The following is a 237,223-nucleotide window of genomic DNA, read 5'->3' as shown; positions in this document are numbered from 1 at the left end:
AAAAAGGTATTTGTAAACAAGATGTGTTTTAAAAACAGGTAAGACTTGACAAGAAGTAACGCAAACAACATAATTAATCCTGCCATAATCCATATTACATTTATTTATTTAGCAGACGCTTCCCTTCAAAGCAACTTCCATTGAACTCTATGTAGTGTTACAAGCCCACACACCTTATTCACCACAGTGACTTACACTGCTAGATACACTACTTACACTGGGTCACTCATCCATACATTAGTAGAACACACTCTCTCTGTGTGAACCTGAACAGCATGTCTGTGGAGTGTGGGAGGAAACCAGAGCATCCAGAGGAAACCCACACAGACATGGGGAGAACATGCAAACTCCACACAGACTGAGTGGGGATCGAACCCATGTCCTCTTGCATCACCCACACGCTGTGAGACAGCAGCGCTATTCACTGTGCCACCCTTTCATTTTACAAATTCGTACATAACTACCCCTCATCTAGCCCTCAACAAGTCCTAATAGAAGAACGTAATCTCAACTGACAAACAGCACAACAGATTTGACTTTACTGTTACAGTTTTTATTAATATATTATTATATAACACACAGTATGCAGTACATGAAATTCTTAGTGTAACCCATGATTCAGGTGCGTGTAGAGCAGCTTCAGCAGCAATAACCGGAAGTAATAATTTTCCGTAAGTTTATCACTGTCTTACATTGCGTCAGCAATTCTGCTTCACTCGTCCTTTTAAAATTGCTTGAACGCTGCGCTTTCTTTCACATGCTCGTGTGTGTGTGTGTGTGTGTGTGTGTGTGTGTGTGTGAGAGTTATATACACAGAATGATTTGCAACATGGAGTTTAGGAAATGTGGAGAGTATGGTGACCGAAAAAAAAAAATGTCTGTCAAGTGTTTGCTCATATTCTATTAGGTAATGTGAACTGAATCACAGGAAAAACAGTTTCAAAATACCAAGTAATATCACTTATGTAACCCTTTACGCAATTAGCAGAATACATGAGATTTAGTGCAGAAGTTAGTTTGCTGTTTGCGCTGCTCTGCACTACTGATGAGCAAATTCAGGAATCTGATGGAACTTTTTTTATCAATTAATAAAATATTAATTTACAGTGCTTCCGATATAGCACTGCTGTCTCACGGCGCCTGGGTGGTGTGAGAGGACGTGGGTTCGATTCCCTCTCAGTTTGTGTGGAGTTTGCCTCTTCTCCGGGTGCTCTGGTTTCCTCCCGCAGTCCGCATTTCAGGTGAATTGGTGACTCTAAATTGTCCATAATGTGTCAATAGGTGAGTGAATACATGCATGTGTGGCGACCTTGCAGTTGACTGGTGTCCATCCAAGTTGTACCCTGCTCAACCTTGCACACCCGTGCTTCCAGGATAGGCTCTGGGTCACCATGACCCTCCTTTGGACAAGAAGCTAATGTAAGTGAGAGTTTTCAGATGTTTTTCATTATATGCATCTGCTGTATAGAAGACTGGCGTATGCTGGTATGTTACTGAAATAGAAACATTGCTGACTGGTATGGGCTGATGATTAATATGATTATTAATGCACCACATGTTATTGTAATTTAGTGGTCACTTTGTCTTTTTGCTGTTTTACTATTCAGGCTTTCAGGAATAACTGGGGGATGGATTATTCTGAAGCCGTTAATTACCTTTTAGATTACACTGCTGGACCAGTTATTTTTAATTCCCTCCTTTTCATTAATTGCTTTCATTTCAAAAGATAAATCTGAACAATTGACTCACTGCATGGAAGGTTAGGTGATTTTGCTTTGCCCGCTATGTTGCAATCTTCTTTTGCGATATCTATCCGTGTGGAAAACTTTCGATCTTGAGCATGAGGGATTTGATTCCATCAAGAGGTAGATTTGATTTTGTTTTAGGCAAATTGCCATGTTACCCTGCTGATCCTATGAATCACATGGGTTATGCAGGTGCTTATATAACCTCTGTCTTATCGTCAGATCTCCACGTTCTCAAAATAGAAAAGGCGCCAGGTATAATAGGTTCTCGATTTGATGGTCCTGAATCTGCACTGTCAGGGTACTCTGTGTTTCTTGTAGATGTTGTTTTATTGCTTAGCTCTCACTCTTATTGAAATCATCATATTTTTAATACCTCCCCACTGTGCTGATTGATTATGTTGATCTGTTTTTATTATGACTTACATTTATTCATTTAGCTGACACTTTTCTCCAAAGCAACCTACACTGTTAAGCTACTTACAATTATTCCCCCATTTATACAGCTGGGTAATTTTACTGCAGCAATTATGGGTAAGTACCTTGCTCAAGGGTACTACAGCTGAAGGTGGCTTATGATTCTTTGACCTTTGGGTCCAAAGGCAGCGCCTCATCTAACCTATTGCAACCAACAGTGTGAAAGTTAAGGAAAGGAATAAAACACACACACACTTTCTGAACCACTTGTCCCATACGGGGTCGCAGTGAAGCAGAGCCTAACTTGGCAACTCACGGCATAAGGCTGGAGGGGGAGGGGACACACCCAGGACAGGACGCCAGTCCATCACAAGGCACCCCAGGTGGGACTCGAACCCCAGACCCACTGGAGAGCAGGACCCAGTCCAACCCACTATGCCATCACACCCCCCTTGAAAGGAATAAAAGAGAAACAGATTTTGAGTTAATATATGTTTGTTTGAGAGTGCTTTGGCTTCCCCATGCAGCCATGATTATGAAGTTTTCGTTGTTGTGGCTAGCAGGACCAAAGCGAAAGGTGAGAAGGAAGTCTAAGTTACATCAGATGTCTGCATTCCTTGCTATCTATGTGGCTATCTCTTCGCACATCTTATGATTTCGTTATTATTTTTTCCTACGGTATCCGTTAAGAAAGTGGCTTAACTGTGTTCTAAGAAACATGCATGCATGAGTTTTACAAGCTTTTTGCTCAACCCTGCACTTTGCCCGAGGACAAAAAGAATTGGATTCAGCAGGTAACACAATACACTTGTATGTTAAGTGCTTAGTTTAACTCGGTGCCGTAGTATATACAGCACCTCACAGTGCCTGGGTGCTGCGAGAGGACGTGGGTTCGATTGCCGTTCAGTCTGGGTGGGTTTCCTCCGGGTGCTCTGGTTTCCTCCCACACTCCAAAGACATGCTGTTCAGGTTCACCCATAATGTGAGTGACAGTGTGTGCGTCCCACTGATGTATGGATGAGTGACCCATTGTAAGTAGTGTATCTAGCAGTGTAAATCCCCCTGGTGAATAAGGTGTGTGGACTGATAACACTACATAGAATTCATTGGGAGTCGCTTTGGAGAAAAGTGTCCGCTAGATAAATAAATGTAAGTGAGATTACCAAGACCGACAATATTTTGCCCATCCATATTTGATTTATTTGTCTTTGCCGAACACAGTCGTGCAGAGCTGTGTTCAGCACAAAAGTCAGACTCTTCTCTTAGCAGTTGTAGGTCTGTGGTGGTGCATCAGGACAAAAATTGGTGAGTATCCAGTGGCATTCTGTCTTTATGACGGAAATCTAACGCCCAAGTGACCTAGAATGACCGAGGAGCGGACTATTCACAGTTTTCAAATTCTACAGAACACAAGCCCTCAGTTTAGTCCATGTTCATGTCGTGGTGGGTCATAAACCGAAAGAACCGATGCAGGATGCGTTGAGATGTGTTATTTATCCCCGTTTGCCAAGTTGTAATGATAAATGATTGATGTCTGCTCAATGTACAATTAGCAATGCCTGTAGTACTGGAGGGAGTGCAGGGTAAGTGCGAGACAGATGTTGATTGCGGTATGATTCACAATGCGCACACACACACACACAAACTCTGACTGAAATCGCTTTTTCTGAACAGGGTCGCAGTAAGACAGAGCCTAATCCAGCAACACAAGGCACAAGGCTGGAAGGGGAGGGGACACACCCAGGACGGGACGCCAGTCCATCACAAGGCACCCCAAGCGGGACTCGAACCCCAGGCCCACCAGAGAGCAGGAAAAGGACAAACCCGCTGCACCACAGCACCCCCCTGTAATGATTCACAATGTTCTTTGTTTATTGAAAGAAATACTCCTCTACAGTCCTCGTGATGTTGACCCATGAGCAGAATAAAAATGCGACATGGTGTCAGAAGTGGGATGGATTGGAACAGGAATGCGAGGAAAAGAATCGGATTTTCAGCGAAGAGACTGTGAATACAACACGGAACGCCAGCATATACGCAAATAAGCAGTACCTCATACCAGCAAGAGACGTTAGATGAAAGAAAACATAAAGAGAAGGAATTCATCCTCCACTAAAATTGCAGCTGATGGGCAACGGAGCTGAAAACTGGAAAAGGTTTCAACAGAGATCTGAACTGTGTCTCCCAGAAATTGAAGCAGAGAGAAGGTCCATGTCCCTCCACCTGGTGGACGAAGAAGCGCTGGGTGTGTGTAACAATTTCCAGTTTGAAGAAGATAGAAATAATATGAATTCAACAAAATCTAGGACAAATTTGAAGTGTGCTGCAACTCAAAGTGTAACATGACATATGAAAGGCACAGATTCTCTACATGGTCCCAGGAAAGTGGTGAAACGATCAACCAGTATGTGACAGATTTGCGCAACGGATGCAAAACTTGTGAATTCGGAGGCCTGATGGACTCGCTCTTAAAACACCGAATCGCGTGATGAAATCCAGACAACGAGGGAGAGACTCTCACATGAGCAGGATCTTGACTTGGAAAAAGCCGGAACGTAATGTAGAGGTGCAGAGACGGTAAAAGCAAAGCTAAAGAACTGGTCAGTGATGGATCGTGCACCATGGACGCCTTACATTTACATTTCAGCAACAAACATCTCATAGAAAATACAATGTGTTCATTACATTAGCAGGAAGAGACACTTAGATGTAGATGTATGATTCTTAAATAGAGTAAATTTCTTTCCACCATATGAACCGATGTCCATCGCATGAGTAGCAGCATAAACCTTTTATCATAATATCAACGATTCCTCATCACCTTCCTAGTATTTTTTTTTTGAGATACATATTAACATTTAGTGGGGGTGTGGTCGAACCCCAGACCCACCAGATAATCGGACCCGGCCAAACCCGCTGCACCACACCACCCCTCCTGTTGGCGGATGCTTAGGATAAAAGGCTCTGCTAAGCAATTCGGTTTCTTTGTGACTAAGCACATTTAATGGGAATTTCTCAATTATTCTTGACAGCTAATTATATTCATGCAGTTACACAGAACACTGGAAGGTTTGACAAATCAGACTCGTATTCATATTAAAAGAAGTGAAGTTACTCATTCTTTGAATGCAGTTGTGGAGAGTTGGCTTTCACCCACTTGTCGAGAAACCAAAATATTATGTACCGGTTGCAGAGAAATTAAGGTAAAACTGATTAAAAATGCGCCCTGTTTGTATCGTGTCTTGCAAAGGTCTCAAAACTTGTTCATAACAGCGTTTTTCTTTTCACCTTCCCTGTGAACATTATCGCAGATCCTTTTTAACTTCGCCTCTTTGTTTCACATTATGAATTACAGAAATAATTTCGGAAGTATGCAGTAATTCCACACATTCGAAATACTCTAGGATATTAAAACGCATTTCGTATTGTATTTTCGGAGCAGAACGTGAAAAATGCTGAAGGGTATAAAGCACTGTTTATATAAGTACATTTTAGAGATCTATTCCCACAGATGAATATTTTGCGTAAAATATTTTCTATATTTCCGATGGCCTCAGTTTAGGGTTTCAATGTTGCTTCATAGTCACTTGAAGACAGTTCAACAAAATTAAGGTTAAAAATGTACGGTGGCACGGTGAGTAGTGCTGCTGTCTCACAGTGCCTGGGTGGTGTGTGTCTGTGTGGGTTTCTCCCTGTGTGTGTCTGTGTGGGTTTCCTCTGGGTGCTCTGGTTTCCTACCACACTCCAAAGACATGCTGTTCAGGTTCACCCACAGCGCGTGAGTGACAGAGAGAGTGTGTTCCACTGATGTATGGATGAGTGACCCAGTATAAGTAGTGTAAGTCTTTGGGTGCTCTGGTTTCCTCCCACACTTCAAAGATATGCTGTTCAGGTTCACACAGAGAGAGTGTGTTTCACTGATGTATGGATGTGTGACCCAGTGTAAGTCACCTTGGTGAATAAGGTGTGTGGGCTGACAACACTACGTGGAAGTCGCCCACATTTGTGTGCGGTTAATGAGCACCCTGGTGGGGGGTGGAGATGCAAACACGAAAGCACACGGGTGTTCTGAGAATTCCCAGGCATTCCAAGGATTTCTTCATAAACCTATGTGACTAAATTCAAACAAACCTTTGTGTGATGACCTGTGCCATTCCTTCACGACAAAAACTCCCACTGACCTATATAACGCTAGCTTGTGTGGACAGGCGATTGGTTCAGCATGTCATTGGAGTGTGGGAGGAAACCAGAGCACCCAAAGACTTACACTGCTAGATACACGACTTACACCGGGTCACTCATCCATACACCAGTGGAACACACACTCTCTCTCTCTCTGTCACTTACACATCATGGGTGAACCTGAACAGCATGTCGTTGGAGTGTGGGAAGAAACCAGAGCACCCAGAGGAAGCCCACAAAGACTGAGTGGGGATTGAACCCACATTCACTTGCACCACCCAGGCTGCATGAGACAGCAGCACTACTTGCTGTGCCTCCATTCCACCTGTCCCGCAACCTACCTTTACGCCGGTTATCTATAGGTGTTACCCATGGTCCTGGAGAAGCTGTGTCCCAGTGAAGAGTGTACAGCACCATAGTACGTGCGCCAACGTCTGCTTTGTCTACCGCGTGTTTTCACACCTGAGGGGGATGGGAAGCCTTCCACTGTCAGCCATGTGCAGTCTGGGACAAAGGACAGGGTAGACAGAGGCCATACAGGTTACACAGGTGTGACATAGGGCTGGCAGGTGACAGCACTGAACAACACACACACACACACTGTCCGCTTATCTGTCTGCATCAATGGAATCGACTCTGCAAACACACGTTACGTGTGGGTAGATGCGGTCCTTTCAAACAACTGATGTGTGTCTGATCTTTTGTCTGCGGCGCGAGGGGTGATGAGAGTAAAATTGCAGGACTATATTTAGTTCATTCTGAATACCCTGCAGGGCTGCCCTGTGTTCACACTCAGTCCGAAGCAAATGGTGGTGAGAGATGCTTGAAGAGGTGAAGGAAAGAAAGGTAGTGGTTCCTCATGATGGATTAGCAGCTGTAGCATGAGGCCTTGTAAACATGGCATTGTTATTTTTGTGAGCCTATAAATAAAACAGGGCGGCATGGTGACGCAATGAGTAGTGCTGCCGTCTCCCAGCGCCTGGGTGGTGTCAGAGGATGTGGGTTCAATCCCCACCGAGCGCGTGTGGAGTTTGCATGTTCTTCCCGTGTCTGTGTGGGTTTCCTCCGGGTGCTCTGGTCTCCTCCCACAGTCCAAAGGTATACTGTTCAGGTTCACCCTTAGTGTGAGTGACAGAGAGAGTGTGTTCATCTGATGTATGGATGAGTGACCCAGTGTAAGTAATGTATCTAGCAGTGTAAGTCTTTGGGTGCTCTGGTTTCCTCCCACACTCCAAAGACATACTGTTCAGGTTCACCCTTAGTGTGAGTGACAAAGAGAGAGTGTGTTGATTTGATGTATGGATGAGTGACCCAGTGTAAGTAATGTATCTAGCAGTGTAAGTCTTTGGGTGCTCTGGTTTCCTCCCACACTCCAAAGACATACTGTTCAGGTTCACCCTTAGTGTGAGTGACAAAGAGAGAGTGTGTTGATTTGATGTATGGATGAGTGACCCAGTGTAAGTAATGTATCTAGCAGGGTAAGTCTTTGGGTGCTCTGGTTTCCTCCCACACTCCAAAGACACGCTGTTCAGGTTCACCCATAATGTGAGTGACAGTGTGTGCGTTCCAGTGATGTGTGGATGAGTGACCCAGTGTAAGTAGTGTATCTAGCAGTGTAAGTCACTGCGGTGAATAAGGTGTGTGGGCTTGTAACACTACATAGAGTTCATAGGAAGTTGCTTTGGACAAAAGTGTCTACGAAATAAATAAACGTAAAATGCGTTTATTAATAGCAGCTCAAAAATTTACCGATTTTTACAGCAGTTCATTTCTGCAGAGCATTTCAAAGGAAAAAAACCCTCCAAAGGCCCCTGCAGGGATTCGACCAGCCTCCAGGAGACAAGTGTGTGTGTTTAGCCGCTACTCTGCTTGGATCTACGAAATAAAATGAATGATCACGATGAAACTTGAAGCGAGCAAAGGATGTTAACCTGCTCTGGAAAAGAGCAGTAACTAATTGACAAATAAATGGTGCGTGAACAAGAACTCTCGGTTGCAACACTGAACCGATGAAGAGGAAGTTGCAGACAAACTCAGGAGGGTTTATTCGAAAATCATTGCGAAACACACGTGCGCTTCCCGTTCCAAGCAGGCCGAGAACGTCCTCGTCCTTCCTCCGCGTGCTGACGTTCTCAGGCCGTTGCGGCAAGGGCAAAGAATTTGCCTGTTTAATTTGTGTGACGTCTGTGTCTCGCTTGTATCGTCATCGCAGTACCTTTGTGCTTCAGAACCCAAAAAAAGCGAAAAACCGTATAATTAATATTAATTTCACTTACATTTACATTTATTTATTTAGCAGGTAGGGGGCGCGGTGGCGCAGTGGGTTGGACCGGGTCCTGCTCTCCAGTGGGTCTGGGGTTCGAGTCCCGCTTGGGGTGCCTTGCGATGGACTGGCGTCCCGTCCTGGGTGTGTCCCCTCCCCCTCCGACCTTGCGCCCTGTGTTGCCGGGTTAGGCTCCGGATCGCCGCGACCCCTCTTGGGACAAGCGGTTTCCAACAAGGTGCGTGTGCATCCATCCGTAGAGACAACCTCCCCTTCCTAGTGCTTCTCCTTGCTCCTTGACCACAACCGTGATTCCGGCTCTTGGACCAAACCCGAAATAATTTTTCTTCAACCCTCCCCATCTGATTCCCCTGAGCCCCATCCTGTATCTTCACACTCCAGTCTCCACACAACTCGCTTCAGCTCCCGGTGCAGTTTGTCCCCCTCACTGAACAAACTGCGTGCTTGGGTTCAAATCATCAGCAATCTCCGTGTGATCTTGACAGGCCCCCATCGCAGAGGCCTGGGTAAACTTAGGTCAGAGTTGTGTTCCCCGCTCTGTCTCTGTCTGCCTCGTGCTCGTGCTCAGACCCTCATGGAATATAAACCACTGTGGCGGCAAGATTGAAAACCACCTTCACCTGTGAAGCACGTTGTTTATAGGGACAAATCAATGGGCTGCATGTACTGTAAGCACTCCTGTGTCACGGTACGTGGGTGGTGCGAGATGACGTGGGTTCGATCCCCGCTCAGCCTGTGTGGAGTTTGCATGTTCTCCCCGTGTCTGCGTTGGTTTCCTCCCACAGTTCAAAGACATGCTGTTCAGGTTCCCCCAGTGTGAGTGACAGAGAGAGAGAGTGTGTTCCACTGATGTATGGATGAGTGACCCAGTGTAAGTAGTGTATCTAGCAGTGTAAATCACCGTGGTGAATAAGGTGTGTGGGCTCATAACACTACATAAAGTTCATAGGGAGTCGCTTTGGACAAAAGTGTCTGCTAAATAATTAAATAAATGTAAAATGTATGTCTTCTGACTGGGGAAGGTTCTTCCTGTTTGACTTTGCTCTGTGTTCATGGTACATACTGTATGCCTTTTTTATTTATGGCATTACATCAGGCAATGACCTTTGACCTTGCTTACCCAGTGATTTCGCCTGGAACATTTTTAGCCGTGTTAACAGCTGGATATTTGACTGAAGAATAAATGCTCTTCTCAAAGGTGCTGAAGACTAGCCCCTCCCGGACCTGAGGCCCTGAGGCTTCAGATTTCAAATCTGTCACAAGGCACCCCAAGCGGGACTTGAACCCCATACCCACCGGAGAGCAGAACCCACCCAAACCCGCTTCACCGCCACACCCCTGCTTTGGAGAAAAGCGTCAGCTAAATGAATAAACGTCAAATCATAAAACTCCTGATTTCCTGGTTAATGAAATATCAGATTTTCAGCTAAATGCATAAATGTGAGTGTAGACCTAAATATTGTAAGGACAGGCCCCTCTTCTCCCCTCCCACTGCACCTATTCTGAAATGAACATGTTATAAGTGTCCATACACCCAGTGCGTTCGTTATTTGCGGTTAGGTTGGACGTAGGGTGTGACTCAAGAGCCAGCAGAGAACATTTTCGAACTCTTTTCTTTTAAAATGGCATCTTTTCTGTTCCTTCTTGGTCGTGTGAGATTTCTCGACTGATGGCCGGCCCGAGGTGCCAGTATAGAAAAGGCATCAGCTGAGACCTGTTCCTGTGGCCGGTCCTCGTGACCGGACTCAATCTGTTGACCTAGTGCCCTGGACCCTAGTGCTCCTTTGGGACCCCAAGGAAGGAAATCGTGCCATGCGATGTGAAAGCAGAAGTCCTCCACATGTCTGTATCGCTGTGAATATGTCTCCTGCTAATCTCGTGTTTCTCTTTCCACCACACCACACCACACCACACCCCCAGTTCAACTTTTGCTGCCATGCTGACGCTGCCATTGTCTGTAGTTCTTATCTGCGCTGCCCGACTCATGCTCAGCCACACGTGTAGGTGTATTTCTGTCTCGTCTCTGCGCGCGCTTGTGTGTGATGGTGAAAATTATTTTCTGCAGTGGTTGGACAAAAAACAATGAAAAAGAAAGACTAAAGCAGATTAAAAATAACAGCCTGGCGCTGAGAAATGATAATAAAACTTCACAGTATAGTTGCTGGGTCTCTCAAGGGTCTGTGAAGTGCGAAGGAAACACCCTGCACTGTTTCGTTTCTCAGTTGGTTTGAGGTTCATCAGAAGGGACAGACCTTAGTCCAAAGGAATTAATTGCAATGTATTGTGGGAGGTCATGCAGTCACAAAAAAGAGAAACTTTCCCCTGGAAATGGGGAAGGAAAGGAAATATCATGATGGTCAACAAGAATCTTAATGCATTCAGAAGGATGATATTTCCTAGGAGAAATAGTGCCATCTGATGGACAGTAAGATTACTTACAGAGCGTGTAAAGCATGAATAGAAGTATGAATAAAATTCACACATAAATCTAAAATACAATAAAAACGTTAATTATAAAATGAAGCATAATTATAAAATTATTTCATTTATAAAAATGTATGGTAAAAGTTATTATTTCTGATGATAAAATGTGGACTTGTTTATGTTTAAAAAAATTGTCAAACTCAATTGTCTGACTGATCTTGAAAACTGCGTAAAATGTAGGCATAGATTTAAAAAAGTATTACAGCCTAGAACTACAAAGCATTCACAGTATAACTCATAGCATACATCTACATTTGTTTCCAGTTCATAGTTTCATTTTGTAATGCAGTCTGGTTTATGGTGGAAACCAGGACAGGTGACCTGAAAGTATGTAGAATTTGCAGGGCATAGGCAGATGGAGATGGATTTAATACACTGGAGAGGTGGTGAAGTTCATCTGGATGCTTGGAGCTGGGGAGAGGAGCTGCTCTGATGTGGAACCCATGACGGACTTGACGGTTGGCAATGGGGATGTGGCGGAAGTGGAGACACAACTGTCGGAGGCTGAAACCAGGCTGCGACCACATGGGCCCCATCTGATGCATCCCACATCATGGAGCAGTCTGAGCACATCGTTGCGAAAGCGCACGCCCACCAGCGCGTACAGCAGGGGGTTCAGGCAGCAGCGCATGTACGCCAGGCTGCACGTGATGTACTCAGCTATCAAGGTGGCTTTCCAGTGCTCGCAGGCATTCCCCGGGTTGTTGTGGGAGTTCTTCGCCATCTTCAGCGAGAGGACTATGGTGTAGGGCAGCTGGAAGACCAAGAAGACCAGCACGAGCACAAGGAGAAGACGTAGCGTTCGTTGGCGGCGCCAGCCCTGGCCCTGCAGCAGAGTACGGCCGATCAGGGAGTAGCACACGAGCATAGCCAGGAAGGGCAGGCAGAACCCTGCGATCTGGGTGGCCCACGTGGCTATCTTGATCTTCCACTCAAGCTGGTGCTCGCACCGCTGCTCCAGCTTCTGGGTGTCCACACCCACGGAGATGATCTCAGGCAGGCTGAGGAGGCCGGCGGTGAACCACACGCAGATGGCGGCCAGCGAGCTGTAGAGCAGGTGATAGTGGCGGAGACGCTGGGCGGCGCGCGTCTGCACGATCACCACATAGCGGTCCACGCTGATGCAAGCTAGCAGCAGCAGGCCGCTGTAGGTATTGACGGCGTAGAGGCCGCGCATGACCTTGCAAAGGATGCTGCCGAACTCCCAGCGGTCCAGGAGCGTGTCGGCGGCCTGCAGGGGCAGTGTGAGCAGCAGCAGCAGGTCGCTCACTGCCAGGTGCAGCAGGAAGACGTCCGTCATGCAGCGAAGGCGCAGGCGGCGGTAGAGCGCGAACGTGGCTATCACCAGCATGTTGCCGAGGATCCCAACTAGGAAGACCACCGAGAAGATGCACAGCTGTACCACCTTGATCAAGAGCGCCTGGCTGTGGCTGCTTTCGCACAACTCCTCCAGTGTGACAGTGTAGTCACTGTACGATTCCATGTAAAAATCTGTGACGTTGTCGGCATATGTGGTGATTTCCCCCATTCTCCTCACCAAACCTAGAACCGTCACAGAGAATATAACAAGATTTTAGGCAGCTTTTTCTAGTCACGTATATTTTTTCCCCCCGACACAGAAGTAGAGCTGCATACTCAATAAAAAAATCAAAACTCAAATTAAATTCTATTATTCGCACAGTTACATTTATTTATTTAGCAGATGATTTTCTCCAAAGCGATTTCCAACGAACTCTGTAGTGTTATCAGTCCACACACCTTATTCACCGCGGTGACTTACACTGCTAGATACACTACTTACACCGGGTCACTCATCCATACATCAGTGGAACACACTCTCTCTGTCACTCACACACTATGGGAACCTGAACAGAATGCCTTTGGACTATGGGAGGAAACCCACACAGACACAGGGAGAACACGCAAACTCCACACACACTGAGTGGGGATCGAATCCATGTCCTCTTGCACCACAGAGGTGCTGTGAGACAGCAGCGCTACTTGCTGTGCCATTGTGCTGCCCCAGTCCTCCCTAAAAACCATGTTGCTCGCGTTTGTCTTCAGCTGCAAAGCGACGTATGTCTTAGTAATTTCAGTCAATGATGACTGCCAACATCAAAATCATTTGCACACATATGGAGACGCCGAAAACTTTGCCATTTGGCCCAGTGGAGCAAACAAAAGGAGAGACGCTGTACTGTACTGCGCCGCTCTCTTGTGAGACACACTAACTCAGTATGTGCACATCTGCATTTCAACACACTGCACTTTCCGGTATAAACATCCTCTGAATTATGAAATAAAATTGCAAATATTATTATTAAAACACACATCACAGTGTGCAGTGCATATACGGTGCAGTCATAGTCAGGCTATATTCAAAATAAATCCCCCAGTTGCTTTTTTGACAGATAAAACACCAAACGAAAATAATGTTTAAAACTAATACAGAATAAAAGAAACTACATGCTGAATACTGAACCATATTTCTCATATTGTACACCCATTCTGCAGTTCTTGTAAAATTTTGTAGGCATGTGCTTGTTCTGTTTAATTCTGATGTGGCATAGGATTTATTTACACACACACCATCTGAAATTGCTAGTCCCATGCAGGGTCGCGGGGAGCCGGAGCCTAATCCGGCATCACAGGGCATAAGACTAGAGGGGAGGGGACACACCCCGGATGGGAAGCCAGTCCGTCATAAGGCACCCCAAGCAGGACTCGAACCCCAGACCCACCAGAGAGCAGGACCCACTCAAACCCACTGTGCCACTGCACCCCCCTGTAAGATTTATTCATTAATCAATATTTGAATTTTGCTGGCAGAATTCAGAATTGAGAATTCAGCGGAAGACTTCAAGACGAACTCATGCCATTGCAAGTGAGGTGAAATATCTGACTTCCAAGTTTATCTACCATTGCTACCACTGTCTGCTATATTCTAGTTCCTGCTATACTATCTCATCTCAGTTGCAAAAAAATATAACACCTTGGCATGTTGCAACAGTAAAGCGTTAACCACAAAGAGGCAAAGCTTTTTTCTTGAAAACCAGGGTGTCCTAAATATATATGTCCTGAATAAATTTCACTTTTTTTCCATTAGACATAATAGGGTAAATTTGATCACAATTTTTTTTTAAGAAGAATTACTAATTTGTTTATAACAAGAGGTCCCTTTCACTCTTTAAGAAAATTACAATATTATTTACATCATTATTTTGTTGAAAAGTGTTAACCTAAGGGGGGTGCAGTGGCGCAGCAGGGTGGACCAGGTCCCGCTCTCCAGTGGGTCTGGGGTTCAAGTCCAGCTTGGGGTGCTTTGCAACGGACTGGTGTTCCATATTGGGTGTGTCCCCTCCCCCTCCGGCCTTACGCCCTGTGTTGCCGGGTTAGGCTTCGGCTCCCTGCAACCGCATATGGGACAAGCAGTTCAGACAATGTGTGTGTTAACCTAAGAGTATTTTTAATTAATTTTTATTACCAGTTTATTTTATTGTCTATAAGAGTTTGTCTGATGCAGGGTCAAGATGGTCTAAAGCCTATCCCAGAAGCACAGGGTGTGAGGAAGGGTACACAATGGACAAGACACATTTATATTTATTTATTTATCTGTTGCTTTCCTCTAAAACGACTTACAATATTAATGTACCTACAGTTATTTACCAGTTTAAACAGTTGGGTCATTTTTACTGGAGCAATTTAAATTTATTTATTTATCAGACACTTTTCTCCAAAGCAACTTCCCATGAACTCTATGTAGTGTTATCAGCCCACACACCTTATTCACCGCGGTGACTTACACTGCTAGATACACTACTTACACTGGATCACTCATCCGTGCATCAGTGGAACACACTCTCTCTCTCTCTGTCATTCACACACTATGGGTGAATCTGAAAAGCATGTCGTTGGATTGTGGGAGGAAGCCTATGCAGACACAGGAGGAACATGCAAACTCCATACACACTGAGTGGGGATAAAACCCACATCCTCTGACACCACCCAGGCGCTGCGAGAGAACAGCTCTACTTGCTGTGCCACCATTCTGCCTGAGTTAGGGAAAGTACCTTCCTCAAGAGTACTACAGCTGGAGCTGGGATTCAAATGTGCGACGTTTGGTTCGATAGGCAGTTGTAACCACTATGCTACCAACTGTCACACACACACACAACAAGGGCAGTTTAGTGTTGTGAAATCACCTTGGACACGTGTCTTTTAACTGTGGGAGGAAACCAGAAGAACTGGAAAGAAAATCACATAAACACTGGGAGAAGACTCCAACTCCGAATCCACCGAGGCAACTGAACCCATGTCCAAACCCACCGCCTAGGTACTGTGAGGCACCAGCACTGCCCGCTGTGCCGCCACAAGGCGCTAATAACGAAGTGCTGCACGAAGCAAAATGAAACGGAAAAATCAGCAACAGCCATTTGCTCGCAGGTAAAGTGCTGAACATCCCCAGCACTGAGAGAGAGGCCTGAAACAAGCCATTGAGCCGAGTGCTCCGTTGTTTGGATCGGTATATATGCTGACTTTCCAGGATCGGAATCTAACTCCCCACTTCTACAAAATGTCCTGATTCTCCAAAAACAGTAAAATGTAACACTTCTCTCAAATAAAACTGACAGGCATTAATTGTGGTCATGAAAAATCTAAGCTTTGAGTAAGCACCTACCACACATGAATCAAAACCAGAGAAGAGTTGCGTGCCAGTGCCTTCAGTTCGTTACACAGGGGGAAATGTGGGCAGACCAGCTTTAGTCAATACATGAGTCTTGGCACGCACTTGGAGTTTTCAGCCCTTCTCTGAAACAAATGTACCTCATTTCACTTGCACCGCAGTGAAGATAAGGCAAAACATGGCTTTCTCACAAAGCCCAAAATTGAGCAAATGCCATGTCAATGTGAAGCTTGAAGCTCAGTGCAGAGGAGTTCAGCGCAGGTAAGAACTTTCTCCTACAGTACAATTCATTCTGGCTCCTTTCTCCTGCGTACACTGTAACCCAAAATGTTTCTTTGTTAATGCACGTGAAAATATATCGAAAAGGTAATATGTACCTCTTACAAGTGCATTATGGGTCCTATGACTGCATTACGTCTCTTACAACTACATTGTGTTTCACTGAATGAATTGTTTACTGTCCGGTGTAATGTACCTTTCTCAAGGGTACAGATGGGTGCAGGCCCTTCCTGGAGCTCAGCTTTGAGCGACTAGACATTTATTCCAGTAAAATACATAAAATGTTCTTTCTTCACGACAACTTTCAATGCTTAAATTAATAATAGAAAAAGACATCGACAGGTTCTTGCACGTACCAAAATATCAGTTAAATTGCTCTTTGCACTATATATAAGAAAAGTTCAGATGATTTTTTAAAAAGTAAAATTTCAAGTGCTAACATCTATTTGTACCTTCTTTTATAATCCAGCTTTCTGTCCTTTTATGACCTATAAGTGTATGGTCTGCAGTACATGATCTACGAGTGTCAGTGGTAAAAATGCATGAAAATGACACACATGAGACACGGATGTAAAACAAATGTAAAAGTGCAAACGTATTGCATGAAATTTAGTGGATTACATGCAATCTCAAAAAGTAATTTAATGCATTCTCAAGACTATCCATAAGCACCCATGCACATTAACAGAAGGCTCCAAACACTGATGCATTACACAAAGCACAGTTAAGAATCAAGTATGAAATCAGTTACGCATTCTGTCTGAAAATTCACTGCATCTTTTTCTAGAATCAACTGCTAAATTATTGCAAAATCATAAATTAAGTATAAAATAACTTAGCAAAAAAGTACGTTTGATGTTAATCTGCCCGAGTTACCACTATCCTTGTTTATCTTTTAAAGGAAATGTTAATTTGATGTACCAAGCTAGCAGCTCGTAGCAACTGAAACATTTAAAACAGCCTTAACTAATAATAAAATGCCAACAGATTTATATTATTCATGTTCACGATGAAACGCTTTTGAACCTTATATGAAATCCAGCATATCTCTATAATGGCATGTGTCTGCAATTTTCCAAAAGTAAAGTGAGACAATGAAGATCATATGTTTTAAAAGAATTTTTTCTTGCTATACTGATCTATGTGACACATACGGGATATTCTAAAAAAATGAGTTTGGTAGGGGTATATTTAGACTAAAGCATGTATCTGCAATGTTTACTATTGTTAAACTTTATTTGTGTGTGCATATGTGTGCGTCTATGAGTCACACATCATAACAAATCTTCCAAATACACTAAAATGTACAAAATGCTATGATAATGATCACAAAATATACAGTATGACAAACTTCTGCAGCAAGAAGGAAAAGAGTATTAAAAATTGTGTTATTTCGTGACAAGGAGGTTTGGATGTTTTACAGGTAATCCACCTACAGGTTTCACAGTATCTATTTCACGAATTTACAGTCTGTCCCAGTAATATGCTCCTCACCTCCCACGATGCTCGTCTCTATATCTGATGCCTAGGAGTGCTTTTATCGAAACCTAAAAAATAATGCATGTCTTGTACTTACTGTATATGAAATATATCCGAGCATGCAACAACATTGTATCTACAGATACTTTCAAATATACAAATATGCTCTAGCTAACATTTCAAAGAGGACAATGGACAGATTGCTACTGGAGCAACTGTAAACTATATCTAAACTACCGACTACATTCATCCTAATCACCAGGTACAGAAATTTATACTCCACAGAAGACTGTTGCCGTAGCAAAGCATCCCTAATAATTGCTAAGGTCCAGTTGCAATGATTAAAAATGTCCAAGCATGAAAGGTCAGATCACCTACCTGTGCTGTAGGAGGACAGAAAGGTTATATGTTGGGGGGGTGATGTCTTTTTGTTTGCACCGAGCCTGGCAGGGTATGTTTGTCAAGTTATGGCTGAGAGAAAAACAGCCAGCCCATTTGACCTCCTGTTGCCCCAATTAAGGAAATTGTTTTGATGTGAATGTGACTGTGCTCTTTTCAGCTGCAACTTTGATCACATCAGTGTAGCACGCTGACTTTTAAAGCACTTAATCTTCGTAAAGTAACAAAGAGACAGGCATCACCCTTATTACAGAGAAATAATTAGAGTATATCAAATGAATGGGGCATCTGGTTGCATAGTGGTCAGAGCCGCTGCCTCTGGACCCAAAGTTTGCAAGTTTGAATGCCACCTCTGACTGTGATACTCTTGAGCAAGATACCTACCCTAAACTGCTTCAGTAAATTTACCCAGTTGTATGAATGGGTAAATAATTACAAGCAGCTTAAAATTGTAAGTTATTTTAAAAAACGCATCAGCTAAATGAATAAATGTATATATTACACTAAGTCAGTAAATCTTATGCAAATGGTTGAAATTTCAGTAAATTTAAGTCGTATTATAGCATAGTATGGCAATAATGCATCATGTTAAGATCTCAGTTTACAAACAGGAATTATGAGCGCTTTATTACCATACGCTTATAATGAAAAGATGAAGTTACCAAATAAACATTGTACATTTGGGTTCTTTACAGCATGAATTCAGTCCAGTTTCTGAAGTAAGCTGCATCCCAATTAAAATTCGGTATACTGATATTTTCACGGCCTCTTTACAGACTGCAGAAAAATGATTGCTTGTTACAACAAAAATGTAACATCTATATTTCATAATGTTGATGTAGTTCTCCAATACACTACATTGTGAGATGCTGACTTTTTGGTTACTAGTTATGCTTGGTACACAGTAGTTCAATAGTTCATTGGGTGTGTACAAATCTGTGCAAAAAGTCAGAAAACGATATTACCGAGGTTGTTTTGGGGTGGGGATGTTTTTTTGGTTTTGAAGGTCAGAAAGTTTCTTCTTCTTTCAGACCTGTTGTGACCTGGGGTCATAACCTATTAGTGATCTTTTGTAAAAGATCAGCAATATGCTGTGTAATAAGCCATTATTTTGCTGTGTCATGGCAAGGAATCAATCAAAATCTTTTACAATTAGTTTGATCCATTTAATGTTTCCTTCATTAGTTTTGGTGCTTATATCACTAAACGTTTATAGCACACAAAGGAAAAGCTTTCTTGGATTACCTGCACCAGCTTTAGGTTCACTGAGAACAAACTGCACACACGTTAATTTCAGTGATATAGGAGATATTCCTCCACACTAGCCCATGCAAGTTAGTGTCATATCAATAAAAATCTGTGTTGTCAGCTGGTAAAAACAGGTTCTTAACCTAAAACACAATTTTCCCTTACAGTGCTGATTTGAAACTTCACAAAAAATGTATGCGCCACAATTAATTTGCATCTCTGTACAGATAAAATCGGGCTTGGTCTTTTAGTCACCAATCCTTAAATCCCTGAAATCAAAGTTCCAGAAAATAAGACTCTCACACATGCACCTAGACTTTTTTAGATAAAAAGGAATGGATTTGTTTTAATTATGATATTATTATTATGCACTATTTTTTCATTACAGCTTCATTTATGCTTGTAAATTATGAAGTTATTAAAATACTCCACCACTGTGTGATGTCTGATTATTTTGATGGTTATTAAATTTCAACTTCTGAATTAGAATCAATTTTAGCACACGGATCATTTTTAAAATTCTCATGACATGGTATAGGACTTGTTGGTACCATTAGTAGTGAGAACAAGACTTTTTTTAAAAAAGGAGTTTGAAACGGGAAATGGGGGGTGCGGTGGCGCAGTGGGTTGGACCGGGTCCTGCTCTCCAGTGGGTCTGGGGTTTGAGTCCCACTTGGGGTGCCTTGCGACGGACTGGCGTCCCGTCCTGGGTGTGTCCCCTCCCCCTCCGGCCTTGCGCCCTGTGTTACCGGGTAGGCTCCGGTTCCCCGTGACCCCATATGGAGGGTGTGGTGGTGCAGTGGGTTGGACTGCGGTCCTGCTTTCTGGTGGGTCTGGGGTTCGAGTCCCGCTTGGGGTGCCTTGCGACGGACTGGCGTCCCGTCCTGGGTGTGTCCCCTCCCCCTCTGGCCTTGCGCCCTGTGTTACCGGGTAGGCTCCGGTTCCCCGCGACCCTGTATGGGACAAGCGGTTCTGAAAATGCGTGTGTGAGTTTGAAATGGACTTTTCAAGCAGGCCTGATGACATACTTAAGAACTAACTCAAAGATTTAATCTGAAACTTGACAGAGCTGAAGTTTTTTCAGTTTTTTTTTTTTTTTTTTTTTTGCTTTTTGGTACTTTGCAGATAATGGCTTGTGACTCAAAGTGAAAGAGTAGCAAAGAAGGACATGTTGCTGACTCTTCAAGCATGAGTGGTTATGAGAATCGGAAGCAGAAGTAAACAAATAAACCGCTTTGCAGAGTGACTGCTATCATTTGTTTACTAAAAATGTCAGCATCAGGGTGACCCCTTTACAACACTATTTTAAAAGTATATATAATCACTCAGGATATAAATCAGGACTGTTTTTTCAACTTTATAATCTACAGCCACAAACGAAAGAGTACTGCCAATTTATAAAACCACATTTAAATATTAATAGTACAATAAAACAAAGTAGTACATTGATGTTCACCAAGTTTATAAAAATACTGTAAAGCTAATAGCACTTTCTCCAAGGTGACTTTGGGTTTTCCACCTTTATTCAACACAACTACCATCATCAATTCGACCACTGCGTAGAGGTAACAGTCTGTGACAGCTTACCAAACACCATCCAGTTAAGACTAATCCTCAGATGCTGAACTGTTACGGTCACTTTAGGTGTTAAACGAAATGTTTGGATGAGGTGGTTGAGATTTCGGCCCAGGATTCTCTTAAGTGGCTCTATGGCATTTGAACACAGAACATAGCCATGTGCGAATGTTGGGATAAGGTGTGTGAGGTTGTCCCGTGGGCGCCCCTGGTGGTCAGACTGGCTACTGCTCCCAGGAGCTGAGGTGGGAAACACTGTATGACAGTGGTTCTCAACCTTTTGAAACTAAAGCCCCCCCCCAAACCTCTCCTATTATGTGGCATGCCCCCCCATAACTAGAAAGATAGATAGATAATTTTTTTTGATTTTTGTACTTTTTTTACTTTTATGTTTTTTTTTTTCTTTTAAAACTATATAAAGGACAATAGTGGAACACGCCCTTAATTTATCAAAAATATTTTTTGAACAATATAGAACTAATTTGTAACATTACGCGTAATGTAATGTGATATGCAAACTGGGACATAGGGTCTGTTTCGCTAGCCATGCCATTATAAATTAGTGGGAAACCTGCGCTTGATTCTTTTTACAAAGAAGCACAATGCGCGGTTCAATGTTGGACAGCGCAACCTGAGGTCATCCTCCACCTGTAGGCAATCTCAGTATTTTGTTTTCAACGCAGTTAATTTTGAAAACCCGGCCTCGCACAAATAAGTTGAGGCGAATGGAAGCAGCAATTTAACGGCGGCGTCAGACAACTGAGGATATTCAGTCATCACAGTCAACCAAAACAAAGGCAGAGAGCAAGAGCTATAGAGATGTCTCAATCTGGTGTCGCTCTTTAATTCAACTAACTGCTCCTCCATGTCAATTGATAGATCTTTTCCTAGGCAACTGAAGGGGTCTCTGACCCAAGCAAACGAACTGAAATCCTCACTGAAATAACGGACAAATTGTTGATTCAGTCCATCAACATGTTGAGCGACCATTTGCACTGCCTGTTTTAAAATGGATTCCAGAGACTCGAGCATTTGCTTTGACGCAAGAGATTCGCGATGAATCATACAGTGGGTCCATTTGGCTAATGGGGCTAAATGCAGGACACGAGTGACTAGGCCGCTAACCCTCCCCGTCATGGAACGCGCCCTGTCCATCCATATACCAACACAGCTACCCCATGACATGCCTGCATCCCGTATATATCCATCCAAAACATCAAATAGTGCCTCACTGGTTGTGTGCGCTGGAAGAGACCGACAGAAAAGAATGCCCTCCTCAATATCACCATTTTTAATTATAATTATTTTAAAATACTCATCATCATCTGAACCGCTTGTCCCATACGGGGTCGCAGGGAGCCAAAGCCTAACCCAGCAACACATGGCGTAAGGCTGGAGGGGGAGGGGACACACCCAGGACAGGACACCAGTCTGTTGCAAGGCACCCAAAGCGGTACTTGAACCTCAGACCCACCAGAGAGCAGGACCCGGTCCAACCCACTGCACCACCACACCCCCTATTTTGAAATACACACACACACACACATTTTCAGAACCGCTTGCCCCATGGGGTCGTGGGAAACCGGAGCCTACCCGGCAACACAGGGCATAAGACTGGAAGGGGAGGGGACACACCAAGGGCAGGATGCCAGTCCGTTGCAAGGCACCCCAAGCAGGACTCGAACCCCAGACCCACCGGAGAGCAGGACCCGGTCCAACCCACTGCGCCACCGTGCCCCCCTATTTTGAAATATTTTTTAAATGATATTTTTTAAATAATGAAGAGATTTTTTACAGCTTTTTCATTTTTATGCACATTATAATTGAAAAACAATAAAATACACTGAGCACCCAATGATGACCTGTCTCTGCGCCCTGTTGAGAACCAATGCTGTATGACAATTAAAACTGTTCAGAGGTGTATTCTATAAAAGAACCCCAAGCCGCATGTTTTTCGAAGGCGACAACGGGGTAGTAGTTCAGCGGTTAAACTTTACTTCTGCCTCCACCAGAACCGAAGCTTCTCGGCCCTGTTTGGGACGAGATGGCGGCGGCGGGAGGCCGCGAGCGCCACGACAAGTTCTTGCTCGAGCGCACCTCACCGCCTCAAGAGGCAGTTTTATATTTGTATTTTGAGACTTCCGTCATATGGCTGCGTCCAAATGTTATTATTTGACGCAGGCCGTTTAGTGTGTTCCACTGTGTTTTTTACACAGCGTTTCACAAATTTATAAATATTAGGCAAATTTGACATACATTATGGAAAAATGCACAAACCATTCCATGACATCATGTCATAAGTTTGTGCCTCGTCTCCCTCCACCTCAGACACGTCACGAGCCTAATAATATTACACTGTTAAAATTGAAAAATAATCGCACCTCCGTTTAAAAACGACTGTCGGTACAAACTTGTATTAGATATCCAATTATCCAAATATTATGTTATTTGCACCTTAGGCTATTAGGTTTTGTGCGCAGAGAGTGTGCGCGTACCTGTCATTGCACGACATCATCATCATCAGCAGCAGCAGGAGCAGCAGTGAGAAGCGCGTTCCCGAGGCTGGGCGCGTGCGCGGGAAGGAGAGCTGGAGCCGCGCGAGTTAAAGTTGGAGTGAGGAGAAGGGGGGGAACGGGGCTGTATCCCATGGAAAGGAGGAATACTAACAACATCGTATTTCTTTAACCAGCAGCTTAAAAGGCACGAAGAAACACAGTTCCTCCCAAAAAAAGGATGAATCTTAAAACCCTGAGCGCGAGCCTCTTATTTTGCCTCGCTTTCCAACGTTGCTCGTCACGTAAGTCGCAGAGACGGCATCTTTTTTACGGCGCACCTCTGTCATAGCAAAAAAAAATGATAATTGTTATTATTATTGCGCGTTTTAATCGTTTGTGATACACAGATGGGCCTGGCTGTGCACGGGGCTGAAGGACAAGGGGGATTTATTTAAAAAAAGCGACACTGTGCAGGACGTCGTGAGGGATCATCCCGCATTTTTGACGCATGAACACCTGAGCTGATGTAATTTCGCACGCGTATCTGTCCGCATAGGTCACAGAAAGACTTGTTTCAGGAGGGAAATGCCGGTCAAGTGTGTTGCGGGGAGGCTTGGTTGGTGGGAGGACGCGTAGTGGGGGGAGACGTGCTGCGCTGGAGGAACTCTTCTGCATTGCGGCGCTTTCCCCCACTTGGCGCGTGAGGTGGTGCCGCATCTCCCTCCTCGCCCGTGTCACCGCGCCCGCCGCGCGCAGCGCCCGTCTGCTGTCTCTCGAGATAGTAGTGGCGGGAAAACGGAGCAGAGGTCTGCAGGCAGGGGGTGCCGGGTTTCTTATATCCCGGGCGTGCGCTTTGCGGGGGAAAAAACAGACACTGAGGGTGCGAGAGCTGTGCGGGACCAGCCCACTCACTGCAGCAGCTCACCGTGCACGCACCCCTGTTGCCTCCTCCTGCAAAAATGCCTCAATTAGGTGAACTCTTAGGATTGCTATCCTAGAGTGGACAGGGCAGTTTTGATCATTTTATATGCTTATGTTGACATGTTCAGGCTTTTTGGACACCACTAAAAGCATCCACTGGATAGACCTGCGAATGTCAGCTTCAGCTTGTGCCAGGGGAATCGGGTGAGGAAAAATGAAAGATATAGCATCTTCTTCTGTTAGGCGTTGAATTGTGATGCTGAGCCTGCTTCACTGGCTGTTCTGTGGTGCGCACTTTTACTGTTAAGCATTGTGGATGCTCTTTTAAATAATTAATCTGGCCTGGAATGTTACAACTGGTATTTGACCTTCAGATTGTCTTACAACCTCCAAAAAGATGGGAGACTTAGCTGTATGTGTTATTAAAGAAAGGATCACGTCTAAAACACCTCCAGACACGGTGCCATACATGTATGGAGTGTATAGATTTACATTATATTTATATTTTTTCATTTAGCTTTTATCAGATGCTTTTCTTCAAAGTGACGTACATCTCATAGAAGAGTCCAGTACATCGGCAGGAAGAAGATACATCATATCTTCTTCAGTGTATACTGTATATACACTAGCATGCAGTGTAGATTGCTCTTTTGTCATAGATGAGATGTTATGAGAACATCCAGGACACGGGATTCTGTAGCTGCATTATGGCAGCATCCTCCGTCAAGGGGCAGTGAAGAGCAGGTGTGAGAAATCGTGACGTCTGGGGATGGGTTCAGTGGGTCTCGGTGATGGCAGCGGGCTGGATCATCCCGGCACTCTTTTTGATGCAGTTCGCAGTCACTGCGCAAGCACTGCATTAATTAAGCATACTTTTCATAACTATGCGTAGTTACTACAGCAAAAACTCATCCTTTATGTATCTGTTTTTCTGTGTGCACAAAAATCTGAGGGCAGCTGTTTATTAAGTATTCCAGTGTAAAACTTGTAATTTGTGGTGCTGATATCAATATATTTTTTGTTCATTTCAATGTTTTCCTACGTATAAAGCTGGGTTTATGGCAATGTTTCATTATATGTTTGAGTGATTAGCAACTGAAAGACTGTGGTAACATGCAGGGGAACACGCTTCAAAAGAAAACACAGTTGTACAAACCCTGGTAAATGTTTATCAGAAAGAAAAAAAAAAAACCGCTGTGAGCCGGAAGTTCGCTAAGTGTGGGAAGATTTCAATTTCTGAGGCAACCTGAAAGTCAGACTTCTTATTGTGGTAGCAGTAGACAGTATTTTTGTTCTGTTTAATGTGTAAGGTATGGTGTAGCAGACACCTCAAAGTCCGTGGTCTATTCTGAGGTACGTGAAAGACTCAAAGAGGTTGCTCTCTGAGTCTTGAAGCGCTTGTATATCGCACAGAAGGTACAGTATACAGCTATTCATTCAAACATGGTTCAAGTCATTTGTATTCATCGTTGTTCCCCTGTTTTTGCTTGGATGAATTATAGATGTTTTCTATCTTTATTTAACACAACTTTCATCATCAGCTTGACCACAATGTAGAGGTAACAGTTTGTGGCTGCTTGCCAGACACAGTACAGGTACTGCCATCCACTTATTTTTTTAAGAAATGCTATTACAGGTACTCTGAAGATTCACATAAACAAAAACTCATGTGATCATGTGAAATTGACTGTGTTTGTATATAAATAATTGTATATGTACTGTACTGTACATATATAATTACATTTGAATATAAATGTAGCACATGGGGGGGGGTGCGATGACGCAGTGGGTTGGACTGGGTCCTGCTCTCTGGTGGGTCTGGGATTCAAGTCCCGCTTGGGGTGCCTTGCGATAGACTAGCGTCCCGTCCTGGGTGTGTCCCCTCCCCCCTCCAGCCTTACGCCCTGTGTTGCCGGGTTAGGCTCCAGCTCCCTGTGACCCCGTGTGGGACAAGCGGTTCAGATGATGTGTATAAATGTAGCCCACCCACTCAGTATTGGTTTTTAGGTCTTCACGTGGGAGGTGAATTGTTGGTGTCTATGAAAAAATAACTTCGAGGTGCATCTCCTGTAGCTTACGGGCTAGGTGTATTACTCTGACTAGGGTGCAGAAAGGCCCAGTTAACGTGTTGTATCGCTATACCGTATATTGTGATTTTATCCCTCCCATGCAACACTAGGCAACCATAGCCCTTATGGCTTTTCTCACATACACATGAATAAGAAAAATGATGGTATCAGAATGCTATAGAAGAAATATTTAATACACACACACACACACACACACATTTTCAGAACCGCTTGTCCCTCACGGGGTCACGGGGAACCGGAGCCTACCCGGCAACACAGGGCGTAAGGCCGGAGGGGGAAGGGGACACACCCAGGACGGGACGCCAGTCCATCGCAAGGCACCCCAAGCGGGACTTGAACCCCAGACCCACCAGAGAGCAGGACTGCGGTCCAACCCACTGCGCCACCGCACCCCCCATATTTAATACAGAATCCAATAACTCACAATGACATATTTTCAGGATAAGAAAGAAAACACACAACTTAGGACCCGGGGTCCCCCCCCCGTTTATGGTACCTCAGACGTTGCCGTGCTTGCTGGAGCTCAGCTGTTCACCTCGAAGGATTAAAAAAAAAGGTCTTTACTCACTGCTCCTTCGAAACTCTCCAACGCTCAACAACCAGTCCTCCAGTTCTGTCTCTCCGATGAAGGCAGTGCGAATCCCAGACTGACGCTCTGTCTGCGTGCAGCTAATCCTGCGGTCCTTTCCCGGTGTTTCAAGTCCTAGACACTTATCTTATGCTACCTCAGCTTTGGCTGCAGCGGGAACAACCCTGTGTGAATGCGTCTTCCTCACACTTGCAACTTCTTCTCTCAATGAGGTAACCAGAGTAAACCAACCAAACCCGATTCGTTTTCTTTTCCGGAGTTACCCTTTAATATAACACCGCAGTCTATTAACTCAATAAATCATGATAACCAATTTTCAGACTTTTCACACACAATCCTTTGTGCCACTTAGTCTTCCTCTCTTCGTCTCCCAACACAAACTATTATACATCAATAACAATTAAACCAACCACCAGCACTACAACAACACATGAACACATGTAGCAGGGGCTACATAAAGTTATATAAACATAAGTGCGCACACACACGCATAAAACCACTTGTCTTAGTCAAGGTCATGGTGATCCTAGAATCTCTGGGTGCAAGACTCAGGCATGGTACACCCTGGATGGGACACTACTCCATTGCAGGGTTGCCATACACACACAAAGACACACATACTCTTGTGAGTCATACACAACAGGCAGTTCAGCATTGCTGGTTCGCCAGAACAGCATGGCTTACAGTTAGGGTTAAAGCTACTGTACTGTGGGAAGAAACTAGAGCACCCAGAGGAAACTGTCAGTGATACAGGGGCAGCACATATGCATATTGTATTGTGTAATATTTATAGTATAAAAGAGGGGGAATGATAAAATTTTAAGCTGTCATCTTTAATAAGAACCAGTAGTTTATCAAGTGCACTTCTGTGCTTTTCTTTAATGTTTATGTTTAGGTGATAGATACATTACGATTGCAGTTTTATGGATTACTTCCATTTCCTCTCACTCAAGTCCAGCCCATTAGATGATCAAATGCGTATTAGTCTGTAACATTATATATTCATATAAAGTTCTAAGGCTTGCCGACATAGACAGTAGTGCTGTGGATTCCAGGAAGCAATTTCGGTAATGCCTCAGTGTACTTCACATCAAAGTCATTCGTGTGGCAGCTGCCTGTTCAGTTCATTGTGCAGAAAACGAAACTGTCTTGTTTCGGTGTGCCGCAGCATTACCAGGTGGTGCCTGGAAACACTACAGAAATCCGTAGAATATGTTTGCATTTACCAGGTGGTTTTCTCCAAAGTACCTTCCAGTGAACACTATGTAGTAACATTAGCTGATACCTTATTCACCCAAGGTGACTTATAATGATAGATACACTACTTACAATGAGTCACTCATCCATATACCAGTGAAACACATTATCTCTCTGTCACTCACACTATGGGTTTTATAGTGACCACTCCACCTGACCAGGATCTCTTTAGGCTGTAGGAGGAAACCAGAGCCCCCTGGTAGAAACATCCAGACATGGGAAAGAAGAAACTCTATACAGACTGAGCATGGATTAAACCCACCTCCTCTCACACCGCCCAGGCACAATGAGACAGCAACACTACTTGTGCCACCGTGCCGCCCATAGTGAGGAGAGGAGGAATTTAAATGCATTTGTTTCCAAGAAGTTTCTGTGAACTGCAAATAAAGAATAAAAACTTATTTTCCATTCATGCAAAGTTTTTTGTTGTCTGACTAAAACATTTCTGCTGTTTGCAGGTAAAACATGTCGCCGAGCACTTACCTTCTTTTAGTAACAAATGGGAGCTCAGCTGGAGATGGTGTTTGGAAACGCAAGCTGTTTTTCATGAGCAAATAATGACAAATATGGGCATTTTATACAATCTTTATTTTTTAAATCAGTCTACTTCCCTGGGAGGCATGTTTATTTTACAAAAATTTTCACACAGTGGTACACCTGCTGGTGATGTTGTAATAAATCTGCTCCCAGGGTCATCATTTCAAGACAGTATAACAGCCTTTGAGTATCCTGTTTTTAGGTATTTTATAGTAAGACATGTGTGCACCCATCGAGCATAGTAAATCTTAAGCTACTGAGTAATGGCACCTTAGTTAGAGTCAAATTTGCCTTCTGCAAGCATTATTGAAACAGGATGCACATGCTGAACCTTTTGTGGTGTTTTTAAACTCCATCCTTAAGGTACGCAGTCTGTGTTGCAAGACAAGTTGCGCCATTCTGTCTACTTTGTCGATGTCCAGAGGTGATGTAGAAACACTCTAGTCTTCATGCTTATCATTTTCTTCAGAGAGCGTTAGCTGCATAACCATACAGCACTGGTGGCAAACATTAATGCTTTGTACTGTGTGCTGAAAAAGCTTAATGACCCAGTTCAAAGTTTGATGTGAGTGCTTAATACTTATTTTCTTTTGGCTAACATTACTCCAGTGGCCATTAATCTGCTCTCGACAGTGTTTGTAATAGAGTATCAGCAGCGCAAACAGTTTAGGTTCTCCCTTGCATTTTTGACAGTGTGATTAATTTTTTTTTTTTTTACAGTTTTTCAGCTACAGATTATATAAAGAATGATGTAAGAAAAATGCAGCGAGAATTACTGGGGTATCCTACTGAAGCAGAACTGCTAAATGCAATACTTACTTTATTAGTTAGCCTTAGTCTTTATGTAAGAATAAAAATAAGTCTATGCTTGTCCCCTTTAAAATTAACTTACGTCTGACACATTTCATCCATGAACCACTGAGATTGAATTTTTGCACGAATTAGCTTTGTGGCATTTTTTAAAATTTCTTCGCAGCACATATTTTTTTTCCAGTTGACTTACAAAAGTATTTTACTACATGTTGAGCTCTTCTAGGAGAAACACATTGTTTAAAAACACAGATTGTACTAATTTTTTGGAGGAAAACTAGGCATGGCTAAGCATTTTTTCTATGTTTTATTTTTTACAAACACCTATATATTTTATTTCTATACCTGTTTTTAGAGTATTTCACGAGGAGATTCACACATTAAACACAGGGTTTTCTGATGTATTACTCCAGTTTTATTCTATCTAAAGTGGCAGTATTCCTTGCTGTGCTGTTTTCCATTAAAACGTGTACCTTTTTTGATTTGGATGAATGGCACGTATCTAAATTCTGAATATGAATATTGACTGAACACTAGGTTTGAAAAAAATAGTAAAAATAAATGAAAGCTAATAAATTATCTTGTAGAAACAGGTCAATCATTTTTTTTAAGCATGGACTGGTAAATATTTTTCTGGATTGAACCTCCAGAAAAGCTACATTTTTGTTATGATGTCACCGTTGCACTCAAGAATACTCTTAAATAATACAGTACCCTGTACTCTGCAAATAAGGGTTTAAGTAATATTCTGTGCAATATTCTTAATAATAAACCACCGGAACATATACAAATTCTCCATTTAAAATGTACATTTTCATATTTACAAACAGAAACGTTTGCCGTAACAGCATCAGTGATCCCAAATATTCAGTCCCCTGTTGACACATTTGTAACATTTTCAATAAGTATTTGGTAAAAATGCTCTACCCTCAATGTCCAAAGAAGAAAAATATTTCAGGAAAGTTGACGGTGATTAGTAATATAAACATATTGAGATGGTGACATTTCCAGGTCTTGGGAGCCATGTTGTGAAAGTTTGAAGAGCAACGCTGGGTTGACAGTGAACGATGCGTTTGATATTTTTATGCATTTGCATTAAAATAGTGACCTAATGTGAGTGCAAGGAATGACTCGTAAATTTCCCTCGAGTAATAATAAGAGGATTTTCAGTTCAGACATGCATTTAGAAGATCGCATTCTGTTTGCAAACTGAGTCATGGCTAAACTCGATGAACTGTGAGCGTGTCTGTGGAATTATAATTATATGTATACAGCAGTATGATACTGTGTGTTTATGGAAGTGAAACTTTTTTCATTTTCTGTTCCTTTGTGTTGATGACTTAGGACAGTTTTTTTCCCCGTCTTTCTCGTTCTAGGACCTTGTCTCGATCCCCTGGCCTCTTCGCTGTATGCATCTTCCTTCTTGGCCTCCTCCAGATATAACTTTTTGTATTCTGCCAATTTTGCCAGATTGTACGGTAAGCTTCATGTCTGTTAGAGGGCATACCCTGGAATGTTTGGATAAATATAAACTTGGGGTGTTAAAATCAGCCATCTGAAGGGTAGTGTGTATGCTGACTTTATGCTGTCTACTTCCCTTATTTGCTTGCCTGAAGTCGCATGCATATTTGCTCCCGGCCAGTTCGGTCTTTCCGTGAAATGAGTTTGATATCCCTGAAAAATTTCATATATTCCTATGCAAAAATGTATCTGAAATGAGATTCTTAATGTCCCTTTTTCACATGTCATATAACACTTTTATTTCGAAGCCATTTAGCCAATTAGCCAGTTATCTTGCATTGTTGCTGCCAGCCTATACGGTAAGTGTGACCGAGATGGTGGCGCATGCCACTGGCTGTGGTAGTCAGTGCTGTGCGTATGTGTCGTGGGTGTGTCTGTGTGTGCGTGTGAGTGTGCACGCGTTTATGTATGCATCTAGAATCTGTGCTTATGAACATTTCTTGTTTTGAAATACAATGCAATCAATGCAATCGATGTGTGCAGTGTGTTTGTACATACAGTATGTCTTGCCCTGGATGTTTGTATGTGCAATGTATTCATGCAGAATATTTGTGCGGCAGTTTGTAAACAGTGGTCATGTGAACTGAATACGCATGTGCTCCGCAGGGAGCAGTGGATGGTCTCCAGCTCCCGGGGACAAGCAGCCCTGGCTCCAGATCAACCTCAACAGAAAGTACCGCATTGTTGCCATATCTACCCAGGGCATCTTTAACTCCTATGACTGGGTCACCAAGTACACTTTGCTCTATGGAGACCGGCCAGACTCCTGGACCCCTTATGTTCAAAGAGGGGGCAACTCGGTATGGAGAGTGTTATCAGTTGAAGTCTGAAACATTATTTAAAAGTGTCCTTTGTTGTGCCTTTACATGGTAACTGTCTTTATACATGGCATTATACGTGGTAACTGTTTATACACCTAGTTCCGTTTAATAAATTTTTGGTCTAGTATCACTCATTAGAAAACGGTATAGTACCTGTAAAATAACGTGCAAAAACGTTCAAAATTGGCTTAAAAGATAGAATGTTTGTAAATAAACAGTTTACTGCATTAACTGAGGATATGGACATAAGTGCACGGAATTTTGATTCGCCAGTACGTTAAAATTAATTGCAGTTCAAAAACGGATGCATTAACCCTTTCTGTCATGATTTTAGAAAATATTTGGACATTTTGGGACTCAGAAGAATAACTTTACAAGAGGTGAAACCTTTTTTTTTTGAAGAGGTTAAACAATGTAGGTTTCTACACCCTCTGCCTGCCCAGCGCTGTTCACTCGTGATAAATAAGAAATACTTTGTGACCCTTCTATCTATTTAGGGTTGCAGTGGCCTGCTGTAACCTGGAAACAGCACAAAACAGGGTACAGCCCCCTGACATGACAGCACTACATTGCAGTGTAACACTTGTCATTTCTTATTACTTGAAACCAATTAATAAAAACTGCTGAAAGTAAAAAGTAATCTTCTCAACCTCCCATTCGATACCATTAACCTCACGTGTGCTTGTGCCGTTACGTCTATGTTCATCAGCTTCAGAGCACTTTTTTAAGTCAGCACAGTCAATATAAGCTTAATAATAGAAATGTCTTGATTTATTTACAGGTAAGGTTACGTGAAAACCTTGGCTATAGCTCTAGTAAATATAAGTACTTTAGAATTTAGATTTTAGTCTTTTAATTTTTCTAAACTTGAAGCTACACTTAGCTGTAACTACTGGAAGGTAAATGAAAATGGTTCTTCAGCTCAATCGCAGTTTTTTCCTACTGAGTGGATTTTGCTGCCAACTGATGGTGGGGTGTGGAAATGTAGGTAATTTTTGCTTCGCGATAGGGAGACGTTCTAGACAAAAGAACAGTGAGCAAAAGTGAATTTAGAAGGAATTGTTAAGTGCTGTTTACAGTACTTTCAGTGTTCCAACAGGCGCACAATGTTTTGCCATCTTCACAAAAATTTTGTCACGTGCTGCAATCAAGACTGAATCCTGGAGCCCAGCTAAACAGTCTAGACCGAGCACTTTGTTCATAATAGCATAAATGAAGCATAAATTAAGTAAAAATAGCATTTGGATGAGAACTCATTATAGTATATTAATGGTTTGAAACAGAATGTTTGTTATTTGCTCAATATGAAATGAGAAAAAATTCTACTTCATATATTTTTTTCTAATCAGTTTTAGGATTTTGTTACGGTAAAAATTCAACAGTTTTCGTAGAATTTGGTTTTTACATAATGGAACAAGACAGCTGTGTGTTCAGTGACACAAATAATTTAATAAACAGTTAAATGACATCAAATGAATAAGGGCTCAGCTGCAACAACATATGAAGCATGGAAGGGGGGGAACTCAAAGAACTGTTTTCTTTGGTAATGATCACCATTTGGGGGGGTGCGGTGGCGCAGTGGGTTGGACCACAGTCCTGCTGTCTGGTGGGTCTGGGGTTCGAGTCCCGCTTGGGGTGCCTTGCGACGGACTGGCGTCCCGTCCTGGGTGTGTCCCCTCCCCCTCCGGCCTTACGCCCTGTGTTGCCGGGTAGGCTCCGGTTCCCCGTGACCCCGTATGGGACAAGCGGTTCTGAAAATGTGTGTGTGTGTGTGTGTGTGTGTGTGATCACCATTTGGGTAGAATCAGCAAACCATTGCCATGGTAGGTACAGTAAATTTATACACCAGTACAGATGTAAATAGATGCCCTTTGTGCTTCCTTACTTCTACTGTATAGTTTATGTTGGTATTTTATTGCCAGTTTCAAAGGTGTGAAAAAGCTCATTAAGCGGTAGATGGGGATAGCGCCTTAGAACCTGGGTGGGGGCGGGGGTCGGGGGGTGGTGAGGCATACATTTTTTGTCCAGCCTTACAGAATGAACGGGAGTTTGGACCTGAAAAAATACAGTAATACAGCTGGTGTTTTTACGAAAACCTGCAAATTATCCACAATCTGTAAAAAAAAGAAAAAAAAAAAAAAACGATGGTATACTGCACTTCAGGAGTATAGATGAATATAGCTTTAATAACTTCCAGTACCTAGAAATAGTGCTTTTCCACTTTATTAGTCATTGTTTCTGTTACACAGATATAATGTACAAAACTGGCCTGCAGCAGGTACGATGATTCATATCCGATCTCTGATATGAAACGAGACTTGCGCCTCTGCCCTATAATATCTGTTTTTAATTTCCATCGTTTAAATGCCAGCACCAATTCAGTCATCAAACTGACACCTCGTCAACGGTACTTCAATGGAAGTTATAAATGTGAGACCCGTGAAACGTCATTTTTATCATGTGATTCATATTCATGTTTTAAATTGTTTTGCTGTATTTTATACTTAGTGACCACTGGCTGTTTTAGTGAAAGCACATCAAATTGAATAAATGTCATTTTATTGCTTTTCTGCAGACACTGTCTGGAAATTGGAACTACTATCAGGTGAAGAGGCACAATTTCCACTATGCCTTCACAGCCAAGCACCTGCGCTTCTTGCCCCTGGGGTGGAACACGCAATGGGGTGGCAAAATTGGTGTCCGGCTTGAGATCTACGGCTGCCCATACGGTGCGAGTCTTTTACTTACACTTGCTGCCACAAAAGTCAAAAACCACAAGTCCTCCTGTGACCACAGCTGCATACACAACAGCAAAGATACTATGACACGCTTATTTTATGAAGTAAAGCAAGAGCAGTGGGATGTTATTAGTGTGACATCCTTATAGAACTACAACCCCAATTCCAAAAAAGCTGGGACATTGTGTAAAATCTAAATAAAAACAATGCAATGATTTGCAAATCTCATAAACCCATATTTTATTCGCAATAGAGCATAGAAAACGTATCAAATGTTTAAACTGAGGAAATGTACCATTTTAAGTAAACAATAAGGTAATTTTGAATTTGATGGCAGCAACACGTCTCAAGAAAGTTGGGACAGGGTGTAGCATCCCCTCTTCTTTTAACCACAGTCCGTATACGTCTGGGAACTGAGGAGACCAGTTGCTGGAGTTTTGGGAGAGGGATTCTGTCCCATTCGTGTCTGATACAGGATCCTAGGCGCTCAACAGTCGGGGGTCTTCTTTGTCGTATTTTTCGTTTCGTGATGCGCCAAATGTTTTCAGTTGATGAAAGGTCTGGACTGCAGGCAGGCCAGATCAGCACCTGGACTCTTCTACTATGAAGCCGTGCTGTTGTAAGAGATGCAGTGTGCGGTTTAGCATTGTCTTGCTGGAATATGCAAGGCCTTCCCTGAAAAAGACGTTGTCTGGATGGAAGCACATGTTGCTCTAAAACCTGTATATACCTTTCAGCATTGATGGTGCCTTTCCAGATGTGCAAGCTGCCCGTTCCATAGACTCTAATGCACCCCCGTACCATCAGAGATGCAGGCTTTTGAACTGAGCGCTGATGACAAGTCGGATGCTCCCTCTCCTCTTTAGTCCGGAGGACACGGCGTCCATGGTTTCCAAAAAGAATTTCAAATTTTGATTCGTCTGACCACAGAGAGCAGTTTTCCACTTTGCCTCGGTCCATTTTAAATGAGCTTCGGCCCAGAGGAGACGGCGGCATTTCTGGATCATGTTCACATATGGCTCCTTCTTCGCACGATAGAGCTTTAACCTGCATTCGCGGATGGCACGGCGAACTGTGTTCACAGACAGTGATTTCTGGAGGTGTTTCTGAGCCCGACGGGGGATGCGGTGGCGCAGTGGGTTGGCCCGCAGTCCTGCTCTTTGGTGGGTCTGGGGTTCGAGTCCCGCTTGGGGTGCCTTGCGACGGACTGGCGTCCCGTCCTGGGTGTGTCCCCTTCCCCCTCCGGCCTTACGCCCTGTGTTGCCGGGTAGGCTCCGGTTTCCCGTGACCCCGTGAGGGACAAGCGGTTCTGAAAATGTGTGTGTGTGTTTCTGAGCCCATGCAGTGATTTCCATTACAGAATCATGCCTGTTTTTAATGCAGTGCCGGCCGAGGGCCCGAATATCACGGACATCCAATTGTCCCTTGCGCACAGACATTTCTCCAAATTCTCAGAATCTTTTGACAATATTATGTACTGTAGATGATGAGACACACACACACACACACACACATTTTCTGAACCGCTTGTCCCATATGGGGTCGCGGGGAACCGGAGCCTACCCAGTAACACAGGGCGTAAGGCCAGAGGGGGAGGGGACACACCCAGGACAGGACGCCAGTCCATCGCAGGGCACCCCAAGCAGGACTTGAACCCCAGACCCACCGGAGAGCAGGACTGTGGTCCAACCCACTGCGCCACTGCACCCCCTATGATGAGATATTCAAAGTCTATTCAAATTTTACATTCTGAGAGACTCTGTCTCTCTAAAATACTCTTTTTATACCAAATCATGTTACTGGCCTGTTGCCAATTACCCTAATTAGTTGAAAAATGTTCCTCCAGCTGTTTCTTTTTAGTAACACTTACTTTTCCAGCCTTTGGTTGCCCCCGTCCCAACTTTCTTGAGACGTGTTGCGGCCATCAGATTCAAAATTACCTTATTTTTTCTTAAAATGGTACATTTTCTCAGTTTAAACATTTGATATGTTTTCTATGTTCTATTGTGAATAACATATGGGTTTATGAGATTTGCAAATCATTGCATTCTGTTTTTATTTACATTTCACACAGCGTCCCAACTTTTTTGGAATTGGGGTTGTAAGTCACACTGATCAGTTTGTTAGTTAAATGGAGCACAATACTAATTAACACGTTTAAAATAGCAGCAAAAATGCACTAAAAAAAGATCCTGATTTTCTGCTGAGTTATTTAGTTGTACAAATGTTTAAAATCACAAGGTATTGCTGGTTGATGGTGACAGCTATTTGTGGGTGTTAGATATGTGCGTTACATGTTCGTAGTCAAAAAAACCTCTTCATAAATAGTCAGGCTGTTGTAGAAGGAAATGAACAGAATGAAATATAACACAAAATAACAATGTGAATATCGGCATTATTCGTGGAAAATAGATAGCTTTAAATGTGATATATCTCAGGACTTAAATAGAGCACATGACTGTGTCAAACACCTGATAGTAGAGTGTGAATGATTTTAGGAAGGAATCCAGTAAATTTTTCCATCTGTGTCCTCTGTATACTTGCAAGACTCTTACGTCATGTCGTACGGTGGAAACGACATGCTGGCTTACAAGTTTCCACGGGCAAGGCACCATACGCCGAAGGACCACATTGCCCTGAACTTCAAGACGCTTGAGCGAGATGGGCTGCTACTGCACAGCGAGGGTCTGCAGGGGGACGTCTTGACACTGGAACTGAAGAATTCCCGCCTCTATCTCCACATTAGCCTGGGTAAGTGCTGTGACGGGCATCTGTCCCAGTGGGTCGTCCAGTGATGGTAGGAAATTTGGTGAAACAAAGCAGCTACGTGTCATATATCAGGAGAAGACTTGCTTCAGTTCTCAGGAAATGTTTCTCATTACCTTCGTGCTTGCCACATTTTGGATAACTTTTTTTAAATTGTTTTGATTCATATAATTCAAACTAAGGTTGTCGACCTGTAATCTCTCTTCCAGGGAGCAGCACTGTGCACAAAGTAGAAGGTCTCACCACGCTCACTGTGGGCAACCTCCTGGATGACCAGCACTGGCACTACGTCACCATCAAGCGCTATGGTCGCCAGGTCAACCTTACGGTGGACAGCCACACTGAAAGTGCCATCTGCAACGGTGACTTCACCCACCTGGATCTCGACACTCAGGTGGGCAGGTACTCAGTGTGTAGGAGCAGTCCCAGACAATGGGAGAAGTCACATAGGAGAAGTTGTGGGTAAGGAAAAGTGGGAGCGAAAAAAGCCTCGATTAATAAAATTTTATGATGACTCGCCTTATCCCACTGATCGCCATGATAAAAACTGATGATTGGAAATCTCATTCATAAAAGGGTAAATAGGATTAATGGGATTAATGTAATTCATACAGTTTGCCTTTTTTTCCAAGGCCCTTTGTGTTAATTTGTGCTTTTTAATGCACTGATTTTATGGTGAAATTACTGTTGTTTTACTCACATGGTTAAACATGATATTCTTTCACAGGTTTATGTCGGTGGAGTCATTGAGCCCTACATGTCACACCTCCCTGGGAAGGTAAACTTCCGTGGCTGCCTAGAGAATGTCTTCTTCAATGGCGTTAATATTATCGGCATGGCTCAGCAGAAGGAGCCTCAGATTCGCTTCCCTCAAGGGCAGGTAAGGTATTTTGAAATTGAACAGCTCGGCAGTGATGTCTCATACCAGACATCGATATCAGTCAGCCTTATGCATACACACAGGGTGTACCACAAACTCACACAAGCTGATTACTATTTGTGCACCGCAGCATGTACTATAAGTTGGTGCATCTCGAAGTCCAGTCCCCAGCTCATCCTTCTTTGTCTGCATGTTTCTGTTTCTGTCATCCTGAATAAGCTCAGCTGCAGCATAAAGCCAACATACACAGAGGGCTGCCACACCCAGGGCTGAAAGCCCTTATTTTACAATAAGGATGATGAACTGACCTGTTACAAAATACGTGTCTGGAAATAGTACTACTTACAATACTTCTAACTTGTTGACGAGGCTAATTTGCTCAACTCACTATTGATTTTAATTAGAATTAATCAGCCTTTCAGTTAAGTAACTGTTCCAGAACTATGTATTATTACTATGTCTATTAGGAAATTAAATTGATAACAATAATATAATAATAGTAAGAATTAGTATTACATTAAGGTATATAAATAAAGTCTACAGTATGGTGTGCACTCAGTGTACCTGTTGCAAATTTTCTGTAAAAACAAGGTGTTTTTAATATTGTATTACTTTATTTTTTATTTATAAAATACAGCTTATTTGAGTTCAAAGGGATTTTTTAAGGCAACATCTTATATGCAACTGTTATTAATAGTAGACTTAATTTGTCTTGATGTTAAATAAAACCTTCTAAATCCAGCATGTTACATGGACTGTTTAAGTAAAAAAATACCTCTGCTAAAGTCAGAATTTAGAGAAAATTTAATCATTTTCAATATTTTCTGTTTTTTTTACTTTATTAACACCTTTAATTATTGTTGCCATTCCGTTTTTTTATAGCATGCTTAACCCTGACAAATTCTTTTCTTCTCTCCCAGAAAACAATACGATACTCTTGCCATGACATCATGCTGAAGCCACTCACCTTTGCTGGGCCAAACAACTTCTTACAGTTGCCTGGAGTCATTAGAAAACCCAGGATGTCTGTAAAATTCAAATTCCGCTCCTGGGATTATACTGGTCTGCTGATGTTCACCAGGTTTGCTGACGACCTAGGAGCCCTGGAGCTGGGCCTAAGCGAGGGGCAGGTCAATGTCTCCCTCATACAGCCTAACAAGAAAAAGATACAGTTTGGTGCAGGTGAGTTCCTTAAACAGGACCAAAAGGTAAATCTAGATGATCTTTGCCTGTATAGTTGTAACTGATACAACTTAGAACCTGTATAACTCAGAACTGCTGAAACTCTGTTCACATTTAAGAAGGGTCTGAAAACTCATCTCTTCCACTCACTTCGCCCGTGATCTCTCAAGCTCAAGTACGGTATAAATGTTCATGCACCATAACTTCATGATCATGCCCAGATAAGCCTTTACACAGCCGCTACTCCTGTATTGTACGTAAATGTTTGTTTGTGTACCTTAAAAAAAATTGTAGGAAGGTGATCAGTAATCGTCTAGTCTGAGTTTTCATGCACCTACTTGTGCGATGAACATCGGTGCGTATAGTGGAAAGAAATAAATTAAGTTTACTAGGTTTACTTGAGAATCACGCATCTGCAACTATGTCCCTTTCTCCTAATGTAATGCACAAATTGTATTTCTCTGAGACGTACGTCGCTTTGGAGAAAAGCGTCTGCTAAATGAATACATCTAAATATAAATGTAACTGATTTATATTTAATTAACTAATCCACAGCAACATAAATGGCTAACTTGAAATGTCTCTCTCTTTCTCAAATACTTTATCATTTGCAGTATTTCATCTAATGATCACCTGCTCTATAATTGTTGGGTCATTCTGTATTCTTAAGTACTTAATGCTTTGAGTAACTGTGTACTTTGTAAGATATTAATGTAATTATGTTTTACCTCTTTTAAAGTGGAAAAAACAGGAGTTACATTTTGACGTTATTGTAATTGAGAAGTGCATGTTATCGGTATTGATTGGAGCAGATGAAATACTGCATAGCCCGCCATATCACTTGCTGTGTTCGTTTTCCTGTTTCCAGTGTTGGAATATGTCATATGTTATTGCTACTGTCAGTCTGTGTAAAACTGATTTTAGTGGGATTGCTTAAAAAAGATTGAAAAAAAAAATAATTAGAAAATGTCATCTTCAATAAAAAGAATTCTACCTAATATAGTTTGTTTTTTACCACAGGTTATAGATTGAATGATGGTTTCTGGCACACTGTGGAAATTGTAGCCAGAGATAACTTTATAACGGTAACTATTGACGACGATGAGGGCTCTCCACTGAAGATTACCAACGTTTTTGTAGTGCGCACTGGTGACCATTATTACTTTGGAGGTTTGTCAAAGCAAAGAATATTATATTGAATGTGTCCTGCATCGTTCCGATCCAAGGCTCTTCTTTCCTGTATTTTAATATAGTTAGTTATCCTCATACATTGCACATATCGTAATATGGCTTCATTGTGGTGTAGTAACCTATTTCATTTGATCCATTTGCTGCTTTCTTATGTGTAGCAAATCTCTGCTGAACAGTAATTAATTTTCTTTATATAAACTTCTTTGAACTCTTAGGGTGTCCCAAGACCAACAACACTGGCCGATGCGAAACCAAGCTGAATAATTTCCATGGCTGCATGCAGCAGATCTTCATTGACAATGAGCCTGTTGACATCGACCTAATTCTGCAGTGGCGCTGGGGGCGCTACTCCGAGCTGCTGTTGGGAACCTGTGGTATAACTGACAGGTTAGGGGACAGGGTTTGTTTTCCCTTTGCTGGTGGACCATTTAACTGTTCACTTTTCTCCAACCTAAACAGATGTACAACCAACCAACCAACCAATTTCAAGAACCGCTTGTCCCGATGTACATACACTTAAAAATAATTTTTCCCTGTCAAATGATTTTTTACATAATTCAAAAATCAAGATCAATGACCTCCATTAGCAATGTCTGTGATTTAGAAATATCTGTCTGGATGACTCAGCTAAGTATACGCCCAAGAGGGGTGGGGAGCCACTGGTACTTTTTTCTCCCTTGCCTTTCGGTTGGGAGTTTTTTGTTCCTTTCCTCTGTGGCCTGTAGGCTTACTTACAGCTTTAATAACTGCATGGTTATTGTAGTAATTTAATATATAGCCATCTACCTTTTTGTCTTATGCCTTTGTTCAGTGTTCTGTGTCACTGTGTGAGAAGAGTGCTCTATAAATACACTGCCTGGGCAAAAAAAGAAGTCACGCACTCTAATATTTTGTTGGACCGCCTTTTGCTTTGATTATGGCACGCATTCGCCATGGCATCGTTTCAATAAGCTTATGCAATGTCACAACATTTATTTCCATCCAGAGTTGCATTAATTTCTCGCCAGGATTTTGTATTGATGATGGGAGAGTCGGACTGCTGCGCGAAGTCTTCTCCAGTACATCCCAAAGATTCTCAATGGGGTTAAGGTCTGGACTCTGTGGTGGCCAATCCATGTTTGAAAATGATGTCTCATGCTCCCTGAACCACTCTTTTACAGTTTGAGCCCGATGAATCCTGGCATTGTCATCTTGAAATATGCCCGTGCCATCAGGGAAATAAAAAATCCATTGATGGAAAAACCTGGTCATTCAGTATATTCAGGTAGTCAGCTGACTTCATTTTTTGGGCACTTAATGTTGCTGAACCTAGACCTGACCAACTGAAGCAACCCCAGATCATAACACTGCCCCCACAGGCTTGTACGTTAGGCAGTAGGCATGATGGGTGCATCACTCTGGAACAAGGTAAATCTGGACTCATCAGACCACATGACCTTTTTCCATTTCTCCAGAGTCCAATCTTTATGCTCCCTAGCAAATTGAAGCATTTTTTTCCGATTAGCCTCACCGATAAGTGGTTTTCTTAAGGCTACACAGCTGTTTAGTCCCAATCCCTTGAGTTCTCTTCGCATTGTGCGTGTGGAAATGCTCTTACTTTCACTATTAAACATAGCCGTGAGTTCTACTGTTGTTTTTTTACGATTTGATTTCACCAAACGTTTAAGTGATCTTCGATCACGATCGTTCCAGATTTTTTTGTCCGACCACATTTCTTCCTCGAAGATGATGGTTCACCACTATCCTTCCAGGTTTTAATAATTTATTGGAAAGTTCTTATCCCAGTTTTAGTAGTTTCAGCAATCTCCTTAGTTGTTTTGTTTGCTTGATGCAGGCCAATAATTTGACCCTTCTGAAACAGAGTAACATCTTTTCCACGACCACAGGATATGTCTTCCGACATGGTTGTTTCAGAAATGAGAAGCTAATCGCTGCATCAGTTAGGGTTAAATAACTTGTTGCCAGCTGAAACATATATAATCACTGCAGTAAATATCCAATGGAAGGCTCTTACCTGTTTGCTTAGTTTAATCCAGGTGGTGACTTTTTTTGGCCAGGTAGTGTATAACTGAATGAATGAATGAATGAATGAATGAATGAATGAATATTTACACCAAGGTGAGTACATATTCCTACTTGGTGATGAATTGAGGTTACCATGTTATTACGTGCTTGTAGCACAGCCTTTCTCTGGCAGACCGAAAAGGCTCATACATCTTCCAGAGAAAGCCTTTTAAATGCCGCCATTAACTGAGGCTCAGGGCAAGTTTATGACTGTCTGTCCATGAATCCTTAAATCTCAGATGGTGAATGGGTGACCTGAGGCCTCGGAAATATTAGTCTGTTCTGCTCAAGAGCCTCCCCTCAGCCTCCATTCTACCTCTTTCCTTTTCAGCTTTTGATCTCCCTTCTTATTACCCTTTGGTGTCATACTTTGTCTCTCACGTGCATGTACTGTAGCTCAGTGGTTTATTAAATCACTCCATGCAGATGCACCCCTAACCCATGTGAGCATGAAGGCCGATGCATCCAGTCTTGGGACGACTTTTTGTGCATGTGTGAAAACACGGGCTACAAGGGAGAGGTGTGCCACAGATGTGAGTATTAAATGATGAAAGTGTGTGCGTTCAGACAGCATCATATTATTCTACCACCATCTGCCTTCCTGTCTCCTTTCATTAGTTTCATTGTAACATTACCTGCCAAAGCCACAAGTCTATCAGTACCTTCTGACATGAATCTCAAAGTTATGTGTATAATGAAATATTATAATAAAAGCCTCCGTAAGTCCACCCAGTGCTGCCCTGTCAGATATGAACCTCCATGTGACAACCTTGTGACAACTTTTATTTCTTAATCTGTTTGGACAGCGGTGTACAAGGAGTCGTGTGAGGCTTACAAACTCAATGGCAAGTTCTATTCGGGCAACTACACCATCGACCCTGACTTGAGTGGCCCCTTGAAACCGTTTTCGGTTTATTGTAGCATGGGAGGTATGCAATTCTCATCTCCTTGTATTTTATAATTATTATATATTACTGGACATATACTACCTTAAGGTACTGGTTGAAAATAATCATACATAGTGATAATATTAAATTTGGTGTGACGTGGAGCGGACCAGGTGCTCATCAGTTCTACATCCAAATATTAGTATAGTGTGTGCTGGGAAAATGGGAGTATTTGACAGCTTGACTGTTCTTTGAGAATTGTGAGTTGGCACAGGATTTGAATTGGTACACTACGTACTTTTTCCTTTTAGTATAACACTTTGTATGCTAATTGGAATAGTACTTTTTCATTTTTTAAGAAAAATAAATACCTCGGAGAAAAGTTTGCACTGGTAAAAATACATCAATGTCTTTTCAGCTTTTCAACTGCCATGTCCTGAGGTACACCGACATCGGCGTGCGTTGCTGTAACGTCCGAACACGTACAAAAGTCGTGATGATCTCAGACACAGAGTGAAAATATAGCACTGCGCAAAAGTCTTAGGCACTTAGATGTTTCACAAAACTATTTCTTTTAGATGGTTATTTAATGTCTTCTGTACTGGTGTCAATGTGAAAGAGCATATTTATTTTTTTTCAAAAAGTTACGGTGTTACAGTGAGGGTTTTGTATGTCGTTAAAGAAAGAAAGTACACACACATGCACGCACGCACGCACGCACGCACACACACGCACACACACACACTGTCCGAGACCATTTGTCCCAAGCGGGGTTGCGGCGAGCCGGAGCCTAACCCAGCAACACAGGGCGCAAGGCTGGAGACGGAGGGGATGCACCCAGGACGGGATGCCAGTCCATCGCAAGGCACCCCAAACCGAACTCGAACCCTAGACCTGCCAGAGAGCGGGACCTGGCCAAGCCTGCCGTGACCCCTCTTGGGACAAGCAGTTGTTGACGATGGATGGTTACTAAGCTTTGTAGGAAGTTTACTAATTAAGAGCATTATTTTTGGAAGCATTCACACTTTACAGCTTTTTTCCCTAAGTGCCTAAAACTTCTGCACAGCGCTGTATACGAGTGCACAGTGTAAATTAGGAAATGACGTGTGAACGTGATACAAGGAAGACGGAAAAAAAGACGTACTGGGTGTTCTTACAAGGACAGTATGTGGCTCAACGGCGCGAGATTTGAACTGGCACACAAACGCATGACGTGGACAGGACAGGACCATGGAGCCAAGACAGGGGGACAGAGGACTGGTACAGGCAGGACAGGAACTTGGAATTAGGATAGAAAGACACTTGGAAAGGAAAGTATTTCTAAATTGTCGCTGTCAAGAGCTGATTAAGAATCCGCAAACCAGAGCTAGTTGTGCAGCGAGATGGATGTGGATTTACGTCAGGGATTTCATCACGGGAGTTGTGAGACCAAGTGAATTAAAATATCGTGTTCTTGAAATTAAGGTGGAAATTAAGTGAATATACAGTCTTCCGGTTATCATAAGTGGTGAAATGTGCATTTTAAGTCTTTTTGCACACTCATTTGCTTTTTTTGTGCGTATAGCGTACAAAGGCTGGACAGTGGTAAACCATAATCGTCTGGACAGAACTAAAGTGACCGGCACCATGGTGGACCAGCCATATCTTGGAGACTTGGAATACTTCAATGCCTCCTGGGCTGAGGTTACAGCCCTGGCCAATACCTCCAGATACTGTGAGCAGTGGATTGAATTCTCCTGCTACAAGTCGCGTTTGCTGAACACGCCCCGTGAGTAGATGAGATTTACATTCATGAAAGCAATTAAAAAAGGAAACCCTTTATTTTAAATTGTTTTCTATTATATTACAAAACTAATAAGCTGAAGAAGTTATCTTTGTGTAAGTTGCCTTTGCAGAAAGTTTGAAATTATGAAATACATTAAAAAGATTTCTGCCCTTTATTTCAATGAGTAAATTAATAGATTTTCCATTTAACAAAATGAAACTGTTCTTGTCTTTAGTATTTGCTGCTTCTTTCATTCATATGTTGTCATACATTCCCGCCCTGCTTGCAGCATGGTTAAAAACGAACTTTTCACAAGAATAACATCCACAGCATTCTGGATTCAGAAGTTACCGTATAAGAGCAGTGGCTGGCTATATTAAATTCTTTTACTTCCCACAGGTTCAACACAATTTTCCTATTTTTACATAATCAGTGTGTACATTTTTTAACACATGGAGCACATTTGCCATTCTTGTCAAGAAAAATTTAAATGTGAAATTGGTTCAAGATTCAGCTGATCTAGGGTATATGTTTTTTAATCTTAATTCTAAGGAAAACATCAAAACAAATCAATTTCATGCCAGTTTTTCCGTCTCGTTCCTGCAGATGGACAGCCGTTTAGCTACTGGATGGGGCGCCATAATGAGAGCCACTTGTACTGGGGTGGGTCCTTCCCAGAGAGTCAGAAGTGTGGCTGTGCGATTAATGGGACCTGTAAAGACACCAGGTTTTCTTGTAATTGTGATGCAGACTATAGACAATGGTAAGAGAAGGGCAGTGCTCCTTGTTTTGGTCTTCAGGAGAAAACTGGACTCTCTTGTTTTTTTTATTATCTTCCTTAAATGTAATTTGAAGCACACTTTGCCCTTGTATATTAGGGTTCTACACAACAACATATGCTATACATACATTTACATGTATTCATTTAGCGGACACTTTTCTCCAAAGCGACGTACATCTCATAGAAAATACAATTTGTGCTTTACATTTGGAGAAAGAGAGACATACCTGCAGATGTGTGACTCTTAAGTGGAGATAGTTTCTGTCCACCATCTGCTCCAATGTTCATCATATGAGTAGCTGGATAAAAGTTTCAGAATATCGACGATTCCTGATCACCTTCCTACTGTTTTTTGTTTGAGATACACAAACATTTACGTTACGTTACAGGAGTAGCTGCGTAAAGGCTTATCCGGGCATGATCTTAAAGTTATGGTGCAAATTATGTTTATTTATGTTAATTATGTTCATATTATTTACATGCAAATTGTATTTGAAGCTATTTTTCTTGGCAATGTTTATTTGCGCTCAAAAAGAGTAGAAAATTAGAAAAAAAAACACAAATAAATGATAATAATGATACAATAGAAAGTAACAATAATTTTTGGGTTTTCAAGAAAAGAAAACATGTTTTCCACACCTCTCCTTGAGGCAACTCAACCAGTCTATTTACTGTATTTGTTCAATTTCACTAGCAGCACACCTGATTTAAATGAATGAAGTACTGAGTAGGTATTCTGGTGGTGCAATTTCACAAACAAATGGGTGTATTGGATGATATCTACAAATGGTGGACAACTATAAATACACTGACAGATGTAAAATTAGAGTTTTGTATCAACGAGGTTATAGTGAGTGAGCAATAGCATGTCAAAATTGGATTTTGAAGATGTGGTGTTCAGATTGTCACAAAGAAATTTGAGGAAACCGGACAGAAAAACCCACTGGAACACCAGAAAAATCTGTCTGTATCTCAACATTAATAGTACTTAAAGGTGATTTACTTGAGGGACGGAAGGAAAGCCAATGAGGTGCTTGCTCAGAAGCAAAGTGGCAGAGTTATCTGGTGCCAACGTACACCAAAGCGTATCAAGAGCATGTCAAGAAGCCTTAAAATAAATGGTCTTGTAGGGCATGCCTCACCTAAGAAGCCGTTCATGTGGAATGGCAACAAGCAGAAAAGACTTTGTTATGCGAAAGACCATAAAGCATGGAGCGACAATCCATGGTCTTAGGGAGTGGTGAGTCCAAATTTGAAATTTTTGATTTGCAAACGTGCCAGTATATCTGAAGAAGAGTTGACGACAGAGCGGGGTGGTTTTATTGGTGCGATGCTGGGTACCCTTGCTCAAGGGTACTACAGCAAGAGTGGGTATTCAAACCTTTGAGTGTAAGGTGGTGGCTCTGACCACTACACTATCCATGACACCTTAATACTAATTTATGGAAATAAACAATAACGATGTTTATTATTAAATTATTTAATTATATAATCAGCCTTTATAACTTGAATACCCTTATACAAGTGTCAATAAAGCCTTAATCTTGCAATTAAATGAAGATCTAAAGTCAAACATTTGTTAATAATGCTACACAGCATCTCAAACAGCATACTCTGAAAGTTTTGCAGAGTGAAAGACAGAGACAGTGATCTTGCTAACTTTATTTCCTTACATCATAAACACTTAACACCGAATGATCAAAATGTCTCTGTTCAGGGTGTATCCTGTCTAGACTCTGGGTTTAGATGACAGGTGGTTATTGATGGTGAACGAATGAAAATACACGAAAAATAACTTAGAAATGATCATTTCTGTGATGAATATTACAAATAATGGGTTACCATTGACATGTCTTGTTTTTATACTTTAATGTATTTTAGGTGGTACATTTTTCTTTAACCAATATATTTTTTTTCCCATGAAATGCTTTATCCCCTCACCCTGGGGATTTGTGTGATGGTGATTTCATGGAATTAATTATATATATGTATTATATTTTATAAAGACATTACTGAACAAGCTGAATATTGATACGGTTAGGCTAATTTAAATATATTGAATGTATTTTGACATTAATGTTCTGAATTTATTATAAAATAAGAATACAGAGTAAAAGACTGGTGTTAATTTGACAACAGGCACTCAGACAGGGGATGGCTGAACTTCAGAGATCACCTACCTGTCCGAAGGGTTGTGGTTGGGGACACAAACCGGACAGAGTCGGAGGCCCAGTTCTATGTTGGGCCTTTGCGTTGCCATGGTGACCGTAAGTAATGCAGTCTTTGCAAGAATGTCTTCAGGCATTAATGTTGTTTCATGTCATTGCAAGTTAAAGTAGAAGTTTTTCTTCTCAACAACTGAATTGGGGAAACATTTAAACATAGTACTTATTCCCAATGAAAGAGTTCGTTTGAAAAACACTGAATTTTTCAGTTTTTTCCTGTGTCTCTGGAGTCTGGGTTACAGGACCTTTGTTTTGTGCCTATACACAGGAAACACCTGGAATACTGTGTCTTTCACAAAACCTACCTACTTGAAGTTTCCCACGTTCAGGCCAGGCACAAGTGCTGACATCTCCTTCTATTTCAAAACCACTTCTGACCATGGAGTCTTCCTAGAGAACTCGGACGACCGCCATCGCAACTTCATCCGGGTGGAACTGAACTGTAAGCTAAGCACTAAGGAATACTACAGTCGTCCAATTCTGCGTTTCCAGAACCTAATGGACTGATAATTGGATTTGTTTGCCTGTGTTTGACAGATAGATAAATTATACCTTGCAGGCAATGATGCCACTGTCACTCGTGTACTTGCTGCATAACCACTCCTTTTCTTACAGGAGTCTAACCGCTGTGTTCATCTGATGTCTTGCCCCCCAGCCACTACCGACTTGCTCTTCGTCTTTAGTGTAGGCGATGGCATCATCAACGTCACCCTGCGCTCACCTTGGGCTCTCAATGACGATGAGTGGCACTACGTGGAGGCGGAGATCAATGTGAAAGAAGCCCGACTCAAGGTGGACTACTTGCCCTGGGCTATACGGCGCTTTCCTGGCCAGACCTATGTCACTATGAAGTTCACCCAGCCCCTCCTTGTGGGTGCGTTACTCTTTACACGGATTCCTTTAGTAATGGCAAAAAAGGATTAGTTTTAATAGAATTTCCTATACGACAATTTTGTATTTGGAGTCTTTTTGCAAAAAGTCCATGGCCACGTGACTTGTTTGCGTTTGCATTTATGGAGGACAGCTGCTGATATTTGAATTTTTGCTTTTTTTGTTTTTCCTGTGAATTTTCACCTCTGTCATTACTTTACTAAGTCCAAAAAACAGAAAAGGGATATATTTGTTAACGCTGGGAAAGTATTGATGTGTCACAGTTTTAAAAGAAACTGAACTCAGTATTAAGTATTTTCCATGGATAGGTTTTCACAGATTTAGCTGTATATCTGTTCTACAGGTAGAAATTTATATACCTGCAATTGCAGTGACCCAAAAGTTCCCAACAAAAACAAAACTTCTTGAGCACCTCCTAGCTGCTAAAACTTTGACACCCCCATTTGTAGCCTTTCTGTAGAGGTTTGTAAAACATGTGGTTAAGATGTTAAAAGACAGTGGCTTTCATAGCTTTTCATTCAAAATGTATAAACAAAATAGGGTAGCATGATGTGCCACAAGGTGTCTTCTCCCACCAGGCGCAGCCAAGCAAAAACAGCGGGCCTATCTGGGTTGTCTCCGCGGCCTACGGATGAACGGAGTGCCGATAGACCTTGAAGGGAAGGTCAACGACAAGGAAGGGATTCGACTGAACTGCACTGGCCGGTGTCTGAATACCACAATGCCCTGTCGAAATGGTGGACGCTGTATGGAGGGTTATGCCTCGTATTACTGCGATTGCAATAACACAGCTTTTGATGGATTCTATTGTCACAAAGGTAATGTATTCTAACCTTAAATTTGTACATTTTATACACATATCATATTTGTAAGTTTTTTCTTTTTTTGCTGGCCAACACAGCTTACAATTTTATCCACCCATATCGCTGTATGCTGCATTAGAGCCGTTCATTTTAAATACCTTGCTGAAGGGTACTAAAGCACAATCTCTGCTATGATTTGAATTGTGGGGGGTGCGGTGGGGCAGTGGGTAGGACTGGGTTCTGCTCTCTGGTGGGTCTGGGGTTTGAGTCCTGCTTGGGGTGCCTTGCAATGGACTGGCATCCTGTCCTGGGTGTGTCTCCTCCCCCTCCAGCCTTACGCACTGTGTTGCCGGGTTAGGCTCCGGCTCCCCGCAACCACGTATGGGAACAGTGGTTTCAGACACTGTGTGTGTGTGTGTGTGATTTGAATTGACAGCTATATAATTATAAGTCCCTAAAAACTACCGTGCCTGCTGCTCTTACAACAGTGAAAAGGCACATGGGATCAGTGCTCTCGAAAGAAAGAATATTTGAGTTAATTTATTTTTAGGTATTGGTTTTAAGCTTAGCAGAAATGAGTTTCGTTGCCTTCCCAAGAATTTGCAGCCAAGACCCTCAGTATGTGTTGGATTTTACATTGTAGTGTTGTTAATCTGTTATTTTGCTCATTTTGTTCTAATTTAGCTTAACGGCAGCAAATGTTGAGGAAAGGTGGTTCTCTATCAACTTTTTAAAAAATTTTTTTGCCCTTCCTAGCAAGGCATACATGTAATAGATTGCTTTGGCTTGGTGTAAACCACAACCACAGACCGGAAATTGGTGGGGTTTATGGTACAAATCACTCTTGGAGGCCAGGTTCATGTTAATATATTTCTCTGAATGGGAGCGGTGGGTTGAAACTGAAACAGTTCAGAAGCAGCAGAAGTATCCTGGACCTTGCATTTCATATGCTGAACAAAGTACGGTAGCTGCTAGCAGAACTGTCCTCAAGCTAATTTTCGTCTCTTTTCTATATTGACAAGATATCGGCGCATACTTTGAAGCAGGAGCATGGCTGCGGTACAACATCAGAAGCGAGGCGATCTCAGATGAGGCCCAGTGGGCGCATTGGTTGGACCCCCACAATTTCAGCCTGGGGTACAACCAGACCAGTGATGAGATTGAGTTCAGCTTCAGCACCACCCAGAAACCAGCTGTGCTGCTATACATCAGCTCCTTTGTCCGGGATTACATTGCTGTGTTCCTGAAAACTGATGGTACATGCAAAGTGGGGGTAGAACACACATGTATAACTAAACACTGCTGATTGCTGTTTCATGGGGTATTTACTTTGGATTTTACTCAGGTGGGGCCACTGGCTGTGTGGGATTTTATTGCTGCAATAGCATGATCTGAAAAACAGCTGAAACAGCTTTTATCATTGAAGTCAGTGTTGTATGGTATCAAGATTTCAGTATTTTCAGTACTACTGAAGGTATATTTTACTCAAGGTGTTGACTTTATTTTGTGGCTTTTCCAGTTATAATGCATATAAAAATATTTTGCATATTATATAGTATGAATAAAAAACCAACACATTGAAACGATTACAAACTGGAAAAATACAAATAAATACTTTTTTTTTTTAACCATACAAAATATGTTTTATTTTGTATGGTAAAAAAGTGAGGAGAGATAAATTGAAATATTTTGTTATGGAATCTTATGTGCAAATGCATAGTGTGTTTGTGGGTATTTTGTATTGATTACGCATGGTGGGGTCAATCAGTCAATGAATGAATTACCTGATGAAATATGTTGTATTTGATATACAAGTGTACAAGTCAAAATACCAGATTTACTTTTCCTTCTTTTACGTTACAAATCCCCACACCTATGTCCACAAAAACTGCATCAAATAGACTCTTTAAAACTCATTTCCTTCTAGGTAGTGTAATGCTGAGGTATCGCCTGGGCCTACTCACTCATAAATTCCAAGTGTCCTCAAGAAACCTGGCAGATGGATACCCACACTTTGTCAACATCACCAGACATAACAGAACCATACGAATTCAGGTAAAACCCATCTCTCCCCTGACCATGCAGTTCAGTTCAGCAGTACTTCTTTAACCACATCAAGAGGCTCTAATAAATTCAGCAGCTTTGGCCCATCAAAGCGCAGATTGAAGTAATAAACCCTAAAACCTGTTATTTTTGGACATTTCACACATTTTTTTGGAAATATGGCTGCGTTTAATTTTACTCTTTGAACTTTTGTTCTCATCAGGCCTGTCGTTCTGTCTGAAATGCAGGTGGATTATACAGAGCCAATAAAAGAGCATATTACAGCAATAGAAGATATCAGATTTGACTCCCCGAAGTCCATGTTTATGGGAAGAGTGATGGGTAAGTCACCTTCTACGTCTTATACCTGTGCTTAAACACCTGACGCAAAACGTGTATGAAAGTTTTTTACCTAATCAGTTTGAAACTTTAATACTGTATATGGTGATTCAAGGCAGAGAGATGAGACCGAGGTGAAGACTGGGTTGACATGGTGACATGTTGCTAAGGCTTGGGACAAGTTGCAGGAAAGTTGACTAACAATAACTGATGCACTCAATTACAGCTACAAGTGTAGGGACACAAATAAAGAAAACAAGCACACAAGGAAAACAGTCTGTAGGTAGTCTACTTGTGTGCTTGACAGGATGCTGGTTGTGGCTGATTGTGGTTGACAGTCAACATTGACTTGATGGCATTTAACATCAGCAACCACAGCACTATATTCTTGTCTTTTGCTGAAATGTTGTAATGCACCAGAGATCAGTATTTAAGAATAAAGAACATTTCAGTCTGAAATTATTAAATTAAATCAAATTAAATTAAATTAAGGGGGGCGCGGGGGTGCAGCGGGTTTGACCAGGTCCTGCTCTGCGGTGGCTCTAGGGTTCGAGTACCGCTTGGGGTGCCTTGTGATGGACTAGCAGTCCGTCCTGGGTGTGTCCCCTCCTCCTCCAGCCTTGCAACCTGTGTTGGTGGGTTAGGCTCCGGCTCCCCGCAACCCCACCTGGGACAAGCGGTTTCGGACAATGTGTGTGTGTGTGTGTGTGTGTGTGTGTGTGTGTGTGTAAATTAAATTATCTTCCTTAGCCTTACAAAAACCTTTGTTAGGTGAATTGAAATAAATCACAGACATAACTGCCATTTGTTTCAATGATAAAAATTTCATGGATTTCTGAGCCCCAACATTGACACCCATTTGCAGTAAAATATTACCAAATCCTGTTAAAAGGGACAGAATTACTTCAATACTTAATTTAAATTATAAATTTTAATTTTTCGATTTACTTTCACATTATTTCAAGTACTGTAGCGCACACATGCTGGATTGACCGGTGAGGCATTTTTGAAGCTGCCATGGTTAACAAATCGCAACCAGTGGTTTTCCATTAAATTTATTTACATGCATAGGGGGCGTGGCGGTGCAGTGGGTTGGACCGGGTCCTGCTCTCCGGTGGGTCTGGGGTTCGAGTCCTCTTGGGGTGCCTTGCAGCGGACTAGCGTCCCATCCTGGGTGTGTCCCCTTCCCCCCCAGCCCTTCGCCCTGTGTTGCCGGGTTACGCTCTGACTCCCCGTGACCCCGTATGGGACAAGCGATTTCAGATGGTGTGTGTGTGTGTGTGTGTGTGTGTGTGTGTGTGTGTGTGTGTGTGTGTGTGTGTATTTATGTGTAGATTCAAGTGCAGTGGTGGACCTATTCAGAGCAAACCCCAGCAGGGACAGAGCACCATTATTCATGAGGACATAAAACAAAGTATATACTGGAAGAGCTATATGAACCTCCCGTAATATACGGTTTTACGAAGCACGCTGTGTTCCCAGTCCCTCTATTACTGTCATTTTGACTTGTTGCTGCCATTTTGATTTTCTTTTGTCACACAGAGGTGGGGGACATTGACTATGACATCCAGAAACACAACTCCCCAGGGTTTGTAGGCTGTATATCAGGAGTCCGGTACAACATCTATGCCCCGCTGAAGACGTACTTCCGGCCCAATATGACCCATCCACCGGTCACTGTGCAAGGGTTTGTAGCGGAGTCCAATTGTGGGGCCTTTCCCCCAGTCCTGGGTATGGTGCCCCTGTCGGACGACCCCTGGTACACTGGACCAAGTAAGACCTCACTTCTCATTTTACTAATAAGTTCATATCTTGTGACTGTCTTAGTGAAATGTGGATAACTTAGTCGACAGTTTCAGTTGTCTAAAATGAGTTCATTTTGACTGAGCTTTTGGTATTGCTCTCTATAGTAATATACTTGCTTTGGGAATTTAGTATATTTGATTTTATTTAAACTTGAAGCACTGCGAAACGCAACCGGGTGAGCCATTCAGAAAGAATGAATTAACGCATAGCCATGAGAAAAAAATAAATTAGCCCAAGATGCAAGTACAGTAAAACATGCGTGTTTCTTTTGTCGTCAGTTCACCATCGAGTGCAAAGCTATGCCTTGTTTTAAAATAAAATAAATGTGTGGCTTCAAATCGCATTGCACAGGTACAAATTTCATGACTGTAAATAAAAAAAAATTCTTTTGACTCAAGGGGGGCATGGTGGTGCAGTGGGTTGGACCGGGTCCTGCTCTCCAGTGGGTCTGGGGTTCGAGTCCCGCTTGGGGTGCCTTGTGATGGACTGGTGTCCCATCCTGGGTGTGTCCCCTCCCCCTCCAGCCTTACGCCCTGAGTTGCCGGGTTAGGCTCCGGTTCCCCGTGACCCCATATGGGACAAGCGGTTCTGAAAATGTGTGTGTGTGTGTGTGTCTGTGTGTGTGTCTCTTTTGACTCAGTTCTGTTTCCATTAAATGCCCCAAATCTAATTCTCAGTTTAGAAACTAAAATAACAATGAGTTCCACAGCACTAGAGATGCACTTAAAGAAATTGCAGATACCTCCAAACACACTGCGGTAGCCACGACCTGAAGAGATGAAAATGTTCCGAAGTAAGTAAAATAATCTCTTACTTACGTTCACTTTCCACTTCTTCTCCTTTCAGTCTTCTACTACATCCATGATGATTTGTCTAGTCCACCAGTGATAACACGTAAGTTCCGGCACACAAATGATGAGTGATGTGCGTGCGTGCGTGCGTGCGTGGGACTAACTAAATGTTTTCTGCTATGGAATAAAAAGCCTCAAGTTTCCAGTGAAGCGGCTGTAAGCAGTAAACAGTGGTTTGCGATGGAAATCAAGATCAACCAAATAAATTATGTTAGTTTGAATACTGTGCAGACTTTACATTTATCACTGTTTGTAACTAAAGTTTGTTTAAAATAACTACAAAATGACAATATGCAGCAGGAGATCTAGTGCTTACACGACTGCGAATGTTGCCGGTCATTGTCCCAGAAAGGGCCTTCCAGTAGTACCCTTGAGCAAGGGAGTTATCCTGACTTGCTCCTGTAAAATACTCAGTTTTATGAATGGGTAAAGTGGTAAACTGCTTTGAATAAGGTTGTCTGCTAATTCTTGAATAATGATGCCAAAAGAAGTGGCACTGGAGACTGTGTTTTAGAGTATGGTAACTACACAACCCCTAGTAAGTGCATAAACTGCTCACTGTAGATTCGTAGGTAGAAGTCAAGGAAGAAGCTTTCAACCCCACTTCTTAGAATACCAGCCTGGGTTGGGCTGTCAGGGCATATTCTTTAGAGCGGCACTTCTCTAACTTCATTCCAGCTGTTGGAAATTGACAGTAGCAGCCAAAAGAAACTTTCCTTCCATAAGATTAAAGACCCATGAAAGAAAGAACCTCAACCTCAACTTACAAGTGCGTTTGGGACTGCAAGTCGGTTTGTAACTCAAAGATGTTTGTAAGTCCGTCCATTACGTCACATTCAATAAAATCTTAGTAATGCAGCTTAATCTTTACATTTTTCTCACCTTGAAACCATCAGATAAATATAAAATGAACATTCACTGTAAGACTTTCCTGTTTTCATTAATATCTCACTCTATACCAGCAACATTGAGAGTTATGCAAAATACCGCGTGGACACCAATTTATTATCTTGTATTAACATGAAACGACATTAAAATTAAGGGCACTTCAAAATAACTGGAAAAAACTAATGTCCATAGGCTTCTATTCAAAGTGCTGTGTTGTGGAAGATGGTGCCATGTTCCTCTATCCCTTAGAACAGGAGAATCAATCAGTGGAGTTAAAGGAGGATGAGCTACAGTGTAGTGATGGACTGGGTGGGGAGAACGAATTAAAAAGTATTTCACCTTAACTGAAATCTGTGTCCTATCGACATTCATTAATTTTGCTCGTGCTTTTCTGCAAAGCGACTTATAATTACCGGTGATCCCCGATTTACGATGGGGTTATGTTCCCCGAAACCCATCACAAGTCAAAAATATTGTAAGTCTAAAATGCATTTAATACACCTAATACACACTTCTGCACGACAGACTGGGAGACGCGGATCACTGTCGCTGGTCAGCATTTCGAGAGAGTATCGCTCCGCGTATAGCTTACCCAGGAAAAAATCAAAATTCGAAGTACGGTTTCTAATGAATGTCTATTGCCAGCTCATCATCGTAAAGTCGACCCATCGTAAATCGGGGACCACCTGTATTTGCCATTTATACATTTACATTTATTCATTTAGCAGACACTTTTATTCGTAGATCTCATAGAAAATACAATGTGTGCATGACATCAGTACAGCTATATACAGCTGGGTAACTTTGCTGGAGCTACTTAAGGTAAGTAGCTTCCTGAAGGGTCCAACAGTCGGAGGTGGGATTCAAACCTGCCACCTTTGGGTCCAAACTTAGCTACTCTAAACACCATGCTCTCAGTTGCTGCCATGATAAACTTCATAAAACTGGCCAAAAGGAAGCAACCAAGGCATTACATTAAGATGTTTATCATTTCCTGGCTAGGTTTGCTGTCTGAACAGAGTAACAAAATCATACCTCTGTTTGTTTGCCGGGTTCTTTCTGTAAAATCTGATATAGCGATAACGTGAAAACAGTGCCGAATGTGTTCTGTGACGCTCCCTCTCCGCCTTCCTCTTCCTGCCACCCTCCACAGCTTGAGTGCATTTTGCTGCCTGTAATAGCAGTCCAGTTTTGCTTCTTGCCAGTTTTAACAAATTTTAGAAAAATAACTGGTGAAGAAAATGCAAAAAAAAAAAAAAAAAAAAAGAGAAAAAGGTACAGCTGGTAGTGTAGTGGTTAGAGCTGCTGCCTTTGGATCCAGAAGGTTGTAGGTTTGATCCCCACCTCTGGCTGTAGTACCCTTGAGCAAGGTACTTACTGTAAGTTGCTCAAATAAAATTACCCAACTGTACAAATGGGTAAGTAACAACTGTGACCTTAAAATCGTAAGTTGCTTTGGAGAAAAGTGTTGGCTAAATGAATAAATGTTCATAATTAGTAACTTGAATCTTTGTAAAACAAGGTACAACTGTGGCTGCGTTCAGGACTGTTGAATTATTCATTTATTGTGAGTAGGTATATTTTATATACTTGTGTCTATTTTGTCTGTTGTATTTTTCAGTTCTCCATCCACATGGATGCAGCTGGTGCCTGGATTGATTTAATGAGCTTTTAGTTCTCGGCTTATACGCTGTCGGTGTTTGTGATAAGAGCTGTTAGTGCAGAATTTATTGACTTCTGACATCCTGGTTGAGTTTGGGACTGGAGCTGTTAGTGCTCAGCTCACTGACTTTGGCTGTTCTGGGGATAAATGACTCTTGGTGTTCAACTCATTTCCTCAAGGGTCACTGGCAGCTTGTTTCCTCTGAATCGCTTTAAAACAGGGTTAATGAGGAAGCACGCGGCACTCGTGATTAATTGTGTCGGCTCCTGGGGCTGGGTTCGTTTCGCAAAAGCTGTGTGTGGTGGCTGCTCTTCCGTCCTTAGGGTTATTTTGTGCATTTACGTTTATTTATAGCAGTGCAACATTTTGAAGTCTGGCTACATGATCAGTCAGTTCCTACTATTGTATGCACTGATCGTGACCCTCTTTTCTTTTCCAAATGTGCAACAAGGATCAGAGGATGCACTGAGGGTTTTACTGATCAAGCCTTTTAGTAAAACATTACATTTATTTAGCAGATGCTTTTCTCCGAAGTAACTTCCAATGAACTCTATGTAGTGTTATGAGCCCACACACCTTATTCACCGCGGTGACTTACACTGCTAGATACACCACTTACACTGGGTTACTCATCCATACATCAGTGGAACACACACACTCTCTCTGTGTCACTCACACACTATGGGGGGAACCTGAACGGCATGTCTTTGGACTGTGGGAGGAAACCAGAGCACCTGGAGAACATCCAAACTCCACACAGACTGAGAGGGAATCAAACCCATGTCCCCTCGCACCACCCAGGCACTGTGAGGCAGCAGCACTTCTTGCTGTGCCGCCCGTTTTGTAGCTTCAAATTATTTGGCATTTTTACGTTGTGTGAGCATGTGGAAAATTAGCTCTTCCAGCTACATTTTGGGTTGATTTGAAAGGTTTGAAACTATAGCTGCTGCTTGGAGTTGGTGTCCTTTTCCTTTTCAAAGCACCTTTCTTCACATTGTCTACACCTGTTCTCCGAAAACTTCTCTAATAGGCACCTGTTGCAGCAAAATGTTGGCATTGTCTTTAAGGCAGCGGCTGTAGATGATCTCATGTAATCAAATAAAAATTTTCAGCCTCATGACCATTTTACCCTAAATTCAACGTGACTCATGGGCGCCATTGGAAAATGGGATTAAACCATTGGGTTTGACAACTGAAGAACTGAGTAGAAACCGGTCTTACTAATGGAGTACAGTCACAAGGCTTTGTAATAATAATAATAATAATAATAATAATAATAATAATAATTAATGTCAAAAATGAATAATCCATTTCAAACATTGACCTTAATAGCACTGTTCACTGTTTACCATGCCTCTTTTGGTTTCTGTCTCCTTCAGTCTTGGTCTTTCTTGCCCTGCTTCTGCTATTTGGAGGCCTCTACGCAATATACACGTACCTGTATCGTTATAAGGGCAGCTACAGCACCAATGAGCCCAAAATTGTGGAGTCTCCAAGCAGCGCCAAGCCCCTAACAGAGACCCTACCTCGCCGCAAGTCAAAGGAGAAGAGCTTGCCCAAGATCCAGGAGGAGCTGGCAAGTGAATAACAGTGGGACACTGAGATTTGGAGTTAGCCATTCAGCAACCACAACACCTGTGTGCGCTCCTTTTTCTTAACCTCTTTAAAGGTTGGATGTTCTTTCTTTTTCTTTCCTTTACTCACCTCTGACACAGTATTAGAGGGTACAGAATGAGCTTTACCTTGGGTTCAGTTCCCTTCCGCAAATAAAGGAAAAATAATTCGGAACTCATGAAAAAAATCAAATTTCATTTTAGCATTAGTCTGGAATGAAAAAGTTTTCGTTGTTCCTTTTTAGTCTGAATCTTGCAGTTTTTAGGAAGTCATTTTAATAGTAATTGTCTGACTTTCCAGTAAGAAAAATCAAACGCGACGGGCACTCTTGCAGTATTTCCAATGTCAGTTTATTCCTGTGTTTAACTTAATAGTAACATATTTATAGCCTTAGAAGAAATGGAAACAAGTGAGATCTGTCAACGTTGAAGTTTTCTGATTTTATTAAGGAGTTGAAAATCAATTGCAGTGGAATGGACGCTGGCAGTATAGAAACACGGAACACATCAGTAATAATAATAATAATAATAATAATTAATAATAAATATTTTTCAAATTAGGTATTTGAAAATGGATGGAGAGTTAGACTTGTAATGGAGATAAAGTTAACCCGCCAAACTGCAAACTCAGACTGCATTTGAATAATTTATTCGAATTTTTCCCTGGCACTGATCAGTTGACTTACGTACTTGTTTACAGCTCTGCATCCGATATCTCGGTGCTACTTCTCAGTACTCCAAGTGGCAGCCGTCGCGCTGTCCAGTCCAGGCCTCTTCAAGTACTTATTTTGGCAATTCAGAACTGCCACGAACAAGAGTGAAGAGAACACAATCTACCACTATAATAAGAGTTTGAAGCGTGTTTTTTGACAGCCACTTCAACGCGGTCGTACACACACAACGGTTTTTGTATCCGAAACACCACAACGATGATATAGCCATCTGCCTTGTACTTTTTGCTTCCTAGACTAATAGCTGCTATAGATATGTGATACTGCTGCTTTCACCGCTTAGCCGCTTCTCAGGAGAGAGCACAAGCAAAACATTGATTTTAGTGCAATGGAAATGTTTAGCTATGCAGAGCGCAGCATGGCAGTCGCACTTTACAACGGACCGAAATCAGTCGGCTGCTTTCGACATTAACTGTCAGCTTTCTCGTGATAGACACAGAAGTGTACGCGAAATTATGTGACCGTTCTTCCGAAACAGAGCGAATTATTGTTGCGAATAGAAATGCCATTTCACTGCCATCGCTGTGACATGACCCGCTTACAAGAAAGTCTGCTTTACTCATGTTTATGAACAGTATTCGTAATAGATGCTGCACGTGACCACGCGCTCCCACTTGTACTGTAATGTATTGCTCCTATGGCCTCTTTTGATAGGCAAAGCGGAAGAATAGCCTTTCTTACTGTAGCAAACGGGCGATTATATTTTCACGTTTACATTTTTAATTGCTGATTATATATTAATTAATTACGTAATAATCAGAGGTCTCAAACCCGAAAAAAAACGTTCAGCCAAACGAATCTGAAACGGGGCTCCCTATTATTAGCGTCCGTATCATGCGTTTTCATCTCGGGACTTCTTGATGTGGTTCTGCTAATGTGGAATCGTTGAAGATTATTTACAGTATAGAATGGTTCGCAAGAAAATTTGATGCCTAAATCTAATTACTTACTTACCGCACAGCAGACAGAGCAACGCCAGAGCGGAGCAATTCTTAAAAACCCCTACTTGAATTCAGAAGAATTATGATGGTATAATTAAATTGGGGCCTTCTTGATCTACTTGACTTCGTATGCTGTAGAAGAATGTATCTGGCGAATGGGGACTTTGCAGTACACAAGTGCTCATGTGTACATTTTCAGTTATACACTGTGCCAGTTTTCGCTATGCCGTCTGCTCTCATTTCCTGTTTGAATGCTTGTGTTGCGATATGCAAGGGAGGTTCCTTCCTGCCACCTCAGTCTGCTGACATCACTGCTCGAGCCGTCTGTGCGTGACCCACACGTGTGTGTTTGTGCGTGCGTGGCAGCCGTGCAAGCGCATCGCCTGCGCTGCGCCTCCGCATTGATGGGCAGTTCAAATGTAGCCAACGTGGTGTCTGCACAGTATATCGGAGTTGCACATCAGTGTAAGTCTTCTGCCTTCAAGTTTTTCCCCTCGTCGTGAAATCGGATGGTGCAGGTTGTATTTTCTTTATCTTATTGTAAAAGTTAACTGAAACACACCTTTCGTTTTATAAAATTGATCTAGAATGAATCATAGCTTCCGAATCTGCTCTTCTGGAAAACGGGCCCCGAAGGAAGGATAAATAAATAGGAACATGTAACATGCTTATTCAGTAAATGTTACACTGATCTTGTCACAATATTGTTGAAATATGACTAATTTTAAGAGGCAGTGTCGGTTGGATCCACAAAGTCAGTAATGTTCCCATGAAGAGGTACAAAAGGGACCATCTTACTGACCTGTGTGTTTGTGTTTTGTCATCTTGTGTTGTATTTATTAACTGCTGCACTCAGACCGCATTGATCACGTTTTGTTCGTCTTGGTTTTGTTCTGTTTTTTTTTTTTTAATCATACTTTCATTGTAAATAACCATACGTAAATTAAAAAAAGATTGTATGACTGACACTTGAATAAAGAGGCTTGAAGGAAAAGACAGCAGTGTTTTTGTCACTCACATCATGTTATTAAAATATTAAAACATAATTCAGATAACTAAATTTACAGTGGGGGGTGCGGTGCACAGTGGGTTTGACTGGGTCCTGCTCTCCGGTGGGTGTGGGGGTTCGAGTCCCGCTTGAGGTGCCTTGTGATGGACTGGCGTCCAGTCCTGGGTGTGTCCCCTCCCCCTCCAGCCTTTCGCCCTGTGTTGCCGGGTTAGACTCCGGCTCCCTGGGACAAGCAGTTTCAGATGATATGTGTGTGTAAATAAAGCATAAGTATATACTTATATGATATAGTTGGGATTAAGAAACTGGATCTGTACCTACAAGTCAAGCTTTAACCCAAAGATGAGAACTCTTTGCCATTCCTCTCAATCTGAAAACTTACAAAACATACACAGAAGTTGTGCATGTGAGTTTTGCTTCATTTAACTAGTTTTTACCTGTAATTAGTGAATGTAAATGTTTTGCAAAGACTCAAATCTTTCAAAACTATGAATGTTATCAGTTTCTATTAAACATAGCTTCAGCACCGTAAACTTTCAATCAGTTGCTGGAAGGTTAGAATATCTTGCTTTCACTAACTGAGTCATTCCTAGAATCACTGGTCTACATTAGTTCACTTGTTATTACATTATATTGCAAACACATTTCTTGTCATGTTGGGTGTGAAGCTTTTAAAATCACGCTATGATGCCGTTGCTGATCGTTAAAAATAGATGGCCGATCCATTTCTATAATTAGATTTTACAAATCTGCGAATACCAGGCTTTTTATATTAGATTGCAAATTTTTTTATTCACCTGTTTAGACATATTTACAGGTTGAACTGAAAGGTTTTGTATTAAAAAGCACCGTTCTGCATTTTGCTGCTTTGATCTACCTGGGAAACAATCAATTCACACGTGGATCATGTGTATAAATACAGAGAGAGACATTTTAAGCTTAGTCATTTCCGAAGCTTTTTCAAAGAATGACACACGGGGTGAAATTATATCATTTTAATGGATACAAGAATTACAAATAAGTTATAGTAAACCACGTCAAGTTACAGATGCTTTGAATTGCAGCGAAGGGGCGTGCGCTGGAGCAAGCTATGCACTCTATTTGGACAAGTTGTCATCGATTAGCACGCCAGAGAAATAATCATCACAAACAGCTGTTACAGCAACCGGCTACTGCTGGAAAAGCATTGGCCTTCTTAACATGGCATGGATTTCAATAAAACTACATCAAAATGAACAGATCTGAAACAAAAAAAGAAAAAAAAAAAAAGGTCCTACGAACCATGAACAAGATTAATTCATTTTCCGAGAGATCATTTTAAAATAAAACATCTCCTGCTTTGGATTACATATTAAATCTAGCTTTCTTAGACCAGCTGTCCTCTCAGTAGAATCAAGGTGAGATTTCACTACAAAAGCCCTTTTTTTTTTTCCATAAAAGTTCATATAGTGACTATAAAGGATTCAATCAGACATTCTTTCACCTGCTTGTGCTTTACCAGGTGCCCACAGCGCACTAACCTAACATTTGAAAAGTCGGTTTATAAACCATTCAGGTGCAATTACGCACACCCAAACACTCTCCTCGGATCTTTCGCACCACGGAACTGAAAGGCAAGGAGTCATAGAGACGCAGTGCCGTTCCATTCGCTTCTGGGAAGATGAGATGTCTCAATTAATATTCCATAAAACTACTTTTGCTTTCAATTGCACTTCATTCCAGTAATTTCACATTGTGTTTAGGAGATTAAACACAACATACAGAAATATATATAGACATAACCACACACTTTCTGAACCGCTTGTCCCATACGGGGTTGCGGGGAGCCAGAGCCTAACCTGGCAACACCGGAGGGGACACACCCAGGACGGGACGCCAGTCCATCACAAGGCACCCCCAGCGGGACTCAAACCCCAGGCCCACCGGAGAGCAGGACCCGGTCCAACCCACTGCGCCACCACACCCCCCTAGACATAACCAGGTATATATAATTATAATTCTGATCATCATTCATTGTGGAGTGACCTTTCTGTGTAACATTTTAAATTGGATTCCTCATACACTTACATACTTTTAAATAAAATATACACACATAGCAGAATAACAGCTTACATCTTAACTCACTGGCTTTGAATAAAAAACAATTAATGGAATTTTGGGCCATCAAACAACTCCATTAATATTCCCTGCTAGCCTTGTTTTGTCAAAAGCCTTTTTCCACTGTTCATCCTCCTAATCTTGTATATGGCCTGATGGTTATGGTTATGGTATTGCACACCTCTGGCAGATAATAATGAATGTCACGAGGATGCGCCACACAACCAGCGGACTGTGGAATGATGGGAAAAAGATCACGAGTTATATGACTTTGGCACAGTACACTGTACCGCTGCGGTGCTTCACACTACATCCCACGGCTACAGACGGCTGGTAAACCACCGCAGTGCGCTTCTTCCCCGCCGATGCTTCATGCAAGTGGTTTCTCAGTATTAATGACTGAAATATTGGCCTGTACTACTTACATTTTTGCTTTTAAGCCTTTTTTCAAGCAAAGCTCAAACATTCATCCGGTCAGTTTCCTACTGCGGCATTTTGCGAGGCCATCACGCAAGTTTCACAAAGCTACGAGGGGCCGAGCGGCGGAGGCGGACGAAGGCAAGCGTTGAAGACGAACGCTGCGAGGGTCCCTTCCGTCCTGCTCTACGCAGATGGACGCGAGCTGCATCGGCGACGATCACATTTTGACACTGCGTACAGCATGAAGTTCTAAGCATATATCGTTAATATATTATTTAATATTTGTTTAGCTTATGAAAAAGTATGACCTGTCTGAGTACCCCCAAGCACACTTCTCGGATTTACACGTTCACCAAGAACTAACATTTCTGACCATGGACAACAGCTTAAAGATAGCAGGTTATAATGCTCCAGACGTTTTACAGTTTGAATTGCTAATGTAATACACCTATTAACTGGACTTAACGAAAAATGCGGATCTCGGGCGGAACTCTGATGCAATGACGCCGTTCGGGTCTTTCGCTGAACTTGGCAGGCAGTGCATTGTGGGAAAAAGCAGCAGCTTTGAAAGCGGGGATGGCAGGGGTGGGCATGACAAACTAGGTGATGTCAATCTCCCTCTCGATTCCCACGTACTTCAGGGCATCTGCCTGGCTGTACCTGTAGGACGGTGGAAAAAGAGCAAAACCGTTGAAATGATTAATGGGTTATGGAGTATTTGCAGGAAAAATGTGACAAGTGTACGTCTTTATGTATTTCTTCCTACATTTACATTTATTCATTTAGCAAACACTTTCCTTCAGAGCGACTTCCAACGAACTCTATGCAGTGTCATGAGCCCACACACCTTATCCACCAAGGTGACTTACACTGCTGGATACACTACTTACACTGGGTCACTCATTCATACACCAGTGGAACACACTCTTATACACACACAGTGGGCTTTTCTGAGTCACCAATTCGCAAAACATGTCTTTGGACTGTGGGAGGAAACTGGAGCACCCCGAGGAAACCCATGCGGACATGGGCTGAACATGAAAAACACACACTCAGTCCATGTTGAGTTATCTATTTCCGATATAATTGCGAAAGTAATACAGACACCCTTCGACTTATGCAAATAGACCGTCCTTCAACCCCATAAGTCAAAAGTTACGAATGTCAGATTCCCCCCTCCTTCCCCACCATTCAACATACAGCAGGCTACCGTACCCTAGCCTAGGCATTTGTTGCAAATACAGGTATAAAAAACATTACACTCGACAATTCACACCTTAAAACATATAGGAACTGGGAAGATGCTGCTCCCTGCCTTGTCTGGCTACGCCAACTTACTCTTATCGTATTTTGCTTTTTTTTTTTTTTTTCGAAAAATAAAAACACTATCTGTAAATAATGTGTATGCTGGGAATTTTTTATGTAAATCTGGATTTACGCAAGTCAAATTTACATAAGTAGAGGGGTGTCTGTATATTTGAAAATGTTCATGTATCTGTGTCATTTACTTTACTTGCTTTCTTGTCAATGAAACATAATGCAAGAGAGGGCACAAAACCCACTGACTCACTCTCATTAATTCATCTGAAGAGCATGTGGAATGTGGGATAAACCTCAGCAAACCCCACACAGACACGTGAGGAAGATGCATACTGATGTCAGACGGAACTCCACAGCCCTGGAGCTGGGAGGTGAGAATACTCCCTGCTGAAACACCATTTTTGAACTGATGTTTCCAAAGTTTTGGAAAGAGCCTCAGAAATGGCATATCATCCCCTTGAAAATACTATCCTTAGCAATACCAATAGATTATGTCATGGTCCGTTCTGGAAGGATCTGTCGGACTCAACTGCAGAGCAAACTGGTGTTTATTTCAAGGATGAACAGGTAGCGTGGTCAGGGACAGGCGAAGGTCTTCGATCGGCAAACGTCGTACACAAGGACAATCCAGAAACGTGGTTGAGGAAACGGGCAGAAGGTCAGAACACAAGAAGACTGATCTGGGTTCAGGAAGGGGAAGGGACACGATACGAGGACAAGGGTGAAGGTGGGGGTAAGGGCAAGGGCGAGCGAAGGCTGACTCAAGGTGAGTGAGCGGTTTGGCGAACAGGGTTCCGCATCCGACTTCGTTCTGCCTCTGCCTTTTATGCCTCCGTCTCCGTCGAGCCCCAGGTGTGCCCTGTCATGCCGGCGACGTGGGCGTGGCAGATTACAGGTGGTCCCCGACTTACGATGGGGTTACATTCCAATAAACCCATCGTAAATCGAAAATATCTTAAGTTGAAAATGCATTTAATACACCTAACCTACCAAACATCATAGACTAGCATACATGCGATGGCCATTAGGGGCTTGTCGCCTTCATGCTGGGCAATTATCTTGAGTTTCTCCTCAACAGTAATTGCCCTCCTCTTCTTCTTCCCACCAGTAGAAGGAGACACGGACGGACGTTACTAGAGATGATGGATGCACAAAACACGACGTAGACACAGCGGGGTATCCAAAAAAACGCCTGCAACACAGAACACTGTAGAGTATCGGTTGAATACAGTAGCGACCGCGTGGCAGACTGGGAGATGCGGATTCCTGCCACAGCCCAGCATCGCGAGAGAGTATCGCACCACATATCGCTTGTCCGGGAAAAAAAATCTAAATTCAAAATTCAAAGTACGGTTTCTATTGGATGTGGATCGCTATCGTAAAGTCGAAAAACCGTAAGTCGGACCATCGGAACTTGGGGACCCTCCGCAGAGACATTTCCTTGAAAGAGATAAAGCCATTCAATTCGCCAAAGGAAGCAGAGCAAATAAAAACCCCTCACCTGTAGTCAAAGAAGAGCTCCTCTCCCTGCTGGATGGCCCTTTTGGCAAAAATCCCAATGCGGTGGTCTCCATTCACCATCACCACTGCAATCAGAGTCCAGATCGTCTCTATTGACATTAAAGCACTATACAAAAGCCATCGCAGCGATGACATAAGACCGTCGCCATTACCTTTAGCATAGCAGTTGGGATTCACCGAGTGGTTCGCGAAGCGGATTTTGTTTCCTTTGCGGGTGGCGTCCACAACAAAATCTGTGGGAGGGAGAAAGGTGCTCGTTTCCACGTTATCGACGCCGAAGACGGCATCGCACGGGCGAAGGCCCAGAACGACAGAATAACGGCATCTTACAGCATAACATATGTTACTTGACAATGCGGTAAATAAAACAGCTCAGCTGGTGAGGTACCCTGTTACATCTAGTCTAACTGTAAACATAGGATCACGTTGTGGTAATCCACTTCCAAAATGTAGCATCAATAACGATAAGTCACTAAAAAGTGCGTCACCCGCAGCGAAACGGATATTCACCGCCATCTTGTGGTGCAAAACATATTAGAGAATTGGTAAGAAGGTATAAAGTCAGAAAAAGACTGGGTATTGCCTGCTTTTCCTGCTTTTTCATTAGGGGTGAAAGGACAGCAGATTGGGCCAGTACCATTGTTGAGATTGAATAGGAAGCTGGACATATATTTATCGTAGATCCGGCCTCGGCGGTCTGCCTCGTCCTGAGAAATGAGCTGGAGGGAGAGACAGACACACACACATATATAGATATTACAGTCTGTGCCAATGTAGTGTGAAGGCACATGGAGAGACGAACTGATTATGACACAGGCCCCTTGGAACTGGTCTGAGAAACAAACCAAAAAAATTTCACCGAGTGTGTTCGGTGATGTTAACTTGTCCAGGATGTATTTCCATGTGATATAAATCAAATCATCATCTTGAAACATTTTACAGTAAGCCGAGCAGTTGCTCATTTTCCTCATTTTGCGGTGCTGTGCAATGATATTAAGGTCACGTTCAGCTGAATTTTAGACTATCTGCGGTTCCCCTTTAAAAATATTACAACTTTTTCTGTAACTGTTTTATAAAATCATGTTATCGCTTTAAAAAAAAATCAAATATTGGAAAAAAAGAAAAACAAAATGGCTGAAACATCAACGGTAGACTGCAATTCAGAAATACATGGAGGAATAATGTTCAACAAAATTACGCACAAATTAAAAACTATTAATTCGGTGCATAAATTATGTAAATAAATAAAATTTTCTATATAATGTGCATTGTTTTCCAATACACGAGAAGAGCATACAAGAGCAGAGTTTAAAAACGCGGGTAGGTGACGGAAAAGTCGAAAGTCCCGAGAGAGAGTCTCTACTTCCACACCCCTAAATCAAGGTGAAATTGCTTGAAATGGGAAAGTTTTGCAGGTTCATCTGTTTAGGAAAGTAAGCCAAAGGGAGGTGAATTACAATGATTAAGAGAAGTAAAATTGCACGGTTGCTGTATTTCGCATGGCCAGAGCGCAATACTTAATACCCCGCTTGCTTAGTGCTGCCTAGCCTAGGTGCACTTGCCTCTCCGCAGTATTCTGAGATGAACTCGTTCTTCTGGACGGCTTCCTTGATGAAGGTTCCCCACCCCGCGACATCGGAGGGAGCCAGAAGGAGGTGCTGGGGAGAGGTCACGGAAGACATTGCAGAGTACCGTACCGTACCGTACGGATGAACAGCAGGTCTGTCAGAAGCTTTAGTTAGAGGCCCACGAAGAAGTGATCTGTATATATATTATATGATGCCGTTGCAGCAAACTGTGTGCAAGACAGATATCTGGATTTTTCAACAATCGAAACGTTTGGGTCCGCGTACGTTGCGAATTACGATGCCTTCGTTCGTTTTTTTTTTTTTTTTTTTGATCTGATATAAGCAGGAAAACGAGAAATGGCTTTTTATTGTTTCTGAGCACACGTACAAAAAGAAAGGGACTCGTTCATTCATTTTCTCTTTCCGTTTAATCGTACGAAGCGTAGAAATCAAAATCTCGCAATACCGAATATGACGAACGCCCAAAGTGCGCAATATTTCCGATCTAACAAGTAGCTAAACCTAGAACTTCACGGTGCTCTTAACGCCTTCTCTTAATTAGTACTAAGACTCTTAAGAAGTAGCATCTGAAAAATCTTGCAGATTTTCTCGGAGGACACGTCTGACGTGACGTCATCCTCCCTTACTGTCACTCTCTTGCTGCTTTTGAAAAGCACCTCATGATCCATGTTAACTTACGATCAATAACTCGGAGCGAAGAGAGCATTTTCGATAAAGCCGCTGATGGATTATGTACGGTTTCAACTAGCTAACATCCGGGTTCTTCAAGAATACCCCAAAACGAAATAACGCAAAGTCAAAAAATAAGACGGCAAGAAACTAGTATAAACGAGGCATATTTAAATATTTAACACTCTGAGTAAAAAAAAAAATGGTTTTCAAACGTAGCTAATTCATAATCTTTCATTTTTAAAACGGAAAAAAAACGAATGAAGGGATCGAATTTTCGCATTTTGCTTTTCAATTTCGAACCAAAAAACAAATGAACGCAACGGTACACGGACGGTGTGGCACATGAATATGTTCTTTTTTTTTTTTTTTTTTTTTTAAATCTTGGAACACTGAAGTGCACATATTTTCATCTGAGCCCATATGTTATTCTGTTGATGTTCGAAAATATTTTGCTTATGTTGATTAACTAAACTTTATCCTGGGCCAACTGGACGCCAGCTCGTTCGGCGACTACGAACTTTAATCCATTGAATCCATTGTTTTAATCGATTCCTTTCGTCTTTATTTTTCTGTTTTACATTTATTCATTTAGCAGATGCTTTTCTCCAAAGTGACGTACATCTCACAGGAAATACAATACGTGCATGACATCAGCACAGCAGTAAACGGCTGAATATACCGTGCATTACATCAACAAATGGTAAACTTCTTAAAAGGTCACTTCCGTTTATTGATTTTTAGCTGATGGTTTTCTCCAAAGTGACAAACACTGTTAAACTACTCACAATTATTTACCCATTTATACAGCTGGGTAATTTTTTTTGTAGCAATTTAGGGAAAGCACCTTGCTGAAGGATACTAAAGCCAAAGGTGGCATTCAAACCTGCAACCTTTGGGTCTAAAGGTAGCAGCTGTAACCAATATGCTACTGGCTGTCCCTGTTTTATTTGTTTTTGCAATACAGGTTGAATTAATACATAAGTACTAAATGTCACATGTACATGCATATGTGTTGTTTGCTAGCATTTGTGAGTAATAGCTAAAATATTTCTCAACAAGTGCAGGGAGACAGTCGTTTGGTATTAAAGAGTAATTAACAAATTGCTTTGTTATGGGGGAGGCATGGTGGCGCAGTGGGTTAGGCCAGGTCCTGCTCTCCGGTAGGTCAGGGGTTCAAGTCCTGCTTGGGGTGCCTTGTGATGGAGTGGCGTCCTGTCCTGGGTGTGTCCCCTCCCCCTCCAGCCTTATGCCCTGTGTTGCTGGGTTAAGCTCTGGTTCACTGCGACCCTGCTTGGGACAAGCAGCTTTAGACTGTGTGTGTGAGTGAGAGTTAATTATAACTGACCTTATCATGGTTTTTGAGGAATGCATTACCGTTTTAAGGCCGGGGAAGACTAGATTTTTTTCAGTAGTTTATTTTATGTAGGTACTTAATCGTAACTGAATTTGAAAACACCTTCACTCACTCACTCTTGTTAATTGCTCGTCCTTGTCGCTTTGGTCCGGAGCCTATCCCGGAATCACTAGGCGCCAGGTAAGCGAGGTACACCTTGTATGGGACACCAGTCTGTTACAGGGCAGCCACACATGGACACAGTCGCACGCACTATGGTCAATTTAGCATCACCGATCCAGCTGAACGGCATGTCTTTCGACTGCGAGAAGAAACCAGAGCACCTGGATGAAACCCAACTAGACAAAGGGAAAGCATACTCCACATAAACAGAGGTAGAATCAAAGCTATACCCAAACAGGCTACGCTACCCTACCCGCTGCGCCACTTTGCCGCCCTGCATTCAATAACTGAAAGATATAACTAAATGTCTTTATTTTGTCAGAATGGTGTGATGTCCATTACCTTCTTGAGTCCCCTCTGGATGCTGCAGTTCTTGCAGGAGAGGTTCTTGCTGTCCCAGTGGTCAGACGCCCCGCACGTCATGCACAGGTCTGGGTCGCACTCGCGCACCGCTAGGTAGCAGGGACACTGCTTGGTGTTGCACTGGGTTTTGCACCGACAACCTGGGAAGCGGTTCTGGCCTAATTTAAAGCACAGAGGGAGCGCAGGGGTCAGCAGAACAGCCGACTGCGTATAAAGTACTACATACTGTATTTTGGTCTCTTCTGGCAGAAAACATTTGGTGTTTTAATGACTTACTGTTGGACTACAGTCCATTTGCTTTTCAGCAGATCCTTGCATTGTAACAAATGCTTGGGTATTAGGAGCTTTCTGGTGAACTGACTGAACTGAACATCCTACTGCCTCAAATGTTGAGCGGATGAACAAACGAAACAGCTGATTTACTCGACTGCGATGACGCGGTCAAGAGGACGTATTGTCTCCTTGTTCAGCCCGGCAAAAATAAATCCTTTTCTTAACTTCAAAAACAGCCCAATGGACACAGAGCACACTGACTTTGTGAATTGTCCTATTTGCTGCACAAAAAAGGGATGGTATAAATATCCCAGTTTAGTTCCAGAGGCAAATTTCTACTTAGCGTGAGGCTGCTGACAGTGTGAACCAGATTTCTTTAAAACACACCAAAGAGATCGACAATCACATACACATCATCTGAAACCGCTTGTCCCATAAGGGGGGTTGCGGAGAGCAGGTGCCTAACCTGGCAACACAGGGCGTAAAGCTGGAGGGGGGAGGGGACACACCCAGGACGGGACGCCAGTCCATCCCAAGGCACCCCAAGCGGGACTCGAACCCCAGACCCACCGGAGAACAGGACCCGGTCCAACCCACTGCACCACCGCGCCCTCCAAAATTACAATGTCACCCTTTATTCATTCTGAAGGACTATGAAAGAAGTAGTATATAATCCGAGGTTCTCATACCATACCACACCAGAAAAGATGGGCATGCTACAGAGGAGAGTGTCGAACGGTGGCTTACACTCATGATCGCACTGGCAAAACTTCTCGCAAAAATTCTGGGTCATCACACAGGGACAGGAGCTGTCACATGGGTGGTCAGGATGGTCACATGGCTGATAGTTGTAGACCTGATTTGATGAACTGTCTAGAGGAAATGTACACAAAACATTACAACAAAGCAAAAAAAGAACTGAAATCAGGCATCTTGTTATAAAAGCCAAGATATGAAGGTCATATATAGTAAAATTTGAAACGGGAACGGAAAGGTATTTTCTAAGAAAGGTCTATGTGATGTGTTACAATGTAATTGAGCAGAGAAATACTGAAAAACTATTTTAGTAGCACATACAAGGAATTTGGCATAGTGGATGCTCCTTCAGACAGACTGAAAATATGGAACAACATCAAAGTGGTACAGTAACCATGTAGTAAATTTCGTAGAAGCTGCAGTAAATAAGATACAAACTGTAAATACACACACACACACACACACACATACACATTGGCTGTAGCCGCTTGTCCCAAGTGGGGCCGCGGAGAGCCGGAGCCTAACCCGGCAACCCAGGGCGCAAGGCTGGAGGGGGAGGAGACACACCCCGGACGGGACGCCAGTCCATCACAAGGCACTCCAAGCAGGACTCAAACCCCAGACCCACCAGAGAGCGGGACCCGGTCAAGCCCACCACACCCCCATACAGTAAATACAGTACAGTACAATTACTCAGGGTTATGAGAATATCTAGGTAATATGGGCACAGAGGTGGAGATTAAACAAATACTTGTAGATGGTATATTAACAATGAATACAAAATGCAACAGTGCTGTGTTTGTGTCCAGGTCACAATATCAACCTGCCAACATGATATTCTGTGTCTTTGTTACATTATACCACACCCCTCTGTCATCTGATCATACCTGGTCATTTCATAATACAACTGTGCAATTTCTTTCCACATCAGTAAAGTGTTTATAAATTCTTTTTTAATCTATCAATACAGTACTTATTATATAAGGAATATACCGCAGTCCTTTACCTACCTTTTTTCAGTTGAATTTTGGCCCACAATCTAAAAAAGCCACAAAATATTGTCACGTTATAATAGTTTCTTCACTTTTTGGTATTGCAAAGACACACACACACACATTTTCAGAACCGCTTGTCCCATATGGCGTCGCGGGGAGCCGGCGCCTAACCCGGCAACACAGGGCGTAAGGCCGGAGGGGGAGGGGACACACCCAGGATGGGACGCCAGTCCATCGCAAGGCACCCCAAGCAGGACTTGAACCCCAGACCCACCGGAGAGCAGGACCTGGTCCAACCCACTGCGCCACCACGCCCCCCAAAAACAAACAGTCCTTAAAAAAGAAAGCAATACAAAAGTAAAATGAAAGTAACGATAGTAAAACTGTACTTGCTTTAATGCAGGTTTCTGTGGACGGATATGACTTGCTTTGTGCAAGACAACAACGCTGATACCTGTGCAAAGAAACAAAGGCCACACTTGCCTGTGCTTCCTTTTCTTCTTGTGAGGGGAGATGGCACGTTCCTCCAAGGGCACCCGGTGAATAAGGACCTCCTTCACCGCAAAATCGTACACCTGGGAAGGAGATTGCGCAAACTACTGTGAACGAGTCTCATGTGTTAAAACCCGCAAGCCACTGTGAACGTAAGCTGTTGCCAACTCAACTGGCCACACACCATTTAAATGCCACACTACTGTGTTCTCTACATTTACATTTATTTATTTATCAGATACTTTTCTCCAAAGCAACTTCCAACAAACTTTATGTAGTATTATGAGCCCACACACCTTATTCACCAAGGTGACTTACACTGCTAGATACACCACTTACACTGGGTCACTCCTCCATACATCAGTAGAACACACACACTCTCTCTGTGTGAACCTGAATAGCATGTCTTTGGAGTGTGGGAGGAAACCAGAGCACTCAAAGACTTACACTGCTAAATACACCACTTACAATGGGTCACTCATCCATACATCAGTGGAACACACTCTCTGTCTCTGTCACTCACACACTATGGGTGAACCTGAACAGCACTTTTTTTTGGAGTGTGGGAGGAAACCAGAGCACCTGGAGAAAACCCACACAGACTGAGTTTACAGAGCTTGTAAAAAAAAAATCGCAGAAAACCATTTGTGCTAATATATTTAATATATTTAACAATTCTGAATTTATTCCCAGAAAACTGAAGCAAAAAATAGTAATAAACCAAAAAAATAAATATTCATTCAAATCCCTTACTACTGCCAGCTAGTGAATGACTTGGAATAGCTTAGCCACTGGACAAGAGCAATGATTTTGCTCAAACAGACCTTTGGGTTGAGGAGTGAACCATGAACAGCTGTTATAATATTTTAACTGATGGAGTTTCTCTGCTCCCTTAAGGATGATTGTTTGCGATTTGCATTTAATTACATTCAATGTGATTCCCTTGCAGTTTTTTTTATTTGCATTGAACCTCGCCTGCATGGAATTATTTGTCACTGCCTTGCATGTACAGTTATGAGTGCTGTCTGCCCAGCAAGATTCATTATGCACCTTACACCAACTAAAAAAGTACTAACATTGATTTGTTTGTGCGATGACCTAAAAAAATTAAAGGCTCCACAATATACCCAGTTGTGCTCAACTGTGACAACTGTGCGCAATTCAGGAGTGACCCGAATGACGCATTACACACAAACCACCAGTTAGTTACCAATGCTGTGTCCTATATAATTATAGCGAGCGAGTAGCGCTGTTGTCTCACGGTGCCTGGGTGGTGCGAGAGGACGTGGGATCGATCCCCGCTCAGTCTGTGTGGAGTTTGCATGTTCTCCCCGTGTCTGTGTGGGTTTCCTCTGGTTTCCTCCCACACTCCAAAGACATGTTGCTCAGGTTCCCCCATAGTGTGTGAGTGACAGAGAGAGTGTGTTCCACTGATGTATGGATGAGTGACCCAGTGTAAGTCATGTATCAAGCAGTGTAAGTCTTTGGGTGCTCTGGTTTCCTCCCACACCCCAAAGATATGCTGTTGAGGTTCCCCCATAGTGTGTGAGTGACAGAGAGAGAGAGTGTGTTCCACTGATGTATGGTTGAGTGACCCAGTGTAAGTAGTGTATCTAGGGTGTAAGTCTTTGGGTGCTCTGGTTTCCTCCCACAGTCCAAAGACATGTAGCTCAGGTTCACTCATAGTGTGTGAGTGACAGAGAGAGTGTGTTCCGCTGATGTATGGATGAGTGACCCAGTGTAAGTCATGTATCAAGCAGTGTAAGTCTTCGGGTACTCTGGTTTCCTCCCACACTCCAAAGGCATGCTGTTCAAGTTCACACAGAGAGAGTGTGTTCTACTGATGTATGGATGAGTGACCCAGTGTAAGTAGTGTATCTAGCAGTGTAAGTCACCGCGGTGAATAAGGTGTGTAGGCTCATCACACTACATAGAGTTCACTGGAAATCGCTTTGGAGAAAAGCATCTGCTAAATAAATGTATATGTAAATGTAAATTTCATAAGGAGGTCCTAGCGGGCAATGGCTGGGAAAATACACCCCTCTCTTTACTCAGTCTCTCTGGTAGCCAATGCATGTGTCCCTCAGTGCTCAAGTGCAATGAGATGTACCAGTGCAACAAGTCTGGCATCACGCTCTGCGGTTCAGCCGCAGTCATAAACCAGCCCAGAGCTGAAGTTGTAGGCCCTGTCACTAAGCGTCACTGTAGAGCAGCAGAACATGGCCAAGCGAAGGATTACTTGGCAAAGCGACCCCTTCACCCCCCCCCTTTTCACTTTGCCTGCCAAAAGAGATTTGGCAGAGTCCTATTAAAAAGAAAGAGGAAAAAAAGATCGTCATTGGTCTCAAGTTTGTTTCGGCATTTCCAGTCACAGAAACCACAGGCTTTCAGAGAGGAAAGCAAAAAAAAAAAAGAAAAAAAAGAAAGGAAAACAAATACCAGATGTACTGAATGTATTAGATGACACTGTACAGGAACACAGAAGGACTCTGTGGAGATTTGGAGAAATACAGCATGTTTTTGAACTGCTGTTGGGTTTTTTTTTTTGTTTTGTTTTTGGGAAGTGGATGTTTTTACAGTGGCTACGTGCTTGGTCAAAAGTACACCAAGATATTTAATTTTTTTTTCGGCGATCTGTAAAAGTAGAATTGCATTTCTAACTGTATTTACAGGGTCTTTGTCATTGACTATAATTTAGAGATAACGTGTTTCGGTCAAATATTCGGCTTTAAATTGCCCACAGCACACATGTATGTTAGACTGATTCGCTGGACAGATGAGTAAATAACGAAGGGAGTTTGGTGCACTGTATCAACCATTCTAACCGAGCTGAATTGAACACCTTATTGTCATTGTCCTGCTGTGAGTCACTTTGGATTAAACTGTCTATAAAATACTTGTTAATAATCTCCATCTCCTCCGTGAACCGCCACCTTATCGTGGTGGAGGGGTTTGAGTGCCTGAATGAGTCCAGGAGCTATGTTGTCTGGGGCTACATGCCCCTGGTAGGGTCTCCCATGGCAGACAGGTCCTGGATGACAGACGAGACAAAGCGCGGTTCAAAAACCCCTTATGACAAAAAAATCAAGGCGTCCGTTTACCCCGCCCGGTATGGGGTCACCGGGGCCCCACCCTGGAGCCAGGCCTGGGGGGGGGGCTCGCATGCGAGCGCCTGGTGGCCAGGTCTATGCCCACGGGGCCTGGCCGGGCTCAGCCCGAAGCCACAACGTGGAGCCGCTCTTCGGTGGGCTCACCACCTGCCGGAGAAACCATAAGGGGCCGGTGCGTTGTGATTTGGGCGGTGGTCGGGGCCGAGTGCCCGGCCGACCCAAACCTCGGGCGCCAACTCTGGTTTTTGGGACTTGGAATGTCACCTCACTGGCGGGGAAGGAGCCTGAGCTGGTGCGGGAAGTTGAGAGATACCGTCTAGATATAGTCGGGCTCACTTCCACTCACAGCTTGGGTTCTGGAACCACTCTACTCGATCGAGGGTGGACTCTCCACTATTCTGGCGTTGCCCAAGGTGAGAGGCGGCGGGCTGGTGTGGGCTTATTAATAGCCCCCCAGTTCAGCCGCCATGTGTTGGAGTCTACCCCGGTGAATGAGAGGGTCATCTCCCTACGCCTTCGGGTCAGGGAACGGTCTCTCACTGTCGTTTGTGCTTATGCGCCTAGCGGCAGTGTAGAGTACCCGGCCTTTTTAGAGTCCCTGGGGGGCGTGCTGGAAAGCGCTCCCACTGGGGACTCTGTCGTTCTACTGGGGGACTTTAACGCCCACGTGGGCAGCGACAGTGATACCTGGAGGGGCGTGATTGGGAGGAACGGCCTCCCTGATCTGAACCCGAGCGGTGAGTTGTTATTGGATTTCTGTGCTAGTCGCGGTTTATCCATAACGAACACCATGTTCATGCATAAGGGTGTCCACCAGTGCACTTGGCACCAGGACACCCTAGGTCGGAGGTCGATGATCGACTTTGTAGTCGTTTCTTCTGACCTTCGGCCATATGTCTTGGACACTCGGGTGAAGAGAGGGGCTGAGCTGTCAACTGATCACCACCTGGTGGTGAGTTGGATTCGATGGCAGGGGAAAAAGCTGGACAGACCTGGCAGGCCCAAACGCATAGTGAGGGTCTGTTGGGAACGTTTGGCGGAGGCCCCTGTCAGAGAGGTCTTCAACTCCCACCTCCGACAGAGCTTCAACCAGGTCCCGAGGGAGGTGGGGGACATTGAGTCTGAATGGACTATGTTCCGCTCCTCCATTGTCGGTGCGGCTGTTCGGAGCTGCGGCCATAAGGTCTCCGGTGCCTGTCGCGGCGGCAATCCCCGAACATGGTGGTGGACACCGGAAGTAAGGGATGCCGTCAAGCTGAAGAAGGAGTTCTATCGGGCCTGGCTGGCTCATGGGACTCCTGAAGCAGCTGACAGGTACCGACGGGCCAAACGGAGCGCGGCTCTGGCAGTCGCCGCGGCAAAAACTCGGGCTTGGGAGGAGTTCGGTGAGGCCATGGAGGAAGACTTTCGGTCGGCCTCAAAGAGATTCTGGCAAACCGTCCGGCGACTCAGAGGGGGGAAGCGGTGTTCCACGAACACTGTTTACAGTGGAAGTGGTGCGCTGCTGACCTCAGCTGAGGATGTTCTCGGGCGGTGGAAGGAGTACTTTGAGGATCTCCTCAATCCCTCCGACACGCCTTCCGTAGAGGAAGCTGAGGCTGGGGACTCGGAGGGGGACTCGTCCATTACCCTGGCTGAAGTTGCTGAGGTAGTCAAAAAACTCCTCGGTGGCAAGGCTCCGGGGGTGGATGAGATCCGCCCCGAGTTTCTCAAGTCTCTGGATGTTGTGGGGCTGTCTTGGCTGACACGCCTCTGCAGCATCGCGTGGAGTTCGGGAACGGTGCCTCTGGACTGGCAGACCGGGGTGGTGGTCCCTCTTTTTAAGAAGGGGGACCGGAGATTGTGTTCCAACTACAGGGGGATCACACTCCTTAGCCTCCCTGGGAAAGTCTATGCCAGGGTACTGGAAAGGAGAATCCGACCGATGGTCGAACCTCGGATTCAGGAGGAGCAATGCGGTTTTCGCCCTGGCCGTGGAACACTGGACCAGCTCTATACCCTCACTAGGGTGTTGGAGGGTTCGTGGGAGTTTGCCCAACCAGTCCATATGTGTTTTGTGGACCTGGAGAAGGCGTTCGACCGTGTCCCTCGTGGCATCCTGTGGGGGGTGCTTCGGGATTATGGGGTTCGGGGCTCGTTGCTACGGGCTGTTCGTTCCCTGTATGACCGGAGCAGGAGCTTGGTTCGCATTGCCGGCAGTAAGTCAGACCTGTTCCCGGTGCATGTTGGACTCCGCCAGGGCTGCCCTTTGTCACCGATTCTGTTCATTATTTTTATGGACAGAATTTCTAGGTGCAGTCAGGGAACGGAGGGTGTCTGTTTTGGTGGCCGCGAGATCTCGTCTCTGCTTTTTGCGGACGATGTGGTCCTGTTGGCTTCATCAAGTCAAGACTTGCAGCGTGCACTGGGGAGGTTTGCAGCCGAGTGCGAAGCGGCGGGGATGAGAATCAGCACCTCCAAATCCGAGGCCATGGTTCTCAGTCGGAAAAAGGTGGATTGCTCCCTCCGGGTTAGGGGGGAGTTGCTCCCTCAAGTGGAGGAGTTTAAGTATCTTGGGGTCTTGTTCACGAGTGAGGGAAAAATGGAGCGGCAGGTCGACAGACGGATCGGTGCGGCGTCTGCAGTAATGCGGTCATTGTACCGGTCTGTTGTGGTGAAGAGGGAGCTGAGTCGTAAGGCGAAGCTCTCAATTTACCGGTCGATCTACGTTCCTACCCTCACCTATGGTCATGAACTCTGGATCATGACCGAAAGAATGAGATCGCGGATACAAGCGGCAGAAATGAGTTTCCTCCGCAGAGTGGCTGGGCGCACCCTTAGGGATAGGGTGAGGAGCTCAGTCACCCGGGAGGAGCTCAGAGTAGAGCCGCTGCTCCTCCGCATCGAGAGGAGCCAGTTGAGGTGGCTCGGGCATCTGTTCCGGATGCCTCCTGGACGCCTCCCTGGGGAGGTGTTCCGGGCTTGTCCCACTGGGAGGAGGCCTCGGGGCAGACCCAGGACACGTTGGAGAGACTATGTCTCCCGGCTGGCCTGGGAACGCCTTGGGGTTCCCCCAGAGGAACTGGAGGAGGTGTGCGGGGAGAGGGAGGTCTGGAGTACTCTGCTCGGACTGCTGCCCCCGCGACCCGGCCCCGGATAAAAGCGGAGGAAGATGGATGGATGGATAATCTCCATATGTTGTTTTGCGGGGGATTTTTTTAAATGAATTGACGTAAATGTGGACGCAATATCTGTTTCACGGCAGAACCCTTTCGGCTGTTCATATGAGCCAAAACCAATTGTCGACAGCCACTTGTCCCGGGCGGGGTCACGGTGAGCCGGAGCCTATCCCGGAAACACAGGGCGAAAGGCTGGAGGGGGAGGGGACACACCCCGGATGGGACGCCAGTCTGTCGCAAGGCACCCCAAGCAGGGCTCAAACCCCACACCCACCACACAGCGGGCACTGGACAAACCCGCCACGCCACCTCCAATGCGAAAAACCTGAAATTTACTTACATTGAAATGAATTCCTTTCTCCCTCAGAACTGCTGAATCTCTTTCGACATTCAAAAAGGGTTTCAAAACACATCTCTTTCAGACCACATCTCCCCCGGTCCACTATGTGCTACGTAAACTTGCAGTACCATTAACTGTGATGATCACCTCTGGTATTCCCTCTCAATTCCACAGCCATCCATTCATGCAACGTGCGCCTCCAAAAATGATGGTATTGGACAGAGTGCACTTTGAGAATTGAGTATCTGAATGTGTGACTCATCACTTGTTGGAAATTCAATAAGCACTTTCATTTACTCTGATTTGTATGTTGCTTTGGCGAAAAGCACCTGCTAGATGAATAAATGTAAATTAATTTGTTCAGATGCATCCAGGTGGTATAGCGAAACTAGTCATAGGTGCGGCAATCGTCACGCAGAGCCGTGTGCTCCCGTTGAGGTGTTACACGCACGCTCCACCTGTTTGCACGTCTTGGTGCCGATGAGGCGGGAGATGGAACAGAAGTTGTTGTAGTAGGTGCCGTGCAGGACTCTGAAGAGGGACTCTTCCGCCCCGCTCCACTGAACCGTTGGCTCCGCTTCCTCCCCCAACTCTCCCCCTGGCCTCATCTTGATGGGCGTCTGACAGCGCGAGTTTCCCTCTGCAAAACAGGAGTGTGTCAGCCATGGCTGGATGAAGGCTTCGCCCATGAGGATTTCCTCTTACGCATTAACCGAGCGTCCTCCAAAGTCTCTAGCTTGGCAAGAGGACTGAATTCAGCATGTGGCTTTGTGTAGGAGGCCTGACACAACAACAGGGAACAGGGAACACGTCAATACTGGGGCTTCCAGGCACCAGAGGCCACCTGCAGTGCCATCCAGGAAAGAAGCTTTCGTGGGAGTGGTGGAGGACTACTGCCAATACTGGAGAGCCCATCAGGAGGTTCAGGAGATTTCAAAGTAGGCTACTGAGGTTTTGACAGAGCAGGTTAGAAGTTACTTGTCACTATAACCAGTTGACCTGAGCAACAGACTGGCTGGTTTTCAGGTTTGGCCTCTGTATCACATACGTGAACACATCAAAACACACAAAAAGTCATTCTCAGCTAAAATTCATCACCCAGCCAGGTCCTCGTAAAGGGATCCAAATTCGAACATTTATATTTAGCTGACGCTTTTCTCCAAAGCGACTTACAATGTTAAGGTTACAATTATTTATCCAGCTGGGTAATTTTACTAGAGCAATTCAGGGTAAGTACCTTGCTCAAGGGTACTACAGCCCGAGGTGAGGCTCGAACTGGCAACCTTTGGGTCTAAAGGCAGTTGTTCTAACCACTATGCTACCAGCTGTGGTACAGCTGAAGTTGAATCCTGATTGGTCAGCGAATGGTCACATGGTAACGTTATGATACAAGATCATCTTTTCTGAGGACTTGTTTCCCAGGAGGTCGATAAATTAAAGATTTAAAAATATCAGCTATGGGAAGGGGGGGGGGGGGGGGGGACGACTTGTTCTGATTATGCTTTAAAATTTAGGATCTGTATCGAACCTTTTCAGCATTTTTACAATTATACAATATTTCGGCGTTATGTAACGACTGCAGAACATGACAGGAAAGCTTTAGGAGAGCACAGCGTTATTAAAAGTGCAAATCGAAATGAGACATGCGGTAAGGCATTAAGCCCTCATCCCATAATTTAAAAAAAAAAAGAATTGCAGTGTTTTTATGCGCTCTAGTACATCTGGATTAGAGTAGTAGCAGTTGCGTTAATTTCCCACACTCGGCTCTGTAAAGAACTGAACGAGGACCTCACGCCCTAAAGCGCTGAGAAACATTCATGCTCATGCCAGCAGAGATCCTTAGGTTCCTGAACAATGATGAGGTGACAAACCAGGTGGCAGAGACCAGTGACCTAGAGAGGGGACTGCTAACATTGTAATGTGGGCCGGTGTTTAAGAGATAATGAGTTCCACTCTAGCCCTGGTTATCTGTGAGGATGGATTCGCTTCGCAGGACTGTGCTCCTGACCCTCGTATCAGAAGGCAGGAGGCCTAGCACGGGCTGGCGGTAGGTCAAGAGCAGGGCTGCGGCAGCATTCCATCGCTCGTGGTCCCATCAGAGAATTTGTTCATTGTGATTGCGCAATGCCAGCGGTCTGATGTATCCTTTTTTTTTTTTAACCTTGCTCTTCCAAGGCACCACCCTCCCTCCCTCCTCATCTTCCTTTCTCACAAGGAAAACCAACTATCAGCAGAATCCGATCTGGCCATTTCAGCTGTTGCATTTTCAAATATCTCTTGTCAACAGCAACCCGAAATTAGCAAGGTACAGTGAGTCCATTTGAAGCAGGGAGCTCGTACTTTTCTTACGTTACCTGTGTATGTTGGAACCCGTGACACGTTTAAGGACTTAAGCCTTTTTTTTTTTCCAGGCTTTCTGTTAGTTTCAATCAGTTTCCTTTTCGTTGAAATTGGATTTAATTATGTTTGCTTATTTTATTTTTAATTTTGTCATTTTTGAGGTTTTTAGAGGGAGAAGCTCTTTGTGGTATCTGCAAAATTTTTGCAATATCAGCAAAAAAAAAAAAAGAAAAAAAAAAGGAAAAAAGTTTGGAACGATTTTAGTTTTAATGGCATTCTGCCTGTGGGACTATTATAAAGAAGCTGAACATATTCTTACGTACCTCAGCAGATTGTCAAGAGTCACAAATCCTTTCCACAGTGAACAGTACACAGAACTAAAATCCTCACTGGAAAACTTTTGCATTTATTCTGTTAAATCTTATCTAAGCACATTTTGCAGTTGCTCACCAGTGTTTCACTAGATTTGTGGCTGGAAGCAAAAGCAATGGCTTGAGGGCTGAATTACCTGAGGAGCTTGTGGTCTCATGGTCACTCTCACCATCCTTGACCTCTGTGGTGGAAACTGATGACCCGGGACAGCTGGCACTGGAGTTTCGGGGTGGTCTTCGCCGCCGCCGAACTCGCTGGGATCTTAACATGTTTCGGTCGGCAAACTCTTTTGCTCCTTTCTGCAGACAGGGAGGAAAAGCCGGAAAAGGAATGGAAAAATTGACACGTCAGACTTAAAGACAAGTGAGAAAATGGCTCCATCACTGCACTGAGATGTCCTGTAAAACTGGTTTAACTCATCTGTCAAACAACTGGCAGAAGAACGATGACAGCACTGAGAAACCTTGTCCTACCATTAAGGGAATCAGCATCATACAAAGCATGCAGTAGTGTGGAGTTCCCGAGCTGACACACTTATGTTATAATGCAATGTCTGGGTGACACTGAGCTGAGGTCTGATTTAAGTCCAATTCACGCTTTGGGCTGGCAAGCACTGGACAGAGGAGAGGTAAGAGCAAATAAAAGCATCAATGTTTTTTCATACTTAGCGATTTCACATTTTGGGAATTTATGCTAAACTTAAAAACCTACAAAATAAACCTCTTGTGCAAACTGACATGAAAGTGTCTCACCATGTGTAACTGTGATTAGGTACCAAGGTTAATGACCAAGAGGAGGGCACGGTGGCGCAGTGGGTTTGACCGGGTCCTGCTCTCCAGTGGGTCTGGGGTTTGAGTCCTGCTTGGGGTGCCTTGAGATGGACTGGCGTCCCATCCTGGGTGTGTCCCCTCCCCCTCCAGCCTTACGCCCTGTGTTGCCGGGTTAGGCTCCGGCTCCCCGCGACCCCATATGGGAGAAGCGGCTTCAGACAATGTGTGTGTGTGTGTGTGTGGGTTAATGACCAAGAGGCTACTGGTTAAAGTTCAAGAGGTGTCCTGATATTACACCTCAGAAAAACCACAATCACACGTAAAACAATTTGTTTAAAAAAGAGGCTAACTGCAGAAAACACTGAGCTCTCTGAATTGTGATGAAAGTGTGCTAAGCATCTTAAGAACACAGAAGAAACAACAGATGAATCATTATAACTGGGAATGGTGCTGAGCGCTTTCACCTGCAGCAAAAAGCAGTCCAGTCCGCAGGGCTCTGTTTCAACACGAATCTCCTTGTTCTTCCTCTTGTACACATTGGGTGTGGCATGAAACGCTGGACACAAACACAAGTGTCACTGCAGATGACTGCAGAGAGTCACACTCTCCTCTGGTGGTTGTTGATGGCAAAGTTTCAAATGGGCCCATAATTAATTTAATATATGGTCAAGTGAGAGCACCAAAATGAGGTGGCAGTGGTGGTGGTGAACACGTGAAAAAAGTATTAAAATACGAAAATGGTAAAGATGGAAAAAGAGAAAGCAAGATTACGGTGGAGGAAGCAGTCGTATTTGAAGCAGCGCCTGCAGAAGAGCGTGTGGAAGGAGTGCAGCGACTGTTCCCGCTGCACGGACTTGGCGAAGGGGCCATCAATGTTGAGGGTGCACTGGGGAGGCAACTTCACCTGGCTTGGGGGCTCCAAAAGGCCCTTGTACCTGGGGAAAGTGTCAGAAAGAGATCACACAGAAACACAAATGCTTTAACACCATGTCAGTGGGATGAGTAAATAATTTCAAAGTTTCCTGAAACATACATTTGATACCTAGATTGCCCTTTTCTCTTAGTCTAACAGAGACAAACACTGAGACAAACAAAACAAGGTCTTTTTTTTTTTTTACATACTTTTCCTTCAGTTGCTCTGTAGTGCCTTTATATGGAAACATTGAGGCAATGGCTTCAAAGATTTCATCATGGGGAATCTTCTTACTGGTGGACAAATCTTTAACTGGAAGGGTATCTGGGAAATGGTACAAGAAGGTAGCCAGTTAATCAGTGTTTCTTGTCATTAATGCAATTCATATGTACTAAAGGTACCACTTGCATTTACCTTGATGAGTCTGGAATGACAGACAAAGATAATCCTCATTTCACCAGAGCCTTTAACATTGTAACATCTACCATAAGCTATTTTCCTTTGCTAATCTACAGAGCCGTTGCATTGCTACTCAAGTATGCATTAATTTGGATGACATCATGACACTGAGGACAGCAGTTAGGACACTTCCCAACTCCGACTCTGCTTACTTCAAGACTCAGTGCTTGCAAGAGAGGAACTCTGTGCAACCTGGGTGCTCTTAGCTTTGTCTTCATCATACACAGCTACCTTTGGATATTACCATGGCCAGAGATCAGGGCTAATGTCCTTGTGGTCCTGAATGTCAGAGTCCAGGTTTTTTTGCTCCAGCTGGGCAGTGAACCACTTCTGGATTTTTAGGGGTGGAGGCAAAGCTTCAAATCATGCTAGATTCCACCCTCCAGGTCAAGTTTTATAGACCTTCTTTTCAAGTGTTTTGTTGATTTTTCAGATTTACTTGAACCCTTTTTAACTGAATGAGATCTGAAAGTGTACAATTTCTTTACAAACATAAATTAATTCAGGAAGTAGTCAAGTCAACTGGTTTCACTGATAAGGGTTTGGATGAGGCAGTAGTTTGCCTGAGCAACAACCTACCTGCTCTTACGCTCCACTTATTTTTCCTGTAGATGGCTAGTGAGCCCACACTGACATCCTTTGGTTCTGTATCCAAGCTTTTCTTAGACCCCTCTTCTTCATCATTTTCCTGATCCCCAACTTCATCTTCCTCTTGGTCAGAGTACTGACTCAGAGCCTCCACCAGTTCTTTGAAGATCTCATCATTAATGAAGCCTCCCTCTAAAAGGTATAAAGGAATATAAGTGAAGACACAGAAGCACAGACCAAATAAAGGCCATGATATCATCAGAACAGCCTGTTTATCTAAGTATACCATAAGTAAATTAAAAGAAGGCAAATAGTATAGTGTAGTGTGTCTAAGCACTCTAAGTTACCTCAGATGAAAATGTGTAAGCTAAATACTAGGTAGTATTCATTGAACGTTATTTCTGGAGAAAAGCATCTGTTGAATGAATAAATGTAAACGTACACACCCAGTGATTCCATAATTACCCATACTAACATCTGTGTCTCCAGCAGAATAAATCTCACACTAAAATTTAGATGCAGGGATTTAATTCCATTCTTTGTCATAGTATTTTTTGAGGCTCTATTCACTTTACTTAATGGAATATATTATGGATTTTGGTCCAAGTACAGAGTTATATGTTGTAAAGGTAATTAAAATTTTTCATTTAATGTCTTGTGTTTCTCAGTTCATGAAAGTATAGTCTTTCAGGTACATCGGTATCCAGCCGTGATGGATTTCTCAAATTATATTTCATTTATTCAGAGGTCTGAATAGATAAAATCTTCTGTAATAGATTATATTTGTATCATTCTCTTTTGATTAACCTCACTTTACCAATATGCATTCTAATCAAGTTTCAAGTTTTTATTTGTCACATACACAACCGTACTTAGTACGACGTGCAGTGAAATGCTTTTCCAACAGTCTGTAATAGACTGATAGAAAAGATAATATAAATAAAGCAATACAAATAAAGTGAAAATTAGAAATATACCACAGAAATATGAAGAATATATAATAATGAAAACAGGATAAAATAAATAATAAAAGAAATAAAGTATGATAAAAATACAGTGGTAAAATACTATGTGTGTATATATATATATTTACACACACACACACACACACACACACACACGCACACACACACATGCACACATATATATTGGTCTAAAAATGTCTGCCTAACTGGCCAATTCAACTCTTTTCAAAAACAAATACTGGCAGTTCCTGCTCAATATCCAACATGGACCCATAGTTACAGCTTTATACATCCTCCACCTGAGAACATCCAAGCTAATGTCAATAACCCCATGGGGACTGAAGCTGCTGTGACTCCTCTCTCCAATTTATCAGGCAAGCAAAGCAACTGCTATAAATGCAGACCAGCAATGGCCCAGAGGCATTTCTTTTCATATTTGTGTGAAAGAGGATTGGAAGCCTAGCCTGCAGCCTGGCAAGAAGGCCTATATGAATAAATAGAGCTTTACCAACTACAGCATCTAGTGGATACAGATCCAGACTTGAGCTGAGATGACTCCAACAACACCTCCTAATTAGTTTCACCATTAGAATATTCAGTAGGATGAAGCAGTAGCTAAATATTCTGGAAGTGACTGCCAAACAGTCACGAGTCATCAACCCCAGCTGCCCTGAAGGGTTGGCTCGCACCTCTTACTCACACTCCCAACTGGCAAAGGTTATTTTCCTATGGAGCACAACATAACCGAGAAATGTGCCCAATCACAGATTACTAGATGCCCACAGACTCCAACATACCCAAACTTAACCACAGCCCTGGTACCAAAATGCTCATGACGGCACCAACAAGTTAGCATGTGGAACCTGAAGGATGTGAGCAAGGGAACAAAATGTGCTCTGGGACCCAGATTGATAAGCAGACATATACTCAAAATGTCTCAGTCTAAATAAAAGCTAATGGAAACAAGAGGATGATGGTAAAGACATAGTGCATGACCAGTGTTGCAACTTCAGAAACACTATGCCACATTTCATCATATTTAACAAGGTAATGATGAACTGGGTCGCAAGTATGACAGGAATTACAGAGAATGATTATCAGTTCTGGCCAAGTTTCAGCAAGTGCCACTGACTGCAAAAGTGTCATTAAGGTGGTGTTAGCATCAAGTTTGTTGCCTTTCAGCACAATTCTTAGTCAAGTCTCATTTTTTGCAATCTGTACATCTTCCACTGGTCATTTCTTTACCACCCTGGTAAACCACACAACACATACACAAATGCAGCAATGTATATGTGCATCTAGGGGATATACTAGGCATCAATAAGTATATACTGTATGTATTTAGTAGTACTGAACCCTTTTATAAATAAATTTTCTATCTCTGAGAGTTGGAGAGGCCAACAAAAAGGATCACCTCGGTCCCCATGCACGCCATCATAGTTGTCAATGAGCTCCTCCAGGAAGGCCTCATCTTGCTCCAGCACCTCATCCCCCATGTAGGGGATATTGTGAAGGAATGTCTCGTCCTCCACCTGTAAGGAAGCAAGTGGCACAAAAGATAAGGAAGAGATAGAAATCGAAAATTTCACTGATGCCGCAATTTTGAACAAGGAAGTTTACCTGGAAGCCCTGACTATATTAAAAAACTAATGTTAGGTAAATCACTTTGGATTAAAGCATCTGCCAAGCTATAATAAGGCACAACTAAGGGCCACTGTATTAAGTGAAAATGTACACATGACTGCCATGGAAACAAAGGATAAAAACTCCAATAAAACTATGCTTATTATTCAACTGTTTTCAGTAGGCTTCTGCCTAATGTTTTTACCCTTATGAATTTTACATTATTTTTACAAGTCGTTATTGTATTATCAAATATTTTTTTAAACAGAGCAGCAGACAGCATAGTAGGTAGGGTTATCACCTCGCACTTGAAACACCCAGGTTCAAACCCCTAATTCTGCTATAGTGTCCCTGAGCAGGGTACCTATACTGAACTGCTGGAAAAAAAAATGTACCCATCTGTATAAATGGGTGAATAATTGCTGCATCTTTGTCTATGTGGCTTTCAAGAAAATGAATTAATATGTTTGCAGTTTACAGTGGTATACAAAAATTGCATGAAATTTAAGAATCCATGTTATACATAACAGGAGTGCGGTGGCGCAGCAGGCTTGGCCTGTGCCTGCTCTTTGGTGGGTCTGGGGTTCAAGTCCTGCTTGGGGTCCCCTGCGACGGACTGGCGTCCCGTCCTGGGTGTGTTCCCTCCCACTCCAGCCTTGCGCCCTGTGTTGCCGGGTTAGGCTCTGGCTCGCCATGACCCCGCTTGAGACAAGCAGTGTGTGTGTGTGTGTGTGTGTGTGTGTGTGTGTGTGTGTGTGTGTGTGTGTGTTATACATAACTTATCCTGTGAGTATTATACAAATATCTGAGTAAATTACCATGAAATTGTGCTGCAGAGGAGACCAGGAGTACATGAAAGGGATTCCAGCCACTGTGTTCAGGGTCCTCATTAAAACAGCTTGTTTCTTAAATTCAGGAAAGCAAAAATCCACAACACATTGCTGCAACATAGGAAGAAGATATGAGCGGGAAACATAAAACTGTCACTTGTCTGGCATCAAAGACACAGAAATACATAAATGGTAGCTCCTGTAGTAATTTTGTTTGACCCATCATAAAATTGAATGCCTTATTTACAGGTAAGAACATTATCCCCTTTATTTTGAAATGACTGGAGAGCACATCTGGAAAACTGATTTAATCATCTCACAGGACAAATTCTGAGGAAGGATAGGTTTCTGAGCCACTGTTAACTCCCATAAGAATTCCTAAGAACCAAAAATATTCAGAAGGTAAAAAGGCCAAGCAATACTGTTCAAGAGGGAGTCGGGATATTGCAAAAGCAAATGAAACACTGAAAATATAAGAACTATAATTTAAATGTATTCATTTAACTGATGTGTTTCTCTAAAGTAACGTACAACTAAAAGTGAACAATGGTGAATTTCATAATGACCTTTAAAAGGAGACATGCAATATTGGAAGTATCACAGTTTTTAGCGCTGAAAATTACTTGAGTTGTTGCCTGTAGAACTGAGTCTGATAGGAAATACAAAAGTGATTATGATAGGTGGTGTAATGAAAATTTTTGGAGCTGTTAGAAAATCAAGACAGAAATGGGACAGAAATAGAAGTGTACTGAAACCCTTCTTGAATGCCAAAAGAAATTCAGGGAGAGTGGTGCCCCATTCCACCAAATCGGGAAGAAACTGAAAACCCACTGACTTTCAGTTCTGGACCCCCTGTGAGGGGACCGTCAAGTGACCAAAGGTGGAAGAGCACAGCATTCTTGAAGAATATTTTGGGAGTGATTGGGTCTTCTAGGAGAATCTGTGAGATGCAATGACAGAACTGAGGGAAGAGGTGTAGGTGAACAAGTGTAAGGGGCCCAGAAATGAGCCTTGTGGAACACCAGTTGAGAGAAACTGAGGAGAAGACAGGGAGCCATACCAAACCACTTGGTTAGATCTATCCAAAAGGCAAGACTCAAAGAATTTCAGTGGCAACCTTTTGATTCCAAATTGTTCTAGAGAGAAAGGCTGAATCTGGAGGTTTACAGAGTATGAGGACAGACAAAAGAGAGGTGATTTCTCTTGACTGGAGAGCTTATGACACTGCAGAGAAGGCTGTCTCTGTAGAGTGGCCAATCTTGAATCCAGACTGATGTCAGTTCAGGAGCTCATTCTGGATAAGTAAAGTAGATTAATGGCTGTAAACTGTACATGGAAAAGTTTTGGAAAGAAAAGAGAGGAGTGAGACTGGCCTGTAATTCTGGACTTAGTTTGAGTCTGGAGAAGGATGCTTTAATGTTGATGAGTTGGGGGCATATTTCAAGATGGGAAGCAACCATAGAAGACTGAGGAATTAAAGATGGAAGAGATGTGAAGTGGAGTAACAGAGAGGACTGGAAAGCCAAAGTTCCTGGAAAAGAGAAGGCTGCGATAACTGCCTGCCTTGTGCATGGCAGAGGACTGGGACACAAAGAGGTCAAAGGACTGTAGAACTGACAAAAGGGTGATTACATGAAGTTTAAGTCTCCCAGAAGAATCAATGGATCATTGTCTATTGGGAGGAAGCTCAACAAAATATCAACATCATCCAAGAAGCAGCCAGTAAATCCAGGGGAGCGGTAGAGGACAATCATAGACAATGAAGTTGGGGAAGAAGGGCATGGGAGAAGGTTGGTGGAGAGGGCTGAAGGTGTGGCTGTACTTTCACAGGTGATCCATGTTTCGATGAGGGCCAGAAAGTTGAATGAGGGATAGGAGGCTAAGGCCTGGATAAAGTCAGCCTATGTCTTAATTATGACTGATAAAATAAACTGCTATTCAGATTAGTTCTATATGTAATCTTTGTTAATGGTGAGCCTGTTCCCAGAAAAAGAAAACAGTTAATAACATTTTCTATTTCTACCTTGCCATTAGGAATGGATCCAACGGAAGAAGCCAGGGGAATGGGCTGAATTCTGAGTTTCAGCCATTCATCATTAAGCAGGTTGGTCCTCTCCTTGATCTTTCTGCGATTTGACATGAAAAGAGACTGGGAAGAGAAAAGTTTGGGCTTTAGAGTAGCAGACATTACAGTGAGATGAACACATATATAAATTACTGTGGTGAAAAAGTACAACTACTTGTGAATATGAAGGATCTGCTTAATATTGCTACCGGGCCTGCACAGATATAATTTGGCATCAACACAAATGTCCAAACCAAAAGAGCGGACCACTCCAGGAATGCGCATGACACTTTAGAGGTCAAAACAAATTGTTTTGTGCAATATGGTATGTGGGTGCAGCAGGTAGCGCAGGTGCCTCACAGCTCCTGGACTTTGCAGTCAAGCATAGGTTTGATCCGTGTTTAGACGGTGTGAAGTTTCCACGTTCTCCTGTGTTTGCGTGGGTTTAATCTCTGTGCTCCGGTTTCCTCCCAAAGCCCAAAGACACATGTTCCAGGTGGACTGGCAACTCTAAATTGTCTGTAGTGTGAAACTGTGTGTAGCAAACCTTTGATAAAGTAGCATCACATCCAGGGTGTACCTTGCCTAGCCTAGGGCCCTGTGCTCTGGACCTCTGCAACCCTGCCTAGGTCAAGTGGTTATAACTAATAAGAGACACGGAGAGTTTCGGATGTGTTGAAACATATCATAACAGAAACCATAATCAGCCCATATCTGAGACTTAGGCCCCATATGCGTCGTAGTGGCTTGTTGAACCGATAGTTTGCAAACATTTTTCAGTTAATATTCCTTTTAAATGAAGCATCAAAAACTTAAGCAAAACAGGTTATTTTGGTTTAACTATTTATCTTGTATACATGGAGGTAAGAACTTTTCAAGTTTGGACAGACCAAAAAAACATGAGCAATGCTACTCAGTTATAAAGAAATACAAAAGAGATGCATTAGCTTTACTTGAACATTATGGGTAACACACACTCACCAGCCCCCATATTGCGCCTATAATTTAAGGGTAACTAGAGCCAAGATCTTAACTATCCTCTGCTAAGCAATGCGATGCTTTATTCTTTGCACATTCTGCCACTAGAAAGGAAAGAGAAGCAGCCAAACAGTACCTCACTGTGAGAGAATAACTGCATCACTGACATCACCTACACCACTCTATAATTATGCTGGAAGCTGATCACCTGAACAACACCCTGGCAAGAATGCCGACAAGTCATATATAAATGCGTTCCTATAGATTCTAGAGGAATTCAGACTTTTAAAACAGTGCATTATTTTCCTCACTAGTGCAGTAAAGGAGATTTTAGCTGAATAGAACCCAATATGTGACTGTTAGTGACTTGCCTGCTGCTTTCATAGGAGAAGCTCTGCCCCCTTGTAGGTTTCTATTTTGTTTCGGCGGCCTCTTGAGCCTAAGGTGGAGGGTTTCGGGTGGCTTGTCCGTCGTCCTCACAGGACGACACTGAGATTTCATTTCTAGTTTGTTTTTCCCAGATAGCTCGGTTTACAATCTCTTTCGAAGACATCAACACTTCTCTAGGGAGACAGGAGGATGGCTACTACGGTGGCATCGGAGATACAGACTTTGAGGAGCACATGTGCTTTCGCTGGAGGAAACAGCAGGACATTGGTAGTTTTCCTTTGTGGGTTCCCTTCTATCGAAAGATAATTGTTGGACTCCGGGGACTTGAGGTCATTGTCCGCATATAGCAGGATGGCTGTAATTTGCCTTTGACATCACTCTGTCGACTAAGGAATATTACCGGGGGAGTCTGGAGGTGAGTAGGGTGAATGCACACCATCTTCTATTCCATCAAGCTGGTGTGGAGGACCAATAGGAGGACTGTGTCTGTACACATCTTCTAGCTCTTTGTGTCGGAAAATGTCACGGGAAACTTTCCGGGGAAGTTTGTTGATTTGTTTCAAGGACATAAGCACCAGACAGACAAGCCGAGAGTCAGGAATGGTGGAGGCGCTTTCAACTGCATCTACATCCTGAGCTAGTAGAACCGGATGGGTTTTGCCATCCCCCCGGGGCTAGATGCTACCTGGGTTATCAGGGTCAGAGCCTCCCTCCTGCCACCTGTGCTTGCGCTGGGAAATGCCAAGAAAAAATGTAAAGAAATAAAGAGCCAGAGTGTTTGGAGACTGGCTAAGAAACTGTGTTGACCCTTACCACCATGCTCAATGTGGGAGGGGGTCATCATCTGTCTCACAGCTGCCCCCAGTGCAAGCCAGCCAATGCTGTCATGGTGCTTGGAAGAGCAGTATCAGTGTCAGATGGTGCAAGAATGGGGCAGCTGGTAACAGAGCGGTTACAGCTGCTGCTGTTGGACTCAGCGGATGCAGGTTTAAGTCTCACCTCCAGCTGTAGTACCCTTGCACAAGGGACTTATGCTAAATTGCTCCAGTAAAATTACCCAGCTTTATAAATGGGTAAATAATTATAAGTTGCTTTGGAGAAAAATGTCAGCTAAATGAAGTAATGTGCAGTAAATGTAATGTAAGAACCTTACCATCATCAGGCTTGCTGGGGAAGTGAGGGGCCTGGCAATGGGGGCTGAGGAAGGGAAGGCCATCTGGGGCCACTGATGGTGGATGTTTGTTACCCGGCACTTTTGCAACATTTGTGAATAAAGACAACTTGGGAAAGAAAAAAAGTGCAGGAGGGAGGCTGGGCCAGTCATCAGAGCTGTGTTGGTAGCTGGACCAGACCCTTCAGGTATCTTATGACTGATTAGGCCTTGGTGGAGATCCTTCCTAGGTTCAGATCATCAGGGCCTAGTATGGTGTCCCACTTTTGGGCAGGGATGTTGCTAGGGAGGAGGGATAAAATTGTCTGGAAACGGTACTTGATTGTGTGTTTTCATTGAATTTTAACGTGATTTTAATATTTATTGATATTTAAGAGTAATGTTAGAATTTTGGATGTTTTTTTTACCTTTAGTTATCCTATTTGTCTGCATGAACGTAACACGATTTGTAACTTAATGACAGCGATGACACATATTGTAAGAAATGTGAATTCCTACAGAGCCTGACAGTCGGAGGTTTGAATTAAAGTTTCGATATAGTTCACTTTGGCTCATTTCAATCACTTGTTTCGGAGGTTTGTAGGTTCTGTGAATTTATATTGTGACAGACACGACTGAACGCATGAGTTGTATCTGTCATTTTAATGAGCGCACGAGAATTTAGTTTCTTTGATGTATTTATAATTTGTTTTCAGAGTTTACGCTTTTGTTTGTCTTATGTTGTGTGATGCTATTTTAAGTTGTGATCCGAATAACATACAAAGTTTTTGGAAAAAAGCTATGCCCTTCAATGGCATTATCCTCAAAGGATATGCAAAATACTTCTGTTTTCTTATCCTTAGGATATAACTGTAAATGACTTGTACCTATTACTCCTTCGTTTTCTGCGATATATCTGATTACAATAATGCAAACCCCCTTTTCCCACCAGTATCCACCACACCCCTAATGTACTCTGATGGGGATATGGAATGCAATTTTAAAACTGAAACTAGTATATACACTTCATACCACCATCAAGCTGAAGAATGTTGAATTCAAAGATTGTGATTTCTTTTATTGTCTTGCTCCAAATAACAGGAGCAACTAAAATTATATGTCTAAAATTAGAAGTATTGCTAATAATAACTATAAACATAAAAGTTTGCCATCTTATCACTTCAAATATCTTTACTGAGGCATGAAACAATTAAAGGCTGCAAAACTTTACTTTTTGTACCATGCATACTGTCTCTCAGTTGTCCTTGGCTGTCAAGAGTGTTTTTGCATTAAATAGTTTGTTAAACGAAAAAAGTAAGGTCATTTTACATAAGTAGCACAGTAAAAATGAGGTCTCGTAAGACAAGTGCATGGCACATATAAACCTATAAATAAACTTATATAATGCATATAAATTTAAGCATTATAAGGAAAATACCTATAATACAATACCAGTGGCCACTGGTTATATAATGATGGAATAATATACAATATGAGACTAAAAGGCATTGCTTAACTTCCTTTTTGTCCTTTTCTTGTGCAATCGTTGAGTTATCCAAACAATGTTAATTTTGGTACTAAAAGCTATTTGCATCAGTACCTAAAAAGATTCGTGAATGTTTTCGAGGAAATGCATTAGGCAATGAGAGTTTGTTAGATATGAGCTAAACACCTACACAATATACTTATCGTGCACAATCAACTGCAGGCTGTTGATCAACAACTATAAACTCTACTATAACACTGTGGAACAAAGCACATAATTAATTCCACGTAAGCAAAGCTTACTGTGTTCAGTTGGAATTCAAGTTGAATTTCAGGTAACCATTTTTTTTAAAGGATATATCCCTGTACTTTATATATAGTAGTATAGACCAAAATGATAGATGAAATGAGAGAGACATCAGATGAATGATGTAAAGACAGACAGATGGAAAGACAAACAATGTTAAAAGTCATTTTCAACATTACAAAAATGCAGGGCTGTGGAGTCGGCACACAAAACCTCCGACTCCAGTAACCCAATAACTGCTCCCGCCTCCGACTCCACAGCACTGTCCAAAAGTTGCACTTTAGTTCGGGGGTCGACTTCTCCGGCGAATATAGGCCTAAACCTATATTACACCTCCAGTTTTTGGGGGTCGATTTATATGCGGGTTCGATTTATATGCTTGCATATACGGTACATTTAGTCGGAGTCGGACTCCAGTAATCTAATTACTGCGTCCGAGTCCGACTCCACAGCACTGCAAAACTGCGTGATGACATCCCTAACCAACAGGAAGAATCACCTTGACTTCCTCAGCTTTTCGGAAGCGTTTCAGCTGCCGGAGTCTCATGTACTCAGATTTAACCCTCTTCTTCCACTCCAGCAAGCTATGAGGAGACTTGATCGAAGGAGTGGCTGTACTTTCATCCATACTTGTACTCTGGGGCAAGGTAAAACACACACCATTTCGCAGAGTTCAAGCACACATAAATCACATATAAAAACAGTGATGCAAAAATAAACCCACAAACTGCTGACTTTCAACAGGGTTATCCTTTGTCCTCCATAAGCTCAGAACAAATACATGCAAGCACCGACCTACGGCCTGAGAAATTATTCAACCCTCACCGCTGTAAAGATCTCACTTACTTTAAGTTTATTCATCTAATGTATCTGAGGCCAGAATATTTCTGAATATGCAACTATTACGGGGGGCGCGATGGCGCAGCAGGTTTGGCGGGGTCCTGCTCTCTGGCGGGTCTGGGGTTCAAGTCCAGCTCGGGGTGCCTTGTGATGGACTGGCGTCCCATCCTGGGTGTTTCCCCTCCCCCTCCAGCCTTGCACCCTGTGTTGCCAGGTTAGGCTCTGGCTCGCCGCGACCCTGCTCCGGACAAGCGGCTTCAGCCAGTGTGTGTGTGTGTGTGTGTGTGTGTGTGTGTGTGTGTGTGTGAGTATGCATGCAACACAGATTACAAAGATATCAGTTTATAGCACTTTGATAATACAGTAAGGCTCATATTATCATATGAAGGAAAAAATACAGAATGAATTCCTAATAAGATGTTATTTTATAAATAAATATAAGATTACAAAACGCACCATCGATATCCATAGCATTAAATATATTAATTAATATAGTATTACAAACCTATTTCAGTCACATATGCTAATTAGCATTACTACTCAGTGGTTCACGTGTGTGTAGACAGCGATATGTATAAGGAAAAAGGAGTAAAACTTTGTCACGCACAGCTTGTTGTGTGTGTTTGCTGGGCATGATGCGCATGGCCGCCGCCTGCTGCTCGCTCCCTGCAAGAGCGCGCGCCCGCGTCTCCGTAGGAGCTTTAAAAAAGCCTCGCGCTACAGCGCATGCCAGCGAAGAAAACGCGATTCGGACCCGGGCTTCGTCCCCAGCGTCCGGCCAGAGTCGCAAATCCACGGCGAAAGGCCGAAACAGGGCACGAACGGGAGGCGTTACGAAATAACGCTGCGCGAACACGCGGCGTCCGCAGCCGGAGACACGCGCACGCGGCAGCGCGCGGCGGAGGTGGGCGTGCCCGCTCCGCGAGCCGCGTGAAAAGGGTGCGGAGAAGTGCGTAGCACACTTCCACACATCTCGCAAGCCCTTCTAGAACATACTGGGACGAGGCCCGCCGGAGAGATGCACTCGGCGCATTCGCGCACGTTCGTTTTCGGTCACAAAAAATAATCATATTTTAATAATACAACCCCAAGACGAACCAGAGCCCTTATGCAACGAAAGATTTCTGGAAGACCAGCCCCCAGCCACTACTTCAGCACACATACATGTTTTTTTCTTTTTTTTTTTTTTTTTTTTTAAATGTGCAGTTGGCGGTAATAAACAATATAATAATATTCCATAAAAGAATGAATGCAGTGGCGGGGCTGGTAAACAGGGCGGAATAGTTCAGCTCAACGTGTCCGGCACTTAGAGAGAAAAAGGAGATAAACAGAGTGGACCGAGTGTCCTCCTACCTGTGTGGGTCACAGGACGGGGGCTGTTTTTTAAAAACCCGCTGCCGGACGATGCACTGCCAGTGTGCAGGGCTCCGGAGCAGGAGGAGGAAATGATGATGATGATGAAGATGATGATGATGAAGAGGATGATGATGGAACCCCCGTGTCGCGTGTCAACATGCTGAGATTGTTGTGGTCCTGCAGGGAGAAAGTGCGCTGCGCACTGACTAGGCTCCGTCCGCGCGCCCGATGACGTCTTTATTATTGTACAGCACGGATCCCTCACTGGGTTCACTTGACTGTTACATTCGCGATTATTATTAGGACTATTATTATTATTATTAGTAGTAGCGGTGGAAGCGATCGTAAAATGCAGGCAACTATTTTTTTATAATTATAATTAAAAATTATATTTTAGTTATATAATTTAAGTAATTGTAATACCAGCAAATGCGTTGTCATTAATGCTTACGGCTGAATGTACAAGAATACAATTTCATCATGTTATAGTTACGTTTCAGTACTGGATGGTTATATGATGTTTGGAAGTCTTAAAAAAGCGACAAAAGTTTATCGTAAAGAATATGTGTAAACGCGGAAGATTTGAAAGATGTGATTCTACGGAAAAAGAATCTGCGTAAATTCGAACGTGACTGCGTGTGTTTTTAAATTTTAGTCACTCTCGGGTTGTTGTTGTTGCGTCGCTGCTGGTGCAACTTCGTCGAGTCTCCATCATGGGAGTCCGTGAGACTCCCACCCGGACGTGGAGTGAGTCACACGCTGCAGCGGGGATTACCGGGAAACACACGCGTACACACCGACTGCCCATTCCTGGAATACACAGCAGCGCAACGCGGCGCTCACGTCCCCCAGCCAGCGGTGTGACTCAGTGGGGAATTAACTCCTTCATCCTTTCAGCTGCATTGAATCACCGAAGCACTGAATCACACCTAAGTAACTTCACTTCGGAAGTAAGGACGCGGACGGCGGCACGAAGGCTGCTCAACAACTCGCACAGCACTGAAACGGACAGCGCCGTTTGCAAATGAGTGCGCTATTTTTAGTAACAAATTATTATATTGATCATGAAATTAACAGTGGTCTACTTTTTCCACTACGCGTGTGCTCTTCGCACCCAGGGCTCGGTAGCGCCGCTAGGAGCCGAGCCCCTCGTTTCCGCGAGCCGATTCGGCTTCACCATTGGTCTTCGTCTAGGTAACGTGACCTTGCGCGGCCACGTGACTGGCTCGCGCGAGTCCTCCGGTGCGGGTCGCGAGCGTGCCGACTCGACGAACTTGCTAAGTAGTGCGCGAGAGCGTGAGGCGATCCGCTAACGTCGTCGAGGGGAGCCATTCTGACCGAAAAGTATTATTTTAGAAACTATTTTAAAGGGATATATCTGGGGATTGCACTTCTCAGTCGCATTTATCAAAAAATTTACCGAAATGCAAATTATTGCAAACTTTTTTGCAAACTGGATTTGAATCAAAAGGGGCTTTTTGAAAAGTTTAAAAGGCTTAAAAAGTTTTTAGTCATTTTAGGCCTGTACTTAAACTTTAAACGTTTTTTAAACTTTATTAAATGCTGGGAAACTATAAAATTAAGAGAAATTTCGTCCTATGTTAATCAGTCTTGAAATGTATTTCACTTACATTTTCGCTTCACTTTATTTCGCAGACACAAAAGCACCTCACAATGATTTACTGCTTGTTCAGCTTGATAGTTCCTCGTTTTACTCGTGTGTTTTAAATAACATTAATAACACTAGTTTTGGTGTTTAAATGTATTTGCATTTTAATTTAATGGTAAGGAGGGACATAATGTGGCCTGGGCACGATGTGTTCATTGCATAGTACATATAAATAAGACCCTTCATCAGTTAACTTGCCCATAGAGAGACATACAGAGGGATACCTGAGCTTCCAGCACACACAGCATATACCAAGTGTACACAGACCCTACCGACACACACAGCGCACATACACACACTTTCTGAACTGCTTGTCCCATACAGGGTCACGGAGAGCCAGAGCCTAACCCGGCAGCACAGGGCGTAAGGCCGGAGGGGGAGGGGACACACCCAGGACGGGACGCCAGTCCATCGCAAGGCACCCCAAGCGAGACTTGAACCCCAGACCCACCGGAGAGCAGGACCCGGTCCAACCCACTGCGCCACTGTGCCCCCATAGCCCACATACAGTACACAACATATCCACAAACGCGTCATCTTCGTTTTCAACACAAGATGGCAGTGTAGAGCCTCCTTAAAATAGGCACAGCTCTGCTGTGCTGTCATCAACGAAATTACTGTCCACACTAAAATAAGTTGGTGAAAAATCAACTGGAAAAAGTTAAGATGTTCATAATCTGTTAAACTGACTCTGTTCACCTCATTCATTATACTGCCCTAACTGGAAAAGCACAAGATGTATGTGGGTAATTTTACCGGAGCAATTTAGGATAAGTACCTTGCTCAAGGGTACTGCAGCTGGAGGTGGGATTCAAACTTATAACTTTTGGATTTAAAAGCATAACGCTAACCACTATGCTACCAGCTATCCCTCAGCTTCCGCAGATGTGCATAAGATGTGCATAAAGTCGGAGGTGTACAGGGTGAACAGAGGGAGAGCCAGGACTGTTCCTTAAGGTGCTATAGTGCTGCACATGGCCGTGTCTGACTCGCAGCCTTCCAGTCAGGGATTTCATAATCCAGGATACAATTAAAGCATCCACCTTCACCGACCATAGCTTCACTCCCAATAGCTCAGCCCGCACGGTGTTGAATGCGTTGGAGCTGTAAAATCATGATCCCGACAGTGCCGCCTTCCGTGTCCAAGTAGGAGTAGACTGTATTCAGCAGGCACATAACAGTATTGTCTACTTCAGCATGGTCCTGGCAAGCAAACTGGAGAGGATGGAGTGCTGTGCTTACCACGAGGTGACGTACCAAAACCAGGCTTTCTTTCTCCCCGGCACGGTGACACAGCGAGTAGCACTCCCTGCTCAGTCTGTGTGGAATTTGTATGATCTCCCTGTGTGGGTTTCCTCCGGGTGCTCTGGTTTCCTCCCACACTCCAAAGATATGCTGTTCAGATTCGCCCATAGTGTGTGAGGTACAGAGAGTGTGTTCCACTGATGTATGGATGAGTGACCCAGTGTAAGTAGTGTATCTAGCAATGTAAGTCACCGCGGTGAAAAAGGTGTGTGGGCTATTAACACTACATAGTATCCGTTGTAAGTCGCTTTGGAGGAGAGCTTCTGCTAAGCAAATAAATGTAATGTCTGAGTTCAGAGCAACTAGCTGACAATCATCCAAAGCTAATGGTTTCTCTGTCTTGGAGACCGGAATGAAGCAAAACATTTTTCTTTTCAAAACCTGTTTCTCTTTTCAGATGTAGCAGAACAGTTAGGAACCAGTGTTTTTTCCTTCCTTTGTCTATTTGCTTTAAAGAGCAGTTTTTGTATTCATCTGAACATTGTTATTGTGTTCCTGAACTATGTAATGTGATCTGCATAGACAAAGGGTACCCTGTTTTTCTTGTCTGCCATCGGTTTGCTTGCGCACTGCCTTGTGACCTGTTCTTTTCAGCTCAGTGTGGATATCAAAACAAAGCTGCCATTAACAGAAGGTCCAGCAGGAAAGCAGACCTTTATCTTTACAACTTCTTTATACATCTTAAAAGCCTTGCTTGCTTTACATTTTACATCACATACGGTAAATTCAAAAACGTGCCGCAAGCACACATATAACCACTCAAAAGATCAGTTAATGAAATATTGTAGTTGCATTGTACAGAAATTATGCCCAGGAAAATACTCAATGAAACACTTGTTTACATTTCAAAGGGTAATTTAGTGATTAAAAATTAGACACGCTGTGGCTCTGGCTCCATGTGTGTTCCTTTTTATATTTCTAAAATTTACTTAGGATGAATCCTACAAACTCTTGCCTACAGATTGTGCAAATGACTTCCAAATTATGGTATTATTTAATTTGATCGTTTCATGGTTACATGGTTCATTAAATATTTCTTATAACACATCTAAACAGTAGGGCCATTGCAGCGCTTCATCTGAAAGAAAGAAACGCAATCCAAAATAAATAGCATTAATCGTAATGCTATTAATCGCAATATTAATCACTTCTTCTCCCTTTCTATATTCAAAATATAAGTGAAATTCAGTTGTATTCAGTTATGAGTGCACGGCATAAAGGACTAAGTAATTGAAATGTGAGTATATTTTTTTTGGCTGGACTACTTTACATGACTGTCATGAATGGAAATGTGGAAGCAATTTCCACAACTGAAACACTCTGAATCAGAGTGCTTCTGCAGAGAAAATAGGGATACGGGGGGGGGGTGGACTGGGGAGGAAATCTGTCTCACCGAGTGTTTATCACATGTTCCCGTTCAGGAAGAATGCCAGCACGTCACGCACCAGGACTGTGTGTGGATGTCAGTGACAGACGAGGCATCCCGTGAAAGCTCTAGAAAGTGCCGGCATTTGTCCCCGCTCCGTGAGCTGTAGCCCAGACCACCGAAGAGTGGAAAGAACCTATTGAACCTGAGCACTAAGCCTTCTCAAACAGCTGTGCTGCGAAAAATTCCCTAACCTCTCATATAACACGCTTGCTGTTTTTTTGCTGAGGAGAATTATGCAGATGTTCGGTGCTTCCGAATACTCGGATCCGTTTCATCCAGCCAGGATGATGTTTGTATTCTGCTATAAAAAGCGGTTGAAAGGTGGGCGGTGGGGTGTCTTTCGGATTAAATATTCCATGTCCCTGTGACAGAACACATCTGTCTCCGTTAGCGATGAGGAGGAAAAATAATTCATTCTACAGTTTAACTTAGTGGGTGCACACACTGAGTTGGCTATATTCTTTATATTTACATTCATATTTATTCATTTAGCAGATGCTTCTCTCCAAAGCGACGTAAATCTCATAGAAAATACAATGTGTTCGTTACATTAGGAGAAAGAAACACTTAGATGCACGTGATTTTTAAGTGCAGTTAGTTTCTTTCATCATATGAATCAACGTCCATTACATGAGCAGCTGCATAAAACTTTATCCAGATATGAACAATTCCTGATGGCCTTTCTTGTAATTTTTTTTTTTTGAGATACGTGTAAACATTTATGTTACATTATGGGTGTAGCTGTGTAAACAAACACACAGCTCTCAGCTCTCCCTGGTATGTCTGTTATACATGTTGTTTTTTTGTTTCACTAATACACCATTTACCCAGCGGGGGAAATATTTTTAACAGCAGGAAAAAGACACGAGTAAAGTTTTAGGTGGCTTTAAATAGGGGTTGGGAGTGTGGTGGCGCAGCAGGTTTGGCCAGACCCTGCTCTCCAGTTGGCCTAGGGTTTGAGTCCTGCTTGGGGTGCCTTGTGATGGACTGGCGTCCCGCCCTGGGTGTGTCCCCTCCCCCTCCAGCCTTTCCCCCTCTGCTGCCAGGCTAGGCTCTGGCTCAATGTGACCCTACTTGGGATGGGTGGTTTGAGTTTGTGTGTGTGTAAACACTGCCTGGTTTTAGGGTTGCCCATGCTCGTGGAAATGGGAAAACAAATTGCTATGGATGTGTGTCATAAACTGTTTTCATTAACCATTGTATTTTGGGAAAATGACAGAAGGTAGCGTAAGGGAAAATTGTATTCATTGTAACTAGGCATTTGTAGATTATTTTCTGCGGAATTCACATCTGTATCGTTAATACCCCTCTTTTGGCGGAGATGGTTCAACCCTTCTTACAAGAGCAAAGGGAGGCTATTTAAAGGTCTCTTTTTGCGCTCTTAAAAAAGAGGTGTAGATATTTACATTTATAAATAAATATTTAGCAGATGCTTTTCTCCAAAGCGACTTCCAATGAGCTCTATGTGGTGTTATCAGCCTCCTGATGCCTCACAGGCATCGCTGGTGCCACACAGTGTGGTGTCCGGGTGTGTGGCCCTGTCTAGCCTAGTGCCCTACGCTTCTGGGATAAGTTCTGGACCACTACAATCATACCTTGGGATAAGCAGCTATCGAAAGAGAGTGAGCGACTGTTACAAATACATCTTGGTGTGGGGTGAGCGTGCTTCCTCTGGTTCTTTTCTCATACAGCGGTAGGCCACAACAAACCTTTTTACTGCCAAAGGTTTCTGTCGAAGTGCCCAGGTAAGTGAGAAACAAGAACTCAAGAATGCAATATTTACAAAAGTCCACAATACTTCTCATTTGCCATCATCAGCAGCACACACCATATATAGCTGCCTCTCTGGGTGGCATGGTGGCACAGTGGGTAGCGCTGCTGTCTCACAGCGCCTGGGTGGTGTGAGAGGATGTGGGTTCATTCCCTGCTCAGTCTGTGTGGAGTTTGTATGATCTCCCTGTATCTGTGTGGGTTTCCTGAGTGCTCTGGTTTCCTCCCACACTCCACAGACATGCTGTTCAGGTTCACCCATAGCGTGTGAGTGACAGAAAGAGTGTGTTCCACTGATGTATGGATGAGTGAGCCAGTATAAGTAGTGTATCAAGCAGTGTAAGTCTTTGGGTGCTCTGGTTTCCTCCCACACTCCAAAGACATGCTGTTCAGGTTCACACAGAGAGAGTGTGTTCCACTGATGTATGGATGAATGACCCAGTATAAGTAGTGTATCTAGCAGTGTAAGTCACCTTGGTGAATAAGGTGAATGGTGAATATGGGCTCATAACACTACATAGAGTTCATTGGAAGTCGTTTTGGAGAAAAGCATCTGCTAAATATGTAAATTTAGCAGTAATTGTTATCACACTGGTTGGCAGTGTGTATGCAATAAAACTTGACTGGTAAAACAACAACCAATAAAAAACCAAAATTGTGCATTTTTTTTCTAGACAGAGCGTATTGAATGAAACTGCTATTTTAGGATGTCCGTGTATTTGACTTTTAACGGCTAGAGTTGGTTATTGTCTCTGTTGCACCACATTCTATGTATTTGGCACATATTTTGCATTTTGCTTTCATACTTTCCCAGGCCTTTACTGTAAGCATTTAAATTTAGTGGACAAGAGAGAAGTGAGTATTCTGTCTTAAATGCACCAACAAAGTTAGACAGAGAATGATTATAGCTCTATACTTGCCATTTCACTTGTGAGTGGAACCGAGCAAAATTTCGATTTCGCCACTCTCGATACCAGATAACTCATGTTTCCTTGTACGCACAAACAGTACTGTGTTCCTTTGCTAGAACATTTCCTAGTAAAAGACATCCTGTAGATTAGGGTCCCTGGGACCCTCGGAAAAAGCTGGTTTTCGCTCTGTTATTTGAAAAAGGAAAGCCGAATTTGTGCAACTTCTCTCATTATCTGCAATAAAGAAAACTTCCTGGAGAGCTTGCATACATCACTTAGTCCCTATAGCGGTATATAAATATTATACAATAGTATATTAAGTAGGTATTTGGCCCGTCTTCTTTTTTCTTTGGCCTTAATCTATCTTGTGCATTTTCAGCTCCTGGTTTAAATTACACTGCCTGTTTTTGCAATTGTGAACTTGTGTTTATTTAGTGATTGTGTCAGTTGTTTATGCTGATCCCGGTTCCTGATTGCGGAATAGATGTTGGAAAGGGATATCCTTTTAAGGGTTAACAAATAAGAAAGGAGAGCCTGTTTCTCCACACCACACTCATTTTAAGGGCACCTTTCTTCAATTTGCCTGTGGAGCATTTACTGAAACACTCAGGAAAAAAAAAATACTCATAGAAATATAATGGTTGGAGATATGTTCTTATTTATGTGGAGGCCAATTTTACCTGTATAAGGATGTATGGATGAGTGACTCGTTGTTAGTAGTGTATCTAGCAGTGTAGGTCTTCGGGTGCTCTGGTTTCCTCCCACACTCCAAAGTGTGTTCCACTGATGTATGGATGAGTGACCCAGTGTAAGTAGTGTATCTAGCAGTGTAAATCACTGTGGTGAATAAGGTGTGTGGGCTCATAACACTACACAGTATCCAGTGTAAGTTGCTTTGGAGAAAAGCGTCTACTAAGTGAATAAATGTAAATAAGTAGCAGCAAAAACGAATAAAGTGACTGATGCAGCTTTGTAAAGTGGTATAAAATATAAGTTAACAAACAATATATGTAAACCCAATAGCTTCACACAGTATGAACTTCTATCAAAAAAGCAGGGAAAAATGCACATTATCTGTAATGTGCTTTTTAATGCCTGTACAAGGCTGCATATTATACTAGCAGGTAGCATTGTGATCTTGTGTTTTAGGGGCGCGATTGTCCACCACTTTTATGTTTGTGAGTGGAATCGTTGCATTAGCTGAGAACCCCAAAATGCCTTGCAGATACCAGTCTGTGACAAGCACCAGGAAGGAAGGGTGGGGGGGGTTTCTTATCTCATTCCATCAATGGTATATTAAGGAGGTGCAAATTTCCTCCTTTACATAACCTCAGTGCCTCTGAAAGTGGGCTAACTTCACCTTGGCAAGAGATCTCTTCTGAAATGAACAGGGTGGTGTGCTTTCTTCTCTATCTCTTGGTTTTTTGGGGTATGCATTTTTTTATTCAGCTGTGTTGATTTCAAAACTTAAATCTCGACACCGTTGTTCAGTGGGTCAGAGAAAAGTGTACTCGAACACCTATACCATGTCATTTCAGTAACTTCATACGACATTGCAGAAGGTGTGTTTTCTAGTCTACAATGCTGTAAATGTTTTGCTGAAAATAAATGTGACTACTCAGCAATGTGCCTTGCTTCTGCATTTCAGATGTTATGCTACAAACCAGTGTAAGCAGAGGAGATGAGGGTGAGTACCTGTTAAAGTGATTTTCTTTGTTTAATTTACCTCTAAAACTGGTTGTTTCCGTACTTCCATACTTTTTTTTCATATTAAAATGTTCATAGCTGATACAAGTATTTTTATGCTCCACTGTGGCAAACAAGATTAACATGACAATAGCTTATTAAAGAACCGAACTGCCATCTGTTATGAGCCTAGAATAAAGGGCGGCCTCCCTGAATATTCATATCAAAGCAAAAATATTGGCAGCGCATTGTCCCTGCAGCAGGGCATTGCAATGAATTATGACTCATTTATTTGCCCTGACACTTGTATATGTAATGAGGTTGTTTGTTTTTCACCATTGGAAATTTGCAGTAATAATTCATGAATTCAAGAAATGACATAAATCAGATTATAAAAAACACTGGACTTCACAAAACTTTCCTTCTTTGTGTATTTCAGCACTGTTACATACAAATTTTAGCATGGATAATGAGGGTAAGTTCATTTTCATCTTTCATTCCTATCGCTCTCTCTTCCTCTGTCTTCCTCCCTAAGTGACACTTTGGCTTGTTGACTTTGTTACCAAAGGAAATACCTTAACAACCAACTTAATTTGCATAATGTTGTGAATCTTACCTCTAGGGCCGTGAAAAATGTCTGCCATGTGAAGACCCTTCACTAATTTGTCGTTGTTATTTGTATTTTAATACTGGCAGTGCTTTGGTTTGATTAAAGACACTGGCAATGTTTACTTTTTGTGAGAAGTGAATGGATGCCATGGAAAAATGATAAGGTCTGAGCCAAAGAGCCAAAAATTTTTCTATTGCGGGAGCAGGCCTGCTTTTGACCCTCATAACTCCTAAGACTGTCTGAAACATCATACTTATTCTAATAGGTAACTTATTCTAATAGGTAAACAACATACATTATTCTAATAGGTATTTAGACAGCTAAAATTATGTAATTAAATGTTGAACCAACAATTTTTCACTTGTAGATTTAAAAAGGTATGACACTTGGAAGCAGCTTGATAAATTAAATTTATTTAACTGTCCAAGACAAAAGCATTATTCTTAAAATGTATAGTTTTATAGTGTTATTATTGTAACGTTGTGATTTCATCGAAATGCCGGTGCACACAAAGAGAGAAATTGTACATTTATTCAGCACAATTCATGTTTAAAATGTACTGAGATTGCATGTATGATTGTCTGATGAGGTGGTTTGCTTTTCACCACTGGAAATTTGCAGTAATAATTCAAGAATTCAAGAAATGACATAAATCAGATTATAAAAATAGTAGATGTCACAAAACTTCCTCTCTCTGTGCATTTCAGCACCGTTACATACAAATTTTAGCATGGATAATGAGGGTAAGTTCGTTTTCAGCTTTGATTCTTTTTATCTTTCTCACTAACAAACTAACTACTTGTCCAGAGCCTTTCCTAGGAACACAGCATCCAAGGTTATTGAAGGAACACCAGGGATGGGATGCCAATTCACCCAAGATTGTTCTCTGGCACCAAGATACCTTTATACTGTCAATAGTACACATGCACAGTGTCTGAAACTGCTTGTCCTGAGCGGGGTCGCGGGGAGCCGGAGCCTAACCCAGCAACACAGGGCGTAATGCCGGAGGGGGAGGGGACACACCTAGGACGGGATGCCAGTCCATCGCAAGGCACCCCAAGCTGGACTCGAACCCCAGACCCGCCAGAGAGCAGGACCCGGCCCCCCTGTCAGTAGTAGTATAGTTTAAACATTAAAATGTCAGCTGCTAGACCAAACTGAAAGGTACTATCTGCATTACTTATTAATGCAGTAAGAACTGATTTCATAGGCTGTCCTTTTACAGAGCATGAGGGCTCGAGAATCAAATTGAATATCTGTCGGTCTGGGGCAATGCAGTGGCTGTGTTTTCAGTTAACACCTTGAGCATTGTCTATTAACAGACAGTAAAAATTCACATTGTTAAGGTTTTTATATACTTTGTACCTGAGTAGCAGGTACCATACTAGTTAATGCTGCTGCCTTTGTTCTAAAGATTGCGCATTTGAATCCCATTTCTTGCTGTAGCACTGTTGAACAAGGTACATACCCGGAGTTGTTCCAGTGAAAATGGACAGTGTGTGTGTATATGCTGTTGAAAAGGGTTAATAATTCTAAATCATCCCTAATACGTGAGAACGTGTATTTCTGAGCACTCTACAAAGAATTGGTGCCAAATTCATGGTAAATCTTGCCTTACATGCTGTTCCGGTTGTGGGATTTCCTGGATCTATGTGGCTCTATTAATTTTGTGTAGTTTTTGACTGCCTACTAATAGACAATTCCTATTAAGTATTTATTGGCAACGTTGCAGTGATCGCCTTGTTGAGTGCTGGTCTTCTACTTAAAATTATTCATGTGTTTACTTTTCTTAAAAGTAATGATTTTCAAAATGTCCAGAGCTTGAGCACCCGTATAATAATCTTCTTCCCTCAGAATCATTTGAGGATCCGGAGCACTATTCCTCCCTTGTTTACTGTAACAGGAGTTACTTAATGGTGCTATACAGTGGCTTGTTGGATTATTTTCATGAAAACATGATGGAACTCAAAGAAGAGTCCTGGTGTGACTGGGACCAGGTTATCAGGTCTGAACCTCTCTTATCTAACTCATCTCCAATGCACAACACAGAACAACTTAGTGCATATTTATCTGAAATAAATTGGTACAACCTCTTTGAATAAAAAACTTTTGTCATAGATGTTAGAGGGCAGCTGGTAGTGTAGTGGCTAGAACTGTTACCTTTGGATCCCACAGCATCAAGTTCAAATCCCAGATCCAATTGTAGTATGGTTGAGCAAGGTACTTACCCTAAGCGGGTCCAGTAAAATTACCCAGCAGTACAAATGGGTAAATAGTTGTAGGTAACACAGCACTGTAAGTCACTTTGGAGAAAAGCATGAAATATATGCAGATAGATTCAGAAGAAAAATAATGATGTTATAAGTGTAGACTGTAAAAGCAATTCATAAAATTGATCAGGCAGCAACAAATCTGATCTGATGCAACCCAGACACTATGAGACTACCAGCATGCAGCGCAATTAGCGGTCTGTAATAACTCTTCTAATGTGCAACAGCCATTTAATCTGTTGATTTATACTTTCAAATTTAGTTGTATAATTTTTATATTCACTTATATGACTAAAACATTTAATAATCCTCTCTCCGAGTTCAAGAAGAGGCAATCATTTTAGATCAGATATCTGCTGGACATGCGATAGGTGTCAAAGCCTTGATTGTGACTACATTGCAGCTTGAAATATTTCTGTACTGGCGCTTTAAGTTATGAAAAGTCAGATATGTTATTTATGCAGAATTTCTGAGTTTGTCACAAACAGTGGACAGAGACTCTTGGAGGGAAACCTTGAATAGCAGATAAACTCTCTCTGCTTTATGAGTTGGGTGGCTTAGGGATTCCAGTGATGGACATATTGTCCTCATCAACTCTAGGACAGACACCAAGTGTGTGAGTAAGAGCAGGGTTTGCTCTAATACTACCGTGGTCTCTGAGTGAAACTGATGGCTGTTGTTCAGCATCCGACCTGGTGTTTTGCGCAGGAAGTTACATTGGCACTCAAGTTGCTAATACTGATTTCAATTTGTCATTGCAGGCCATACGTCTACTTCACAGAAATTATGGTAGAGCTGACCTTTAACAGGGATTGTGTCTACCCAAACCCTACTGCAGAGGAGGTCCTCCTACAGATCCATAGGCACTACTTCCAGCAGTGTCTTACGCAAGAGCAGCATTTCACTGATGCACCCCGTGAAGTGGTGTTGACCCTCATGCTAGTCCCCATCTTCCTTGTCCCCATCTTTGTCTTCTTGGTGGTGTGGAATAATAAAAAGCAGGACTGAAGGACTTCATCATTAGGATAAAACCTCAAAACAACTTCATAATGACTTAATATGAAAGGTCTCCTCTCAGGATTCTACATGTACAATTGAATTTCTTTTGGTTTTCAGTAGAGTGCAGGATGTGTCTGGCAATGTTTGTTTTTTTTTAAAAAAAAACTGTCCAGGTCTTTAGTCTCAAATTTGCATTACTTCCAAGTAAATATTATGTCTTTCTTTGTAAAGAATATCTGTATATAAGTACTCAGCAATAATTAAATGAACGATACAGCTCAATGTAAAACACTGCAATAAAAACACTGTGCATAATAAAATCACAAGTTTCTAATAGTTCCTTTTCTGCAATATATATGTGTGAAGTACTTTACAAAGGATAAGCACAATTTAAATCTTGACATGGGAAGGATAGTGTGAAATGGTCACCAACTGGTTACGATAAGCTGGATGGAAAACCAGAGTTTCTTCTCTGCAGGAGCTCAGAAGTTCAACCTCAAGTCAGCTGCCTTGCCAGGTTGCTCAGTTTCAGCATAAGATACCATTACTGCATACTTCAAGACATGTCTTTTTTGAGAAAAGCATCTGTGGTTCTTTGTTTTTCGTACCGGCTTCATTTTCACACTGCATTTCCATATTGTTGCAGTGATGAAAAAGGAATTCAGATCTACAGGAGCTATTTTGAGCAATTATTTTTAATGCTTCATAGTCAACCAACAAAGCAGGCTTGGCAGTCTTTACAGCCAGTTTGTAACGAACTCATCATGAGCTGTATATAAATTCTGTGTAACTTTTAATATTTACTGTATTCAATATCAGAATTAAGTTGCAAAAAGAACAAAAATCTTCTTATTATATTTTATAAAAATAATATTATATTTATTATTTATTTTTTTCTACTTTAGATTTTGACCCTTGCATATCCTTTCGCTATCGGCAGCTAAAAACTGACTCTAAACACCCAGGAACAATAAAAATGCTCAGAAGCAGCATAAAAACAGTAGCCTATGTATGTAAGGTCAACTCCAGATTTAATGTGTAAAAATGAATAAATTTGAAACCTATGCTCTGTGGAAAAAAGTAGCACTACTTGAATTTTTTTGAAAAATACTGTATAGCGTTAACATAAAAGTATATGGCTTCCTCATGTTTAAGTCTAAAAAAATCCCCCATTGCTGGTGTTGTACATTTTATATATTAATTCTGAATAATTTTCACGAGGGGTGCCAATAGTTTTTAAGTTGATTTTACATAGATAGTCCATTTATTACCTTAGTCCTGTTTTCACAGAAAATCTGCAGGAACAACACTGTTCATCATTCATCCTCGTGTTTAGATTTAAGATTGTGAAACAGCTCTAACACTAAAACACCCCCCAAAGCCACCCCTTTCTTCAACATTTGCCCAACCCCCAAACCCTGCTTCCCCTCCAGAGTGCTCCTTCACCTCCTTCCAAACAAAAAGCCATCAAAAGCTGCTCTACAGCAGAGGTTTCTGTAGAAGATCACTGTGGAAAATATCTTTCTTCATAGCAAAAACTACTTTTATTCTGCTTGTCTACAGAAAATTTGGTTCTGTAGTATGTTGTTTGCATATAGAACTGTGAAAAAACACAGGAAAACTGATAACTGCACCAGTAGGAATGTTTCACAGGAGATAGCCATTATGCTTATTGATATGAGGCTTGGTGCTCTTTTCTGCTGTACCTTTCATATGATCATCCAGCTGAGAGACAGTTCATTCTAGGCAGCAGCTCAGTGACTAAAGCTTTTGGACTTAGAGGTTGTAGCTATGAATCCCACCTCCACTGAGGAAGGTGTTTTCCCTCAGTTGCTCCAGTGAAAATTACCCAGCCTTGTAAGAGTAGATAATTGTTAGTTGCTTTGGAGAAAACTTAAATGTAGAAGGAAAACATCAGCATTTTTTTTTAAATTTCAGATGGCCTAGTGGTAAAGTGGGTGGTTCTGTTTCTCAGGGGCTCTTTGGATTTAGGTTTGAAACCAGCTCCGGTCTGTGTGGGCTTGTGCTCTGCTTTCCTCCTGAAGTCCAGCCAAATTGGTTACCCTATACTGCCTACTTTTTGTGTGTGTGGCTACCCTGCCTTGCATTGCCTTGCACCCAGTCATTCCAAGATAGGTTCTGGACCCATATGGCAGAGACAGGTTCAAGAGACGAGATACTACACTTTGAACTTAGCCAAAAGGCCGAGAAGAGACAAGGTTCCAAGAATTTTTTTTTCACGGATCAGAATGACCACACTGTCCAACTTGACAGGAATAAATTTCTCCATTCATCATTTCCAGTAATTAAAATCTTTATTCAATAAAGAAATCCTAAAAACTGCCATGCAAATAATAAAATTTAAAATACAGCAATAAAAATCAATAAGACCAGCTAATATGAAGACCGCATGGCAGAACCTTTAAAACACTAAAACATACCCTAAGGCTTAAAACCATACATAATAAATAATTAAAAGGAAACTTACCCAGTAACATTCACTGCTCAAGAGGGGCGATCATCTGGCCTGTTCCCAGGGTGTTACCGTACACCTTACCTACCATTTTTGAGTGATTCCCTTTTTGCAACACGTCTCCCCTATTGTTGTTTTAGTGGGATAAGTGAATGATAAAATAATTTACAGAATTAGAACACAATATGCACCCACACAACAAACTAATCTACACTACACTAAAAGTAATAAATAAATAACAATAAATAAATAAATGATTAATACGAACACACCACACGCGTAGTAGGTGACTACTTAAAAGTGCAATAAGTACTATAGATTTTTAAAATAGTGCAAATTAAATAAAATGTCTCATAAAAGATTAGAAGCCCTACACCTAACATAAAACAAATGACACACCACAAAACACAGCACTCACATTCACCAAAAATGGGGGTTACGGTGTCTTATAAGGGCGAAAGGATGTGTGTTACTTACCCCAGGATGGAGGATCTGCCACAAACCTGTGGGGTCACAGCCAGAAAAGGCCTTTCCATCTCTCTTTGGCTTCTGAGTAACCCCACTGAGTGACATCTTTCTCCATCCTAAATGTTAGGTCAGCCCGGATTTTATGATACACACCCTGGATGCCCAAGTCTACCCCGTCTGGACCAGCTGGGTTCTTGTGTTCCAAAGCATTTGCTTGGCCATGCTAATCACCAGCCACTCATAACCATCTGCAGATCGATCTTCCTGCACAGGGAAGTCACCAAACACCAGACCTCCTGCACCTGCCCGCAGTACCAAAAGGCACGTGCGAGAGTTTCACTTTTGCTACACTGGAGTTGTGGGCAGAGTGGGTGGCTGGTCAATTCGTGCCTGTACAGAACTACTTTGACTAGTGCCAGTTCAAATCTTGCAGATGGTGGTCAAGCCCCTTTGGCTGAATCCAGGCCCAGTGCCCTCCTCAAGATTCTACAAAAATTCAGTTTATTAGCTATACTTGTCTTCCTACTTTCAATCTCTGCACACTGGAGGGTCCCTGGGGGTCACTGTAAGCCCCCCTACTCCACATAATGGTTAGGAGGTCGCCCCTTGAACCCCCCCAGAATTCCCCTGTGGCAGACTAAGCATAAGTAACAGAACAGCCAATCAGAAAGGAACACAGGACTACAGGAATCGACACTAACACCAACGATTTACATTAATGCACACCAGCCCCTCTTAGCCCCGTTACAATACTTAACTGGTATTAGTTCAGTACGTGCTCGCTGCTGTCTAAATGAGTAAATCTTCGCAAAGTTAGCTCACGAACACTCAGAAGTGAGCTTTCAGAAGTAGTGGCCACAGATGTGAGCGGTCCTTGCTTGTTTAAGTGTTGGACTAAAGCCTGACCACTCACTCTCCTAACACTTCCACATTCTCGTCAGTTACATCTTCAACATCTGACGGCTGTTCCTCAGCCGAAGAACCGACGCTGACTGCCAGGAAAGATGGAAAAAAAAAGTTTAAAACAATCCAAGTCTTGGAAGATATAAACGTAGACGCTGGGAGTTTGGGACAAGCTGGTCCCCGTGGTTTACGTATTATGAATATAATTTATCGTGAAGGGAAAACGAGTCTTGTCCACAGACTGAAAGCGTCTCTTACTGTTTCCAAGTCTTTCAGCGCTTTTCTGAAGTAAACTTTTTTTTAAATTTTTTTTTTCACCTTTCTGCGCACGTTGTAAACTCAGAGTTTTGCCTCATTTGTGTTTGACACGGTGCTGCTCGTCTTCTCTGACATGAAGAGCTCTTTTGGCTTTTGGGGAATCGCCCTTTCCCTCCTTTTTGGTAAGACGTGGCATGTTTAACACATTTTTCACATTTATTATCTGGGCATTTATTATTTGTAACCGGATTTTAGTATTGGGGTGCGCGATGTGGCAATTTTCTTATAATTAATTATGGATATAATGTTTTTCGAGCGATAATACTTGAGAAATCCTCGCGACGATATTTCAATCTCTCAAGTATTAACGTTCGAAAAACATTATTAATTTTTACTTTAAGTAAAAGTAATTTAAAGTAATTTAAAAATTAAGTAATGTTTACTTCACTAACTAATTTTATTAATTACTTACTCGAAATGATTTCGAGTACAAGTTAAACAGTAGTGCAGTAATGTTAAAACTATTTAAATATACGTTATTGTGGATACCTTTTGACTTACTTTCATGTTTTTCGTCATAATGTGTATTAAAATTAACCTCATACTTTCCGTTTTAGACTTTATCAATGGAAAAACCGTGGCGACCCCAGGAGGTACACTCTCTTCACAAGAATTACCTGAAAAGGAAGATGATTTAACCCCCCCCGACATTTATTACATATGTAATGGCTCTAAATATCACAATTTGAGTGTGTTGTGTGGCAGTGAGGTTGATGAGACACGTGTTTTGTTTAATTTCAACAGGCTGTGGGAGCTCGAGTCCAGGTTGCAAAGATTTATGCGATTTTTGTGACGACACCGGATACAGATACACGCGCTTGTCCTGCTATGGGTCAATACTCAACATTTTCTGTTTAGAAAAGTTGCTTTCCACTATAAGCGCTCTCAACGCCACAGATCTGTGCACGTGGGAATACATAAGAAGGTCAGTGTCCTGCATCTCACCACAATTTTCCAAATCAGGACACATTTTTAGCAGTTTTTCCTCAGACCAACATTATTAACTTTTATTTGTGTCCTCATGCCTTTGTCTGGGGTGACTTTTGGAGTTAAATTGTTAGCTTTACAAGGATTTTTCACATGCAGCGGGATGTTCGTATTGGATCAAGGTAAGTAGATCATGGGAACTATATCAAGAGTTGGAGTAGAACTAGCAACTTTCTGGCTAAAAGGAAATGGCTGTGTACAGTATGAGCTGGCTATATATTAGCTATATACCGTGTAACTATACACACACACACGTCTGAACCGCTTGTCCCATACGGGGTCACGGGGAGCCAGAGCCTACCCGGCAACACAGGGCGTAAGGCTGGAGGGAGAGGGGACACACCCAGGACGGGACGGCAGTCCGTCACAAGGCACCCCAAGCGGGACTCGAACCCCAGACCCACCGGAGAGCAGGACCTGGGCCAACCCACTGCACCACTGCGCCCCCCTATAACTATACTATATATGTAAATATGGGGGCAGTAAGAAAGTATCAGGGGTGGTATGGTGGCACCGCAAGTAGCGCTGTTGTCTCATGGCACCTGGATGGTGCAAGAGAACATGGGTTCAACCCCTGCTTAGTCTGTGCGGAGTTTGCATTTTCTCCCTGTGTCTGGGTTTCCTCTGGGTGCTCTGGTTTCCTCCCACACCCCACAGACGTGCTGTTCAGGTTCACCCGTAGCGTGTGAGTGACAGAGATAGTGTGTGGACCGATAACACTACACTGAGTTTGTTGGAAGTCCCTTTTTTCAGAAAAGTGTCTGCTAGAGAAACAAATGTAAAGGGAAACAGCTTTAGACTTCTAGGAGCGGCTGATAGCATAGTGATAAGAGCCTTCAGTTGCCTGTGAGTGGAGGGTGTGGTGGCACAGCAAGTTTGGCCGGGGTCTGCTTTCCAGTAGGTCTGGGGATCGAGTCCTGCTTGGGGTGCCTTGTGGTGGACTGGCGTCCCATCCTAGATGTGTCCCTTCCCTCTCCACCCTGTGTTGCTGGGTTAGGCTCTGGTTTGCTGCAACCCCGCTTGGGACAAGCAGCTTTAGACGATGTGTGGGTGTGAGTTGCCTTTAAGTCTGAAGGTTGTTGATGCGAATCTTGCCTACTACCCTTGAACAAGGTACTTGCACTGAATTGCCCCATATTCCTGCTTACATAAATGGGTTCACAATTATAGGTAGCTTAACATTGTAACTTGCAGTGGAGGAAAGTGTCAGATAAATGAAAGCTACATGCTGCAGTTGCACTCTCTTTGTACCTGGTTTCCTTCATATTTTCCCTTTTTTACATAAACAAGTTGATATTTTCGTATTTCTTTTAGCAACCCCATCAAACCAGCATCAACACAGATGCACACCTTACATGAAGAAACTGAGCTTCTTAAATGATGTTGCTGGGACAAAATTAGAAGGTTGGAAAGAGTGATTTGGTGATGAATGAGGTCCCATCAAAAGTCACGTTAAAAAGAGGGATGTCTTTTGACTTCTTTAAGAACTTGCTGTGACAAAAATGCGTGTGATTTCCAAAATGTGTAGAATTACTACAAACTTGTCACAAAAAAGACAAACACTTTGCATTTGTAATATGCAAGATTATTAGTCCCAGTTTCAAATTCTGTCTCACAGTAGAAGTGGTCCTCCACTTACAATGGGGTTCTGTCCTAAGCTGACTTCATTGTGAGTTGCAAATTCCCAGATATTATTTGAACCGTAAAGAAGTCTGTCTAAAGCTGCCTGTCCAGGGCGGCATCGTGGTGAGCCGGAGCCTAACCCAGCAACACAGGGTGCAGGGGGAGAGGACACACTCAGGGCGGGACACCAGTCCGTCACAAGGCACCCTAAGCAGGACTTGAACCCCAGATCCGCCAGAGGGCAGGACCCAGCCAAACCCACTGTGCCACCGTGCCCTGCCACCGTGTCCCCCCACCATAAATATGTATAAACAATTAAATTGCACAAAAGTTACATTGTATGATGGGGCTTTGTTATATTTTCCATCTAGTTTTCAGTAGTAATATAAAATGAGAATAATTTTAATGTTGTGAGATATTATAAGAAAATTTTATACACATACACACAAATTGTCTGAAACCGCTTGTCCTGAGCGGGATCATGGTGAGCTGGAGCCTAAACCGGCAGCACAGGGTGCAAGGCTGGAAGGGGAGGGGACACACCCAGAACGGGACACCAGTACGTCACAAAGCACCCCAGGCAGGGCTCAAACCCCAGAACCACCGGAGAGCAGGCCCTGGCCAAACCCACTGCGCCACTGCACTCCCCCTTAAAATGTTATACTTTACTGTTATTTTTACCTTCTAAATCTAATTCTTTACTTTTCCTTTTCAGCACCATCAGAACACTCACTGTTTTGATTGTTAGCCATTTTAAATAAAAAGTAAATTGAAGGGAACCACAAACTAAAGTTTTGTAAAGAAAATCCAATCACTGCTAGACACCCAAAGACTGACTGAGAACCAAATGTTAACAAATATGGGTGTGTTTAGGCAGTGGAATCAAGCAGCGTTATCATCTAGTAGATCCTACGACCAAATGTTGGGTTGCTGTAAACTGCATATCCTGTAAGTGGAGGACAACCTTTATGTCCTTTTTGTTCTGTGCTTGGAAGACCATGTGTCATCTTGATTTTCCTCACTGTGGAATTCTTCCCTCCAGGCCCTACAGCAGCTTCTCAGAATGCACAGAGGAGATGGCAAACTGCCTGCAGATCCCCTGGCCCAACCAACTGGTGGAGGACACGTTTGTGGATATTCATGCTACCTACTTCAAGGCCTGCCATTCAAAGGAGTTTGAAGACCCCCCTCCTGGAGTCATATTTGCCTTGGTGATAACCCCAATTTGCCTCATTCCTGCCATGGTTGTCCTTGTGGTTCTGAAGACAAATGAAAAACGGCTACCTCGTAGCCTTGTGAATTCTCCCCATCATTGCCAACACATCACCAAAAGTGCTAAACACAAAGGTACTTAAGAGATCATTGGGGTGGTAATGAGACAGATAGATTGCCTGTTTCTAAGCCACAATTTCTAAAACTGTACTGAAAGGAATTTCAATAAAATGTTTAGATATAGACGCAATGATTTTTATGCACATTTTTTACACATATCTGTCACATCCCTTGTGTTACTGGCTGTTTAAACACCAAAACATGATAATGCCACTTTGCTTGTGTCATTGTTAACACGGCAGGGATAAACTGCAAAGTTCAGGGTCACCTTGCATACGAAACATGATTCATTCCTTAAGATCTGTTCACATGGTGAATTCTGGGAGATGGGTAATGGGGGAAAAAATAATTAATGCATTCATGAGTTACAAAATGTTCACCTATTTTTCATCAAACATGCTAAATTCTTGCCTTATGCATTTAAAAATGGAGGAAATTTAATTCAAAACCAAGTAATGAATATCAGAACCACACAGCATACTTCTAAATCCAGGTTTGAGAGCCACTTGTTCAAAAATTGTTTCTATATAATGCATTTACATGCTACTTCCTTTCCCCCTTGAATGTTAGGCCTTGCTTCAATATTATTTTCTTTGTCGGTTTGCTTTATTCTTTTGTTCTTGGACAGCACAGTTGCACAGGAGCTGCCTTACAGCTCTGATTTGGATGTGAGCTCAAATCTGGCAGGTTCTGGGCAGTTTGTGTATGTTACTCCATTTGTGTGGGTTCCTTTCAGGTGCTCTGGTTTCCTCCAATAATGTAAAGACATGTGTTTTAGTTGGATATAATGTTTATGTGATTGCGCTGCAATGTAATGGCTTCCTGTCGAGGGCCTTATGCTTCAGGACAACTGAAGTTTTTTCAAACAAAATTTCATGAGAAAAGTATTAACTCAAAGACCTGGTCACGCCTAGTTGTCACTCATGTACAAGACATATATAAATACTCATTGAGCTTCACACTTCACATGCACCATTTTCCAGAAACCCACCCCTCCCTTCTTCCGCCTCCCTCTGTGTAGAACAGGCTCCAAACAGGGGCTCCACCAACCTTTTTCGATGGCGGGTGTGAGCCCTCCAGTGGACTCTAATCCCCACTGGAAAGAATACCAAACATCCGCTCAAACACATAACCATCTAATTCTATTAACCCCTCAAATGTTTAATGGGTAATAGATTTTTTTGTTCTTCTATTGTTGAAATTTTTAAATGCTAATATTTATTTTAAAATTCTTTGTTTTAGAGTTGCAACCCACATCTTTCTTTTTGTTAAAGTAGCTTTAAGAAGCTGCTTTCAAAGATACTATAAAAATTATTATAACACTAATATAACACTAATGTAGGTGTTGTAATTACTGTAATCACTTGTAACGCTCATAACCCCTCTCTGCTGAGTTATTTGTGAAGTTTAATTTACAATAAATGAATAGTAAATCACACAATATTGTCTCCCAAGACAATTTTTCTTTTTTGCGTTTTATCGTTTGAAATTTTAAAGGTAAGGTTTTCCATTTACTTTTTTCCTTTTCAATTTTTCTTAGCACTTTACATTTTTATTTGGTTTAGGGCTTATTATTATGATAGGTTATGATTTTACACAATGATTTAACATTATAAGATTTCTGACAGATGATTGGATTTGGATGCAGGCACGTGATTCTAAAGCACAGTTAATTTGTCACATTCCACCATATGAACCAGTATACATCACACGAGTAACTTCATAAAGGTTTACCATTTATACAGCAATTTCTAATCACAAAATTGTATAAACATGTTTCTAAATGTTAACTGATAGTTCATGATGTGAAGGGTAAAAATTATGTATGCTTGTAGGTGTGAATTCTCATAACAGGACATTCTTTATGTGAGGGAAGGCTGTATTGCTGTGCTTCAAACTGGTGTATAGTTTTAGTTCACAACATTATGTAGGAATATTAGGTTTTCAGTTAAATTCCCTTTAATCAACAAGTTAGGAAGGAAGGAGCTTCTTTCCGCAGAAAAACCGATATGACCAACCAATCTGGTAGCTCTCAAGTATCTAATAGAAGACATAATTTTAGTAGCTTCCATTTTTGTTTTTTTGTTAGCCTGGCACTTCAACGTTTTATGCAGTCTCGCTCCGACACTGTAAACTGACCAGTATTGTGAAACAAAGGTCATGGGCTTGCCCATACATTATTTACTCAAAAACAAAAATCTCACTCTTTTACTCTCACTCACTATTACTAGGTGAAAGGGTACAAATCACTTGTTTTTGGTGAGTATAGGACAGAACACAAATAGGATCACATCCTTACACAGCTTACTGAATTAGAAGTATATCGTGATAAGTAATGCTCTTATCTGTTGGACCATAATAATGACAATAACGAAATGTATATAACCCAGCTGCAACTTTTTATAAAAACCATACAGGGAAATAACTTGACACATAATGGTAAAACACATAGCATAATTGGGTGAAACCATGCAACCTTGGTGAAACAGACAGCCCTGGGCCTCACAATGAGAATTTGATTTTTACCAAGCATTTTTGCAATGTTGCCCTGTGTAGAGGACATTGCACCAGTGTTTTTTTTTGGATCTAGGGCATTTATTAATCTTCCCAACCTTTCCACAGTAGTCCAATTATTTGTCACATTGACAGGCTACACTCTTCATGTTCATGTAGTGTGCTGAGGAGTGCTATAATAAAGGCAGAAACCAACCAATCTCAACAACCACTTGTCCCAAGCAGGGTCGCGGCAAGCCGGAGCCTAACCCGGCAACACATGGCGCAAGGGGGAAGGGAGACATCCAGGACAGGACACCAGTCCATCACAAGGCACCCCATGCAGGGCTCAAACCCCACACTACAAACACAGTGGGCAATGGCCAAACCCACCACGCCACCATGCCACCAACACCCTCCATAAAGGCAGCAGTAAAGAGCAAATAAAATCAAAAGACAGTACGACTGCTATTTGGGTTTTTCAAATACAAGCAAATAACAGTTTATATTATCTGATAATATTTCAAATGTGTGTGTGTGTGTGTATTTCAAATGTTTATGTTTTCGTTAATATTCATTATATAATATTTATTATGTTGTTTTATCTAAAAGTTGCAAACATATAAACGTGACTAATGTGTCCTGTAGATGGAGACAAAACACTGGAAGAGTTATATACGTGCCCACATTATAATGTGGAAAAAGCTATATTACCTGTGGAGCTACAAACTATCCAGTATATAAAAGTTTATGCAGGAAAGTAATTGTGATTTGTTTTTTTTACTATTTCATAAGAGAGAACTCTGCAGTGGACTGCCACCCCCTGCCTTGTGCACAGTTATTCTGGTATAGGCTCCGGACCACCGCAACCCAGATCGGGACAAACAGTTAATGAAAATAGATGGATTTATAAGAGGGGATCCATGCAGGAAACATAACACCCAAGGTTGCTAATTTCAGATTTTTATTTGTCATAACCTGTTAATAGCCCCTTTGCTATAGTGGGCTTTTCTACCCTGTGAAGCTGAAAACTCATTTACAGCCCCATTTTTTTGTCATCTTTGCATGCATTTCAGATTATATAATAGAAATACTGAATCTGAGTTGCTGCTTTGTGTGCTGAACAAAGACATAAGACAAATAGATAATTGGCTATACATTAAATTACTACAATAACCATGCAATTATTAAAGCTGTAAGTAGGCCTACTGGCAATGGAGGAAAGGAATAAAAACCTCAAAACCAAAAGGTGAGGGAGAGAAAAAAACCCTTTTGGCATCCAGGTGCAAGTGGCTGCCAACCCTTCCTGGGCATTTGAGATTAAAAAGACTTTTAAGTCAATTTACAGCTATTTATTATATTGTAGCTCAGTGTTTATAACTTGATGTTAATAACTTGCTGGTATCATGGCTGGCTTTCTTTCTTATCATGAGGAAACAGTGCTCAACAAGAAAGAAAGGGATATTAACACAAAATTATGAAACTAAAGAGTTTTCTAAAAAATGAAAAACAAAACAGCAAACAGGGATTACATCAGTCATGGATACGCAAGAGTGAACAAATAAGTCTTAAGACGGGATTTAAAGGCTGAGACAGAAGGGTCATTCCTGAGAATAATTGGCAGAATATTTCAAAATTTAGGTGTTGTATAGCCAAAGGTATTGCATCCTGCTGAGATCTTATTGATCGTAGGTACTTTAAAGTAACCAGCATGAAAAGAAGGAAATAAATGAACAAATAATTTCACAGTTATTTTACCTTCAAAAACTGAGCTATCAAGAACAGCCATCCAATGGTTAAAATTCCACGAGAGAAAGTGAACTTCATCCACAAAAGGAGTATCCCACAGGACATTATAGTGAACTGTTTTTATTGTAGCAATCCCTCTTTCCTTACATCAGTTATTTGGTGCTATTTAACACCAGAGGAACTTATAACACTGGAATTAACCAAATTATTTATTCCCCTCATAATATCAAATGTAACATTTCATTTTTTTAGCATATATCTAAGGAGGTTGTTTTGTTGATTTAACCACCACCTAAAGCTGCATTTTATTGTTTGTTATTTATATGAGTGGTATGATGGCACAGCTATCTCACACCACCTTGGTGATGTGAAAGGACATGGGTTCAATCCCCTCTCAGTCTGTGTGGAGTTTGCATGTTCTCCCCATGTCTGTGTGGGTTTCTTCCCACAGTCCAAAGACATGTTGTTAAGGTTCACCTGTAGTGTGTGAGTGACAGAGAGAGTGTGTTCCACTGATGTATGGATGAGTGACCCAGTGTAAGTAGTGTATCTAGCAGTGTAAATCACTGCTCTGAATAAGGTGTGTGGACTGATAACACTACATAGAATTCTCTGGACCTCATTTTGGAGAAAAGCATCTGCTAAATAAATGTAAATTTTTGTTTATGTTAATATTTTAGCTTTCAGACTGGACCAATGCAATGTACATGTTCCAGAAGCTTAATTTAAAAACTCATTAACAAAAAGCAGTCAGCATGCAAGAGAAGATCAGTGAAAAGATCAGTGCGAGAACAACCTTTTATTGCACAGTAAAATTCAGTCTTAATTAACTGAGCATTGTGACATTTCGCTGCTATTTTGACATTAAGAATGTTGAGCAGATTTTATCAAAACACTCTCAATAACCTTTATTTTAGTTCTTACATTTTTACATCTAATAGGTGTAAAAAATCTCAACCTATCAAGCAATTTTTTTTTTCTGCATATACTGCAGTTGTAACACCACTGATTTTCTGACTGAGTTTCTCTTTAGAACAATCCTTCTGATTTCCTTCTTACTGTGTTCATGAGTTGTGAGGTCACAGTATCTCAAAATTCTGAGCACCCGCAGAACTGACACTTATCCCAAATCTGAGCACAGTAAAGCTGGAAGATGAGAATATTATTTGACAACCACTAGTTCAGTCTTTGAAGCTATTCAGCTTTTTTTTTTTGAACTACACTTTCAATTAAATAATACTGAAAGATGTCTAAGTAACGGAAAATATTTTACTGGTCCTTTCGAACATTGTCCGAGGTCCTCTTTCTTTCAGCACTTCACAAACTTTTACATATATTGTCGTTGAACTCTCTAACTTTGACATTTCAGAACTTTCAAATCCTGTTTCCAGTTCTGTGTTGTCGTTCAACTTCATAGCTTTTACCTTTTAGTCAAAAAATAAAATACAGTAATGACCTTTTGAAGTATGTACATGAAATGCGTGCATATAATATGTACATCATGCACATTTACAGAACACACATATATATAAAACATAGCATATATATATATATATATATATGAAATCTCTCTCTCACCCTCACATGGGGTGGTAGAGCCAGAGGTGTAGGTCACCCTGTTCAACTTCTGTGTCAATTTATTCCTGCAGCCAATGTATCTGTGGGGTAAAAGACTTTTTTGTGCTGAATGGCGATTAGAGTAAATATGTTAAAGGCCCACAAAGAAGCAACTGTCCTGGGAGAATATTATGTGCCCACAGTTGACTCTCTGATTTCTTATGCAATGGTCATGTTTTAAGCTCAGTAACACTTTGGGATCCCATAGGTCTTGGACAGCCTACATGGTTTAGACTGAGGTAATACTGGATGAATACCATCCTACATATTGAGCATAGAGGGTTTTCTAGCCAGAAGCCCCATACAGTAATGACAAATACAATTCAAAGTCTTGGCTACACCTACTTGTGTCCCCAGTTCTTCAGAAACTGCCACAATAACTGTGGTGAGAAACGATCTTACCATCATCTCTTCTTCAGCTTTTGGGCCACATAATAAGCAAAGTTGTGCTGGATTTCTATCTCAGACTGAAAGCTACTGTAAACATAAATTATTATGCATTCTTTGAGAAAGCAAATCAAAGCCAAAACATTGAGCAATCATGATGAACATGATGCTTTGCCATGAAAGAATGACAGAGTAAACTCTGAATTATACACACCTAATTCATCATTAGAAATAAACATATTGAGTTCTGGAAACACAGGCGTCTACTGTTCAGATGTAATCTGAAAACACAAAAGCCATATAGTTTATCATGCACTGAGACATCACACCACAGAAAACTGCTTAGATCTCTATGTCTACCTGCTACTCAAGTTAACTTATGGCCTCTGGCATATCGAAATTAAATGCATTTTGCGTCACACTACGTTATGCGTACAAAGCATTCATACAGTATATGGTTAAGAACAGACAGTTGGGTTGTCTCATTACCTGTCTGACCAGATGTCTACATGAGCTATAAAACAGAAGAAAATTCATTTCAGTGCACATTGCCATGAGTCCTGCATATGTAACACACGACTGTCCTGCAACATCTTGACTTAGTGGATTGAAAACGCAGGAACAATGAGGGTAAATTTCACCACGAGCTCAACTGCAACCACTCAAAGTCTTCAAGAAAAAAAAGGTGAGTGTGAAGAGCAGTGCATAAGCATAACTGGACTATAGCTCCTGTTATTTTGTATTAACCTGGAATATGTTAACCTGGAACCATACCCTTTATGGATTCTTCTCCATTGCGCCATTTTTTGTAGTGGCCCGGGGAAGGCCAATTTGTCTCTACCGGTGGCTTCTTGCTGTTGCTGTGAGCCTCATCTGCCTGTTACTTGCAACCTGTACAGTGCTGGGGATCCTCTGTAAGTAGAAATCATCAAAAGACGTCTTTCTTACCTTAATCGCTAGAAGCAAAGGTGAAACTAAAGCCAGAAAGATTTTTTTTTCTTACATGTGCATGTTAATACGTGTTTATAGCATAGTGACGAAGACCAAATATCAAATGCAAAATTTCACAAATATAAAATGGAGATTATTAGTATAATCATTTGAAGATAGTTCTCTTACTCAATTTTTGAGTTTAAACAACATTTTGACAATATATTGAAATTGCTTAGCTGATAGAAACTATTCATTTGCTAATAATCTGATGACCGAAACCTATTTCTCTGATGTGGTGATATTTAGATGACAGAGAACTGAAAGCTTGCAATGTGAATCTCGATCGAATTGTCTCTGAGCACCAGTATGTGAGTAATGAGTACCAAAAAGTCTTGACGCACAGCATCAGGCTCCAAGATAGGAACATCAACCTAACCCAACAAAACACCTGGCTGCACCTTCAGACCGAGGAACTTAATCTCAACAAAACTTGGCTGACTAATCTGAACACCAACCTACACCAAGCGATCTGGAACCTAACCAATATATATTATTATCTGCTCAATAAAACTTCCTACCTTATGCAGCTTAGTACACAGATTGAAACAGAGAACATCAACTTCTCCTACACTGTTGCTCAACTGCAGCAATGGAACATGGACCTGACTGACACAAATGCACATTTGGAAGCAAAGAACCAAAACTTGTCTGACATTAATGACCTTCTGAGAACTGAGTTGAAGGGCGTGACCAAGAGAAATGCACAGCTGTTGACTGAGAATAAGGCACTGTTGGTTCAGAACTGCTTGCTGCAGGAACAGAGCCAGAACATGAGCCAGCAGAATGCATGGCTGGAAGAGAAGAACCAGGAAATACTCAATGCCAGCGTGATTCTGAAGGGTCGGTACACAATCCTGGCAGAGGAAAATAAGTGGCTAAGTGAGGAGAACCAGGTGCTTCTGGAACAGAACAGAAGGCTAAACTATGTGAAATACAATCTTACCCAGGAGAACACGAGGCTTAAGGAAGAGAGGCTGAACCTGGCTAATGATAATGACAAACTAAGGGCAGACAAGCAGAACCTGACCAGTCAGAACCAGGTGTTGTCCCAGTCCTACCCTGCAGTGCAACGTTACTGCCCTGTTATTAATGAAAACACCAAGGGTGAGTAACGTTAACGCTGACTTTTAAAGAACACGCTGGAATTTTACTACCGATCTTCGAAACAGGGATTTTCTGAGCTTTTGTTTGATGACCCTTTGTAGCAATAACTGGTTTTTCAGTTTGCTCTGCAAGTAACCTAATTTTCTTGTACAAAAGCCGGAAAAGGAAACAGGGAAATTATGAAGAAAATTCTAATTTACTCATTATTGCAATAATTTCAGTAGAACCTTATCTAACTGTAAAATATTTACATTTTGAAAGATAAAACATGGGTTATTTCTTTCTGTTTCACTTCATTAAGTGACCAGAGGTGCGTATTTAAGGAATATTTTCAGGCCCTAATAGAGGGGGGACCAGCAGGGTGATTTGGCCTGGCCTTACATCATAGGTTGGCCTCACTTCAGCCATCAGTGTATGCAGTAAAATATACAAATTAGTTCACCTAGAGTGTCTAAAGCTAAATGAAATTATACTGTCATGCATTCCAGAAATAAAAAAAAAGCTTTATTTTCTTTACATTAGGAAGAGGAAGAGGTGCAAATGTTTTTTAGACTTCTTCCTCTCTGTATTTCATGGTCCGGGCCTCTGAGCTCTTAGCGAGCCTGGGTATTATTTAATTTTTTGATAGTATCAAAAAGGATTGACTATTTTAATTTGGCAAGGGGTGCGGTGGCGCAGTGGGTTGGACCGCAGTCCTGCTGTCCGGTGGGTCTGGGGTTCAAGTCCCGCTTGGGGTGCCTTGCGATGGACTGGCGTCCCGTCCTGGGTGTGTTCCCTCCCCCTCTGGCCTTACGCCCCTGTGTTCCCGGGTAGGCTCCGGTTCCTCGTGACCCTGTATGGGACAAGCGGTTCTGAAAATGTGTGTGTGTGTGTGTGTATTTTAATTTGATTTTCATTATGTGCTTACGTAAAGAGCAAAATTGTAAAACTCTGAAAACATTACCAAAATTACAGTTGCTTACATTTATCAGACGCTTCTTTCGTCCTTCCTTAGAGCGAGTTTGTAAAAAATGTCAGCAAAGTTGGATATTCTTCCAGTCCAAATGCTACTTCTTCTCAAATGAGAGCAGAAGCTGGCGGGACAGTCAAAGCCACTGTCAGTCTGCAGGGGCCGAATTACTCATTGTCAACAGTGATCATGAGCAGGTGGGAACACCTTTATTTGTACTAATGCATGTAAAATTGCAAGAAACTGTTATTTATACCTTATCATTTTGTTTACTCATCCATAACAATTGCAATTTTGGTTTCAATAACTTTAGCTAGTCATTTAAATTAGTACAGTAGTACTAAGAATAAAACTGTAAACTACAGATGACCATGTAAGCCAAACTATATGTACAATATACTGTACATATGGTGCATTTCATCCTTTTAATTTTTTACTGCTATACACTAAATATAGTTCTGTATCATACTATATAATGTATACTGTAAACAAGCATTTTAAGTGTAGAGAAGGGGTCAGAAATTATGGATGGAAATCCCCTAAATGCACTCAAAATATATTACTTTTATTGCCCACGGGTAGCTCAAATGGTCACAATCACACCCATTGTGTCTGAATAAAAATTATGGAACAAACTCTTTTTCACTTTGTCTCCCATGCCAGATGTTTGTGTCAGTAACAATTCAGAATGTGTACCATGAGGGAAAGAGGTTCTGGATAGGAATGTCTGACTTGAAGAAAGAAGGAGAGTGGCACTGGGTGGATGACACTGCAGTCACTGACACCTTCCAGTAAAGAATGAATCATTTACCTTAAACTAGTTTAGAAATGTATGCTCTCAATACAATAGCTGTATTTTATGAAGTAGCTATTTTGAAACTGTCTCGAAGCATAGAATGCTAGTAAATTCCGGCAGATTTAAGTCGCTAGGCATGTCTTGTAAATCCAGTAAATGCATGGCTGGTGATAGTGTTTATACAAACACATTGCAACATTTTGAATAGTTGCTCATGGAAACTGTCATCATCATATTTCAGGCATTGATCTATAAAGGTTTTGTAATATGTCATAAATAAATATGATCACAGGTATTGGCTTCCAAGGACTGGTGCACCAGGGGAGCCAGATGACTGGAAAGAAGTAAACCCATTGGGCGAAGACTGTGGACATATTAGCACGTTCACTGGAGAACAGAACTTCTGGATGGATGGGTCATGTGATATGCAATACCACTGGATTTGTGAAAGAGTAGTGTAGAAACACTCATCTGCAGGATTTTTTGGCGTAATTTCCTGTTGATTTACTACCCTCATAAGTTTGTCACTTCCAAATGCAGTATCTTTCATCTGTCGACATTGAATAAAAATTGAGACCAGACAATGTACTGCTCATTTAAATGTTTTATGACTAATATACAATAAAGAATTTCAACCACCATTTCTATAACGAAATTGAGGATATTATTTAATGTGGGGGAAAAAAATCATGATTTGGGCAGTAAGCTCTGTGATATGCTGAGGTTCTAAAATCTTTTAAACACTATCCAATTTTATATTAATATATGAAATACTAATATCATATGCTAATTCAATTCAATTCAAATCAATTCAATTTATTTTTATGGAGTGCTCTTCTCACGCAGTGACACAATTATATAAATACTATTTTCTAAATGCATCTGTGATTATTGTTATGACGATGGGCATATACGGAAAAGATTATTCTTCAGTGATTTGATATTTTTCAATGAAAGAATCATATGGATGTTCATAAAGCACAGTTTATGTTGAAATTAGAAATCAGATTTTTCACTAAAATTACCTATAGGAACCTCTGGGCCTTAAGACCTCAAAGGTATGTTGGAATTTAGCTAACCAGTCCAGTATTGTTTATCAAATCAATCATTTAGATCTACGTCCTCTCATCTGCTATCAGACATAAATTGCATATTAAATGAAATGTATTTTTTAAACCTGCGTACAAGTCTTGCAAGTCTTTTGGACCGCTTTGGATCACTTCCGCTATAATAGTTATATCAGCGCTCTGAAAATATTGTTGGGCTCCACATGAAATTAAGCTTTTATCGACTGTGGGAAAAGAAGCTTTTCCGTGTCACGTCCACGCCCACAGCACAAGCAACAACACCTGACTCCGCACTAACTCATGAGTAATCACTCACCTTATAAAGACCCTCTTCAGCTCCCGTACCGCTGCGGAATCCCGTTTGGGACAACCGCCCTTTCTCGTGTTACTGCACACACTCTTGCTCTGTTCACAATCTCCGGTTTTTTTTGACTCCTTGCTTCGTTCTCCGACTACGTCCATGGATCCTCCTTCCTGTCCTGTTCGCCGATCGACCAACCCTTCACCTGTCCCTGGTTTTGAGAACTCGCCTCTTCCCTCAACTTCTGACGAACAACGCTGCACTTGGGTTCAGCCATCCCGGCTCCCTGTGTTCCGCGTGACAATCCGCTGAGCATGTTGTGTGTGGTGTAAATCATTTTGTGAAACACTCACCTTTTGACAATGTCCCAGTGTTGTGTGAGCTGCCCCTTCTTACCCATGCAGCAACGCTGAAATACGTAGAAGATCCAAACCACTGCTACATCCAGCAGCAAAAAAAATAGCCAGTTGGAAATTTATTCCATCCAGGTAGTGATACACATACCAAGGCATCTTATAGGACCAGCACCCCTCTGTCACATGATAGAGTCTGTTTTGAAGAAGGCATTTTGAATGGTTCCAGGGGCTTATCTTGAATCTTGCGAGTCTTGAGATCCAACATTTAAGGCGTTATGGATAACTTCTGGGTGTAAGATCTCCAGGAAGCTCTCAGTGCTGAGCTTTGTCACATCAGCCTTACCTGCATCTCACTCCTCCAACCTCACAAAGTTGTCAAAGTGGTCAAAGAGCTATGATAATCCCACCACAGATACCCTATGATTGATAGTCTCATATATGCCATTTTTTCCCATCATGTATTACAAAGGCCTTTTCCTTTCTGAGGCATTTACTCCACCAAAAACAGTGTTATTGTATGGATTAATAGGACAAATAACACATACACAGATATTTTTAATTAAACAGGAGAACTACTCTTACACGCTTAACAATGCACCGAATTTTCTTGGTTAAATAAGCATCTTAAATGCATTGTATCATTGTGAGAAATATACTGTAAGTTACACTCAATGTGCTTTTAAAGAGCTGAACTAAGATTATTTGTCCCTTTGTGTCCCAGATGAAAGAATTAGGACTTCTGCTTTTCTAAGGGCGAAATTATTTTGTGGGTCGCGTCACTTTATGGAAATTCAGCTCCTTCCCTTCCGGACTGGTGTTCTGAAAGGAGTACATGGGAAAATTCGTGATGACAAAATACCAGTTGTTTCTTGCAAAAGTACAATGCAAAAGCTTAACACATCAAATAATGTTTGACCTTGCATGAATATCAAAAATTCTTACATTAAAGGAATCAATACCCGTTGCAGATAAACATATTTGTGAAGGACCCAACATTATGCTGCATAACTTGCTTGTCTATAAAAATACTTTATAAGCACTGAGACTAGAAACTCAAATGGTATAAATTGGTCTGATCTGCAACACTAGTGAAGTAGTGCTGCACTGTCCAAGAGTGACCTTTGTATAAATGCAAGACTGAATTTCTGAAAGCCTTTATCCAGAAAACAGTAGTTTTCTGTAGTATTTTGTACAAAGCTACACATTGTCTTCCATGAATTAAAATAATACTTTATAGCATTTTATTTCAGATTTATTGTTTCCTGAATAAGATTCATATGAGAATACTTTTTAAACAGTGGAACTTTTATTCTGAAAATCTTTGCTGCTTTAATGTTAAAGAATAACTAAATGAAATGAATAGCTTGTTGTGAGCAATAACACCTAACAACTGCAGCATTTATCAATAACCTCTGACATTTTTATTCTTACTTGTCAGAAGTAAATCTGGGAAGCACATCAGCAACTGCCCCTGTTACAAATCCAAAGACTAGCCATACAGTAAATATTCTTAACATTAATAACATTGATTAAAAAAAGTGGTTAAATGCATCACTTGTTTAAAGTTGAATCAGGAATGAGCTGTAACCTAAGGATTTAGCTTGTTGGAAAGATAAATCTGTGTAGTTTGGTTGGTCGGTTTTATGAATCACTGCCCCGATTGTGTAAAAAATTTTCTTCCCGGATTAACATGCTCCCAAACCCACTTTGCAAGATGAATCCCTGCAGCACCAAAGACACTCGCACCTCCCGCGTGCAACGGCAGGAACAGGAAATGTGTGCGTGAGACGAATGTCATGCAGCTTTTTCCTGCCGAAGGGCAGCCATTTCACCACAATGCGGAACTCGGCTGCCCGCTTGCAACATCAAGTTTGCAGTCTTGATTGCGATATCCTAAAGAGCAGAACGTTATGTGCTGGGAGCCACGGGGAAACGCAAATCAGAAATGTCAGCAGACCGGTAGGACAGGGGCATGAAATGAGTCATTCTTTTATGGGCTGTGCCAGACAGTCGTCTTCTGACTTGGCTCCAGGATGGTGCGTCTCTGCCGGACTCTGGTTCTAGCTCTTGCTGTCTGGTGCTGCTGCGAGGCTGACGTGGGGAACTTCACTGCCTGCACACGCTTCTTCTACAGCGCCTGGCCCCCCAAGGGGCTCCAGGGGGTCCCCATCTGCCAGCGCTACCTGAACCAGCATCGTTTCGCCACCCTGTACAGCCGGACACACCGCAGACCCTGGTTCTCCGCCTATGTGTTCTCCACACCGACTGGCAAGCGGCCCAAGGAGGAGTGGAAATTTGAGCCGCAGGTAGACTCAAGACTCTTTGGCCTGTGTTTACAGCATGAATCTTTGCCCATGTTCTCAAGAAAGTTAGCTTTCTTTGGAGCAGCACACACACACACACACACACCGTGATGCATTGAAAAGCCGATTTTGCAGAAAAGACAAAAGCTGTCGGTCACAGATCGTGTGTGGCAGCAGTGCAATTATGTCTCGGTGAGGATATGGGTCCTGGAAGCAAGAGAAATTCCTAATTAAAGGGAAAAAAAAAAAAAAAAGAAACGAGAAAATATAGAAATCAAATGAAAATTGCTTCTCTGGAACTTGAAAGAAGCGCAGTCCTCAGAGTAAAGCGACGATGTATGTGTTGCACGAAGTAGTAAAAGTGCCAAACTTGAGAACCAACGGACTGAGTCGCTTCTGCCAAAGGATAAAGCAAATCATTCAAGTGGAGTTAGACTCTCATTCCTGAGCGTGTATGTGCATAACAAACTCATCTGTTCTGGGAATCGACTAATTAAATTAGGCACATGCCAACAGTTTACTTAGTGTACGTTAAGAACGGAGCCGTGCTTCCGGGGCCCGAAAAAAAGAAGGGTCTTACTCTAAGTCTCGACCAAATTGCTTTCCTAAAGCGAAGGAAGGGGGGCTGTTTGCTGCCAATCATCAGCATGTTTGCGCTTCCGCAGTATGTTGGGAACTGCACTGTACAAAATTAAATTCCACTCTTACGTTAGTGCTTTCGCGCTCTTATGGTTTCTGTGGTTTTGGTTTTCTCAAAATAGAGAAAAAAAAAAATTCAAGTCTTTTGGTCACATGCCCTTGTTTTGTTGATGTAGGAGGAAGTGAGAATTAGTTTTTTTTAGAGAGCATAGCATTCACCTTCTCAAGGAAGATACCAGTTTAAAATGCCAGAAACATATGACTTTCATTGCTGTCTCTATGCAACATTACACACTGTAGCTGCCATACTGTGCTTTTAAACAAAGCAACTTACAGTTTTGCTAACTCATAGTTTTAAACGAGTTCAAAAATGTGCTCAAAATGAATATTTTGTATTGCTCCATCCGTCTATTACATGACTTCTCCTACACTATCTTTTCAATATTTAATTTATGAAAATGAACATGCTGACAAGCCATAAACATCTTTATTCTAGCTGGCCAACTCCAAAGCAGATGGCAACATGATACCCTTTCCACCAGGAAAAGTGGATCAGAATGTGGCAGATAGCCAGGCCATTCAGCTGGACTACATCAACTCCAGCTACACCCGTGGCCACCTGAATCCCAGCTTGCATCATCAACACCCTCAGGACAGGGAATCCACATTTACACTCACCAACGTGGTCCCACAGAAGGAAAAGTCCAACGATGGGCCTTGGGCGTCGATGGAGAAGCGCGTCAGCCAGCTCCTCAACACTTATTGCAAAGGTGAAGCCTATGTGGTGACAGGGGTCATCCCCTACCGGGAGGAAAAGTGGCTGAGGGAACACCGTGTCGGTATTCCAGAGTACCTGTGGTCAGCTTATTGCTGTCCTAGCTATAGCTTAAACCTTCCATCCAGTCTCACGTCTGCTTTTCCAACGTTTGCTGCCATAGGCCGCAATGATCCAAACAGCACGGAGGAAATAGTCCCTATAGACAGGAACAAGAGCAAAAGGACCCGGGGGTATGATGTGAGGTTCATGCCCCTGGACACACTGGAAATGTACCTTAAGCAGCGTTTTGGGGTGCCCTTCAGCGTGTTCTACAACCAGTGCTCTCAGCCTTGAGCAGTCAAACCTTGTCAGAAATAATGTTTCAGAACTGTATGGCAGCAAGAAGATTTTAGCACATGCATTTCCAATTCTACAATTCATCTGAAAAGAGAAGATTAAGTGTGAAATGCACAATCTATAATATCAGGATATTTCTACAGTAAGCATATGTTATAGAGGAATATGTGAATAAGTAATGGGAAGACGCGATGGCGCTTTGGGTTTGGCCGGGTCCTGCTCTGTGATGGGTCTGGGGTTCGAGTCCTGCTTGGGGTGCCTTGTGATGGACTGGCATCCCGTCCGGGGTGTGTCCCCTCCCCCTCCAGCCTTGTGCCCTGTGTTGCCGGGCTACGTTCCGGTTTGCCGTTACCCCGCTTGGGTCAAGCGATTGCACATATTGTGTGTGTGTGTGCGCATAAGTAATGTGTTTTACACAGTACGGCTCAACTTAAAACTCCCTGTTGAACGTTAGATATATTTTCAACATATATTACATATATGTTAAAATGATGCACAACAATGCATAGCAATTCCTGCATAGTGGAAAAACCACTATACAAGATCATAATTCTGCTGAAATAATTTATGAATCTGGTACAACTTATCAGTTTTTGTAATGTTGCATTTTTTCATAAGTCTGTTAATACTAACTTTTCCAATGTCAATAGAAAAAAGCAAAAAGCTGATTTGCTACTACTTAGTTGTCTTTTTTTTTTTTTTAAATCAGCTTTCATGTATGAAGCTTAATATTAACCAAACAGAATAATTAAAAAAGTGAGAAGCTGTGAAGTTGTGAACATGTCTAAAATAAAAAAATAAAAATGTCTACTGTCAAATGTCAGATTTCTATCAAGTATTTTTATATTTACTGATATTTATATTTTTGTTATAACATACTTATACTGTACAGTATATACTCTCAAAGGTGCTGTACTTGCAGTGCTGCTAGTAACAGTAAGCAGCCTAAATGGTCCTGTCTGCAGTAAAAAATACATTAATAAATTAGCCTTGGGCTATTGCCCTTTCAACCCAGAGAAGATGAGATTATAAATTTTATGGAGAATACAGCTATTTTAGCACAAATCTAAGTCACACACACACACATTTTCAGAACCGCTTGTCCCATACGGGGTCACGGGGGACCGGAGCCTACCCGGTAACACAGGGCGTAAGGCCGAAAGGGGAGGGGGACACACCCAGGACGGGACGCCAGTCCGTCACAAGGCACCCCAAGCGGGACTCGAACCCCAGACCCACCGGAGAGCAGGACTGTGGTCCAACCCACTGCGCCACCGCACTCCCCCCAAATCTAAGTCATTTATTCAAAATTATTAGTCACAAAAACTGAAAGTACCGTTTGGAATATTTAACACTTTAATGTCCGGGCGTGACATAGACGCGGATGTGTATTACTGTAATGTCCGGATATGGATGTAAAGTGTGAGAATGTCTTCTACATTTTACATTACATTTATTTATCTATCAGACATTTTTTTTCAAAAAGACTTCCAACGAACTCTGTGTAGTGTCATCAGCCCACACACCTTAATCACCAAGGTGACTTACACTGCTAGATACACTACTTACACTGTGTCACTCATCCATACATCAGTGGAACACACTCTCTCTGTCACTCACACACTATGGGGGAACCTGAACAGCATATCTTTGGACTGTGGGAGCAAACCAGAGCACCCAGAGGAAACCCACACAGACACGGAGAAAATATGCAAACTCCACACGGACTGAGTAGGAGTCGAACCTACATCCTCTGCTTGCACTACTTGCTGTTCTACCGTGAACTTACAAAGCAGAAGTGTTAGCATATATCTGCGCAAGTCAAATTTGGCATACATTTCTGACAAAGTACTTTAAAGAAACGATACTTGAGGAAACACTGACATTCTTGCACCCAGAGTTCATATACAGTACAAGTACACAAGGTGTTCCTACAAGGACAGCAAGTGGAACAGGGTTATGTGACCAAAGTTAGTACGCAGAGGAATAACATAGACACAGGCTAGAACATGGTACTGAGGGAATGGAGAACTGGTGGAGACAGAAACACACTGGAAATGGAACTTTGGAAGACAAGGATCACTAGGTTACCAGCAGCAAGGCATTGGAGAACTGATTAATAATCTGCCAGACAGCTTGCTTCCTGTTCCTGTTTACAGTTTCACTTGGCAATTGTTATGTTGATTTCACATGTGCCGAGTTCTGTTATAGTCACATTACATTTATTCATTTAGCTGACACTTTTCTCCAAAGCAACTTACAATACCAAGGGTACACTTATTGACCCATTTAGCAGCTTGGGAGTTTTAGTGGAGCAAGGCAGGGTAAGTACTTTGCTAAAGAATACTACTGCCAGAGATCAAACCTGTAACCCTGGGATCCAAAGGTAGTAGCACTAACCGCTAGGCTACCAGCTGTCCCGGCTGTTAGGTGAATTGTTAGGCATGTGTGGTGTGCAATGGAAGTACTGCAGGCATTGATTGTGACAAAAACATTCATTCTAGATTGAATTGAAAATTACAAAAAAAGATGATCTGTGGTGACAGGTATGGTCATTTACATGGCTATCACCGCATATGATGAATGAATAAGTCCGGAACTTCAGAACATCACTGCAGATGAGTTCAGTTTCAAGTTCTGCCTGTGTTTGTGTCGTTTCCTCCAGGTTTTCTCCCACATTCCAAAAACACCTGTTCTGGATGAATTGATGTCCTCTAATGTATGACTGTCACACACAAGGGCAGAGAACAGGTGGTAGAGCCCAAGTGCGGGATCTTTGAGCAGTTGTCCGAAGGGCAAAGTGAAAATCGTGGTCTGGGACAGGTGCGGGTCAAAGAATGAAGGCACAAACATTGTTCCAGGGGGAAGATCCGAAGTCCAAGTCAAAGTCTAAGTGAAGGTCGTAGACAAGTAACTCAGGATATGGGGACGAGGAGTCAGGGCTGGGGAAAGAGGCAGAAGCACAGGGCCAGGGACAAGTGAGGTGAAGTGGCTTGATGCCTGTCAGTGTCACGTCCATGCCCACAACTCAGCTGACAACACCTGACTCTGCTCTAGCACCCGATTAACCGGTCACCCTTTAAAAGACCCTCCTCAGCTCCCATGCCTTCGCGGAATCTCGTCAGGGACAACCGCTCTCCCTTGTGACTCCTTGCTCATACGCATCTCCAGTTCTCAGTTCACGTTCTCTGGTTTTGACCCCCCTAGCTTTGTTTCTCGACCACGTCCATGGATCTTCGTTTCAACTCCGATTGCAGTTCGACCGACTCTTTGCCTCGTCTCCTGACCTCGCCCATGGATTCCCGTTTTGACCCCGTCTGCCGATCGACCAACCCTTCGCCTGTCCGCAATACCGAGAACTTGCCTAATCCTCTGACTCCAGACTAACGACTCTTATGGTCACTAACTGACCCTTGTTCTCCACCTTAGGTGTAGATGAAAAAGCACAACATTAAATAACCCTCTTATGGTATATTGAACTGTAGTCATGCCTATTAGATTTGTGTGTTGTCAACTCCATAACAATTCAATAACTGCGGGGCAAAGACAGTATAATAGAATCTCTGGTGACTGTTACACACTGGTCCATGGTTCAGAACATACGGGATTTATTGGTGTCACACCCTATAGCAGCAAAAATCTATTAAAAGCAAGTACAGTAGTACCTCGCCCTACGTCGTTTTGTGTTGCATCAATTTCGACTTTACGTCGGTTTTTTGATAAATTTAAATGGAAAAATACAACTCGTCTTCATTCGGCTGACGCGACTTTACGTCAGTCAGCCGAAAATAATAAAAATTGTTAAAAACTTAAAAATCACTTAAAAACAATAAAAAAGTGTGAAATCAAATAAAAATAAACGTTAAAATATATAAAATAATATATTGTAATCTGTAAAATCAATTAAAAGCCTAACAATAAAAAAATTGCCTTATTTACCTGCCATTTTTTTGTTGTTTTTTCTTTACTTTAGCATTAATTGAAGTGTATACATTTAAGGGGAATGCTTATTAGGGGTTTATGGGGGTCTAAAATCGGTTTTTTAGGGGTTATTTCGTTTTCCGTCATTTTTCAACTTAAGTTGCGCCCTTTGGAACCAATTAACGACGTAGGGCGAGGTATTACTGTAACTGCCATTAAATATCCATACTGAGAAAAAGGTCTATTTGCTCAAAATAAGAAGCCCTTCCAAGTAACAAAATGCATAACAAATAACAAGCAATCATCTAGTTCTCTCCAAACAATCTTTCCTTTCAGGTCTAAAAGGTCTTCTAAGAATAAGCTTTTGTAATGGCTGCAGTCACCCACAGTGACTCTGTACTCTGAGAGGTTAATATATAGTAGAAATTGTAGGTCAAGTCCTGATGATGCTTACGATGTCAATTATCCAGGGCAAAAAAACAAACCTATTAGGATGCCAGTTGGGATTTGAGATTTGAAAAGGGTCAGGGCATTGACTGTTTTTCTCTGGCCATACACTAGTCAAGTACAACAACCACAAGTTCCAAAGTTTACATGACCCCTATATTATGTGGTCTAAGAGCATGCAAAAGATCAAATGGAAAATCTATTTTATTTAAAAAAAAAAAAAAAAAAAAACAGAGGAGGGAAAGAATAGTAGATCGAGCTGCTCTGTAACAATATACATTGAAAAAGAACCCCATTGAAAATGGCACAACACTCTGGCAGCTCAATTCAATGCAACAATGTAAGCATTACTTGTATTGAAAACCCAAAACATCAGTTGTTGGCTCAAAAGCAGGAAATTTCAATTAACATTAACAATAACATATCAGCATAAACATAAAAGATGGAGCATGAAAGAATTAAAGTGAATGCAAAAGCTGAAAAGTGTCAAGCCTTTCATGGAGCTGCTTTGTATAAAAGCATCAGAAGCACTACACCAGCTCACATTTTGATGCCAATATACTATCAAGTTTCTGCAAAAAAAAGTTCTAGTTTGAATAGATTTTTTTCCCAAGAACTGTTCAATGTTCAGTAAGATTTAATAATTATAAAAATATCTTAAATTTGCCAATTTCAGATTTTTCAGGGTCATTGCTTAATAGATTGCTCTTGTCATGTCAGGTACCATTGCAAGATTCAGGATCACAACATGGAAAAGAAAACTTGCCAAAATTGCAAAACACAGTAAAAGTATGGTAACACTGTAATTCATATATAACGCCAAACACACACAGGCTGAAACTGCTTGTCCTGAGGGGGGGGTCGTGGCAAACCAGAGCCTAACCTGACAACACAGGGCGCAAGGCTGGAGGGGGAGGGGACACACCCAGGATGGGATGCCAGTCCATTGCAAGGCACCCCAAGTGGGACTCAATCCCCAGAGCCATCAGAAGGTGGGACCCGGCCAAGCCCGCTGCACCACCATGCCCCCCAACACCAAACAAGAACCATAAAAGAGTAAAACTGCAACTGTGCAATGCAGTATAACATTTTATTACATTTTGGAGACCTGACCCTTACATTTAATACCCAGGTATCAGTAAAGGTAGATATTAGATTTAATTTCTGCTGTAATGTGGTAGTATTATATATTTATCACTCAGATGAAATCATTAAATCTACTTAGTGTGAATTTTCATGATATAGGAATGGTGACATAGTGCATATTTCGATAAGATACACCAAGTTTTTTTTGTTTCCAAATTATTACGTATGGTATTTTATCAGTTCGTACAATAAGCTCAACAATTACAACTTTCAGCATTACAGCTATGCATTCAGGCCTGCTAGTAAAGTCGTAGAAGGAAAAGGACCACATTTTTGTATTCAGAACTTCAGTTGCTATGCTGTGGCAACACAAAGATCCCAGTTTTAATTATAACTCTATAAAGGAAGGGAAACTGCAGGAAGACGTTGGCCAAACCTCAGATACGAGAGGTTTGTGCAAAACAAATATTCATGTACTGGTCCAATCTCACAGTGCAGCTACTGCTTTTATCTGCAGCACCTTTATTTATAGAGCCTGGTATTTAATTGGAGCAAATTGTTTTAAAAATATTTTGCTCAGGGGTGGTACAGCGACAGCAGAACTTGACGGGACCACTTTCAGTTTGCAAGATGCGCTCTTAACCATCGTTATATTCAGTTCAAAACGGAATCTCGAGCTGAAGCGCATTTTTTTAAATCAGTTTGAACCTAATTCCTACAAAGATGGCTTTCGGAGGGGGTGCAGTGACACAGTGGGTTTGACTGGGTCCTGCTCTCTAGTGGGTCTGGGGTTCGAACCCTGCTTGGGGTGTCCTGTGGTGGACTGGCATCCCATCCTGGGTATGTCCCCTCCTGTGTTGCCGGGTTAGGCTCTGGTTTGCTACAAGTCTGCTTGGGATGAGTGGTTTCAAAGAGTGTGTGTTCGTTCCCGTTTGCCACTGGAGTTATTGTTGTTCTATGTGCCACCAAGTTAATCCTGACTCAGAAACCTCAGGCATGGTTTCATGTCAAAAGAGGAATGGTGCCACTGGAATAATTCAGGGTAAATACCTTACTAAGGAGTATTATAGCATGAGCAAGGACTAAATCAAAAGAATGCAGATCGCAAGTTTATATCCTCAGTTTGGTGGACTGAATACAGCCTGTTGTTTCCAATAAATTGAAGTAAAAAAAAAAAAATCAGTTGTAAGCAGAGGTAAGACAATGTCTGTGTTTAAATAGCAAATTCCTTGTGTGCGTCAGCACACTTGGCCAGTAAAACCCATTCTCATTTTCATTCATTCTCAAATGTTTGGATAGCATACAGACATTAGGTGTATCACTTACAAAGTTGCATTTTTGTAAGCTGTTTTGGGGGTTGTGGTACCTGGGGCTTGCTGTATGGTGGGTCTGGGGTTTGAGTCCTGCTTGGGGTGCCTTGTGATGGACTGGCATCCTGCCCTGGTTGTCCCACCCCCCCCCAACCTGCTTGGGACAAGCGGTTGTAGACAATGTGTGTGTAAGTCATACTCAATGAAGGCTGCGGCATTTAAGTGATAAAAGAGAACCAGCCATTTATGCTGATGCATCGCTGGATGCTTCTTTGCCCTTCAATGGATGTGAAGTGAATTGACACTGGAAGAGGACATTGGCAGAACACACATCACACATCCCAGCTGGACAATCCTCATTCAGTCAGTCTTCACTAGATGGCACCAAACACACTCACACACCCACAGCCACAGAAAATGTACTGGTACACTTACTCTCAAGAGGTTTACTGTACTATCTGTATACTTCATTGCCTATTGTCATTAGCAACAGGTCATGCCTTATAATTTTTGGGGTTTGTGATTTATTGAAGGGAAAGTAGGGGACTAGGCTGTAGCATAGTGATATAGCTACTGCCTTCAAATCCCAAGGTTATAGGTTTGAATCCCAGCTGTAATATCCTTGAGCAAGGTTTTTACCCTAAATTACCCTGCTGTATAAACAGGCAAATAATTGCCACCTTAACCTTGCAAGTTGCTTTGGAGAAATTTCTCTGCTACGTGAACAAATGCGAGTAACTTTTAGAGAGTAGTGCTCTCTTCTAAAGTGAATGGTCCCAAAAGTTCTCGATAATGAAATGAGATTCAAAGCACCAGATTAAGCGGTTCTTACTGGGCTGTGTCATTTTTTTTGCAGCCGAAAAACATTTCCCGAATCTAGCACAACCGTTCCGACCTCCGAGGCATGTCGCTCAAATCAAGCGGATGCAAGAGGGGCTCTAACTAGGTCTGACTTACACACTCATAATGCTTCCCTTTGCCATTTCTCAACCCCTTCTTCTGTACTGACAGCCTAAAAGCCCTCCTGAAGGGCAAATTAGATGCACTCTTTTTAGTCTTTTTTCGCTTTCGAGTTCCACCAGAACAGAAGGCTAAAGTTTATATCAGGAGGAAACAGAACCTCAGAGGGAAGAAGAAGCGATGCAACATCGCACCAGGTGCAGTTCTGTAGGACAGATGTGAATACATGTAAAATAAAAAAAAAGAAGAAAAAACACATTTGAGAAACATCCTCATAACTAATGGGAAGAAAGAAATCAATGGCTAAATATGAATTTAAGGAGTGACTTCTCTGTTATTCAGCTAATGCAAATTTATAAGAATTCATTAATCAGGACAAGGACAAATACGTTACACTCACACTTGTTCATTCAATAACCAATACAGCATAGACTAAAATTTAGCTGGGCAGTCCTCTTTGGAATATTTTTTTTTTTTTTAAATTTTTTTCTGCATGTACGCTGCTGTGCAAAAGTTTTAGAAACCTGGGGAAAAAATTCTTCCAAAAATAATGCTCTTAAATAATAAACTTCCTACAAAGCTCAGTAACCGTCCATTGTCAACAATTGCTTGTCCTGAGCGGGGCTTGGCCAAGTCCTGCTCTCTGGCGGGACTGGGGTTTGAGTCCTCTCTGGGGTGCCGTGTGATGGACTGGCGTCCTGCCCTGAGCGTGTCCCCTCCCCCTCTGGCCTTGCACCCTGTGTTGCCAGGTTAGGCTCTGGTTTGCCGTGACTCCGCTTGGAGTAAGTGGTTTCAGACTCTGTGTGTGTGCGTGCATGTGTGAGAGGGGGCGTGGTGGTGCAGTGGGTTGGACTGGGTCCTGCTTTCCGGTGGATCTGGGGTTCAAATCCTGCTTGGGGTGCCTTGCAATGGACTGGCATCCCATCCTGGGTGTGTCCCCTCCCCCTCCAGCCTTATGCCCCATGTTGCTGGGTTAGACTCCGCGACCCTGTATGGGACAAGCGGTTCAGAAAGTGTGTGTACTTTCTTTCTTTAACAACATACAAAACCCTTACTGTAATACTGCAAGTTTTTGCAAAAGGAATGCTTGGAAATCTAAAATATGCTCTTTTCCATTGACACTAATGCAGAAGACATTAAATGACCATCTAAAACAAATATTTTTGTGAAACATGTAAGTGCCTAAGACTTTTGCAGAGTACTGTACTTATGTAAATGTAAATATAGATTTTGATAATTTAGCTATATATATAAAAACTGGACTTAATGCATTAACACAGATTGTTTTATATTTTCCATCTTGTTTACTCGGTTTGTATTCAGCTGTGTAAATTTTTTTATTAAAAGATCCATTTGCAGCATATGAGAAAAACTAAAGATGTTCCTTTGTTGTTCCGTATTAATCTGTTATGTTTTGTCACAATGACCAAGTTACTTCTTCTACATGAAGGGAAGTATTTAATTGAATAAAAATATTTAGAAATGCATGTAATATTTTAAATCAGTCTATGGCACATACATAAAAATATCCATCCATCCATCCATCCATCCATCCATCATCAATAACCGATTCATTTTAATATTTAATGAGCATAATAACATAAAATACATAAATTAGGATAACATCCAATATACAACTGCTATTTTTATATTTACTATTGTTGTAGTTTCAACAATATGAAATGCTTTTAATGCATAAAGACATGTTGCGCCCAAAGTTTGACAACTAGAATTTGCTATTTGCAGTATTTACTCAGTGAAAAATTTTGATCTTACTTTACTACAGAAGACAAAGTAAAACAGATTAATATGTCTTCATTAGCAAAGTAATTTTTTAAATTTTAATAATGGGATGGATAAAGTGCATTGAAAACTATGGTGATGGCTGTCACAAACTACATTCGACCCATGTTAACGCAACACAACCCAATTGTTTGCATGCACCCTGTTCTTAATTAAATGCTCACTTATTTCATCCTGCTGTTTCATAAAATGAGAAAAGGGTTTTTAGCTTTTTTTCCCCTGGAAGTTATTTACAGAGCTATTCACACCTGCTGATTTGTCACAAACACTCTGTTTATCTGATTGTGTAAAGTAAGGTGCAAAACAGATGTGAATGAAGTTCTGATTAATCCTGTGAGGTGTTTGAACAGGGCTTGAAGATAAAGTCTCTGAACTGACATAAGGACGATGGGAGGGGGAAATTATGCAAACTTTGCATTTTGATTAATACTGCCCTACAATGTCCTACTATGTTGGGGGGATAGATTGATTGTGGACGGGGGTGCAGAGTTTGGCACATTTACGTTGATGAATATGCTGTCAGCATTCCCAAGAACCAACACGTAGCATAAAGAAATGTTTAAATAATTGCTCTGTAAGTGTAAATATTAAATGTCTATTAATGGGGATTATGCATGGGTGTCACGCAAGGGAAGGGACAGGCAATCAAAAGAAGGAAATGAGTAAAAAAGAATAGGAGCCTTTGTATTTGCTTCACGTTTTCATTTTTCATTTCTGAAAATCCTTGACATTAATTTCACCTCAGGTATTTAAAAAAAAAAAAGGGACGATGGATGGAAACTGAAAGTTTATGCTTGCACATCGTCTTTGTGAAAAACACAACAAATAGCCTATAGAGATGCATGGTTATGGTTCCAACCATGGTCATGGTTCCAGCAAATGTGAAGTGTGGCATGGTGGCACAGCAGGTAGTGCTGCTGTCTCACAGCACCTTGGTGGTGTGAGAGAATGTGGGTTTGATCAATGATCTGTGTGGAGTTTGCATGTTCTGCCTGTGTCTGTGTGGGTTTCCTCTGGGTGCTCTGGTTTCCTCCCATGCTCCAAAGACATGCTGTTCAGGTTCCCTCAGAGTGTGTTCTGCTGATGTATAGATGAGTGACCCAGTGTAAGTAGTGTATCTAGCAGTGTAAGTCACCTTGGTGAATAAGGTGTGTGGGCTGATAACACTATATAGAGTTCATTGGAAGTTGCTTTGGGAAAAATATCTTTTAAGTAAATATTTGAAAATACATAAGGTTTTGCACTGATACATTTTGAAAAATGTAAACACTGCGAGTACAGCGAGTTTTATCTTGGATCTCTTCAAGTGACCCAGAGTCAGTTCCTTATTCTTCACCTTTACGGAAATGATATCTTAAAGAAATGGCAACGATGGTCATGAATCCCTGCCCACTGTCCTCTACTGCTTTGTTTAATTACTAGTTTCTTGGAATCGGTTGCATCCGCTGCCTCACAGTGTGTTTTGCTAACTGAGCGCTGTGTGATACTGACTCAGCTGGAAGGAATAACAACCCCAACATTCTGCTTCCATATTAATTATAACTTTGGGAAAAAGAGCCAAATCTGTACAGGCCTACCGTGCCACAAGACAAACCGGATATAAAAAGATTCACAGCTTATTAAAAAAATTTACACTGACCACTGTGTATTTTAAAACTTTGGCCAATAGAGCTTTGCAAAACTGCAGTTAAAAAAAAAAAAGAAAGAAAAGAAACAGTAGATAAATAGTTATTGCCCTTTACAATGAATTTACAATGATAATGGAGAAGAGACTTCTTTCTATAATTGATTTTGTAGCTTTTCCTCCTTGGGAAACATTCATATTTTTGAAATTCAATTTTCTATTTTTTGTTTTCTGACAAGGACCTCGCTCTGGGTCGGGGCTTCCTTGGATGCAATTTGGCAGCATTAGAATAGATTTGTTTGTAAACGTGTGCCGCGTTTGTTGTTTTCCACCGAAACCCTTCAACGTTTTCAATTACAATAAGCCTTAGGAAAGAAATTAACTTTACCATGGAAGTTACAGTCAGTGCCTTGTAGAATGTAGAGGTACGCATTGTAATTATGAGGAAAAAACTCTGAGGGTGAATTTTATGAAGCCTCTGACACAAGATACACATGGATTATGAGTAATTAAAGGATTTGGCAGTGGCCTGAATGAAACCCCGCACCCAAAGGAATCGCAAATTACAGCAATGCGAGGGGTGTTAGTTTTACTGGGAAATTGCTTATTTTGATGTAGAAGCCGCACAGAATTTTTTTCCCCCCACAGTCGCACCTTGTTTGTGTCCACAGCTATCCAGCAATTGTGCAAGAAAAGGTAACTTTTACTCTGATTTCCCAGCTGATAAAAAACAAGATTAATTTACAAACAAAGTTTCAGGCTGTTGCCGGATTCTCAAGTGTATATGCGCAGCCATCGATTGCTGGCAAAAATCCCTGCACGCAAAATGTTTGACGAGACCTCTGTGAATTGAAAAATAAATAAATAAAAATGAAAGCACCTCAAAGTCTATGTCCAATGCATCTGAGAAACAAATACCGTATTTTCATGTCTTGGCATAGAAAGACAACCTATGCCAGAATTCAAAAAAGAAAATAAACAAAAACATTGATTGGAGAGGTTAAAACTAAAAGGAATATTGATTGTGGATAGTATTTATCTATGCCATTTCTTGACCTCATCGACCCATTTCAAGTGAAATAAATAAGTGTAAATATGTCATTTACTTTAAGTCAATGACTGAAAAACATAAACATTAGCAGTGAACTTGCCAAAACCATATTTTCCCAGTGTTTCCATCCACCCATCTATCCATTTTCAATAACAGCTTGCATCCAATTTCTATACCCGCCTGTCCTGAGCAGGGTCACGGTGATCTGGAGCCTATTCCAGAAGCACTGGGTGCAAGAATGTCAGTGCTTCCTCAAGTATCATTTCTTTAAAGTACTGTGTCAGAAACGTATGTCAAATCTGACTTGCGCAGATACATGCCAACACTTCTGCTTTGTAAGTTCACAGTAGAACAGCAAGTAGTGCTACTGTCTCACGGTACCTGGGAGAGGATGTGGGTTCGACCCCTGCTCAGGCTGTGAGGAGTTTGCATGCTCTCCCCGTGTCTGCATGGGTTTCCTCTGGGTGCTCTGGTTTCCTCCCACAATCCAAAGGCATGCTTTTTAGGTTTACCCATAGTGTGTGTGAGTGTGTTCCATTGATGTATGGATGAGAGACCCAGTGTAAGTAGTGTATCTAGCAGTGTAAGTCACCTTGGTGAATAAGGTATGTGGGTTGATGACACTACGTAGAGTTCATTGGAAGTTGCTTTGGAAAAAAAGGTTTGCTGAATGAAGTAACGTAAATAGATATTGTTCTCTAAGTGTCTTCCAGTTTATAATGTTGCCCGATAGTACAAAAGAAGACTCCTGCTGGGACTTCAGGATTTTTTAGCCACAGGTACAGATATTGTCAACCAACTGGTTGTGTACTCTTCAACTGCCCAGACTACCTTCTCCTTACTTTCTCCAGAAAAGTATTATTTGCTGTGTACAACAACCATCTTTCTGTGATCTAAGGGTGTTCAGACTTCAGATGGTTAATGGGATTCTACAAAACTTCAAAATCTACTAGACTATTTCCAGATCATGTTGCACACTAACCCTCCTTCCTGCACCCCGTTGAAATCCATCCCAAATTAAAGCCTTCAATGCCAGAACAACTCTGCAGTGAAATCATATAGTTTACACCAAGCCTTACCAACACTTTACTCTGCCTGATTTCTCTTGTCCTATTCTCATCTGTATTTCCCCAGCATTTTGCATTTGACCACTCACTAGCTCACCCCATGCTTCAGTGATACTATCTAGGTACTAATGTTACTGCATTAGGCCTCTGAAATTCAAGTTGAAATTACAGTATAGTAAAGCACTTCATATACACTTCACATAAACTCTTATAGCAGGGCTTCCTAAACATTTTATGCCATGACACCTTTGGTAGTTTGGTGAAGCCTATGGGCCCCGTCTCAGAATAATGTACTTAGATGCATAACATGAAATACATAGATTTACGAAGGAGAGCAATTATATTCAGATACGGTTATCAAAATATTAATATTGCCTACATTCGTAATTGAAGCAAATCCCAAACTTCAGTTAGAAGTTAGACAAAATAAAGGTAAATTTTATTCCCATCCAAGTTCATGACTCCTGGGGATCCCAGATTAAGAAACCCTGCCTACACTGAGAAACAGACATGGGCTACAATAATTGACAATGATGCTCACAGAAAAGTCCAACTGAAATGGACAAAATTATGAAAACCTATTTAAGAAAACCACGAGCTATATTTCAAACATTTCTCCCCATTTTTTGTGTACTTGCCAGCATAGGGCTCACTTTTTGGAAATTGTGGAATTTTTGAAAGCGTCATTGGTACTTGCTCTCCAATCATTGTACAGATCCAAGGGATATAACTCTGAGCAAACCATGTCTGTCATTCTCTTTTCAGAGTGGATGTGAAATCAATATTTTTCCAAACTTTCAAGCAGAATTGGATTCATTCTGTTTACCTTTTGCATCCGCCAGAGGATGGCCTTCAGTCCCCTTGATGTGCTGCTGCTATTGCTTTTCTTGCCATCCATCTACTGCTGTAAAGGGTGAAATCAGATCGATCTGAATTCCAATCAGATGGGCTGCTCCATGTGTTGGGGTAGGTTAACAGATAGGGGAATCCTGCACCTTAATGGGTTGGACCATTTGTCAGTTTTATTGCTTTCACATCTTGCTGCATTCTGCATTCACCCCAAACCTTGTCCTCCATACCACCATTGTGGTGAACCGCAGTGATTTACAACTCAATTTAACACAGTCAAAAGGACAAGGGTGGGGAGGCACTTCTCAAAGAGCAACTGGAAGTGCGCCATTTCTCTTTCAACTGTCTGAGCATTTAAAGCAAAAAGAACTAGCCAAGGAAATGTTCTGTCCTCAATTATGAATTTTATCTTTCCTCATTTATATACTGTTCACTGTAGCCGTTTCACTCCCTGGAAAGGGAAAAATGACATTAAATAGAAAAGGACACGAAAGGAGTTCAAAATTCAAACTCCAGAATCGACAGTTTTAAAGGGCAGAGAACGCACGACTTTTGCTTGCCTCACATTACATGCGGCTGGGGTTTTTTTTCTCTTTTTCCACAGAGAAGCTGTCATCTGCATACTAAGGGTAGGTGCTACACGTGGCACCGCTGACTGAAAGAAAAGGGCTAGGGTGTCCGATCCAATTTCAATAACTTCTTCTACCGAGGAGGGTCTCAGAAAACCGAATCGTATCCTGGAAGCAATAGGCTCAAGGCGGAGGCAGAACTGGAAACCAGTCCATTGCACGGTAGGCACACCTAGTCACACCTAGTCACACCTAGTCACAAGTGCCTGTCTTTGGATTGTGGTAGGAAACCCAAGGAGAGAACATGCAAACTCCACACAGACCGAGTGGGGATCAAGCCCAAGTTCTCTTTCACCACTCGGCACTGTGAGGGAGCAGTACTACTTGCTGCTCCACTATGCCATAGAGGCTGTGGTTTTTTCTTTGGAAAATTTCTTTATTTAGTTTTATTTTTTTAAACAGTGCCAGATGCTCATCAGTGCCATTTTTATGTTAAAAAGATCCGTTCTGCAAATTTCACCGCCCCATCAGGCAGCTGTTTATTGACCAAATAGCCTCCATAACAGCTCCTGTTCAGGTTACTTTCTTCACGGATCTCCTCGAAAGCACCGATGATCCCTGATCTTGCCTGGACACTACTCTATTATTTTTTTTTACAAAATTTTGTTTTTTGCTTTAAATCCATGCTGTTACACTTGTCTGATAAAGTCTATAATCATATATCAGGGTTCAGTATGAGAACTCAAAAGAAAGTGTTAAATTTGGCTTTTGAGTGTCAGTGTTAATTTCTATTTAGTAATAAGGCCAATATAACTGCATATTAAAAATAAAAGCCTACAGTGCCACTTTGACAATAACTTTAATTGAGAAAAGAGAAACTCAAACTGGAAAGGAAGGAAAACATTTCATTTTACCTTCAGCAATGCAGCCTACCATTATGGTCACAAGCGGAGTCCTTTTTTGCATGTGAATGGAAAGGAGAGTTGGTAAACAAACCACTTGCAACCACTCCTGCACATCTGAACATATTTGCAAGTTACGCACTGGTGCTAAAACATGATAGCAGCCAACATACTCAAACAACACCCAAAAGGGTTTCAGTGCCTGGTAGCTAAGCCAAGTCTGTATCAATATTACTGACAAAAAAGAAATTACCCCCCACTCCAGGGCCCTCCTTGTGATGGGGATGAATTGATACACAGGGGTCAGATTTACTCAAATGCAAATGAACAGATGCATCTTCCCTGTTGTTTATGTGCGTTTTTTTTCAAAAAGTCAAGTACCATATTAGCGAAATTTCCACCTGGCAAATATTTTTGTTTTTATCGCAGTTAAACATCTCCATTTATTATTCCATCGGATTTGCACAACATCCTAAATACCACACATAATAGACAGTAGAAAAAAAACTGGATGTGTAAACCTGTTAGCAATTTTAATGAACCTATACTGATAGATACATCTTCAGCGAAAAGTTTGATATTGGCTGTTTTACCGAATACACCATCTCGAAAAAACTTTCCCTACTTAGAAATTAACAAATAAAGGCCAGTGTAAGAAATACAGAGCAGTAAGTAGCATAGTAAAGAAGGGCTTGAGGCTGAAGAAATCCAATTTACTTGAGCACTGTATTACAAACAACCTGGTTCGGTAAAACGTTTAAGCTGTCCAAATAAACAAAAAGAGTAAGATGCTTTGAGGAATGAATAAACTAATGAATGAACTAACAATGAGGTAATAACAAATGTTACATTAAATTTTCACCCTACAGCAAGTGTTTTTAAGTTTTATCCTGAAGCCATGGTGTTTTCTGTGCTGTGTTTTTCCAGAATTAAAATTTTCCTCTTCTAATGTGTTCTAATGTTGGCGAAGTAATTTTTGACTACTTCCTATTTCCACTTCGTTTAAAACTGTCACTCGTGGATTGAATGAATGTGGGGATTGCTGGGGGTAGAAACAGCAGATAGGCAGAAGCTTCTCAGCTGGCAAGGGACCTTCTTCTAAATCACCTCTCTTGGTCTTTCAGTAGAATACTACTTCTGAGAAACTCTTGCATTGGAGCTGAACGTTACGTCTGTCAATGCGATTGATCCACAAAGTCATCAATCAGTTTTAATTACCTTGCTTTTACACTTTTCTAATGGATTGATAATTACGTACTAACGGACAGAAAGATGGGGCAGGGTCAACCATCTGATATTCACACCTTCTGACCCACTGACCCAGGAGGGCTCTCAAAAAGAATACCTAATATTGATGAAGTCTGGTGTTAGAACTTTACCACCACTGATTTCCAGTAATTTAGCTGGTCTCAGCAACAGCACAGCAACCAATTAACTTTCCCACTAGGTTTCTGTCCACTAACCCAGCAAAACACTGGTTGCACAGCTTTCTGAGCCTTGACAGCAGTGTGTAAAAGTATAGCTGCAGCCAGCAATCTGTTGCTCTTGTGGGGGTGGAAAAGCAGGTTGTTTGGGGTTTCTGGGTCACTCATCAAATCGGATGGGTCATTTAAGAAAATGGCACAACTGAACCTGTGTTAAAAATACAGTGAGATTTCATAACAGTAAAATATTACATGATTTTATGATGATGCTCTCAGAAATGCTGGACCACAAAGATTAAAAATAATCTGACAGAAGTGGCACCAAAGAATTCATTTTCACTGTTTGAAAAATAGTCATACTTTCATGCTGTGGAAAAATATTTCTGTTTTCTTCATTTTCACAGCTCTTTGACGTGAATTTGTTAAGGTGTTTTCGTCAGTTGAAACACTATATAAAAAGGGCCTGAGAGAAGAAAGAAACTGCTAAATTGTTTTTATGTTATATCCTTAGTAGAAGACAATGAAATTTGAAATTTCAAACAAAAAGAATTAACTGAAAACTGAAGAATGTTGGCTATTTATTTAGTGAACTAGTTCCATTATCGGTGCCAGTTTTGTCTCCTCAGTCATAAATGACACACGACTGATATTCAGGTCAAACACTTTTTAATATGTTCTCCCAGCCTTATTCTTCATTATATTGCCTTGCCACCTGATCTGCTTGAGTAACACAGAACTGTCTTGCATATATAAAGCAGAACTCAAAACGCTGAATAGGAGGTTGTGACATGATGTTTTTGTTCAGTTTTTTCTTTCGGTAATTGCATTTCAGACTTGAGGTTAATAGTGTTTAACAAAACTTAATAAAAGTCTTGCTGCAGACTTTTATCCAACCTGCCATTCTACCTTGCTTCATGTTCTATGTTTCCAGGAAAAAGGAATACTGAGACCCTGCACTGGATGAACTGTTGATGACAGCAAAAGGAAGAAAGTGTTACAGTGCATTTTTAATTCATAGCTTTATCTGATGTTTCTTACAGAACATGTAAATGAAGGGACATCTCTATTATTCAACCTTTTTCATTGACGTATTCACAAAGTTGAACTACCAGTATTAAAGTAGAAGCTGGACCAACAAACAAATCAAAGTGTTGCGTTCCAGTCCCAAACAGATGAGGTGCTCTGAACATTATCTGCTGCACCGCTGTGCTGCCAATTATGGAAATATATATTTCAAAAATGATTGTATAATTATAATATATAGGTGGCATATCAGAACATAATTTCAAATCAAACGTAAGTATGGATTCAACAGCAGTCAAAGGAAATTCTTCCTACAGTAGAGACATATATCCAACTATATATTTCATTTTAAGATTTTTTTTGTTGCTTTCACAATGAACTTAAAACAGAACCACATGTGATCTCCAAAGAGCACTTTATCTAAACATTGTTTTCTCATTAAGTTCTGAAAGAAATGTTCTGAAACAAAGGTTTATGCTCACAAAGGGACGTGAACTGGGAGATAGCTTGACGCAATGAAAAAAGTGTGAATGCCGTGGGGAAGCCACTATGAAATGATCAGTGATCTCACCTTTAAAGCAACTATGTAAACAGGAGCACCAAAGGAATTTTTTTTTTTTTCTGTGCTCTGTTTTGCTTCAGGCACACAGCACCATTCCCTCCAGTTGTGCTTATTTCACTGATGGCTTTAGAAGCAATCTGGAGACCAGTCTTCAAACTTAAACTGTGCAGCTAACATCTTGGAATATGACATTTGCCCTTTGCTTAAATCATACCCTAGAGATCGTAGAATGAAGAAAGGAAGATAAAAAAAGATTATCTTTCAACCATGTCAGTTGAGGGCTATCCAGAAGCAGTATGCCCCAGAGTCTGCCAGTTTTCCATGGAAACCACATTAGAAAGTTTCCTTAGTGTCCTTCACTGTCAGATACCTTGAAGCAAACAAGTAAGCTGCAGAAAGGAATGACCCTCTTTAAATTTTATTAAAGGAGTGACTCACACGTGAAACACGTTTTTTCCATTAGAGCGACGGCACAGAGAACCCACGGATGTCAAAGTAGATCTCGGTTCTGAAGATTTATAATGTGGATAAGCACGCTTGCCATTTGGGTTTTTTGAATCTGGTCTTAATGCAAGCGTGTTTTAAAATGCATTTCACAGCAGTGGTCATGTGGGTCGTTCTGAATAAGAACATCAGTTGTGTTAATAAATGTGAAATGTGAGTACAGGTGGGTTAGGGTTAACTAAGCCCCAATTGACCGTACATCTTAGTCTACTGTGCTAGAGTACAAGCGTGTTAGATATTCAGCTGTCACAGTGGTGGACGGCTGGTCCACTTTTGGTGGACTTGTTTCATTAATTAACTACCCACTGAAATCAAGTAAGTCAAGCTGTGGTTGGACAGTGCACACCATGAATTACCCATGATCATCAACACTCTGCCATATCACCTATCTCCCCTGCCTACGGGTAACAGGCAGCTCATCTATCGTTGAGTTTCCAGTTTCGCTCAACGGTACTAGATTAATAAGAGTTTTGAGTTTTCCCCATCCATGTACGTAGCAGCTCCTCATTACTGGTAGTTTGACTGTCTTAGCGTCTTTGTGAATGTGTGTGTTTCCAAAAGTATAATGGCATTTTGATTATTGCAGTCAGTCACAAAGCTGACACTTGAGTGTCTTTGTCTTGAAGCTCGGTGAACCGAGGACTGATAACCTGGCGTATGCGATTAAGCAGAAGTGACAGGGTACACTGATGTCAGACAACACTAGGTGGAGGGAGGATTGGGGGGGAGTTGAGGCATATTTATTTATACCGGGTCTGAAATATCTGGAAAAGGAGGCATGCTGTAGGGACACATAGTCAACAGAAGCACTGAAGGCGGTAATTAAATGTGGTGATTCAATGTACTCCGAATCAGGGAATATGACTGACTCACATGGCAGACTCTGATGCATCTCCTGTCAGAGCCTGATCCCCCCAAAGTCCATTTGTATTACTGATGCTGATGAGGCTTACCACTGAGAGATTGGAAAAATTCAGTTTTGTATTTATATTTGCAGAGAAAGGTGAGGAAATAGAATTTGGAATTTAAAAAATTGTGCATCTTACGTCAGGAGGTGCGGTGGTGCGGTGGGTTGGACCGGGTCCTGCTCTCCAGTGGGTCTGGGGTTCGAGTCCTGCTTGGGGTGCCTTGTGATGGATTGGTGTCCCGTTCTGGGTGCGTCCCCTCCCTCTCCAGCCTTACACCCTGTGTTGCTGGGTTAGGCTCCCCGCGACCCCGTATGGGACAAGCAGTTCAGATGGTGATGGTGATGATGTCAGTATTGTGATTTACGACTGTTTTGTGTATGCATACCAAGGTGCACTCTAGGTGCATTGTGTCATGCTCTGTTTATATGCTTTAATGTAAGCATGCATTTTAGTGAACACTTATAGTATGATGACAGTGGTCCGGAACCAGTTTTGGGAAGCATTAAAGTGGCTTTATTATATGTTAATTATCATTTTAAAAAGAATAGATAATAGAGTAAATTGATAAAGCATGACAAGGTATAAAATAATTATCACTGCAGTTGTGAAAATGACTTTTTTTTTTTTTAAATTTTGGCATTATTTGCCTTTTGGATGTTGGACTTTTATGACCAAATAAAATAAAATGTCAATAGTCATCAATTTAATCAAATAAAATACCAACAGCCAGCAAAAAAAAAATATTTTCAAAGTAATACAATATGTGTGATGGTGCTCTGACATTTTTCTTACTCAGTTTTGAATGGCAGCAAATGATCTAACTGTGCAGAAAATATAATGATGTCATGCCTTCGATATATGTTTTGATGAGACTGTGAGAACTCAAGGGGCACCACTCCCACGCCCTCCTCTCACAGTTACTAACTCCACTGTAGATTTCAGTAGCTTTGGCTGGCAGCCACTTTGCAGAGTGGAGGTGCTTGTCCTTGCAAGGAAAGTCCATTTAAGATGTGCTGCCTATTATTATTATTTATTTATTTTTTTCTGAACCACTTGTCCCATACAGGGTCACGAAGAACCGGAGCCTACCCGGCAACACAGGGCATAAGGCTGGAGGGGACACACCCAGGACGGGACGCCAGTCCGTCGCAAGGCACCCCAAGCGGGACTCGAACCCCAGACCTACCAGAGAGCAGGACCCAGTCTAACCCACTGCGCCACCGCGCCCCCTGTTATTATTATTATTATTATTATTATTATTATTATTATTATTATTATTATTATTGTAGTAGTAGTAGTATAGTTATAGTAATTACAATAGCTATTTGACAATGTAATAATTACAGTACATAGATTTTTACAGCTTCAGGCAGCTTCCTACAATATCTTCTGTAAAGACAGCAATTCTGAAAAATTTATCTCTTTTCACAAAAGCTTCTTTATTGTGACATATACAGGAAATAGTAGCATGACATAGGATACTGAAACACCTGCTCTGTTTTACAAAACATTTACCAGCTTTTGTCAGTTTGTTTAGTGCGACAGTAAGAGGTAATCAGGGTAATGGTGTAAAATAAAAGATTGAAGCTTAAAGGTAGATGGAGGCAATGGCATGCAATGGCATTCATACTTTAACATTTTGTACTGAACTGAAATTATTCAAGACGTGAGTGAGCACCAAAGCGGGCTGAAATCTGAACGCTCTTCACAAAAATGTATTGTGAATAAACATTCTGTCTGATAATAAGGAAGAAACTTTCGAAAAGTTCTGCTATTATTTGTACTCTTTTTAACTGGCATTCTTCATTTAGTATTGTTGTAGAACTGCTGAACCCTGTGCAAATAGCAGTTTTCTACTAAGAGGACAAAAAGGGGCTATTCTGGGATTTCTAGAATTAGAGGTGGAAGTCAACACTTTCCATTGCTTATGAATCAGACGCAAGAGCGAATTCTCCGTTCACCGTGGCATTAAATTAAACATGGCAGGTATGGACATGACAAGTACCAGTCCCAGTATTTTGAATCTTGGTTTTTTGAAGTAAGAATAGAGAGAGTGTGTACAAATATTGTGAGTTATGTTACTCTTTGATAGACCTTGAGGCACATCTAGACATCAGACGGAATGTTTTTTCCCTCCAGAATCTTGATGATTGTTCTGAGACAATGACAGCTCCAATCAGTCACAAGAATGCAAAAGCATTTACATGTGACTTATAGAGCAAATGATTAAATGACACCCCATTTATTTCTTAAGTAGACACCCTTGTTGCTCAAAGTCAGGACTTATGTTTCGAGCATATTTTAATTATCAACCATTCAGATGCGTATCTCTGAAAATTTATGATGGACCACAGTATAATTTTTAAGTTCACAGTTGTAGCTTTTTTCATTTTACAATTAAGGTCCATTAATGGGCCATAAAAGTAACATGAAATTGTGCCAAATAATTAATTTGCCAAAATTAAAAAATCTTTGAAAAAATGAACGATAATTTACCAGTTAGCTGGTATGGTGCAATTAAAAAATTGAAAATAGAATCCCAAGGTGAAAACGGATTTTTTTTTCTTGTTTTTTGTTTGCAAGAGTTATTTTTTTGAATGTTTATGTCAAAGAAACTGGTGTGTGCTTTGTTCACGTTGCTGTTGAATATCTGGGCAAGTTACATAGCAAGTTACGACTGAGTGTCTAGGCACAGTAGTGAATATCATGGGTAAATTTAAGATTTTGTACAACTCTTTAGCTAATGACTTTTTCCAAGTCATGTTACATGGTGTGTTTATAAGCTATTTTTTTGTCTATTCTTACTTCAAAGTTAAAGCCACCTGACCTAAAGTTATATCGCTTTCAGTACATATTCATGATTTCATACATATATGAGTGTCCCATTGTAAGCAGTGTATCTAGCAGTGTAAGTCACCTTGGTGAATAAGGTGTGTGGGCTCATAACACTACATAGAGTTCATTGGAAGTCGCTTTGGAGAAAAGCATCTGCTAAATAAACTAATGTAAATGTAATGTAAAAATATTTACCCAAACTCACAGATCAGTCTCCGCAATTTTTATAAATTATTTTAATTCATGGGAAGTAGGAATTATTTCGTGAGTATAAGGTGTTTTTTGATGAGCCTCACAGAAATCATTGGCTGATTTCAGTTTTGGTAAGAAACTTGTTTAGATAACTTTTATATGGGTTGCATTTCTGCTTTGCGCATAACAGGAGGTAGTTGCGTAAATGGTTCTTCCAAGTTAACAAAGACGAGTACCAGAAAGATATTTCTCCCATTCTAGTTGCACTTCTGCTAACGAGTTTTAAATATAGAGCGACAATGAGACCTCCATTGTGCCACATCTATTTTCTGTATGTGAGCAAGTGTCATTTGTGTGAGACATCTGGTGCTAATTAAAATGCGCAATCATCATCTGCAAAGTACCCAATTCACAGCCTGACAAGGAGCCGTTTTGAATGGCTGGATTCGTTCACACATGTCACAGTTGCTTCTGGTGGCAGCTGTTGTTACTCAGGAGCTCGCTCGTTTGGGTTATCGATCCACTTGAAAATAAATAAAACCTTTCACTCAGACAATGGAAGGTAAAGGAATCAAAAAGAACATTTTCTTTACTTCACGTTTAGAGAACTTCTTTTCTTCCAGCAGACGCTTTTATCGAAATTGACCCGAAGGTCAACATTTATAGCCGAAACCCCGTCTTTATTATGGGAGGAAAGACTGAGAGTCTGAGAACTGGATTGCAGGTAGAATACAAAATCAAGCTACACTCAGTTCTCATGTAGAGGGGTCCCATACAACAAAGATCCCTACAACGGCTTATAAGAAAATATACCTTTTTTTCATACAATTGGCTTATTATTCAGTACAACAGCATTTTTACCTGGTTACATGGCTATGTTACTTCCACAACAGGCATTTAATTCACTGCCTACATTGTCTTTCATTGTGCACAGCACACAGAATCTACGAGTAACCAACTGTACATGCTTCCTTTAACATTAAATCTTAGCAAATAACAATCCTTGATTAAAGAATATATTTTTTTTTACCACTGGACAGCTCGTTGGTGCAGCAAGTAGCGATGATTCCTCAGAGCACCCAGGCATATTGCTTATTAGTTAGTGGAGTTTTCGTGTTCAGACTGCATTTCTTCCCAGGGCTCTGGATTCCTCCCACAGTTTGAAGATGCGTTTCAGGTAATTTGGTGACTCTGGTGACCCTAAATTATTAATGACAGCGACTGAGTATTTTCACAACTGAACTAGCAAATTTGGTACAATTAGTCAATTTATTTAGCTGACACTTCTCTACAAAGCCACTTACAATGTCCCTGTTCCTACAATAATTTTCTCATTTGTGGCACGGGGCAATTTTGACTGGAAGAATCCAGGGTAAGTAGCTCTCTCAAGAGTACCACAACAGGAGGTGGACCAAGTATCTCCTGTATCTAGAAGTGTACGGAAAGGGGTCAACAAGCCCACAAGTGCATTTCGATTTGTTTCGTACGACTGTCACTCCACCCACGATGACGGTTCGCTACAATTTCTGATTGGCTGTGTGTATGATGAATAATTTTTGCGTTAGAGTTTCAAGTGTAGCTGAAAAATGTGCATCATGACGACCTGTATATACTGTATATACTGGCCTGGTAGGAACAAGCAGCCACCAGGAAACTGATGTTGACTGTTATGTTGCCGGGTAAGGCTCTGGCTTGCTGCAACCCTGCTCGAAACAAGCAGTTGTTGATGATGGATGGATGGATGGATGATGGGTGGATGATGGGTGGATGATGGATGTTATGTAATGTTTTAGGTAACTGGAAAGGAGATGCTTTATGTGGGCTCAATGTTTTGTCATGTGTATAAGGTTAACGAACTTCTCTGACCACAAAGGAACCTTACAGGAAACCATCCAGCAGGATTCTTCATACCTCCTTTCAATGAAGCCACTAGACCAATTTTTAGAAGAGTGAAACACAACTATGGACTTTTTAGAATCTCAACCAGTGCTCACAATCGTCTTTGCCTGCCTATTTGAGTTTGCTCTGCCATGTATTGCTTACCTGCTTGTTCCCGCCCTTGACGTACCTGTTCCCTGAGTACTCCACCCTTGTGTCTTCATAGCCCTTCCAGTTCATAGTCAATATGTTTTCAAGCCTCTGTTTTGTCACACGCAAGGTTCCTCTCAACTTGGCATCAAATCTTTCACCTTTTGCACTTGTACATAAACTTTGCACTTGGGTTCACATCATCACCAGCTCTGTCCAGTGAGGACAGGGGGCACAAAGATGAGGAAACATTTTCCTGGGTTCCATGAACCTCCATTGGACAAACAGTAATTGATAATGAATGAAACCATTTAAAGACAAGCTTTAAATAATAATTTAGGATACTAATGTCATAAAATATGTTGCTGTCATGCATAAAACACCTTTTGTTTTGGTATTTTAGTGAATTTCAAGTGATATATTTTTCATCCTGTCTCGACTACTGCAACTCTCTTGTGTGTCCTTCCCGCTACTGCCATCAAACCTCTGCAGCTGATACAGAACGCTGCTGCATGAGTTGTGTTTGACTTGCCAAAGCATTCCCATCTATCTCCTCTACTCATTTCTCTGCACTGGCTTCCTATAACTGCCTGGATCAAATTCAAGACCCTGGTTATTGCCTACAAATGCATCAATAGAATTGCTCCCAGCTATTTACAAGACTTGATCAACCACTACACCGCAACCAGACCCCTTCTCTCATCTACTTTTGCTCGCTTGGTGGTCCCACGCATGAAAAGTAAAGCGCAGAGGTTCTCGGTTCTGGCTCCGTTGTGGTGGAATGACCTCCCCCTCTCACTCAGAACTGCTGAAACTGTCTAAATTCAAGTAGGGTCTGAAAACTCACCTTTTCCAGATTCACTTCCCCATGATCTCTCAAGCTCATGTATGGTGTAAATGTTCATGCACCGTAACTTTATGATCATGCCCAGATAAGCCTTTACACAACCGCTACTCTTATATCGTATGTAAATGTTTGTGTACTTTTTAAAAAACAAAAAAAAAGGTAGTAGGAAGGTGATCTGGATTAGTCTATCCAGAGTTTTGTGCACCTACTCGCGCGATGAACATTGGTGCATCAAGTGGAAAAAAACAAACTAGGTTTACTTAAGAATCGCATGTCTGCAACTATGTCTCTCTGCTAATGTAATGCAGAAATTGTATTTTCTATGAAATGTACATAGCTTTGGAGAAAAGCGTCTGCTAAAAGAGTAAATGTAAATCCAGGATATAATGGTAATTTGACCCTGTCACAATGGGAATTTGTTTAATGGTGTGATTTAATACAACAAATAACTCTTATGTGAGGAATAAGTAAATATGTGGGGGGCGCGGTGTCGCAGTGGGTTAGACCGGGTCCTGCTCTCCAGTGGGTCTGGGGTTCGAGTCCCGCTTGGGGTGCCTTGCGACGGACTGGTGTCCCGTCCTGGGTGTGTCCCCTCCCCCTCCAGCCTTACGCCCTTTGTTGCCGGGTTAGGCTCTGGCTCCCCGCGACCCCACATGGGACAAGCGGTTCAGATGGTGTGTGTGAGTGAGAGAGAGAGAGTAAATATGTGTAAAGAAATGAACATTTTTAGCAATGTCTTTCATTACCCTGATCCATGCCCTGACTTTGCAACTTTAAACTACTAATAATGACAGGAGACCTCCACAGCATTCTCCTTTCTGCCAATCTATAACTTTGAATGAGACATTTATTAAACTGCCTGCCCTCCTCATAACAGCATTCTGCTGTAGGAGAAGGAAAGGTCGAACAAGTGGTGGACTGAACTGCTTTGAAAGCATCAACTTTGACTCCTATTTCAAGACATGGATCGCTGACCGGAACAGCTATATGTGGCTTCACTCTTTGAAATCCTGCCTAATTTCCGATAGAGCAAACGCTCAATGGAGCTCCTCAAACAGGCCTTGTGCTAATTGGATTACTCTGGATTTACCCCCCAAACGCTGTCCTTCTTCTTAGGAAATTTAATTAGAGTTGCCGATTTCTCGTGTGGATTCTGAAGGTGTTTGTACTGTAAGAGTAAAGGAAATATCTCGGTGACACAAATTAATGACAGTTTGCAGATGGTAGCTAATCTCTAGGGGCCAGTGGGGTCTTGATCATTCTTACTTGGTGACAAACTGGCTTTATACCAGGTTTCTTATCGTCCTTTAGAGCTTGTGATTTTTTTTTCGTCTGCATTGGGCTTTTCACTTGTCCATCCACCAGATGTTTTGCTGACACCGCCTCTAGCACTACTGTAACTGTGCAAGAACAAATAAAACACTTGTGTCCTAAATGACAAACACGTGTATCCTCTATAACCCTTTATAATAAAACTATACGTCTTTCTGTTGGTCTGTCGGTTATTTGTTCTCATGCACTTTTAAAAAGAAAGTTTTTGGTAACAGGTCTTCATTCTTACACAGAAATGCAAAAGAACTTGGCCATAACCATAGGTGCCAAAATAAAAAAAAAAAAAAAAAACTGTTATTCCCAGTTGTGCTCTAAGTGAAATGTAAGGAGATGAATCAAACAGAATCAGTTTTACATCAGACTTTTGCTTTTCATGTGATGTACCACTCTGGTTTTTACCTCCTGTCACCATAACACTAAAAATTTCACAGTGACACTCACTGAAGTCTCAGCACTGTTGCATATAAAAAGAAAATTACATTAGAAAAATTGCACCACTGACATTTTTTGTTGAATTGAAATGTCCATCTCCAGCACGTGTATACATGGTGGGGTGAGGTCAGTGAATGAAAAGCAGAAACTTCTTAATGTTCTCTTGGGAGACTGGTCTCAGGTTCATCCATCAGTGTGGTCAGATGTACAATTCACAGTCTCGTGTCTGAATGTGAGATCTCCCAGATGGTATCAATAGCCTGATCTCTGATAACCCCTACAGGGAGGTATGAGTTCACATGCGTTCCTGTACTGCACAGCATGAAAAGAGATATATTCTTAGGCAAACCAAATCAAACTCAGTTCAGGTCATTTTGTGACACTACAAAACTGCACAGTGAAAAGACACAATATCTATCATTTAAAAAAGAAATAAAATACAAATTTTAAATGAAACCCTGACCTTACATGCTTTCAGAAACATTTTTCTTGCCATTTGAATCTGTGTTCAGTAATAACATGTGATGCAACATAATGGAGTCTGTAATCCATAGCATCACATGTCACAACGGTCTCTTTTTCTATGGTTGCCGTTTTCCTATATTCCCATCCTCCAAAGAAAACATACATCAACACAAGGCTTTGGAAATTTTTTCATTATTTAATTTACAGTACTCAGTCTGAGTCTGGTGCAATCATCAGGTATCGTTTGAACATTTTATATTGCACGAAACCAGTGCGTGCTGTGTGGTGGCACCATATGGCGAGTCAAACTTTAAATTACTGGTGGATATATTAGTGCAGAAAGAATGAATGCAAGTGCTAGGTAACCAGACAGATGACAGATTAAGAATAAGATGGTCTCACATGAGGCTTCCATGTCTTATATTCTGGATGGCTCAGGATTCAGGCCAAAGCAAACATACATCTCAGCCAATCAAGTCTCTGCCCATAGTACAGAAAACATGCCAGTGAGCACTTCAGTGTTGCAATGTTCAATGGAAGGAAGATTTTTATTATGGTATGAAAATCTTTACATTACCTGTCTCTTTTTATTTCATTATTAATGAATATGAACCGGGGGGCACGGTGGTGTAACGGGTTTGACCAGGTCCTGCTCTCTGTCGGGTCTGGGGTTCAAGTCCCGCTTGGGGTGCCTTTTGATGGACTGGTGTCCTGTCCTGGGTGTCCCCCCACCCCCTCCAGCCCCTGTGTTGCTGGGTTAGGCTCCGGCTCCCCGGAATGGGACAAGCAGTTTCAGTGTGTGTGTGTGAATCTTGCAAAATGAACAGATGTAAAGAACCATCCTCTGTACAGCATGGTAACTGTGAACCTCCACAGCTCTGATTTGCTCTGCAATGCTTTTACTGATTTTGAATAAATAAAATATCCACTTTAAAAACATTAAAATCTTCTGATTTTTTTCTGGCTGGTATTGTATTATACTCACAAAATCCCCAAAACCCAACATGGCATCACATTACAAATATTTGCTTTATTTCCTTTGTTAGAGTCCTTGGAAGGCTTTCATGGGAACAAATTTCAAAAAGCTTTAATGCTCAACAAAAGGGAAAGACAAAATTTGTTTTGGTTGCATAAATAACATATAAACTACATACAAGCTGCCATTTTACATACATTTTTCTACACCACAAAAGTACTAAAAACACTAGATGAACTAAATAGTTGTTCAAAATAGGAATTACTATTATACTTTGATGCTCCTGAAATAAGCATTGTCTGTCTACACCAGTTATTTCTAGTGACCGGAGAAGGGATGCATTTTTTTTTTTCTCTATTTTATTCATTGGCAGGATTATGGACCAGACTGCAGCCTTTCTGGTGGTCTTCCTCCAAATTCTCATCCAGAAGATGAGGCAATACCCTTTGCCTTATTCTGGCCCCCACTGACAGTACCGAAGAACGTCTGTCTCTTTATTTCCCAGGCTACTCTTCAACAACGGTTGCCTGTTTTGCCTTCCCAGAGGAGCTAAACTCATTAAACTGGGGTTGTTGTTTATATGGGGGGTGCAGTGGTGCAGTGGGTTGGACCACAGTCCTGCTTTCCAGTGGGTCTGGGGTTCGGGTCCCGCTCGGGGTGCCTTGCGATGGACTGGTGTCCCATCCTTGGTATGTCCCTTACGCCCTGTGTCACCGGGTAGGCTCCGGTTCCCCGTGACCCCGTATGGGACAAGCGGTTCTGAAAGTGTGTGTGTGTTGTTTATATGAATTGTGCTGTTACCTGGCTACTTAAAATAAATAATAGGCAAACAATTTTACATGGATGTGTCCTCAACTTGATTTTCAACTTTCTGATACTATGGTTTGGCAATATTTTTATAGGACTTACTATATCTTTTGCTGTTGAAGATGATTTAGCAACCCTTTCAGTATTATTGCTGAACTTGGTACAATGTAGTTATTTCCTTATTTCACAAGCAACTGGGAAATTTAGATTTAGCTGACACTTTTCTTCAAAGTTACTTGCAGTGTGAAGCTACATGGAATTATTTGTCCATTCATACAAGTGAGTAATTTTAATGGAGTAATTTAGGTAAATTATTGGAAGATCTATATAACAATCCACCAAGTATTTCTACACCAAATAAAAAATTTAACACCATTACCAATTAGGAAAAAAAGTCTGCATAGTAGATGTGGACATGCACATGCTGAAGCTTTTATCTTTTACGTATTCACCTCTCGCAATATGCTTTATTTTAACTTTTCTTATGTATGGGCGTTTCTTGGCCTCTTAGGCTCACCTATTTTATTCACAGGCTTTTCCACTTTCTTAGAGGACATTTTCACTTAATAATGCGGGGAAGATTATAACAGTAACGGACAACATGTTAAAACAATGAGAGCATGAAACGTAATCGTATTGGGAGAACAGCTGAGATACGACTATCCTTTGGCTTGGACTCACACTTAATGTTTTAGCAGGTATGTGCCTTTGAAATTTTTTCAGCTGGAGATTTTCGATTTGGATAGTGAATTTTGCGTGCAAATTTTTGGAAGTCGTTATATCAAATATTTCGATTGAGAGAGTTCAGACACTGAGGGATTCCTCTACAAGACCTAACCCTAACCCCAAAAGAGGATAGGAAACACAAGTCTGAAGGATAGTGATAAAGAAGAAGAAACCACCTGGGGTCCACAAGCAGCTGGCTACTCACCCCTTCTGGGCTTGCTATCATTGCACAATTAGGAAATAGCAAAACAGTTATTAACAGTTTTAAGCAGTTTCTGGAATGTTCCTCAGTGCTGACATTGCCCCACTCAGTCTCTTTTTCATTTGCTTCAATTTAGCCTCACCAATTATTTCCCCCCATCTTTACAGTTGCGTATTTTATGACATTCCATTAGCAGGCAGGACAAACTAGCGACCACGCTAATCCATCTCTGATTGTCATGATTCATTCGCCTGCTCTGAGATTACACAACATTTATTAATCGCTCATGAAGGATTCAGTGCAGGGCCATTTGTAAATGCAATGAGATTTTAAGCATGGCTCTATTAAATCCTAACTCTCCCGCTTGCCCCCATTTCAGTGAGGGACACTTTTTGAATATTCAGAGCTTAGTTTGAATATATTCAAAGCTTTAAGGGACTGATATCAGATATGTGTTCAGCAACAGACGTGTAAAATCCATACCAAAATCTTGAATTACATTCAACCTTTTCAAATTAATAAATTTATTACACTGTTAAGTCTTTACAGGTATCCCTTGATATATGACTTTTCTGTGTACAAATCTTCGAGGTTATGCCATAAGAAAATTAAAATCCTTGATATGCACACATTTACGTTTTGAGGTTATAAACATGACATTGGTATATGCTCTGGCCATAATCAAAATTTACATTAAAAAATGTGTGAGATGACAATTTCTAGTATTGTATTAATACTAATATACAGTGAGATGTACATTGCTCTGGAGAAATGTACCTGCTAAATAAACAGTATGTGCAATAAAAGGTATTTTTATTGTCTTCCTTCCTGTTTTGTAATAACACTTCCATTTACACAGGCTGCCTCATGACGATGTCTCACCACAGCTCTGCTTTGGAAGGGTGGGTCCTAAACACATCACAGGTGTACAGTTCTCCCTGCGTGTTATGCACATCCAGTACATTAACGCAGTTTAACAGCAACTCGATTCTCACGAGCCAGGATATGAGCGTGTTGCTCCTTTATTGTCTCCAAATGACAAGTGAAAATGCGAGTGAAACTATGATAAACAGAAACAGTAAAAGAAACTTAGTCTAATTACAACAATCGTTATAATAACCAGTTAACTCATTTGCCGAGAGCACACTGACTTAGCATGACACGGCACGAACTCACACACGCGTTTTACGAGGACAGTAACGTGGAGTTACGGCTGAATAAACAGAGTTTGCACTACAGAGATTAAACTTAAAAGCAAGTAAACATTTTAACCAATGTCTGCAAGAACTTCACAACTTACAGTTATTGCTTCCACGGGCGTAGGAAAAGTACACAGAACTCAAGACGCTTCCACTATGCCTATCCCGACAGTAGTGCATCATGGAAATAGCGCATGTGCACAAATTGCGTATAACTTATGGAAATAAAGGTTCCGCTCAACAAAGCAATTAATCACATGAACTAAACAAATCTGCAGGCAGAACACTCCCCGTCTGGCATGACTAATGCCACTAAATTTAAGCTGTTTTCTTTCTGTCCCTTTCAATCCCGTTCTTCCCAGTCATTTTCCAGCAGAAGGACGACGTCGGAGATGGGCCGCAGGTAAGTCTTCGAGGTGCCCTGAGATGATGTCCACTTTTCCATCGCTGCTTGGAGAGGTTGACGTGACCAGAGCCATTGGCCACTCATTCCTAGGCGCTTGACTTTGGTGTAACAGCACAATGTCCCCAGGTCGCAGGTTGCGATGCATTCTGTGCCACTTGCGTCTTGAATGGAGAGTGCTTAAGTATTCGTTTCTCCAACGGCCCCAGAATTCATTCGCAAGCGCTTGCACTTGTCTCCACTGGCCTTTCAGGAGATCTTTTCCAGTGAAGATTCCTGGTGGAGCATGTAGGCCTGGCTTTTGAGTTAGGAGCATGGCAGGGGATAGCAGAATTGGTGAGGAGGGATCCGATGAGATGGGGACCAGCGGCCTTGCGTTGATTATTGCTGAGGTCTCTGCCATCAGAGTACACAGAACCTCATGTGTCAGGTGAGTGTGTTTGTTTTGTAAAAGCATAGAGTCTACTATTCTGCGTGTCACCCCAATCATACGCTCCCACACTTCTCCCATGTAGGAGGCATGTGGGGGATTAAACTTCCATGTGCAGCCGTTGCTGTGGAGATACTTCAGGATGCTGGTCTGCCTCTCATCAAGACACCCCATGCCCAGTTCCGCATTGGCAGCGACGAAGTTAGTCCCCCTGTCTGACCTAAGCTGCTTTGCGGGGCCTCTAACTGCAAAGGATCTCCACAATGCATAGATAGAGTCTATGGATGCCATCAGCTGTAACTTCGATGTGGACTCCCCTGGTACTCATACATGTGAACAGAATGGCCCACCTTTTGCTTTGCGCTGCACCTCCACGAGTGCGTCGAGTGACCACCGACCATGGTCCAAATATGTCCAGCCCCACGTACGTGAAGGGTGGGGATGTGTTGAGCCGCTCCGGAGGGAGGTCAGCCATCTTTTGCACTTCTACCTTCCCCCTGAGCTTTTGGCATATTACACAGCGATGAAGAATAGAACTCACCAGCCTCTTGCCAGCAACAATCCACAGTCCAGCCGCTCTGATGGCCCCTTCTGTGGACTGACACCCCTGGTGTTTCACTTCCATGTGATGGTGTTTCACAAGCAGCTTGGTAACATGGCTATTCTTTGAGAGGATGATTGGGTTTTTTACCTCTGATTCAAGGGAAGCATGTCTGAGACGCCCTCCGACCCTCAGGAGGCCATCACTGATGTAGGGGTCAAGGGTCAGGATTGGACTTGAATTAGGTACTTCTGTGTTTGCTTGAAGAGCAGCATATTCGTTCGGATATGTGTCTCTTTGAACAGACTCTAGTACGAGCCTCCTGGCTGCTTCGAGTTCTCCAGGAGTGCGAGGCCTGCTACATTGATGCCATCCTTTACACATGTGCTGCGATGTGTCGGTGGAGCCTGACTTGTGGGAACGTGCCTGATGTATCAAGAGGGAAACAGCTCTCAACAAGGAGTTCCATGTGGAAAAATGCTGGAATCTTTCAGAGCCAAGCCGCTTAGCTTCAATGTGGGTAGCGAGAGCCGTTACTTGCGGTCTGACGTCCACGTCCATTTCAGGGTCTATCAGTTCAAAGTGCTCGTGCTTCTCTGGCTTTGGAGGCTTATAGAGGAAGTCAGGTCCCTTGAACCACATTGTGTTCATGAGCTGTGATGCAGCCACAGATCTGGTGGCTAAGTCGGCTGGGTTCTCTTCTGAAGGGACGTAATGCCACTGCTCAGGGGACGTTGTCTGGCGTATGCGATGCACACGATTGTGTACGTAGACAAAGAATCGCTTTGAGTCATTACAGATGTATCCGAGGACCACCCTGCTGTCGCAGTAGAATTGTACAGCGTCCGGCTTGTGGTCCAGTTCGTCTAAGATCAGCTCTGCTATCTCAACCGCCAGGACGGCTCCACAAAGCTCAAGGCGTGGGATTGTGGGCTCCGGCTGCGGTGATAGTTTTGCCTTTCCCAGGACATATCCAACTTCACAACGGCCATCTTCAGTGACAGCCACCCAATTGTTCTTTTCATCCTGATGGACTTCTTTCTCCATAATCTTTATAAAGATCTCATCCTCGAAGGACATGGCACACTTGTTGTCATTGTCTGTATGCTGAAAGACCATAAGCCCGAGCTTGTCTTCAGGTTGCATAGGTTTTGACTTGGATATAGAGAGACCATACCTGTGCTCCCTGCCATAGCACGGTTTTTCCTTTACCCTGATGCTGTTATGGCAAGGAGTGAGGAGAGACGGGCGTCCGTTCTGTAGGATGTGGGTTCTGAAGACACTCAGAGTTGGTTTATGAGCATTGTCAATACACATGTCACCTACAATTACCCAGCCTAAGTCGAGACGCTGAACAAAGGGTGCATTATGAGGTCCATTGAGTTGCTCTCGCACCTTGTGCACACGTATCATGTCTCTCCCTAGCAGGATCATCATCTGCGCGTCAGGATCTAGCTTGGGAATGTGGGGAGCAATGTGCCTTAGGTGAGTGTGCGTGAGAGCGACCTCTGGAGTTGGAATTTCAGATCTATTGCTCATTATCTCATTGCACTCAATGAGTGGTGGAAGGTCCATGCACACACCTCCATTCACTGCTTCAATTTGAAAGCCTACCGCCTTTCTTCCAGTCATCTCCGTGGTGCCTGCGCATGTCTTCATCAGGTATGGTGACAGGTTGCTCTCAACCCGGAACAGGTGGAAAAATTCAGAGCGGGCCAGTGAGCGGTTACTCTGATCGTCAATGATGACATACATTTTGATGGAGTGCTCCGGTTGACCCCGGGGGAAGACACGCACCAGGCACACCTTTGAGCAGGACCGCGTGAGGCTGCCCTTTCCACAGACCTTGGTGCATCGTGATGTCACCTCGAGTGGAGGACTGCCTCGTGCTTCTGCGTCTGGTTCTAGAGTGGTCAGTGAAGCAGGAGGTTGGGAAGTGAGAGGATGCATTGCAGAGCAGTGTCTTTTGCTCTCACACTCACCGCATTTCAACGTCGCTTGACAATCCTTGGCTTGGTGCTTTGGAGAGCAGCACTTAAAAGAGCGTTTGTGTTCCTTTAGGATGCTTTTTCGTTCCTGCAATGTTTTCATTCTGAATAACCTACATTTTTGCAAAGGATGAGTTTTCTTGTGCACAGGACAGTATCGGGCTAGATCATTGTCTCTTCTCTCAGCCTCTGTAGTGCTTGTGGAGTCTGCGTCAACTGTGGCAGACACGTCTGTCTTTTGCATAGATACAGCAGTCTTGAATCCGCTGTGCTTTGATTGAGTTCTCTCACCTTTGTTCTAAGACTGACCGCTGCCAGACAAGGTGAAACTTGGGTCATTTCTGGCCTTAGCCTGGTCATAGACAAAGTCAACAAAAAATGAAAAAGGAGGAAAAGTTACTCTGTGCTGTTCCTTGTATAGTGAGCCGGTGAGGAGCCATTTGTCCTGCAGGGCTGGAGGCAACTTTTCCACTATGGGCTTTATCCCATGAGGAGTATCGAGGTAGGCCAGGCCAGGAAGATCATTTTTAGCTGCGAGCAGTTCCATGAGAAGATTGCTGAGCTCTCTCAGTTTTGTGTTGTCCTTAGCCGACAGAAGCTATCCAATCTTTTAAATAGGGCATTTTCCACTATTTCTGGTGTAGCATAGCATTCCTGAAGTCTTTCCCAGGACAGATGGAGGGCAGCTCTAGGGTCAGTAACATAAACAGCACGGATCCTTTTCACATGCTCAGATGACTCTTTACCCAGCCATTTCACGAGGAGGTCCAACTCTTCGCTATATGTGAGCCCCAAGCCCTGTGTCGTGTTGAGGAATGAGGACTGCCATGCTCTGAAGTTCTCTGGCGTGTCATCGAATTTGGAGAGACCAGTGGTCACTAATTCTCTGCGTGCTAGGAACTTGGCAAAGTCTAACATGGTTGGAGTGTTAGCATGAGAAGGATGCTGACCATATTCTGTGCATGGGTAATCCGATGGTCTTGAAGTAAGTATGCGTTCAGATGCACATGCGTGCTGATTTGCTGAGGGTCTGAAGAGATTGAGCGGAGGCTTCTCCTCTGCAGCTACAGGTGTTTGCTGAATATCATTGTTCGCAGCATACCGGATTTCATCGTGATGTGATAAAGCAGGAGTCTGAGTACTGACCTATGACCGGCACCGCACGTATTCTTCCGTGCGCTGCGGAATCACTTGTGGCGGGACAGTGCTCCTCACACTTTGCATGTCACCATTTTCCATAGCTGCATCTGCTTCTAAGATTTTAGCGTTTACTCGCGCAGCTTCTGCTTCCTTTTCAATCTCCAATGCTTCTAATTCTAGATCTAGCCTAGCTCTCTGCTTTTTTATTTCTAGCTGTCTTTTAGCATAAGCCACCTTGGTAAGTGCTGCTTCAGCTGAGGCTCTAGCCTTGGCAGGAGCCTCCATAACAGATGACTTGGAAGAAGATGAGCGCTTAGAGCTCGCTCTTGATGCTGCATGGACTGAAGAGTTGGGTGAAGATGGACGCTGCATGCTTGCGTTCTTGTATTTTTCCTTGCACCCACCGCTGGTATAACTTTTCACTGTACTGTTCTCCCTGCGTGTTATGCACATCCAGTACGTTAACGTAGTTTTAACAGCAAGCCAAACTCAATTCTCACGAGCCAGGATATGAGCATCTTGCTCCTTTATTGTCTAGTTAATGCCTCCACAGGCGCAGGAAAAACACACAGAACTCAGACGCTTCCACTATGCCTATCCCGACAGTAGTGAATCATGGAAATAGCGCACATGCACAAATTGAGTATAACTTATGGAAATAAAGGTTCCGCTCAACAAAGCAATTAATCACATGAACTAAACAAATCTGCGGGCAGAACAACAGGTATTTAAGAATGAACTAGAGGGAAAGGAAGAGGCATATGGATTTTTTAGACCTTTTTCTCAAATTTAGTGTCATTACACTTTATTTTTGGTGACGACCTGATTAATGTTTTTATACAGTAGATCCTCTGCTTGAAGAAACAGTATTCATTTTGGGACACTGATCACCATCCGTAAATCTTTTTTTATTCATTTCACTAATGTGTCTTCTCTTTCCTTTTTGAATTCTGGCATTTGTTCAGTGACTGATCAGGGCAACCAAAAGCAAATATATGACTTTCCAGAATGAAACTCTTGAAAAACTGTTACATAATCTACTGTACTGCACTGTCTTTTGCCATTTACGCACGCCTTGTGCACTATCTGAATTCCGCAGCTGTAACCATTTCCTCGATGGATATCACTCTGGATTCAAAGCTGGTCACTCCACTGAGACAGTGTTCCTGGCAGTGTCTGATGCTCTCCAGTCAATCAAAAGAACAGCACTAAGAGTGCTACCTATCAGACAGATCCTATCAAGTTGTCTGGCAGGGCTCCTGTTCTTCTCTTCTGCCTCTCTCAAATGGTGTTCTGCAGGGCTCAGTACTGGGCCCTCTACTTTTTCAATCTACACCTCTTCCCTTGGTCCTATCATTGTCTCTCATGGATTCAGCTACCACTGCTACTCTGATGATACCGAGCTCTTCCTCCGATTTCCACCTGGAGCATCAGACATCTCTGGGTACATTGCTGCCTGCTTGTCGGACATATCTGCATGGATGTCTGCAGACCACCTACAACTCAACCTGTCTAAAAAAAGAGATTCTTCACCTCCCAGCTGGCCTTTCTTCCTGTTGTGAACTCTATCAAACTGGACAACCCACTCATTTTGCTTACCTCTTTGGCTAAGAGTCTGGGAGTGATGATAGACTTGAATGTATCTTTCTCTAAGCACATCAAAGCCACAACACAGACCTGCAGATACACCCTGCATAACATCTGCAGGAGCTGTCCTTATCTCATAATGGACTCTGTGCAACTACTTGTCTAGGCCATAGTGATATCCTGCCTGGACTACTGCAAGTCTCTGTTGTCTGGGCTTCCTGCTACTGTCATCAAACCTCTACAGCTGACACAGAAAGCTGCTGCTCGAGTTGAGTTTGATTTGCCAAAGTGTTCGCATGCATCTCCTCTACTCGTTTCTCTGCATTGGCTTAGAGTTACAGTACTTATAGTTGCCTTGATCAAATTCAAAACCCTAGTTATATCCTACAAAGGCATCAATAGAACTGCTCCCAGCTATTTACAAGACTTGATCCTCCACTACACCTCAACCATACTGCTATGCTCTTCCACATCTGCTTGCTTGGTGGTTCCATGAACGAAAGGTAAAGGACGAAGGATCTTGTGCCACACCCATGCCATCGCAATAATCAGATACACCTGGACCTGGCAAGACACACACACACACACACACACACACACACACACACTTTCAGAACCGCTTGTCCCATATGGGGTCGCAGGGAACCGGAGCCCACCCGGTAACACAGGGCGTAAGGCCGGAGGGGGAGGGGACACACCTAGGACGGGACGCCAGTCCGTCGCAAGGCACCCCAAGCGGGACTCGAACCCCAGACCCACCAGAGAGCAGGACTGTGGTCCAACCCACTGCACCACCGCGCCCCCTGACCTGGCAAGATAAAAGGCAAAAACAAACCGAGAAGGACGCGGAACCTTGATTCGCCGACCCAGCCAGCGCACTTGCTTGAGTCAACCTGCTCCTCGGTTTCCTCCTTGTCCCCGGTCCACCGCCCGGCTCCCTCTCCCGTGACCCCTACCTTCCTGTGTTTTGATCCGTGTTTTTGTGTTTTGACCTATCGCCTATATTTACCGACAACGATTCTGGATTGCCCATTAAACGACGTTTGCAGTACGAAGACCCACGCCTGTCCCCGACCACGGTTCCTGTCCTATCCCGCAAACTCCTGTGTGCCCCGCGATTGAGTCCACCTCCTACTTCCGGACGAGAACATGGCATCTTGGCACTGGCTTCTTTGTGGTGGAACGACCTCGCCCTCTCACTGAGAACTGTCTGTACCTCTTGTCCCATGTCCCTTGCGGGGAACCGGAGCCTACCCAGCAACACAGGGCGTAAGGCCGGAGGGGGAGGGGACACACCCAGGACGGCACCCCAAGCGGGACTTGAACCCCAGGCCCACTGGAGAGCAGGACCTAGTCCAACTCACTGCACCACCACACCCCCCACTGAGAACTGCTGAATCTCTATCCACATTACATCCACAGTATTTTATGCATTTTTTTAAAGAAAAATCAGAAGACTGGCATTCACATAATTCATATTCCAAATTCTTTCCAGATTAATGTAAAAAGGTGACAATTCTTGAGAGAACATACACTTTCTGAAAAAAAAAAAAAAACCTTTGCACACTTTATGAAGCTTCTGTTAACAACAAAAACAGTTTTCAGGAGAGCTTTAGTACATATTCTTTTCACAGTAAATTGCTGTCAAACTGCATTTTTTTCCACATCTGGTGTATACTTGCTCACACCAACTTTGTAAAGACAACACTAATCCACAAACAATGCATTCCTGTCCCATCACATTACAGGCTTACTCTTGTAGCAAATGCTCCTTTTATCAGAATTTTGTTTTACAAGCAAATGCACTTTTTTGTTGTCTCCTACATACCTGTGTCTGTTGGGAAGCAACTCAAAAATTTCTTGACTTTGCACAATCTGTCATAAGAATGAGCCAAAACTGAAAGGTGTAGAGGACGTGGAAACATTTACAAAAGTGAAAATTCAAAATGGTCTTATTGATCAGTTTAAAATTTACCCGAGTGATTTTTAACATGTAGGGCTTAAACTTGAATTTAGAGATTCCCAGCTCGGACATTCTGGACTTGATTTTAATCGAAGTTAAAAAATTAGGAGAGGAATTTTGAATGCTTGGTAAAAACAGGTGAATCTTAGGGATTGGAAGAATAGTCAAAAATGGTTCTTGTCATGTCTGGTGGTAACATAGACACAGATGTGCATTAGTGTAGCATCCATAGACGGATGAAAAGGGTGATATTCTCAAGTGCAGAGTGGATATATGTAACTACACGGTGCAAAGCAGGGAATGAAGCGCCGACGTGCTTTGAGATACCAGGAACAAAAGATTCACAGCGTGTTGAGATTAACCTTAAGTGGAACTGAACTTGTACACAGAAAGGTGCCTTAGACTGGACTAGGACACGGAACTCGAACAGGAGTAAGGACGACTGACCAGACAGGATTGGAGCTTGAGACTGGAACATAAACACATTGTAAATGGGAGTTAAGAAGCAGGTTCCTTCGAAACAAGGAGAATTGCTATGGGATTGCAGGGAAACACAGTAGAGAGCTTATCAAGAATCCTCAACTTCATGTTTGTCCTTCAGTCCTTTTAAAATGCTGGGAATCTGATGTTCATTCACTTCAGGTGTTGACTTCAAATATACATACATACATACATACATACATACATACATACATGTATATATTTGAGTTAAAGCAAAGATGAATCTAGTCAAAAAGCTGGTGAAATATCAAGTACTGTAAATGAGTGGTGAAAGGTCTCTGCAAAGTTGTGTCTTTTTAATGGTTCTGCTCCTTCAAGAGTACACAGGGAACCTGTGAAACAGTCATTCACAGACATTTTTGCAGTAGAATGTTACCATAAACTGGGGAGGTTTAATTTACCAATACTGTGGCAATTACAATAATATAAATGTCACATGAATAATTTGTTGACGTGGTTAATATTCAAAACAGCATTTTATTACACTAAATGATAAAATAACAAAAACACACACACACACACACACACACACACACACACACACACACACACACTTTCAGAACCACTTGTCCCATACGGGGTCGCGGAGCCTACCCGGTAACACAGGGCGGAGGGCTGGAGGGGGAGGGGACACACCCAGGACGGGACGCCAGTCCGTCACAAGGCACCCCAAGCGGGACTCGAACCCCAGACCCACTGGAGAGCAGAACTGTGGTCCAACCCACTGCGCCACCGCACCCCCCCACATAACAAAAATAAAACGTATTTTTTAGTGAGTGAAGGAATGAGGGAAAAAAATCACTGCTTATGCATTTCACCCAACAGACATACCTAGAGGTGTTGAGTTGTTATATATGTTTGAGGCTAGATGATTTGCATTAATAGTGATGTTAAGGGATTTTTATGCTTCTACAAAGGTACTTCTGTGATGAAAGAGGTTTATAAATATCATACAGTGTTTAATATAACTTGGAAATTTTTATAAATTAAATATAGGCTAGGGTTATGTTTTATTTCTAAAGATTAGTATTAAGGGGTGGCAGGTAGTGGTTAGAGCAGTCTTCTTTCACTTGAATGATCTGCGTTCAAGTCCTTGTACGGGCAACTCAGCAGTACCCGTGAAAGGTACAAACACTCAGTTGCACCAATAACAAGAACCCTTGTCTATAAATGGGTTTAAAATTATAAGCAGCTTAACAGTACAAGTTGCTCTGCAGAAAAGGTTAAACTAAATTAATAGCAATTAATAATAGCACTGAGTCCACTCTTTTCATATATGGGAGAACGCATATGATTTCATGAGCCATTGCAGGATCACGTTATTTAAGGGATCAGTGTATAATAACTTAGTGTATGCCTGTGCTGTAGCTTAAACATTCTTCTGGAATGGTGCATATTGCCATTCCAGGTTAACAGAATATATGATGCAGGCTAGGCCTGCTGTATGCTTGTATGAGTGTGTCAATATAGATTTGCATCATACATCTGCATATTGTTTGTTATTATCATATGCATTTACATATTGGGTGTATTTATCTAAAATAACATTTACTCCCTTTCATCTGGTTATTTGTGGAAGAAGTTCAGGATTAGTAGCATTCTGGAGGAAACCAAATCATCTCCTTTGTAGGTATTTATATGGCATCTAGAACACAAAAAACAAAATGCAACAATGCCTCCCCCTTTTCTCTCAGCAATGAATGATGGTGAATCCCTGCATTTATGTCCAGGTGTGATATTTACCATTTGAACTGGACTTTGAGAAAGGGAAAAAAAAAAAAAAAAAACTGAACAGAAAAATGAAAACTGCAACACTATTGGTTAGGTGACTGCTCTTTGATGCACTGAGATAGATGAGGTGAACTAAACTATGCATACTGCAGCTATTTACGTTTCTGCAATCTCTGCAGCAGTTTGTTTGCCCTCCACAATCTGTAAGTCGTCGTGGAGAAGACAGTTTGCAAAATTTTACTAAACTAGTTGTATGTAGCCAAATGTCTGATCACCAATTAAACCAGCTGCTGTATGGTGCATTAGAAGATTGATGTAAACGTTTACTGTTAGAAGAGATTTATTACAAAGGTATGCGTTACAGAGGTTGTGCTCAGGAGTAGTGCTGGGAGGGTGCTGTAAAATATCATTACAGGTCTATTGAGAATGTAGCCTGACCACTCCTAGATGCAATAAAGAGTAAGGCACTTCATGAGAGAAGCTCTGAATGTGGAGGATGGTAAAATGTGACGTATACCGCTTCTTCAAGCCAAGTCGTTTTATCGTCATTTCAACCATATACAGCTGGTACGGTACACAGTGAAACGAAACAACGTTCCTCCAGGACCATGGTGCTACATATAACACAAAGCTTCCTACCTTCTTATTACACATACAACTACTTGAACTGAATATCAAGAAAAGCACAGAACATTCTACAAAGTTTGATATTAATAGTGGCAAAAGACTTCATTCTTGAGGGTCACATGCTGTGCTGGAGTCCCTGGGTAGGAAGCTATGGGAAACACACCCTAGATGCAATGTCAGTAACACTGCATGATATTCACACACAGTTTTGCTTCACCAGTTCAACTGAAAGGAATGTCTTTGGACTGTGTGAGGAAACGCACCCATGAACTTGCAAACTCCACACAGACGATGCTAGTGTGGTATGAAAGTTTGATTCTAAAGCTTTGCTAATCCTATATGCTTATGTATTACCATGTCTAACTAGTGAAACGGCCTATGCAAGAAAGCGCCACATTCCAGGCAGCAGCCTCGTGCCAGTCTGTGTCAGCCCGTTCCCATAACATATCGGGAGGAATACAGATTTACGTAGTTCCCATGAGACTGTGCGTAATGAGAATGATAACACCGGCGACGGTTAGGAGTGTTTTCATCAAAGGCCAGGAGATTGGGGGGGAGCACCTTGGCCTGTCTGGGATGATGAAACAAAACATGTATCTCACCATGCTTGCGAAGAACCGCCCTAGAATATGTATAAATATCTGCTTGCTTAACTGCTGGTGTGTGACCTTCTCTGGGAGGCTCGCCCATGTGCACATGAATAAATGAGCTTTCCTTCAATCTGGCTGTCTTGCTGAACTGAGCCTTTCCTTCCTACCACAGTTTTGGGGGCTCTTCGTCCAGGATCACAACCTTCTGCCGGGACCAACCCGTGAGCCACAAGGATCCCGACTGAGGGGGCGACTTGATTTGAATCTAAGCCAAACAGCAGAGGCACTGTAAAGCAGCAGTGCTACCCACTGTGCTACAGCCTGCACCCTTGAAGAAAATGCGCTTATGATATTAGTGGATGACTGTAATCCTGTCAAGTGGTACTGGAAACAAAATTTCACTGTCCTCACAGAATATACCATTTCTGGTTTCAGTTGCTCCTGGAGTGTAAGGCTGAGCTGACGGAGATTTGAGGCCAAAGCGTCTGTTATTTAATGGTGCACGTAAATATTCCTGAATGGCAGCATGACGTTGTCCAGGCAGTGACCAATGTGCTGTTGAATATTCTTATAGGAACTTTAATTACATTTGCACCTATGGTGAGGAAAAAAAATTAAAGAAACCTTTTAGTCACAATAAATAAATTGAACATGAGTGGCATTTTGGCTTCAAAGCAAGAAAGAGCAAAGTACCATGGATCTTGCACAGGTACAAAATGAAAAGTCTGATATGCAAAGACTGGTGTGAAGACTAGGGATGGCATGGTGGTGCAGCAGATAGTGTTTTTTTTTGTCTCACAGGACCCAGACAGTAAAGAACATGAGTTTAGTCTACGCTCAGTTTGTGTGGAGTTCTACCTATGTTCCCGTGGATTTCCTCCTGGTGCTCTCCTTTTCTTCCACCATCCAGAATAACAGGTTTCACTTGAATCGATGACTCTGCATTTTCTATAACTTATGTGTATGTGTGCGTGAGAGACAGAGCAAGATTTACATTGTTCTGGTGTATAGACGAGTGACTCCAGGTAGTGTCTCTAGCATTGCAAGTCACTTAAAATCCAGTCTCCATTTAAAACAGCTTTTCTTGGGTTTTATTTGCTGCTCATTACCTCATAACAAATTTCTTCAAAGTACAGCCGTCTGTCCATCGAGTCTGAGTGTGGCAGGGCTTCCTGTTTGTCAAAAAATTATTTGTTCACTGCCACTGATCCTTCTTTTTTTACCTCACCGAGGACTGAGTCTTCACTGGTTGCAGGTCTCTAGCTCTCTCTTCATTTCAAGACTTCATCAGTCCCCAGAGAAGGAATCTACTCTTAGCCAATTCCTGAGCTGACCATACTTGAAGATGCTGCATTCCGACAGGCAATCAAACATCGCCAATTGTCCAACACAACATTAATCACAGCAGAGTATTGTCAAGTTTTGTGACTTATGACTCAAACTAAACAGATTCTGGTGTTAGTCTTGAATTATCAGTTTTCTTAAAATTTGCTCAGTGTAACTGACAACTCCAAATGGATATCAATTGTTACTGTAGATCTCGACATCTTCATTCATTCAAGATACACAGGACAAGATGTTATATCCCATGCGTATATTGCAATGGCTATGCACAGAGACCAAGTCCAACCAACAGCATAAAGCCACAGAAAACACCATCAAGCGTAGCCAACATACATCTCCATGACTAGAGACCAAGAAGCTTAACTACCTTCTTCAACCCACCCACCAAACCACCAGGGTACCAACATGAGTATTTCATTGAGGTTGTCAAGTGGGCACCTCCCTTCATCAATGTTTCGTTGAATTAAGCCCAGGACACCTCCGGAAGGCTCAACAGTAAAAATCTAGTATCCCAGACCAGCCCCCCCCTCCACACACATTAGATGCCTTTCGCCCTCAACAACCAGTTAAATCAAAGCTCCATACATACCTTTTAGACACTGCACCTTTACCATCTTTTCCTCCAGCAGAAACTGCAAATGCAACACTTCAGCAACTTAAACTATCCTAATTAAAGGCCACACCTCCTTAATCACTGCCAGCTGTTTCCCATTACTAGCCACCTGCCACTTATTTTCCACCATTACACACCTCCCTCCAACATCAACTGGGTAAAGTCAACTAAAACTGTGGCCCAGATATCTGGTTAACTAACTAACTGGTTAACCAAGGTTCCCGTCTACGATGGAATTTCTGTAATTGCTTACTACGGCCTAATCATTTAGTTTACCTTAATTTTTGTAGAAGGAGGATATATCCACAAATAAATCTGCATCTGAGAAGGGTTTGGACCCTAACCCTAATGATTCTTTAAAATCATATCGTGTTCCTTCCAGCCTCAAAATGACTTGATGGCTTGAGATAAATGTCTCTGAGAGTTTCCAAATTGATTCATTTTGCAAGAATGCATAATTTCTACTTCCTCATCTGTGAGGAGAGATAATGCTAAAATAAAGGATACGCAAGAGTAAATCAAAATAATGTAGTGCAAACCCTCCAACAAACACCACAGAATGTGAATGTGAAACTAAATGAAGTGAATCACAGTGTCACATCAGCAGCAACTTTAAACAATTGTGATTTGTAAGTTATAAACGCATGGAGCAACAGCTCTTTTGTCATAGGCATAGCGGATGAATTGGACAGCAGTTAGTTACATGTGGGATCAGGTTTTGAGCTGTCTTGGTTGGGGTAGTGTAGCTAGTATTGAGCCTCCATGACTCATCTGACATGCTGACTTGCTAAACTGTGGAATTTGTGGTGATCTGGATTTGTGTAATAAAATCCATCAGTGTCATCAAAATATATTTCATGGCCTGCTCCACTTCAGACTTAACCAGATATGTTTTTGAAAGATGAGTGGCTTTTAGGACAGTTGTATGGGTCTATGTAATTGAGAAGGCCGTACTCCAACTTATCTTTACAAAAAACATAATGGCTGTGAATGTGATACCCCAGAACAAGTGTGATTGTGTCAAAGTCACACTCCCAACCAGCTTTGTACTTAAGAATTCTGTGCCCCCAAAAGAATATTGTGGCACGCAACGCCGTGGGTTTGGATGGGGCGAAGAAGGATGCAGAGACAGCGTTAATCTCGAACGCTTAATCGAACACCAGCACACAGGGAAATAATGCTCTCGGTCCGAAGTCCCCGTTTCCTCCAGGACTTGCGCTTCTAGCCAGCCTTCCCAGCCTGCCTAGCGCCCCCAGGCTTTCTCTTCTTTTCCCACCGGCAGATGCAATCACCCTCTTATATTCCCTGTACGTCACCAAAAGCTAACCAATTACAATAAACACATTTCCCGCTCAAACACAGTAACAAGGTCATTACATAGCCCCCCACCAAAAAGAATAGCAGCGTCCCCGCTGCTGCCTGCCCCATAAATGTCCCAGTGTCCAGCACCGTCCCAACTCCATGGTCAGGGCGAGCACCCCTCTCCTCTGGCGTCCCCGGTCGTCTCGCTGCACCTCTCGGTGCCCGGCCATCTTTCGTTTCGGCCGCTCACACACCGTATTGCAGGTTGTTACAATAATGCACTCCCCCCGCACCCTTAACAAAATAAATTGATTAGTACTGGAATCTTTGTGAGCCCTCTTTGGGTGTGGGCCCCTAAAATCATCACCACTATTCACCCCACTGTTGACAGCCCTGCTACAAACCCTCCACTTCTTTGCAAATTTCCCCTGACTTATGTGCCATGCTCTTGCAATCAGTAATGATTTTCAGCCAAGTTATGGGCAGTGATACATTAGTCAGAGACATGGGGAAGGGGTTGTTTTTCAGAAAAAAAACAGGCAGCCTTTCAAGAAACATATGGACTGCAAGTGAATGCTTCTATTCACTACTTCTGGAGGTTCAAAAGGTCCTTTGCCCTCTATGACTCCTCAGCAGTAGGGACAATATTCTCCTCAAGGCTCGCACCCTTGCTCTGCTTCCACAGCGTCCATAGGTTATTCACTCAATCTTCAGGTTTACAACATTACAATACTCAAAAGGATTAAAGTATATGAAGGAGTGAAACTGTATAATGAGTGTTTCCCATATAGCAAAAGTATTTAAAAGTTCATTTCCTGAACATCATCCAAAATACTCAAAAGTTAATTCAGCACAAAAGCTGCATATGTGTTTTGAGGATCATTTGCAAGGAATTAATTTTCTCGTCATCACACCCTGATCGTTTTACTTGCGTTGTATCATCTGTGAATACAAACTGAGCAAAGCATTTGAGACAAAAAAAGAAAACATTTATGACATTACTGGGTCACTGCACAAGACCGGTGGCATGCACATATTTTTAATGTTGCAGAGTAAGTGTGGAGAGACAATCTGACCCACTTGTGGACCCACCTTCCTATGTGTGCACACCAATATTGCTTCTCCACCACCAGAGAACTCAGAAGCTGTGTGGTTTATTTAGAAGTTACATGCTATGCTTTTGGGTACTCTTCTTGTTTTATTCAGCTTACGTAGTCTCTAGACTCGTAACTTTCTCCAAGAGTCTCCCCAGAGCAAGAGTGTTCGATTAGTCACAATGGAGTTGATTTATAGGTTGTCTTACCATTGAATTTTAAATGAACTGCTAGGGACCAGAGTTTATGGCCCAGTGTATGCTGTGTTCCTTTTCAATTGGACATACTCTCTGAGGACAAATTAGGCCACTTCAGGTGAGCATTTCATCAAAAGATAACTTCTAATAGGGCTTCCAAAATGTTATGGTATTTGTTTTCATTAGTTTGTGCAATGAAAGGCATTTTGAAAAGCCAACACCATAAACTATATGTATCAATAATAATGCATGAGCAGTGTCCTGGTGTGGTGACTCACAGACAAATTATTCATGCTCACTGTGGGAAATTGAGAATTACCACCATGGCAAATATGGACAGTGAGTTTAATTAATGGGCAGCATGCTTCAAAGCACTATGCAACATAGCCAATATATTTTAACTAGTGCACTAGATAAATATGTAGTCATTGTGTACTGCTTCTGGTGTAGCCTCCAGCCCATTACATTAGAGGGCAAACCACGCTTCCTCTTTCACTGTTATTGCAAGGCAAAACAAAGAGCTCATTTATTGGACCTTTCCATCCACCACTTAATTCCATTGTGATTAATTTCCCATAACTACTCCTATAACTGCAAATTTTATTGCAATTATTTAAGAGGTGCCAGGTAAGTGTGCGTGATCTACACTTTCTAAATGAAGCACTCAAATAATTTTAACCGTTATAATAAAAGCGGTCATATTAAAAACTTGTAGTTTCACAATTTCTGATGAATGACATGTTCAAAATGTATAAAATGAATTCAATCAATTTATTAAATAAAAGAAAGAAATGGACTTTTCAAAAGTAGGTGAGCTGAATGGAAAATGAAAAAGCATCCAGAATGTGCAATGTGCATGAGTCAAGGTTTGCGAGAACCTGCAAGGACTGAAAATCTACCAGACTAAAATGATATGGTTGGAGGTAATGAACCTGGCGAGCTGCACGATGGGCCAGGCCGGGAGGTAACCCACAGTGCCCGGAATCGCTACGTGACACGAGCCTGAACCTGAGGAAGAGTTGTAGAAAATTGTTGGATGAAGTGTCTTCAAAGTAACAAGAAGAAAGAGTGATATTGATTTGATGAAGGTAAGGTGCAAAAGGCAACACAGAAGGGTAACATGAAAGAGTCTTCGGACAATGACGACCATTGTCGTTTGTTTTGTAGCAGAGAGTTCTAGCTCAGAAGAATATCAAGTCGGAATAAGTATAAGTTTGTTTCCGTTAGCTGTTACCCGTGGCACTCTTTTTCTATCTAGAATGCCCAGGAGGGGGTGGGCCGACATTCCCACTTGCAACCCAGAGGTCATTTTTTCTTCCTTGTCTTTTAATGGTTCACCTCCTTTCCTCTGTGGCCAGTTGGCTTACTTAGTAGTTTTATTGCATTGTATACTTCTTGCAGTAATTTAATGCAAAACAATTTTTGTTTTTAATCTTTGTTATTGCAATGTCGCTTGATCCTTTGCTCAACACTCTGCGTCGCTGTATTTACACACACACACACACACACACACACATTTCTGAACCGCTTGTCCCATACGGGGTTGCGGGGAACTGGAGCCTACCCGGCAACTCAAGGCGTAAGGCCGGAGGGGGAGGGGACACACCCAGGACGGGACGCCAGTCCGTTGCAAGGCACCCCAAGTAGGACTCGAACCCCAGACCCCACTGTATTTACATTTACATGTATTTATTTAGCAGACGCTTTTCTCCAAAGCGACGTACATCTCATAAAAAATACAATGTGTTCATTACATTAGGAGAAAGAGAGACATAGGTGCAGACGTGCCATCCTTAAGTAGAAGTTTGTTCCTTTCCACTATATGAACCAATGTTCATCACGAGTAGCTGTATGAAACTATCAGAATACTGGCGATATGTATAAGAGCACTTCATAAAAATAAATTTAAAATTTAAATTTAAATAAAACTGACTTTTTCACAGGAAGGGTTTCTGAACCCTTTGGATTCATCTGGATTTCTGTATGAATGGCTCCGATAATGTAATTTGATGTTCATCCTAACTGCTACAGCAAAACAGCTGTGTCACTGTGTGAGAAGAGCGCTCTATAAATAATAATAATAATAATAATAATAATAATAATAATAATAATAATAATAACAGTCAGCTGGATAAAACAACAGAGGGGTTTGGTAGTACAGCAAGTAAAGTTGGTGCCTCTGTGCTGGATGGGTGTGGGGTTTGACTCTTGCTCAGGGCGCATGGAGTTTTCATGTTTCTTCCTATATTTGCACTCACCAGACATGCACAGAAGAAAGCAATGGCGTGATGAGTCAGGGTTCAACTGATGGCACATACATAAAACAGTCATTTTATGTAATAGTTGAGCAACAGAATGCATTTACTTCTACTACTAAAAGTAACATCAAGTAAAATCTTATTTGTGGCAGAGGTATGCCACCAAAATATATCATCACCAAGTCCACCACTGTTCATGGCTTGTTTAGTAAACTATGCTCAGGTGCAGACAGTCAGCAGAGGCAACATGGTGTAAGTATGTCTCCGTGGAAACAGATGCACACAGACTCTGCCTTTCTGTAACCAAACGAGTGTCCCCATTTACTTTGAATTTGCACAAATATAAATGATATCACAGCTATTAACAAGCATGCACCATACCTTCCCATGTCTGACCCTTGTTCTGACAATGGTGAGCTACAAAACCCCACTAAAATGATTCCATGATGAAAATAGCTTAAAAACTCACAGCTGAGGTGTGCAAAGTAATCCAGTTTTGGAGAATATGGTCTGACTTTCCCTGTGACGTTTTGAGTTTGGATCCTACCGATGGGTCTGAAACCGGCAGTCAGGCAATTAAAATAGAAGATGCCAAGGTCCATATAAAGCTGGTGAAACACAATTAGAAAGACTACTTATTTAACCATTATCTTAGCTGTCTGTTGTCAGAGGAATTAATTTTCCATTACCGCAGGGTGCACAACTAATCTAAATGCTCATATGCAAATGGGATCTCGACCCTCTTTTGCAAATATAATCTTGCATGTGTTATACATTTTCTCGTACGATGAATCATCCACCCGTAAATGCCTAAGGCCATGAACGTGTGAGTATCATGTGAAGGTATTTAGAAAAAAGATCAGTGTGTCTGTTCAGGAAAGGGAAGGTCACGATTTCCCCCCAAGATAGGTTAGAAACCCGGAGGGTTTATCAGAGTTGCAAAAGGGATGTCTATGTTTATGTGTTTGATGTCTTAAGTAATGTCTGTTGTGTTTTGTGTTTCTGTTAAGCGTTTAGAGTCGTATTCATGTCAACTATGTCTTGTGTGGTAATTAAAGATACTTGGTATACTGCATTAGGCAGATTGTTGTCTCCCTGTTGGAAGGGAGAGAGATCACCTGAAAGGGTGTAGGGTGCTTGCTATATGATGCACATAACTTACTTTAGCCTGTAGGAGACATAGTAGATAAGTAACAAATTAGAAGTAAACATGAGCTGAGCACACATTGATCATGCAGAAAGAAAACCAATGAAAAAGGTTATCATGTATGTAGCATGTGCTTTTGGAACTATATAATATGTGTGTACTGGATGCTTGGGGAGACTCCCTGGACTCTGACACAGGGGACAGGGGACTCTCTCTCCAGCTGGGATGAAATAAAGTAAGATAATTCCTCCCATCTTGGGTCCTTTGGTTGAGTTAATTCGAATTTCTTCCGCAATAATATTTTCTGGCAAGACTGCTTCATGAGATGCTAATTTAATCAGCATTCAACTTCTTACACCCCTAAATTAAAAAAAAGAAGAAAAAAGAATGGACAGTTCATGTAAATAAATTATTTGACTGGCAGACAAAAGCTTTATTTGCCCTGAGGAACTTGAGCCTTCTCTTTGGTGCCTAAATGGTACATGCTCCCTATCTGCTACTCTCGCTGAATGTTAGATTAAGCTGAAGTTACATGACATCTTGTGACTGCCTCACAGCAGGGACTGTAGAGTTTTTTGAGGGAAAGAAAGTTGAGATTAACCAAGACATCTTTTTTCCACCCCCCAGATGTCTGTACAAAGACTAGATTGGCAATTACTGAGTCTCCTGTTGCATGAGTACCGTATGGAGCCAATGCCTCATTATCTACCATTGTTGGAAGGTTGATGTCTGCCCACACAGATAACAGCACATGTGTATCGACATCATTATGTTTCCCTCTGTGCCCTTTTTACCTTTTATGTGGTTGGATGCTTTTCTCCAGAGAAAAATCATGAATTTATAATTCATGGATGTCATTATATATGATATTAATACTGATATTTAATACATTACATGTTTGTAACATATTTGTAACATCTTTGTTAACATGAATGCGTATATAAATATATACTTACCACAATCCTTGAATCAAAACAGCAGTTTTATCTATCTATCTATCTATCTATCTATCTATCTATCTATCTATCTATCTATCTATCTATCAACCACACGAGTGGAACATATTATTGTGGCATTGTAGAACACCAGTGGTGTATGAATTATAGCCCATTTACTGAAGTGAAGTAACTGATTACCAGTATAAACCCCATTTGGCATGTATAAACTCCATACTGAGACTGTGAATGGTTTCCCAGTTGGAGTACCTCTATTCCATGCATGAAGGTATAATAAAGTGAAAAATGACTGAAGAAGTCAAAGAGCAAGCAACAAAATAATCACCTGGAGACAGAGGCTTCTGGGGGCAGTGTCTCATGGCAGGCTGACATGTTGACTTTTTTTGGGTTATCTCCCTAGGTGCTTCCAGATCCTTAAAACCTGCTCCAGTACATTCATCCATACACACAAAAGTGTTAAGGTACAGCCCAGAAGTTTCTTAAAGTCTTCCTGGGACTTTGATAAGGAGTTTGGTTGACAGCACGGCAAAAAAAAAAAAACATCCTGGGAACTTTTTATCCTTCCCCCTTTCCTCTAGAACCTCTTTTTGTTGGATTTTGCCTTGCCATACTAGACTGTGAGTTTAGTACTCATGGTACGGTGATATTTCACTGTACATTTTAATTGATCAATTCAGCAACAGAGTGGATATTTCAAATTACAGAATGTGTCTCATTCAAGCAAAAGAGTGCGCTGAACAACAGTTCTCATTATGTTGGACAGAGTCAAAGGGAGACGATGCCCTCTTGAAAGATCTGAAACTACTGTTACAGCTGCAAATACACACACGCCATGTGAAATCACTTGTCCCAAGCAGGGTCGCGGAAAGCCAGAGCCTAGCCCGGCACCATGGGGGAGCAGGGGGAGGGGCCACACCCTGGATGGGACACCAGTCCACCACAAGACATCCCAAGCATGACTCAAACCCCAGACCTACCACAGAGGAGGCCCAGGCCAAACCCACTGCACCACCACACCCTCCCAGCTCCCAATATATAAAGTAAATATGAACTGTAATTACAAATTAGTACCTGAAAGTGGCAAAAAAAGACTTTTGAGGTTAGCTCAAAGGTTTCTCAGAGTGAAATCACTAGGCAGTTCTGAAGAATTTAAATATACATACTTAACTTCATATTTAGATTTATATTTGTTTAGCAGACATTTTTCTCTAAAGCAACCTACATCTCGGAGAACAATAAAAATCAACAGTTGAAATATTTGCACTTCCCAGGTGTAACATCCACAAGATATGATAAATTTTAGCCACAGCCTTCCATTGATATCAAATTTGTTGTAACCCACAGAGCCAAGTTAGGAAAGGTATCACACAACCTATATGTCATTCCTAAAAATAGCTAATCAAAAAACCCTGCAAAGACAGGACCAGATAACGGCAGCGCATGTCACAAAGCAATCCAAAGCCAGATGACCTATACTTGATGAGACCTTCAGACAACGTGTTGAGGGAACTTCTGTATGATACCTACTGTAATTGTCGGAGGTTAGGCTGATGGTCTCAGGCACAGTCAAAACGGGGAACTGAAAATACTTCCACAGCAAAGACCTTGCCAAGATTGTGACTGAACAGCAGACTTTTAGCCACCAAAGCTTACAGGACATCTTGCACAAACTTGCTCAGGGCTTAAAGGGCAAGACCAGTGCTGCGTTCTAGGATGTACAGGAAACACATGTTATGTGATGCACACATAAAGTATTAAGGTGGATTTCTAAGCTTTGCATACAACCTGTGCAGAATATGTGATGAAAAATAACTTACCTTGAAAAAAACATTGTGTCAGTGCTAATCAGAGTTTTCTCAAAGGGGACTAAAATCAAAGATACAACAGAGGTCGGACATCATCAGGATGACAGAGTGGAAGAGAGAGTGGGCTTAATTCAGATTATACTAAGTAGTAAGTAATAGCAATGAAACTGCATCTCTGTAGTCGTGGACAGAATTACCTGCAATCAACTGAATTAAAGCTTTGGAGTCTGCTAAGAGATGCGTTACATCTGCAATACATCACTCAAGGAAAAAAAAAAAGGTTAAACTGGTAAAACTTCTGCAGGGGGTGCGGTGGCGCAGTGGGTTGGACCGCAGTCCTGCTGTCCGGTGGGTCTGGGGTTCGAGTCCCACTTGGGGTGCCTTGCGACGGACTGGCGTCCCGTCCTGGGTGTGTCCCCTCCCCCTCCGGCCTTACGCCCTGTGTTGCCGGGTAGGCTCCGGTTCCCCGCGACCCTGTATGGGACAAGCGGTTCTGAAAATGTGTGTGTGTGTGTGTGTGTGTGTGTGTGTGTGTGTGTGTGTGTGTGTGTGTGGGGTAAAACTTCTGCATGTCTCAAAGCCAGTTACAGCAGTTGTCAGTTAGAGCAGCAACTTTGATGTGTATGCACAGGAGGACCAGAAGCAAATCAAATGATCACACTTTCATGATAACAGTTGTAGGATAATTCAGTTTACTAAATAACAATACATACACACACACACTTTCAGAACCGCTTGTCCCAGATGGGGTCACGGGGAACCGGAGCCTACCCAGTAACATAAGGCATAAGGCCAGAGGGGGAGGGGACACACCCAGGACAGGACACCAGTCCATCACAAGGCACCCCAAGCAGGACTCAAACTCCACACCCACCAGAGAGCAGGACTGCGGTCCAACCCACTGCACCACCGCACCCCAATAACAATACATCAAAATTAAATTATGTGAATAATTTCTTTCGTGGACATTCTCACTGAGACAGACAATAAAGGAAAATAGGAATTATGGAATCAATACAGCTCTACTATGACGTGTGTGGGTGTGTGGGTTGCAAGAGGAAAGTATAGAGAAAAAACAGAGATCTATAACAAAGAAGCAACATCTACTAGTTGCCTGCCTGTCGGACATCTCTTCATGGATGTCTGATCACCACCTCCAACTCAACCTCTCCAAAACAAAGATTCTTTACCTCCCAGCTGGCCCGTCCTCCTGTCACAATCTATCGATCAAACTGGACAACTCACTCATCTTGCCTACCTCATCGGCCAAGAGTCTGGGAGTAACAACTGACTCAAGTCAGTCTTTCTCTCAGCACATTGAAGCCGCAACCTGGTCCTGCAGATACATCCTGCATAACATCCGCAGGATCCGTCCTAACCTCACAACTGACTGCCCAACCTCTTGACTAGGCCATGGTGACTTCCCGTCTGGATACTGAAACTCTCTCTTGCGTGGCCTTCCTGCTACTGCCATCAAACCTCTACACCTGATACAGAACACTGCTGCATGAGTTGTTTGACTTGCCAAAGCATTCCCATATATCTCTTCTACTTATTTCTCTGCACTGGCTTCCTATAGCTGTCCAGATCAAATTCAAAACCCTGGTTATTGCCTACAAATGCCTCAGTAGAACTGCTCCCAGCTATTTACAGATCTTCATCAACTGCTATACCCCAGCTAGACCCCTTCGCTCGTCTACTTTTGCTCGCTTGGTGGTCCCGTGCATGAAAGGTAATGCACAGAGGTCCTCGGTTCTTGTGGTGGAATGACCTGCCCCTCTCACTCAGAACTGCTGAAACTCTGTCTACATTCAAGAAGGATCTGAAAACTCACCTTTTCCGGACCCATTTTGCCCAAGATCTCTCTAACTCATGTATTGTGTAAATGCTCATGCACCGTAACTTCATGAGCATCACCAGATAAAGCCTTTAATCAGCCAATACTCCGGTATTGTATTTGCTTGCTTGTGTATCTTAATATTATTTAAAAAAAAAAAAAAATGCAAAAAATTGGTGGGATGGTATCAGGATTTGTCTATCCTGTGTTTTATACACCTACTTGAACGATGAACCTTGGTGCGGCAAGTGGTAGGCAACAAACTAGGTTTACTTGAGTCACATATCTGCAGCTATGTCTCTTTCTCTTAATGTAATGCATAAATTGTACTTCTGCTGAGATGTACGTCGCTTTGGACAAAAGCGTCTGCTAAATGAATAAATGTAAATATAAATGTAATAATGGTATCCGTTAAGTACCCTGGCAAAAGAATGTATAGATGGAGACTTTTTAAGTCCATATGAAGACCTTCTGATTATCAGGTGGATGTTTGAGGACAGTTAAAAGACACTTAAATGTAATGTCAACAATTTTGTTTTCTCAAAGAGCAAGAGAAGAGATATTAAACACATGTAGCAGTACAACTTTTACGTTAAGACTATGTCATAATTCGGGACAGTAAAATATAACAGTACTAAAAATGAAACACCAATTAATAATATTAAGCAAAAGCAGAACTTATTTTGGAAGTCATCCATCTGATGTGTCTCGAGGAACTGAAAGTACTAAAGCTATTGTCAGCACAGGACCTTTCCTGCTTTTGAAGCCCATGCAGCACCACAGTAAATATTTAGATGTTAACACAAGAAACACATGCGAAAAGCTAAGAAGCTGTGCAAGCATAATGGCACAGGTAGCAAAAGGGTTTACAAACAATGTAGAATAGTTCACTGCAGAGCACTAGAGACGTGTGGAAATGATGGAAAAGGATGTTTTGTTAGATATTAGTCTGCCGACACTTTAGGCTGGGAATCTTCAGGAACTTTTGGTTTATTGGCTTGTATACAACAGGCCAACCAATGCAAACTGAGAAAAGCATGAAAAGCTGAAGTGTTACCATGTTCTACAATACTGGTTGAGATAAACTAACAAAGGAGTTAAAAACATGATTGCAAGGTATTGAAGGCTAGAGGCTTGATAAATAGAAAAAAATATTTGACAGATGAAATCCCTGTGAAAGGCTATTGCATACAAGAAGCACATAAACATCAGTGTTGCAAAATTGAGAAACTAAGAAAGAAGATTGTTGGATATTTCGCACAGATGAATTGAATTTATTTTATTTTAAAACAAATAAAACATAACATGATCCAGGAGCACATGATCGAAAAAAGATGTGGATGATAAAGAAATAATCCAGAGAGCACGGTGTAGCTGTGTTCTAGTACAACACAGTATTTTTAACAAAGCAAGGGTTCCACATAAATTCTAGAGGTATATATCTTGCTGTGCCAAGTCCAGCCTCCTTTTGCCCTTAACTAGATCTTGGGTGGACTACAGTGCAGAGTGTTGGATAAAGAAGTAATCAAATCAGCAAGCAATCTAAAATTTTTACAATAGGCATTGCCTAATGGATATGCACTCCATTGCTGGACCATTATTTTGGCATAGTGTCAGGGCTTGTGTAACTCAGTGATCTTCAAAGCTCTTTCATCTGGAGCTTTGTGCCCCAGGTAGGGTCTCCCTTGGTAAAAAAGTCTGGGTGGAAGGTCTAAAGGAAAAATGCTCCACAAAGAGCTCCATGAGTACACTTAAAAATGAAATGTACCTTGCCTGGATCTGAGTTATTGGGACCCAACCCTGAGACCAGGTGTAGGGGCTGGCATTTTCCAGTGAGCACCTCGTGGTCAGGTAACCCTCATAACCTGGTCGGACTCAATCCAAAATGGTGATATGGAGCCATCTTGTGGGCTCACCTCCTGCAAGGTGAAGGGTGGATGTTGAGTTCAATGCCATTGCGATGCAATGGAGTTCCTCCTTGTGAAGGGCCCTGGGTTGTGAAGGAATGCTCACAAACATTCGGCTGAGGGCTTTGCAGTCTAAGTTCTTCCTGGTGGACAACCGAAGACATGTTAGAGAAGTTAACACTTTTCAGCTAGCCTGGAAAGGCCTGGAGATCCTCCACTCATAGCTGGAAACTATGGCTAGGAAAATGATGGTTTGGTTCTGCCCGCTCATAATGCTACCACCACAACCATCTCAGTTTCAACTTATAGTATTTCCTGTGTTTAAAGAGAACATTGTGGTGTGACATTTACATATTTATCAGACACTTTTCTCTAAAACAATGTCCAATGAACTCTATGTAGTGTTATCAGCCCACACACCATATTCACCGTGGTGACTTACACTGCTAGATACACTACTTACCCTGGGTCGCTCATCCTTACATCAGTTGAACACACTCTCTCGGTGTGAACCTGAACAGCATATCTTTGGAGTGTGGAGGAAACCAGAGCACCCGAAGACTTACACTGCTAGATACACTACTTACCCTGGGTCACTCATCCTTACATCAGTGGAACACACTCACTCTGTTACTCACACACTATGGGGAAACCTGAACAGCATGTCTTTGGACTGTGGGAGGAAACCAGAGCAGGCAAGCAGAAACCCACACAGACACGGGGAGAACAACTCCACACAGACTGAGCAGCAGCAATGTCCTCTCACACCACCCAGGCAATATGAGACAGCTGTGCTACTTGCTGTGCCGCCATGCTGCCCATTACATGCTACAAAAGGTAATACAGTGAAGATGAACAAGAACACGCACGCACGCACGCACACAGTCTGAACTGCTTGTCCCATACAGGGTCACAGGGAGCCAGAGCCTAACTTGGCAACACAGGGCGTAAGGCTGGAGGGGGAGGTGACACACCCAGTATGGGATGCCAGTCTGTTGCAAGGCACCCCAAGCAGGACTCAAACCCCAGACCCACTGGAGAGAAGGACCTGGTCCAACCCACTGCACCACCGCACCCCCAGCTGAACAAAAATATGCCTTCATTAATGTGTTTCTTGTATCTCCTGTTTAAACTCTTGGTATACGAATAATTACTGACAATTTGGCTGCTGACTTTGGCTTTCAGCAAATCATGAGAAGGCTGCAGGGGAGAGCTGAGTGAAATGCCCTCTGACCGAAAGATACTAATCACCAGAGAGATTGTTTTTTTACTACATGCATTACTTTTTACTTCCTTCAGTGTCATCCAGGAAATAGAGGCCAGGAAGGTGCAGCTGAAATCATACTGACAAATAATGGTGAGTTCATAGCCCCATCATATAAAGTGAAAGGGCCTTCAGCTATTGAGGGTGGCAGTCACAGCTCTCAACATATCTGGTGCCCCTAAGATGTGTAAAACACGTTTCATTTTTAACAAAAAACATGGAAACCAAGGCAAAAAATGCAAGGTTTGAAAAAGTGGCAAGGTGATGTGATATGCTGAACACATAGCGATATCAACTCTCTGCAGTTATTTGTGTAACATATGGTGTACACAATACAACTGCTATGAATTTTTCTGGGGAGGACTGTGGGTTGGTACCCCAAGTGGACTGAATCAAGCTGAATTTTTTGTGGCTGTGCAATCCGATACGGGAGTGACAGTGCTTTCCGCACTGTGTGTAGGAGAAGGCAGAAGCAAGTTTGGCATCATGGGCACAGGACTTCCTGCAGGCTCTCCTGTCTTCTGCTTTCTCCATCAAGATGATCTAATACCTGACAAGACCTCTCTTCACCTCCTGCTCCCAAGCACTCTTGTCCGAGGCAAGTGACTGCCAGGAATTTGCATTGATGGAGATGGCCCTGAGGTCATGCTTGCAGGTGTCCTTGTAGTGCAGTTTGGGTCATCGTTTTGGCCTCTTTCCAGACACTAGCTCATCCAAAGAGGAGGTCTTTCGGTATTCATCAATCCGTCATGCGTGAGACGTGGCCCACCCAGTGCATACCCCTCTGTTTGAGGAAGGTGAACTTGGTGGTGGTACCTGCCCTCTGAAGCACTGTGCTGTTGGAGAACTTGTCTTTCCAAGTGATGCCAAGTATGTGCCTGAGGCAGCGCATGTGGAATTTTCTGAGCCACTGTTCTTGTTTTATGTACATAATCCACGTTCAGCAGGGTGTTCAAAACACAGGCTATGTATACCTGCACTTAAACGTGTACAGTAAACTTGTTGTTGGCCCAGACTCTCTGTCAGCCTGGCAGATGTTTCAGCTTTTCCAATGGGCTTGTTGATCTCGCTTTCGAGTGACAGGTTGTCTGTGATCGTTGAGCCCAGATATACGAATTCATGGATGACTTCCAGTTTGTAGTCAAGAATGTTGATGGATGGCTCGATGCTGACACCTTGGCATGTTTTCTTTAAGCTGATCCTGAGGTCAAACTCCTTGCAGGCATCCGCGAAGCGGGACATGAGTGACTATAGCTGCTGTTGGGCAACAGCTGCATCATCAGCAAAAAGGAAATCCCTGAGGTATTTAGTGACCACCTTGACCTTTGCTCTAAGTCTCAACAGTCTGAAGAGATTCCCATCTGATCTTGTGTGGCGATAGATGCCCTCTGCAGCAGAACAGTATTTGTGCAGAACTGCAAAGAAAATGCCAAAAAAGTGTTGGGGCCAGGACACGCCCCTGCTTCACCCTGCAGAGAATGTCGAAAGGCCTGGATGTGGAGCCGTCATACACGATGCTCCCCTTCATGTTTTCATGGAATGACCTGGTGATGCTGAGCAGAGTTGGGGGGGCAGCTGATCTTAGCCAGGATCTCACAGTTTTTTTCTGCTCCTTGCATTTTTCTTGCCGTTGTCTGAGAAAACCATATTGATAGTGTATCGTTCAACTCTGAACCTACACTGAGACTTGGGGTAGACTCTCTCTGAAAGAACCTGGAGCCTCTTTAGGACAATCCGTGGGAAAGCTAAGAAGAAAGTTGCTGTGATAGTTACAATCGCTCTTGGTGCCCATGTTCTTGTAGATGATGAGGATGTTGGCATCCCTCATGTTTTGTGGGATGCCGTCTTCGCTCCAACATTAGCAAAGGATTCAATGTAACTCTGAGATGAGGGTATCCTTGGTGCATTTGAGGAGTTCAGGGGCAATGGTGTCTTTCTCTAGGACTTTCTAGAAGAGAGTGCTTCGCTTAGTTCCTCCAAGGTGGCCTCAGCATCGAGTTTGAACATAGTGGGCAGAAACTCAATGACATTCAGGGCTTTATCTATGACTACCATCTCTCTGGTCTACAACTCTGAGTGGTGTTCCACCCAGCATTCCATGTGCTTTGTTTGGTCCTTTATGACCTCGTCTGTGGTTGGCTTAGTGGAACGGTCTTGCTCAGTGATGGACTGCTTGATTCCATCGTACATTCTTCAGATGTTGCCAGTGTCCGCAGCCTCCTGAGTCTTGGAGCAGAGTTGGAGCCAGTAGTCATTGGCGCACCGCCTGGCAAACTCCTGTGCTTAGCTCCGAGCAGACCGGAGTACCTACAGTTTCTTTTCACTGGGAGAGGACCTGTATGCTACCAGGACCTATCTCTTTTTCTCAATCAGGGTCATTAGCACATCAGAATGAGCTTCAAACCAGTTTGCAGACTTGACCATCTTCTTCTCAGAGATGGACATTGCAGTATTGTAAATAGTGCCTCGTAGGTGTTCCCATGTTTTGTTGATGTTAGTGTCGAGTGGGCGAGTGCAAGGCTTCCCTACATTTATTCATTTACTGGCATTTTTTCTCCAAAGCAATTTACAGTGTTAAGATATTCACTGTTATTTACCTATTTGTACAGCAGGGGAGGTTTTAAATCAGAGTTTTGCTCCTCCTAGGCAAACTGCCTTCCCCAGCTAACAAGCCCCACCCGCCCAAAGCAATTGGTTTTTTGGCACCAGTGACTCACCTTCACCCCTTCTCCTGTCAGTAAGAACAGTTTTGCTGGGCTTAGTAGCTAAGCCACACATGAAGACCAGGAGCTGAGCTTTGGTTGTCAGAAGCTATTAGAGACACGAGCCATGGGAACATTTCATAGATAGTGGGATAATGGGAGCTTACCACCACTAGCGCCCCTGGTAATGACAACCTTTGAAAGTTGTTGTCTGTGTTAGTATAGCATTTAGTATCCCTAACTGTCATGTGGTAGACTGGGGTTTAATTCCCCTGATAGGGAAACCAAATGTTTATGTATCCTCCAGTAGAGCAGCACCCATGTCTTCCACCCTAGAGTATTTCACACACATTCCTATGAATTGCTATGAAGGTATATGTTCCATTTTAACTATACTGTGTTTAAATATGAAAAGCTGTAAGTGAAATCACTGCATTATTGATGGAAAAATATTACTTTAAAATCATATACAGTTATTGACATCTTATTTTTTAGCTCAGGTGGTCAGCATAGCCTAAGGAGGTGTCTTTTGATGTCTTGGCTTGGTCAGGATGTTCCTTGCTTGTAATGACTGCTGCTATACACAATAACAACAGCTAAAAAAGTAGTGTGTTATACATAAACTGATCAGTAATGCGCATTTATATGGAAGATGACTGACTGGCTAAGAGAAGACCAATTAAGAACTGTCCGCTTGTGAATGAAAGAAGAATGCAATGTGTGATTTTAGGTTACTGTCACGCGGAACACAGGGAGCCGAGACGGCTGAACCCAAGTGCAGCGTTGTTCGTTAAACATTGAGGGAAGAGGCAAGGTCTCAAAACCAGGGAAAGGCGAAGGGTCGGTCGATCGGCGAACAGGACAGGAACGAGGATCCATGGACGTGGTTGCAGAACGAAGCAAGGAGTCAAAAAAACCGGAGATCGTGGACAGAGCAAGAGTGTAGTAACACGAGGAAAGGCAGTTGTCCCAAACGAGAGTCCGCAACGGTATGGGAGCTGAAGAGGGTCTTTATAGGGTGAGTGATTACTCATGAGCTAGTGCGGAGTTAGGTGTTGTTGCTTGTGTTGTGGGCGTGGACGTGACAGTTACAACAGTTTATGGCCCATCCCAGAATAATCTCATAGTCTTCAGTGCCCAAACTAAACCTTCTGGGATGTCATGGTCTCATTACACTATTACACAGCATTTACCTCTTCACACATTTCAGTCATTATTAAAGGCCTCTATTATAAAGATTTAAGGAACTGAATGATAAATAATTGTGTTGAAAAAGAATTTAAAAAAACCCCTGCATGCTCTGAACAAGATGAAGTCAATGAAAGATTGAAAAATGTGGTACCAGAGTGCAGAAACCTTTTACAGCAGAAAACTTAGATTTCAACATTAGTCACAGGGCCCATTTCATGAAACCGGAGAGTTTATTATCATTATAATGTGGAGCTAATCTTGCTTTTTGAATCCATTAGAGACTGCCAAATACTGAGAGGAAAGAGAAGGGCTTCCTGAAACCAGGTTACAGAGCCCCAGAACATTGTCACTGAAGGTAAATCTTAATTATGCCTCAGAAAAAAGAAACATTTGAGTTGATATGATCAGAGTAATTTGATCGCTTTCCTCTACATGCTCATCAGCCTCTGCAATAATCAGCTTTTTTATCTGAATATGTTTTGGTTTTTAGTCAGGCTTTCTCATCTCTCTCATCTTGCATCATTGGTTAATTGATAACCTATTCTCCACTTAGACAGACGCTTTGCTGTGCAATATCAAAACTGATAGAAAAACTATAAACCTGCAGAAAGCGCATATGCAGAAAAAGAATGAAAAAGATTTTCAGCTAAATGAAAGGCCATATCTAACACTAAGGCAAGTAAAAAGTGCTACAAAGAAGCAGAATAAAGAGCAAGTAATCTTTGTAGCATCTGACTTTACAAATTACATTCATTCAAAATTATATTTCTCTCCAAATTATTCTTATGAGGACAAAATTACACCTGAGGGATCATGCACGAAAAAATATGCATGTAGGCAAACAATCTGCAACCCAAGCCATGATTTGTTATGCAAGGTAGAGGAGTTCTTATTAAACCATGTGGTGGGATTCATGCTGACATGTGTGTACTGAGCACAGCTGTGACCTTGCCTACGGGGGGTGGGGCAGTATGTAACCCAGACAGATTACTTAATTTAAGCAGGTGAGGTGTTTGCTAACCAAGACATTCCTATTCCATGCAGAAGATGTGAAAAAAAAAAAATCTATGTGGAACCATGAGAACAACCAACAGCACTGCTTGAGAAAAGGGGGAACAGCTGTTATATGACAGGAGAGCAAAACTTATTACAGTGAACCCACAATTTTTACACATAGACACAATCACGTTACAGCAACACAGCAGCAAACAGAACACTGATTTGAACTTCACCATGAGAGTAGAAGGTGAATAAAAATCCATGTTTTTTGGAGTTTCAATAAAAACCAAGTTCGTGAGGTGGCACTGCTGGCTCAAACTCCCACCTTTCTGCCTTCCCTTCCTGTTTAGAGCTGCTTCAGCAAAATTAGTGAACAATGTCCAGAGAAAACTGTCCAATACAGTCATTAATTATCCAGGTGTTTAGGGACAGCTTGCCTTGAGGAAAACCTGATTACATTTAGCAATTAGTGTCTTGGTTTGCTTCTCCTTAGCTGAAGAGTGCAATTGTGCTTATGTCTGCAAAACACTTGTACCTTAATCTTTCAAGACTCCTTATTACAGTAAGCCATACTTTTGTTTTGCCTTTATATATGCATTTATGGATCTCATATTACCAAGCAGGCAAACCTATGATTTTTACAGGTAGCAAAGCTCCCAAGCATAACCAGAACAAAGTACACTGAAGTATCCCCCCCCCATAGAGCTACTAAAAACACATTCAAGAGCAAGCATTTCGACCAAAGACACCACCAGCAGTACAAAACAGTCTGCTAAACACTTGAGAGTTTGCCCAGGTCACTCTGAGCACCCCTACTAAACACAATGGTTAGGAGATCACCCCTTGAATCCCCCAGAATCCCCCAGTGTCAGACTGCGCATCAGTAACATGACAGCCAATCAGAAAGGAACACAGGACTCTGTACAGGAATAGACACTGACACCAATTATTTCCATTAATCCACACCAGCCTCCTTCAATGCCATTACAATATTATTAAAGCAGGGTGGCTGGAAGAATACTGTCACAACAGAGTAATAGGAAGTATTATGTCAGAATAGAGTTATTGCAAGTAGGGTGTCAGAACAGGGTACTAGGAAACTGTCAGCACTATGAAATATACTTGAAATAGAGTACAGGAAGTTTACTGAGAGAATGGAGCAGCCTGGAAGGGGGTGTGGTGACGCAGTGGGTTGGACCACAGTCCTGCTCTGAGGTGGGTCTGGGGTTTGAGTCCCGCTTGGGGTGCCTTGCGACAGACTGGTATCCCGTCCTGGGTGTGTCCCCTCCCCCTCTGGCCTTACACCCTGTGTTGCTGGGTAGGCTCTGGTTCCCTGCAACCCCGTATGGGACAAGCACACACACGCACACATTTTCAGAACCGCTTGTCCCTTACAGGGTCACAGGGAACCGGAGCCTAACCCGGCAACACAGGGCGCAAGGCCGGAGGGGGAGGGGACACACCCAGGACGGGACGCCAGTCCGCCGCAAGGCACCCCAAGCGGGATTCGAACCCCAGACCCACTGGAGAGTAGGACTGTGGTCCAACCCACTGCGCCACTGCGCCACTGCGCCACCGCACCCCCCGTATGGGACAAGCGGTTCTGAAAATGTGTGTGTGTGTGGAGCAGCAGCAGCAGCCTGAAATATACTGTCAACTGGATGTTGAAAAGAACTGTAAAGAATTATTAAAAATCAAAACATTCCTTTATAGATTGTATTTGTTCCTTTGACAGGCTCCAACTCAGGACAAATGGATGGATACATGCATGGATGGATGGATAAATCTTGACACTGGGCTGTAGAATTATGGGAATAATCATACAATGCCAGATGACATCTTTAAACAGTAAAGCTGCTAGCATAGTGGTTAGGGCTTCTGCCTTTGGACCCAGGGGTTGCAGGTTTGATCCCTACCTCTGGTTGTTGTAGCCTTGAGTAAGGTATTCACTGTAAAATTACCCAGCTATATAAAGGGGTAAATAACTGCAGGTGGATTAACCTTCCATGTTGCTTTTGGGAAAAGCATCACCTAAACAAATAAATGTAGGGTTTGTGAACAGCAACAGTGGGACTTCAGTTGAGCCTATGGAGACTGATATGTAGTATTGTACTGTATCTTATTATTACTGCTGTCTACCTTTTGATGGCTGTAAGGATACGTCCTGACAAGCTTCTTATAACAAGTCCAAAAAGCTCAACTGAGACAAAAGTGAAATAGGATTCAGCACGAATTTAAGTGGATAGCACTCGGCAATAACTGTAGAAAGGGGAAGAACTTGAGGAATGTGACTACAACCAGTAAAGCCAATTTCGGCAGCTGTGAAAGGATTTTGCCACTTTTTGTTAAAAGATATATTTATCATAATAGCTCACAAAAGATAAATTCTTTTAAGTGTGTTCACAAATCAAGCAAGATGCACTTGGCCACTGTAGCTTACTGTTGTAAGAAATGTGCAGTTTGTGCTGCAGACACATCCTATCCTATGCAACACAGTGTAGCTCTCACTGTTACAGCTGTATCTGTGCAAGTAGGTGTGCTAAATATAATATAACTTAAATCAATTAAGAGAGATCAGATCAAATTAAGAGAATTAGTTTTTGGGCTGATGGGTTGTGAGGTTTTATAAAGTTGTCTTATATAGGTAACATGGTTGAAGGATGTAGCAGAAAGAGCTGCAGCAGGTTGAAGTCCTTGTAGAGTGTAACTTAGATTGCATTTTATTTGTTATGACTCTATCTCTTTTGGCTTCTATCGGCAATGCAACGGTTTTCACTTTCTAGAGGTTATCGGGGACAAGTAATGTCTCTAGTCTCTAGTCGGCACTGAGTGCAATCAGTAGCATGAAATCTGAAAGATTTCCTCCAAAGTAGATTAGTCACATTAAAAACTATTAAATTTCAATAAAAAGCATTTCATTACATAATCAAAAAACAATGATCAATACATGAAATAAATAAATAATAATCTAATGGTTATTGTCTGTGGAGCTTAAACACCACGTATATATTTATATTGAATAGTCTTTTTGTGCTGTTGCTAGGAATTGAACCATAACGGAACTATGATGCTCTTATAACAATGAAGTTATTATACCGCAGATACTTGTTCAGTTGTTCTGCAAGCTAGCTGATAACCCAAAAAGGTCAACACGTGAATACTTCTAGCTAGTTCTGAAAATTAATCAAGACATTTCCATTTCTTGTAAGGTCTGAAACTAAAAATGACAAGTATTTCAGGTAGTGAACATATCTTCTGGGCCCCTGCATCTGGGTTGTAAAAAAAAACCCAGTTTATCCTCATCTCAAGAGAATGTGCCCAAACTGCCATACTTGTCAGAATACGAAATGCTCTATTCAAGAAATGTTCATATAGCTTTCAGATTTTTCTGTGTGCCAGTTGTTTGTTTGATATTTTTCTGCAATAAAATGTTTAGCTGTTACCATTGTTTGCCGATTGATTTAAAATGCTGATAAAGCATATTGGAACAATTTCTGCCTTTCATTATGATGCAGAGCTGTGCAGTTATCTAAAATTTGTCATTACCCTTTTAGCCAATCAGAATGCGGCATTTCACAAAGCTGATTTATAGTTGGACTTGTGGTATTGCTGGACTTTATTATCTCTCTGCTGATAGAAACAGTTTGTCAACATGTTTCCATCACTCTGCCAGATACATTTGTCAGCCTTTCTTCTACAAAAAAGCTGTTGCTATTGTTGTGGTTGTCATGCATTCCGGCACCTCTAGCACATAAACCGCAATATTCTCACAAGGCACATGTGCTCTGGCAGTCAGGGGTGTTTTAAAAAGGTGCGTTTACTTCCGAAGGCTTGGAGAACTACACATTACACAAGCATAGTGAGGAATTACAAGCAGTACATTTAAATGCATTTAAATTTTTATCTCAGTGCATTTAAATGTCACACAGCATCCGAAATTCTCCTAATGCGGTTACTTACTATGTAACATTGAGTCTTATTGAACAACAAAGTGAAAGGAAAAAACTGTAGACCGGTCTTTAAAGCATTTTACAGATACAATTATCACATTTCAATGGAAAATGAGCAAATATTGGCAAGGACCAAACCTAAAGACGAGGTACGCACGCACACAATGAGATGCTAAGAAGTGAAGAATAAGAGGTTAATTTCAGATCAGATGGGATACAAATGAAAAATATGAAATCAAGATGAGACTTCTTATATGCCAGTAGGATGTCCATTTGATTAAAATATTGCTCAGATTTGGAAAAATGAAAAAGAGCCTCATCTTCCCCGGACTGCCCTGGGTCTCCGTGCGTTGGGGCATCTCTTCATTCTTCAGTCTGCTTGTTTCTCTTTGCCTGAGCACTGGCTGATCCTGCCCCTCAAACTTCTGGCCCATCCAACTTTGGGACCCATTAGAGCGATGAAGGGCATCAGATTTATTGCCATAACACAGCATTTATTAACACTAACATAACACTCAAACAGCAACAAGAGAGTGTAGTAGTATAGAATGCTGAAATTTCTCTCTGAACCCAACGGCCAACACCTTCAGTCTGCCTGAACAAGCAACATACAGTCACCCTTCTACAGTCCATCACAGCCCTCACAGCAGTTGCACAAATATTTAAATTACTCATCAGTCACTTATGCAAACACCAACTATTTACAGTTCAATGCCCAATCCCCTGCCTAGGGGGCACCTTTCAGTAGGGTTGGATTCTATAATACTTCAATAATTAATAGAGAAGAAATTATTTAGAAGGAAAAATATTTTTCAACCGCATTAATTAAATCTCAGTACGCAACAAAATCAGAGTAAATACAACATTCACTGATGCTGTTTATTGACTGAAAGAAAGAATGCTGAGAAATTCTTGGTTACACTACATTAAAACTTTTTATCTTTATTCATTTATTTTTTTATTAATTTGGACAATTAAAAAAAAAAAAAAAAACTGTTACAGACGAACAAAGTTACAGACAGACAAAGATTACAGACAAGATGTGCCAGGTAATTTAAAAAAAACCGACAGGTTTGTAGTACCTCCTTGAAAGTAAAAGAAGGGTTAAATGGCAGGTAATGGAGGTGACCGGAAATTACATCAGCAATCCACACAACCTTAAGCAGGCACGTAACAGGACGATGAACAGATAAAATTAAGGAATAAGAGATGTAAATGTATGTCCAACATGTCATTTAGCCATGTAATGAATTATGTAAATATTTTAAAGCAATACATTTGGTAATATAACAGATAAATATAAATTTAAATAGGTGGGCAGATTGTTCCATACGTGGGGACTTTGTAATCTTAATAAAAATTGGCTTTGGGTGGTTATGAAGTAAGGAAAATAAAGGTAAGGCATGGTTTGAGTGATATGCTTGTGAGTACTTTCATTAGAAGCACGCAAGCTGTACTGTACAGTTTATTCCGCAGTTGCATCCCTATGACTTTGAACTGCCACATTTTGCTCTCAGACTGCGGTACTTGTGAATGCCTTGTTACTTGGAGTAAAAATATCAGCAAGATTATCAGATGTGTGATGCGGCGCAGAAGAGACAGATGAGATCCAAGACTGAAATTAACAGACTGAGACTAGTGAAAAGTGGGAAGAGCGGGCAGTGGGAAGAGTACTAGATATCCTCTGTGGTTCCTTTGGTAGATAATTTATTAATTTTTTTTTTATATTATTATTTATGTGTGTGCGTATTATTATTTATGTCATTATCTTGTCAAAATAAAGTTAATTGCTGCTGTGACAGTTTTGCTGGATTTGCGCTTTCTACATAAATCTCTACATTCTTCCCATTTCCCATTTCAATTAAGTCCAATGACCATGCAAATTTGGATATAAATAAAACGGATTATTTAGATGTCTATTCACTGCATTAATATGTAGAAACATTTTTGGAAATAATAATTTTTGTGTGATTTGGTATACATCGACTTAACGCTGTATTGATGATTTTGAATACTGAACTCATGAGTAACAGAGCAACTGGGACCTTTTCACATCAAAATAAGATTTCCATGATTGACTATGATAAAGGAGAAACTGTTTAAAACGAAACCTGTGTGAGAGATAAATGAACTTTGTAACCTTAGTTTTATACAAGGTAAACTTGCATGTTTCCATACATTTTTAACTAAATGAGAAAAGTTCAGCATTTAACCTTGGCTATTCAGTTCATGTGTGATAAATCGGAATCTGCAGAATGTAAAGATTTGCTGACTCTGACATTGTGCAACACTACGATATCCTGTGGAGCAGATGCCTCCCTTTACTTTAGGATAAGAAGTCTAACACAGGATAGAAAGAGGTTCAACATTTGGTGATAGCTAAACAAGACAAATGTCTTTCTTTTTTCTATGTAGTGGATTTTGCTTCATAGAGAAGAAGGTCATTGGTGAGCTGCGATAGTCGATCAAGCAACTTGTATAATGTTGATGTTAACATTTTCCATATGGTTTGTGTGCCGGATCAGCAAAGTATATAATCACGAAAGAAATTGCTATATGGTGGATCTCTCCCTCTGCTATGATTCATTGACTTTACACCCGAAACACCACTGAAAAGGTTTAGCGCACAGTTGCCATGCCTGATGACCATCGAGTTTCTTGGATTGATTTTAATTAATCGGGGCTAAAATTCAGCAATTTGCAGTGAGTAATTTCTCTGAATGCATCTACTCCTGAGATTGTATGGTTTTTCATATAAGATGTTGAAACAGGCAGCTATGGGGATGTAGTAGTGTGGCAGGTTTGGCTAGTGCAAGTGGTGTGGCAGGTCTGGGGTTCAACTCCTGCTTGTGGTGCCTTGTGATGGACTGGCGTCCTGTCCTGGGTGTATGCCCTCCCCCTCCAGCTTTGTGCCCTGTGTTACCGGGTTAGGCTCTGGCTTACTGCAATTCCGCTTGGGAGAAGCAGTTGTTGACAATGGATGGATGGAAATAAGTGGTGACTGAGTGGGAAATTTCAAACTGGGAATGACTGTAAATACTGGGATGTCAATAACTGTTGCATTTAGCTGAGTGTTCAACTTTGTCCGTTATCCAAAAATCAGCAGTATGTAAAATCATCGTAAAGATTATTAAGATTGGTTCCAAGCAACATATTGCTTACTTTATTGTTACACTGTTAGGAAGAATTCCACAGCAGTCTCAGTAACAACAAATCTTTGTGTCTCATAAATTTGGAATTTTTCAAAAGATACAGTAACACATATAAATTGACATTTTGAAGGTTTTTGCATGCTGTTTTCAGTAATGCATTTCCTTTATATACATGCTTCTATAGCATTTCCTTAACAAAATGCAAAATATGTACAGTGATTAAATGTAATTAACTTTTAAAATATATGTCAAAACACAGAAAAAGAAGCTAATTAAGGGAAGGGATTGAAGCAAAAATAAGTATACACATTAACAACCAGAAGTTGAGTATCACACCCGCACTAACTATAGTGATACTACACTTTTACATGGTGTATATTATTGACCACAAGTAGAAAGCAGGAAACCCAGACTGTTGAAACACACAGCAGAAAACATCTGCTGTCAAGCATTTTCAACGTACATTTCCCACAATTCGTTGGACCACAGTCCTGCTCTCCAGTGGGTCTGGGGTTCGAATCCCACTTGGGGTGCCTTGCGACGGACTGGCGTCCTGTCCTGGGTGCGTCCCCTCCCCCTCCGGCCTTACGCCCTATGTTACTGGGTAGGCTCCGGTTCCCAGTGACCCCGTACGGGACAAGCGGTTCTGAAAGTGATTGATTTCCCACAACTCCTACCATGGAGTTCAGTACTTAGAGATCAGCTGACACGTTCTCAAAATGGTACTGTAGATGTGCATGTGTGTGTGCATAACTTTTAAGGTACGAGAGCATGTGGTGCCAATTACACTTAAGTATAAGTGGGGGGTGTGGTGGCGCAGTGGCGCAGTGGGTTGGACTGGGTCCTGCTCTGCAGTGGGTCTGGGGTTTGAGTCCTGCTTGGGGTGCCTTGAAACGGACTGGCGTCCTGTCCTGGGTGTGTCCTCTCCCCCTCCAGCCCTACGCCCTGAGTTGCTGGGTTAGGCTCTGGTTCCCCACGACCCTGTATGGGACAAGCGGTTCAGAAAATGTGTGTGTGTGTGTGTATTGTATGACAAGTTATAGCCACATACTCTGATTTATTGAGGAAAAAAATAACAAAGGGAAAGACAGACTTTTCCTTATAAATACACTATCCAGAAGCACAAAATTATAAAACATAAAATAGAAATAAAAACTTAATCAACTTCTAGTGCAATACACATGGTGCCAGTATTGTGTACAACTTTAGGGATACTTCAACAGTAATGTTTTTGTTGTTCTTTTTTCTTGATACTGTAGGTTGTATTTAAATCTGCATAATTTGTTTTATTGTGCAATATCACAGAATGCTGAGAATGTATTTTTGGACTCTTTGTATGAAAATATAATTAAAAAATAAATGAAATATGAAAAGGAATATGATGTAAAAGAAAAACGAGAAAACTTTTAAGGATATAACATTTAATGTATACAGTCTAGATGAAACACTTTGAGAAATGTAAATGAATGTGAGAGGGGATGGGTTCTATCTGGTGAGTCTTGGGTAATGTTGATGCAGCCTGACTACAGATAATAAAGTTAGCTCTTTTATTAATGTACGGCAGACTACAGCAACTAGAAAAGCCCTTTTTTGCTTACCATGTAAATATTCAATACATGTGCTTCCATTCTACAGTCATAGTGAGCAATAAATGGCCTGAATATATTGCTCAAAGGGTATTGAGGACAGCAATAAACATCTATGCTTTGAGAAGTCACTACTGATGGAATCATTTCCCAGATATAGTTTATTCAAAGTTTTTTCCTTATTTTTTGAGTAAACTGTTAGACATATTGTAACTGAGTCAGCACTAAAAACTATAAGCAGTAACTTAAAACTACGTTTTGGGTTGACAAATCTGAAAAAAGCAAAACAAGTCTTCTTAACGGGGTACTTAAACTATTTCAAGTGAATGGGAAGATTATACTCAGAATCAAAAACCAGTGTTTTTAATTCATTCTATTCTATAATTCATGTTTTGTCTCATTTTACTACACCATTAAGTAGTGAGAGTATCAAAAGATAATTTTAAGATTTTAATTCTGTGCTACATAATAACAAACATATACTGTATTTAAACTGTATTTTTCTTCGTTAGCACATTTACCAAATAAATACTTGGATAATATAAATGTAACTTGCAACTGATGGACAAAAATAATGCTGAAATTAAATTCAAACTTATAGAAAAGAAATAATAATATTGCTGCCAATAAACTTAATATTAAATTCAAAAATTGAAACATTTTGTATCACAAATATTGATGAAACGTTTAAGATTGATAAAAATCTTTAAGATACATTCGCGTGTACGTAGACAGGGACAGCTGCTAGTGTAGTGGTTGGAACTGTTGCCTTTGGACCCAAAAGTTGCAGGATTCAATCTGACCTCCAGCTGTAGCACCTTTGAGGAAGGTATTTACCTTGAGTTGCTCCAGTAAAATTACCCAGCTGTAAAAATGGGGTAAATCATTGCAAATTGCTTTGGGGAAAAATGTAATTACTTACATACATATTTTGTGAATTTTAAAATCCTGAATTATGTACAGCGGTAAGGTTTGTTGTTGAAAATGTTAAAGACGTACCTTACAGTATATATCCCATAAAAAGAACAATACACAAGGAAGCTTTATTCAGATGTTGATCTACTATATTAGAATGATTAAATACTTTGTTATAATAAGCAACCTCATCTCAATTACTGACCACTAAATGGTTACTGAGATGTAACAATAAACCAGTCATACTTTCTTTCATTGTCTGGTTGCACAGCACAGCCCTTCTATCCATATTAATGAGTTGGATACGACAGGCATTGAAAAATATGTATCATTTCATCAAATTGACTGTTTAATTGATGTCTCAAGGTCGACAAACGTTCTTTATGATGATGTTAGTTTGTCTGTGTTCCTACATTGTCCAACGGATGTAGAACTTGCAATTTTACAGTAAGGAAAAAAATTAAAAAAAATAAAGATGCATAATTTAATGCACAATTTTGAAGAGAGTAAAGAGAAAATGAAGTGCAGTCTTGCGGAGAGTAATGTGACGTGCAGAAGAACCTCCCTCTTAGTGTTCGTGTCAGCTGAGAGGCAGGAGTGTCTTTATCCACTTGCAGTTGGAAGTCAGCGCTGAGCCAGAGGGAGGGCTCCACAGCTGCTATATAAAAAGGCAGCCCTAGAAATCAATCAGCACAAAACCGACTCTGTGATTCCTCGGGTTCTCTCCTTCTCTCTTTCTCTCTCTCTCACTCACTCTTTCTCTGGCCATTCTCTCTCTCTCTGTCTCTCCTTCTGGTGAGTGCCGCCTCCTACCCCCTCATCTTCCCAGTGTGTGTGCATGTGAGCAGAGAGAGACTGTTGTGTGTGTGGGTACGCACCTGTGTGTGTATGTTGGACCCTCTCTCTCCGACCCACTCTCGACATCTCCCTCGGGATTCTCACCTCCCTTTCACTGGCGACCAGCTCCCCCCGCAAAGCAGTCACCATTTCCACTCCCGGGAGACCCACGCTGGCAGCGCAGCCCCTGCCCCGACTCAGCATCGGGAGGAAGACCCTGGTGGCGGCTGCTGTCGGGGTCATGCTAGTCCTGGTGCTGGTCGTCCTCATCCCTGTGCTGGTGAGTTCCGTGGGCAATGATGCCAGCCACTACGAGATGCTGGGCACCTGCCGCATGGTTTGTGACCCCTACCTGAACAAGGGCACCACCACCAGCGCCAGCATTCGAGCCGAGGCCGAAGCCTTGAGCGACCACAGCATTGTACCCCCACCATCCACCCTGCTGCAGGGTCCACAAGGGAAGCCGGGTCGACCGGGGAAGCCCGGACCCCCGGGGCCTCCAGGAGAGCCTGGGCCTCCAGGACCTATGGGCCCTCCGGGGGAAAAGGGGGACACCGGGAGGATTGGTACCATAGGCCTGGGGGGAAATGGAGTTATCAGCACAGCCACCTACACCACCATCCCTCGGGTGGCTTTTTACGCTGGGCTAAAGAACCCACACGAGGGCTACGAGATCCTGAAGTTCGATGATGTGGTTACCAACCTTGGCAACAACTATGATGGCATCTCTGGCAAGTTTATTTGCAACATCCCAGGCACTTACTTCTTCATCTACCATGTGCTGATGAGAGGTGGTGACGGCACCAGCATGTGGGCAGATCTCTGCAAGAACGGCCAGGTGGGTGGCTCTTCAGTCCTCTTTGTCTGCCAACATATGCCTCACGCTGTTCCAGCTTGGCCAGTTTTTACCCTGTTTGGGTTTCTTTGTTGATGAGAATTGTTTAGAACTTAATTGTGATTAAACTGTACAGCTGCTACACAGCATTAGTGTTCTTCCCCTGGACATCTGCATTTTATTCAGACATTAAGACATTTGAAATGCGTTTTCAAAAACCCTAGAGATGGCAGCTGAACTTGATGCAGTTGGATTAAGAAATAAACCCTGAAGGATGCTGTGTAATGTGTGCAATGTATATCCCAGCCTGTAACGCACGCTGACATGCCAGATGTCCCAAGAAAGGGGGGAAAAAAAGAAAAACCTTTATGTTAGTCTGTATTACATGCACGTGGCTCACCTACATGTTTGCTTCTGTGGTCACAAGTTTAAATTTTTCTGGTTTTCTCATGGGGATTATGTACAGGAACAACAAATATACAAGCACAATATTGACTTGTAGCAATATCTTTATAACTGCTCTGCAAAAAGAAAATTACAACAAAAAACAGATTTATGGAACAAGTACATTTAAATCCAAATGTAAAAAAGTATAAAATATTAAACTGACCTGTTGCTTTCTTTATTATTGTTATAACCTCATCTCACTCTTAACAAAAGAAAAAGTCCCTAAAAGCAAAGCAAAATGATACATTTATACATAAATATATGCAGGTGGCCATTGTAATAGTAAAATGAATAGATCATTACATAAGAAATAAGTTTAGGAATTTGGTCAATCATCATTATTTTTAATAATAATTTTAGTGTAGAGAGTTTTCTCAGTAAAGACTGGTCAAACTGTGGGCTTAAGAATTTAAACTGAGAAAAATTGGAAGTTCATTTCGAAATCTTTGAGTTCAGTGTGTATGAAAACGTTTCTGAAGGACCTTCGCGTGGGGTCTAAGGCTGAACGCTAACAGGAAGTGGTAAAGAAACGCGTGCAGAGGAAAAATTTCCCTCTCAACTCATGGATGAGGTATAAAGACTAAAGTACTTCAGTCAGAGTTTTACTCAGAGGAAATTAAATGGTGAAAAGGTGCCTCTGTTGGGAATAAAATTATAAACACAACAGATTATTGCGGTGCAACTGACATCTTTAATTACTTTTACTTACCTTCATTAACCATCTTTGTTCAATTATGGCTTTTAATGTGGAATAATAAGCTCTTTTATTATTGTTTATGCATTTATGTAGCAGGGCTTTTTACTATAGTAGGCTATGTATGGAATTCCGAACAACGATCTTAATGTTACAAGGCGTCAACTCTAAACGTGACACGACCTGCTGTCCACATATTTTAAGATATTCTAATATATGTGGGTAATTATGACCCTAATTAATAGCAGTAAACAGGGACAGTAATGACTGTGGCTAAACTAAAGGGCTGGTCTTCCGTGTTTCCTTGAGTTTTGTACCAAAACAGGCTGTACCGAATGCCATTATAATAATTATTATTATCTTTATCCTGGGAATTAGACTAATTGTTTCAGAAAGTCTCTTGTAGGTAAATTAAGAGTATGTAAAGTGTATGCATGTAAGCATTGTACGGCGTATTATGATTAAGTTTGGTATTGGTGGAGTTTTAGTTTCACTTTAAGCACGTTAATGTGTCAACGTTAAGACTCTTCAGGTCCAACATTCTGACACCATAGTTAAATAAATATACAACCACTATTATTTATTACAAAACTGAATTTTCTTCAACTTTCACTTTACTATTAATGACTTGACAAATGTTTAATGAGGAGAGAAATGTTTCAGGGCCATAATTAAAGTAATTATATATGTCTTGTCATCTGAAGTGTCTCTAGGGTTTTTCATTTGTCTTCTCTGTTGTCTTTGATATTTTAGAAGTGAAACATTGTTCAAGGCATTTCTTATTTTGATTTTTGTAGCGTCGCAAGAATTACTGCACAAATTTCATTTATTTCTGTCCACACTTTTTTGAAATTCTCTAAAATGTTTTATCTGTAATTCTGAACTGTTCAGAACTCTACACTGAACAGAACACGCTGAGCATAGATATATAACTAACAATACACTATAGAACTGAACTGACTGGTTTGTCACTTCTTACACGGGTAAATGTGGTATGTTTTCTTCAGATATACAGGTAAGCGCAGAATAAATTAATAAATTAATATTTGAGTGTAACGTGATAATGGCAAGAAGATTTCTGAGGAATAAAAGATGTCAGGTATTTCACTAATTTAAGCCCCATTTGTTAAGATACATTTTAGCTCATGTAAAACCAAAAACTTGGGATAAGTAACAGTGTGGTAGATACTGCAGCTGGAAATTAAATCCAAAGCAATTTGTACAAAGCTACTATTGTGAGGCATCCAAGTCCAGTCCTGTGGAACAATGATGTTTTTGTTTGTGTATGAACAAGTGTAACAGTGACATCATACAGATATTCTTCGATATCCACTGTGTTTCTATTATTCAATTTTTTTTCTGTTGAAAGTTAGAGTAAAAGCACCTACATACATATAAACCACTTTTTTTTTTTCTTTCAAAATCATAGTTTAAATTCCCTGCTGGTTAAGAATTCTGCATCTCTGTGTAAACGATCTTTGATTGTTTCAGATGCTCTACTGTAAATAAGTCATGAAAAATGTGACCGGTTCCTTTGCAATCAGAAGAGAGGATGAAGGTAGTGTGGTGCTCTACATACATATATTTTTAATGCTCAAATTAACCTACGACCGTGTGAACCGCGTTCACTGTACAGCTTGGGCATCTTAAGTCAGAATATGGTTGGCACCTTGATTTTATAATTTTCTACAATCTCTCTTCTAAACACAACCCCTTTGAAATAACACGCAAGGTATAAAATTGTTGACTTAATAAACTGTTGATGAAGCCGAGCAGATGTTACGTTAAACGCCTTCTGTTCATGGCTCATTGTTCAGGAAAGCAGGGACATATAAATCAGATGCGCAATATTGCTCGCAGGGGAGAGCTAATGCTTACAAAATGTAAGGTGTTTACATAATTAAAACCCAATCAGACCTTATGAAGAAGAACGGCAGAGACCGCAAAGTAGCCTTTTAATGGGGGCTTTGAAACTGAGAGGTTTAGAGAAGCGTGTAACTATGATTGGAGCAGTGTATCAATTAGTTCTCCTCAACGCGTGTACTCGAGTTTATTCTGATGAGCTGTGCAGAAATCACATAGCAAAAGTGAGGGCCTGGTGCATGTATTTGAGGAGTTTGGACTTGTTCACGATCATTTCTGCGAGGGATAGACAAGTTACTTGGTTTTCCCTAAAGTGGTGTGCATTGAAAAGCTGACTTGCTTCTGTCCCAGACTGTATGCTGGACATTGATGACATTGATGCCCTTTTATTGATAATTCTGTTACCCTCTCCACACATACAGAATGCTCTCTGGTTCTTAACCCCCCCACAAATTTCTTTCACTACAGTGACTTCTAGCTTTTGCAAGTCTTGCTTTTCTGAGCTTGACAATGGAATAATAAAAGCAAATCCACTGCGAGGTGCTTCAGAGAAGTTCCATTGAACCAAAATCTTCTCGCACTTAATTAAAAACCTTGAACCAGATCCAAAATATGTTTGCATTCTTTTTTCTGTTCCCCTTTTGAAATATTATTATCCTTCTCAAAACCTTTTTAGACTTAATTAAACCAATCACTTCACACGCCAATGTCTCTAGGGGCCCAGGGTGAATAATTACTCTATCTTCATATTTCATAAGGTCGACAATTCTCCCTAATCGCAAGATACAAATGCCTCTTCGGTGGCAATTACAACTCCCGTTCTCGATGGTCTTGACGTTGCTCCCTGTCTGTCTTTACTCAGACTCTCAGAACCCCAATGTAGATGGTATGTTTGTTTTTCAGACGTCATTTAATAAGAGGTTTGGATATTTTGACAAGCATTCATGCTTTGCATTCATGTCACATTTCAGAATTATACATATTAATATGAATGCTGCTACTATGAGATGGCATTAGAGTTAGAATTAGAATGCCATTTTTAGTTCCAGATGATATTTTCATTCTCCATCAAGGTCGTCAGTTTGTATCAATCTGTATTGGTGCTTACTAATAATACACGTCCATATCCTGGTCTAATATTAGGAGTTGTGATAGCTAGTGAGCAATATGTGAAGTTTTTTTACAGCTTAAAATAGATGACCAGGTTTTTCCTTACCTTTTCCTATAACATTCTCTAAGATATTGAGTGTATATTGAACATTTTGAAGAGTAAGGATCTATTTGGTGTGTTTGAACCATTACGTTAATTTATGTATTTTTTGATATTCATTTCTGTTGCATCTTTCTAGTTCATTATCTGTTTTTTTCTCTCTCTAGCTGATACAACTGAAAGTAAGCAAAACTGTCCTGCAACAGAATTTTGTATTTCCTATATTTAAAGTAGCATTTATGAAACTGGTACTTATTTTTCTGTGAGGCTCTAACAATACGAACGATATACAAACGATATATTCAATTCATTATTTATAATTATGTAATTATGTAAAAAGTCCATATTGTCCATAAGAAAACATTTAAAATGCCAAACTCATTTTACATGCCATTAATACATCAAAATAATATTAGGAATACTGCAATAGGTTATTAACTCAATAAAATATCCACCTGACTTAGTAGCTGAAAACATTCACTATCCATCTCAAACGCATGGAACGAATGCAGCCTCACTCACTTTAACTGCTCGCACTGCTAAGGGTCATTGCAGTCCAAAGCTTATCTCAGAATCACTGTGTGCAAGGCTAGGAGGAACACCATTTGAAGTTGGCATGACTTGTACTTCTTGCCATGTTTGCTGCTAGCATAAGAGTTTGGGGTTGTACTTTTGGGGTGGCATGATGGCACAGCGGGTAGTGGTGCTGTCTCACAGTGCCTGGGTAGTGTGAGAGGGCGTGGGTTCGATCCCTGATCAGTCTGTGTGGAGTTTGTATGTTCTCCCCATGTCTGTGTGGGTTTCCTCTGGGTGCTCTGGTTTCCTTCCACAGTCCAAAGATGTACTGTACAGGTTCACCCATAGTGTGTGAGTGATAAAGAGAGAGTGTGTTCCACTGATGTATGGATGAGTGACCCAGTGTAAGTAGTGTATCTAGCAGTGTAAGTCACCCTGGTGAATAAGGTGTGTGGGCTCATAACACTTTACAGAGTTCATTGGAAGTTGCTTTGGAGAAAAACAACTGTAAATGTTTGACTGAGATGGTTACCTTAGAACCATAATTGGAAAGTACTATAATTTGGGAATGAAATCTTAACACTGGAATATGGGAAAAATGATAAAAACATTAATTTTGAAGGCGGTTTTGATGATTGATCTTTTTAACACTCTCCAAGTATCCACACAGATGATGACAGTGCTTTTAAATTATGAATGTGACAACAGTGTAAAATATGCAAGACGTCAGAGGAAATATGGTACCATGCAAATAAAATCAAAAAATCAGCTTTTGCAAGCAAAGACGATACACAAGACCCTCATCACGTATTGAATGGCTGCATCACTTTGCTGTAAAGGTATAGCTCATCATTCTATGAAAAAGCTGGATGTGCAGACCTGCCATTTTTGGGGGAAATTGTAAAGATATCCTTAGCGTTGGTTTACCTTTGAAGCCCAGAGAAGTTTATTCATAAACAGGTGATTTTGCTACCCAGTACTGCTGGTAAGAAAGGAAAGTTTTTACTTCCTCAAAAGATGGTAAAACTAAATAGACTACTATGGAACTACAGACACAAATGTTTAATAGCCGGCGCTATCCGATAACCCTCTGGCTGCATTGCTGGAGGTGGGCAACATGACCGTAATCAGGATAACTGCTAATAGTTGATTATGTGCAGATCAAAAGCTGAGAAACTGATCCTCAGCATTGTGCATTTGCATTTGTTTCTTATTAATAAGAATGCAACTTGCATCTGGAGCTCTAAAACTTTGAAAGGTGAAAAAATCAACCCATGTTATCTGGTATCTGTGAGATGTCTTAAGATTTTAGCCCTAAAGGCTTAAAACTGCTCCAAAATCTTATACATAGTTCCTTCTTTTTTTCCTTACAGACAATTCTTTTTCTTATTTAAAATACTATATTTTTTGCTAACTAGCAACAACTTTTCGATAATATACTAAACTGTGAAATCAATTCAAAGAAATAAACTGGTAAAAATAAACTCTCATGAAAGATAACTTGACAAGCTATGTTTATACGTGTGGTAACTTGACCAGCAATGTCTAATTCTTTTTTCTTTATGATTTTGAGAAGTAAGCGGAGGAAGATGGATGAATGGATGGATGGATGGATTTTGAGAAGTGAAATGTTATGATGGTATTAAATGATAATGTCCTCTACAGGTCAAAAGTGTGGCTACACCTTGGTAATAGTTGCATGGGATGAACTGGATAGAAAAGTGAAAGTAAAGCAATCCACCAAAGCCCCATGTCTATTGCAATTCCTGCGGAATAGGCGGTGATGTGATGGAAGGAAGTGACGTAGTGGTTCGAACTTCTCCGCTCAAAGGACCCAGGTTTAAATCCAACCATCTGTAGAACCCTTGAGTAGGTTTCTTACACTAAAGTGCACCAGTAAAAATTACCCAGTCGTCTAAGCGGGTAAATAATATCAGGTCGCTTGTAATTGCAAGTTGCTTTGAAGAAAAGTATTAGCAAAATAAGAAAATGTACTTTCTGAAATTATGTGGTAACCTATTTACCAAATTCCTTGTGAAAAAAAAATTACTGATACTTTACTTTATATAATTAACATGTGAAAAGTATTTGTCTTCAAATGCTTTCCAGAAAAATTATGAACAGTATTGGGAGGAAATCTCTGTTGTATATCATTTAATGTTCACAGGCTGTCATTATTTAGGATATACATGCATTACTCTATTCAAATATGTTTCAATATCGTGGATATTCTGATCATGTTTTGTGCAGCTACTCGTGTGATGAACATTGGTTTATATGGTGGAAAGAAACCAACTGTACTTAAGAATCACACGTCTGCATCTAAGTGTCTCTTTCTCCTAATTTATTGTACAAATTGTATTTTCTGTAAGATGTATGTTGGTTTGGAGAAAGGCGTCTGCTGAATAAATGTAAATGTTTCGTAGATTATCTTTTTAGGGCTTTATTATATTTTAAGGAAATCATATTCTATTGTTATTCTATTGTTTTTCGTAAAAATAGCTGTAATTGGCTGAAGTGAAAATGAAATAGATAAGACAATCTAAATAACGGAGGAGGTGAGCAAAACTCCAGACTGTATCTCTGAAGTCTTGGCCGGTGACATTCATTAATTCAGTATTTCTTTAAGCTAATGAGACAGAAGATGGGTCATTTGTTAGCTTTCTTGTCATCACATTCATTGCTCAGCCTCCACCACAAACAAATTAAGAATATTAATGTTTCTGTTAAAGGGCAACTTCGAAACTGTTTTTGAATGAATAGTCAGTCTCTTAAGCATACCTCTGAAAAAGACGACATGAGGGATGTGCTACCTGGCCTCAACCTCAACCCTCCCGTGCAAAAAGGTTTATTGTGCTTCCCGCATTTGTGTATAATTCCAATTGCAATTACTAATATTGCTGATCTTTCCCAGTATCTGACAAGTTTTCTAATGTGGAATGTGCTTCTGTGTACTTTGAATTGTGTGTCAGAAAGAGGTTTCTAAATATATAAAAGCAACTGTGAAAGCTGTTACCCTTCTGCAGTACTTCTAAGGATCAAATTCATAAACATTCATCTTTCAGATGAATTTGTTACATGAACATTTTCGCGTTAGCACTTGTATTCTGAGAAAGTAAACTGATGTGTAACAGAGAGAGAGTGCACTTAACAAAATCATACTGTATTAAAGTAGAAATTACCAAGATTATCGCGCCATCATTTTGTTATACAGAACAGTCTATAAATCAAAATCATATACAAGTGGCTTCCTCTTAAATTATTTAATGTAAAGGTTTCTTTTTACAACAATATATTAATATTCATAATTATTTACTTTAAGGGGGGGGCGCGGTGGCATAGTGGGTTTGGCTGGGTTCTGCTCTCTGGTGGGTCTGGGGTTCGAGCTCCACTTGGGGTGCCCTGTGATGGACTGGCGTCCCATCCTGGGTGTGTCCCTTCCCCCTCCAACCTTGTGCCTTGTGTTGCTGGGTTAGGCTCCAGTTTGCCGTGACCCCGCTTCGGAGAAGCAGTTTCAGCAAGTGTGTGTGTGTGTGTGTGTGTGTGTGTGTGTGTGTGAGAGAGAGAGAATTATTCACTTTAAAGGGAAACATATGATCAACATGTGCTGTAATGATTAAGAGCAACAATTTCAGTCCTGGGGGTCTTTAGTACATTTCAGCAAATTGGTTAAGCTAAATTGCTCCATTATAATATATGATACTTTAAGTGCTTTTTATAATCCTGTTTGAATAAAAGTTTCAAAGTATAAGTCAGATTTTCCAAGGTTAAATCAAATGTCCCAAATGATGACACCACTGCAATTTTATATATCACATTGAATTATAGAACCTGATGGAGAAGCTTTCAAATTGTCTGGCTGATTTTCGTTTCAAATTTAAAACGAGGATAAGAATGAAAAAACAAATTAAGATTACAACAAATCTCGACATTGCTCAAACAAAAAAATGACAGGTCTGAATTAAACGTTTCTATATCCAGATGATTAGTGAATAAAACTCGATTTGTACAGCTGTTCCATGAGGCACAGGAAATACTAGAAAAGGTGTTAATTTCCCAGCACAGAATATGGAAAGCAAATGTAATGTGTTTGCATCCAAATTTCTCCTTCTGATTTAATACACTCATTGTATTTCTATCTGAGATGTATGTCACTTTCGAGAAAAGTGTCTGCTAAATGAATAAATGTAAATGTAAAAAAAAAAAAAAAAAAAAAAGGATAGAGTAGCAAATAGGATATGGGTTAGGCAATAATACAAATGACAATTCTTTTTGAACCTACCAGCCATGATCAAAATTGGCTAACGCTGGAGCTTATGAAGATATAATTCTAATTTTAGTCAATATTCGTTATGTTTTATCATGAGGTTTAATAAACTTTTTTTAGAAAATACATTTAAATGTTACAATGTTGATCGATATTGACTTGAAGGGCGCTATTAGCAAGGAAAAAGGGTACAAATCGGATTCTTTTACCCTTCAAAAGGCATTTCCATAGGAACCTGACAGATGGAAGGTTGCTAAAGCAGTTGGAACATGTATTGTTGACTGTCAAAAGGCAAGGGGTCATCTTTCCTCCAATCTAATTTAGAAAGATGCACCTGCAGCACAATGGTGTCTGACATGACTTTAAGAAACTGACAAAAAAAAGGAGTGACACAGACACACACACACACACACATGCACACTTGCGCAAACATCTTCCGTGTAGATCAGACCTTTACATGCTCATCCTGCCACCAGTTTGACACATCCATCCTTATAGTGTCACTGCAGCGGCTTCTGCCTCCAAAATCTGAGTTCTTAATCACCTCAAGGTCAAGATTTGGGAGAAGCTGTCAGTGGCCTCCGCTCATTTATCCAAGGTGATTCGGACAACCTTTTACGTGCTATCATTTTGTAGACTATAGTTTTTCTTTTTTTCCCCCCCCCCAGAATTTTTTGAATTCTCGATTTAAAAAAGTTCTGGTTAAGTATCTTGATCAAGAATATAGCAGCAGTTTAAAAACCTGCGACTGGGTTCCTCATTTCATAAAACTGCATAAGAAGGTTATAAGGAAAAAACACCAAATAAGAAAATGATTAATTCTGAAAAGGCTTAAAGTGCTTCGTCACCCTTTTTTGTTACGTCTTCTCCATAAACTGAAAAAGAATTATTGTAACAAGGTAACACTTCGTGCGGAATAAAGTCATTCAATTTCAAGCAGCATTCTTTAAACCTAATTGTGACAAAACGCTGCGGAATTCACAGTTTCTCAGCACCGTTCTAGTATTAGTGTAAATTGTTACAGTTCCCATGTAGTATTGGGCTATTTTGTGATGATAATTTAATGGATTATACAGTTCTTAGCAAATGATTGCTGTCAGGCTTTGGATTTATAAATTGCCAGTGATGAATTGTAGCAATCAGTCAGCAATAATTAATATTTCATACATCAAACCCAATAGAAGTACCACTTTAGAGCATCCTCACTGGTGTTTTTTAAGTCTGTCACTCCACTAAGGTTTCAGGTTTGAAACTCCATTGTGTCACGTGTACAATCTGTGACAAAGAGACCCAAGATACGAAAAAAAAAAATCACCCTTTATATGTAGATTAAATGTGTCAGGTTATTTTTTGGTTCCCAGTGACACCTAAAGTTGATCATACGTTTTACTGATTTCAGATGAGTAAAACAGGTATTTCCAGAAATATTTCACACAAAGAAGACCTGCAGTGAGCAGAGTGAAAAGAAGCAGAATATGAAGATGTGTCTCTGTGCTCATCCCTCTCAGGTGAACATGGATGTTACGCTTTCATGGCGTGAAAACTGAACTGAAATCAAAATACGTCTAAAAACGCTTTTATAAAAACGACTAAATAACTAAACGATCGTGTTAGGAGTCAAACGGGTAAAAGAAAAGTGTAGTTGCACAATATAGCTCTTAACAGTTTAACAGCTGAAAAAGCTTGTATTTGCTATATTAATCATTCGTATTTATTAGCAAGTCTTATTTCTCTCATAAAATTTAGCCTTACCATGACAACCATGGAAGATGGTACAGCTCTTTCACAAACTACTCCTGGTGGCTCAATGCCCACCTGGAGTGACAAACAGAGCTCACTAATGAGGTCATCTGGTAGTGCAGTGATTTATGTTACTGCTGTTGGACCCTAAGTTTGCAGGTTTGATCCTCTTCTCCAGCGTTTGTGCCATTGAGGGAGGTACTTACCCTGCATTCCTTCAGTAAAATTACCCAGCTGTAGAAATGGGTAAACAATTGTAAGTTGGGCTGGAGAAGGGCAGTGTGGTGGTGCAAGGTGTTTGGCCGGGGCCTGCTGTGTGCTGGGTTTTGGGTTCGAGTCCTGTTTGGGGTGCCTTATGGCAGACTGGTGTGTTGTCCCCCTGTGTTGCCTGGTGAGGCTCTTGTTTGCTGCAACCTTGCTTGGGACTAGTGGCTGTGTGCTTTGGAAAAAAGTGTCAGCTAAATGTGTAAATGTGATTGACTAATAACAACAACTAAACCTGTACTGAGAGAGTTGATGCTTGGCCCTTTTCTTAAACTCCTACAAACCTCCATGCTGCTCCCACCGCCCCACAGCCATTCCATCCCAGACTGTTTTCTGTTAATACTGTCCCTGAGGGACACTCAGTAACAAAGGGAATCCCCACAGCAAACTCAAAGCCAAATTAACACTATCTTAAGCATTCCAGTAATGCCAGTACAGTGATTTAATAAATCTAACTGTATGAATTAGTACTTATGTCACTAAAAAATTGACCCTGGATACTAACCTAAAACAATGCGACAGATTAGATTATGACCAGAACTCGTATGCAGCCTATATCTATGCTACTTCGAACATCCTTTAACAGAACAATAAGATAAATAAGCAAACAACAGCTATTTTTTTAAATAATCAGAACTAGTACACAAGTTTAATACATATGTTTTGTTTATAGCTTCCAATATATGCTCCATAAAATTAATCTGATTTCTCTAACTGTACAGCACAGCAAATTTCAGCTGCACACAGACCTTGAAAATATTTCATAAAAAAAAGAAATGCCTATAGAAGCCCTCTTGTATAATGAGTATGTTATGACTTTATGTGCTTAAGGGCCATAGTTCATGTCTATATTCATTTCTAATATTGAGTTTCAGCTGAGAATAGCATGCTTCTCTTGCACATACTGATGATGGCTCCAAGATTTAATCACAATAGTAAACAAGGAGCCCGAGCTTCTCATTATAATAGCTCTCCAAGCTGACATCTCAAATTAATATCAATTGCCTGTATCTACTGTTTATCTTGACTTACCAGAATCCGCGTAAAGGAAAAATAAAGAATGTTTGTTATTTGAATGTACCTAATTATTCTGTGCCGCTGTTCCTCGACATTTTATTATTTTCAAATTCCTTTATGTAAAAAAATGAACACGTTTTCGGACGGCACGAACCCAGATAACGACAGGAACACAGCATTAGGTCTTCTCTGAACGTTGAAAATCTAAGTAGATTTAGCTTTGCCATGGCAAAGTGTTTTGTCCAGTATCAGGACTGAAGATGTTAACTCTCATGTCTCCATATCTCCATCTACAGTGAATATGTGATCACGGATGGAGCTCCAGTCTGGTTCAGAAACATCTGAATATAAATATCAGCCAAAGTAACTGAAAGTGTATTACGCAAAGGTTAAAGGCCAGTGGGAGTGATGCTAGTGAAAAGCTGAAGTTACTCTGAGGCAGGTCAGGTGAACTTGAAACAGTTGTTCATGCTTTGAATAAGAATTCTTGCCATTATAGCTGTGTACAGCAAATTAAATTTCCAGTCCTTTCACATTTTCTTGCTAATGAGAAGATGAAATCAATATTTAGGTGTTGGTTACATGAAATCTGTGTCTGTGTTGGCATCTTGCACTTTAAATTGTCTTTCAGAGAAAAGGAATGCAAGGTTATTTTCAGTTTTAGCAAGGCAAAGAAAGTCTAAATCACACAAGTCCAGGTTCAAACCTTCTTTGGGAAATGAGAAACTTGACTTTGAAACACCTTTTGCATTTCTTCATTTAGCAGATGCTTTTCTCCAGAGCGACATCCAATGAAATTAATCTAATGTTATGAGCCCACACACCTTATTCACCAAGGTGACTTACACTGCTAGAGACGCTACTTACACTGGGTCACTCATCCATACATCAGTGGAACACACTCTCTCTGTGTGAACCTAAACAGCATGTCTTTGGAGTGTGAGAGGAAACCAGAGCACATCCATACATCAGTGAAACACACTCTCTCTGTCACACACACACGATGGATGAACCTGAACAGCATGTCTTCGGATTGTCGGAGGAAACCAGAGCACCCGAAGGAAACCCACACAGACACAGGGAGAACATGCGAACTCCACACAGACTGAGCGGGGATCAGACTCACGTCCTCTCGCATCACCCAGCCAATATGAGACAGCTGCACTACTTGCTGTGTCACCATGCTGCCCTTTTAACATTCTGATCATCATCTCCTCAAAATTCCTTTTACATTTTAGGTCCTGTCTCCATAAAATGTACAGATTTTCTTCATTATAATCATGCACAAAAATAAAAGAAATTGCCCATCAGATACGCATTATTAAAGTTGTGATTATAGGGCCTGCAAAGCAAAACACACAAACCAGTTTACTCCCTTGCTAAAGTAGACCCATGACCAGCATACAACATACTGCAGACGTGAGCGGAGAATGCAGTACCTAATATGCATTGCAGATGCAGCGGTGATGTGGCTTGGAGATACAGATGATGTGTCCCCACTGCCCTTGGTCTTCACAAACTGGCTGGATTCAGAGGCTCAGAAGTCATATGTCTAAGGCAAGGGCTCATTTCTCTTTTTTTCTCTCTGTGTGACTTATCTCTCTTCTATCTCTCTATCTGAGCCCAGCTGTATTCTCTACTGTATTCTGAGTGGCCGTCCCAGTTTCCAAAACTACTGATTCACTTTTGCAGCTTTTACAAGAAATAGAGATGCTCTCCTTGCTTTGGAGTGTAGCAATATAGATGCTGTCCAATCCGTACTTACAAGTTAGAGATTTATGTAAGTTTCCTGAAAGATTTGGGAGTTCGGAAATGAAAATGACATCCAGCTGTTACTGTTACCAACTCTCTATAGTACATTTTGAATGAGTTGGACAAGTGGTTAACTAACTACTGTGAGTGAGTGAGTAGGTGAAGCAATAAAGGTTTAACGTGCACAAAAGACACGGGGAGACCGGAGGTAGTACCCAGTACTACAAGTATGGGTCAAGCGTGGGTGCGACCTTCATCCTTGGGGCAAATCCAGTGTTGTTGTCGGAGGTCAAACTGGAGGAGGGATCAGGATGCTAGGAGCAGGAGTCAGGGCAGTTATCTCTACATGATTCCGCAACTCAGATGGGGTAGAGAGGCCTCCTTTACACTTGCTCCTAATTCCTGCAAGGTACGCCCTGCTGAGGTGTGGTCCTGGGATGTGACAAGGTTGAAATGATGTAAAAATATGAGCTACTCAAATGCTTATTGAACACAACCTGAAAACGTAATGGTTCTGATGTTCTCAATATCTTTTTTCTGTACAATTTAACAACAATGCAATGGTTGTGCTCCCGTTAATCATACCTAACAATAATTTGCTTCATAAAAGTAATTTCACCTGTCAAAAACTCATAGCGCACAAAAAGTTAAAACAGAGGACAGTGAAAAACCTACCAAACCTACCAAAAATGTAATCTTCTCCAAATAAATGAGAAAGCGCATGAAAACTACAAAAGAATGTGCATATTGTGAAATAACTTCTCTTATTTCTTTCAAAGAATTCAACTTCTGTTTCAGGCTGTATTTTATGATCCACACCAGCCCTTAGACCCCAACAATGTTTTTTTACATATCACTTTGACCAGCCATGTTTTACTTTAGTAGAAGGTAAAATGTCTGTCCTTTCGCTCTAACATGGAGCCGTTATTTACTCCTGGGATCCCATCCCTTCACCTGCTTACAGGGTATTTCCCCACAATTAATTTTTTTTTTGCCTCATATTATTATTTCCTTGCTCTCCTCTGGTCGCTTCCAATCTGCATTCAAAACAGCCCACATCTCACTGCTGTTACATGCCCACCGTAGACCCAGATTCAATCTATAATTACAGGCCAGTCTCTCTTTTCCCTTTTCTCTCAAAAACTCTAGAATGTGCAGCTTTTAACAAGTTATCTCTATTGATTGCCCAGAATGATCTCCTTGATGATTATCCATCTGGATTCAGGACTGGCAATTCCACCAAGACTGTATTATGGATTTAATACCTTCTTGTAGTGCTGAAAGAACTTACCCATCTTACTAGTCTTCCCCATCAATCATACCAAGTGATTTGGCATGACTCCCTGTCTTCCTTTCAGTCTGCTTCAACTGGTGTTCCACAGGGCCCTGTGCTGGTCCTGTTACACTTTTCCATTTACACCTCTGCCATCAACTGTAACTCTTGAATTCTCCTATCTCTGCTGTGTTGATCATACCCTGCTTTTCTCTTTTTTCTCATGCAGCTACATCCTCTTTTACCACAGTTTGTCTCTTGTGCATTTCTGCATGGACAACTGATAAACATTTACAAATCAATCTCTCAAAGACCAAGATGTTTAATCTCTCAGCACTTCCACCTACCTACTGGGATTTCTCTATCAAACTGGACAATTTGCTCATTTCAAATGAATCAAGGTCAAGAGCCTGGGAACAAGTTGACTCTAATTTCTGCTTCTCCCAACACATTGATGATACATTCTGCATGTCCGCTGGATCTTCTCTTACCTCACAATACACTCTAGGTAGCTTCTGGTCCAGGCCATGGTAATATCCCACCTGGATCACTGCAATTACCTCCTGTTTGGACTTCCAGACTCCAGTAGCAGACCTCTTCAAATGGTCCAGAATGTTGCAGCAAGAATGATGTTTGACCTGTGAAAATGTTTCCCTGTATCTCTCCTCCTCATCTCTTTCCATTTGCTTCCTGTGGCTAGCCATATTAGATTCAGATTATGGCTAATATCTCTGTTTCCCAATTCTGGCAGGACCTGATGACACCCCTGCCATGATACCAATGGTCATTTGGTGGTCTACCTCACAAGAGGTCCAAATTCAAAACCCTGAAGGTTCTTGGTTCTGGCACCAATATGGTGGAATGAACTCCATCTTTCACTCAGAATTGCTGAACCCCTCTAAGCAAAGGTCTCAAAGCACATTTCTTTCTAAGCCACTTCTTCCCGACCACATATCTGCTCCATAAACCTACACTACATTAATCGTTTAATTTAAAAAAAAAAAAAAAAAAAAAACTCCCTGCTAATTCTACATGTTATGTATGGCAGCAAAAATGTAGCCTAAGACTAACTGACTGTAGTTTGAGAATTGTGCCTCTATCTCTACATCTCTTGGCCACAGACTGAGTACTTCCTCTGAGCTCCAGCTTAGGAGAAAGAAAAAAGTAAATATGGAGTGTTGTCATTGACAATTAGCTTGATATTTAGCCTGCTTTTTATAGTAACTAATAGATTTAGACAAGCACACAAGTTATATCTTCAATGTATTAATTCCATACATTACATTCCTCTAGTTCATTACTAACACTGTCAAAATAAACTCCACCTAGACAAGTCTGGTTTGTCCTGAAAGACACCAAAATTCATGCACCTTAAAAAGGGTGGAACAGGCTGTCCAGAAATAAGCACTCTTGACATATTTTGTTTTAAGAGAATCGCCAAATGAGGCAAGAAATGTGTGCAATCACTGCAAATTCAATAATCTAAAAATAGGTATAATTAACGCATAATGTACATAATAATGAAACATTGGCTCTGAGTATTTTAAGAAGGAATTTTAAATGTTTACATATCATATTTAATTTTTTTGTTACTATAAAGATGTGTCAACATACATTTTTATGCTCTATCGAATAATTGTCAGTTCCGTCATCCGTGCAGCTAGATGCCATCTCCTGTTATGTTCATCCTTCAAAAAGTTATGCACAAACAAACAAGTGCAGGATGAAGTGTCGTCTCTGATATGTAGTTTCCTGATCTTGGAAATTTATCACAACAGTCCAATTACTTGTTCTAGTGTCACAAAAGGCTGCAGCACGTATTATAGATTTTTTTTTTTTAAATTTAAATTTGTAAACTTTTTCATGCACTCCAATGTTCAGTGGTGTAAGAAAAAGGTTTAATACCAAAAAATACTGAATTTCACACTAGTCAAATGCTACACTGTAGCATTCTATATAAAGTGGCATTTGTCATGTTTTGTATTTGTCATGAAGAGCATAAGCGCAAATTAGCTAATATGTGCAAAGTATAGAGTAGATCCAAAAGCGTGTTATCAGCAAAAAAAACCGGTCAATTAAGCTCTATTACTACCATGCACATTAAATTGGGTATTAAGTGCTCATATCAGATTTGGTGACATAAATGTTTATTATTAAGTTTTTTGTTGTTGAAAGATGTCGAGACTACAAAGACCATCAGGCGGAAAATGCTGTTGTGAAATGGCGTTGCTGGAAAGGCGGAGATGTTAATGTCCAATTAAACATTTGCAATATTGAGTTAAATGTGGTGACAGCCAGATAAGTTCACATTGACCTGTTTGAAATTTTTTGACAGAGATTATGAATTTTCATCTTAACTTTATTCCATGACAGTGCAGTAATAACTGATTGGAGGGATCAAAATTTATATGAATTCTACAATTAATTTTCGTGTTGCATACTTCAAAGACAATTAAAATCATCGTAGAAAATAATGTAAAATGAACATTGGAACACTTATTACAGTATGTCGACAAATGAGATCTGCAGCAGTTTTCAAGATACTCTCTGTCTCTGCAGGTTCGAGCCAGTGCCATTGCGCAGGATGCTGATCAGAACTACGATTACGCCAGCAACAGTGTTATCCTGCATTTGGATGCTGGCGATGAAGTATACATAAAGTTGGATGGTGGCAAGGCGCATGGGGGCAACAACAACAAGTACAGCACTTTTTCCGGGTTCATCATCTACGCTGACTAATGGAGAATTGTGGGAAGCATCCAGATGAGAGCACTGTTCTGGTTCTGATTCTTTTTCCAGTTTTTTTTTTCTCTGTCTGTCTCTCAGAAATCTCTACAATCTCTTCGAGAATTGATTTCATTTTTTCAGAAAGCTCTGGGTCGTGCTCGGTCCCTTTGCTGTCATTCTTCCAACCGGCATATGATTACGCCCTAATGTTTTCTTTTAGAAAGAAATTTGCTAGATATGCAAAAGCCCAGCCTGCTCTTCAAGTGGAATTGATGTTGGCCCTTTGATCCAGTTCCAACGGACTGAAGAGTCATTTATTAATGTCTATATTCTTCCGTTGTGTATCAGTATTTCTTTGTAAAGTGTATAAAAAGAGAATGTGCAGAAATCATTGCAGCTGTTGGTGTGTAATATTTCTTCAGCCCTGTTTGGGTGGGATAAATTAAAGCTAAGGCATGCTTTCTGACTGAGGCTTGGAAAGAGATGCAGCTTTTATTCTTGTTTTTTTTTGCAAAACCAAACGATTTTCTTCCCTCACTATATGAAGTTATTTATCTAGCTGTTCTGATTTTTGCATTTAAAATAATGCTATCTTGTGGATACATATTGGTCAAAGATGTTTTATGTGTTTTTCGAGCACATGGGGCCATATGTCAGAATGTTGTTAACACAGAACATATTTTGCAGGTAACGTTGTACCCAAAAGTATTGCTGCAAAATCATGCAATACTGTGTCCAGCACAGTGTCCAGCATCTTGACCACTTCCCCTGGTTGGTGATCATCAATCAGATGGTAGTCCAGTCCATTTGGTTTCATAGAACACCACACACTGAACAACATCCTAGCGTTTCTCTAGTACACCTTGACATATGTCTTGCAGTGTTGTAACCTGTGCTTCGTTTTTCAAGACAATGCTGGGACACAATCTAGCTGAACCAGTATAGAGTATTTATCAAAATTTGAATGTTAAAGGCCATGACAGTAAAGCAAGAGGTTTTCCCAACAATGGAACCCCTGAACAGTATCAGTCCTAGAAGCATATCTGATGATACGCATTTCACATGGTGATATTTATTCAGCACATACAATTCATGTCAAGTCAGCCACTCTTAACAGGAGTTCAAAGTCTTTGTTTCTTTGCTCTCTTGAACACTACTGCTGTTAATCTGATTGGGCTGAAGGGGACTGACATATCTTCGTTCTTCATATTTTTTTTTAAATTGCATAATTTGGTGAGCGCGTGCATGAATATGTACGGAGCACTTCTCGGTGCGCCTGAGAGTATATATGCCGTTTATCAACATTACTTTTCTCATAAGAGCTGATGCTTCAAACAATCAAAAGTCATTTAATGAGCAAATGATGAAATTGCTGTGGAGAAAAGGGCATCTGAATAGCGACATGAATACTTATTGCTTGTAATCTGTTGTTCATCCTTGTCTTTTGTTACTTATTTTTCTTTTTTCTTTTATTTTTTAATTGTTGAATAAATTTGAATAAGAATTGAATTTGGATTTTTTTGTTTATAAAATTAAATAGTTTAATAGCGTACATAAGAGTGTATGTATATGTGTACATACTTATATCTTAACACTTTTATAATATATATAATGCATACAGTATATATAAAATATTCAAAAATAAGCATTAAAACAATGAGCATTAAAATGAAAGGATAGAAACAAAATCCAAAGGAGAGTCATCATGCATTGTGTGTTTTGTATTGTAAAGTACAACAGTGTGCATGACTCAGTTCTGATTCATTTAAGATAAATGATATTGATATACTGTTCGCAAACAAACAAACAAACTAAATTCAGTGCACTCTTTTCCAATACTTTTGCAAATCAGTATTAGTAGCCAGATGGTAACTGACAGTTTACCCCTCCTCCAAATATGATTCTATATGCTATTTCTTGAAACAAATTCCTTAAAACATTATATATCCCACTCTACAGGAGCAGCAATCGAATATATGGACAGAGAAAAACACTTAACTTTATATTTTTCTTAAAAAGAACACACATGTATTTTCTTGTATAAAAATTATAATGTTATTCTAAGACACTGGAAAGACTGATTTGGAAAGGCTTTCTATTGTACATACGGTATGGGTAAAGAGGAAAATTATTTCCATGTGTTAAATGGAAAAGCCAGGCGCAGTAGTAATTAAATGAAGATGTTTGATTTTTTGTCAGATTTTTGGGTGATCACTCTCAGCTTGTGAAGAATTACATTTAACAGAAAATAAGTGGCAAATCAATAAATAAAGTTATATAATGAACATTTGTTTTTAATTTGCTTCTGTCTAAAGAAGTGGTTTCATCCAACACACTCCAAACTGCTGCATCTTCTCAATTTCTTCTGCAGTCAACCTTTAATACTCTCTGATAAATAAAAAACTGCTTCGGCGTCTGTATTCGCTCATTAATTTGCAGATAAGAGTAACACCGTCCCAGCACGGGTTTGATTTTTCATGTATTTTATTGCCGGGTTTTGGGTAACTAAGACAAGCATCTTTTCACATGCACCTATCATCAACCAGCTCACGTGGATTTTGTGGTCATTCACCCAGAGAGGATGCTGCTGTGACCTGGATGAAGCACGGAAAAGGACACAATGTGATTGTTGCCACATCACCACTGATGTTAGGGGTTTGCTAGTCGAAAAGATTATCATTTTACTTTTATAGATTTGCATCTGTGAGTGCATCTTAGAAAAATACACTTCTTGTCAAAGTTAAAAGAAGAGCAATTATTACATATTGTAAAACAGAAATTGTCCTCAAATGCTAAGCAGATTAAACTAGTTTCTGCTGCCCAGGACAGCAGCACAAACATACAGACCCAAGTTTAATTTACACAGGGCTGTTCCAAATAATTCCATTTTCACTGGAAATTACAATTTAACTCTGGATTTGAGAAGCAAAAGATTGTTAAAATTATCAGGTGTTAAATCCAATTTGTTTTTTTAGAAATGGGAAGGGCATCTGTTTTAGGATTGACCATCTACAACATCATCACATATATGATACATCAACCACACCATGTTATAAATGCACCACACTCACACACTCCACACACCAGTCTTTTTTTAATTTTATTTTTTTAAATTTAATTTAGCCCATCAGATCAATTTTTAGTTAATCTAACAAACTAAGCCAATAATTTGTTTGTTCTATAAAGATTTTCCAACTATTTACTGATTAGAATTTTAATCCTACATTTATTTTCTACTTATTAATAATGTGAAAAAAAGCATTCAGAGAAAGGTGCAGGATATTTTCTAATAAATTTCCACAGTGAACATCCAGCAGAAAAATATAAGGGTGATTTATGAAAATATAGTTGGGGTGCTTCGCGTTTCTCGGTGAATTTACCACTCCCGAATATAGTTTTTAAAAAATGTGTACATAATATTGTGCGATGATCAACGTACTTCATACTTTTTCTGCTCAGTTGTAATCTTACTGGTGTGACTGTGACCCAACAAACTGTGTGAAAAAATAATGAAATGTCAATGATGAAGTCAAACTAAAAAAAAAAAGTCAGGAACAAATTAAATGATTCTAAAATTGAGCATTTCCTTTTTTTCCCCAAAAAAAAAGCAGCGGCAATAATTAGTAACAGAGACAACCTTCACTGTAAACATACAGAAGCAAAACTGCATTTACTTTTGATTTTCTTTATAAAAAAAAAAATTGATTTTATGTAGCTATGTGAGGTACGTAAGTGTAGTCTTAAACATTAGATGAGTAGAAACACCATCCATTCAGTTTTTTAAGCTTTCATGGTGTGTCTCCTGCCGACAAAACATCCCATTACCCTGATATCAGTGGACACGCCTATTGTCTCTGACTGATATTCATCAGCTTTCCACTAACACTAAAGACCTTATCGAGCATCACTGCTGCTAAACTGCATTTTCATTGCAAAAGCCTGCTATTAAGATTGAAAATGAACGGAACAAAGTCAAATTTTAAGTATTGTTACAAGCCGTATAATGAGACATATTTGTAACGTGAATTGATGGGGATTACTGGTGCCAAGCAGCGATGTTTCTTTTTTCTTTTTTTTTTTTTTAATAGGAGCAAGTGCTCCACTGAGCCTATGCCATGTGGCTGAAATGGGGTAAAACCAAAATGATGTTCTCTCTGAATACCTGACAGCCAAACTTGTCTGCTCTTTCCCTTGGGCCAGAGGAGAAGGGGGAGACGTTGTTATTCTTTCACCACTTGAGTGATCCCAGCTTCTGGGAAATTGGTGGCTGAGCCCACACTACATTACGCACACATTAAAACATCACAAGCATTAAAAGCGTAGCTGATTGTACTGATGAGGAAAGACATTCTCTGAGAAGTAGCCAATGTAGGGATTGCTTTGCCAATACACTAACAGGGACATTACTAAACATGATCATATACAGCTGTACTTTTTGAACTTTCTCTGTTTTCTCTCTTTACACTGAGACTTATGCCTAACAAACGGAGGGAATGTATCCACACCAGTGTTCAATCAAGCCTAACTACATTGATTATTATCGGTAATCCAACTTACCCCTGTTGCGGTGGTGCAGCAGGTTTGGCCTGCGCCTGCTTTGTGATAGGTCTGGGGTTCGAGTCCTGCTTGGGGTGCCTTGTGATGGACTGGCATCTCGTCCTGGGTGTGTCCCCTCCCCCACCAGCTTTGTACCCTGTGTTACCGCATTGGGCTCTGGCCCCATCCCACTTGGGACAAGTGGTTTCAGTCAATGTATGTGTGAATTTACCCCCTACCTAACATCTGATGAGTTGTACACCCATACACAGAAGTAAGGACAGCACTTAGGACGATGGGATTGTATGAAATTCTTAAATTAATTTTTCCAGAGACTTTTAGACACACAACCTTCTGCAGCGTAAAACAGTTTTCTGATCGCTGTGACTGTTTTACCGATGAAGTCGGGTACGCTGTCTCCCGTTTCACGTCTGCAGTTATATCCATGCAATATTTGTACATTCTCTGAAAGTCGCAACTGATTATTCCAGGTCAGCGTAACATTGGATGAACGGTCAAGCACACCAAGAAGAAAACCGTACAAATTCTGCGGTGGATTTGTGCCAGAACGTTATAAATCACTGATATATCCTCGACAACCAGAGCGCTGGGAGACTGTAATACTCTGCAGCTGTCTGTGTGTATGTCTGTGATTTAACAACCATCGTTCTGAGACTTTCAATTTAATTAGCCATTACACGTTACAGCCGTTATACTTTGTATACAGACGGCTTTATATGTGATCCTCTTTATATGTGATCGTCTTTATGCAGCAGAACAAACAAGATGGAAATGTAATTCTTACAGCTGTTGCAAGGAAACACCGATTTTGCAAGCGGTTTTAGCGTTTTATACCTTGTGTTTCCAGTGTGTGAAATACTGTAAGAGGACACAGTTTTTAAGGTACTTCATGCGGCAAAAACAACATTCATTTCAGGGAAACTTCACAAATAATTCTTTGCTGTAAACTTTTCACACACGGACCATATTATTAAAGGAAGTTCTTGAATACGTTTCCAATTCTGTTCAGAGAAGTAGAACAAAAATTGCATTTACCTTCACATATTACAACCAAGACAAAAAAAAATCAAGAATCTTCAGCAGCCCTGACTCGGATCGTAACATGAACTTTGCTGCGATTGCATTACTCAGCAGTACGCCTGCACTCATTTTCGTGTTTTCAAAGTAAGGAAAATACTTCTCTGTTGGTGTCAGCAATTATTAACACTTTAATTTTGTGTATTATTTATAAATAATCATCGACTACCCTGAAATGGACTGGTGTCCCATCCAGGATGGGCCACTTTCAGCCTTGCACCAAATGATTGTGGGTCAAGTTCCAGATTACCGTAACCCCGATCGGGACAAAGGGTTATTAAAAATGGATGGATAAATGGCCATTTATTTTTATATTTTTAAATTCATGCCTCGGGTTGAAAATAGAGAAGAATGGGAGTCATAGTCTCTTTTCTCCTCTCACGCCTGCTACCTATTCTCCAAGCAGGTATCAGTACTTGGTTATACTCCAGGTCCGCAGGCTGCTTACTGGCACTGTGCAGTGTGAAACCAGCCCAGCGTATGACACCATCACAGTCTCCTACACTGTCCTCCTAAAATCTGGCAATGCAGAGGCAGGGCGGAGGGGAGGGACAGACGTCTGCGATTAACAAAAGCTGACACGCGTCACACGAATCGCACTATTTATAGCATCCTGAGCAGAGGAACCCCACGTTCGTGGCGAAGAGAGCTAAAGTCTTCTGGGAGTGCGCATTAAATATCCAAAGGTCCATTTACTGCAGGGTAGTCCGCTCCCCTTGCCTTCTCACACATTTGCACACAATACGTTCAGCTGGTAGGTAGAAATTCCAATAAATGTTGCATAACTTTTCCTTTTGAGTGACAAGGGCACTGTCAGTAACTCTGCGTTCGGTTTGCCACGGGCTGATGTTCTGCAAAGAGGAATATACTAATAAACTATGACAACAAGCACTACGGCACTGCTATTATGTTATGCGGAATAGAAAGAATTGAGTGATGATGTTTCCAGTGGCCTTTGCATTTATGTCATGAAACGGAAAAATAGACTAGTCAAAAAAGATTATTTTTGCCATACTTTACAAAATAATAAAAAAAAAAGTCATAATGTTAATTATTAATATGTTGCATGTGAATAAGTAGAAGAGATTTAAAATTGAAATAACTTATTTGGACATTTATTATTAATTGCACTAATTAAAACACACACACACATTTTCAGAACCGCTTGTCCCATACGGGGTCACGGGGAACCGGAGCCAACCCGGTAACACAGGGCGTAAGGCCGGAGGGGGAGGGGACACACCCAGGACGGGACGCCAGTCCGTCGCAAGGTACCCCAAGCGGGACTCGAACCCCAGACCCACCGGACAGCAGGACTGCGCCACCGCACCCACTAATTAAAACAATATTTGAAATGAGGAAGAATGTTCAAGAAGGCTGCAACCGAATTCTAATTATTGTTTCGTTGGTAAGGAGTATTACTCGGTTTCTCGATTAAGTTCCGGCCCCGTCGTCTCATCTGCCCTCCACTTGAATGCAGAATCCTGGTGCAAACGGAGACATGACCCCGGAGACTCTCCACCCCGCTCTAGACTCAAAGCCGGGGTAAGCGGTACTGTCGCCTCCCCTCAGGGCCAAATTGTAGCTGCCCCAGGCATCGGCAGTGCCGTTGATTTCCCACGGGTCTCCTTGAGCACGGGGCAGCGGGAAGGAAGCACCGCCTCCACTGGGTAGCGTGCCCACTGGGAAGAGAGCGTGCAGAGACAGCTGCGCTTCGGGAGCGGCAGGAGACCCTACGATGAAAACGTATTTAAGAGAAAACGCATTTCTTCGGGACAATACAGTCCTGCTCATTAGCCTGGAGACAGGGGCTGGAGAAATGACATTACTGAAGTCTGGCTACCCCCTCATCCAGGATGTAGGCGTGCCATGGTGAAATCTGCCATCTAGAGACTAGGCATCGTGCCCATTATGCTGCAGTTCTTTGCAGTTATGAGTGGTGTCTGCAGCCTTCTTCATTAAGCGCTGAATCGTTAACCTGGCATGCAGCACACCTCGGGGTGCCCCGTGGTGCGATTTAAAGCACGGAAAGCGGTACAAATGTCACTTAAAAGGAAAATCAGAGGAAATTACGAACAAGGCAAAGTCAGAATTGTTAAAATACTCATCGAATTGTCCTCCTTGCCATGACACCGAACCGAAATTTGTGTTTCGCTTGCGGAGCAGGACAGGGGGTTGCTTTTCGGTACATTTATTAATTTAGCTGACACTTGCCAAAACCACCGACCACATTGTTACCTAAAGTTATTTACCCTATTTATACAGCTAGGTAACCAGCTAGATAATTAGGAACTTTAAAGCTATTTATTGGAAGTACCTTTCTCAAAGGTAATACAATAGGAGATGGGATTTGAACTTGTGACCACTGATGCAAAGGAAGGCGCTCTAGCCACTACACGACCCCTGTAATGCGCGCACAATCCGCATAATTTCTATATATTCAGTTTTGTATTTAATTTAATATTTCCCATAAGACCTGGCAGCACAGTGGCACAGGATCTAGTCTTGCAGTTCATATGTGGGTTTGATGGTTGAAGTCATAGCTAAAGGTGGCACAACCAGTTATTGACTCTGAAGTAGCAATTATTTTTACGTGACTATGATTGCACATTTCATTAACATCTGCACCAAGGCAATGACAAAAACAAAACCTGTATCTTTTTTTTTTCTGTTTCAGGCTCCATTCGTATGCTACTAGAACTGAGAAAATGTCATGAAATTTAATGTCAAAAAGTTAGAACAGGAAATTTGAAAGGAGGTAAATACTTTTAAACAGCACTATTTGATTTTGACATAATTTTATTTGCAAATAAATTCTGGAAATTCTGTATTACTAAGCTTTTATTGATTGCGCAGGTAATAAGGGAAATTGGAAGTGGCTAGATGCTGATGAGTATTTGACAAGCTTATGTGATGGGTTGTGCATATGATGTATTTGTTATTTCCAGTAATTTTAAAAAACTTCTAAATTTTGTGTAATGTTTGAAGTTGTTAAAAAAAAAAAAAAAAATGTGTTAAACTGGAGTATAGTGATGTCTCACGCAATGTGCGCCCTGCCTTGCACCACGTGCTTCCAGAATAAATCAGAAAACTTTGACCATCATTGGACAAACAGTCATAGAATATGGATGGACAAAATTTTTTTTTTTATTATATGTTTGTCAAAGACTTTTTACATAACCTGTTAATTAAGGAAAGGATATCTGCACTATTCAGCTTTTATTGATTGTGATATAGATGTACAAGGTGACTTCGAAGTTACGAACACACCGAGTTACAAACGGACTTGTCCCAGTTTACCGTGGGAAAAGTGAGGGTTTTACAAACATCTAAGTCCAGGCATCCCCTACCAAAGGTCCGCTTGTGAAAAGTGCGCTTGGCCTGATTTCCTTGTGAGACGTAAAGTAGTCTGGACGGAAGTGGCTTCTGGCAGTGTCAAGCAGGGAGGAGCTGATGAGCCGCGCTCCTAAATCATGTTGACAGCAGAGGAGTCATGCTGAGTGCTGACTCAGCCTCCACTTCTGGGGAAAAACATCCTGTTTCTGCTCCTCTGATGGAATAGCGATAGTAAATAAGCAGAGTTCTACAACTGAGCGTAGTGACCAATGTCAAGTCTTGTTTTCAGTGCACTATGAGACTGCTTTCCATTAGGCCCATGTTGGAATCTAACCTTGCTGAAAAAATTGGGATAAGAACGCAAATTGTTTTATTTTTGTGTTGTACAATCACAGCCTTGATGCTCCCAGGATTCAAGTCCCTGCTCTTAACCTCTACACCAGCTCAGGATAAAGACGTCACACACAAATCAATCATGTCTTCGGTAACAAT

General features: G+C 41.6%; 7 protein-coding genes across 13 annotated transcripts; 5 read left to right on the top strand and 2 right to left on the bottom strand.

Annotated features, from left to right (window-relative positions):
* Positions 1-11,223: 11,223 nt before the first annotated feature.
* ccr10 (chemokine (C-C motif) receptor 10) lies at positions 11,224-27,361 on the bottom strand. 3 transcript variants are annotated; one of them, XM_018742131.1, is made up of 2 exons: positions 26,851-27,361; positions 11,224-12,654 (listed from the first exon to the last, which is right to left on the bottom strand). In XM_018742131.1, exon 2 carries the CDS (start codon positions 12,638-12,640, stop codon positions 11,480-11,482), a length of 1,161 nt encoding a protein of 386 aa, XP_018597647.1. In that variant the 5' UTR covers positions 12,641-12,654; positions 26,851-27,361; the 3' UTR covers positions 11,224-11,479. The 3 variants fall into 3 exon arrangements, with proteins under 3 accessions (XP_018597647.1, XP_018597645.1, XP_018597646.1); XM_018742129.1 differs by lacking the exon at positions 26,851-27,361 and adding an exon at positions 23,272-23,285; XM_018742130.1 differs by lacking the exon at positions 26,851-27,361 and adding an exon at positions 17,933-17,990.
* Positions 23,357-59,434, top strand: LOC108928258 (contactin-associated protein 1-like). 2 transcript variants are annotated; one of them, XM_018742127.2, is made up of 24 exons: positions 23,357-23,573; positions 30,852-30,953; positions 31,603-31,796; positions 34,393-34,546; positions 37,103-37,306; positions 37,531-37,715; positions 38,049-38,201; positions 39,122-39,383; positions 40,404-40,553; positions 40,790-40,961; positions 43,065-43,171; positions 43,445-43,567; positions 45,090-45,293; positions 45,897-46,053; positions 48,211-48,338; positions 48,565-48,738; positions 48,952-49,170; positions 49,766-50,005; positions 51,013-51,246; positions 51,918-52,045; positions 52,282-52,375; positions 53,915-54,145; positions 55,025-55,072; positions 58,960-59,434. In XM_018742127.2, exons 1-24 carry the CDS (start codon positions 23,510-23,512, stop codon positions 59,166-59,168), a joined length of 3,936 nt encoding a protein of 1,311 aa, XP_018597643.1. In that variant the 5' UTR covers positions 23,357-23,509; the 3' UTR covers positions 59,169-59,434. The 2 variants fall into 2 exon arrangements, with proteins under 2 accessions (XP_018597643.1, XP_018597644.1); XM_018742128.2 differs by lacking the exons at positions 53,915-54,145; positions 55,025-55,072; positions 58,960-59,434 and having other exon boundaries at positions 52,257-52,327.
* A 4,374-nt stretch (positions 59,435-63,808) lies between these two features.
* LOC108928200 (histone-lysine N-methyltransferase EZH1-like) lies at positions 63,809-98,281 on the bottom strand. The gene is made up of 20 exons (XM_018742018.2): positions 97,925-98,281; positions 96,231-96,368; positions 91,380-91,505; positions 89,345-89,467; positions 88,318-88,435; positions 85,930-86,130; positions 85,101-85,215; positions 84,750-84,913; positions 84,443-84,534; positions 83,345-83,507; positions 80,955-81,136; positions 73,880-73,971; positions 73,412-73,440; positions 72,393-72,518; positions 71,352-71,530; positions 68,795-68,890; positions 67,870-67,951; positions 67,385-67,465; positions 67,213-67,297; positions 63,809-65,051 (listed from the first exon to the last, which is right to left on the bottom strand). Exons 2-20 carry the CDS (start codon positions 96,357-96,359, stop codon positions 64,991-64,993), a joined length of 2,244 nt encoding a protein of 747 aa, XP_018597534.2. The 5' UTR covers positions 96,360-96,368; positions 97,925-98,281; the 3' UTR covers positions 63,809-64,990.
* A 91-nt stretch (positions 98,282-98,372) lies between these two features.
* On the top strand, positions 98,373-110,896 carry LOC108928201 (receptor activity-modifying protein 3-like). 4 transcript variants are annotated; one of them, XM_029249029.1, is made up of 6 exons: positions 98,373-98,955; positions 106,660-106,698; positions 107,137-107,172; positions 108,015-108,050; positions 109,162-109,312; positions 110,339-110,896. In XM_029249029.1, the coding sequence occupies exons 1-6, from the start codon at positions 98,952-98,954 to the stop codon at positions 110,583-110,585; spliced, it is 513 nt and encodes a 170-aa protein (XP_029104862.1). In that variant the 5' UTR covers positions 98,373-98,951; the 3' UTR covers positions 110,586-110,896. The 4 variants fall into 4 exon arrangements, with proteins under 4 accessions (XP_029104862.1, XP_018597537.1, XP_018597535.1 ...); XM_018742021.2 differs by having other exon boundaries at positions 98,375-98,877; XM_018742019.2 differs by lacking the exon at positions 98,373-98,955 and adding an exon at positions 106,352-106,440.
* Positions 110,897-114,556: 3,660 nt separating this feature from the next.
* On the top strand, positions 114,557-119,879 carry LOC108928165 (receptor activity-modifying protein 1-like). Its single transcript, XM_018741956.2, has 4 exons — positions 114,557-114,860; positions 115,296-115,331; positions 115,483-115,663; positions 118,391-119,879. Exons 1-4 carry the CDS (start codon positions 114,812-114,814, stop codon positions 118,701-118,703), a joined length of 579 nt encoding a protein of 192 aa, XP_018597472.1. The 5' UTR covers positions 114,557-114,811; the 3' UTR covers positions 118,704-119,879.
* Positions 119,880-132,331: 12,452 nt separating this feature from the next.
* Positions 132,332-134,813, top strand: LOC108928132 (endonuclease domain-containing 1 protein-like). The gene is made up of 2 exons (XM_018741913.2): positions 132,332-132,798; positions 133,931-134,813. Exons 1-2 carry the CDS (start codon positions 132,526-132,528, stop codon positions 134,543-134,545), a joined length of 888 nt encoding a protein of 295 aa, XP_018597429.2. The 5' UTR covers positions 132,332-132,525; the 3' UTR covers positions 134,546-134,813.
* Positions 134,814-209,169: 74,356 nt separating this feature from the next.
* On the top strand, positions 209,170-228,036 carry c1ql1l (complement component 1, q subcomponent-like 1-like). Its single transcript, XM_018741927.1, has 2 exons — positions 209,170-209,994; positions 227,594-228,036. The coding sequence occupies exons 1-2, from the start codon at positions 209,398-209,400 to the stop codon at positions 227,771-227,773; spliced, it is 777 nt and encodes a 258-aa protein (XP_018597443.1). The 5' UTR covers positions 209,170-209,397; the 3' UTR covers positions 227,774-228,036.
* Positions 228,037-237,223: the final 9,187 nt, after the last annotated feature.

Source organism: Scleropages formosus, chromosome 25, assembly GCF_900964775.1.
Source record: "Scleropages formosus chromosome 25, fSclFor1.1, whole genome shotgun sequence".
In the NCBI taxonomy this organism is placed as follows: domain Eukaryota; kingdom Metazoa; phylum Chordata; class Actinopteri; order Osteoglossiformes; family Osteoglossidae; genus Scleropages; species Scleropages formosus.
This window is presented reverse-complemented; position numbering and strand designations above follow the sequence as displayed.

Excerpts from the sequence above, each read along its gene's own strand:
- LOC108928258 (XM_018742127.2), top strand. The coding sequence starts at position 23,510 with ATGAATCTTAAAACCCTGAGCGCGAGCCTCTTATTTTGCCTCGCTTTC. Across the intron at positions 34,547-37,102 it reads GATCTACGGCTGCCCATACG|ACTCTTACGTCATGTCGTAC; the intron begins GTGCGAGTCTTT and ends TATACTTGCAAG. Across the intron at positions 48,739-48,951 it reads CATCCGGGTGGAACTGAACT|CCACTACCGACTTGCTCTTC; the intron begins GTAAGCTAAGCA and ends CTTGCCCCCCAG.
- LOC108928200 (XM_018742018.2), bottom strand. The coding sequence starts at position 96,359 with ATGGATGAAAGTACAGCCACTCCTTCGATCAAGTCTCCTCATAGCTTG. Across the intron at positions 73,441-73,879 it reads AAGAAGAAAAGGAAGCACAG|ATTGTGGGCCAAAATTCAAC; the intron begins GCAAGTGTGGCC and ends TGGCTTTTTTAG. Across the intron at positions 67,952-68,794 it reads TCTCAGAATACTGCGGAGAG|CTCATTTCTCAGGACGAGGC; the intron begins GCAAGTGCACCT and ends CTCTCCCTCCAG.
- LOC108928201 (XM_018742019.2), top strand. The coding sequence starts at position 106,395 with ATGAACAGGGTGGTGTGCTTTCTTCTCTATCTCTTGGTTTTTTGGG. Across the intron at positions 107,173-108,014 it reads TTTTAGCATGGATAATGAGG|CACCGTTACATACAAATTTT; the intron begins GTAAGTTCATTT and ends TGTGCATTTCAG. Across the intron at positions 108,051-109,161 it reads TTTTAGCATGGATAATGAGG|AATCATTTGAGGATCCGGAG; the intron begins GTAAGTTCGTTT and ends TTCTTCCCTCAG.
- LOC108928165 (XM_018741956.2), top strand. The coding sequence starts at position 114,812 with ATGAAGAGCTCTTTTGGCTTTTGGGGAATCGCCCTTTCCCTCCTTTTT. Across the intron at positions 114,861-115,295 it reads CGCCCTTTCCCTCCTTTTTG|ACTTTATCAATGGAAAAACC; the intron begins GTAAGACGTGGC and ends TTTCCGTTTTAG. Across the intron at positions 115,332-115,482 it reads AACCGTGGCGACCCCAGGAG|GCTGTGGGAGCTCGAGTCCA; the intron begins GTACACTCTCTT and ends TAATTTCAACAG.
- LOC108928132 (XM_018741913.2), top strand. The coding sequence starts at position 132,526 with ATGGTGCGTCTCTGCCGGACTCTGGTTCTAGCTCTTGCTGTCTGGTGC. Across the intron at positions 132,799-133,930 it reads AGTGGAAATTTGAGCCGCAG|CTGGCCAACTCCAAAGCAGA; the intron begins GTAGACTCAAGA and ends TCTTTATTCTAG.
- c1ql1l (XM_018741927.1), top strand. The coding sequence starts at position 209,398 with ATGCTAGTCCTGGTGCTGGTCGTCCTCATCCCTGTGCTGGTGAGTTCC. Across the intron at positions 209,995-227,593 it reads ATCTCTGCAAGAACGGCCAG|GTTCGAGCCAGTGCCATTGC; the intron begins GTGGGTGGCTCT and ends CTGTCTCTGCAG.